A 234,616-nucleotide genomic window follows, 5' to 3' on the forward strand; every position below is an offset into this window, starting at 1 on the left:
TCTTTTGTCGAGCTGTAAGAAATATTAACCATTCCTTATATCGCCAATGAGCAACCCACCTTGAAAAGTATGTTATTATGTCCCTTGCGCCTTGTCCCTTGTGCTTGTGTGTGTAATTATACAGTCTCAATCACCCTTCAAACCGGAACACAATAATACTAAGCGTATCTGTTTGGTGATAGAATTTATGAGTGGGTGGTATCTACCCAGACAAGTTTGCACACAAACCTACCGCCGAATGAAAGTCTGATTTAGTTCTAACATCAAATTATGTTTTCTTTGCCCTATTTCACGATAGCTATTTTAAGTGATCTATTGAGAGAGCTATTTTGTTACTTACAATTAATAATTGTTTATTAAAATCAAACGCCGTCACAGTTACGATCACATTGACCCACTGCACTGTGATCTCTGGGTTACTACTGCGCGAATTTGCGCTACACGCAACCGCGAGACGGCGCTGGTGTAAATAGTATTTCTGTACGACGCGGATACGGCGCCATGTATACTAAGCCTAACGTAATTGCTAATCAACTTAAAAATTTCACAATATCAAACATTAGAAAATTAAGCAATTCTTTCACATGAGATACAAATAACTTCGATTCTTTTATCTTATAATATTACGTAATTAATACTGATATAATTATAAGATTATTATAAATATGCAGTCAATAGAATTCATCGTTCGAGTCATTAAAATAAAATTCATGGTTATGAATTTACAGTATATCTTACTCTTAAAACATTTATAACATAAAATTAATAAAACAAGGAAGACGTATTCAAACTTTAAATTCATAACAAGTGTATCTTCATTACTTATCAGTCCATGTAACTTTAGATAAAAAGATCACAGTTTGAGGTCCACCAAAATTATTGTGTTTAGTGTGACATTATATGCGAAAGAAACAGTTGTGTGAAAATGTGGCTGAAATTACTTTTGATATCATTCTTGGGGTGTAATACTATCGTAAGTAACATTATATATAACTATATTATATTAATGGAAATAATTTAATTGTATGGATAGATAAAATTATTTACCTTTCAATCAATAGAATGTCATCAAAGTTAAATCAAATCCTTGGTCAAAATAATAGTCTGACCAATTTAAAAAGTGCATAAAGGTTACACGATTCCATAGTGTTACTGTAAGCGCATGTAACAAGAAAACACATAGCGGTGTACATTTATATACACTCAGACATAATTTCTCATTCTTACATAATTTACGTCTGTGTGAGTATGGATAGAAGGTTATTAGGAGATGACTTCGATTTTCAAATCAAAATGAAATGGCTACTGGCAATTATTTTATTTTTATTTTGGTAGAATTATTAGACTTTATTTTTGTGATATCGGTAGGCGGACGAACAAATGGGTCTCCTGGTTGTAAGTGGTCACCACCGCCCATAGACAATGGTGTTGTCAAAAATATAAATCATTCCTAACATCACCAATGCGCCACGTACCTTGGGAACTAAGATATTACGTCCCTTGTGCCTGTCATTACACTGGCTCACTCACCGTTCAAACCGGAACACAACAATACTGAGTACTACTGTTTAGCGGTAGAATATCTGATGAGTGGGTGGTACCCACCCAGACGGGCTTGCACAAAGCCCTACCACCAAGTAAAACACAAAAGCTGAAATCTATGCAGGCTATTTAAGAAACCATATCCTGCTTACATTTCAGCGTACAAGACGAAAAAAAAAATCACCCGACATAAAAAAGGAGGTTATCAAATCGATTGTAGTAATATGTTTTCTGTTTTTTGTCTCTGAACTCTCTTCATTTATATTTTTTGTCTGGGAAAGTGCAGTTTGATACAAATATTTTTTTGTTAAAATTTTATAACATAATTCCACTGCAAGCGGTAGGTTATGTAACTCCCAAAACATACATAGCAAGTGGAATCCAGGTAGGGCATCTCGGGATCATTTGCGTATACTTGGATATATACACACTTATATAGTTTATGGTATTTATTTGGAATCCAATGATTTATTTGTATTACACTCAAAATATATCAAATTAAAGCGCATTTAGAGACATTATGTATCCAACTGTACGTGTCGTTACCCAAAACTTCTAAATTTGGCTCGTACATAACGATGCCTTACATATTGCTGTGAAGGTTTCCTAATGGATGTCCTTGTGTAATTAATGCCACGAGGGACATTACAGCTAAGGCTAGTACTCTTAGTTCCGAAGGCTTTTAGCGCGAGGCAATTTGCCTAATACAAACGTTATTGCTTATCACTGAGTGACTTATTTATTTATCTCCTTTATAGGTTAAATAAACGTATATATTTGGATGTTTCAGCAGTCAACGTCCTTCGATTTGGGAGGGGTCATGTCCGGTAACCGCATGGCCGCTGTACCTTTAGGAAGGTCTCTCGGGGAAGGAGAACTCGATATAGAGGGTATCTGTACGGAAGCTGGAATGGCATGTCAAAATTGTACGCATGCTGTCACTTGCATACCTTTACCTGTTGGATGGCTTAAAGTAAGTAATTCAAACGTAAGCATAATACTTAAAACTTAAACACAAAATTATTGGACGATAATCCCTAATATGATTCCTAATATAACATTATTAAGGATTTTATAAAACGATATGCCCAATAATCTAATTTGTGGTTTTTATCCCAAAGATTTTCATTTCGAGGGAATAAAGGTTTACATTTAATATTCTTGCTTTTCTACGAAAAACTTTAATAAAAACCGGAGGAAAAGGGATTATTTCTGGTACAAAGATTTCATCGAAGGATCTGTCGACGGATCGTACTATGTGGACTAATGCCACTTTAATATATTTTTGGTAAATATGATCACTTTATATAACTCAAACAAATTTAATAGGTATGTTAGGATATGGTATCAAAAGCCTAGATGGCCCAGTAGATTGAAAGCGCAGGTCTTGATCACCACAGATTTGTAACCTGAAATCATAAGAGTGATCTCGAGACCCTAGTTTTAGGTCCTGGCTTGTCAATATTTCCCTTCAAAGGAAAGCACATGAAGATATACTCCTGCTCTTTCCAATCTTGTTGGATTGCCATCCAATCGAGATATGAGAGTGAGCTAATAGAAAGTTTACTTGGTGCACTGGTTTACTTGGTTTATGCTAACCCATCTGGGTAGCTACCCAGCAAAACTACTTTGCATTGTTTTGTTCCGCTTTAAACGGCAAGTGAGCCAGAGCTAGAGCTAAAAGGGATATATAACTTAGTTTCCAAGGTAGGTGGCGTATTGAAGATGTAAGGAATGGTTAATATTTCTTACAGCACTAATGTGTATGCAATGGTGACCAATTACCATCAGGTGGCACATCCGCCTACCTATACCATAAAAATTGAAACTGCTCTACAATTATTGTAATCTGTTAGGCAGTTGACTAGAAGCTATTGAGAATAACCACTGTTAGCAAAATCTGTTTAGAAGAAATAGATCATTTACAAATATTCAGGACAATGCTGTAGCTGGACGGATAAATGCGGCATGAGAAATAATCGGGCGTTATTCGTATTTTTCTAACATTTTAATATTACTTTTTTTTTGTTTTTGTTCTATCAGTAACTCAGAGGGCTTAATAATAGTCATCATTCCTAGGGACCCTCACCTGTGGAGGCCCTGTTACGCCGGTTCGCTCTACGTAGCTATCTACGCAACCAATTCCGGAATACTCCGAAAATAATTTATAAAATAACCATTTCAAGTATGAACCAAGCGTTGAACTAATAAGCGCTCTCTTCGTTATCTCTCGGCGATAATTAAGCGTTAATTGGAGCGAGATAACAACACTCTAAAAATATTTTTGTTTTTTAAATTTGTGACGTTTGTTTAAGTGGCATATATACTGGAAAATATGAAAGTTTATTATATAAATAAAACTCACCTTATTAAGTGTTTATGACTTAGTAAAGCGAGAAGCTGAAAACATCAACAAAATCTAATTTATTAAAAAAAAAATTGAACGGAAAGGCATTCTCTTCTGATAAGTCCTAAGTTAAACGTAATATATGTATCGGATTTGTCAAACGCTAAACTTCATATTGGTTGGAACTAAATTACAAATGGTAAAATATTTATTTAAATCGCGAACAAAATACACACAAATACATGACTTTAGTGTCATGCAAATACAGACTACATGACATAAGTGTCATGTAAATACAGACTGAGTGGTATCTCGATGGTTGGTGAAACGACATTTGATTACAATTCAAATGAAAATTTATTTATATATTTGAGGAACTATAAAACTATAAAAACCTAGTATGCATAAAATATTCTATGGAAGTAAGAAGTAAAAAAATATGTTTAAGTCTAGAGGACTAATTGCGCAAGACGGCTGGATGCGAGTTGCCGAAGAAAGACCACAGTGGCGTGCATTTGGAGAGGCCTATGTCCAGCAGTGGACAAATATGGGCTGATGATGATGTGATGTAGAGGACTAATACGTTATAAAGTGAATATAATAACGAGTGCCAAAACAAATTAATATAAAAATAATAAAAAAATATTTCGAACAAAGTCGAAGGCTAATCTTAAGATTAACAAGAGATATCATTGCAAATGAGTTCTTACCATTGTCTGACGCCTCATACTTAGACATAGCAATGCTATGCATTGCTACTTTGCGATATAGTAAATACATCACATAGGTACATAATAGGCAGCATCACAAAGTTACACTACCAGTGCAATATTATGGGCTGCCTCGTTGGTCTAGTGGCTTGATATAAGGCCACAGATCCTGAGGTTCTGGGTTCAAACCCCAGGTCGGGCCAGTAGCATGCTGTTGAAAAGTTCTCAATAACAAGCCAAAGTCTAGAAATTATATATTACCGAGCAACGGCATGTAAATGTATTGGTTTTTAGCCTGAACTCTTTCCAGTCGAATCGGATTTGGTATCCGGCGTGGCGTGACGTGGCGTGGCGTGGCGTCAGAGTCTCTGTAAAGGGACTGTACCCTCAGAACCATAGTAGATAACGCGTTGAATTGTTCACTGAAAGCCTCTAAATAGGACCGAAAGGATTGTAACATAAAAAAGTCCAATGATCAGAGTATACTTGTCGTAGAGTCTTGCTCGTGACCTTTTTAGAATAGACTCTTACAAAAAAAAATATCAAATCCAACTATTATTATAACATAACCAAATAAAAATAAGTCGATGTATACTATAAACAAAGTATTTGGGAGAAAAAAATGTATTCACTGACGCGTCGGTCGTTGCCCGCGGTATTCAATCTAGATTAGCCGCCATTTTGATATTCACCGCAAATCTTTAGAACGTAGTAGTATCTTGTAATTTCTATAACAAGGTTTATGAAGTATTAATAGATAACTCATAATATTATAACAGTGCTTGGAGTTATATTTGTTGATCTTCATACAAGATATACTAACATACTCTAGATTCAGTCAGTAATCGTTGCCGGTTACTCTTGATATACCCAAACATGAACTAGAGCTAAAAAATGTATTAAACTAGTAAATTAACGATTCAAAATTATTTGGACCAATTTGAAAGACCCTTTTTTTGAATTTAGGTAATTTAAATTTACTACCTAGTACTTATAACTATTAACGTACTTTAATTTTTTAAACTATATGAAATAATACTTTGATTTATTTTGATTTTAATTTAATATTTAATAATAATTTATGTTTAGGTACCTCTACAACAGTGTTCTAATGGACAAACATGTAACGCTCACCTGAAAGAATGTTCCAGTGAAGATGTCCCCGAGTGCGATATTGTAACACAGAAATTTCAACACATTTGCGAACAGGTAAGATACATAAAAACACATGAAAAAACATTACCTTAGATAAATGTATTTATCAGTAAAATCAACAATTGATATAATATTGTTGTATGCATGTTTAAGTAACACTTTTTTAAGATACCTAATTGTTCTACTAATTATTACAGATAGTATCAGAGTGTACTCCTAATATTAGCACAGATTAAATAAAATAATTATAAATTTAGTTTAAAAAAAATTGAAAATGTTTCAATAAAAAAAAATACAAATAATGCTGAAATTAAATCGGATATAAAATTGAATATTTATTTAATTAAAAAATAATAATAAATTAAATCAAAGTCCATATATTAAAGTATTTATTTCAAATAAAAAATTAAGAATATGAAGTAATTTCTACCTGAGACCATTTTACATTTAAATTATTTAGATATACTATATAGATACACATTGTTTTATAACATTATTAAAATAAAAAGGTCAAATAAAAATACCCCAAAAGCCTCAACACATTGAAAGTTCTGGTTCTGTAAATGTCCAGGGCGGCGGTAATCACTTGACATAAGTGAGTCACCGGGACGCTTGTTAGAAAAAACAAGTATAATTAGAGGTGGGTTTGAATTAACTGCATTTCCTACTAGCAAGCCTTTCAAAGTGTGATATAGCAACATTTTATGTAACTCAAAAGCAACAGAGTGTTAAGCTCCCACGGCTCGCTGTAAAGCTGAAAGTCCATATGGTTGAACGCGTTCTGTTTACCTTTGATTTTTTTGTCTAATGAGTTTGTTATTGAGTATATTATATTTACACTACCACTTTAAGAAGCAATAGTCGTCAACGTCAATCAATAAATTTCTCTTTGAAACATAATTTTATAGTCAAATTTTAACGTGAGCATAACCTTAGGCTCAGCTAATACTATCAGGGTTCAGCCTTGGAGACATCAGGGCAACAAAAAATTGGAGACTTCTAATGTTTGACTTTGTTTTCCAAAGAGAGTTTTTGAATAGTTTTATATAGGGCAGATTAAACATAAAAACTACATAACTATGAATATAGTAAAACACAAGAATTACTATTAAAATTGCTTACACGTTGGAATTACGAAGTTTTTTTATCTTAAGTATCTCTATTTTAGAGGTTCCCGAGGCTTTAGCGCTCCTCTAAATCCCTGAGTACTATATATGTACATTTAATGAAACCTGTTCTAACTTGATGTAAATGTAAGTTTGATATGTATACGTCTAGTAATTTGCCCATTGATAGAAAATATACAACAATATTTACAATTCCAAAAACTCCACTCAAAAAATTATATAAAAAGAGGTCACACTAAAATTAGGCCTTGGGAATTAAGTAGGAATTTTAAAATGCAATGTATGTGAATGACGAATATTTAAGAATAAGAAATACTATAGATGGTGCAATTATATTTTATCTAAATAGTGTATTTTTATATATCGTGGTCTGTGTGTATTGTTTACGACGAAAACATTTAAAGCAACGATGAGTTCGACATACAATCGAAACGACGAAAATGTCAAGGCGAATAAGTGCACTGTGAAATTGAGAGTCATGATGTATGACTGACTTTTTATAAAATTGATATATCTTATATGTGATAGCTAACATTGTTTATAAACTTGATAGATTTTGCCAGTGCGAAAAAAAGCACATACATATATGTGTTTTTTTTCTTCTAGATTTACATGCTAGAAAGCATGACGTTGACTCACCTGACATGGAGCTGACAAATACATCGACTTCTATACTGTAATTCAACTGCTTGTACATCTATATGATATCAAAAATGAATCCCTATTTCCCTTTGTCACGCTATAAGTTGATAACGACTTCAGTTTGTAGGTGGTTCATATAGAGAGAAAAATTAAGAAAAATGTTCAGAAAATTGGAATTATTCAGAAAACTTTTTGCTTTTATGATGTAGCAGTTTACGTGTTTTTTTTTTTATTATTTATTCCAGTTCTTATTATAATCCAATATTCATAGCTAGTACAGGAAGTCGTTAGATTTAGCTAAAAATATATATATTTATATATATATATATATATTAAATAAAATAGTTACTGTATAATATATTGAATACATTTTAATATAGTTTCATATCCATAATCATAATAATCATAAAATAATTTGACAATGCACTGAGTCTAGTGTAAGGAAATAATTGTAGAAGATGTCGATAAAAATCATGCCGATTAGGAGCTTTACTAGCATGCGCCACAGATACCAATAGTGTTGTTTTGATGTAGTTCCTAATTCTACCCGTATAACCTTAGACTAGCTATTAATATATATAAGTTTATACGGGATAGTAAAAAAAATTACATACAACTTCTGTGGCGTATCGTTACATCATATATTTTAAATGTAATGCCCAGACTTAATACAGTCAGCATATGCTATCAACGATGGCGAAAAGTATTTGTGTTGTATAACCGTTTAAGCGCCTGAACGCGAGCGGTACTTTGTTAAGAGCAATCGCACGAATAAAATTTATTTTAACACATTCAATTTTTTATTTTTACATATTTTAACTTATCGATTTTTTTGTTACAATTGTTTTGTTATGTTTTGTATTATAAAAGAAAGTTTACTATATCCTTAAAATATATCTTAATTTTTTTTTAACATATACCTACTATATTGTAGTTGCAAAAGAAGCTACATATAAGCTTATGCGTATGTTCACTATGAATAATATAGTATGGTGCGGCAAAAACTGAAAGTAATTAATTTTATGGATAAATATCGTAGTCGTACTACAAAAAAGTAGAAGTAAACGACAATAGCGCAATGGTTCAAAGGCCGCCGATGTAAAAAGTTACAGGATTCTGATACCGATCCTGACAACCGCTCATTTACTCCTTAATACAAGATTTAATCTTAAATGGAAGGGTAAATATGAATATTAGTAATTTCTCGTAAAGGGGCATGACTACTATTCTCAAAAATATGAAAAAATCTATAAACGCACGTACATAAGTACACCTTTTGAAGTTACACTTCTTTAGAATGTCGATGACGACAAAGAAACCAACAAATTAAATGAAAAGTTTCACTTCTTTGTGTCAGTTGCAGTCAAATATATTTTTAATTAATACGAAAAATACTAATAAATTTCTTTGTGGAAATTGAAACCAAATGAATTAGACCGAGAGTCCTTGATTCGTGAAATGGCGTTTCAGATAAAAAAATTTCTGACATTTCACGATGTGATGAGTTTCGAGTTGATATTTTTAATTAGTGGTTTTGTGCTAGCCCGTCTGGGTAGATACTATCCACTCATCAAACAGAAAAACTTAATGTTGTTTTGTTCCGGTTCAAGGGGGGGGTAAGCCAATGTAAATAAACGCACATGAATTAAAAAATAAAAAAAAATAAAGACTGGCTTTCCTCATGTAAAGCTGCGGTCACATATATGATATCAATGACTTTTCGCTATATAATCTCTTTTATTTGTTTATTATAAAAAATAATTAAGGAAATAATTTTAATAAGGGCTTATTAACAATTATTAACACGGATAACGATTTTTTCGGCAGGTCGGCATATTTCCAGACGCCTATGATTGTAGGAAGTTTCACTTATGTTCACCGCCAGATGAATTCGCTGATGGTAGACCCGCAGACCATAGAGCAGCGTTATGTCCGAGACATTATGGCTATGACCCCAAGATTGCTCAATGCTCAGTAAGAACAAACTATTTTATACTGTTTGTCTTAATTTTTCGCAAGCATGCATTCTTTTTTAAAAAATAGTACTTTTTAAAATCTATAACGTACTCCAACTAAATATCATTTATTATTTATTTTTTTTTAAATGTAAAAAGAATTAAGATGCAACTAAAATTGTAACATATTTATTCAAAATATATATGTTTGCTATCATATAATTTACTATTCAGTATTTACATGTAAATTTATTTAACAATTCTCGTGAAATTAATTTACATTTAATTTCACACACAAAATATTCTTCTAATTAAGCTTATCTTCTTATAGATAAAACTAAAGCACGGTCAGTGTGACCAGAGACCAGTTCCAAGTTGTAAAAAAGTCGGCCAATCAGGTGTCTTAGAAAGCAGCCCACACCACTACTACGTATGTCTTTCGAGACATGGCAATTTGTATCCTCAAATCTTCATCTGTCCTCACGGATGGTACTACTGGAATAATTATTGTCAACCACAACCTGAAGTTGGAAAAACAGTAGAGGAAACGAAAATACACGATGTCATGAAATCCGCCACGGAAAGCACAAAGGATAATGATAATTTATTAACAGTAGCGACAACGACCACGCCAAAACCAGTTACATATAGAATTAATTCATTCTTTTCAACAGAAAAGCCTGTCACATATCCAGCCGATACTTTCTTAGCAGATAAATTCGATTTAACGAACTATGAGACAACTGATGATGTAGCGCCAAATACGAACGATGAATTTGCCAATTCCTTCGAAAGTGGTACTGATTTCTGGTGAAGTAATCTTTTTAATTAAATATTATAATTTTTAGTAAAGAAAAAATATTAAACATCACACAAAGAATTGGTTTTATTTATTACTTTGGTCGATGATGAAATATACCAATATTGTATTGGTATATTTCATCATATACCAATAATTTTAAAAAAACGTCACTAAGAACGTAAATTGAAGTCAAATCAGCAACTACTATATAAATAAAAAATAATCGTATCTAATCTTCAATTAGTACAATTTATTTTCAGTAGAAGCAAATAAATGAATTTCACCATATTTCTAATTGGCTACGAGCCCACTGCACTTACATGATTACGCTCTTAGTTCGACCCTGACTTCCTGCCTTGTAGACAACCACTACAGGCTTTAGTCGATGTTACCTGCCTTGTCTCGCTACACTATTGGATGAACGAGAAATCCACTCTTGAGCCAATTGAATAAAGTGCAAAACTATCGCTTTACTGAAAACTTTTATCGTTCAGTGTTTGTAATAAGAAGACTAGACTTAAATAACGTACACTTTTATTTAATACGTCAATACCTGTTCTAATTTTGAAATGATTAAAAATTAGATCTTAAATCATAAAACGGTTTGAGTCGGAATGAATCGACTTAATTATTATAGTTCTAATTTTGCTAAATAATTTTGAAGATTTTATTAAATGTAATAATAAAAGCATGAAAATATTAAAAGTGCTATAATTTTGTTTTTTTTTTTTATAGATAATTATAGGTATTCTGTTTATATATTTATAAACAGAATACCTTTCCAGGCAACCAACTTTCCTTTGAGGCGCATATTTTAATTCAATAATAAGAAAGCATACTCGCTCATGATTTCCATCTCACCGGACGATATAAAATCACTTTGTAAAAGTGCGCTTCGAACTAAAAATAAGTAAAAACGTTGCAAAATATTCCATGAAACTGGCGAATTTTTTAAAAAAGGCTACGCTATTGAAAATTTCGGAAGCCGATGCGGGCTCGTTTTGTGGACGCTGCACACCAATATTTGCGATCCTGTGGTTCTGATATAGGTGATATTTTACAAAGGCAGACTTTAAGGGAATGCCTAAAATTGCTCTTGTGTATTCTATTAGGTTTCTGACAATTTTTTTTAAGTCAAAGGCAAAGAGTGTTTTCTACACATACATGTATTATGAAATTTGACTCGTTGCCAATTTTTTAAAGAGAAACTCCTGAATTTATTATTTATACACAGTAGGTTGAACATTACATTGCACAGCAAGGTTTAAAATTATAAAAAAAAAAAACGAGTATGGACTTGCGCCACTCGAATTTCGCCCACAAGAAGCCAATTAAATTTTTATATGCTCTAGCTATACAAACGTAATTTAATAAAAAGAAAAAAAAAATTCAGACGCGTCACGAATGATTTTATAATTAATGAAAACCAATCAATAAATATGGTCAAAAAGGATACATCTCAGTTTCCAAGTTTTGTGGCAAATTAGCGACGTCTATGGACGGCGGTGACCACTACCATCAGGTGGCCCTTTTGACCGTCGGCACTCCTACGCAGAGAAACAAACAGAAGAACCATTACAATTTCTTAAGTAACTTACCTGATTGAACCTAGAACCTCGGGATCTTTGCCCATATATCCACTAGACAAACGAGGTATTCACAATAAGTATGAATATTGAGTATATAAGTGTATTTTCAAAATAAATTGTCGGTCGGTAACAATGTGAACAGATCGTCCAATGGTAATTCCTTTGCCTAGTAATCTACAATCACACTAGACCTTTGTCCCTGAGGTTGCAGACGGTCTTATCGGCGCGATCTTCTTTAGCGTATGGAGCAAATATCAAATACATTCAGTAAACTATATTGGTAATTCCTTGTTGACAGGAATTTGGTAGTTGTGTTATTTCATATTGATATGCTCCAAAGTAAAAAACGTACAGACGACATCTTAGATCCGTTTTTGGGGTTATTATTATTTGGAAAAAAATGGGCAATTTTTTTCACACTGTGAATATAGAGACGACTGCGGTCAGTTCGGTATCGGGTAATTCCTGATATTAACAGTTACATAGAAAACATTCTAAAGCTTAATGTTTACGCATAATATTGCAGAATGCATCGTTCCAATCCATTTAAAGTCATTTTTTTTTTAAATATGCAAGTACATTGTGTACTATTTACATTGTGCGTATTGGTGGCGATTTTAAACCTATCACCGATCGGAAAATACTAAGGCTTAAGAAGAACAGAAAGGAACACAAAGAAGATTTTAAACTTACCAATCAGGTACGTTTTTTATTTATAGAATTAAAAAATAATGAAACGATCCTTTAATTTTCAAATAAAGCTGTTTTATGACATATATTATTTATAAAAAGTGTAGTTTTACCTTTACCGAGTTTACTGCCAGTAGATAAAGTGATGTTGGATGGCTGTATTTTTTCTTGGCTGTGACCCAACGAATTTGGCAAACAGGAAATATGCGCCTGCAAGTTATTGCATTTCTGGATAAATTTCGCCCTTAAATTTTCATAATGTTGCCATTTAAAATTCAACGTGCCTCAAAAATTGATCTATCTACACGTTCTATAAATAAATAACGTAAAAATTATATCGTATTATTTTAGATTTTAAGAAACAATGATTGTTTTGTTTCTTAATTACACAAAATAAAACGTTAATGTTAAATATTATCATCTTATACGATTTATTTGACATGAAACGGCTTTTTAAGTAATTAATTTCAAAATAATATTATACTCAACTAGTCCATCATTTTTGACAAATTTGAAACGTAAATTGGCGAGATAGAGGACGTCACATCAAACCATAATCCCTCAGAGACTTTCACTCAAAGTGCTCTGCCAGTTAGGTTATTAGCCTAAGTGCCTGTTATCACGTAACGCTTGGTTTGGCTCCTGTTTGGCTTTTAACAACAATGGTAAAACATCAAGAGAAGATTTTGTCAAATTTCTAAAGCATTCTTCGTAAATGAAATAATTATTCGAAAGATTGAATTTTTCAGTAATAGATCCTTCGATTATCATTATTACCTATTTAGCTAAGACCCTAAGTTATTTATGTACTTATCTAACAATTATCACACATTTAGAATAATCAAAACAATTCTTTATTTAAATATAATTTAAATATTATTTACCATAATTTGTGTATTATACGTTGAATTTTATTTTATATTTTTTCATTATATAATTAAGTCTTTTAAAAATAGATATTACACGTTACATGTGAGATTCATTATAGAACCTTTAAATTGCTGGAAATTATGGTGTTAATTTAATAGTAATAAGATTCACAGTGTATTTTCCCTAAAAAAAAAGAAAAAGAGCCATTTCAACAAGATAGCTCTTTTTGAATTGGCTTCTTTAAGAGACTATTGATCTCGAGATCTTGGGATCAACCACAGGTGTCGACCACTAAAACGAATTTATCAAGGTTTTTGTAAAAACAAACCACTACTCGAATCCTTAGTACTGTCGTCGCCGAGTTTGAATGATAGTTTAGCCGGTGTAACAAGAGGCACAAAGGACAGAAAATCTTTGTTCCCAAAGTTGGTGGCGTATTGGCAATGTAAGGAATGGTTTATATTTCTTACATCGCAAATGTTTATGGCTAGTAGTGACCACATATCATCAGGTGACTTATTTGCCATACTATATAAAATGAGACAAAATGTTAGAGTACTCTCCTGCGTCTGAAACACGTAAAGTTGATGGCCTTCCGCCTGATCTATCTCCTGTCGTCTCGAATTACCGTCCCATCAAATTAGGAAAGTGATGGATTGGAGGGCAGATACAATGCACCTGAATACGTTCACATACTTGTGCACCACAATATATATCTGACGCTATTGGATTGTTATTGAAGACAAATATTTGATACCGAAAGAACTCAAAAAAATCATCAATCAAAAATTACAATTTGGTTTCCACCACAACCAAATAAAGCGCTTTCCAATTTTAAATAGCCTTGTTTAATGATATATGTTAGCCTACTGGCAAATGACCTACCTGATGGTAAGTCTTAACTCCCCATAGATATTGGTAATGTCAGATATATTAAACATTCCTCATAATACTAACGCACCATCATCCTTGGGAACTAAAACGTTATGTCCCTTGCGCCTATAGTTACGCTGGCTTAGTCGCCTTTTAAATCGGACTCAACAATACTAAGTATAAAATCGTTCCGCAGGCGCCTCTCACTCACACCATCCTGTAACTGATCTTTCCGTGTAATCGTGACATTTCATAGATGTGCAAATACATTACGAACATTTAATATATATGTAATGGGTAATTAACGTCTGTATAAAATATTTAAGTATTTTCCGAGCAAAACAAAAGGGCATCTCTGTATGGTTTACATACATACATATATCTGAGTTACTGTTATGTTTATTCTAATATTGTTTCCTTTTAGGGTTGCCATCGGTCAAAATCTAAAGATTTTTCTTTGTCTTCGCTATTGTTAGCTTTGAAAATTAAGATGTTATTTCTTTATTTCTGTATTGGTGTAAGTTATATGGATGAAAGTTATTTATAAAATAAATAAGGATAATTTCAATTTCAGACTTTATGACCGAATGGGACCAAGCCGGAAATCCGTTTAATCTCAGGTGAAAAAATACGGGATTACATTTTTAGGGACTTCAATTTTATTTATAATTTATTTTCTCAGAGTATTGTTTGTAGTCGGGTTTTTTGCTAAAATTTAATATTAAATAATTCCTACTTTGTCTAATGGCTAGGTAATAAGGCCGCAAATCTCTGACAGGCCGGCGGACGGTCAGGCCGACAAAAGACTGTGTTTTTTCATTGGAAAATTTTCAGAAGCAGCCCGGAATCTAAAAGTCAGAAGTGTGTTCAAAATAGCCCATAAAATAAATCGGATTGATGACACTTTACATGATGGCCGATTATCGCTTATGAATTCACACATAGTATGTTTTTTTATGTTATGCTAGTTGTAGCCTGTGGCTTCACTCGCGCTGTAGGCATAAAAAGTACCCGTTTTCTTTCTTTGGAAATCAAGCTTCTTTGATGTCAAATTAAATCAAATTCAGTTTAGTGGTTTAGCCGTAAAAGTACAACAGACGGACATATTTACTTTCCCATTTATAATATTAGTCAGATTTATCATTTATCAGATGTTTGAACGTAACCAGAGACATAAATGTCGTTACGTTAATTTCTAAGTAAATACTGCCAAAACTGCAACGGATACAGGAATAAGCGAGACTTGTAAATCTTTAAAACGATGACATATTCAAAAACATTAAGGTTTTCCCTTGCTCATTGATGCTTAAACTTTTGTTATTTACACTAAAAAAGTCGAAAAAAAAAATTATATCTTAACAAAGTCCTTATAATATAAATAAAAGTGGTGAATAGATCCCACCACACATCGGTATGTGAACTTCTCCAAATCTATTTCCTTCATTGCCACCATTCTCATGATAATGTGTAAGATTTTTGAGTAGATAGTCGCACCATCTATCCCCTCATTGTCCGATAGAAAAGCAACCCGAAGCATCTTCCGCAAACTTTCCAAGGCAGGGAAATGCTAACACTATCAAACATCTGCTAAGAATTTCTTAATAGAAACACCTAATAACTTTTTACTGGCGCTGACCCGGGGTTTGAACCTAGGACCTCGGGATCTGCAGATTTATAGACACCAGCCACACGAGGTATTCTGAGCACAGATACAATACTGTTACATAATAAATTATTTTAGAGACATTTCATAATTTTATTTTGTTGATTTTCTCTTTTTAGTATAATTAACTTTGTCTTTCTGTTGATAAACGTACTTGAATAAAGGAAAACTTAAGCAGTACTCGTGGGAAGTAAGAATTTAATAATTAAATTCATAACAAAACAAGGAAAATCTATTTCCGGATTAACGTTAGGATAAATTGAAAACTAAATAAGAAATCTTGAACATTACACCCTTGCTTAAACATTGAATAGTGATGGTTGATTAATTTTTTACTTTATATCTTTTCATAGGACATAATAGAAAATATTTATGTTTTTAGTTTGTGTAAATTACTACTCGTTGTTTTTGTATAAAGGCTCAATACAAATAAAAGGCTAGGTAATTTTATATTATAAATAAATATATTGGACAACATCACATACATTACTCTGATCCCAATGTAAGTAGCTAAAACACTTGTATTATGGAAAATCAGAAATAACGACGGTTCCACAAACGCCCAGACCCAAGACAACATAGAAAACTAGTGAATTTTTCTACATGGACTCGGCCGGGAAACGAACACGGGACCCCGGACGTACCCATAAAAACCGGTGTATGCACTGATGGTAAGAGGTCACCAAAAAATACATATTACGTTTATGTATTTTTGGATGGAAATATATAAATATATAGCTTTGTACCTGAAAAAAAATATGTTTTCGTTCTTGCCTACTAACCTATGTCTCCGATCTCTATCTCCAATCTGAGCTCTTCCTTCCACATTCAATGCCAATACGCCGCCAATAAGCTGTTATGGCCCATTGGTTACTAGACGTGAATCTTAACCAATGAAAAGTACTTGTAAGTGTCTACTCAAATAAGTCGTGTTACCTGTCAACTGTCATAAACATCGATCACAGAATCAACGGCGCGTAAATAATAGTGATGTACCGAATCAAATCAAATCAAATCAAAATATACTTTATTCAAGTAGGCTTTTACAGGCACTTTTGAATCGTCATTTAACAAACTATTTGAAGTAAAGCTACCACCGGTTCGGAATGTAGATACCGAGAAGGACCGGCAAGAAACTCAGTAGTTACTCTTTTTCAATATCTAAAAATACAGTCATGTTAGTTAAATACAATTATATATGTATGATATGTCTCCTGCCTGGAAGTCAACAAGCATTAACTCCACGCTTTTTTATAAGAAGAGATACTTGGTGAAGATTTTCATATAATCCGATATTCGAAAAAAAACAGAACTCCTTAGAAATAAAATATATCCCTGTCCACTAGATATGACTGAAAAAATATTTAAAGAAGCACCGAACAATTTAAGTGGTAAGGCCATAAAAAAATGTTGAGTTAGTATTTGTCGATTTTGATGCAAGAGAAACAATCATAAATAATAAATAATATTTTGACGATGTTTACACATAGCGTTGTAAACACCCAGCGATTGTACTTTAAACTTGGTGACTTTAAAAATATACATAAGATTTCAAAATACCTAAATAAATATATCATTAACCGCACATCAGCATTTAAAACGAGTTATTGTACCGAATATTACATTAGCAGCCTGTCAATTTCCCACTGGGCTAAAACTGGGCCAAAGCCTCTTCTCCCTTTGAGGAGAAGGCTTTGAAGCATATTCCACCACGCTGCTCCAATGCGGGTTGGTGGAATACATATGTGGCAGGATTTCGTTTAAATTAGACACATGCAGGTTTCCTCAAGATGTTTTCCTTAACCGAGATCAATTATAAACACAAATTAAGCACATGAAAATTCATTGGTGCCTGTCTGCGTTTGAACCCGAAATCATCGGTTAAGATGCACGCGTTCTAACCACTGGGCTATCTCGGCTCACCGAATATTAATCGTGCAAAAAATGCCTATTAATAATATCGAGTAATGAATGAGGACTCGCCCAACTCTAGTCAAAGTCATTTTTCTTGCAACACACTGTTAGCAATTAAATCTTAATACACACGCTACAACTCATCACTTATACCATACGAAATAAAAATAAAAAACAATAGACGTCAAACTGTCCATACCTATTCAAAAACTTGCCATAAAGATGTATCTGAGCATATTAATAGTATAAGTATATAAAAATTGAAAATATTACAGTATGAGTCGTGTCTTATTGAATTTGACAATCCATCTTGACAGTGCACTACAATATGTACAGATAAAGAATTGATAACGTGGCCAAAATTGGGCAGAACATCATATTTGTATTCAGTAATTGCCTTATATTATTTCGTGAGATTCATAGTTTAGACAAACGAAAAAAATATAGAAAGAGATAAATAAAATCTACCAATGAATCCATGAGTGAGTTTAATACAACGTCTTCTTTACATTATTTTCGAGAAGATTTGTAATTAGTTTATTTAAATAAAGCCTAGCAGAGGTTGTCCTGTCCTCATATAAAAATGAGGGCTATCGCGCTTATATTCGTCACGAGAAGCGCTAGCGAAGAGTGAGAGTCCGTTTCATTAAACATTCACGGTGCGAAGTTTTCATCGCGGATGAATGAAGTCAAACTTATTTTCCCTGTCACGACCTTACTCACTAGCAGTTCCAGCTGATGAGAGCAGAGAAAACGATAGACCCTACTGTCGTGGCAATCGGTTGAATGATCTAAATACTTACTGAGGTGTGATTATTTAGTAGTCTCATATGGTGCCAAGGTCTGAAACTCACCAGAAAACGCTGTTAAGAAATGGATGTAATAGATTTTATGTGCTTTTAAAGCTATTAAAAACATATCTATGCAAATTTAATATAACAACAAAATATAAATATTTATTCGCTCCCTCTTAGAACTTACTCCGCGTATAGTACAGGGCTAACGGTGAACAAAAAACAAGAACCTCTGACATTAGACAGTGGAATTGCATCAGAGACTGGCAGACGTGGGAAACCTTACTACAATAGATCAGCTAGTATGGAATCAGCTTCTTTAAAACTTAATCAAAATTTTACATATTAATTTTAATTATTTTATTAAACTCTTTACACATCTTATATGTACGACCACAAAGTATTGATTTGAATGAATATTGTTTTTTTTTTTTTTGTATTGGCACTGAATTTGTGGGTATGAAATTAAAATGCTCGAAAAATGTCGAGGCCTTACATACATTATGACAAACGAAACGTCAGCGTGATTTAGAAAATATATTTCTATAAATTTTTTTCTCAGAGGAATTAATTTAAATCATACATTTTCAGGCTTGCGATAATAATTCTTAAAAACGGATACGGAACAGAAATGTCTACAACCAAAATTATTCTGCTCATTACGTACATCTACATCGACTGGCCCGAAGACGGACTTTCCGAGACGTTCTCGAAAGTAATATAGGAAAAAACTACTTTTCAATGTAACCGCGTAATATGGGTATACATATAAGCTTAAGTTTCTGGAAAAAATATTTTGTTAACATTTTTTTTCCTACAGTATACACGTAAAAATCTATTGATTTTTCCCTTTCCTTAATACTAAAAGGGAAGATAGACGTTTAAGCCACATGATAAGTGGTCACTATCGTCCATAGAGTATGAAGTATTATTCCTCTCTAAATTTCTCTAAATTGCTTCCAACAATAGAAACTAAAATACCTCAAGTCGAACGACGATTCCTATTTTCTGACAATTAAAATCATAATATCCGAAGTAAAACACTAGTTCCAGACATAATTCGATAAATATTAATCAAATACTTTATTAATAGGTCTATATTAATAAATTAGAAGATGTTTTTTGTCCACTAACTGACATAAAGTACGAGTATACTACCAATATATGAAAACTCACACGAAAATACAGCGACAAGGTTATGGAAGACAGCGTCTGACGACGACATTACATGTTAAAAATAATATTAATAATTAATCAGTCTCCCTAATTACTTAGCAATTTTGCCATATTTAAATTAATACATTTTATATTACATGAACGGCAGCAATATTTCGAAATATATCGTAACTTGTTAAGTAATGACAAGAAACGTGTAGTCCAGTCTTCGTTATGTAATAAATAAATAATTGGTGCCCTTTATCTATTTAACGAGGTGTAGTTTTATAGTTAAATTATAATTTACGATATCATTTTTTTAAGTACGAATTATAATTTATTTTTGTGCAAATAATTATTTTCATGTTTGCATCTTTGCTAGAACTTATAAAAAAAAATATTTTAAAATGAATCGCACGTAAATGTATCCTAAGTTATTTACCGACCAAGATTTCATAACGTTAAATATTCATCGAAAAAATTTTATTACTTTTAAATAGAGTACCTCTAAAATAATGTGAGCTTCGATTAAAATCAATATAGGTTCACGTTATTTTATTATCGTTAAAATAATAATAAGTTTATTGATTACCACAAGCTCGGTCATACAAATAATGAAGTTAAGCAAATAAAGCCTTATATGGGTTTATAGCGTCATAAATAAATAATTCTAGTTAAAACTAAGTACACTAGGTTTTCTTAGTAGAAAGACTTTGTGCAAGCCCTTTGCCAAGCCCTTTGCCAAGCCAACAAAACAGCCACATTTTTATTACTGTGTTTCTGCTTAAAGACTCACTCACAACAACTCACCCTGCCAGTTTAACTAGAGCCAAAAGGGGCCTTAAGTCTTGGTACGTACTCCAAGGTTGGTGGTGCATTGGTGATGTAATTAAGAGTTAATATTTTTAAAGTACCCAATGTCTGTATGGTAACTGCTTCCCACCAGATTGCTCATTTGCAAATTAATTTCATGAAAATGTTATGCAACAATTGCCTTATTGAAATTTCTAGTATAGCTATATGTAAGGAGAATTCACATCCTTCCATATGTTCCAAATAGGTGACGATTAACGCTTAACACCTGGACTGGTCTCTGGCTCGTTTGTCAATCTTATTACATAAAAACTGAAGTTACAATACTATCAGACCGTCGTAATCCAGAGTGCAGTGGATACAAAAAACACAGGCGCCGAGTGTTGGAACGCCACGCTGATTAATTCCAAGTCTTCAACAATCGGTGAGGTGCCCCAGAAAGTCTCTTAAAAATGTTTTTGAGCGCAGGATCACGAGAATACAATAAAAACAAACCGCTATCAAATAATAAGTTTTAAGAACAAGACAGTGGTTCGCCAACTTTAAATCGCCCGTTTAAAAAATGGAAAAAAGTTGTTTAAGAAATTATTTCATTCACTCACTTCACGGTTACCTAAGTACCGGTAACAGGTATTCAACTAATTTGTTTCTATTAAGTCACTCATTTATTCGCAAACGCAAGGCTTTACCGCGATTAACTAACCAGAGACAGAAAGGGAATTAACCCTTGTTTAAATAATAATCGCCTGGTTACAAAATCAACGTTTAAGTTAGTTTCAGTGGACTCGAGTTGACGTGATTTAACAAAAACTAAGCCTGCCGAGTTTGAAAATTTATTTAGTCTTCAAAAATCAAACCAAGTTTAATATTCTATTCGGTGTCGTATCATCTCTTTGTACAAAGGCGATGTGTTATGTGATGATATTGTTCTTGAAAAACAGTTCTTATTGCTCAAGTAATAAGAACTAAAAGTATTCACTTTGTAATGCGAGCAATCAGTGAAAAACTCCAATTAAAACTACATATCTTTTGTTTGTTTTCCCTTTACAAAACGACCGATGTGTGACATCAAATGAAAACCAATATGGGCGATGTACATCATGAATAATTCCCGCCTTTTTCTATACGTACATATAAAAAGTAGGCCGTGTCTGTGCTTGAAATATTTTTCAAAGAGATTTATTGTTGTTTTTGGTCTGTGCTCGCAACGCTGGATTCAATGAATCGATTTTCCAGCGCATTGTTTCAGGAGTGGTTTTAAGATAGTTTGTACTCTAGGCTTTTATAATATGGTAGTGTTTATGTTTTATAAGAAACTCAAACTTAAATTTTTTTATTCAATGCAGAAGCATTAGTACTTACGAAAAGAAAATACCCTGACCTGAGAAGAACAAGCGAAAAAAACTCACCAAGCTATGGTCAAGAACATTATATCCTTTTAACATTTTTTTATAAATATTCCTGTTTGAGTTTCTTTCGGTTCTTCTTGTTAGAATCTTACAAACTGGTAATGGATAACTTATATGGTTAGACGAATGTCTGTAAGTTTCCTACTGCTTGGCTAATGCCACCTTTTGATTTAAGGGGAAGGTTTGGAGCTTATTCCACCACGCTACTCAAATGCGGGTATATAACATGCAGGTTTCCTCACGGTGTTTTCTTTCGACGCCAAGTACAAGATAAATTATTATAAACACAAAATAGGTGCTTACTTGGGTTTGAACCCGCAATTATCAACAAAGATGCACACTTTCTAACCACTGGACCTTCTAAACATTGTCATTTATGGTATTTTTGATGAAACAATTGCAAATGTATATTTTGATATTTTTTTAATTCTTTGTAAGTTTCATTGAAAATCTATGTGGTTTGAGATTATAACTCACTTAACCGCCAGCGATTACTATTTGCACGGATCGGAGGTTATACGAGATATTATTTAAATAAACGCATCTGCGACCTCTTCCGTCAAGAGCTCCGCCAGCATTCGGCAGAACTCGTCTCAAGGGACGGAAGAAACTTGTCGCGATTCTAAAGCCTCGGATGTGAGAGGGAGAAAGTAATCTTCGTCAAAATTCGTCGTCTTCGCAAGCATCGACCTTACAACTTAGGTTAGGTTAATCTTAAAAGTTAATCTAACCTTTAATACTCGCCTGTCAATATTGTAATTACGAAGTCGCCTTTATCATGCTCTTCGTGGAAAGCCGTCGAGTTTGTCTAAGTTGGCAAATTATTGGGATGATACTTAATGCAAGTTTATACTTACACTGACAAAAAATATCATACAATCAGCAAAATTGGAACAATTTAGCGGTACTTGCCCGGTTTCGAGCAGCAAACATCAATTAAGATTCGCGTTTTCTAGCTAATTAGCTATCGTGGCATTCTACAAATCCTCATATATTTTTAAAAAGCTACCATCGGTTCCGTAGAATAATCGGGGCAATAAAATTCAGCGAAAACATATATTTTATTATTATTTTGGTAATACGTGTATACATATACGTTAAAATTCGATATCATATTTGAATTTACAGACAAATATCGTTCTAAATATACCAGCAGAGTCGAACCCAACTGACCTCAAAATAGGTAAAAATTTTTAATACCGGACATGATACGAATTGCAATGACTTACAAATAGGAAATTAATTTATATAAAAATTCATTCCAATATATTAATATTTAACTATATACGTATTAATTTTATATAGTATTGCTAAACATAAACAGCCTGATAATATTCTGTTGTAAAAGACTCATTTTCTTCTGGTGCTTACCCGATTTCGAACTAATAATATAGAGTTAAAACTCACGAACTCTACCTACTGATCAATCGCGGCTATTTCATATATCAAATTTAAAAACATTACTAAAAGAAAATATAATATATATTTTACAGAGAGTTAATGTCAATATATTCGCAATAAATTAAAAAAAAAAAACATAAAACTATCTTGATGTCATGACAAAGTTGACGATAATATCTATTAAGTTACATCATAATAATAAATTAAAAGTCTGTCAAAATTCGATGGAAAAAAAGCATCTTGGGTATAAAAAGTTGGGATAGAGTAAAACAACAAATAATTAAGAAAAAGACCAAATTTAAAAATGCACACACAGCCTTCAGACAGCTCAAATGGCGTTGGACGGGGCATACGTCGAGAGAAAATATAGAAAAATGGAGTAGGTTAGTAACAGTTTTTAGCAATTAGTAACAAAAGATGGGAAGATGACTTGCGGAAAATAGCTGGCCCAATATGGAGCCGATTAGCAAGAGACAGGAATACGTGGAAATCTTTAGAGGAGGCCTTTGTCGACAGACAAGCTGTTCAACAAAAGCAATCAGTTGCCGATTACTTTAATACAAATTAGAATTATAATATACATTTAGTTGTTAACAAGTAGGAATATATCAATTTATTGTAAGAATAAGAAGCAATAAAGGCTATTTTATTTATTTAATAATATTAAAAAACACATTTTAAATGCACAATACTTCGAAGATTTCATTTTAATAACGGGTATATATATATATATATATAAAGCCCTCACATTTAGCTGATCAGGGTCAGGGATAGACCTTACACCGATACAAACTCACACAGACACGAATGTCACAGATAAATTACTTGGCCAACTGCCTTCCTTAACGCTGGAGATGCCTTGTGTATGCTCTAAATCAAATTAAATCGTAATATACATTATTTAAGTAGGCTTTTACAAGCACTATAGTAAAAGTAAAGATACCATCGGTTCGGAATATAGATTCTACCGACAACCGGCAAGGAATAATAATAACTCTTTTCGAACGTTTGTATGTTATGTTAGTTAATATATCTTGCCTGTAAGTTAACAAGTTTTAGCTTCACGCCTTTTTATCATATAATCTAAGTACTAATAATAATATGTGCATCATATCATATATTTTATTAATAATATAGATCTATTCACTAGCGATGGCGCGCCTCTCCTCAATAAATCATTACCAACAAGCATTCGTTTTTTTGCTGGGTTATTTAGGTGGATAGCAAATGAATTATCTGATGGTAAGTGGTCACAACCGTCTAAAGAAATTGGCGCTGTAACAAATATTTACTATTCCTTACTTCGCCTATACGCCACAACTTTGGGAAGTAAGATGTTATGTCCCTTGTGACTTTAGTTGCACTGAGTCACTCACCCTCCAAATTGGAACTGATGAGTAGGTGGTACCTTATGACAAATAATCTTAGTTTCCAGGTTGATAGCTCATGTGTACTAAGAAATGGTTAATATTTCTTAAAACACCACTATCAATGGACGGGAGTGACCTCTTACCATCTATTGGCAATGTTGCCCAATCGCCTACCTAATAAAATACTGAGAAATAATTTAAAAATTAAAAATACAGTTAAAATCGGAACAAGTATCACGACGGTCAACATTATATTTTTATTTGATCTCAATCACAGATAGTAAGTAATGCTTAGAAGCTTAAGTATTCCACGCTATTAATTCTATGCCTTAACTGGAGATAAGGTCTTTTCCTGGCTGTTGGATATCATTAAAAAAAAAAAAGGTTTTATCAACTAGACTAGAATATATTTAAAATAAAAAAATAAAACAAACGTATAACTCTCGACACGTCAACAAATTGTCTTTGAAAATAAATCGGTTTTTAGCTTTTTTAGCTAACGTTTCGAATTCTGACATTGTGATTAATGGTGAACTCTGCACAAAAACTGGCATTCGACACTGCGTTCAATGCACTTTTAACAAAGAATTATAATTTGGTATAACCCCTGGGCTAGTACTGTGAGAAATACAAACTTTGATATTACGTACTAATTGTCGCCGCGCAACTTCATTCGCGTTTTAGGAATTTTTTGTTAGGCATAAAAATGTTGTTTCTTGGAGTTCAATCTCGCTTCATACCAAATTTCAGCAAATTCCGTTTTGTGGTTTGTGCATGAAAAAGAAATAGACAGTGTTATTCTCGCATTTATAATTCTTGTAAAGATATAATTCATCTCATCCAATCTTACTAAACTTAGTCCGAAACATCCAGTAATATCTCTCTACTAGAGATAAGGTCAACTTATTCCACCAGGCTATTCCAAAGTGGGTTAGTGGCTATACATGTATTCGACACGTGCAGGTTTCCTCGCAATTTTTTCCATTAAGCACATCAAAACTTAGTACTACTTGCCAGGTTTTGAATCCGCTTCGATAAAGGCATGTTTTATCCACTGGGGTATATCGACTCTTTCAACGTAATAATTTACTTAAAGCAATTTCATGATTATAAATAATAACACTAATAATTAATAAAATTACAACTACAATTTTATTTACAACTAGAATTAATATACTTAAATTATACTTATTTGCATAATAGTATTTTACCATTATAGAATTGCAAACCGTATACTTTAAATCCTATTCAATACTTAAATTTCGATTTATATTTAAAACTTGGACTTTATAACGTGTTAATCCTTTACGTAAAATAATAAAAAAATAAATATAAAATAAATAAAATAATAATAATTATGTCGGAATTAATCGAATCCTGTAAAATCGAAATGGCCTATAAAATCTTTATCGTTAAACGAATACAACGTCTCATCAATTTCACAGCATAATGTACTTCAGTACCCTTTATAAAATATTGTAAGCGGTGTCTAACGGTATTTCTAATGTTGATAATTAATAATACCAGCCTCCATTGCGGAGAGCGCGCGAGCATTTGTCAGCCGAAATGCCAAGTGGCTTCGACGCGAAGCATGGAGTATACTTTATACGGCAAATGAGTACTTTTGATATATTCAAGTAATTTATTTTGTTGAACGGAACAGATATCATGTTGCGCTAACATATTGCAACGCTAAGCTGTTATCTAAGCAAAAACAATGATACATAATGAATGAAAATGCTCATATTAGTTTAAAATATAAAATACTGTTTATAGTGTATGAATATTTTTTCGTTAGTAGTTTTTTGTTATATTATTTTTTTTGTAATAAAAATCCTACGTGAACTAAAAAGATATATGTATGTATTGAAAGAGCAATGCAGAGCGAAAAATACCTTTCTTAAAAATCGAGATCAAAAATAAAAACACTAATGAAAGCATCAACAATCATTACTCCCGCCACATTTTACACATTTACCGACAAAGCCACTGAACGAGCACCTCACTACCATTCATTACACTGAACCGACGCGAATCGCGATGCAGTCGCGACACTAGCCATTCCAAATTTAAAACTTTTTTTTTCAAATCGAACCGCACTCGGCCATTTTACATTTTGACAAGCTGTCAGTTTTGCGCGCCATTTTTCGTTTGTGTTTTTTTTTTTTGTTTGTGTATTGCTTTTGTTTCCTGCATGTTGATTGGCTGCTTTGCGGATCAGGGTGAGTAATTTGTTTTTTTCAATTACTTTTTTAACATAAAACATTACAGTATGGATTATTGAAGGAACATTAATTAAACTCTGTAGGTTTATTTGGACTTGTCACCGTAATTATTATTTAATAACGGAGTTCCAGAAACAGTTGAAATACGACGCAATTTATGTAACTATGATTAATCTGCGTCGTAATTTAGCAAGCTGAAAATGTTTTTGCGAATTAGATGTCAATTATTTTTTGTTATTTACGAATAATATTACCATTACTTTAAGAAACGAAAATAATTTAAATATGTTTAATTTATTGTACTTGAATATAAATATAATGAATATAAATTCAATAAAGTGAATTTAAAATACACTTCGGAAAAAAAAGGTCATTTACTTTGCTAACCTCATAGCTGCAGCCTCTACTCTAATGTATATATTATATTTAAATACACATCTTAAAATCGCAAAAAAAATACAGAGGATTCAAAACAAGTTAACAATATTATTTAGTTGTCAAAATAACGCAAACCAAGAATAAAAACTAATTTGATTTAACTAACTGAGTATAAATAAACTGTGTTTATATATATATATATATATATGTATATATATATATATATGTTTATATATGTTTATTTATATGTTTTGGCTGCTCTTGATATCGAATTTAGATATATTTTAAATTGTCTTAGTTATATTGATCGATCATTAATCTGCATCCTTATAACGAATAGAACTGTAACACAATCGATAATTCGGTCGTTCCTTTGGAAGATATCCGTAGTTTATCAATTGTCATTCATTTTTTGTATCAACTGTCATTCATCAAAATGAATGACTAAACTACGGATATCTTCCAAAGGAACGACCGAATTTGCTGAAGTATTCCTTCGATGTAACAATACCCAAAATCAAAATCAAATTCATAATATACTTTATTCAAGTAGCCTTTTATCACTTTCATCCTAGTGGATGAATGAGGCTACAATACATTTTTTTATTCTAAAAACAAACAAAACTTTTTATATAAAAAAAATGAGAAGGAATCAGTTTCTTTTCGTCGTCAAATTCGACCGATATATTATTGAAATACGTAAATCGTCGTTTGCACATAAATTTTTAATCTGTCATACAAACATATCTTGTAAAAAATAAGGAACATAAATCCATCTATTGAGCATAGGTAAAGTCGAAAGTAGAAGTACTTATCTGGATAAAATTATATTATCATAAACATAAACATAGAAAATTTTAATTGATAATATCTACCGTAAATTGTCTAAAAAGCAGGCTTACTGTAAAAAAAAAATAATTGATAATTTAACCACGTGCTAAACGCATCACTATCTCACAAAAATCTGGAATAATTGTTTGTTTAAAATCTTATCAAAGTTAAAATGACGGTTACTTAAAACATTCGATGTAATCTTCAGCTCCAACTTTTCCGTAATAAGGAATTTCGTTGAAATCTCCATTTTGAATTCATATATTATATGTATTTTATGAACCGAGATGCCCCAGTAGATATGTGAATACCGACGTAGGGCTGCAGCGTCAAATTCATTCACATATTTAAGTTAAAAAACAACATACGTAATTTATTTTCCCTGTTAACTAAGATTCTATAAGTCTTCTTCTGGATAGGCTCGTCTCATTCTAGAGCGGATTGATAATTAGCACCATATGGAAAATATCACAAAAAACATGTCCTTAAGCACACAAGTAGTTAAAGATGTTGAAGAATTAGAGTTAACCCAAAAATATATATAAATAAGAAATAAATAATATATATATGTAATATTGTTGAGTGGTCGGTCTTATGGGCCGCCTGATAGTTAATGGACACCTCGCACTATAGAAATCGGGCTATAAGAAAAATATTAACCATTCCATCGCCAATGCGCCACCAACCTTGGGTTCTAATATTATGTCCCTTGTGCCTGTAACAACACTATCTCAATTAATACCGACATCGACATAATTGTATTGCATAATTGCTATTTATTAATTAACTTCGTTCATAATAGTCGGTCGCGTCTATGTATTACAGCTGTGCAATCCACCAGGATCGGTTTCGCCGAGGAGGATTAAATTATAAATCGCAACACTCAATTTAGTCAGCTCCTCGAATACCGCAATGCCTTTATTTTCAAGGACATTTTACGTTATCATCCATTATTACAATGTTTGGTACAGTCTCAGCCTTCCTGATGAGGAACTCCCGCAAACATTGTATTTTTTTTCTGCATAATAAAAATAGTCTGTAACATGTAATATTTAAATGTTGGGCTAAAGTAACGTGCCAATACGTTGGGCCAACATTGGCCATCCAATCGAATACTGACGGATTTTCTTGCACACTTCAAAGGGTCTTGATGCAATCAACGGTGTTCACACGTTGGCCTTATAATCAGTTTGCAGTTACGCGTCATTGGAGACAGTGGTGTTGCGTGTGGGTGTATAATTACATTTCCATATGCAATAGCGGTATGGAATTGAGATCAAAATTTACAATTTGTACAAAAAGTACATCAGTAAGCCGATTATACTGAATCCTTTACATAAACAACGTCAATATAACGCCGGTTGGAACGAAGTTGTTTTCGTTATTTTTATGCATTAAATAACAGACCAGATGAAATAAATTAACAACTTTGAGAATCATTAAATGACAAGATTTTTTTTTTTAATAAACATTCCGTTTGAATTAACGAACAATAATAATATTAAATTAATATTATTTAAAACCGTAAATTATAAAAAGAGACAGACAGAAGAGGAAGAGAGAAGGAAAGGTTACGGGGGGCATAACGCTTTTTACTTACGTAACAATTGCTGGCAGTTCACTTTACTGTAAGCGTAAAGGAAATACGTTCAATAATACTAACCAACAAAAAACAACATATAAAAAATGTCCTTATCTTGGTTCAATATACTGGCCCAACACAGGCCCAACACACTAGCCAAACGCTCACTACAACCTAAAGTATTGAATGATTTTATCTTTATAAAAGTAATGTTGTTCTATAAGAATTCACATCCTATTCGCTCGTGAAATGTCGAAAACTGACTTACGTTGATACACTACACTATGTTGATCCGTATATCCTTTAAATGTTATAACCATTAGAGTCAATGTCGCTTATCACTTTCTGACATTTCAAGATCGTGTTATGCGGTTAGTTTTTAATTTTGTCCTTACGGAATAACTCAACACGCTGACGCTCGTAATGTCTTTATACTTTTAAAAATATTCGCCATATGACTCAATATGTTATTTGAGTTTTATATAGTTTTATATATTATATAGAAGGCCAAGATGGTCTATTGGCAATATAGTCGTAAATAAATCAATAAATATAGAATTAATAATTAGCACCCAGCGTTATCCAGAGGGTGTTTCGTAAATGGAAATTTTAATAACAACAGAAGGAGCGTAGGGTCTCTGAAATATATCAAATCCGATATGCTATAAATCATAGAAATATGACTTATATTTAATTTCACACCAGATTTCTGTACAGATAGAAACAAAATTATTGGTTACTGTTTTTTTTTTTTATAATAACAAAAATGTATCAACAAAATCTTACAATAGAATAAGGAGCCGAAAGGTTCCATTAAATAAAACAGATACTTAAGCAGAGATTGCGGGTTCAATTCCATGAAAGCAAATTGTTCACATTCACCGGTGAATGAATGGGTAAGAGAAATTCTGCCACTTGTATATTGTATACCCACCAGACCGCACTTGAACAGCTTGATAGATAAGCTCTAAATCTTTCCATTAATAGAAACAGGCGCTTTGCCCAACAGTGGAGCATTGACTATTACTAAAATATCTTTTAAAATAATGTATAATTACTATTCATTTTCTCTTTAATAATCTTGTTTTTATATATAAATCAATTCGATTTAAATTCGATGATTTCGGGTTCAAACCCAGGCAGGCACCACTGAAATTTCATGTGCTTAATTTGAGTTTATAATTCATCTCGTGCTCGGCGGTGAAGGAAAACATCGTGAGGAAACCTGCATGTGTCTAATTTCAACGAAATTCTGCCACATGTATATTCCGCCAACCCGCATTGGAGCAGCGTGGTGGAATATGCTCCAAACCTTCTCCTCAAAGGAGAGGAGGCCTTTATCCCAGCAGTGGGACATTTACGGGCTGCTAATGATCATAAAATTTATTTATTTAAAGGGACGTAAACAACTATTACAAAAAGTACACAATGTAGGCTTTCAACGTCTTTTATTCGAAATTATATTGCACACGTCATAAAAAAAGATAAACATCACAGTATCATAAATTAAGCCTTAAATTTATACTATAAAAAATAATATGTTTACAATATTTTTCTGCTGACGTTACCAATTAAACAATATTGGTTAACTATAAATTATTGTGTGTCCACTAAAAGCGCTAAAGCGATTGGCGGATTATTACCCTATACTAATATTGTTGAAATATTTTGATTTATGTATACAAGTTTCAGAGTTACTTTTACACTGAACCATTTTTGATGGCTAACTTTTTGGGCGCAATAATAGTTAAAAATCTATCAGTCAATTCAAAGTCTATATCTATTTGTCCGATAACTCTCTGTACCGAATGTTTTGAACCAGTAGATTTATATTACGATCCAAAAATATATATATTGCATGGCGCGAAACCCAAGATGGAGTCTAGCTGATGGAGGGACGCCAAGCGGGTTATAATATGTGACCAACACTGGCAATAAAAAAAAAAAACAGTTTTATTGTATTACAAGGATGTGTCAATTTTCAAAATTGGAATGTAATAGTAAAAAAATATGCAGCTATTATATATAAGGGTTGTTCCTCACCGGTCGTTAACCCGATTTACCTCTTTTTAATGTAACAATGTAGGTTCCGATTTTGAGCATTCGCCAGCAGTCCAGCCAGTTGTTTTTACAGTGTATTATCACAGTATCTTACTCACTTATGTAACACTCGAATCTGAGCTGCTACAATACATAGGTATGCTCCCAGTGACGCATTGCCTTAAGAACTTTCTTAAATAAAGTATATGGTAAGTCGATGATGCTGAGACGAAAAATTGGACTTAAGATATAAAAATAATTAATTAAAGTACTAATGACGAATGCTAGGTTTTCCCGAACGTCTGTTCCCGTTTGATAACAATTTTGATTCTCTGGAAAAAACAACTAATGCTTGTTTAGGCTCCACTTTAGATAACTATAACAAATTGTACTTACATAAAAAATTAGCTTTGAATACATTTGTCTTTAGAACAGTATTAAGAATTCATAAAAAATAAATGTTATTATTATTAAATAATCCGGCTTCATTTCGATTATTTAATATACTTACCAAGTATAATAATACCGATCTTAAGGCTCATTTTATATGCTGAGAAAATAAAGTTTTTACTGTTCGTTGAACCGCGTTTATAAGCAAATTCAACCGATATAATTGACTTGATTCAATTTGAATTTTATTACGAGTTTTTGTAACGGTATTAAAAAAAAAAAACAATTAAAAAGATTATTTTCCTTGCTTTGTGATCCAATCCTTAACTATATTCAAGATATATATTATCAAAATAATCAGGAAGTTACTTCAAAATCAATTAAAAAAATCCACCTTCACAGCCATTGCCAAACGAGCGTAAGAAAAACGTGTTAAGAATGAAATCGACTTTATTAAAATGCCTAAAAGCACATGGTATTGAGATACCTGAACTATACCGAATACTGTCATATCCGTACTATCATCACTTTAGATCATATAACAAAGTCGCGCACTGTGTCTGTCTCTCTTTCTGAACGAAATAAATTGAAAAAGTACCGAACGGATTTTGATGCTGTTTCCACTGATGGACGGAGTGATTAATGAGAAAGTTTTGACATAATCTTACTTATGTAAATTAACTGAAACTTGTGAAAATCATGCCGATAGCTTTATATATAAAATAATTATGAAATATATATTTTTAGAAGGCCGAGTGGAAAATCGACCTTCTGATAATCTGTAAATTGTCATCAACCTCTCATAGAAATATTTGCTGCAAGAAATATTAAGCATTCCTTACCAATGGACAATCCATCTTGGGACCGAAGATTTTGTGTCCCTTGTTCTTGTAGTTAAACTCGCTCACTCACCCTTCAAACCAGAACACAACAATACTAAGTTTTGCTGTTTGGCGGTAGAATGTGATGAGTGAGTGGTACCTACCCAAACAGGCTTGCACAAAGCCCTAAGAGTAAATAGATATTACTATATCGTTAGCATAATCGTATTTGGTATATAACTGACGAATTGAGTCTCCGCTTTTTTTGACGTCGGTTAAAAATCAAATCAGTAAGGAACAGCTAACACTGCTCCAGTACACCGATTTAAACAGTATAATGACAATGCAATTCAAAACAAAACAACTGAAATTTTAATTTAAAACAGCGCATAAGAATAATGCAACTAAAGCCGACTACCCAGTAAATAGAATATGCTAAACAGAGACTCAGATTTAAATTATGTACTCGTGAGATAAATACTTGTACCAAAAAGTTTAGTTCATATGGCTCGTGGAACTAGTCGCTAACTTATAAGGCTATAGATCCTGAGGACCTTGGTTCAAACTTCATGAAGGCTGATAAAAGATTTACATAAGGTTTTTCTAAAAGTTGTCAATATTCCTACTCCCATACCTCGTAAAGTACGTAAAGCCGCTCCTACAAATACAGAGTCTTTACTTGGGCACCAATTTGATTGCTATAATATCATCTGCATGGATATTTTCCGATGAGACCGGCTGCCGTAACCGAAATTGTTCAGGAGGACTGATGTCTGATACATAATCAGAAATTATATATCGTAGTATATGACATTTTTGAATTTAAAGGCTGTCAAATATTTGGGGAAGCTGAGAATAGATATTTCGCTAATAATTAATAAAATAACGATAAAATTTGTATCCATTGAAACAAATTTTGCGCTATCGATCTCAGATATATGGATAAATCATTACCATCAGTAGGACCATATTTGACCACGTCTGTATCTAGTATCAAAGTCGCAATTGTAATTTAAGCAAAAATACGCTATACGAGCCTATGACAGGAACCTTGTCAAGAATCATGATACAGATAATGTAGATCTGATCTGTCGAAGATCATCTGCGATCGTTATACACAGTTGCTATATTATATTCTTTCAAATGATATATATAATAGGCGGACAGGATATGGTCCACCTGACCTGTTGAAAACCGACTTACCTGTGTCTTTTCAAAAATTTAAATCAACTAAAAATATCAAAATATACTTTCTTGAAGTAAATACGCTTTTACAAGTACTTTTGAATCGTCATCATACAGTTCATGTTGATAGTAAAGCTCAACAAGTATTAGCTCGACGCTCTTTTATCATTTATATAATCTTGTGTTGAATAATAGGCTTTATTACATATACTATATTTTGATTGCGTACACTGCGGTGCGGATCTTACGGAATAGCTCTACCGTCTTGTCATACAAGTGGTTGACAGGCCTAATAGAACGGCACCTCATTTTTGGTAGTCGGTTCATTAAATCCAACCTTGAAACATTCGCTCGGATGGTATTTGACATTCTTAAAAGTTTACAATTTTACGATCATTTCTGTATCGTATAACTAGTCTTAGTGTTGGAGATATCGATTCTGGTGATAATTTAGAATGAATCATAAAAAACCTCTAGGGCTAATAGGGTTATAGTCATGGAAGTATAAATATATATATACTCCGTGGTGGACTTAGTGCTAACCCGTCTGGGTAGTTAATATCACTCATCACATATTCTCCTACCAAACAGCAATACATGTTAAATTTTTACAATGTTTATGTACGGTGGTGACCATAAGAGTGTATCTGGTAGTAGATCATCACACTTATTGCAAGTCTATCAAAAACAAATTATTTTTTATTCGAGTAGGCTCATAAAAACACTTTTGAATCGTCATGTTACAGTGTTGAATTAAATGTGAAGCTGCCACCGGACTGGGAAGAGGATTCTACCGAGAAGAACCGACAAGAAACTCAGTAGTTACTCTTTTCCACCATTTTAATTACAAAGAATGTATGTCATGTAAAGAACAAGGCGCAAATTCGGCCTCACATGGAGTACTGCTCTCACCTCTGGGCGGGTGCTCCACAGTACCAGCTCCTTCCATTTGACCGTATGCAAGGTAGAGTCGCTCGAATTATCGATGGTCAAGCCCTTTCCGATCTGCTTGATCCTTTGGCTTTGTGTAGAGATGTTGGATCGCTCTGTATCTTCTACAGATTTTTTCATGGGGAATTGTCCGAAATTCAGCAGCTGGGATTAATCCGACCATTAATCCCGGCTCCTGAATTTCACCTTATGACATCTCTTCCAAATTCCAAATATCCACCACACACCACGCACCACAAACGCTTCTTTATCTAGGTATAAAAATAAAAAGTTTTAACATAATTGTATTTTTACATTTCCAAAAAGACAGCAGAAAAAGGGGGCCCATTAATGTGTTACCCAAAATTATAAAATGAGAAAATTGATACCAGCTCTTAACTTCTTTGTCTCCAAACTGGCCTGGTGCTAAAAGGACTAAAGTACATAATATAACAATTTGCCAAAACAATAAAAAAAACAAGCGAACCTTATAGTCGTCGCATATGATGTAACATCTAACATCTCATCTTAATAATAAGCAGCAATCTTAATGAAATCGTCTCAAACAATGAGTTAGTACCACTTAACAGCCAAGTCAGCACCGCGCGAGTTCATAGGTCAAATCAAAAAGCGCGCGCTTCGCGGGCGATGTGTTACACACTTCCGTCCCTTTCGTCCCGAGAGAGAGAAAATCTTAAATTACTTAATGCTAAGACGACTTAAGGTCAACATTGACAATACCAACAATAGGACACAAATATCCACATATTATATAACACAAATTAAATTTGTACATTGTTTATAGTCTGATTATCAAAAGTTAGGGCTGGTATTATTGACCCTTTTAAGACGAGACATTAATCTCTTATCCTATTCAGTGATTTTGTAATCTGTATTCGCTTTTGAACATTAACGGCCTATCTTACTCTATTTAGAGGAGTTTAGTTCACTACTGATTTCTCGCTCTGTCATAATTGATTTGACATTCGAAAGAAAAGCATAGCATTGTTTAAGAAATCACGCTCTTAAAAAACATTTACAGATATACTCTACAAAATTCAGATTGATGTTATCATATAGGAAACAAAATCAAGCTTGTTTTTTTTTTGCATAAAGATTACAAGCAAACTAAAGTAACTTGTATTGACAAGTTACTTTAGTTTGCTTGTCTGCATATGCAACTTTAATGTTATATTTGGTTACAGTTTCGAGATATATGTCATATAGTATGTTTATAATTATATATATTTCTTGAGATACAGCATAATATGAGAACGTTGGAGAAATTTGAAAAAGTGATATGTTACATCGACTATTATAAAAATTATTACAACATTTAACACGCTTCAAAATAGTGTAATCGTAAATCGGTTTTCAACATTCCATGAGTGAGTTACGAAGTGATTTCTTACAGAATTGCACCATCGGGTGCCAATTTCAAAACTATAACATGAAACATATAAAACTTGTATGTGAGATTTAAAAAAACAATAAAATTTTCTATAATATCTTATACGTACATGATACGAAAGTAACTCTGTCTGTCTGACTGTTTGTTAATCGTTTACAGGCAACCCACTGAACCGAATTTGATGAAATTCGGTATGAACCAAGCTTGAACCCGTAAAACCTAAGGAATACCATTGGCTCCTTTTTTAAACCGGACACCTGACAACCAACCCCTACAACGCAGGCGAAACCATAGGCGACTAGTAGTATTATATAAACAAAACACAGTGTTTATATTTCCATCTATCTGTCACAATATATTAACTTAAGTAAATAATACTTAAGTAACTCCACATGAATTTTATTTACAAGAAGTCAGAACGGGAAGCAAATATATTAATCTGTGAACTTCCAAGCAATACGGAGACAATTTACTAGTCTATATAACAGACATATCAGTAAAACGAGAGCCCTGGATGTACAGCAACACGTTTCAAGTGCACTTATTGCGCGCGTTTAGAAAGTGGGTAACCAGTTCAAATTCCGATTGAGGCGTATTGATACAAGTCATCGATAATTGAGAGTGGCGGCCGGTTTTGATTACCTTCGTATTCAATGATTTATCTTTTTAAATATATAATTAAAATAGCATTAAATTAAATAATGTTGTATTTGTTTAAGCCTACTAATAGTGCCAAAAGTCATTTAAATTGTATAAGGTATTAAGGGCAAGTAATTATAAAATTAAAACTAATTATTTCCTTCTAATTAATTTGCATATTATTTTCCATGGTAGTTCAAGCAATATTTCATTAATAAAAAAAAATAACGGATTAAATTTGACAGTTTTTTATTGAACCTTAACTTTTATGGTATTATAATAAATAAATTTATTTAAATAATTATTATTTACATCAAATTACTACAGTAACACTTCTACTGTAAAAATCATGACCGCGTGGAGTGCTGGCAAGAATGCTAGCAGCATTTCCCCGTTGAATCGCAATTCCGATCATCTGGGCGAAAATCTTTTATACCTAGCTGATTTAAATACAAAAATGTTGCTGATATAGAGAACAAGGATCCTAAGATTTGGCAGTTGCATCTGCTAACGAATCAGCTTGGCAACACAACTAGCCAATGTTGCCAATATTAAGAACACTTCGCTAGATATACTGCCTTTAGTAAGCTTATAATATTATCATGAAAACACGCACGAGCGTCAATACAATTAACAAAAAATATATCCACTGTTGTGTTGCACCACGTGATGTTTAGTAAACGTCACTAACCAAAGACACAGTGCTGTACAAAATATTAACTGAAATGTTAATATATACTGGGCCTGTAGTTATACTGCCTTACTGACCCATCAAACATAAACACAACCCTAAGTATTGCTGTAAGGCGGTAGATTATATGGTGATATCTACCCAGACGTGCTTGTACACTGCCACTACATAAAGCAATCTTAAATAGATAGTATAAAAACTACCTACTTTCATGTTGATTATTCTGATATACCAACAACCTTTTGCATTACAATGTATATGTTACTGTAAAAGCTCGAACTATAGTAAATCTTAAGATTTTCCAGAAAAACCTAAGATTTAATGATTATGAATGATAAATGTCCATAAAACTTTGGGATTTGAACTTTTACCATCATTAACTCGGTAAATCTTAGGATTTACATGTTAGGTTAAGTTAGGTTGGGATGGTTAAAGTCCGAAAAAGTCGTCCCTTTATAATAAATGCTTACATTTACCACCTCATGTCAGTAAATCTTAGGTTTTACTGGAAAATCTTAAGATTTACCTTAGTTCGAGCTTTTACAGTAACATATACACATATAACATAATATCCTTTGGTACTTAAGTTTATTATGTATATAACGACGTAAATAATATTTTAATAATATTTAAATCGTTCAACTGGATTCATGAAGCGTTGCCATAATAAAAAACCTATTGGTAATAAATCAACGAGATAAATAATATGTTAATGGTAAATAAACAGGAAAATTGTATTTAAATTTCTTTAGAGCCTTATAAAATTCTAGCCTTGTATTATAAATATTATATTTATTCAGTAGTTAAAGGTATTTTTTTTTTTTAAATAACTTAATATATCGTTCGATGATATCTTCTAAGTAAAGCGGTTTTAGGCAAGTATACAATATTGCGCCTCATGTTTTTTTATCATTAGCAGCCTGTAAATTTTCCCACTGCTGGGCTAAAGACCTCCTCTCCCTTTGAAGAGAAGGTTTGGAGCATATTCCACCACGCTGTTCCAATGCGGGTTGGCGAAATACACATGTGGCAGAATTTCGTTGAAATTAGACACATGCAGGTTTTCTCACGATGTTTTCCTTCACCGCCGAGCACGTGATGAATTATAAACACAAATTAAGCATATGAAAATTCAGTGGTGCCTGCCTGGGTTTGAACCCGAAATCATCGGTTAAGATGCACGCGTTCTAAGCACTTGGTCATCTCGCCTTATGTAACAAAATTAAATTAGTTGCTAAAGTACATATTTGGTAGGGCTTTGTGCGAGCCCGTCTGGGTAGGTACCACGCACTAATCATATATTCTATTCTAAGCAGTATTGTTGTGAAAGGTGAGTGAGCCAGTGTAACTACAGGCACAAGGGACATATCTTCTTAGTTTCTATGGTTGGTGTCACGTTGGTGATATAACGTTAAAATAGTTAGTTCATAAGGCACCGATGTCTATGGGCAGTGGTGACTACTTACTATAAGGTGACCCATTTAACCAATGTTATAAAAAATTATTAGTATTGTAAACTTTTAAAACATCAAATACGTAATACTTATATTATATTATTTATGGGCCATTAAATTAGTATGCATAATGTTATCTTACGAGAATAACATTATAACACCTTTTGTGTGTGTTCTTAACAAAGAAACGTAATGATTATAATTCCAAATAATACCAGTTCCGATATTAGAAAGGAAGATGAAGGAAAACATCGTGACGAAACTTGAACATCTGCAACCGCCACCAGCATAAGGTCAGCTTGGTGGAATGAACTCCAATAAAAGTTATCTTTAATTTAAAAGGACAGGAAGCCTGCTACTGTTACTTTTTTTTTTATTTGATTTAAGAAGAAAATTAGTTACCCTGTAGTACGTGGATTCCAAACCCATTCCATTAGGACTGCAAGAAATATAAAACAAGGTACGCTGGTACCTACGGTGTTTTATCCCTTGGGTCTATTATAACACTGGTCCGCTCACACTTTAAATCAGGACATAATAATAAAAAGTAAACTGGCAGTAGAATAAATTCGTTTTATAAGATCGTGCCTTACATCAGCCAGAGTAAATTACTTAAAAAAGTATAATAGTTACCTCTTCCGACGTCGACCGCGTTTATTTAGGAGGCTAAGTGTTAGTGTCTTTATCGTAATGCATTGCTGTGATCTTTTCTTTACTATGCCATAGTATGCAAAGTTCCATAGACACCAGTTGAGTAGTTATGATGTGAAAACGTAACAAACAAACTCACTTTCGTATTCATTATTAGTATTGCAGGATACAGCTCTTTCCATGGCCCCAAGTAACCGTTCAGAAACATATCGAGCACGAATGATTATATGTTTTATTGACAATTTCATTTGAATGCCTGATCAATCACGGAATATTGCAAAGTTTTACGATTCGATTTATTTACGACGTAAACACTAACAGAATAAGTCGCTTTAAACACAATTTGTGAGGGAATGGAAAAAAAAATATTATCACCAATACATACTCGTAAATCGCACGTATTGATACAATAAAACGGGTATTTATTCAATTTTCTGTCATTAAATAATTCAGTTTATGTAACAGTTTAAGGACTCAGGATCGGATCAAATAATATTTAACTAATTGCCGTTCCCTTTGAAATTTGGTTTGTAAAAGAAAAAATACAGGAACCCGCTCTTAACCCTAGATTACTAACCTTCGTCGAAACGACGACGCGAACTCAAAAAAGTGGTATAAACTTTCAAGGTAATTAATGTGATTTTAGTGAATAAAAAACTTATAAACTTGTTAATAAATGATTATTGCAATAATTAAAACACATATAAATATTTTATTCCACAAACCCTTAGAAGCCTCCCTTTTATACGGCGTAGACGAAACGACGAAGGTTAGTAATAGGCATTGAAAAATAAGGTTAGTGATCTAAGATTAAAGCTACCTCCTGAGTCTATTCTAAGCCAAGAAACCAAGCATATATATAAAAAAGTTCATCAAAATCGTTCCAGCAAGAAGTAGTTCACTGATATATACACATACAGAACAATTTTATTTATATATTTTTTATAAATCATACTTACAAAAGTTAAAATACCTGATGATAAGAGACACCGACTTTCCGTGACTTCTCAGACAAGGGAGTGTTATTACTAGCAGGTTATAAAGTCCGGATCACTACTGAGAAATTCGTCGGAAGAACTCATTTAATTTTTATAGACATGTCCGCGGTGAACCTTTGACATCGGGATTCACAGCCGCATAAGTCAGCTACTAGGCCCACACGGAGCTTCCTATACTACAATATAAAATAATCATATCAGTTCTGACATACGGTAATTCAAATAACGATTGAAAATATAATTTTGACCACAAGTTCCGTGTCAATGCAATTAATATATAAATAATTCAGAGTTTCCAGTTAAACTAACCGGAGACAAAAAATAGCAATCATTTTTAATGGAGGCGCATTTCTAGGTTTCAGCTTTCTAGACATAGGTTCAAAGGCCCAGTTACTTTCTAGTACTCGACTACACACAGCTTAGTCATCAATGATACGTTTAGTTAATTTTATTATTGTCTATGTGTCTCGTGTGAAAATTTTTTTAAATGTAGAGAGCATTGTTCTAAATTCGTACCAAAATCTTATAATGGGTCTTTAAGAACATTTGAATTGAAATTTTAAAATAAGAACATTTGGATTTTTTTTTATGTATTTGACTGACGGATGGACTATTGAGCCACCTGATGGTAAGTAGCCATCACCGTTAGACAATGACGCTATAAGAAGTATTAACCAGTCATCACACCAATGCGCCACCAACCTTGGGAGTTAAGATGTTACTTCCCTTATGCCTATATATACGTCTTTCAAGGTCCTCTTGAAATCTAAATTTAATTTATTATATTAAATCACTTATAAAATAATAAATATATATATAAATGATATAATTATTTGGTGGTGAATTGTGCAGTACCATCCGGGTACATACGGTCTACGGTTTTGCTCTTTGTTATTAAGAGTTCCATTGTACATATATCGTCAAAGATCTTCATTGTCTCAATAAAAAATATGCCTTTAAAAAACGAAATCATCCAAATCGCATCACTAGTCTATGAAAATGGTGGACACACAAACGAAAATGGAGGACCTTCTTTTTTTAAAGATTATTGGAACAGGCATATATTCGATATTTCAACCCTGCAAAACAAAAGAAATATATAAATACAAATTTGTAGTCTCCAACAAAAGTAGAAGCAAAAATAACAGTTCAATCGATTGAGCTTAAAATTCAACCGCAAACCCACGCGTATCAGATGAAGTTACTAAAGCCTGTAAAAACAAATGAACGATTATATGATATATTTTCAATGCTGTTATTTTTTTATTACTGGACCAAATAAGGATAAACGAATCTATGGCGCTAACTGGACTGCACGTGTGGAACTCAACGACGGGAACTTTTTCTTATAACTTTATCTAAATATCACCATTTAAATATATATAGGAGAAACACAATCATGAAGAGATCTCTGAAAAGCATCATCGTAAAATGAAAGGATTTTTTGTAATTTCAAGTTTAAGGGTAACTTTGTAAGAATTTTACGAGTCCGAACTAAGGACGGGCAGCAAATAACTTACACGTTTAAGGGCCGAGATAGATCCGTGAATATTAACCGGTTTGCAGATTCGACTCTATTAAATTTTCATGTACTCGGTTTTTATTCATAGTTAACATCGTCCTCGGCGGTGAAGAAAAACAGCCGAACGAAATTCTGCCATATGAGTACACTCTAAACCCGTATACTATTTTTCAGATACATTTCTTGGAGATCTCTAGGTAAGTCTGAAATACTCAAATTATAGTCCTATACTAAAAGAACAAACTCATCAATTTTAGTCGATCAACTGCTAAATTGAAAGAAATCAAAACAAAGCAACCAAAATTCACTTTTTTTTGTGAGGCAACACGCACTTACTAACTAAATTTGAATGGTTAGAAAAATGTAAGAATTATTAAACCGGAAATGAAACGTTTAATTTATGCATGTTAAGGATTAAATTAAATAATTTATTTATCAAATGTAAATTATCACATGTCATTCATATTTATGTATGATAATATTATAAAATAAAGTATATTGATAAATTGAAACGAGTGTGCATGAATATTTACATTAATTGTATATTATCTGGAAGGCGCCCTCGACCTTTCTACATTTATATAAAAAAATCATAAGACCATTGGAATAAATCTTTTACATAAAATATTCTAAATATTAAGATATATGTTAATCGATAATACAAAAATATATCGATCTGTTACAATGGAAGACAACTATAAGCTTGGAAATATTTAATTACACATACAAATTTACCTTAGGAGATAGACAAAAAAATCGACAATTCAATTACCGGGACAAAGAAGGGATAAGCATCACACTTTTATATATTTTTTATCTATGTGTGTGTTTTGTACGTATTCGAGTAAACGTTCGTACCTATCTTTTCTAATTTGTTTGATTGGTAAAGGATGCTCTACTAAACCTATTCTTTGTAGTTGATATATTATATCTATTTATACAGGTTTATTTTCGTTTTTCAGCGCATTGCGATTCTTGATTTTTTAATTTAAAGAATACCATATAGTTGAAATAAGAAACAGCCTTAGTTGCATTACTATTATTATACAACCATAAATACATTTTGATATCGTTATTACTAAATTCACCTTAATAAAACGAGAATTTAATTATAAAATAAATATGACTAACACGTTTCGAATATGCACTTTTCATTGATAGAATCATAAAAAGTAATTGACACACGACAAATGCAATTCACACAACACGAATGATGAATCAGTGCGGTTGCGCGACCTTCTGTCGAAGAAAGCCAGGGTGACGAAGTGATAAAGAGTTAGTCATGCGTTTTAATGTAAAGGCTAGATGGTATGGAAATGTCCATGACGGTATTTAAATGCATTTTGCATTAATAAATTGAATGAATACATTCGAAATTTGAATTACTTTTAGGGAAAATTGAGACTTTTTACAATTTAGGGCACCTACAGACCCAACGTAAAACCCTAAACGTTTTTATTGAAAAATTATTAATTTTAGTATTCGAATTTATTGTATTGTATAACTAAGTGCCAATTATTATATAATCTCAAAATTAAATAATTTTAATAATCGTTAACGCTATCTTTAACGTTCGTAGTTAAAAAGGAAAGTTTTTACTATAGTGTCAATTTACTTAAATTTAAGGGTACATCAAACCAAAAGATAAATGAAATCGAGGGTAATTCGACCTTGACGTTTAACTTTCATCGCTTCAAAACTTTCAATTGATTTGAAAGGCTGAGACCGCTCCAAGTAATGCTTTAAGAGATTTTTAATTTGAAAATAGTAATAAAAAGCAGAGAGGCTGTGGTATAGTCATACCTCAGATTGCAACTTTAATCCATCTTCGTTAGCACAACCATCGTTGGCTGTATTCACGGCTGTAACACAAAGACGCAAGCACGTAATAAGAATTAAGATAAATATTAAATAATATCACAGGAAATATATAAATTAATTTATATTATAAACAATTAACTTCGTTATTAACAAAAATGTATCGAAGCCAGAAAAGATCGACTTGTTAAATAGGAACTCAAAAAGGCAAGGACGCAAAAGTAGAAAAAAAAATACGAAAATTAAAAGTTTCGAATTCGTGTAATTAAGTACTCTTTTCTTAAGTCTACACTATTATTTATTTCATATGAAGTTTTTAATCAATAGATTGAATTTTGTATTATTTTAATAAAGTAAAAAAACGAAGTACTTTACTGTCTAGCAGTTACTTGCTCGTAAATGCTCTCCTAGACAATTGCCTCAACCCCTCTTAAGGAGGAGGTTTTGCAGCTTAATCCGCCTTATCTCACTGCGGTTTGCTCGAGACTTGTTGCAAAATTTCAACCGACTCGTGCAAGTGAGTTTTCACACGCTGTTTAATGAGATGTTATTAAAAACACAAATTAAGCACAACTAACTAAGACCGTGATGTGTCCGCTGGGCTCTTTCTACATTATCATTTGAATAAATAAAATATTAATTTACACGTACAAAATTACTCATACGTTGTGCGTAATAAAATTAACTCGAAAATAAAAGTTCAGTCAAAAAAAACAAACAAGAAAAAGTCGGCTACAAAATTTAACAAAAAGCCTTTTTTCGGAGCCTTTTTATTATTGTAAGTATTTTTTATCTTTTAAATTATCCAAGGAATTTTTGCTTTTTAAATAAATAATAACAATTTATTGATTTATTTTTTTAATAAAATTAAAACTGATATTTCGTTACGTCAGTATTATTTCGACTCCTTTAAATAAATTAAATAATTATATTTAATATTTTATTGAATAATTATAATTAAATAATTATAATATTTTTTTTTTTTTTTAAATAAAATAAACTAATTATTATTAAACAAATATATTCTTGGTATTTTCATTCCCATTAAGACTACTAAGCACAAACAAACATACTAATTTTAATGCACACCGATATTAATTTCACGTGGAGGTATGAATGCGTGATCTAAAAAACTTTTATATTGGAAGAGAAAAAAAAAAAACCAAAATTTTAAAATTAATACGAGTGAACCTAATGTAGGATATATATATATATATATATATATAACTATGATATCTGTATCAATTGCTAAACATATGGATGAGACATATTATGCGAATATAGATAAAGACAAAATATTTACAAAAAAAAACTAAATTTAAAAGATACAAGACCGATAGTAAGAATTAGCTCCATCAATAATTAATATTACGATTATTACATCTCACTATACGTAATATCTTAGATATTCCGTAAAAATTTTTTTAGCATTAGCAGCCCGTAAATGTCCCACTGCTGGGATAAAGGCCTTCTCTCCCTTTGAGGAGAAGGTTTGGAGCATATTCCACCACGCTGCTCCAATGCGGGTTGGCGGAATACACATGTGGCAGAATTTCGTTGAAATTAGACACATGCAGGTTTTCTCACGATGTTTTCCTTCACCGTCGAGCACGAGATGAATTATAAACACAAATTAAGCACATGAAATTTCAGTGGTGCCTGTCTGGGTTTGAACCCGAAATCATCGGTTAATATGCACGCGTTCTAGCCACTGGGCCATCTCGGCTGTATACAGCAATTAGCTAGATATAAAAATATATATAGCTTATTTACATTTTATACTCGTAATTTTTTTTCTAATCAACAACGCTCTCTCTTTATCCTAAACGGCTTATTCGAAAAATGTATCAGAAAATGCGTGTGGATGTTTTTGATCACCATTAATTAAAAAGGGTAGGACCCAAATCGATTTATCTGAAATGAACACAGTATCGACATTTTCAATCTCTTGGGAAAATGGTAGCTATATAGAATTAAGGGCAACTGCAGACGTAGTAGCCTTACAGGCACTTTTTACAAGATTATCTAAATGCAATGCAAATATGTATGTATACACGGTATATAAACCAAAATACCATTTTTTTTTTTTTTTTTGTCTTTCTCTCTTTTCCGGCTAATATCTGGAATGGCTCAACCGATTTTGACGGGATTTTCACTGGCAGATACCCGATGTAGTAAGGAGTAACTTAGGCTACAACAATAACTTATTTTATGAAATTACAACGCGCACTAAGTTGCGGGCACAGCTTGTATTTAATGATATACACGGTTCTAATACTACAGTCTACTTTAAATAATCTATAAGAGCTTGCTTTGAGATTTTATTATCTTTGTACCTCTGTTTTTTTAAGCCTCATGAATTTATTTAACAAATTGATTATTTCTCCATCGTTCACTAGTTAGAATGAAAATTAGAACATTGTTTTATTCATGGAAAAAGTTTTTATGCTAGCATTAGCGCTAGTTGATGTAGCACATCGAGTTATATACAAATCAAATCACACACAGAATATCTACCAGACTTGCTAGTAACATATAAGCAACAACATTATTCTCAGTCTTCTCATCAGAATAATGGCCCGCACATAATCAGCACCTTACAAAGTCAGAGGTCGGTAGACGAAATGACAGATGTGCCACCTGATGGCACGTGATCATCACTGCCGATAAACATTGGCGCTGTAAGAAGTATGAACCATTCCTTAAATCGCATCCGCCATCAACTTTGGAAACTAAGGTGTTACGTATCTTACGCCCACAAGTTACACTGGCTTACTTACCTTTCAAACTTATTGAAAATCAATTATTGTTTTGCTGTTAAGTTGATCTCTAATTCAACCTTGACTTTTAACTTACACCACGTCTAAAGTATCACTTCGTAAACAATGTTGCTTTAACTTAGTACATAAAATATTAAAGGCAATAAACACTTAACTACAAAATCTTTTTAAGCATTTCATTTATTAAATCAAACGATATTACACGCGTTTCATTTAACGCTAAGTGTGCAGGCGTCCTTACTAATTCCAATAGAACGAGGCAGTTTATAATATTATATATCAATAAATTATTGTTATATTAATCCTCTTTTGACAATGGTCAAAAATTTTAAACTTTAATTTAAATTTCGAATACACTTTCAGTTATATCATATTTATAAAATGTATAAATTAGCAAATTGTATTTTTATTTGCCTTAATATAAATGTCGAATGAATTAATTGGTCTGCTAATAGCGTAATGATCTTTAAAAGTCAGTTTTAATATAATTGAAGTGCTTACAAACAGAAACGAATGTACTGTAGCTGTGGAATGATATGTAGAAACCATTGTAAATGTACACGTATGTATGACTATAAAACAAGTAAAGTAACCGCCTATAAGTGGGCTAATAACCTAAGGACTCCTCCTATTTTTCACGCTGCTTCAATGCGATTTCGTAGATACACATGTGAAAGATTTCATACGACAAATTCAAATTTCCTTACGATGTTTTTTCCTTAACCGCCTTGTGATGACTTATAAACATAAATAAAAGAGACTGCCCACGTCACCATGACGATGCTATGAACTTATCAGGTACGAAAACACGCACTAGAACGTATCAACAGCGCATCACACCCGTAAATAACAGTTTTAGTGACCGCAGCATCCACCCATAATCCGCATGTACCCATACCCTTTCTCTCAACAAGGACTGCAAGTAGATCGAACTTATATTATACGACTGGGTCATTAAAATGACAGAATCAAATCTTATTATACAAAGTAACAAACCTGTTAAGCTTGCCGAAGTTACAGGCGGCCTTTTTAATGTTCTCGTTTTACTTAAATATACAACAAAACTGTTAAGCGGAGTATTCTCGTACTTCTTAATATTTTATGTTATTTGTATCACATATTCTTTGCGCGGTAATGGTATATGACGGTGTAGCGGGCAGAGTTCTTGAAGTACATGAAAATAGCATCAGCTGTGCTTACCCGGCTTTGATCTCGCAATCACTGCAATAGACGTGCTTCTTCTGGGTCATCTCGACTTCCAGAACACTATAATTACAAATATAATTATATCAGTTTGCATCTAATTATATTTAATAGATATAGATTAAATAAAATTAGATGCAAAATATTTTTGTAAGTTAGTTAATTATTTTTTTTTTTGTTTATTTTTATTTTTTTTCTTTCTACGTCATAAATTAACTTAAATTCTGTGTTACTTTTGTCATTTCAATCTTCTTATTTTTACTCATGTGGTGTGATCCAAATAAATACTTTATCTATCTATCTATCTATCTATCTATCTATCTATCTAATTCCATTATAATGAAAGGTTCAAATCGATCAGAAAAAGGGTAGTAAGGGTATATTTGGATTAGCTATAATCCAAAAAAATAATATCAAAATAATAACAAAAAAAGAAAAATATTGTTATTACAATATTTTCCATTTTTTGTTTTTTCAACTTATTTGATTTTTTTTATAAAGGTATATATAATTGTATTGTATATATAATTTTAGCTGGATATAGTAATTAAAATTGTTTAAGATATTGCGTAGTATCCGTCTAAATTATTTTAAGTTATCGTTCTGGTTGTAAAGAAATCTCTTCGAGAATAAACATATGTATTATAATTTCTATATGTTTATCATTTATTTATCTATCTTATTTTTGATACGTAAAGTCACGTATTAAATACGTAAAATTACTGAACACATACGATCGCAGAACGATTTCTCATACTGCAAGCTTCCTATCCATTTATGGTTTACGGAAAAACAAAAAAAAAAACCCTCACCATCGGATACATTCACATTGGCAAACATCCAACTCACAATATGGTACCATCAATCACTGGTAGGACGATACCACAACCCATATTAGTGGAACAGCCTCCCTGCTGTTTCACCGATATTACAAAATATTCCACATTTGCTCGGTTTTTTTTTTCTTGTTGACGTTTTAATATTTCTGAATCATATACATTTTAATTGTCATTTATACAGTATTTTTAAATTTATTACATTGTAGGTACGTTAAGTATGTGTTGTGAGGAAAAGAGAATAAAATATCTGTGATACTTTTTTTCCTTATAACCAAAGTATTAAATATATTTTTAATTTATTTAACTCTAAGTATTTTATATGTACTATACTTTGAAACCAATATTGGTGAATTTAGGTTGTGAATAAAGTACGTGGCACAAAATATACCAAAACTATTCCAAAATTATTGATACATGACCCACATCATAAAGGTATCTTATTATTATCATTCAATAGCCAAACGATTTGCGGGTACAACAATTTGGAGAATTAATTCAGTGGTGAAGCTGTTTATAAGCTATGTCGATATGTAAAAAATGTTTTCAATTCTGGAAATATATGAGAAACTGATAACGTTTCTGTCGTTACATTGTTGTATATAATTAATTGGTTGGTTCGACTTGATAATATATCGCATAGATAAGGATTTGCCCCGTCTCTGCTTCCATGAACTTAATCAGCTACGTAAGGTCCTGTGATTCATACACGATTTTTGTAACTTTGCCCTTCTGTATTCTCTACCCGATGATAATCTACACGAATATTATGAAAAGGTAAAATTTGTTTGTTTGTATATAAGGTGTACTCTCCTAAACTAATGGACCAATTCTAACTTTTTTCCACTGGTAGATAGCTCCGTTATTTCCAAGTGCTGGAGGGTATAAATTATATTTATATCATATCATTTTTTTTAACAATGAATTGCATCGCTAGTTAATGCCTTTTTTTTTACTATAAACCTACTGAAATTAGAATTTACCAGTGGTGGGAGGTAAATTTGCGTTGTGCAATGTGTTATAAGCTGAAACTCTTCTCCTCAAAAGGAAGGGAAGCCTAAGGGAAGTAAGACATTAAGAGACTGTTATTTATTGTTACCAAAATCAAAAATATAATTCTATGGTTTACGAGTAATGATCATACAGACATACTGACACTTTTTTTAAGGATAAATCTATTCCGTAATTAATTAAAGCAGTTAGCGACATAGCACCGTTACTTTTGCCTCGTGTGTTTATAATTTGAAAACAACTAATAGGGACTCTGCGCACTAGACGGCCCGCGTTGTTTGTGGCCATAGGCAAGTCCGTGGCAACCAAACACGGCGGTCTGGCCGTTGCAGCCAGTTGCACGACGTCCATATTTAATTATCCTTGTTGCTACGGCCAAAGGCTGGACTCGTATCCGTCTAGTGCGCGAAGTCCCTTAGCATTAATTATATCGACATATTGATAAGGCGTTAAGTGCATAATTAAAAACAAAAGTACTTGAAATTCCTTAATTAATTGTATATTTTTAATAGTAATTGGCCTATATTTCAAACATAATATTATTTTGCAAATACTTCCGTATTTTAAGCTACTATGTTACGCTGACATAATATGTCTAATCTACAATTTGAATCGGTATTTAACTGTATAAAAAGATATACGTATCATAATATTTTATTATTCATTATGTTTTACGTTATAGTAACTGTATTATAGGAGGGGCAGAAGGGCTGCCTGCTGGTTAAGGTACCACCGCCTATAGAATTAGGTTTAAAAAATATTAAGCAATCTATACCAATGCGTTACCAACCTTGGAAGCTAACATGTTAGGTCTCTTGTGTCTGTAGTTACACTGGCTCACTCATTCTTTTGAAACCGGAACACAACAGCTCAAGGCTCTACCGCCAAGTACCAAATAAAAATAGGATACTATGGATTTATTAAACAAAGTGCAACTAAATTAATGTGTAAGCATTTCTTTGAACCCTACAGATTCATAATAAGAAAACAATACATTTATGAGAAAATCTGATTTTGTTTCATAAAATACGAATAACGAAACGAAACATATCATATAAAGATTTACTGACAGAGCTAACATCTATAAAGTAGGATAGACACGGGATAGACTCGCTGATTACGTCGTGGCTCTAAGGCAGCGGCTCGACTGCGATATAGACATACCCAAGCTATAATATAATACTATACATTCCCACAGCTGAGTGTGAATATGCAGTGAATATACAAAAAGATTGTATTAAAGATAAATAATAATTGAATGCTTAAGAAACACGTTTCAACAATTTTGTTTTAAATTCTCATTAAACCACCAATTATTAAATTATATTTTATACATCTTTTTTTGTTTTTAATAAATAATTATATGTTCGGTTTTTGGCGGAAGAATATTACATAAGCGATAGAAAAAATTAAGTCATTATCTTAATTATACTATTAAATACGTCGTAATAGTGATTCATGTCCTCTTTAGATAGGAAATCATTCAAGAAACCATGCATTTTTCGCACGAAATTCTGCTACCGGCATTAGAACAGAAATATGGAAGCCTTATCCTAAAGAGGAGATGAAACTGAATCCATTCTTAAGATATATTACTTTGCATTTAGGTGTCTTTTAAACAGCAACATTAATTAATAATTGACTTACGAGGATAATTAAATGGAACAAGTATGATTAGTTTACGAAAACATATTAGGCACAGATTATATCTCTCATCATCAGCGCACAATTAATTAAAAATATTCCAAAATATAATATAACGTCTACATTCACACATATAAATTTGACTCTATTGTTTTGTGCAACAGAATTTATAGTTTCAAACAAACGGCTGTACGGCGCGTTTGAGAACCAATTTAGTGTGATTAAGATCACTATTGTTCTTAAACATATTTTTATAACTGTATTAATAATGAGATTATTATTTTTAAATAACAGCTTCGTATCTAATTTTATAAAAAAAATAATTTTGAATTTATTTATTTATCAACCGAAATTTATAGAACTTTAACTATAGCGCACAAATCTAAAAAACTATAACCCCCATTTTAGCTTAATAGAAGGGGAATTATAAAAAGTAGCTTATCGCCTTCCACGGGATTCAAAATACCATAACAACATGCCAAGTTTATCTAAATCGGTTTGCGTCTGAAGAGGAAATAGATTGAGTTACTTTCGCATTTATAACATCAGGATAGCAAAGTCGGTGGATTGTCAAATGGTCACCAACTTAGACATTTGTTCTTTGAGAAATATTAACCATTATTTATATCGATAATATTGAACTTTGGGAACCATTATTTTACTGGCTCACTCATCCTTGTAACGAAACATTAAAAATAGTAATTAGTCCTTACTATTTTTATGTTAGACTTACGTAAAGCTCTATTACCTAGTAACTCAGTAGTAGGGCCTGCCTCTAAGCAGCAATATTTAGTATTATTGTGTTCCGGTTTGGAGGATGAGTGAGCCAGTGTAACTACAGGCACAGCTGATACAGAATCATAATTCCCAAGGTTGGTGGCGCATTGGCGATGTAAGGAATGATTAATATCTCTTACTGCGCCATTGTCTATGATCATAAGACTATCATGAAATTAAGGCTTTCAAGGTCGAATTTAAATGCTAGTCACTGCATAGTTATATTTTTGTCTTAGTACCCAACTAGATTCGAAAGTGTTGAATATTGGTCAAACATAACCAGCAGTGGACTACCAGGTTATAAATAGTGAAGACAGCACATCGCTCACAGTCTAACCGAAGCATATCGTGCAGGTTTTTGTTATTGGGAGCGTGGATCAACCGCGTATCCACTTTCGATTACAAACAGGATTTATGTCTCGAATTAGATTGTATTAGTTTTTGCTTACAAATATCTCGTCGAATATAAAGCCTAGATAACTTGTACCAATAGTCATATATTGGTATAGCCTATTCCAATGGAAGTAGGAAAAAAGATAAACAAACCTTAGATTTACGTATTTGCTAATAATTCAGCTATACTGTGCACTACTAAGAGTTTTTGATTACTATATATTTATTTATAATACAACACTATTACACTTAACCACTTATTTCCACTTCAATTTTACTTCCAAAATTCCTATAACAGTTTTTATTTAAGTTTTAATTTCGTATATCCATAGTGAATACCATTCTTTTTTTTATGACATCGGTAGGCGGACAAGCAAATGGGCCACCTGAAAGTAAGTGGTCACCACCACCCATAGACAATGACGTTGTAAGAAATATTAACCATTTCTTACATCGACAATGCACCACCAACCTTGGGAACTGAGATGTTACTTGTGCCTGTAGTTACACTGGCTCTTCGAACGGGAACACAACAATACTGAGTACTGCTGTTTGGCGGTAGAATATCTGATGAGTGGGTGGTACCTACCCAGACGGGCTTGCACAGAGCCCTAAAATACTATATTTATAACATTAATATTGTATATTCATTACTGTTGCTTGCATCCTTCAATTATTTTAATTATTGCACTCAATGTTGCATGACAGACGAGCCGTTTTAATTATTCAACGAATGAATTTACCGTCTCGTTTATTAAATAGCTTGTATTAAAACCAATAATGTACGTAATTGTTTAAACTTTTAAAATATCTAATGGATCAATAACATGAGCATGAGTTTGGCAAAATAGTCCTTAGTCGCGTATAAATAAAAACGAATTTTGATTAATGTTATTGTAGTTAAGACATTATTAAGCAATATCTGGTCTTCGTTATTGGCATGGATAACTAAGAACCCTTTAAACTTTACTTCCAAAACTTCAACCTTTGTTTATCCTTTAGGCTTATAATTGCACTGGATCACTAACCCATCACACCTAAGCAAATCAGCTGTGCTGTAATAATTAACTTCATATCTCTCTCTTCAAATTAAGTTAAATGAAATTCTACTGGGGTAGGTGCTTTGTGCAGCCCCATAAGTAGGTACCATCCGCTCATTAGACATTCTACCGCCAAACCTGAATACAATAGTATTATGTTCCAGTTTGAAGGTTGAGTTTAGTATAACTATAGGCACTAGAGGCATAATATCTTTTTACCTAAGGTTGATGGCGCATTGGTGATATGAATGGTTAATATTTCTAACAGTACCACCGTCGAAGAGCAGTGTTGACCTACCACCATGTAGCCCATATGCCAGTCCAACTACCAATGCCTTAAAGAACATTAAACAATTTGATGAGACGCAATTTTTATGTATTTGTTCTTTAAATGTTATTATTACGCTCTATGGCAGATATAATTTTCTGACATTTCACGATCGTGTAGGTGAGTTTCGAATTGTTCTCAATAGCAATGATGCTCTGGGTCATAATACTGACGAATAAATAAAATGCCAACGCAGTGCTGTCATTAATTTATATGTCGATTCAGTTTTGCTTTTAATTTTATTTAAAATACAGACAGTACAGAATGTGTTTATCCAACTGTGATTGGCCAATATATCAACAAACTTAAACATAAAAACGATGCTTTATAAAATCAATGTCCCACTAACCTAGAAATTCTTATTTTCAATTAGTATTATAATATTGCCGAGATGGCCCAGTGGTTAGAACACATGCATCTTAACCAATGATTTCGGGTTCAAACCCAGGCAGGCACCACTGAATTTTCATTTGCTTAATTTATGTTTATAATTGATCCCATGCTCGGCGGTGAAGGAAAACATCGTGAGGAAACCTGCGTGTGTCTAATTTCGACGAAATTCGGCCACATGTGGATTCCAACAACCCGCATTGGAGCAGCGTGGTGGAATATGCTCCAGACCTTGTCCTCAAAGGGAGGGGAGGCCTTAGCTCAGAAGTGGGAAATTTACAGGCTGCTAATGTATGTATGTATGTAATGTATTATAATATATTTCACTAATACCTAAGTCAATCTCATTATGGTCTAATATATCTCGAAGCACATATAGTTTATACGATAACAAATCCTCTTTATTGTTATAAATCTAAAACAATAATTCAGATATAAGCGAGACAAGTACAAAGGCGGTCTTATCGCTAGACTAGCGATCTCTTCCAGACAATCTTTGGGCATTATATTCAACGTCGTTAGTAGCTGCAGTAAGTATACATACTACTAAATATAAACGTATATAAATTATATTTAAAACTAATAATAAAATATACTTAAATAGATATATTAAAATACGTTAAAGTGTAATGTTTAAAGCTTATGTATAGGACAGATAATGTATACAAATATTATAAATTCGATAGTAACTCTGTCTGTCCGTCTGTTGCTCTTACGTGGCCAAACGGCTGAACGCAATTCAATGAAATTGAAACAACCTAAAACTGACGAAAAACAAATTTGATGACCTCCGTTGTCGAGTAGTGTGTACACCGGTTTTCGTGGGTACGCCACTCCGAGGTCCCTAGTTTTCTATATTGTCTCGGGTCTGGGTGTTTGTGGTACTTCCGGCGTTACTTCTGATTTCCATAACACAAGTGCTTTAGCAACTTACATTGGGATCAGAGTAATGTATGTGATGTTGCCCAATATTTAAAAAAAATATATATATATTTTAACAAACATAACGTAAGCGGCAACTTATAAATAAATCCAAGTATTAAAGTTAGTTCATATAATGAAATACCCTTTTCGTTCCTTTGCCTTTTCCTTCAGTCAATATTTCAACCATTGATAAAACAATGAGAAAAATATTCTACCAAATGTTAATAAATGTATATCCAAGCAAACAACTGATAGATATAAGTTTTTCTATACACAGGATGTTAGACTTGTACGGTTCAACGCCCCCCCGTTACGATTAGGCCATTCGATAAGCGGATTGTTTTCATTATTTTAATGAAAAAAAAAAACTTTGTTTTAATAAGTGTATTGGTGACTGAAATCTGAGACAGTGTCATTTGAAAATTATTTAATAATTCGTGTTGCCCATTGAAATAATCACTACACTCTATTATTCCATATAAATGTAAATCTATATATTTGTATGTTGTAAGCCATATTGCTCAATACAAGATCACATACATGATAAAATTTCGTGGAATAAGTACTTGTTGATGATTATGTAATTCAATTATTGGTACAAGAGTAACTACTGCTTTCCTCGCCCGTTCTTTTTTCCGAACCGGCGGTAACTTTCCACTGGATATAATCCTGTAAAACTTAAAAGTGTCCGTTAAAAACCTACTTAATTGAATGGTATTTAAATCTCGGTTCCTAAAACAAACGCTGATTCTATCGCCACACTCGTCGCCAAGGATTGGCACACAAGTTTAGTAGACCATCTACTGCGCTCGCAATAGTAAATAGACAAACTCTTACGAAATACGGAAACATCACCATATATCTATACTGGATTATCTTTGCGTTGGAAATACTTCGCCTAGCCTACTTCGAGATAAAAGTAATTTAATGGCATTTATAAGTCATACAGTCTTATGAGATGTTGGCAACAGACTCTATCTCGGGTAATGTGCTGAGTGTCTGAATACTACTAGAACATCTCTTACTAATATTTTCAATGCAAAAATGAGCCTGATATTACGCTTGCATGTCAACTACTGTTACTCGAAAATTAAGTTTTGTATACAAGTTGTCAAGGGTACAGAAAAGGTCAATATATACCCAACGTCTACCATCCTTCATACGGGGACGAAGCTGCTGGCAGAAATGAGTTATGTAAAATGCTTCGAGATCGGAAGTTTGTGGGCTATCTTTGTTTTGCAATGAATTTACAAACGTTTGATTAAAATTATCTATTCAAAGTGTAATTATTTTTAGTTTCTAACGTAACACAGTAATTATATGGTAATCATTTTTAAATCAACCAGCGTAATATTATGCTCCATTTTAATTTGCGACTACAGTCCTTAGATCTTAGTTAGATTATTTCGAAGTCTATCCCAAAAAATATGTTTAAAACGCCTCATGCCTACTTCAATTATGATACACTATTATTTGTGCTAGCCCGTCTGGGTAGGTACCGCCCACTCATCAGATATTCTACCACCAAGCAAAGCAACATACAAGCAGCAGTACCCAGTACTGTTGTGTTCCGGTTTGCAGGGTGCGTGAGCCGGTGTAACTACAGGCTCAAGGGACATAAAATCTTAATTCCCAAGGTTGGTGGCTCTTTGGCGATATAAGGAATGGTTATTAATTACAGCGCTCTTGTTTATGGACGGTGGTGACCACTTACCATTAGGTGATATTTGAGGGTCCACCTACTTATATCTAATATTAAAGTACTAACGTTTAGAAGACTAGATTTGGAGTTAATTCCACCACACTGCTCTCATGCGGGTACAGTAGTAAATTTTCAATCGATACGTTCAACTTTCCACGAGTATTTTTCCTTTATCGCAAAACACGGGAATCTACGTTTAAATTAAACATGAAAATTTAATGGCCCTTACTTACTAAGAGTTTAAACCAGATTCTTAAGCCTTCAGTAACTTCTCTATTTTCTGGTATAAAGTGTATTTAGTTTCAGTAGTTTTTTTCATAAGATGATCATTAAACATTAAAAAAAAGGTGCGTGTGCATTTTCAAAATCTCAAATCCGTGTGTGACTAAAATGATCCAGCTCTTCGCTGAGGTGTGCGTGGTATTGAATGTTAAGAATAGACAAATTACTCCAAGGTCAATAGTTGTACAATTGCTAAAGGCACTATATCATTCGAGATGAGTAATTGTAATTGCTTCATTCTTATTTAGTAGTGTAATATTAAATAGTATTCTTTGTTTGCTGGAGCCGAGATAGAAGAACGGAAATAACAATCAATCGAAAAACAATTCCGATCCGATATAATAATCTGTTTGTTATGACTATGTCAAATTATTAAAAAGTAGTAAAATTTGTAGTCTAAATTTAATTGTCTTTGAAAGCTTTATGAGTAGTTTCTATTACATATAACTCGGTTATAATAAAAAAGTATACAATAAATTAGAAGTTAAACAAGAAGAAATAACTCAATAATAATAATAACATATTTCTATAGTAGAATCTATTAGAATCAAATAAACATCAAACATATGTATATATTAATTATTTTTGTCATAGTACGTATATTATATGAGATGACGTCTGACAAAGAAGTATGGAAGAAGACATGCTGCGCCGACCCCAAATAAAACTGGGATAAGGGCAGGAGGATAATATTTATTTATTTAAGATTCATCAGTGGTAAATACATCAACACGTACAAAGGTATACAATTTCAATACAACTTAAAACTAAATGCATTACCTATTAAGGTGAATACCACTTGCAAAGATAAAGTTGGAGATGACAAACTTACAAATAATTAATTGTTATTAAATCAAGGTTAAAAATGACAAGAATTAACAATAATAGTAAAATAGTAACATATATAATATAAACAAAATAAATTAGTTCGCTAAAAATTTTGACAATATTTTTTTGTAAAACTTGTTTGATGAGTCTCCAAAAGGGTCTAAAACAGCACTGTGCTCATTCAAATTAATCGTAGTACGTATATAAAAATAGTATTATAAAGTATATACAAAATAAATGAGACTTTTTTAAATGTGTAAACTGTAAGTATTTCAGAAACAAAATCAACGATAAAATATATAAATATATATGACTGATGAATCAGAGCTTACTTGAATAAAGTAGATATATTTTGATTTTGATTTCACTGAATTTTTTAATTAATTAGACATACAATTAGGTTGATCTTCTTCAGGAATATTATTAGAGTAGTCTGAGATGTTTTAATTGTCTGCTATTTACCTGTACTGATATCGTAAATGCGAAAGTCACTCTGTCTGTTGCTCGTTCACGTCCAAATCTGTTTTCATGCCTAATACCTAATGACTAACATCTTAAACGCGAGTAAAGCCTCGGGCGGCAACTAGTCTTCAATGATCCCGTTTATCATCGCGAGAAATCGGTTCAGAGAGCGCGCGAAGCTCCCGGTCGTGACCACGAAAGGTGTAACTTCATCGTTAAAGCCTGATAATTAATTTAAGTTTCTTTTCTAAAGTGCATAATTTAACGAAACTCAATTATATTCATGAATATAATTACATAAAATTTTATAAGATACGAGCAAGATGTCAGCCTGTTTTCTGACTGTTTACATCTAAATCCTGTCATGTTGATTGGTTTAGAAGTTTATGTACTGCAGCGCTATCTAGTTTCGCGTTACCAAACAAGTGGATAACATAAAAAACTTCTACGTGAAACAAAACACATGTAACCTGATCGGGTGCCAGCATTCATAGTGGTCAGTCAAACGCTATGGAAGTCGATTAATCCGAGAAATATCAACATTATTTTTTATATATAACATAAAATTTATTAAGAGAAAAGTAACACAAATCCAACCCGAAGAGAACTTAAGCTGCTTTCTTAAAAATCTTAATCTGACAGTTAGCGGACAATATTATCTTGGCAGAATAACTTGGAACAAATAAACCTTTAAAAGTATAAAAATGTATAAAGATTATTAATCAAAAAATATGGATGTATACAAATATGTCTTCGATTGAAACATAAATAAATTAAAAAAAAAAAAACAAGTATACACGCTTGTATTTTAAATGCCTTTCATTCAATTATGGATTGTCATTCGATTTATATAAAACTGTCAATATGTGCTGTTATCAATCACGCACATATGTGTGTGATCGGAACTTATGCATTTGGTAAAAAACTGATCTATTTTTTAATTATTGTGAATGTAATGCTTTACATTATATTGTTTGTATTTAATTAGCCAATCAAAAAGTAACTGAAATGCTTCTATATTTAAATTTTAATTGACTTAAAAATCTCGTTATTTATTATGCCTAATCTTATATTTACATTTTTTTTTAGATAACATCTTTTCGTCGGCGTGTAGATACACTGAGAGGAACTGGCAATAAACTCAGTAGTTAAGCTTTATAAGGGACCAACAGAGGCACGTGAAAAATACTTCTTTGCCGGAATTAAAATTACATGCAAATGACTAATTACACTAATAATAATTTACTTATTAATCATAATAGATCCAAAAAGATCGACTCTTCTTAAACACAAAACACAGCAATTAATAATTCAATTAATACTCAAGTAAATGTAAACTGTAAAAATTTATGGCACACACATATGTCTATAGTTATCATTAATTTATTTCAAAAAATATGGCTAAAAGACATTATTAATCCAATTTCCCCGTAATGGTTAACTTGAGCTGTTAATATACGCAAGAATAACTCGAGAGCACAGAATCGTACCGTCTCATACAACAATCACGATACCAATATTGTAAAATTTACTATTCAATAAATTCAACTATTATCGTTTCAAGTAAATATGTATTAATTAATGACAGGAAAAACCACAGCTGTCAACTAGTACTTAAGATCTAAAAAGACATAGGACATACATACTGTTTACGTTGGTTTCCCCCACTATCGTCCCGAATGGATTTCGCGAACCCGGATGTGGTCATCTACCGTTACTTGTAAAGTATTTAGTCAATAAATACATATAAAAACGCCTGTACATAGAGGAGAACCTATTTTAGTTCAGCTTAGCAATTATTGTTGAACGCGAGTGTTTAGAATAAGGACATTTATCAGTGTTGCCATAATAATATTATCTGTAATTTACATTTATTAATATATTTTTATTTATTTATAATATACGAAGTGTTTGTTGTGGTTTTAGTGAAAGGACTTACAAAGTTTGTTTGCAAGTAAGTATAATATAATAATTTATTATAAATCAAATTAAAAAATTAAACCATGTACTCACTGTTCAACACTGTTCTCATATTTATTACTTAAATAGTACGTACAAGAAAAAATAAATGATTTTATCACTTCAAATATTACTTTGGTGTTTAATATCCAATTATTTTTGTTCTTTATTGTTATTTATTTATATGGTAATCGCGCAAACCACCAATAAAGAGTTCATTTAATGGCAATATTTTACACGTCACAATAAACCGTTGCAATGTTGCCTTTTTTTTTAAATGAGAACAGGAAGGCAGAGATCCAAATCGGCCACGTGAAAACATGTGGCCAACTGCCTTGCGGTCACCGTCGAAACCATGTCGTCGGTTTCATTTTAAAGCATCCACTCTATTTCTTAGTAATAATATCAAGGGAAAATAGTGGGTCTCCCGCGAAACTTCGCATTTATTCAAATAATTTTGTAGGACTTTCGTACCTTTTTTCCTTTCTCTCAAATTAAGTCTTTGTTAAATTACACATCTACGGCTGGAGCTCTTCAAAATGAGACCATAGCCGATTTTTTATGAGCAACTACCGTCCCATAATCACTGGCTCACTCACTGTATCACAAAAATTGGCTAACGCTATTAATATATAAGATTACAGCTTATGAAATTATAAATTCAAAAAAAGAATGAGGTCATTTGGACGGTTGTATTTTTTATACTTGTTTCTTTCGAACTCCGTCATTTACGAACCAATTTGATAAATTAGTTTTTTGTTTGTTTCTAGTTACTTTAATTCAGTCAGTTTACCCATTATAAATAAAAAAAATACCTGTTTTATTTGAAATAGATAAATAAAATTCAGCATTTCCCGTTTAATGAAAAATGCCGAATCCTTAGCATTGGAATCTTAATTACGAAATGCTCCGTTTGCCTATCTACGTAAAATTTAAAAAAAACATCATAAACGGTCTATTATGACAATTATATTTATTGCTTTCACTGTTAGGCTGGATTCAATAGAAGAACCGTTAATAAACTAATCAGACATTTTAGTTCGGTCGGTGGTAACAGTTTCAGACTCTTTAGAAGACTAATGAAAAGATCTAGGTCGAAATAAAACAGATAACAAAAAAAGAGTCACGATTGACAAATAAAGTTCTCATGAATGAAGCCTCCGAAGCAGCCAATGTTAAAGACTGAAATATAAACAATTGCATTGAAAATAATAAAACGGTATAATAAAACGAAAAGACCCGCATTTCTTGTGCCAGTTCTTCTCAGGTCTGAGGTATTCCTTCCAAACCGTTGGTGTAATTTTTTGACAATTAATATGATAGTGTAATGATATTTTCTGATCTTAAATTAATCTAATTAAATGATTAATTTAGAAAGACGCTAAAATACTGTTACTATTATAGCGTAGCACTGGCAACATTACCATTGATCGGTGTTGCAACTAAAAAAAAAGTTACTTTTTGCTATTTACTTAAACACATAAAAAACCTATATAACTTTTTAATTACGTACATGTATGTATGACGTGATTAAAAAACCTTTATTAAATAGGTTCCGTGGATACATGCAACCTTTCACTTTATCTTAGAATAATTGAATCCTGAATGAGTAAATCGAAATCCCGCAGTTGTCAACCCGGACGTCCTCCGTCGATCCGGTTCGTGTTCTTGATAAATATTTAGATTAAACAATTATTGAGAACGATTTGATTATTTCTTATGAACTATTTATTATATATATTATCATATAATTATGAGACGGTGCCACGACAGATAAAAAATCTAGTCACCTATGGGCGCCCGTAATATGTAAAACGTCGAACATCGATCGTTACAACGTCGGAATGACTATTGAATTGAAATAAATTTTAATTAAAGAAGATCAATTTAATAAAATATACTTTTATTATTATTATAATAACATATAGCATACGTGCAACGAAGGTAGTAGAGTGCGGTGTAAATATTAAGTTATTGAATGTAGAAGTTTCAATCCTGAGGAAGAAAGCTAGCAGGAATACATACCGGTGCCTCAGACAGATGCGTCTCCGGCCGAGACTGTCATTCCATCGTACTATAAAAATGAGTTATTAAAGACTGTACTTGCCCACGCCTTCACTGCAATATTCATATCCCGCGCTAGTCTCTGAGATTGACCACCGTATCCGAAAACGGCTGTATTAAGTAAAATATTTTATCAGAAATACTTTTTTTTTTTGTAATTCGACAAAGACAGTTGCACGGAATACATTTCGAATAACGTGCTATAACAGTTCGCTTTAAAATATAATAAAAGTTTAACGATTACATTAAAAAGCGATTTTCACGTAAAGGAATAATTTGATATCAACGCAAAGCAATTGCATACCAACCGTCGGTATTCGCACTCACCTCGCGTTCGCCGAATAAGGAGAAACTATATCGACTTGAAATTTTTAAAACTCTCAAATAACTGGAATATTTAAAGCATAATGAAAATGAATATCATTTTATATGTAGATCAGTAAGTGTAGCAATGCGGTAAAACGCCAAAACTCGGTACCGCGACAATGGCTTCGGTGAATTCTATCGTAATTACGTCAAAATAAGGTCCGAAGTAGCTTGATTGACTGACGAAAAAAAAAAAAAATCGGAGCATTTATAATTGCTCGGTATTAAAATCGCGGACCAGTTAGCCCTTTCAAGGCAATATTCGGTTGCTAAGTGATTATTAAAAAAAACCAGTTGATAAACGTCGGTTTTAAACGAGTATTTTATTGTTGAAAAATATTTATAAACTCGGCCTTTGTTTATAAAGTGGGACAAAATAAAACTAGATATCGAAATTAATTGTTCGAAATTGTGTAAACAACTTAACATTATCCTGGAATAATAAATTTATATTGTAGTTTATTTTGAATACACTTAAAATATCATAACCAGCTGAACAGAAATTCACGAGCATAAAACATTGAATAAATCTAATTTGTAAGGATTTATAACCTTACTCAAGGGGTTTGATATAAAATGTGTTTCAAGGATATACGTTGTATATCAGTCGTATTGTTACATAATTTTGTCGCCTTATAAATGTTAAATAACCGATGATATTGATATTTTTCCTGTGTCATATTTTAAAATGTGCATTTATGACGACCTCCGTGGTCGAGTAGTGTGTTCACCGGTTTTCATGGGTACGCCACTCCGAGGTCCCGGGTTCGATTCCCGGCCGAGTCGATGTAGAAAAAGTTCATTAGTTTTCTATGTTGCCTTGGGTCTGGGTGTTTGTGGTACCGTCGTTACTCCTGATTACCATAACACAAGTGCTTTAGCTACTTACATTGGGATCAGAGTAATGTATGTGATGTTGTCCAATATTTATATTTTATTTATAGAGGGGTCTCTCAAATAAATAACTATATGGAATTGTCAGCGCACCAAAAAAAGGAAAATAATAAAATTATTGCTTATTAAAATAATAAACCTAATAAATTAATATTGAGTTAAATAAATAAAAACATCTCATTTTTTTATATTTTTTTTTTTTTCGTTTTAGTACTGATTTTATATGTGTGAACCGAACTGAATTTTATACCTAAAATCAACAACCTTCCTTTCTTTAAAGCAGAGGAAGCAGCGAAATCTAGTAATAGTAATATATATATATAGTTACTTTAATAAAAATATAACATGACATGTAAGTAGTTCCATTTTGAACTTTAAGCCAACTAATACACTATGTGAATCTACAAATTAATAAATAACACCTTAATTTTGCAAACAGAACCTCCGTTATTTAAATTAAGATCAAAAAGTAAAAAGAAAATATATCCTTAAAAAATCAATTACATTTTGTAACATTCTCGAGAACCAATCTCAACACGACGGGTACCGTTCGTTGTAATCTCTAAAAACATCATTTATGAAACAATTCTAAAAATCAAAAGGGTATTACATATCGAAGTGGAAACAAAATTAATATTATTTAAATGCATAAATACCTTATTAATATTTAGAGAGAAAGGGGGAAAAGAGGGGAGAGAGAGAGCTCTTACGTTTTCACAGCCAGTTCTCACGGCCAGTTTTCACGGCCAAACCGCTGGCCGAATTTGATAAAATTTATTATGAAGCAAACTTCCACTAGGAAAGACATACTTTTTATACATAACGTCTAACGACCAATACAACGACAACAACAACGAAATATCTTATCACCTTTTAATATATCACGATTAAGGTGAAACGCTAAAAAATAGTATTGCTGATGTCGTAATATTTTTATCCGATTTGTTTACTTTGAGTTTATCTGGAGCAAGTCGGCGCAGAATATGATACTTGGGCTTAGGGTAGTACGATATATTCGTGTTTTTGTAATGAATGAAATGAGCGAACGAGTCCAAAATTTACAAGATCCTTATAGTTTTTTATCAAATTCACATGAACACGCTATTAAAAAAACAGGCGGTAGTAAATATTAGAGTATGACAATAAGTCACAGGAATTAAGAAGTTAAAAAATCATTATCAGTTTTTGTACAACCACTCCTTGGAACCAGCCTTTGCCGGCGGTTTTTCCGAACCGATACCACTTCGAGAAGAGAGCGGAAATATTCCTTAAAGGCCGGCAGTGGACCTGTAATCCCGCGGTATCGCTGAAGTTCATGAACAGTGGTATTTACTTTCCATGGAGCCTCCTGCTCGTTTACCACCAACATCATAAAAAAACACAGATACAAATAAAATGATAAAACAATTAATCTAAATTAAATTAAACTATAAATGACAGTTAAAAATTAAATTATACACTAATTATTAAACAAATTAATAATTATACAGTAACTATTTTTAATTCTTATTTGTATATATATTTAAGCACTTAATGCTATCAACCTTCTTGGATGATAAATATAATTATTATTATTATTATGTACTATATCTTCGATGGACATTTAACATGACACTAGAAAAAAACCACACGCTTGTAGAAAATTAACTCTTTTTAAAAATATGTATCGAAACATACACGTGTAATTATTTACGAGATAATGAAAGGTTACCGTTTGTAAATAGATCGTTTATTAATAATTATATGTGTAGTAAATAATCATAATCTACATCTCTACTAATAGTACGAAGCTGGCGGGTTTGTTTGCGAACGCGAATCTCAGAAACAAAGTACTATTTAAATAATTATTTTTGTCTTTACATATAGACTATGTTCGAGATACATAAAAGCCACTTAACGCTTGATGCTTGTTGTGGTTTAAAAGGCTGTAGATCCCAAGGTCCTGGATTAGAACTCCAGTTCGGGCCTGTATTGGATTTTTGCATTATGAAATCTTCAGTAGGAGCCTGAAGAGTGGAAACTGTCAGTTTTAACAGTCGTGTACCTTAATTCTCCGAGGTCGTGTTTGATTATGAGAGTGCGGGAATAGAGAAGACTGCACTTTTGTGTCCTATAATAATAATAATTGTTTCATAATGTAAAACATATCTAATAAAAATAATAATAAAATAAAGTAATGAGCATGTGCATGTGCTTTCAATTGTTAACTCAGCCTTTAAACAATAATAATTATCACTGGTAGGTCGTAGGAAATCTAAATAGGGGGTGGACGTACCCAGGCGGGCTCACGTAGACTAACCTAACATAAAACCTAGAATAAACTAACTAACCCAACCACCAAGAAATACCTGAATTATTTGATGGCGCGTTAGATTTTGAGAGAGACTAGAATGAGCACTTAATATTGACGTAGTTGGCTAGTCTCATTTTAATTGGTAGTCAATCACTACATACTACGTAGTGCCGTGCATTTGGAGAGGCCTATGTTCAGCAGTGGACGAAAACGGGCTGATGATGAGTCAATCACCGTGGTCGATATCGGTTATGATTAATACAAAAACCCGACTGAAACCACGTTAAAAAGATAGTGTCGCGCCGTATGCGGAATATAAAGAAATTGATGAATAACAGTTAGTCGTTGTGCAATTACTTCGTTCTGATTCAAAACGTAATTGCAAATATATTATTACTACTATTGCGTTATCAGTCATTCGTTATGATAATACGTGTTAAAATATTCAACACTAATATGTTTACGTCTAGACTTTATTTAGATTTTCTAGGTTAATTTAACATAATCGTACGAAGGACCTTTATCATATAATTTCCTGGATGACCGTGGTTAGCGAGTTAAACATTTATGATTCAAATTATATTATGAACTAGCTATGCCCACGACTTGGTGCGCCATTGAATTTAACAAAAAAATATTGTTATAGCCTAAGTTACTCCTTATTAAATCAGCTATCTGCCAGTGAAAGTCCCGTCAAAATCGGTCCAGCCGTTCCAGAGATTAACCGAAAAAAGCACACAGACAAACAAACAAAAATTGAAATTGAATAACATTTTTGTTTATGTACCGTGTACATAAATATACATTTAGTAAAACACGGTTATTTTAATATTACAAACATACACTCCAATTTTATTATATGTATGTATAGATAACGCTTGATACGTACATATATCTAAATGAAATTAAAATGACCCTTGAGAATATTGTGGTAGGTATTCTAAGAACCGAATGAAATATAATATAAAAACAAATGATACTTAATTAAAGTATACTTTGACTAGCCGTTTTGAATCTTCTCTTAAAAGGATTATATTAAACTAACGATGTAAAACTATCACCCGTTTTAAATATAGATACTACCGAAAAGAACCAGCCAGGAACTCAGCACCCTTTTCCCCAATCGATTACAAAGTTATGTTCATTGAATTATACACAAATACACCTGCCTGAAGATTTAAAATCGATGGATTTGACGTTAAAAACATAAAATAGACACAATAAGAAATTTATATACTAAACTAGCTGAACTTGCGGCTTTACCCGCGCGAAAATTATAACACACAAACTTCCGATCACCTTTTTACCCCTTTAAGCGTGGAGTTTCGTTAAACCTACCTGTCAAATTTAAATTTTGTAAGTGTTATAGTTTCAGAGATTTCGTGAATAATCAGCGAGTGCTATTTCGTTTTAATATATTGTATAAGTGTGTTGTATATGTGTTTATTACACACACATGTATACGCGTTACGTAACGTGAATTCGTTTTCACTTTTTTGTCTTAGAAATAGCACAAAATAAAACATATAACGCCTAGACATGATACCTATGCCAACTATTTTATTAACATACGTGTTGGAAACCTTTGAAGAAATAAGTGAATTTAATTTAGATATAATCTTATCTAATATACCCAAGCCGTATCAGGAAATATCACTGCTGGAATATATTAACGTCTAACGTATTATATCGCTGTATTGGCGTTAGTAGTGTTTAAAAGTGCGTCAAAACTCCAGATGGAAATCTGGAGTTCCGCCTCTTACATTTACAAGGAAGCCGTTTTTGAAAATCATGCATCACGGACGTGTAAATGGGCCATGTGTGCAGTATCAATCGTTCCTCATATCACCAATGCGCACCAACCTTGGTAACTAATGTGTCCATTGTGCCTGTGTTTATACTGCCTCAGTTACCCTTAAAACGGAAACACAATATATATTTAGAGTAAAAAAGCATGACTGTATAGATCAGCTTAATAACCCTTTCGTTTAATAAATTTAATATTGACCATTGTTACAGTTTAAAGCCATATAAAGAAGTAGTTTATACTTTCGGTTTCGCCCTCGTTTTAAGGGGATGTAGGTTTTTGGCTTAAAAAAGTCTGAGTCTTATCTTGAAATTAAAGCTTGCTTCCTACTAAATTTCATCAAATTTGGTTTAGCCGCGTAACACAAAACCCACACACGTAGACAGACTGACAAACAGAATTAGTTTCACCTTCATAATATTAGTATAGATTTTATTAGAAATATATTTAACATTTTGTTGTAATAATAAAGTCAACGATTCAATGTCAATTTATACTTGACTATGTTTTAATAAACAAATACGTTGTTGAAAATTTTTTGTGCATTCGTATCGGACCTCAAACACACAGACACTGAAGTGCCACTTTAAAAACTAAAATATTTAAAAATATCTAAATTCTATACAGTCATGAAAATGACACCGAAGTACGATCTCCACAGAGCCTTTGACGAGAATATCCAATTTCGGAATGATACAACAAATTTACATACGAAACCAGAGCAGAGTTTACAGAAGTTTTAAGCCAAGAGCGATGAAACAATTATTAAAGTAATTAATAGTGTTTCTGGTAAGACATACAAATAGCCAAATTTCATTGTATCTGACTATCTGATATCCTTACGTAAATTGATGGACAAGCGTAACTTCGAAAATATAGCAATATAATCTACATAACGAAACGTTTATAGCTTTGTATTTGAAAGGTAAGGGATACAACATCTTTGTTCCCAAGGTTGGTAGCATATTGGTGATGTAAAAAATTGACAAATATTTCTCATAGAATCAATATTTATGGCGATGGTGACCAATTGCCATCAGATGACTTATTTGATTGCGACTAAAAATAAAGAACTCTTAACAAAGCAATCATTTCATGCAGTAGTATAAACTAATGCAGCATCAAAACCTACTCCATATAAAGATACGCCTTTGACTACACCAAGCGGTGATATATTCACGAGCTGTAGATTTTGTATGAACAAAGTCTAAACTCACCAAATGTCTAAGAAAATTATGGAATATACCGTAAGTCGATTTGCGTCATTTCGCGATTGAGATAAATCACAAAGACATAAACAGTTCTTACAGAACCACTGTCGAGATTTCTTAATCTGGTAACTAATTACAACCCAAAAAACCTTTTTTTTTATTTCTGTTCATCTAAGAACAATTTTTCCTAATTAATGTCATTGTTCTATGAGACATTAAAAGTTTAAGTAATTACCATTATTGGTTCTTATACAATTAACGCTACCGTTAATTCGATCGTGACATAATTAAAGCAGCTAGGTTGTCATGCAATATTTCGAGAGTGAGGTATAAGAAATTATTTCTTATAGAACAGCTGAGCTGTTATTTTGATGTTCATCTGACTAATTTCACCAACGACCATTCTCATATGTGAATTGAACTGCGCGGTACGCTCACCATTCCTCGACTCCCATTTCAGCAAAACCACAAGACCTTAAAGATTTTCCAAATTCCAGACTTCGAGCTGCTACTGAGAATTATCGACGGAAAAACTCAATATTGTTTAATGGCCCGATTTGCGGTTTTATCCAATCGTTCAGAATTTACAGCTACTGACCCAACGAGGCTGTTACTTTATATATTTACGCTCATTTCTCATGACTTGAACCAAACAGTTAATTGCACATCTCATGTTTCATTTACTGTTAATAACAGTACCGGCTCCCGAACTTGCTACACTTTTGGACGGATCCAGTTTTTTTAATTGCCGGCCACGCTCTGCGAAGACAACTCTGTGATTATCTGTAGTTACAATAAAATTACACCCGCTCTATTTCAGTCCACATGATCAACGATTCGATGCTTTTTATTTTATTTATATTTGATAAATTTATTTATGAAAAAAACAAATTTTTGCTATAAATAAACATATATAACTGGATTCGTATTTCCTGAACTTGTTATTTAATAATATTATGTTTTGTTAAAACAGAATCGCTAATTTTAAAATTCATGCAATTTGCTTTTTATTTCGTGTGCACTTTTTTATTACATTTGAATATATTTTTTTCTATCAGAAGCTTCAGCTTGAAAAACTCGAAAATTAAACAAATTAATAAACATTTCTAAACATTTGACAACCGACAGTCTGCTTAAAGACTCTTCTGAGCAAATTTACCACAAATGTTACAAATATACGTATATCAAATCATAGATTTATGAAGTATGGTTATGTATTGTTACGTCATAAGTAAAAAGACGTTTTTTATCACAAGTAAGTTATATCAAATGAAAAACTCTTTTTTTAAACTTAGTACCGATAATACGCCGAGTTTCCGAGCGTACGTAACGAAACGATGTTCCCGCTGGAACAGAATACAGACAGCTGACTCGTGTGATGTGTGATTTCCTTTATAATTTATTTATCGTTCTCATCGCATTGAGCGCTTTAATATTACGTCTCAAACATTTGGAGCACTTTTTGCACAATAATTTTTTTGTACAATAATCGATACATTTTTGTTTCGAATTTGAAAGAATGCATCGATTTTAAATAATATTTATGTTAATTAAAACTAAACAAACAAAATATTTTCGTATATAAAATATTAATTTTGGCTTGGTTTAGATTGGACTCGGTAAAGGGCGCTGAGATTGGGAAAAAAATTAAATACAAGCCTAAATTTAAGCCTAAACATCCAATAAATCAAATATGCAATGATGTCCTGATGTATATCAGTTTTATTAATCGATTTTGAACTTTATCTTATAATTTAATAAGCGGCTTTTAAGGGTCATATTCACATGTCACCTTTAGGCAACATCGATAACCTCTGGGTTCGAGAACTAATTATTATTAATCACTATTACTAGTGAGATATAGCTTCTGTTCTATACAATTACCAAATTACGATATACTCTCAGTCCATAACACATTTTTATTTAATATAAGTTTTATATTTTGTCACTGTTTATAGTATATCTAAATGTTACTAAGTAATTGAGATATTTTTGAAACCTTGCAAACCTTGGTCCTTTAGGCACGAGGGACATAATATCGTAGTTCCCAAATATTATTATTTTTATTTCCTTAATATATTTTTTGCCTATATATGTATATTTACTTAGGGTACTTCGTTATTTACCACAGTTGATTAGAATCATTCTAGTAGCTCGAGGTGGATTCTCGAGAGTAATTTTGGCTACTGCGGACTTTCTCAGGACCTATTATAGTGCCCAAATATGTGTACGTGTTTTTAACTCTTTACAGTTTCTCTAAAGTGGTGGCAAATCGCAGGACCAGCATTTACTCGGTCTTTTCGAAATACGGGAATCTAAACTTAAATATCATATTTATTGTAACAGTAAAATATCATTGGTTTATTTATATGATAAGTCAACAGACTTATATACACGTTCGTATATTTTATAATTATTCCAATCTCAGAAGGAATAAAGATAAACAAACCATTGATTTACATTCCATGCGATTTGCTTATAGCTCTTCTATATCATACACTACAAACAGTTCCAATTTATTATGTCCTTATTTATAATACAACACAATTCCACTCAACGTACATACATATATCCAATTCCATTTAACTTTTAAAATTCCAATAATTCAAATTCCAATCTTCGCCAACGTTTAAAACGCCATTTAGATCTCGACCAATGATGTCATATCAAGTCAAGGTCAAAGTTGCTAATAATCTTTAATTCTGCAATTGGAATCGGCTATAGATTAATTTCCTAATGAAAAATAAATAATCGAAGTGACATTGATAAATATCAAAGTAATACGATTTAATTGGAAGTGATCGTGAAATTGTTGGTATGTTAAATGTAAATAACTTAATTTATAGTTCTAATATTAATTAATAGTGTTGGCTATCATTTCTGTGTTAAGAAAACTGATATATCTCACTATAACTGCTTTCCAGTTATACCTGGTTTTTTATGTTACAAGATTGTCAAATAGGATGTACGATGTTCAGCACTGTAAATGAATACTGTAAGAACAAAAATTTTTACCACCTATTGGTAAGTGATACCCACTGCCTATAGACATTGGTGGTTTGAGAAATGTTTACTGTTCCTTACAACGCCAATGCGTCACCAACCTTGGAAACTAAGATGTTATGTCCCTTGTCCCTGTAATTAAAGTGCATCCTTGCCTTCAACCCACAAGTACTGCTGCTTCGTGGTAGGATATGATAGGATGAGGAAATGAGCCACCTGATGGTAAGTGATCACCACCGCTCGTAGACAATAGTGGTGCAACAAAATATTAACCAACCATTACGTCTCGAATGTGCCACCAACCTTGCGAACTGAAATGTAATGTATACTGTGGCTGTAGATACACTGGCTCACTCACTACTCGAGCCACTATACAACATTACTAAGCAATGCTGTTTGGTATATATTAAAGCCCTATAACCGATATCTCCTATCGTTTTGCTCGTGAAATTTCGAAAACCGACGTTTTGCATATTTTATATTGATACGAGTATGCTTAAAAAATTAATGTCGCATACGAAGTTCCGTCTCATCTTCCCTGGGTTCGAGATTTCCAATTGTGACTATTACAGGCTAGCATTACGTACTAAATGAACGCTTATATTTAGTTCTCTATTTTATAATGTGAGCTGAGATGGCCCAGTGGTTAGAACCCGTGCATCTTAACCGATGATTTCGGGTTCAAACCCAGGCATGCACCACTGAATTTTCATGGGCTTAAATTGTGTTTATAATTCATCTCATGCTCGGCGATGAAGGAAAACATCGTGAGGAAACCTGCATGTGTCTAATTTCAACGAAATTCTGCCACATGTGTATTCCACCAACCCGCATTGGAGCAGCGTGGTGGAATATGCTCCAAACCTTCTCCTCAAAAGAGAGAGGAGGACTTTAGCCCAGCAGTGGGAAAATTTACAGGCTGCTAATGTAATGTAATGTTTTATAAATGTAGCAACAAGTACAAAGGTACAAGGAGAAAAGAAACGAGACAAATTAAAAACAATTAGTATTTTCTCGTATAAGGAAATAGTTTTTCGTACTAGTCGTTTTCTTTATAACAGTTCAACAATGTGTTGCTTTACTTTATAGTTAAGCGAAAAAAGCGGATACATAATCAAAAATGATAATTTACAGCACTTTAGACGTATTAACGGAAAGACGCGTCGTTTCGTAATACCGGGATTTGTATTCACTTTTGTTTCTGCAGTTTAATGTTCCACGCGTTCCATCTGCCTTTTGATTCATAATCTGGTTTTTCTAACGGTTTCCTTTTGTAATCATTTGGCCGATTTATTTAATTTTTATATCTATTCTATATATTTGAACATTTTCTACATTTGTATTCGTCAATACATCGATCAAAATCAAAATATAATACTTTATTAAAATAGGCTTTTACGAGCACTTTTGAATCGTCATTTTTACAAACTATATTAAGTGAAACTACCACCGGTTCGGAATACAGATTCTACCGAGAAATACCGTCAAGAAACTGAGTAATCTTTATCAACAATTAAAATACATAGTTATATTAGTTAAATACAAATGATATATGTATATAAACTATTCTGTGAAAAGTGAATCGATGAAAAGTTAAGTTTGAAAATCGAATGTTAAATTTGAAAATCTAATCAATTAATTAATTACATCACTACATTTTTATAGCTTTAAATATAAAACATGACGTTTACTTCCGAGTGAAGTATTAAGATCATGTTTTCATATATAGCAGACCTCGACAAGAGTTATATTAAATATAATAAGGCAAAACTTTAATAAATGTAATAAAACAGGCAACTGGTGACATAGCAGCCTCGTAAGTTTAGTTTTTAAAAAAAAAAAAAAATGCTAAAGTTTAGTGTCGAGATATAAGGCCGCAGATCCCGAGTTTTGTTGCAAGGTCCCCAGGTCAAGCCGATAAGAAATCATTGGGTTTTTCTGTTAAGTCTGGAAGTTGAAAGTATTTACAAGCTCCTGTCTCGGAAAGCACGTAAAACGGTTGATCCTGTGTCAGAACTTTTTCAGTCGTATCGGATTCGTCGCCCCGTTGGTTTATAAGGGTGAAGGAATAAGGAGTGCACCTGTATTTGCGGACTAAATTGTGCACAATTGAGACCATCCAGCCTAACATCAAATTATGCTGTAACATAAAATGTTTTACAAACTTTTGATCCTGATAATATTTTTTTGTCTTATTAAATGTAATCTTCAAAACACTTTTTACTTTACATTGTTAGTTTTACATGAAGCTACTTCTTATTCGCTATGTGGTTATGCAGAAAACTCAATAAAGCTCGATAGAAATGTATTCATTGATAATCTTGTTCAGGTATAGTTATTGTAGTTTATCTCAAGAGATAGACATAAATAAATAAATATTGGACAACATCACATACATTACTCTGATCCCAATGTAAGTAGCTAAAGCACTTGTGTTATGGAAATCAGAAGTAACGACGGTACCACAGACACCCAGACCCAAGACAACATAGAAAACTAATGAACTTTTTTTCTACATCGACTCGGCCGGGAATCGAACCCGAAACCTCAGAGTGGCGTACCCATGAAAACCGGTGTACACACTACTCGACCACGGGCGTCAATAATAGCGCTATATGTTTTATTTAACCCCGAATCTCCCGTTTCCCTCGAGGTTCCCTGTTTATAGAAATAGAAGGCACTGTACCTTTGTACCAGGCAAAGTTTGGAGAAAAATAATTTAAATAAAGGTATAACACAATCATTAGAAGCAATTGTCCAGAATAGGTTACTGACTTTTGAACAAATTTATGTATAAACATTATGAAAACACGGCTTCGCTCAGGTGAAATAAATAAAACTAAACAAATACAGATTATCATTTACTTTTCGTATATTTTTGTAATCGTTGTGATTATCAAACATCTCATATTGTGGTGAAAATTGAAAACTAACAATAATCATTCTTTACACAGCTTTCTGAACGCACTCGTAAACGTCAAACATGGCCGCCCGTTGAACTGACATGTCATTGAATTTCATGGATTTAATATAGAAATATCTCGATTATACGAATTTTTGCGGATATATGTTGTCGATTCAATATAATTATTTTTATCGATCTATAATTGTGGATTGGTTTCGATCGGGTCTATCGTAGACCTGCACGAAATTATTAATACAGAAGATATATGACAGAAGGCCGTTAAGATGGCGCCCAGCAAAGCAATCTTTCTCGTATTCATCACCGTTTTTAGAAATCTTTAGACGTCTTATCTTATGATGATTTATTAATAAGAAGCGTTTTGAGTTCTATACCGTTTGCCGAATATTTTCTTACTTTTCCTCAATTGCAAACATTATTTTCACGGCAACCATCTATTTCTTTACACCTGTTATTACCTTGGCAACCAATAATGTCACAACATTCACAATAAACTGCCAGTAACGATCGAATCAAACACAGACAACACTCAAACATCATCTCAAGACGCAACCACTCTTGACGTTTCTTTACCCAGCGCCATCTATTAAGAACCGACGTATATAACCAATATGCTTGTAGATAAAGCTGCAAGCAGAGCCTACCCTCTAATGAATATTAATATATTTTCTAATTTAAGATTCATTTTACTTATTAAACTTCGCCCAAGCCCGAACAGCCCAACTAGCCAACTATCAGAATTTGCAATTCGATGGTTCCAGTCGGCCGACTTTGGCGCTAGGTTCTGAAAATGCAAAACAGACTTTTCATTAGAAGCTCTTGATTATAAGCGTTTATATTATCTGCAAACAACAGCCCCTACTAAAGAAGTTAATGTTTTTTCAATAAAATATATGAAGTTATATAAAAGAATAAGTACCGTAATAGACCACCTCTTTTTGACTTACATTACCATAAAAATGAACCATCATGTAAAATTTGAGGTTCATAAGATAAATGGAATTGATTCCAAAAAATTATTAATGTAAAGTACCGAGTAAACGTTGCCAACTTTAAAAAACAGCTTTTAACAAAAAATGTATTTAAATATAAATCACGTTATTTAAATTGTATAAAGAAGAAAAAAAACTTCAAAATCTTTGCAAATCCCAATATCAAAAAATAAACACGACAAATATATTCAAATTTTATTAATTTCGATTCCAGGTTATCATGTCTCAAAATTGCAAATCGACTTACACAGCAGCGACGACGAGGGACGCGAATAACAACACCCTATATCATGGCGGCACGACACAAGGCTACGGAGGTCGAGGGTACCCGCCGCCCAGCGTCACCAGTAACGGGAACTATAAGGTGAGGATCCAATGGACGGACAAATTATAAATAATTGTCGAAATTTCAATAAGCCCGTCATGAGGGCACCCGATTATGAGTCAAATTCTCACATTGACTTCATCATAGTACAGATCCTTTAAAATATAACACAGCAATGAACTGCTGAAGTTTGGCGGCAAAATCAGCTATCTTGCCGCCATAATTTTGAATTAAAGAACTTTATTTTCACTGCGACACAATCATTTCATTGAGAACTTATAGCATGATAATAATTTGTCCTTTTTAAAGAGATCAAAGTACAGAGAGGTTATTTTAACAATGAGCGCTATAATTTAAAACTAATGCTGACTGTGATCAGTGCTATATTACAATATTATAATACTACAGAGGGAAAGGGCGGATAAGGTGCATTCGAATATTGTCAAAGCGACTTCGATTTCGACTAAATTATTCAATTGAATACGTCAAATGTTGATAACGTGGTAAATCGAGTTCGTATTAAGTCAATTCCATACGTTTTTGGTCTTTTATACAAACAAAACAAATATATATTTGGTACTATAGATTTAGTTTTCTAAATGTTGATTAATAGAAAACACGAACATATCTCTCAGAGGTAACTTAATAAGTCTTCTAAGAATCATACAACATTGAAAACTATAAATACACTAAGAAGAAGAATTATTATTATTATTAGTAGTCACCAGTTACAATTCGTTAGTAAAAGTGGTTAGCAAAATTACCCATCAAACGTGATTAAAGCAAGGTAACAAAGCGTGTTGGATTATTCTCAGATAATTTAAGTGCATAAAACTGACGTGAGAAATCGTTACATTTCCAAATCACATTCGAATTCGATAATCAAAAACAAAAGAATAGTATCGGCATCATCGTTTCAATCCATCTTTCATTACGATTTATCAGATTAGAGAAATTTCTATTTGAATAGACATTTATAATATTAAATGTAATAGAATTTTAAATACCAAAGAGTATTTATCCAATATTGTCTATCGGATAAAGTGGTCGTTCGATCCCTTTATACCGTCGAAGGTAAACCAGGTTATGGATAAATTAGATTTATATAAACCCTCAGTGAACGAGGCTTATATGATTACCATCGATTTTCAATGTTTCCGTTCATACTCTAGGCTAATGACAACACTTCGTATAATATTTCTGACAGAAGGTGCCATTGGTTAATTCACACGCCATCTTCAATGCTGTAAAGGATATGGAGGAGGAGAGCCTTTTGAATAGCACATTTAGCCAAATTAAATCTGATGGAAGCATCCTCAGGATTTTGCCAAATTGATCCATCAATTTTCATTTCAAATTTCAACAGCCTTGTGAAATAAGCTCCATATTATCATAAGAGTGCCTTGTTGCCTGCCTTGTGCAGCATCAAAAATGGTGCACGTTTCATAACCGACTTATAAAACCAAACAGTTTACCTAGAGTCTTAAATAAATAGGAATCATTTTCCGCCACCGCTTAAAAGAAGACAGGTTCATTTTCTTCCCGAAGAATTGGAATTACAATTTAAAATACTAGCATTCTTGCCGCCACTCCACGTGGTCAAGTTTCCTCCGATAATTATTTATAATTTATTTTCTGTAATAATTTATCAGAACTTTATTGTAAATAATTCTTATGTTAGAATTTACATTTCCAACCGGTGGTAGTTGTTATTAGGAATATTTAAAACGATATTGCAATCAAATTTAAACGTTGATTATTTGACTAAATAATACAAAAGAAAAAATTAAAATGTACGCAACGGGTTAGGAATAGTTTAAAAGTTAACCAGAGAAACAGATTTGTTACCAAAAAATCGCATTGCATAAAAGTCTAAAGTCCAAACGAATGTATCGACAGGCATTGCTCGCTTAAAATATTCCAAGTATTCAGTTCGTGTATAATATCGGTATGTTGTACTTTGCAATTACTTGTCAATCTTGCAACTTGATTCTGTCGCATTACGAAGTTTGTAATTATAGAATGTGGAGCGACATCATCAACGTTATTCAAGGGATTTACCAACATGCAAAAAGTTAATATGAAGCACTTTACAATATATCTAAGTTAAGATATTATATGTAAATTATACTAAAATTTACACGTTAGTTCGTTCACTGATTGTGATCCGATTTTGATGATTATCTTTATATTAAAATAGACCCATCTTGGATGGATTGGATGGGCGTGTTCCACCTTCGTCTTCGTCTACACTTTCCATCAGGTGAGATGAAAGACAAACGCCTATTCCATTACAGCGATAAAAAAAAGTCAATATTTGAAAGTTTAAATATTACAAGCTGATTGTAGGTCAGTGATATATCAATGTAAGGTTTATTTAATATAATTACATGAAATTCTCATTTTACTTTACGCATGCCTATTTAATTTCCCCTTTTCTTTAAATAAAATATTACGTGCTCCGAATATAAGGCTCTTCCAGCGATTGCTATTTATTTTCTTAGAACAGGCTTAAACTTAAGGATCATTGGCAAAGAATTACATTACACATACGCAAGAGAAGACATACAAAGGTTTTGCTATCGCTAAGAAAGCGATCTCTTTGACAGCCTTTGGGCAAAGGTTGCGTCGCGTGACGTAATCACATCGGTTAGGGAGCGTGCACACAACAATTAATTAAATATAATATACTTAAATCATTACAAACTTGTATACATTATTCGAATTGTAGAACCGATTTTCCACGGGGAGTGTTCCGAGGAATTGTTTGGATTAATCCCGGCAGCTGAATTTCACCTTCGGACATCTCGTCAAAATTCTAAATTTCACCCGCACCACTTAGATGTCCGTAAATCCACAACAGCGCGTTTTTAAGGCATTTTCTGCCTCGCACAACCACTCTGTGGAACCAGCTTTCGCCGGCGGTTTTTCCGAACCGATATGACTTGGGAACCTTCAAGAAAAGAGCGTACTTATTTCTTAAAGACCGGCAACGCACCTGCAACCCCCCTGGTGTTGCAGATGTCCATGGGCGGTGGTAATCACTTGCCATCAGGTGAGCCTCCTGCTCGTTTGCCCCCTATATCATAAAAAAAGGAAGAGTAAAAATAAAGATATTTTAGATTAACATATTCCTTGTGATTTTCTAATAACTCTGCTGTGTAATGGACTACAAAATAATAATGATAAGTATTCCTTTATTTATAACATAACATTTTTCCACTTATATTCTTAAATTTCACTTCAAGTCCGGTAAAACCTTCGATATCATTGAGAACGCATTTTTTCGCATATCCATAATATAATAGGTTATTGAGATCTTTACTAATGATAACGTGTCAATTCAAGGTCAAAGTAATTTACTTATACTTAAAACTCAAATAAAACAAATTAGTTATATAAAAAAAGGGTTAAATGAAATCAATAAAGAAATAATCGAAGAGCTTCTGCAATCAAAATGTAAAGCGCTTAAAAATATGATCGTTGAATCAATAAAACCGTTTCGATGTTCAGAATCGTTATTAAATTCCGATTACACGGTTACAGTTTTACAATCTTTAATAACGAATTTAAAAATTCACGATGCACTGGATCGTTATATTTTTATAGCTTTAAAATATTATTCGAGGATGAAGATATTCGAAGCAACTCTAATATCTTAAATGTTCAGCTTCTCACGTAATATGCTAGCCGTCACGTAGTCTAAGATAAAGTTCAGACAAAAGGATAATGGGAAACAAATGTATGGGACCTTCGTCCCCTTCGTCGGTAATTGAAATACCACTGGTTTGGTTACTTAACTTAAATTAAATATTTCACCTCTCTGAATCGTGCAATCTTGATATTTGTTACTTATATTAGAGTAGCTGATTAAATCTATATAAACAAATGAAAAATCCAGTATATGTAAAACTAGAAGATGCAACTCGTTTGGAGGTCTTAGTATATAATATTTAAGTAGCTAAGCTTCGCTGTTGCACCCGCTTTATCAAAGTCAAAAATCTTTATTCAATATAGAAGTGTTTACACTTGCTTATTGATAGTCAAAAATCTACCACCGGTTCGGAATTTAACACCTTGGACCTGAGAAGAACCGGCAAAAGAAACTCAGCGGGATATATATATTTTTTCCATTTTGCATGTACAATAATAATTATATTTTAGTTATTTGAAACAGCCTGGAGGCGATCATTTCATTCCCAAGACTATTGACGTGGGAAGCGTGATTTTAACGTTATTGTTTATTTAAATTAAGAAAAGACTCTTTCCAATATTCACAATTTGCTCACAGTAAAATCATTTTACACAGAATACTTCAAGAAGAATCAATAGAATGGAATAATAATTCATTACGTACTGTTGCTATAATAAGTGTTTTAAGAGTTCAAATGTATTTAATAGATTTAAATTATAATAATTGATCAGATGTCAATGAGTCAATTTTAATATGTGGCTTTCGGTGAATTATATATGACCAAGTTTACGAAAAACGTTGAGTTATTTTACACTGTCTGTCTGTCTGTTAATCATGTTAAAAAAACATGTTATAATCAGTTAACATTGATTTAATAACATAAGGAGGAGATCGCCAGTGACCTAAAAAAATATTTACAGCATCTTAAGTATACAATTTTTATTTTTATAGAACTAATTGAGGTACTTGATAGTAAGCCCAGACAGACATAGACGTTTGCACAGAAAGAATAACCATTGCAAATACGCCACTCTTGTGAACTACGATGTTATGTCCCTTGTATGTATGACTTACTCACGCCTCCAACCGTAACACAACAATTCTAAATTATTGCTTTTCGGTAGTAAATATGTGATGAGTGAGTGGTAGCTATCTAGACTAGCTTCTAAGTAAGAAACTACTAATAAGAATACGAAGGTGAATGTGACAAAACATCAATTTCCAATGTGTCTAATACTACTACTAATCATACGTCGTTTTTGAATGAAGCTCTTAAGAACAAACTATATATTCTTCTCCGTACATTCAGGTTTATTTAAGTCAATGAAAACTTGCGAAAAATTTTGCGCATTGTAATTTGTACCTTCTCCCATACCAGAAACAATTCGAGCAACATTAAACGAGGTTAGACGGTAAAATTTATATCTTGCAGCCTCAAAGCCTTAGAAAAATACTCGTAGCAAAAAAGCGACAGGCCAATTCTAGAGAACAATTTTCTTAAATTCAACCCTAACTATTAGAGTGGTTTACGATCTACGGGCAAACATTTACCAACACCCTAATGACCAAAGGCCTCCGAAATGCGGAACACTTGCCAAGGTGGAAAGAGACCAATAAATTCTTTTTAGTCCCTCACGTGAAGGGCCATAATTACATGAAAATTGTGGACCAACGAAAAAAAAAAAAACTGGCAACTTCGCGGGTTGAGTGGCATTATGAAATTACAAACTAGATCTTAACGAAATATCTTACGTCCGACTAATCAACTTTCATAAATAATGTTTAGAAATTAAATAATTTTTAATATCGTATATCAATTTCATATTTCACAGTCAACTTATTTTAATAAATTTAAATAATTTAATATTACATCTGATTAAAAATTGCAATCTAAAAGACTGACAAAAAAATTCAAACACTACAACATATAATCTCCAGCTAGAATATCTAAAACGTACGTATTTGAGGGATTACTTGACGATATGATTAGATTATTATTTATCTATTTACAAGACATTTGAGATCCAAAAAATACTAGTTTTATTTTTTTATTTTTATTTAATAAGTACACTAACAATATACATATTAATTGATGGTTTACACAACATCCAAAAAAAGAAAATCAACTTCTGATATGTACATCGATTACAAGTGTACATAACATTCACAGTGTATGGTGTCAATTATTTATTTTACAGTTATTTTATTTCACAGATCGATTCATGTACAATTTTAAATAAAACAATGAACAATGTACATGATTGATATAAAACAATTACAAATTACTTCCGACCCGGTTTTTTTCTAATAAGAATCTTTGTTTCGAACTGATGATAGCTTATATAAATGCCTACTTGAATAAGTATAATGCACAACTCGAAAATCGGGGTGGGTTTTAAATAAAAGATACGAATCAAGTTAATATATTTTTGTTTCGTAGTCATATTTAAATATATATATATATTATATCAATATCCCGTCTAGGACGAGGTAAAGTGGCTACCCTGGTTGGATGCAAGCGTTTTTAAAAGACCACAGCCAAAAAGACTTTTTGCCTCTTCAACGGTATTGCCGTTCTCCGACCTATTTTCTAAACGCCTACTCGATGCGGAACTTTAAAGTTTTCAAAGAAATTCAATAAAATTGTCAAATTGGGAAATTGTTAGTCCACATGTATCTTTTACTTGACCGTCCTCTGCGCATTCCCCGAGAGCGATTTACTTTCCGTTTTTGCAGAAAATATTTTAAATTCTTTAACCGATATTTAAACGCCAATTCATCATTTAAATGATAAAATCAAAATATGCTTTATTTACGTGAGCTTTTATAAGGATTTCATAATCGTCGTTTATCCGTTACAAGTCCAGCTACTATGCGAATTTTTAAATCAACAAAATATGTATGAAAATCAAATAACAATATCTTTCAATGTTTATAAAAATGAATGTATATTTATTTGTTCCTAATCAACTATTAAACCATTAATTAAATTGAGGTGAAACTTTAAACATTTGTTGTTGACAATCACGTGAAGGTGTGTAGCGTTCAAGGGACGACCCCTTCATCTTTATCTGATATTAAGAAAAACAATTAAAAGGGAATTCCATGGTATTTTGGGCATAGCTATATAACATACATAAATTGTATTTAGAGCATGGGTCGAAGGTACGTCACGAATGCTATCTCAAAATTCGACAAACTTATTCGAAGATTGAGGATTCAGACTCGGGCGAGCGCCACTAATTGTTCATGCTTAATTTAAATTTATAATTCATCTCATCTTCGGTCGTGACAGAAAATATCGTGAGAAAAGCAGTCCGACTCATCAGATATTCAACCGCTTAACAGCAACACTTAGTATTATTGAGTTCCAGTTTGCAGGATGAATGAGCTAATGTAACTAAAGGTACAATCCCTTGACATAATATCTTAGTTCCCCATGCGCATTGGTGATGAAAGGCAAGATTAATATGAGCGATGGTGATCACTTCAACAACCCGAATGAAAACAGCGTTTTGGAAAATGTTCTAAACCTTCTCTTAACAATGTGATGAGCCCTTGGTAGGACATTTTCAGGCTGTTAACTAACTTTTAAGAGAATATAACCGGATCATGTTAGACACACAAACAGTTATAATTACGACCATGATGAATATTTAATACTGTTATATTCAAAGTAGTTTCTATTGTTTCATGTCTTTAATTTTGAGGAATTTTTATTCCTCACTTTTGAGGGTACTTTTATGTTGGACAAAGTCATAAATTAACACCATCTTGTGTTATATTAAAATCGAGTTAAATTCAGAGTTTCCGCCTGGGCTAAGGTCGATAGTAATGTCCCCATAATTTTCAATTTATCACATAAAGTGCACCTGTTATAGTCTTACTTTAAGAATGGATTAGATTTTTATTGGAAATATTACGCAGCTACCCAAATGGAATTCCTATTTTAGTAATGGAGGATCTTTTGTTCAATTATAATTTTATGTCAGACATCTATATATTGGTGCGCTTCGGGAGTAATATCCACTCGTACGACGCTGTCTATGCTGTCTTAATACCCTTTCCTCCAACCTTGTGATTTCTCTAATTCGTGGCTATATATTATTATAAAAATGTAATATCTAGTTTAGAAACAAAACTATTTTTATTCGAAGGTTTTCCGAATTTATTTCAATACCCATTTAAATAATTTCAAGGATATAATAGCAGCAACAATCCGCGTCATCACAACGGCAATTAATATCCTAAGCTGGATGGAAAAGATATTCAGAATTGTACAGTCAAAATTGAACGCTGTTTAAATCGCGGGGCACAGCCAACTTATATGCTGGAGTATTTGTATAGTTGAATGCGCCAATACGAGATTGGAATACTGTAACGACAATCGAAAATACTAAGAGCCAAGATTATCCAGTGACCAGAACACTTGAAAGTTAACCGAAAATTGCGGTAACCCTGAGCAAACACTTGTCACGTGTTTGGCAGTGTCACGAAAGAGCCTTCTCAAGAGGAGAGGAGGTTTTAGCCTAGTACTCAGGTATTTACAGCCATATTCGTCAAGTAATCAGCAATAATAATCAGTACTGGCATTTACATAATGAGATAGGAAAAGAAGCATATATTGTAAGTCGCAGGCAACTAGCTTAATTATCCGTCCAACAGCCTAGCCTTTTTTACTAAACAGTGATGTTTAGTCAGCGGCTTAAATGATATTCAGTCAATATCTATCTTACGTTCATAGAATAGGGTATGAAAATAGACGTACAATTACTGGTAATTGAAGGGCTAATTGGAATTGTTTGCTGCGACACATTAATAAAATTTAAAAGCTGTATTACACCAACTCCTAATAAAAAATATATATATTACCGTATAAATAAAGTCATATTTCCGTGTAATGTACAACGATAATCAAGATATGTCTTACAAACAATTTAGCGTGTCAATCACAATTAAATAACGCCTTTAATCTCTAGGTGATATAGGTTATACTCATTTAATGGTAACTGCAACCCGTGTTTGATGCGCCTTAGTCAAGTAATGAAATCGTCGATGTTACAGACAGCGCAAATATTCATCATCATATGTACACATACGATATAACTATACTTGTATGAATTTGCAGCAAGTGACGGCGAAAGTGCTGTTCGGCAGCGTGACGGCGATCAATGACCTCAAGCAGCAAAAGACTGGGGACCGGCGGAAGCACTAGCGACATCTTGTGTGAAGTGAGTGGAACTATTTTGATTTAATATTATGGCACGTTGTAGTTCTAAGCAGTAGTAAGAGATGGCGCTTTAATCTGGAATTGAAATATGCAAACAGTTTTGAAATAAATAACTAGAGGTCAGTATATGTCATTTGTTATTTTAATTGTAAATTATAACTTTTTTTGTCTAAATGAATCTTGAAAATACTTTTTCTCGCTCAAACTTTTATGACTTTTACTTAATATGAAGGGTTTTTTGCAAGCGCGTCTGGATAGAATGATATTATTAGGTACTCATATTCTTCCTCCAAACAGAAATCAGCAATAAATATAGCGATGGTGGCTTCTTACCATCAGATACATCAGGCAAGTGCGATCCGAGAAGGGAGTTCATAGGGTCTACCTAACCAAAAGTCAAATTCGTCAAATTGAAAAACAATCTAAAAATAGTCAATTTACGAATATATTAATATTAATAATATTATTAATAAATTAATAAGGACTTTTTTTAAATGTCTCAAACTACAAAAGATTAGCAGACTTCCATTTGTGCGGTGAAGTCGTTAATAAACTCAACGCCTCAAACTTTCGGCTTTAGACATTTTATACACATAATTTTTAAAAAAATGGAGGCATTAAACCTTAAACGTTTATTTGTTTCAGATAATGATTGTGATAAGAAGAAATAATCGAAGCTAAGGTGTGATCTCGGAAGACAGAGTTTTATTGTTCATAAAAATATATTTTTGTATTAATCTTAGATTTAGTCGAAATGCTCGAATATTGTATGACATAAAATTAATAAATAATTTTATAAGTTAACTTTTATTTATTTATATTAAGCCACTATTATTATTTTACACTGCCGTTTTAATGTTACATTTTTAAATATTAAGAAAACATTTATTTTGAAATAGATTTTTGTTCAAAAAAAAACACCGTCGACATTGTAAAAACAGAGTTTCTTTAAAAAAAAAAAATAATAAATTGCTATTTAATACAACCAGAGGAAGAGGTAAAACTCTATTTTGCTTACACACAATAAAATGTAACAAAAAAAGATAAGTAGCACATAAAAATGACTTAAACATTGAGATCCTTTCAACGTCCGTTAATAGTTTAAATTATATACATAATTGTCAAATTATTCGTTAATCAGCGATGGAGCCTAATGATCTACTCAATACCTAACCCCTTATCTATCTATCTATAAATATAATGATTTGAGAGCTATAGCTTATAGATATAGCTTAAGCATGTTTTATTGTCATTTCACGAACCGATGAGACGAATTATTGTCAATAAAGTTGTATTTTAATAACGTGTTATGATTATTTGAAGGTCCATTGCGTGCGTTACGTGATTTGGATCAACAATTAAACACGCAATACGACCCTAGCCTTATTTAAAGCGTTATAGGCGCACACGCACCAATGCATGTACAATAAGTATCAGTAGTAAGTATTATGACATCAAAGGCCTCAAATATTTGTGTCAATATTATGTAGGTAGTTATTACTCTTTATTAACATTGAATTTTTAACCTAATTATTATTGATAATTTAATTACCATCCTATTTTTATTTTCGTTGAGATTTAGACGAAAAACAATAATAACTTTTATTTCAGGCAATTAATCAAACCTAAAAAATGTACAGACATCAAAAATTAAGACAACAAATAAAATCAAAATAAATGTAAAACATTAAAAATTGCGAATGGATAACTAAGAACATGAACTATAGCAGTCAAAATTGAAAGTCTATTGCGTTTCGGTCTTTGCCAAAATAAAGCCGTTCTTGTTTTGAGGATAGCGACGATGTCATTGATCGCATTGTAGCTTTGCTTGGTAAGCTTTATCCATAACTGATAGGTGTAAAAGAACCAGCGAGAAAAGGTTACTCTTACGTCCTCAGAGCAGTCGGCATCTGAGCGCTATCATGTTCGCCCTCTCTGAGAGAGCGTCCTTTCGGTCTTCTGTCAGAATATGATTCAAGTATACAAAACTTGGAACCGATCGAACTGACGATCCATTCAAAAATATTTATGGAACTCTTAACGCTCCCCTAATTAAAAAAATTAGCTTTTCTGTTTTCACTACAATTTAGAACCCATAGGTTTATATTTTATTTAGAACAAAGTTATACTGAAACTAAATTAATAAATAAGTCTTATTATTCATTAAAATAATACTTTATAGAAAAAAAAACGACAGGATTTAGGCTCGAGTTCCATCACAGGACACTAATTGTGAAAAACAGCATTGTAAATCTGGTACAAAAAGTAAAGTCAAAATACATTGGATTTGATTGGAAAGAGTTATGCTGCTATCGACATTGCCCTCTCTTTGTTTAAACAATTATTTTTTTATTCATTGAAATATCAATATAATATCTTGTCATCCTAATAATTCTCAATCATTGTTTATACATATGAGTGTGTCCTTTATTTAATATTTAACATGCGAAACCGAAACCGAACGAAACCTCTATTTTTTTATAATATGACGCGTTTAATCAAATTAATATTATAACATTTGTTTAAATCATAAGAATTCAAATAAAAAAAAATTTAACTAAAATGTTGTTTCAGCGAGCATTACTTTAGACTAAAACACAGGACTAAGTCTACGCTCATAGTTATACCGTTAAGCGATTAAGGCTTCAATTGCCAACATTGACCCTCAATAAAACAAATCATTATTCCGATTGAGTGTTGAAGCGTGAAATGATCATTAAACGTTTTAGAATTCAAATAACGATGAATTCTTTACGACTACAATTTAAATACAACCTCGATAAAAAGGTTTTCAAAATTTGTAAATAATATCTCGATACAAAAAAATATTATACATAGCTAATGCGTTTGTTTGTTAACTACACGACATTAGGGTAACAATATTTATTTATTAATTTTAAGCAAAAAATTGGTGGTAGAGCTTTGTCGAAGCACATCTGGTTAGGTACATCCGACTGATCAGATATCAAACAACAATACTTAGTATTATTGTGTTCCGGTTTGAGCTTTGAAGGGTGAGTGAGCCAGTGTACCACTGGTACAAGGAACATAACATTTTAGTTTCCAAAGTTAGTGGCGCTTTGGAGGTATAAGAAATGGTTAAAATTTCTTACCAGTTCATCATTACCTAACTACCAATATTATAAAATAAAAAAATAATATCTTAAACGTTAATTGCGAAACACAGGTGCACTCTCTATACCCTCACTCTCATAATCCGATAGGACTGCAAATTCATCACGATCGGAAAGACTTCAGGTGCATAATCAACAACTTTAACTGCTTCCAGAGACATGGGAGTGAACACACTCCAGATTCTGGGTTGTTACTGAGAATTATTCGATTTAAAAATCCAATAAAAACTTCGACCCGACCTGGGGTTGACACGCCCGACTGCAGGCTCAACGACCTTATATCTAACTAGACCAACGTGATAGCCGAAATAAATGTAATATGATACATATCAACATCATTAAAAAAACCTTGATTCAATTCAAAACTGTCAGTGGTTATAAGTTTTATAAAAATATTCTTATATCTAACAAATTCACAAACATAATCTGAACTTTAAGTCTATAGAGGATGTGTATCCTTCGCAAGTTGTATTTGTCACGCCGGCTGTTTCGAGACGGCTTTTGGCTGACCGCATTGACACGCTAGTCTATGTGGCTTGTGTTAGATAGCCTGTCAATAAGCCTTATAATTCGCTTGACTACTGACGCTGTTAATAATAAATGGCTAAGCACCATTAACCACAGTACAAAGAGTTTATCTTAATATTTTTTTAATCACCAGAAATAAAAACCTTAAAATAATTTATAAAGTAACTTAAGTTTTATTTTAAATCCCCACTTATAATGATTTTTTAAATATCTTGAGTTTACAAAGCAGGTATTTATTAAGGAGCTTCGGGCAACACTTTGTTCTTCTGGGCCCGAAGCGGGTTCGAAAAGGTGAGGAAAATGAGGACTCTAGCCCAACGAGCCCTAATTCGCACATGGGAGGAGAATTTGAGTCGCTGGGTAGCGAGAAAAGGTGGCACGTGCAGGTTGACGCAAGTGCTTACCGGACTTGATGTGTGATGGTCGGAGTATCACTAGTTTTTTTGGTCGGTATTCTTGTCCATTTTGGGCAGATGTGTCCCACATACAGGGGGTATATATAAGACATGCGTAAATGCATTTTTTCCAGCGAAAAAAAAAATGAATGTATTTGTTAATACATCACAAATATGTATATAAAATAAATACCACATCTGGATGCATTATATGAAATTATTATGATTCGATCTTCATAATATTTATTTACTTTTTCCTTTACTTGGTTGTAGAACTTTCTGTAAGCGATTTTTATGTTTTCATTGTCTGTGAATCTTAATAGAAATAGAAAACAATCTTTATCTATAACTGACTATCTTACTGGCATGGCTTGTTTGTAAGTTTTAAAGATATCTAGTATACAACTTTATGTATTGTAACTTATCAACTGTCCAAATCTGAGGACGAAGATCGTGGGTCGTGAGTCGTGACCCACATCTCTCACACCTTACGCCGTAAAATGTAAGTCCGCAAAACAGAAGTTTTGCGGACTTACATTTTGGGATTATTAGAACCGAACATAATAAAGTATCTACTAAATAGTAGTCAGTATTTGTATTCGACATTTTGGGCGAATATTTACAACAATAACACCATTTGTGAAACATATCTAATAAATGATTGTAAATCTATACACATGATAATGTAATACTGGTGGTAGCTTTACTTAATATAGTTTGTTAAGTGACGATTCAAAAGTGCTTGTAAAAGCCTACTTTAATAAAGTTTGATTTTAAATTACGTTATGAAGATTTGTTACATCGGACTATCTTGACGACAACCTTAACATTTTGAAACATTGGTCGGCACAACTTACAGTAGAGTGAACTGTTAGAAAGCGTCTCTTAAGCAAAAAGGGTTACGTCCTCCACACAACCTTCCCCTCTCTTTTTCTCTGTATCATATACAGTTTTTTTTTAATATTATTTAAGTATGCTATTATTTTTTAAATTCACACCGGATTTTTTATTAGAATTTTATTTCTTGTCATTAAATTAGTCTCATAAATTGTTAATTTATTTCATTTTGTCCGTCATTCGAACCGGGTATCCCACGACGTAACTAATTTTCTAGTGACATCTTAATAACATACTAATTATTATGACAGAATCACCCGCGGGTAATAATGATATTCAAACCAGATTGATAGAGATACCTGTTAGGCTGCCATTCCTGCCTGCTATCGTTCCGGTCCTCATCGGTGTCGACGTCGAACAATCTTCTTATCGGAACTTAGTTCATTGCATATATATTAATTGTTACGGAAAATATTTATAGTTTCATTCTGATTTGTTAAACATCACATGATTTTTTTTTTTTTATAATATCGTTAGGTGGACGGTCAAATGAGCACCTGTTGGTATGTGGTCAAAACCGCTCAAGACATTAACGCTGCAAGAAATTTTAAGCATTCCTTACATCGCCAATCACGCCACCAGCCTTGGGAACTAAGATGTGTATGTAGCTACATTGGCCCACTCAACCTTTACACCGGATCACAAAGCCCTGCCACTAAGTATATATAGTCAAAATTCTGATATTACATGGGAATATCAATAATCATATTATTATCTTTCTCGAAAGAAATTGCGATATAGCACGCTCATTTAGTATAATATAAAAACATTGACTCCCATTTGCTTTTTATTTCCAAACATTTCAACCGCAAAACGAGAATAACGAAAAAAAACAATAATAATTATTGTGATTGTATGTTTTTGTCGTTTAGTAGAAGGTCTTTAACCGAGGATCGAATCGCTTACGTCCGCTCCGAGAATGGACATCTTATAATTGAGCCTGTGGCGAATGGCTTTGTATCACACCGTAGCGTGTCGAATTTATAATATAAAAATTGTTCAAATACATTACTTTTCTTCTAATGACGTAAAACTAATATTTGCATTTCATATACAGGTCATTTTACTTTAAAAAAAAAAAGTTGTAAATGAAAAAAAAAAAATGTTAAATTCGTAAATATTTTACCAAATAAACGAATTAATTCTGAAAAGATACGTGTAACTGTAAAATACTCATAAAGACATGATATAATAAACGAAATAAAATAATTAATACAACTTTAAATTAGGAAGGTATTTTATTCTACTTTTTTTTTCGTTTGGGTTCGAAGTACATAGTTAGGTGTTCGCGTCAAACTCTCCCCCGAAGAAACTACCGTCTGTAAGACAGCCAAGAAAGCTCATTTCGCTGCAAAACAAGCAAGCAAGCGAGATCATCGTTCGGAGCAAGGTCTCATAACTGTACAATTCAATCCCGAGGTTACGTAACTAGTCCTAACTCATCCGCCCGCCCCATACAACGTCACATCGGGAACTTATCTCAACATATAAATAACCCAATCGACGGTATAAAACACCCAGGAACAGTTACGTTCGAAATTTAAAACCAGTTCCAAAAATTTTTGGGATCAGTGACTTCGGCTTTGATGATCAGTTCTCTTGCGGATGCTATTGCAAAAGTGTAGTTTAAAGTTAGTAACTCGCGTTAAATCTTACATAAATTGACGAAGAATTTTATGTAAACAGCTTATATATTATATGCAGATAAGCTAAGTGGTATTATGTTGTAGACTCTATCTTATTAGGAATATGGAAATATTCAGGTCAGTGCACTTTATACATTTAATATTTTTAGATAACTCGTTTCTTAGTTATGTAAACATTAAGAGAAAATTTAAATTAACTTTTTAAATATTGCATTCATTTGAATTTGACGCCCTGCTTATTAACACGATACATTGTCATATTCTGATTTATATGCGAATATTTTAATGTTTAGTAGAATATGATAACAATTGATTTATGTTATAAACGCTAGACTTGATTTAGACTATTCTTAAAACTGGTTCTTGTGTCAAATAAAGTCAATATAAAAGATTCAATCAAATCGAATGAAATATATAAATTATGATCAATGCATTTTATTTAAAGGCACGATTGCTATTTTAACTTCAATGGATTAAATTAAACGAACTATTTTATTTACGTGTTTTATTAATTTCAGATATATTTTCATTGTTATAACATTATTTATCGTTACCTACGGATCGTCCACTCCAAACTCAAGGGTTGAAAACACCACACACAACTGTCCATTCACAAAAATTATAGAAGATATATTCAACATTAAAAATAAAAGCTCGGATAATGTGAGTTATTGGAAAAATAATAGAACGAATTTATATTTAAATTCAACTAACAATTTCATTTCCGCTAATCAAAATATCACGAAATCTATACAAGATGAACTAGTAAACGACATTATTGCATCGATACGAAGAATTAAAGCAAATCTAACTATCTCTGAAGATAATAAAATGAATGAAGCAATTATACTTAATGTACCAAAAAATAATAATGAGATTACCGAAGCGGAAGTAGGAAATAAAAAAGTAAATCAAATAAAAAGTGGTATTGAGAACAAAGCAGATGTTAATAATTTCAATTCACCAAATTCGAAAGACGATAAGCACAAGACAGAGATTACGAAAGTTACTACTACAAAACCAACAAGAATCAACAATAATTCCAATAAAGTTAATTATGTGGAAATACTAACAATAGAACCCAATAACACTAGTATCAACAACTCTTCTGCGCATAGTATTCTAGACGTTTTAAAGAATATAATGCCTTCTCTCAATTCTTCAATGACAAAAGATCTTCACAGCATCACTATCATTGAACGGAATCAAAACAAAAACCATTCATATAGTGAAACTAAAAATATTTCGACGATAATTGTAAAGTACTGTGATAAGGATAACTTGACGAGAGGAAACGAAACATTTACTGATTCTGATGTCAAAATCCCTGATGAAAACGTGATGGCGGTTTCTTCGCCAAATGAACCTTTCGCAGATGATGATGACGATGACGATGTTGATTTAGATGATGATACGGACTACGAAGAAGCTTATGATGAAAATACCCCGAATAATAGTTCCAATGAAAGTACAAAGGATGTGTTGGAAGCGGCTGATTACGGATTACAGATGATGCATGAATTGTATGGTGTATTCGAGCCAAAATTATATTCAATGGGTAAGTTTGTAAAATACTTTAATCTCTAGGTAACAACTAAATACGTACTTAATTTTGTGTTAGATCAGCTTATTGCATTAAATAAGTAAACATTTTATTAGCATTAGCAGCCTGTAAATTTTCCCACTGCTGGACTAAAGGCCTCCTCTCCCTTTGAGGAGAAGGTTTGGAGCATATTCCACCACACTGCTCCAATGCGGGTTGACGGAATACACATGTGGCAGAATTTCGTTGAAATTAGACACATGCAGGTTTCCTCACGATGTTTTCCTTCACCGCCGAGCACGAGATGAATTATACACACAAATTAACCACATGAAAATTCAGTGGTGCCTGCCTTGGTTTGAAACCGAAATCATCGGTTAAGATGCACGCGTTCTAACGACTGGGCCAAATCGGCTCGGGCCAAAAATTTTATATATCTTATAATTTGCCAAGTATTGATACTAGATTTTTTTTAAGGATTAATGTTGAACGAGAAAGATCCGGCACGCTACGTGGCGGCTTTCAACGCACCTTCGGAAGAGATCGCCAAATATTCCAGATATGGCTACGCATCGCTGCAAGCTGCTTCTAGACTGAGACAACTAACAAGGTAAAAGAAATAATTATTCTTATAATCTTATTTATCGGGCGGTGAGTTATCACCTTTCAATATGACGCAGAGGATGGAGAATACAATATATATTATAGAACACATAACTAATTCCTTTAGTGTTTCCTAGAAGTAAGACGGAGATCGAAAATGTCGATGTTTATCGGCATTTATAGACTGAAATTGGACAAGCATCAATGAGTTTTCTTACTTGAATTGTATTTATAATAAATCTCGTGAATGCTTGTCATCATAAACATTCTGAAAAAGACTGCACAAATCGGAGAAAATGCTAAGATATCCTACCCCCTAAAATACCTAACCTTCATTAAAGTAGCAAGGTAAATCAGTTCAAAGATTTTTTTTTAGGAAGAGAGTAGTTCTTCTATCTAATCTCTCTCTCAGTCTCTTCCAGGACACCCAAGAATTTATAATAATTGGCTCAACATTATTTACAAACGCTACCAGTTAATAATTGCCGACAGACAAAAAATACCATAAACGTAAACCATTAACGATAAATTTATCCATAATCAACCTGAATCATAATATTAACCATAATTATTATGTACTTAACGTCGCTTTCGTAATTCCAGTGGGGATGTGCAATTATAAAACCAATCTGTAAACAGGAAACGCTTAGCCTTAACATCGCCTAGGTATTCAGGTCACTTGAATGTTCAGACCATCAAATACTTAGTTACGAAATGTGCAGGACATTTAAAATCATCATGATCGAGAATAAACTTACGATTAGTTTAGACTTGATTCGATTATCGGATCGATAATGACATTATTATTTTCATAAATCTTATGTTACGATATGTAAAATCTTTGTATAGTTATTTCATTTTTAAACGATTTAAAAAAAAGAATGAACTTCTCAATTCAGTTGTATTAAACGACTCGCATCGCATCAGATATTGCTTTACGATCTAATTTTTTTTTTCATAAATTCGACAATTATTTTTATTATTATACTCTTTTTTAGCAAAATAAACAAAGTTCGTACTATTGTAAATATAAGATAAGTATAAGGGAGATCTGTGCATTTTAAAAATTAATTAAATGTGATAGAAACGTAAAAAAACATCAAAATAGTCCAAAAAGATTTCCCTTCAATCAAGTGTGAAACCCGAAAACACCGTAACTTATGAAAAAAGTTTCTAATTGCGACATTTTTTTCAATATCGTGAACGTTTGGATTTAAAACAAAAAAAGTGTCTTTCATTAGAATACATTTTGATGGGATAAAGATTTTATTAGTTAACCGTGTATAGTCTAAAAACTATTCAGATATACTAGATCCCTTAAAGGATGTCACGGACGCAGGTTTTATGCAATATTACGAAATGAACCGCTCTGGCGTCCGTTGAAATCCATTTAATTTTATGAATCATACGGAAAATTCATAGAATTTAATCTTACATAAATATCGAAATAAGTGAATGTACGTTCATAGATTAATGTAAACGTAAATATAACAAGTATTTATTACGCAGATATTTCTGACTTTGCCCACTAATAAGTTACTAAAGCATAATTACCAATATGAAATTATACAGATGACAAAAAGTATGGAGTATTCCTTGATTTCGATTCGACTACAACTTATAGTACTAAATTAAAATATAATACTAAATTAAACTGAAATAATATCTTTTTCCGTCTCGCACTTTTAAATTTGGACCGATAATTATTGTTTTAATATTGGCAAATAACCAGTGTTTATTCGTTTTTATAAATCAGAAGAAAAAATAGATTTTAAATGATACTTCTTTTAAAAGAAATTTTTGAAATTGTATTTTTGACTTATTTTGAAAAAATCTAAAAAACGTGATAACTCAAAAATGGTTCACTTTTGCATTATGCATATGGGGGTTAAAATTATCGCAAATAATCACCCCTATCACCTCCTAACGGGAATACGTCGAATTACCAATAACCCTGTATATTCTGTAATGTTATGTATGTACGGAAAAATATTAATGATTTTATGAGAAAATGTGATACTCATAGCATTGGTACAAGAAACAAACACAAACTTGTTACCCCTTGTGTATACTACAACATGATCCCAGAACGCGTACAAAATGTCTCTGTTGCCAAATTTAAAAAAAAATGTTAAGGTATGCTTGTGTGCGAAAGGTTATACAATGAGTGAGTTTATGATTGATACCACACCCTGGGGATAAAACGATCACCGCCTGGCTATTGTCATTCATATTAAATATATGTAAATAATAAAATTGTCAAAAAAAAGGCCAGCTGAGTTTCTTTCGCCAGCTCTTCTCAGATGAGGGTATTTTCTTTTCCGAACCGGTAGTAGTGTTTAATTTGACTATCAATAAGTAAGTGTAATGCTTCTATATTAAATAGAGGAATTTGAGTTTGACTTTTTGAGTTTACTCATACTATATACATATACAGTCCACTTATCACTCGCGCGTACATAGCTATATATTATATTATAAATAGCTGCCCTTTGCAATTTTTGTTTCATAAATCAATAAATAAAAGTTTTCTTACTAAGTTTATTGTCAGTACAATAGGTACTGTAAAGTATATTCCGAACTAAGCGTCGCTTTATATTTAATTTAAGAAAGTACAATGATGCTTAATCATTTTGAAAATCAAATCTGTACTAATATTAAAATTGCGAAAGTAACTCTGTTACCTCTTCGTGCTTAAACTGTTGAATCGATTTAGGTGAGTTATGAAGATAGTTTAAGTGCCGAGGAAAGACAAAGGCTAATGTGGGTGACAGTTTATGGGTTTTAGATAAAAAAATATAAATTTCACGCGGGTTAAGCCTTAGGCTCACTTAGTAGCACTAGAATGTGACCCGTGAATATGATCTGCGAATAAATAAATTGATAATTTCACACCGCGTCAAGCGTTTTGTACTTACAATAAAAGACTATCGATGGAATGTAAAATGTATCATTAAAAATCAAATTACATTCGGAATATATTTTGATTGTAGAGTTATTGCGGCCGTTCATCCGTGAAGAGGCACTCTTTCAATAGACAGCATTATATATTTAAGCCAAAAACTTCACCTCAACAGTTGAGTAAGACCAGCTTTGCAATCCATATTAGTTATAATCTTAGAGCACATTTGAATAAGTATTTAAAATATAAACACCTTAGGAAAAGTTACCTAAATTACGGAACATCCAAACTTAAATACATCCTGAACTTCAAAATGTAAATGTTAACATATATTTTTTGTACAACATTCAAATAATACACAGAAATCTTAGGACTAAAAAAAAAATCACGTATTGTACAAATGGCGGACTAATGGCTAGCCATATCTACCAGACAACCCAATATGGGAGAGACTCTACAAATATATACCCACTAATACTTATACTTAATATATGTTATATAATAAAATACGTAAAAGCTGACATATTGACGAGAAAACCTTGCCCATTTAGGTTCAACGGTTGCCGAGACGTGTCTAAGCCGGTGCAAAAACTATTACCAAATTGTATTCAAGTCTAATTTATCTCGGAGTTCGGCGTCCATTGCTTTGTGCAATCCCATTGTTGAACATTTTATTGTATATTTTCAATTAACGGTAATACACTATTAATGAACATGACTTGAAGATTGAGTTTTTATTTTTCAATTCGATACTTAGATACTGTAACTTATGTTACATAAACATCTCTGATGTGACTTTATAGAGCTGGTGAGTGTTGGAGGGAACCCTTAACATGTAGAGTGATGTAGGTATGCAGATAAAGGCACAGGTGTGGCATTGCTTTAAATAAAATCTTAACATTCATATAAAAATATTACAATTTATCCATCAATGTGTTAAAACGCGTCAAATCAAATTTCGATGAATCTTTTACAATCTTATAACTGTGATTAATAAATGTAATAACAATAATAAGACAAGGAATAGGACTTATCCTTCCTTAGAAGCAAATGGACATAAGCTTTTTTATTCCTAACACCTATCGTAAATGCCGATGGAAATCAACAAAATTGTCAATATATTTGTCTAGTTAACGTATTTAAATAAAATAAACCGTAACAAAAACGACTTAAATAGATTTTTTAAGATAGAAATCTTTTCGTTGAGTTAAATAAATTCAATTTAAATTTACGTCATATAATTATTACGAAATATGAAAAAAAAATATTTAATTAAATTTCTACATAACATTATAATTAAGATCCGTCTGAATATTTCGTATATTATTTAGTCTAAAAATGTTCATAGTTATTATTAAATTTAAATTTATTTATAAAGTATTATAAGTAAAGAGGTCTTTGTTGCCTTTTGATTATTTATTGAAAGCCTTTATTATAAATACAATCGTATAAGACAGGTTTCCAATTTGTTGAAAACGTTTTCTCGATCAATAAAACTTGATTCGTCTCGTGATAGGAATTAATAGACATCTTGTATAGAATATTTTATGAGCGAAATTCTTTCGTTTCCTAACAAGTTACATTTATATCTGAAGATCTATTCAACAGTTATGTTTATAACGAATATGTATTGAAATAGAGTTTTGTACATACTTCTAAAACGTCAAACATTAGTATCAATTATTTCTTATTTAATTGCTGTATATTTTGTCTGCAAATAATTTTCATTCAATATTGTTTTTCTTTTAGAAAACAAAATAGTAAAAAAAATATTATAGCAATGACATACAGCTGATTAATATCTAGAAGAGATACAACAATCAAAGATATATTCTGATACAGAGTAATGGACTTTACTGATGATGTTATGAATAATAACAAATTTAAATTTGTGAAGTGGCAAGTTCAAACTGCAGAATTTCATAAACCTGTCCAGCATCGCGCGGGTTGTATAAACTTCTACATATATTGAAAAACAAACGTACATATTTTATCCTTTAAATAAAACACGCGTGTGAATAGTTTAGGAGAGCATACATCATATACATACTTGTATTTTTATTTATTTAGAAGAATGAGATTGGTATATTTTGACCCAAAAACATTAATTCGAATACAAATGACAAATTATTTCCAGATTCCATCAAATGCCATCGTTCATTACTTCAAAAAAAGGCTATTTGACAGTGCAAAAAATAAAGTGTCAATTATTGCAATCAGTATATATTATGACTTTAAAAGTGGTTATTTATTAACGAAATTTGAAAATAATAATTACTTTAAAAATCAATAAATAAAAAAACATTTTTTTAAACTTTTGTCAAGAGACACAAAACGCTCCTGAGATTGGTCGGGTTTACGATGATGTCACTTGCTTGTTAACCTCGTTTGCCTACTGATTGTGGCTTATATGTGCCACAGATTACAATACAGGCAAGTGACAACAACGACCCCATTGCAGCGCCATATTGTCAAACTTGCGTTTTCGCGCGCTATTTAAATATGGAATTTTTAATTTGATATTTTTGAGCAAATATGTACTAGAATTAAAAAAAAAACAACTTTTATTGGGTTCCTTAACCTTAATAATATAGAATGGATTTTAAAACCCAGTCAAATAGCCTATTACTTAAGAAGAACTTACGCCACCTAAGTAAACACTGTTACAGTACTTAAATATATCTTAAATAACTTCCTCTACATAAACATTTTCCTTTACTGCTTAGCATGTCATGAATTGAAAATACAAGATAAGCGCTTTCAAAATTCACATTCAATATTACTTTCTAGGATGTTATGGGCTTTCTTTATCTCCGTTTAATATTCATGCATTTTTTTTAGCATTAGCATTAGCAGCCCGTAAATGTCCCACTGCTGGGATAAAGGCCTCCTCTCCCTTTGAGGAGAAGGTTTGGAGCATATTCCACCACGCTGCTCCAATGCGGGTTGGCGGAATACACATGTGGCAGAATTTCGTTGAAATTAGACACATGCAGGTTTCCCCACGATGTTTTCCTTCACCGCCGAGCACGAGATGAATTATAAACACAAATTAAGCACATGAAAATTCAGTGGTGCCTGCCTGGGTTTGAACCCGAAATCATCGGTTAAGATGCACGCGTTCTAGCCACTGGGCCATCTCGGCTCATTCATCATCATAATGAACATATTCATGCAATATGTTCATTATAACGTCTTGACCTCAATTCGGAGGAGGGTTATTTTTTTGGTTTTTTATACCATGAGCTGAGATGGCAGTGGTTAACCATATTGGTTAGGCATCTTAACCGGGTTCAAACCCAGGCAAGAACCACTGAATTTTCATGTGCTTAATTTGTGTTTATAATTCATATCGTGCTGGGCGGTGGAGGAAAACATCGTGAGGAAACCTGCATGTGTCTAATTTCAATGTAATTCTGCCACATGTGTTTCCACCAACCCGCATCGGACCAACTTGCTGGAATCTGCTCCAAACCTTCTCAAAGGGAGATACCTTAGCCCAGCAGTGAGAAATTTACAGGCTGTTAATGTTGCTGTTATATAGGTAGTTCAAGCAAATGGGCGACCTGGTGGTGATTGGTCACCAATTCACAAAGAAATTGGCGCCGCAAGAAATCTTAACTATTCCTTACACCGCCAATGCACCAACTTTTGGAAATAAATGTTATGTCTGTAGTTAAACTGACTCAATCAACCTTCAAACGGGAACACAACTATACTAAGTATCGCTTCTTACGTAGAATATATGATGAGTGAGTCTAAAGTAAATAAGATATATAATGTAGTCTCAAAGACTACATTATATATCTTATTTACTTTACTCGGGATAAATTATTGCAAAAATAATATAATGACACACATTATTCGATGGGATGGAAATCCGGCATGATATAAGAGATCAGATCAGGTTAGGCTTAGGACCAATAGCAAGTGCTTTATGAGTAATTCTACATTATACAGCTTAACACTCCTTACTTCCGAATTTCGAGTTATTTCTGAGAATTTCCGAACAGAAAAACCTTACATCTTTTTAAACGGCCTGACTTGATTTTTTCTTGACGATCCGCAGCCAATAATAATTAGCAACTATTCCAAAAACCTGTTTTTACTAGGCTCTGTAATCCAATAAATAAAATGCACGGTGGTGTAACTATAGCTTGTTTCGGAAGAAATTCTACCACATACACTAAACCGCAAGCTCATTATCCTTATCTAAAATAGGAAAGGCCTTCGACCAACATACAAACGTTCGTTTGAAATATAATTAACTTTTTTAGGACCGCGTATAGAATATTCCAATACCCAAAGGGGGAACTGAGTTTTAACTTACCTTGGGATATTAGATAAGCTAGAAATAAACCTCCAACTTTGATACATATACGATTAATTTCAACTTGAACTCAAATAATATATAATATAAATGTCCATATAAATAATAGATTTAAGGGTGGATTGAACAAAATATTTACATATAAAAGACATGATTATTATGCTGAGACAAATTATGATAATAATACATTATATAAATAATATAATCACATAAGCAAAGAGCAAAAGTCAAAACAACTGAAACAAAAAAAATCAATGAAATTCTACCGCCGACCCGCATTGGAGAAGCGTGGTTAAACTCCAAACCTGAAAGGGAGATGAGGCCTTAGTCTAACTGTAGGAAATTTACAGTAGAATATGGATAATCGCCAAAAAAAATCCAGGCGACCATTAGGGAAGAAGAAACGGTCAAGTTTTATAAGTAAGTTTATGTGATACACACACAAAGATAACTTTCAATCGCAATAACTAAAATCTTTGTAAAGCCAAAACAGAACTTTACCACTACTTACGAGTCAAACCAGTAATGTATTCGATACAATTTATAAAAGTTGCGATAAAAACCTCAAAGGAAAAACAATGCCCCAGATTGTAAGCAATTGTTTCGCAAACGTAACGCTTTGTTTTATAAGCCGTATAAAACATTTGACGTTTCAAAACGTTCAAGTAGCAATCGCTTCATAATCGTTTGGAGACTAGATATCGACATATTTCGTAATCAATTAACGCTGTGTGGTTCCTGCAGAGTAGATCACCCGTATATTACAGCCAATCTCAGCTCATAAGTATCGCAAATCCCAATTAAAGACGATTTATTTCCAATAGGCTTATTTGTAGTTTAATCATTATTATTACAATTAAAGTTGAATAATAACTTTATTAACATAAAAATGAATAACATTTAGTGCTTAAATATATACAAATATGAATTAAAAATAGTTACTGTATAAATCTTGACCGCGTCGAATGGTGGCAAGAATGCTAGCAGCATTTCCCCGTTGAATCTCAATTCCGATCCCCTGGGCTAAAAACGAACGAGCCCTTCTGTCACAGGTGGATTTAAAATTTAATTGTTCTAGTGTCTTTAATTTTAAATCTGCAAATTGTGGCCAATATTTAATTATACGTAATATAATTTCTTTAATATAGTATTAAGCAAATTACATTTTTAACTTGACACCAATCAAAACTTTATGAGAAAATAAATCAGCAAACAAACAAAACCACGGAGTCAGTATGGCATATATATTATGTTATATGACAAACAATAGCGAACTCAATTGTAATGCGAACTCACACAACTACAATGTCAGATTGCGCAAGTGACATTGAATTTTGGAAAATCATTAAAAACGCCGATCAAAATTCAACGCGAGACAACGTAGTGGTCGCCAATTATAATGGCCTTTAACCTCAACAAATCCTTCTTTAATCGGCTGCTTAATTTAGCATTGTTCAATTTTAAATTAGTTTACTTAATTAGCTTTTAATTTTGGGTTATTTCGGTATTATTCGAAGTAATAAAATCGTCATAAATGTGAAAGAGTCACTATAAATACTGGTACAAGAAACATGACATCTTAGTTGTCAAGGTTGGCATTGGCAATGGCATCCGCCTAAGGGCGGCATTTAGAAGAATGAGATTGGTATATTTTGACCCAAAAACATTAATTCGAATACAAATGACAAATTATTTCCAGATTCCATCAAATGCCATCGTTCATTACTTCAAAAAAAGGCTATTTGACAGTGCAAAAAATAAAGTGTCAATTATTGCAATCAGTATATATTATGACTTTAAAAGTGGTTATTTATTAACGAAATTTGAAAATAATAATTACTTTAAAAATCAATAAATAAAAAAACATTTTTTTAAACTTTTGTCAAGAGACACAAAACGCTCCTGAGATTGGTCGGGTTTACGATGATGTCACTTGCTTGTTAACCTCGTTTGCCTACTGATTGTGGCTTATATGTGCCACAGATTACAATACAGGCAAGTGACAACAACGACCCCATTGCAGCGCCATATTGTCAAACTTGCGTTTTCGCGCGCTATTTAAATATGGAATTTTTAATTTGATATTTTTGAGCAAATATGTACTAGAATTAAAAAAAAAACAACTTTTATTGGGTTCCTTAACCTTAATAATATAGAATGGATTTTAAAACCCAGTCAAATAGCCTATTACTTAAGAAGAACTTACGCCACCTAAGTAAACACTGTTACAGTACTTAAATATATCTTAAATAACTTCCTCTACATAAACATTTTCCTTTACTGCTTAGCATGTCATGAATTGAAAATACAAGATAAGCGCTTTCAAAATTCACATTCAATATTACTTTCTAGGATGTTATGGGCTTTCTTTATCTCCGTTTAATATTCATGCATTTTTTTTAGCATTAGCATTAGCAGCCCGTAAATGTCCCACTGCTGGGATAAAGGCCTCCTCTCCCTTTGAGGAGAAGGTTTGGAGCATATTCCACCACGCTGCTCCAATGCGGGTTGGCGGAATACACATGTGGCAGAATTTCGTTGAAATTAGACACATGCAGGTTTCCCCACGATGTTTTCCTTCACCGCCGAGCACGAGATGAATTATAAACACAAATTAAGCACATGAAAATTCAGTGGTGCCTGCCTGGGTTTGAACCCGAAATCATCGGTTAAGATGCACGCGTTCTAGCCACTGGGCCATCTCGGCTCATTCATCATCATAATGAACATATTCATGCAATATGTTCATTATAACGTCTTGACCTCAATTCGGAGGAGGGTTATTTTTTTGGTTTTTTATACCATGAGCTGAGATGGCAGTGGTTAACCATATTGGTTAGGCATCTTAACCGGGTTCAAACCCAGGCAAGAACCACTGAATTTTCATGTGCTTAATTTGTGTTTATAATTCATATCGTGCTGGGCGGTGGAGGAAAACATCGTGAGGAAACCTGCATGTGTCTAATTTCAATGTAATTCTGCCACATGTGTTTCCACCAACCCGCATCGGACCAACTTGCTGGAATCTGCTCCAAACCTTCTCAAAGGGAGATACCTTAGCCCAGCAGTGAGAAATTTACAGGCTGTTAATGTTGCTGTTATATAGGTAGTTCAAGCAAATGGGCGACCTGGTGGTGATTGGTCACCAATTCACAAAGAAATTGGCGCCGCAAGAAATCTTAACTATTCCTTACACCGCCAATGCACCAACTTTTGGAAATAAATGTTATGTCTGTAGTTAAACTGACTCAATCAACCTTCAAACGGGAACACAACTATACTAAGTATCGCTTCTTACGTAGAATATATGATGAGTGAGTCTAAAGTAAATAAGATATATAATGTAGTCTCAAAGACTACATTATATATCTTATTTACTTTACTCGGGATAAATTATTGCAAAAATAATATAATGACACACATTATTCGATGGGATGGAAATCCGGCATGATATAAGAGATCAGATCAGGTTAGGCTTAGGACCAATAGCAAGTGCTTTATGAGTAATTCTACATTATACAGCTTAACACTCCTTACTTCCGAATTTCGAGTTATTTCTGAGAATTTCCGAACAGAAAAACCTTACATCTTTTTAAACGGCCTGACTTGATTTTTTCTTGACGATCCGCAGCCAATAATAATTAGCAACTATTCCAAAAACCTGTTTTTACTAGGCTCTGTAATCCAATAAATAAAATGCACGGTGGTGTAACTATAGCTTGTTTCGGAAGAAATTCTACCACATACACTAAACCGCAAGCTCATTATCCTTATCTAAAATAGGAAAGGCCTTCGACCAACATACAAACGTTCGTTTGAAATATAATTAACTTTTTTAGGACCGCGTATAGAATATTCCAATACCCAAAGGGGGAACTGAGTTTTAACTTACCTTGGGATATTAGATAAGCTAGAAATAAACCTCCAACTTTGATACATATACGATTAATTTCAACTTGAACTCAAATAATATATAATATAAATGTCCATATAAATAATAGATTTAAGGGTGGATTGAACAAAATATTTACATATAAAAGACATGATTATTATGCTGAGACAAATTATGATAATAATACATTATATAAATAATATAATCACATAAGCAAAGAGCAAAAGTCAAAACAACTGAAACAAAAAAAATCAATGAAATTCTACCGCCGACCCGCATTGGAGAAGCGTGGTTAAACTCCAAACCTGAAAGGGAGATGAGGCCTTAGTCTAACTGTAGGAAATTTACAGTAGAATATGGATAATCGCCAAAAAAAATCCAGGCGACCATTAGGGAAGAAGAAACGGTCAAGTTTTATAAGTAAGTTTATGTGATACACACACAAAGATAACTTTCAATCGCAATAACTAAAATCTTTGTAAAGCCAAAACAGAACTTTACCACTACTTACGAGTCAAACCAGTAATGTATTCGATACAATTTATAAAAGTTGCGATAAAAACCTCAAAGGAAAAACAATGCCCCAGATTGTAAGCAATTGTTTCGCAAACGTAACGCTTTGTTTTATAAGCCGTATAAAACATTTGACGTTTCAAAACGTTCAAGTAGCAATCGCTTCATAATCGTTTGGAGACTAGATATCGACATATTTCGTAATCAATTAACGCTGTGTGGTTCCTGCAGAGTAGATCACCCGTATATTACAGCCAATCTCAGCTCATAAGTATCGCAAATCCCAATTAAAGACGATTTATTTCCAATAGGCTTATTTGTAGTTTAATCATTATTATTACAATTAAAGTTGAATAATAACTTTATTAACATAAAAATGAATAACATTTAGTGCTTAAATATATACAAATATGAATTAAAAATAGTTACTGTATAAATCTTGACCGCGTCGAATGGTGGCAAGAATGCTAGCAGCATTTCCCCGTTGAATCTCAATTCCGATCCCCTGGGCTAAAAACGAACGAGCCCTTCTGTCACAGGTGGATTTAAAATTTAATTGTTCTAGTGTCTTTAATTTTAAATCTGCAAATTGTGGCCAATATTTAATTATACGTAATATAATTTCTTTAATATAGTATTAAGCAAATTACATTTTTAACTTGACACCAATCAAAACTTTATGAGAAAATAAATCAGCAAACAAACAAAACCACGGAGTCAGTATGGCATATATATTATGTTATATGACAAACAATAGCGAACTCAATTGTAATGCGAACTCACACAACTACAATGTCAGATTGCGCAAGTGACATTGAATTTTGGAAAATCATTAAAAACGCCGATCAAAATTCAACGCGAGACAACGTAGTGGTCGCCAATTATAATGGCCTTTAACCTCAACAAATCCTTCTTTAATCGGCTGCTTAATTTAGCATTGTTCAATTTTAAATTAGTTTACTTAATTAGCTTTTAATTTTGGGTTATTTCGGTATTATTCGAAGTAATAAAATCGTCATAAATGTGAAAGAGTCACTATAAATACTGGTACAAGAAACATGACATCTTAGTTGTCAAGGTTGGCATTGGCAATGGCATCCGCCTAAGGGCGGTAAATGGCATCAGCTAGCTAAACTACCTATCTACACAAATAAATAAAATTGAAGATTCTATTTGTAATGTCAAAACAAACTATTTCTAAAATTGGTATGTCTGTTCCGACTAATCTCCAAAATAGGTGGACCGATCCGAGCTGCTAACAGAATTACATAAGAAAATCACTCGCCTGCCAATAATATTATTTAGTTGATCCTGTGGGAAAGAAGAACAAGTCAGAAAATACATAAATTATAATATTAGTAATGATTAAATACAAATTGAATTTCCCAAGTTAATAAAGAGCGTGCAATCGAAATGAAATTCGACTCGACGATTCTTCGGATATTAAAACCGAGGCGTCCTATCGATTGAGCTATTAGACTTAAAGGTTACTAGTTTTATAGAAAGATTGACTCGCCGAGTCCGTCTGTATACATTTATTACATTTTATAACATGGCAGACACATCTGTGTATAATTTGTGCAAATCAGATATGACATACATTTACTTTGTTGAAGTCAAGTTGTATAAAAATAGAATGTCGAATAAAGTTATATAAATAACTATGAGAAAATTCTTCTAGAAAAATCCACAATATTATATTCTAGATGAAACCCCCTTTGCTTCGCTCGGGTAAAATAAATAAAACTTAACAAAAACAAATATGGTAACTACCATAGGTACCCTTGCACGAAATTTTATTTGGAACACACTTTCTGAACGCACCCGTAAACGTCAAAGATGGCCGCCCGTTGAATGTCATGTCATTGAAATTCACGAGATTATTAATATAGATTTTCTCAGCGTGAAGACGGAGCGTGTTTTAATTGAATACAATTTTTTAAAAAGATAACGTTTCTAGATACAACTATAAGTAAAGTATGTACATACATATCAAATAGTACTTAATATATACTCCATCTCAAAACGAATCCAATTTTTTTTTCACCCCCAACATTAACAAATAGTAATAATATATACGTCATAAGCTAACTTAGAGATAGATTTCGAAATTCTTTCGTGGATTAAATAATTGAATCCAGATGATCACAGACTATCTATATAATTTGATCATAGACGAGAAAAACTGTTGAAGTGCAACTATGGCTGTAATAGATCATATAATGACACATTTATTTTTATTTCAAAATAAAAAAACAGTATCATTATAAAAAATGATCAAACCGACGCTCTGCCAATGACTCAACATCTCAACATGACCATTCAACCGACAAATCATTATTTCCCAATGGATTTCCATAACGTACTTTAAAGTTACGAATCGCATGATAACAATCAAAATGGCCGCCCAGATTATAATTTTCATTACACTTGTAATTTTACTGTTTCGTTACATAACAAATACTATATTTGGTTTTTCACTACTGGGAAAATATATTTCCTGTTGACGAGGATAAGGATAATTCACTAAGAAATCACGAATATGTGTCCCAGTGTCACTTCCGACACACAGTTTCCTATCAAGTTATCCTTCGCTGTGCAAGAGATGAATGGTAAGCACAAATTTCTTGGCATAAGACGCATACGCACACATACATACATTTAATATAGCAGTGATTTTGTTGTGTAATAAATTACTGTTATCTATATTTATGAATAGGCAAAGACAAAACGATGTCTCTGTGTGTCAATCTTTTTTTTTTATTTCGGCAGTTAGTGACGTGCTTTGGTGTTATCGATAAGAAAAAAATGGAATATGAAATAATGTTCGAAAAATGTGAGTTCAAATAATATTTCCTAAAATTTTCAGTACTAAATCTATACAAAAAAGCAATTATAAATGACGATTGCCTGGTCTTTATTCCTTAAAAGCAATTTATTATTATTAAAATTCCAAATAAAATCAAATCAAACCAATTTTATTCAAGTAAACTTCACAATGAAGCGTTTTTGAATCGTCAATATTTAAATACTACCAATGTTTCGGAAAGCAGCTTGAAGCGAGAAGAAACGGCAAGAAACTACAATAATTACTGTCCTGTGATGGAACCCGAGCATATATCCAGGCGTCTTTTTTTTCTAATTTCCTTCACATGTATGTTAATGGCAGTCCAGTAACTTGTTTTTGTTTTTCAATCAACTCTCTCGACTCGAGCCGATGATCACAAATTCAACTGCCAGTTATAAATATAAAGTACAGATTAAAAAAAAAAATGTAAGAAGATTAATAATTAATTTTGATTTTCTTATATCTATACTGATTACGTTTATTTCTGTAATGAAGAACTGGAAAAACATCTACACTAATATACGTCTTTATCCAATATACATTTGCTTTTATAAGAAACAAGCAAAACCATCGCCAGATGTATGATGTATCTTGTATTATTATATACTAAAACCTTCTCTGTAGAGCGCTGCATTTCCTGGTATACGTGTTGTGTATTTTTGGAACAAAGTTCTTTAAAGCAGCTTACAGTAGACTGACACATGTTCTTACAGAAATTCTGACACATGTTCTTCATCTTGTCCAACACTGACAGGCTCTTTATTTAATTTAGTTTTTAATTTATAAGATAATTTACTTACTAGTGGCAAGACTGTTTTAAAGTCGATCTGTGCAAGAATCAGATCAGCCATTCTTTCTAATGTTGAGTGAGCCACTCTGTGATGACTGAAGACATAACATTTTAGGTCCTTTAGCTAGAAGTATTGAACTATTATTTGATAAATTGAAATAGTATTGATCCCCAAAACGCAAGCGAAGCCGCAAGCGACAACTAGTAATATTTTTTTTTTAATATTTATCATTAATTCCGCTTCTGGTAGGCCCTCTTTGGTCGAAGAGTTAAATGTTACCAATAATAAAAAATATATTTAAATGTTAAAACGATTATATTTGAATAAGGCTTTTCCACTCTCCCTGGTGAAAGCGATGGAAACTTGATATAAAGAGGCGCGGTCGGAAACAGACGTTATACTTTGCCTATGAAATAACTGGTTTCCCAATCGGTTGTCATACCATTGATTTACTTATTTTGTGATTTAATTTCGTAACAACATATTTTTTTTATTTAATTTAACAACATCCACGGGCTCACAGTTGGCCGTGCCTTTTTTAACATTCTATTTTTATACATTTTGGCGTTTTATTTTGTATTATTACTGAACATCGTCTTCTTTGAATATGCAATAGATAGGGAAAGTATTTATATTTAAAATATATTAGATAGGCGCGCGGACAAATAGGTTACCGGAACGCGCTGTAAGAAATATTTACCGTTCCTTATGTCGCCAATGCGACTCCTACTAGGGGAACTAATATGTTGTGCCTGTGATGTTACACTGGCTCATCCTCTGAGCCGGAATAAAACAATACTAAGTCTTGCAGTTTGGCGGTCGCATATATGACGGGTGGGTGGTACGTACCCACACAGGCTTACACAAAGCCCTATCAAATAAATACCTAATAAATACACCAGTACACAGAATATTTATTTATTATTTGTTTTATTTTATAAATATTATAGTCCTGGAGTTAAATATCCAATTCACAAAAATCTCCCATTTCAATTCCATGCGCGACTCTCTTTTTATTTTTTAATAATTATTTTGCGCGGGAAATCTTCTTGTATTATTTTTTAAAGTCATACGAATGACGTTCTGAAATCGATTACACTTTTATGAAATCGGATACAATAACAAAATATGAGATTATTAAATATATAATTATAATATAAATGTAACTACATAAATAAATATTTCTAACATAATACCATGTTTATAAATTTGTTGCGTCTGTTACCCGACTACACAGGGTAAGTAGTTCTTCTGAGCCGCAATGTACGGCTTGACAACAAGATCCCAGAAAATGTTGTCAAATAAACAAATGTTAACAAGAAAATTTTCTTTCGCGTACGAATCGGACATTAAAAAACGAGTCGTTAGATTATATATTATAGATGGTCATTAAAATTTAGTGTTAGTTTAATGTTATTGTAACACATAAAGTCGGAGAAATATTATCCCCTTTAATTACTCTGCCTTTTTCTGTCACAATAAATTTATATTTACTTTGTTGCCGTTCGTACACTACGTAAAATTTATATATTTTCTAGCATTTAGTGTCATTTTTCAACATAAAAAATACGTTATCATAAACATGTAAGATTACTTGTGTTGGTGATTGTGTTTATTTTTCCTTATTGACTTAAAATCTTTTAAATATAGATTAAAGTTTTCTTACCAAACTATGCCAGTATAAGGTTAGTTATGGTTCTGAGTAGGTTTTGTTGTAGTAATTTGTCAGACAATGTACAAGATACGACTATAACGATTAAGATAACTTTAATAGTTTACATATAATAAACTAATAATAATAGAAGCGGTTAGAAAGCGAGCATCTTAACCGATGGTTGCGGGTTCAAGGCAAGCACCGCTGAATTTTCATTTGCTTAATTTGTGTTTATAATTCATCTCTTGCGAGGCGATGAAGGAAAACATCGTGAGGTAACCTGCATGTGTTCTAATTTCAACGAAATTCTGCCACATGTGAATCCCGCATAATATTTTTTTACTACATTAAGCATTTATTATACGTATAAACGTTCCTCTTGATTCAATCTATCTTTTTAAAAAAACGCATCAAAATTGTGTAATTTTAAAGATCTAAGCATACATTTGGACAGACAGCGGTAAGCAATTTTTTATACTTTGTAATGATTACGTAATATGTGCTCGTGAGCCTATTTGAATTAAATTATTTTGATTTTCATATATTACAGCAACCATTTGCACATTAAAAACGAACAAAAGGTTTTAAGTACTATTTTCGTATCCACTAACAATTGTATTAGTACACGTAATTCTTATCTCATTTGGTTCGTTCTAAGTTCGTTCCCACGCGATAATCAACCTAATACACTCTTGTTTTATTTATTAGTGTAGTAATTAAGATACAATAATATTGTCTTTATGTAAGCTTTATATTTTAATGTTATTTATACTAATACGTTGTATTGTGTAGTTTCAACGGCAGCGACGTTTTCGTACACACACGTTTTGGAACACATTCTGGACAAAATAAAATAAAGTTACTTAAGAATTCAGGTGGACTTAGTATATAGAAATAAATTTAATATTTACCCAAATAAAATGTATGTAGAAACTCCTTATAAAATATATAGAAATAATATATAATTCCTAAAGTATTTAAAACGGGATATTTACCATGCTTTTTTTATTTTTTTTTTTTGGTGAAGCCTCGATATTTCGACATTATCTACGAATTTATGGTTCACGAGACTCACGGAAGACTCAACAGAAATATCGAGGCTTCACCAAATAAAAATAAAAAACATGGTAAATATCCCGTTTTAAATACTTAGGAATATATAATTAATCGTCATTTAAATCATATTTCTTTTACAATATATAAATAATATATATATATATATAAATAAATAAAACAAACTGCTCGTTTATATAATGTTCACAGAAATCACTTACAACACATTTTTATAGCAATAATATAAACAGCGTTCAATTCAAACTGAGTTGTAGAAATTTCTGAAAATAAATAATATGTGTACAGTGATGGTAGACGAGCCTCTATATATATATATTTGTTTGTATTTATTTGAGGAGTGCAATAATGTATATGATAATACGATATCAGTCAACATTTATAAATCTCTTGTTTGCTGACATTTATTGGTATATAAATAATATTTAAATTTAACAATGCACAGACTGCCGCGAATTTGAAAATAACGTAGACTCTTAAGCATTTAAATTTTAAGGTTCAAAGTACAGAGTATGATATCTGAGCTACATCTTCAACTGTTCTGAGAAAATCATGAAATGAATTCAACTAAACTCGAGCGAAGGCATTCAACTTCAACGAAGTCCTCAGTACTCCTCAGACTTGTATATTATATTTGCATAACTTGGAACTCTCTAAGTTGAGAGCAGAAGTCTGTAAACAGAACTTGGTCTGAAATCTAATCTGTTTGCGCCTAATTTTTTTTTTATTTCAACTATGGAATACACGTTAAGTTAATTCAATCTTTATGGTAAATTCCTAACGGACATATCAATTTAATTGCGTATATTAAAATACATAATTCATATGCGACAAAGAATTACTACTTTTTTATTGATTCATTATTTACGTATCATTATCATCATCATACAATTAGTGATTTCATGGTTGATGGAACACCTTTTTGGGGTCAGGGTATTTCGTTTTCCAAACTTGTGGTAGTTCTTAATTTGAAAACAAATAAGTGTGTGTAATTCTTCTATATTGGATAAAGGAGTTTGTCTTGACCAGATTTGAATTGATTTGGTTTCTATTTTCTCGTTCTCATAATCCGATAGCAAATCAGTCACGAGCGAAAAGAGTTCGGGTGCAGGACGAAGATGCGTGCCGACGTACGTTAGTAAATACTTTTAAAATCCCGACTTGGATTCATTATTATATGATATTTCATCGTAATTCAATCGGTATTCCACTCGCCCGACGAGGTTTTACGAAAGAACTGTGACTTATCTATAAAAATATGTGAATTGATTTTTGGAAACAAACGATATGATAACATTTAATTAAATGAGTAAATAAACTTAACATAAACAGTTTCCGATAACGCATTAATAAAAATGAACAACTTGTAACACGAGTAAAATTTTAATAAAAATGAAAAATCTAAATAAGTGAGAGTGAAAATACCGAATAGAATGAAATAATTAAAAGCATAATACTAGTCAAATCTATAAATAAAAATAAATAAATCAATCACCATTTTTGTAAAATATTTATAACTAGCCGTGCCCGTGACGTCATACGCGTTTGAATTTAACAAAAGAGTTTTTGTTGTAGCCTAAGTTACTCCTTATTACATCAGCCAGTGAAAGTCCCGTCAAAATCGATCCAGCCGTACCAGAGATTAGCCGGAACAAACAGACAGACAGTCAGACAAAAATTTTTAAATGTTACTTTGATATATGAGCCGTGTATACATACATATGAGTTTAGTAAAAAGCGATTATTTTAATATTACAAACAGACACTTAAATTTTATTACATGTACAGAAGATATAGATATATTCAATTTTAATTTGAGAACAAAGAGTAGATATATTTAATTATATATGGTTTATTGTTTTGCCTTTTACTGGTTTTTTTTTTCAACATTTGGGATATCTATTCCTATTTTATAAATTAGAGACAGCTTAGAAAACACCCAAGAGTGCTTTCTCTGAATTAAATATTACTCTCACTGCGTTGACACAATCATTAATTGTCTAGCGTGGGATCTACGTCATTTTCGTTGATTTTAAACAAGGAGGCAGTTTTTTAATATTACATGAAACTATTTATCAATATTTGCTATTTAAAACATATATTTAAATGACGCTTGTTCTTGTATTTAAACTATTCTTTTATATTCATGAAATTGTATCGTAAACATTATTGATATATGGAACAAACAAGATTTTACAATAAAAGTAACATTAGTAATTTGGAAAAAAAAATAACCATTAAAGTACGGTTCATGCTTAGGATTATTATGAAACTGTCGACTTTATAAAATGATAGCACGCTCATGGAAATGTATCGGCAGCTTCTAGTCTATTTTGAAAGATAAATAACCATATCAACAACACTTTTGATAAAATCACTGATGAATCTGCTTGAAATTTAAATCGTAATTTTTTGCTAAAAAAAAATACTTTTTATTATGTATTATAAGTATATATAAATTTTCCAACTTCGTCCGAATGAGGAAACAATTTTATTTACTTCCCGATCGTAACGCTACTAGGTCCGATCTAAACCATAATGATACCAGCTCAATTACACACAAAAAATTCATTCTAATCAGTTCAACAGCTTAGAGTAGCTTTAGGGTTCAGTAACATACACACGTACATATTTATATACAAAGATTACAAGTCACTCTCACTTCATTGATAAAAAAAATATATCAATTTTGATTTTTGACACTCGTGATGTATTACAGTCATATTTTAGAATAAAAATGTATGCTTGTTGAATTATTTAAATTTAAATTGTATGAAGCAATGAAGCGCTTTTAGTTACATAATTATGTTCTAGCTGATCTTGCGACGGTGAACGTCACCCCGATTTTACCTGTTGAGCGTTGAATTAAACAAAGTACGCCCTTGTCCGGGACACAAACTCCGTGCAAAATTTCATCAACATCGATGAAATGGTTTAAGAGTGAAGAGGTAACAGACAGAAATACTTTTGCATTCATAATATACTAAATCTCTCCAAAACGCGTCGCATATTCTTGTATAAGTTATATGATTATTGGTTAAGGAAGTCTCTTTAGACATTAAAACGTCTTGTCCTTTATTACTAAAGATAGATTTAAAGATAAAGTTTGAGTTGTTGAAAATTATAACGTAGGCAGATGGTAACAATGTTGGCTCAGCACATAAAGGCAGTCGGAAGTTGTGCAATAACCGTCCGAGTATGGTCACGGCTAACATAACTTGGCTATAAAATATGGAGTCACAGAGAAAGTTATTCGAAGCGACTTAATCAAAAATGACGCGTAGAAAAATACAATGAATTGATTTTGTTTTATATAAAACTTTTCTACTAATCTTTGTATGAATCTATAATTTTAAAATGTACGTTGATTTTCACATTATTTGGTTTGGAAAACCCCAATTCGAATTTCAATATAAAATAAAAAAATAGATAAATCCAAACCTATACCTAAAACGAAAGCTTTTAAAATCAACTTAATCCTTCATTTCGGTATTTAGGTTTTAACGAAACACATGTGAAACAAACTCAGTAGTTCCTTTATAAAACCAAATGCTACGTAAATAATGAACTAATCAATAGAAAAAGTAGTAATTCTTAGTCTCATATGGAATATGTAGTCAAACATTTTTAACTTTGCTGTTTCATAGATTCAAGTCATTTGTAAAAAATACATTGGTAAAGAAGGCGTATTATTCGATACAAGATTATATTGATGATATAAAAACGTGGAGTTAATGCTTGTTGACTTCCAGGCAGGAGACTTAACATACATACATAATTGTATTTAACTAACATGACTGTATTTTTAGATGTTGAAAAAGAGTAAGTACAGAATTTCTTGCCGGTTCTTCTCGGTAGAATCTACAACCGAACCGGTGGTAGCTTTACTTTAAATAGTTTGTTAAATGACGATTCAAAGCTTGTAAAAGCCTACATGAATAAAGTATAATTTGATTTGATTTGATTTGATATTTACGTTTAAATTGACATGTCCGTTTGGAAATCCCTATTAACATTTAATTTATTTAACGTGTATTCCATAGTTTAAATAAACCTTTTGCACTATCAAAACCTAGTAAGTTATTAGTAAGGACTAGGATGATATATTAACCGTCTAAAGAAATCATGGATATAATATAACAAGGTCATTATATAACTACTCAGCCTGTGAGGTGCGACGGGCAGCTATAATTACTACCTAAAATAAAAACGTCATTGTTCGCTCTGTGATGCAGTCGAAAGCTATAGAAAGCTGAACAGCCGGTTTTGACGGAAACAGGCGTTTTTTTCTTAGGTTTTATAAGTGTTATGTTAGCTCACTTGTTACTACTGACGTGTTTGTATTCAAGATTTCATATCTATAATTATAATTTGAAAAGCAATTCCTTGAAAGTTTTATTCAGAAAATATTTTTTTCTGTACATGCATACAATCATACATCATTTAAAAACTTATTTTAAAAAAATGATTTACATTAAAATAAACTTTTCTGTATACATATTATTTTAAGTATTAAGACTTTATCATTCTATATATACTCTATGTAACGTGCATCCAAATTAAACTGCAAATATAAAAATCAGTTTGAACGACTATATACATATATATATATATATTTAACAGGTAGGTTAGTGAGACAGACAAGCAAGAAAACAGTCATCATCGCGTATAGACATTGGCGCCGTAAGAAATATTAACCATTTCTTACAAAATCAAAGCGCCACCAACCTTTGGAACTACGATGTTATGTCCCTTGTGCCTGTAGTTACACTGGCTCACTCGCATTTCAAAGGAACAGAACAATACTCAGTATTTGTTCAGTTCAGCTCAGTTCAGTTGTTTTTTTACAATATATGATAAGTTGGTGGTATCTAACCAGATAAATATAAATAAACATTAATCTTTATAAATATTCTTTCGATATGTCACTAAACTTATCAACGCTTATGATTTAGATTGGACCCAGTCTCAGATCGGGTTCCAGGTATTTTTTTAACAATTAAAATATATAATATAATTATGTATGCAATAGGGGCGGGTAGTTGGTTATTTTTGTATAATATTTCCTTATCCGTTAATTAAAGTCCCTCTGTTATATCTCACTAGTTAGTGATCGCTTCCGTAGTTAATAGGTTGTAACTAAACGTCCAAGAGCACGCCTTTCTTAGTAGTGAAACTACGGATTTCCTAACGTCTTATCTTAACTATTTCATTACTTGCAACTCGTGTGGAGGGAACAGGTTCTATGCCTATTTCAGGACCCTGACATCGTGTAAGTAAAATTTCATGATAATCGACTGTTAAGTTAATACTTTTAAGTGTCAAAAACAAATAAGCCGTACGTATTCTGACCTATAGTTGAATCTCCGCTATCATCCTGCTGGGCTTAGACCCTTGAGGAGTAGGTTAGGAGCCTATTCCACCACGCTGCTCGGATGCGGGTTGGGGTATATACGTGGCATAATTTTATTTTCCTTCACCGCCGAATACGAGATGAATCATTTAAATTCAGTGGTGCTGGCCTGGGTTTACTAAGAATCACTAGTTTGTATGTCAATAAAAGCATAGGCATCCTCTCTTATTTCCATAGGTTGCCTCACGATATCCGTCCCTTTCATAGTTGAACACGAGATGAATTTTAATACAAATCAGCACAAGCAAACACAGCTATCCTTGACCGGACATACAAATGCACCTTCTTACATATAGGTATATGTTATACGAATTATTATAATTTGAATCGTCTTTAGTATTTCGTCAACGCCATTAGGGTCATAGTGAACCAGGGAGTTAATTCTACTAAATTATAATGGTTATAGAACAATCCCGATTCTATTCCTGACAAAATCAAAATAGGTGTACTTTATTCAAGTAAGCTTTTACAAGCACTTTTGAATCCTCATTTGACAAACTATAGTATACAGTGAAGCTATCGGTTCAGAATGCAGATTCTACTGAGAAGAACCGCCAAGAAATATATAAGTTACTCTTTTTTCAAAATTTAAAAATATAAAGTCATGTTAGTTAAATACAATTACATACGTATAAAATACATCCTGCCTGCAAGTCAACAAGTATTCGCTCCACGCTCTTTTATCATCTATATAATCTTGTGTTGAATAATATGCCTTCTTTACAATTGTATGACAAAAATAAACTTCAGTTGATCAACAACAAGGAGCCGGTTCTACTTATTTATAATGGACACTTTCTTGATTTCGACCGAACCGCAACTAAACGGCAACGATTTCATTTCGATTCGATTGCGATAAAGGAACGATTTGTTAGTAGAATTCCCCAGTTTATTATCAAGGACTCGCTTATTTAGAGGAATGTTTACGAAATTTGTCATTAATAATAAACAATTAATCTTGATGAATCTCTATTAACCTCATCAATCATTTTATAAGCTACTAGCAACCAGACCCGACTTCGCACGAGTTACTTATGAAAGATCATTTGTCCGTCCGTTGAAAAATATTTTATAATACAAAACTTTGGGAACCAAAATGTTATGTCCTTAATGCCTTTTAAGTTACATGAGCACCTTTCAAACCAGAACACAAACTTTAAAATTCTTATGGTCTTTAGAACTTTTATTATTTTTATTATTTTGCTATTTTCGTTTTCATAATGTAATGGTACGATCGGTTTTGAAATATTGAATCATAAGAATCTTTACTTTAACGCCCTAAACATTATGTTTTAATAGCCGGTATAATATTTCATCTTCGAGTTTTAGAAGTTAACTTCTGTCATTAGTTGATAGTTTAAGTTTAAGTAACATCTTAAGTCCACGACTTAACACAGATTATCTAACACTAATAGTTTAAAAGTATTCGTTATTAGTATAGTTATTATATATATATATATATATATATATATATTACGGCGGACGCAAGCAAAGCTCAGTAAATTTACATTCATTAGACATAGTTATAAAGGTATGTATTTATTTATTTTCATAGTTATGTGTATTGTGTAATGTTGTATTGTATATGCCGTGTATTATTTATTAGCAATTAAAAAAAAATTGTCGCCCCTTCAGTCCTGTGCCCAGATATTGTTGCTTTAGCGATAAGGCCGCCTTTTGCACTTCATGCACCTTTGGTTAATCCAAATTTTAGTTTTAAGCATTGGTGTGCAATAAATAATAATAAATAAAACTATCGACCTATTTTTCATCCCTATCGACATGATTTTTCCGACATATTAAACAGTCGTTATTATATTTCAACCGATATAAACAAAACTTTCCTCACGTAATTCTTCGTCTATTGGTAAAAACAGTACGAAAATCCGTTCAGTAAATTTTTAGTTTATCGCGTTCAGACAAACAGACCGACACGTCGAATTGCTTTTATTTTAAATATGTAGGTATTTATTAGCATATAGAAATATTACGAAAACCATATAATCAATGAGTATTAAATGAACATCCGTAATACTATATTTCCGTGGCAACGGCATAGGAATAAAATCGAAAGTGCGCACGCGCAGTGAAAGTCGGACCTTGCACTTGAAAGCGAAAGGCCCGGGCACGGTCGACGCATGACGATAGCCGAGGACAATAAGGAAATTATACCTATCTTAATTTTCTATCTCGGCTTAATGATTGTATTTGTAATTATAGGGATTGGCATTTTCTAGTATTTAAAACTGATAATTTTGTAGCGTGCTGTTTTAATATGGTATGATAAAGACTAGTGTGGTTAATGGAAATACCATCTGTACTAATATTAAACAATGCGTTAGCAATTTTGTATGTCTGTCTATGGTTCTATCACAGCCAAACCATTGAATTTATTTGATAAAATTTGGTATGAATCAAGCTTGAACTCCAAGGTAGGATATATTTTTTATGTCCAGCGCCTGACAACCCCTAAAACGTGAACGAATCAACAAGCAACAACTGGTTATAACTTCGCGAATTAAAATTAGTTAGGTATTTATTGTTAAGTTACATTATGTACAGTGACTTTATTAATTTCCTGACACTCACCTTGATTTATTTTATAACGACGGATGAGCAAATATGCCTACCCGATGATAACTGATCTCCTTAAGTAAGAAAGAACGAGCTATCAAACAGAGACCCTATAAATCCATTGCACCTAAAAACCGGAACAATTCAATACAAAACATTCAGGGCCGGATCTGCCATATAGCTTTTTGGGCTTCAGCCCAGGGCCCCATGGATCAAGCCCCGTCTAAACCAAGTCAAAGTCGAAAATAGACGATAATGCGAAAGAATTACCTAATTTTATTAAACTAAACGGATCGTATGGTTTTCAGCCCTGCGAATTCTGCAATTAATCAAACCCATTCAATTCATTTAAGTCTACCCCCCCCCCCCCCTAAGCTCACGATCCGGCCCTGAAAACATTGCTATTTAGCGAGAGAGTTTAGGTGAAATGATGCTATCGGCCCAAATGAGTTTATTATTAATTATAATGGTTGTATATACGATTATATGTTCGACGAGATGTCTTAATTGCCAATACGCTAATAAAATTAAGACCACAGTGGCGTGCATTTGGAGAGGCCTATGTCCAGCAGTGGACGAATGCGGGCTGATGTGTAATAAAATTATAATTTATTTACTATTATTATTGTTTTTATAGCTTTTCTAGGTGGACACCCACCACCAGTGTGCTTACCACGGCTTAAAATTGGTGCTGTATGAAATTATAATAATTTCTCAGATAACCATCCGCCACCAGCAATAATACACTTAGTTACACTAACTCACTCACCCTTCAAGTCAGAACACAACAATACTTATAGTATACCGGTAGAATACAGGACGTAATCCACAAAATAAATTTATTATATAAATAATTTGTAATCAAAGGATGTCTTTGACCTTTATTTACTTTTGCTTTAATTCGCATGAAAGTCCGCTTTGGTGTTGATCGACTAAAATCGAGCTCCATTATATTTTAACTATAGAGAAAGTCAGTCTGTTTAAATACTACTCACTCAGAACATATCTAACAAACGAATTGTGTTATGGTCTTAGTATAGAATCAAAGGAAATAGACACCTTAGTTCACAAGGTCGGTGGTACATTGATTACAATTCTTAGTGCCAATGTCTATGGGGTGATGACTACTGATCATCAGATGGGCCATTTGCCAGTCAGCCTGCATATTTGAAATAATAAGGCGAAGTTAGAAATCGGTCGTCACTAATCGGATGCGTTTTGTACAGCCCTGTACATGTATGTTTTTAATATGATAACAGAACGAGCAACTGAATCGTGACTAAAAACTACACTAATGTTTACATTGTGGGTTATTACGATTAATTGCCAACAATCCAACACAATAGAGAAACTATTGTATCGAAACAATACAATACAGTATTGACAATCACTAGTTACCGAACATTTTATAAAAAAAAAGTCTATAAATCTCAGTGTTTAGGATAAAAACTGTAACACTAACGAGACGAATTGTTCGACAAACAAATCGCTCAGCTCAGTTAATGCAATCAGAATTTTGTGATAAATTAAGAGTGTTGTGGGTGGTTGGTAATCTTTACAGTAACCAGTGGGGGTAAAATAACTGCATTGAATTAATCTATAAAGACTTTATGAAGTCTTTATAGACGGATTATTATCTGTAGACGTAACCTTCTAATTTCGATATCTGGTTTGATGATATTCATGTCAATAGAATCAATACTTAGCCACGTTAAAAATTGTGGAATGAAGATTTGAAAATAGCAAAAAGAGCGAACTTAGAATAATTTTAAATCCCTCACCGTTAGCCAGTAATGTAAGTTCAGATTCGGCATTACATAGCGTGAGAGAGATTGAATGCCTCGTTGTTGTAGCGCCTTGATAAAAGCCTAAACTCGAGGTTCTGGGTTCAAACCCCAGTTCCGGCCGATGAAAAAATATTGGGTTTTTCTGCCAAAAAATTCTCAGTAACAGCCCGAAATTTAGAAGGCGGTAGTATGTACACTCCAAATATAATACACTACACTATAAAATACTCAGCCCGTAAAACTGTTGCTCAGGACGCCTGAACTCTTTCCATTCGTGTTGGATTTGCAGTCCCTGTGTTCGCGCACACACTTGAGCACTATAAAACTTCCTGCATAGTAAGCTGGGCTCCCTTTAGACTGGCCGCTGTGAGCGAAATCGGCCGGCCGACATCAACAGAGAGAGATCCTGTGCGAGACTTGTAAGGAACAATTTGTATAACATTGTAAAAACTACTGACTCGAGTGGAATGCTCAAAATTTTAGATTATATTACATTACAGAGGAGTGCTCCTGTTGAGGGACCGCCTTAATATGATGCTTAATAATTATAATATATGCTTAATAGTATTTTTCCTACTAGCTTAACCGTTACTCCAGTTACATAGCCCTAAGGTATTAGGTTCAATTATTCGGTCACAACAATGATAAGTTATCTGATCAGCGCTTAGTTTGGAAGTTGACAAAGTTTGCTCAAGCGTGCCTCATCGCATTTAGAGAGTGACAATTCTGCAGCATCATCTTTTCTATGGAATTAGTGTTTCATTAAATAATGAATTACATAAACTAAATTTATTGGACTTGAAAAATAAAATAAAATACTTGAAAAAAATATTATCAGTATCTATGAATGGACAAATATCAAGTAGAAAGTAAACGTGCGCATAAAATTTCTTAGAAACTGGTATAATATCATAATTGCATAGCTTTCGCTCCGTGGGGAATAAAGATTCAGTTCCCATCATTGTGCTGATGATAACAATATACTAGGCCTTAGTTTTTGCTTAAACTGTGAAGTAGAACAAACGAATTCGTTATTTATAGGGTTTTACTAGTAACGTACTAGTTTGCGTTATGTTTAGACAGAGTTGATTCAGAATCGGGTATAGGTTTCCCTACTTGTTAAGTAGAAGACACTCGAAGTTAATTCCACGACACTGTTTCACTTTGAGTTGACTTTTCATTATGTTATCCTTCACCGCCGAGAATGATAATAAATATAAACACATGAAAATTAAGTAATCTCTGCGTGAATTTGAAACCAACGATTGAGATCCACGTTTTAAATATTGGCTCAGAATGAAAACGCGTGTCCAAACCGAGGCAAGCGCCTCTAAATTTTCATTTTTTTAATTCGTGATTTTACTAAATGTCGTGTTTGATGATGGACGAAAAAACACAATAGGCAGACCAGCGTCACTTAGTGGTAGTCCTCACAAAAGCTCCAATATTTCTTGAAAGGCAAGAAGGCTTTAGTCCAGCAGCTCAAGATGTATATCTTGGCTGTCTTATTTATTATAATAATAAACAATTATATTTGAAAGCTGTATACATAAATCAGTCACCTTTATAGTTTAAACTTCTAATTATACATTAAACGTCATCAATCAAATCCTAGTCGCTACAAATTCGAAATTTCCTTTTCAAATTGTCTCTCAGACTATACCATTAAGCTACTACAATTATTCATCTTTTTAGTAAAATGTATATTTCATTATATTCGGTCTAATGATATATTTAACAATGCCGTGTCTTTTAAAAAATCCGTCGAATGCTCGTTACGAAAAGAAAAGTGTGAACTAATCAATCATTCGTATCCGGAATTCACACGCGTAGAAAATAAAACTCATCATACAATCTTGTCCCTTACCACACTATATATAAAGATGATATTACTTTCTCATATATATTTATTATTGTCTATTGTATCTATGACGTACGCTCGTTACGGAGATATGACATTGCGTAATGTCAAAGAAATATAAGTTTATCGTTCACACTAGCACGCGAGAGTAATCTGAGATACACCGAGCTATTATTTTTCGATCAATTTTAACCGGTTCTCCAGGTCTGAGGTGATGATTTTCTTATTTAATAATAGTAATAAAAATTAAAAAACGGATATTCCAAATCTATGAAAAAAAATTATATTTTACGACCTTAGAGGTATATTGCAGTATTGTTTGCTTGCCGAGATGGCCCAGTGGTTAGAACGCGTGCATCTTAACCGATGATTTCGGGTTCAAACCCAGGCAGGCACCACTGCATGTGCTTAATTTGTGTTTATAATTCATCTCGTGCTCGGCGGTGAAGGAAAACATCGTGATTAAACCTGCATGTGTCTAATTTCAACGAAATTCTGCCACATGTGTATTCCGCCAACCAGCATTGGAGCAGCGTGGTGGAATATGCTCCAAAACCTTCTCCTCAAAGGGAGAGGAGGCCTTTATACCAGCAGTGGGACATTTACGGGCTGCTAATGCTAAAAAGAGGAATATGGCGTGGTAAACCACGATAATATATGCAATATAATATATCTTCAATATTATCTTCCCCTCTTTAACTTATTTTAGAAGTTACAGCATAAGAGAGAACAAACATTACTTACAGACGAATATATGACAAATAGTCTAGGACATTAATAAATTCATCAATTATTTTTATAAAATGAAATTATTTGTAAGTAATTTTAGAATTATTTGAAGTCTCGGTGTGCCGAAGATCATTAGGAGAAAGTTAGTTACGCTTATCTAATTGCATCCGATGACTGTCTTGTTTATCGTCTGAACGAAACTCATCGCTCGATGCAATTTTTTAACAAGTTATACCGAATATAAGAAATTTTAAACGAGCAGTTTCAAATTGTTTTGAAATTCAAGCGGTGTGTAAAAGATCAAAGGTCTATGGAACAGTTCTTTGAAATAAACTTACTAGTGGCGAAGTCTTCCTTTCCTGTTCAGGGAAATAATTATCTTAAATGAGGATTGTTGGACATATATTTGTAACAAATGACCGACAATTACTCCTTGCGAAGTTTTCCTTCACTTTTAATAAAGTTACAAACGTAAGTCTTCCTCTGTTTATGCGGACGAGACAAGATCTTAGTGGAATAAGACACTGATCTAAAGCCAGTTTGTTACATATGTGTCAGATTTTCATTCAATACATGCAGGTTTCCTCACGATCTTTGCCGCATAACTTTTTGTATTATTAACAAAAATTAAGCTAAAAAAATATTCGAATAATCTCTTCCCGTGAAAATGTTTACTATAATGTCGTTCATAAAAAAATATCGTGTTTGTTTCGAGTTCTTCTCGGTAGAATATAGAATCAATGATAGTTTCTCGTGATCGAAAATGACGATGAAAACTTGTCACATAGCAATTCACCACGCTCATATGTATCTGTATAGCTAGCTAGCGTCTTAATCCGGGTAAAACGTTGCCGATTCACCTATCATGTAGCCTTACTCTATGTTTGGGCTATCAAATGCGAGAATATTTAATCCAATTATAAATTCCAATGATTAACGTGTTCTAACAAACAATAACAAATACAGTTGAGTTCAATCATATTAGTATAGAATACTAAAAATCAAAATCAAAATAAACTTTATTCAAGTATGCTTTTACAAACACTTTTGAATCGTCATTTTAAAAAAATCTGTTAAACGTAAAACTACCAACGGTTTTTAATGTGAGTAGTTTCTAACAAAAATAACCGGCAAGAAACTCAGTTGTTAGTACTAATGTAATATAATTATGATTTTTAGAGTTAACAAATCATACATTTATGATTTCAAGATAATTGATTATATAATACGTTTATATTGCTAAAGTCGCCACAAATAAACCAGTCTACAAATGTAGAAAGCACTAAATATGGTCTAAAGCTAACTTTCAAACAGACTCTCATCATTCCGCTTTTCGTTGTCGGCTGACTTTCGCCTGCGACCAAAAAGAGTTACCTATAACAGAAGCGGTATATATTATATTTTATATAATATATAAGTGAAATATCACGCACTTAACGACATCTCTGAACCTGAAGTCCGATTGACTTGAAATTTAGCATCAATACTTTTTCGCGGCGTAGACTAACTTACTAAGGAGAGTAAGAGGATTTTGGAAATTTCAAATTCAAGGAGAGGGATATGGAGGGGTAACGTTGGGTACAAAGCTGGTACTTATCATATCTAAATAAATTTATGCAAAATAATTTAGTTAAACAGTAATTGTACACTACAAACATGCAAATAATATAGTTAAAACAAAACGCTTCGGTGAAATAAAACATATTTATTACGACTTATAAGTAACATTTAAACTTTAGGTATTTATAAATGGATTAAAGGTTTTACGAGATTTCTAAGGGACGCGAGGAAAACTTTAGAAAAGCTTGGGCTACTGGAAATATCCGGACAAAAATAAAACAATAAAACCCGCCACTAAACTTGCGTTTGAAACTAGCCGACTAAAGGTACTGTTCTATAGAAAACGTATAATTCCGCGAAAGTTAAATATTAGCCGTAAAAAAATATTAAGAGTACAACTGATTGATTTTATACTATTTTAAGATAATTACGAAGTTCTCGGCAGTCTGCTTTCTCCGCGTTTTCTCTGACGGCTGATTATTAAGGCATATTTGCAACTAGTTTCGTAACTTTCCCGCTAACATCACTGAAAGCGATACAACACGGTGCGCCATTTTGACTTTCTCGCGTCCTATTAAGTCAGAAATATCCAAGAAGTGACACTAAGGCAATTTACTACAAGGGGGGTTAACCGCTAATAACACTTCAACTATCGGAAATTGCTCTAGACCTTTTCTTTGAATATTAGTTCTAGACCGTACCTAGATCTTGATACATGATTAGTTCTCTACATCAAAAGAGCAAGGAATATCAACATAAGCTACCGACAACGGTAGCCGGTTACGCACGGGAGGTTACACGAGCATGTCCAAGAACGACGATTACCTTCACGCATGCGTACAATGACGTGTGCGTGGACAACTGTAATATGATAATAAATCAATGGTTTAAGAAACGCTTAGTGATGTAAAAAGACGCAGGTTCTTGACCCCTTGGGCTATTGTCGTCCCCACCTAAGCTTTAAGCTACGGGATAAATAGAAATATTCAGTTAAGTTTTTCCATAAAATGTGGCCTTGCTAATATTACTTAAAAATAATACTATATCATACTATACCCAGAGATGCCATTGTCGTCCCCACTCCGAACACAAACTTTAAACTTGTGCTTGACGCGATAAATGTAAATATCAGTTAAGTAATTCCTTAATGTGACCTTACCAATAATAATACTGTACTCTCATGCTGCATCCACCCAGATTCTCTGGACATTAATCACGGAAAGATAATGTGTTTTAATGTTCAATTTGCCAGTAAGGTCTGCATAAAGCCATCCTATCAAAAGTCAATACGTGTGTGATTTCAATTTTATTAGTATACAACATACAACATTAACATCCTTTAAATTCCCCGTTACTGGGCTAAGGCCTTCTGTCCTTTTGAGGAGAAGGTTTGGAGCACATTCCACCACGCTGCTCCAATGCGGGTTGGTGGATACACATGTATGTTTCGTTGAAATTAGACACATGCAGGTTTCCTCACGATGTTTTCCTTCACCGCCGAGATGAATTATTAACACAAATGAAGCTCATGAAAATTCAGTGGTGCTTGCCTGGGTCTCAATCCACAATCATCGATTAAGATGCACTCGTTCTAATCACTGGGCCATTTTGGCTCTCGGCGTAAAATTAATTAATTGGCTCTTCATACATTCAATTTCAATTTTCAAAAAGCATTTCGTACTATAATCGTTTGAAAAAAAAAAACATCTTTTTATATTCTGATAAGTTGGGATTTTCTACTTTTGCCTAATTTAAAAAAAAAATTAACATATATCGATTTGGATTGAAATTATTCAAATAGATAGATGACGTTCAAAGTATTTATTATCTATATTATTTAATCTTTGAAAATAAAATTAATTGATAATTATTTTATATTCATTAACCAATTGATTTTAAGCAGTATTCTAAAAAAAATGTTAAATGTTTTTAACTAAATCATTCGTCTTCCCTGGAATTGGAAGCCTGTTTTCTTTGTATTTGTCGTAAAGAAATATTTTCTAGTGAAAGTGGATGTCGCAATTCAGTGCATAACTCATAATTTAATATATATGGCAATAACATGACTATGTAACGTCGCTTGTAACGTCAATAGTCTTGATTTAAAACTGTTGAAACAACGAAACACATCTTGTATAATAATAGTCTAAAACCTTGTCCGAGACAACGCTGCTTTTTCTGATATAAGTTTTATACTTATATATGTATTATATATCTTGTATATTAATTTAGTAGTCTTTGGACTAGGCATTACAAAGTGTCTTAAGAACATGAGAACATTACAAGATTAAAAAACAAATAGAATTTCAAACGAAATTTTTAATCTTTTGTAAATATTAATTTATCGATCATCTGAGATGAAGACGATTTAAAATCGCATAGAAAAAGGCGATCTTTGAGGCAACTATATAATATACAGAGATTAAAAAAAAAAAACAATTTAAATACAGAACGATCGGTGTTATGAAAAAAAACTTTAAAAAAAAATAAGTTAAGTGCTGCATTCGTCTTATTCAGCCAGCATGATAATATTATTCAGCTAGTATATGCAATATGATTTATTTATTTTTTCTTTTATAAACTTGGTTAAACTTTCGAATCGCAATAGAATAAGGAAGCAAACAGACACGCGAGGTAGTGTGACTACAATCGCGATATCACTGCACGTGTAATGGATTATTTCAAACGATTCTAACAACAACTTCCTTCATTATATTTCGTTATTTTTACAGGAACTAAGATCGGATAAACGTTTTTTTTTTTTTTTTTTTTATTGTGTTTTAGTTATTTTATAAGGCAAACGACTTAAGATAATAATAAGTACTCTAAAAAAATATTTTACATGCAAAGACCAAGCAAATGATAAGAAAGCTGCAAACTTCAATTACCTTTTTTCCATACAAAAATCTAATTCCTAAGACCCTTTTTCAACTTTCCGAAAGATAATTAACTCAATTTAGTCATACATATTGCTTAGCCACATCAAATCGATTACATAACTTTATTTCTTATGTTATGGCTTTTATTATTGCGGTTTCACCCCACAATCGTTCCGCCAATGTACAATTAAAACCTCAAACCGATTTTGACATTTGATCTGTCAGCTTGACAGCCAATATCTAATATGGCGGTCAGTTTCCGCCACATAATTATGTAAAGGTTTTATGGGCATTATTTTAAAGGTTAATTGAAAAAAATCTTGAATAAACTAATTGTTTTTTAAAAGATAATACAATTGGTGATACTTAGGATTATAAGGGATGACTATAATTGTCAAATATTAAGGAACGATACATACAGATTATACCTTTATCTAAAATATAATTAGCCAAAGCCCTCACTTTTCACATACTTTGGATTTATACTTCTCTTACAAACTAATACATAAGTATTGTATTAAACATAATGTAAATTAAATCTGTGTCATAAATATTTTTCATGATCTCACAAGTTGCATCAATATTACAAATTACATGACAAACATAAACGCCATTGACATTACAAATAATATCCTCAATTCTATTTATGTTTTTATTATATCAATCCTTTTAAAATAGGATAAAATTATAAATACCTATATAGGTCTATCTCAGATTTTATTATTTAAAAGATCTGTATATAAAGCATTCGTTCATAAACAAAAAAAACTAGAGAACAAAGTAATTAGTAAATCATAGTATTACGTGAAGCGCTGATTTTGAATTTTCAGTGCAAATAATACTTTCCAAAAATTACTTAATAAATAATAATAAATAAATAAATAAATAAATATTGGACAACATCACATACATTACTCTGATCCCAATGTAAGTAGCTAAAACACTTGTGTTATGGAAATCAGAAGTAACGACGGTACCACAAACACCCAGACCCAAGGCAACATAGAAAATTAATGTTTTTTTCTACATCGACTCGGCCGGGAATCGAACCCGGGACCTCGGAGTGGCGTACCCATAAAAACCGGTGTACACACTACTCGACCACGGAGGTCGTCGAACTTAATGTATCTTATTTGTATTGAAAAATATTTCAACAGACGAAACGCTTCGTAAATTTTACGTAAAATTATTTCAAATCCTATTATTATTATAAAGTAATAAATTGTATTGTAATTCAATTATAAAGTTATTCAATTATAAAGAGGCCTAAAGCCATGACGTTAAACAATGCAACAATTGCTAAATTACGTAGATATTATTATATTTATAGCAATATGATAAATGTTATTGATACGCTTTGAATTTCCTACAATTCTTGAATCTAGTATATTCGATAAACTTGACGAACTTTTAAGAATACGCAAATTACAAATAAACATAAAAAATAAAGGCGACTTTAAAAAATTACCACAGTTGCGCTTTTATAAGTCGATGTCGTAAAAACGTCAGTAATACTTCGAAGGCAAATATATGATAATCACCTTAAAGCCTTCATCAAAAGAATAATTAAATGCTCTGAATAATTTAAGCAGTTCACTAGAAATTGGTAAAGTAGTTGTAAATAGAAGTTTGTTTAAAAGTATCTAAATTAAATATATAACGCAAAATGTTGTGGTTTTAGTTTTTTAAATTATTATTTTTTTATTTATTACAACACGTTTGTTAATTTCTGGTATTAATTACTGAATAAATTTATATCGCCACCGTTAAATGGAACAGTATAAATAAACTGTTTCATAAAAAATGTCGCTTTACAAAATTGACATTACTTATAATTAATGAAATTATGATATTTACCAAATTAAAAGTTATAATTCACACTAAACTGGAATAAAGATATACAAATAAAGTTTGTAAATGACCCATGGCTCAGCTAAGACCCCTTCATTTGAGGAAAATTAGAAGCCTGTCGACGCTTCTCCAATTCGGATTGGTTGATACACATGTGACTAATTTAGCATTCATCACATGCAGGTTACCGATGTTGATGTGATGTTGATGATACGATGTTTTCCTTCACCGCTTCAAGATGAATTATAAACACAAATTAAACACATGAGGAATCAGAGGTGCTTGTCCGATTTGAATGAATGGTTAATGGGCGTTGGTGATCACTTACCATCAGGTGGCCCATTGCTCATATATATATACGACTCATATGTCATATATTCCAAACTTATCATACGATGACCAAAAAGGTTGTATAAAGTTTAAATTCCAATGTATGTGTGTGTGTATTTTTATATATAAGTAAGTATTAATAAAGTAAATTACATGATATAATTTATAGCCACACACAACAATAATGTAGCTTTCTACCAGTGAAATCATTTTTTAGAATTTGATCATTAGTTCCGGAGATTAACCCCGATAACAAACAAATTTTACTCTTTATTATATTAGTATAAATTCACTGTAGAAAATACGTAAAATGAAACAGCACTTTGATATCAAAACAATGAAAACCCTCCTCTAGTAGAGACGATATGTAAGGTTTAAAATGCGATGACTTTAAATAAAAGATAGATTATTGGTATCATCGATGAGTCTCCACTCGCCAAATATCTGTTTGATTCATCTCGTGCTTTGCGGTAGAGGATAAAGTATAAGGATCAGAAAAGGACATAGGGTACCCTGCAATACCACCCTTACAAATCAAATCAATCGCATGAAATCAAAATATACTTTATTCAAGTAGGCTTTTACAAGCACTTTTGAATCGTCATTTAACAAACTATTTAAAGTAAAGCTCCACCGGTTCTGATTGTAGATTCTACCGAGAAAAACAGGCAAGCAACTCAGTAGTTATTCTTTTCCAAAATTTTAGATACAAAGTTCTGTCAGTTAAATACAATAAAATTCAAATAATATTTGCTGTCTGAAAGCGAAGAAGCATACTGTTACCTAATTATAAACAATAATTTGAACTAGATTTTCTCGTTTTATGTTTTAACGTTATGATGGTGCTGTCGTAGGTTGTAAACTTGTCACAGCTCAACGAGTCGGTTCAGGAATTTGCGAAATAATTTGGGTCAATTGTTTTTTTAAACGTTTCACTTGTTTTATGATGCCGTTGGATACGGATTGAAGGAATTTCGAAATTGTTTTTTTCTTTAAGTTTGTTTGTTTGTTACGTGATATCTTCGACGATTGTAAAGCGAATTTATTTGTTATTTTTGTATTAAATAAGTTACATCTTGACGGTGGTACAATATGACGAAAAACTAAAACTATAACCTCTAAGGGATTCGTAACTTGTTTCCCAAAACGGAGTAGCTATTTATGAATACATCTGCCCATGGGAAGAAACGAATAAGAATTCCAAATTAACAAAAACATTGTTCCATTTGTTGTTGAATCACTTGGACCGTGGAGTAGTAGTGCAAAAAGCTTAATTAAAAGTATAACACCTCGCCTTCTTGCCTCCACTGGTGACAGGAGGGCTGGTTAGTTTCGCCCAGAGGATCGGAATTACGATTCAACGGGAAAATGTTGCTAGCATTCTTGCCACTGTATGTAAATAATATAACTATGTTTAATTTTGTTTTTATTTTTCGGGTAAGTTCCTAAGTTCTTGTGATGGTTTTCTTCTTGTTAAATTCAGTTTAACGTGTTTTTTTTTTTTATTTCTATAAAATAACGATTCAAAAGTGCTCGCAAAGCTTACTTGAATACAGTATATTTTGATTTTGCTTGAAAATTACAGCTCATAAATATCCTGCAGCTGGGTTCAAGAGTCTCGAACTACAACCTCACCGCTGAGTACGAGATGAATTTGCGCAAATTAAGCACAAAAAGTCAGTAATTCTTGCTTGGTTTTGAAGCGCGATTGCCGGTTAAGAATCACGAATTCTATCGACTGCCTCATTGGTCAAGTGGACCGAAGACCTCAACTCAAAGCCCGACAGGAAATGGATACTACAATAAGTAAAGTCAGTTTAAGTAATTTGGATTCGATCTAAACGTTATTACGTTTCAATTATTCACGATTATCATGAAATAATTAATAAAAAAAATTAAAATAGTAAATTTGTTTACACAAAAAAAAAAATCTTTACACAAACTACAAAATAATAAGCAATTATTCCATAGAAGTACGTTTAGAAAATTCTAAATTTTTTAAAATCGTTTACTTTAATATCTGGACATTTCAATCGAACTTTAATGTTGATCTATTTAATATTATAAATGCGAAAATGAGTTTGTTTGTTTGTTAAGCATTCACATCTCACCTACTGAGGCAATCGTTTGAAATTTTGCTCAGGGGTACAAAAATACCTAACACCTGAGCCACCTCCTATATGGGCAGCAACTAACATTATTATGTTTAAGTAATCGAGAAAGAATCGTAACAACAAATGCATTTATAATTTACATTTTATATAATTTTGTAATTATTTTTAAAACACACTTGGGCCGACATCTACGCTCCCTATAAAATCCCCTTAAAAATACTAGAATAAAAAAACCACACTTCGACACAGTTCTTTATTGTCTAATGCTTTATAAATCTTATTTTAAAGCTTTCTATTTATGATAAAAATAAACATTTGATGGCCAACAATATTAATCCCTAATGATTTGGATATAGCCTATAATAAAAAATTAATAATTCATGCAAGTCATTTAAAACCATTTGACAACGAATAAATGGCACGTCATTTATTTATAAGCGTTATTGCACACAAATACTTTACATCATCACAGCACAGGAAACAATTCTAATAATTTATAGGTTACACGTTATATTCCAATACAACTTCGACCGAAACGTAACCAAATAGTACTGGTAATGGAATAAGAAAACGGATTGACAGCAACGAGTACATTTCGATTCGCTAAATTGACGATTTGTTAGTAGAATTATCCCAGGATTCAGCACTTTATCTTTATACGTATTATAAACCGTGAGAAGGCGATTTTAAAGCCATAACGATATCTTCCAAGCGACCTTGTCACAGAAACATTAAAGATATAGAGTACTGTAAACGTAGATAATTAATTTAATTAAAAGTTAATATTGCATGTAAAATATTTATTAACGAATTATTAAATTTATTATAACACGTACAGGACGTCATATCAACGTTATCTACTTTGCGTTTTTCTATCATTAACAGGTTCGATTCCTTGCTAGGTATATCATGAAGCAGTTTCATTGTCATCAAAATTGGGCGCGAGACTCCTTTTAGTGTTTTTCGCTATTCCTCATACCTAGTTATTGGCCACCCGCGCTTACTTGTAATATTATATATATTGTATGAAAAATTCAGATACTTTTATAGTTATATAGTCATGTTATTTTATTGTTAATAATGCAATATTAATGTCGTAAAATTTTTAAATCTACTACTTCAAGGACTGTTCTAAAAATTATAAAAATAAATTAAAAACGACCTATAAGAAGCATGACAAAAACGTAAGTTTCAATGAATCTGTTAATTCAAAATTAACAACCTCAACGAGCAGCCTTCCGTGGCTTGTTGACAAACATCTCCCTTACGACACTCGGGTAGAAGTGGAAGTATATGAACGTGAGCCACCCTCCCCTCGTCACAGTCCCGCGCGGTCGCGATGGCGGCCACACGCGAACTGACAACACGCGCCAAATTCAAAAAATCGAACGCATTCTAGTCAATTTTTTTAGACTGATAGCATGACTTAAGATGACTGTAACCTTAATAGATGAAAAAAGACTTATGATTGAATACAGACATTTGACTGTGAAATGATTTGACTGACTATTGACAGTGACAGTGTGAGTGACTTGACTTGACTTTTTGACTGGATTTTTGACAAAAAACCGGGGATTTTATAGAAGGTACGTGATTTTTTATTATTATTTCCCTAATCCAATTTTAAGTAATACATGAAAATTATTTAAAAATATAATACGTTAAAATAATGTTATAATTGATTTGAAAATATTTATTTACATTGTGGTCTCAAAAACTTTATGTAAACTTAAAACAACATAATTTTTTTTATTTGCTTTAGTAACTTTTATTTAGCTAATAAAAGTTTTATTTGTCGACTGCCAAAGCGATGAATATGTTTTCTAACCTATAATATTAAGTATATTTTGAAGAACCATATAATCTAATATTTATTTAAAATTCACAAAAAAAATAAAGATAAAATTGGGCTAAACTTTTTTACTTTTTTACCGTAAAAAAAATATTTAACACTTTTTCAATGATGAAGTATATATTATAATAAGAACTTAATTTATAAGTACATGTTATTATTTATACATTTCTTGTTTACAGATCAATTTATTTAAGGTTTTATATAGGAAAAAAAAACAATTAAAATATATTATTTTCAAATTAGTTAATTGGAATTAAAAGATTACCAGATCATTTTATTATTAATTAAATTAAATAAATTAAAATATGTTGTTTAGTTTCTTGACACATTTTCACAATAAAAAAAAAAAATATTAGCAAATTGCACCAACGATTTTCTTATATAGTTTTATTTTAATCAACGACGAATTTTAATTTATGATAAAAAAATACTTGACACACATTTACAATAATTCGTGTAGGCGAACGGTCACATAACAAACACAATACTTCGCAAGTATTGTTTATTAGTAAAACAAACTTTGTTCTATCCATACATCCATCACACGAATTTCGATATATCGAAAAACGTGTAACGCCGAGCGAAAGTTGTTTTCGCTTTCTCTAGAATAAACAAGCACTCAAACAACATCGAAGAGAAATTATCTCAATCATACGCTAAAATACGACAGATTAGCATAATTATATTATACACCTTCTATAACTGGAAGAAGTTTTACATAAATCCATACTTTGATATACGAGATCATTTCATATTAACTCCACATGCCACAAATCACATGTTACATTTTGGTTGTATATATTTTAATTTTATTAATTTCAGACCATCAAAAATACAATAATAAAAAAATCTTATTTAACAAAATTAAATGCTTACATATAATTCTTGTAGCTATAATTCGATTTGATCCAAAAAATACAATTTAATATCGAATTAAGTTAAATCAAGTCTGGTTTTATTATATTATTTAGAACGCGATACGTTTTGTATTTAATGCTTAAATAAACATACATTATTCCAGTAAGTACTAACAACCTCTTTTCAATAGTACTTTTAAAAGATTCAATAAATTGAAAGCTACGCACTTGGATTAATAGTAGAAACTAGAGTAGGTAATTACTGTTCACTGTCAATTAAATAACGCAGTTATGTTAATAAAATACAAATTAATTAATATATCGTGCCCAAAAATCAACGTATTGTAACTCAAAGCATTTTTATCATCTGTATAATCTTATATTTAGTGATATGCCTTAAATATTAATGATTTTTAATGTAAGATTTCAATGTATTACTTAGTAAAAGTTTAAAATATCTGCGGAATTTTGTTATCACTGAATACCATGACTGACGGAGGGTTTATTGGCTTTTATTATTGATGGTAACAAAAAATAAATTCCTTCTCATGATAGTCGAAGGATGTCGATTGTCGAGAATTCCTCGATAAATGGAGAAAGTAAAATCGGAAAATTAATAATAGTAATTATTCTGCAGACTTATAACCTAGCTTAGTAGCTAGGTTATAAGTCTGCAGAATAATTACTCGGTCTAGTGACCGACAATGTAGTTGATGGACACGTTCAATCGCTGTATAAAATAATTAAGGTTTATACAAATTGATACATTAAATTTTAATTTCAATTATTTTGACATAATAACGGAAGTGATTTTATATAACATTTAAAAAAAAAACACTTAGTTAATTTATTAAAAATAATTAATCTAATATTTCGTTACACTCAATAATTTTCTTTACGTAACTCTAAATTCTTGGAGTAATTAGCTATTAATACTTTAAATACGATTATAATATTTTTAAATGATGTTTAGGAATTGCTCAGAACTTTCTCTTTTATTATCGCGTTTTGCATAATAACCAATTATGTATTCAAATCATATTTAGATATGTTAACCAAATTGAATAAGCGTTTTCATTTAATATAACTTTAAAAAATAATTTATGAATTCCACTAACACTATCAGGTGGTATGATTTCAGCCAGTATATTGTATGTAATTTTACAAGCTTCTGTTAAATACACATACATACATATATATTATGATTGTATATGTGTATGTATAATCTTTCAACTAAATTGAACTGAATACATCCGATTCGAAGTTTATTATACTGATTTTTTTTCAAAATTTTCATCAAAAAAATGTATATTACTAATATCTACGATATTATTATTATTTATATAATCGTCAGAATACCGCCAAACATTTTTAATGGTGAGAGGATATTTTGAAACTTATCTTTTTTTATTACACAAGAGAATCCTTAAAAAAGTATCCGACTCCTTGGAGAGGACCCGGCTGATGTGGGATACGGAGCTTAGACTATTTTATGACACCGGTAGCGGTAGGGCAATTCAGCTGCCTGATTGTCTTCACTGATAAGTTCATACATAACAAATACGTCACCAATTTTGGGAAATTAGATGTTATGTCTCTTGGATCTGCAATTGCACTGACACACAAAGATATCAAATATTACTGCTTGGCGGTTGAATATATGATGAGTGGATGGTACCTACCCCGACGGTCTTGCACAAAGCTCTAATATGTATCATGTTAATGATAATATTCGATAACACCCCTATGACGGCACGAAGGTACCATCAAAATGATTTAATCTCTAAAATAACGAAACACTATTTATTTTAATTGTCTCGAATTTTGGTTTCATTATCTTTACATTACATAATTATAATTTCCACTGCTTAACAGATAACATCTGCTTACGCTCGAGGAAGAAAGTTCATTTTGTTTACTATTTAAATATTTTAAGACGGTCAAGGAACTCGTGAAAGTAATATTATCATCTCATAAATATTTACAACTGATTATCTCTAAGGTTTCTTCGATCACTTTGTTTATATGTACATATATACATATATTTCGTGTTGAACGTCTTCATGATGAACTGTTTGGAGATAAATTATATCTTCGTCTTTGACTTTCTTTGAATAAGGAATCTATAATTATAGTAATACGTGGACTTTGAAACTACTCTAGTTTGAATCGTCGAATAATAACGGTGGCTCTTTTATATTTGGATATATATAAATCTAGACATTTATATTTATATATATTTTTAAATCTAGACAGAGAGCCGAGATGGCCCAGTGGTTAGAACGCGTGCATCTAAACCGATGATTTCGGGTTCAAACCCAGGCAGGCACCACTGAATTTTCATGTGCTTAATTTGTGTTTATAATTCATCTCGTGCTCGGCGGTGAAGGAAAACATCGTGAGGAAACCTGCATGTGTCTAATTTCAACGAAATTCTGCCACATGTGTATTTCGCCAACCCGCATTGGAGCAGCGTGGTGGAATATGCTCCAAACCTTCTCCTCAAAGGGAGAGGAGGCCTTTATCCCAGCAGTGGGACATTTACGGGCTGCTAATGCTAAAAAAAAAAAATCTAGACAATATATCTGATGTAAGTATTTAAATACGTTCTACTTTCGGGAAGAGGACTAATTATTATCCGACCCTGATCTATATTTCGCTTGTATATAACAGACTGAAATCTATATTGTACTAGATCAATCATTTAATTGTCTATATACTTTTTGTGTAATAATTTTAAAAATCTTAGGGCTACTCTTAGGGTGACTTCCCTAAGAGTACAATATTTTACTATTCAATAAAGGAATCTGAAAAAATAACTACTGTATATTTTCCTTTTCAACTTAGTTTTACTAAAAATAATCCTTTGTTTTTGTCAACAGTAACAATGGTGATCGTCTGGAGAGTCGCACGGAAGAAAGCCTGTTTCCAGGCGCAAGCGCACTGCGGCAGTCATCTTTATTGGAGCAGTGCCCACTACGCGGACCCCCTAAATGCCCACCTGCTTCTAAAAGGTAACGATAGAACACAATACAATAAGTTTGTTTGCTAGCACAGGATAAAATAGGGTAAATACAATATTATTACTTTTACTTTATAATACAAGTAGGCGGAGGCAAATGTGCGTGATGGTAAGAACTCACCACCACCTATAAACATTGGCGTTGCAAGAAATATTAAGCATTCCTTACGTCGCCGATGCGCCACCAACCTTAGGAACTAAGATGTTATTGTGCCTGTAGTTACTTACTTCTTTCTTTGGCTTTCGAACGCTTCAAATCGAAATGCAACAATATTTTACGACCTTCTTGGTCGAGTAGTGTGTACACCGGTTTTCATGTGTACGCCACTCCGAGGTCCCGAGTTCGATTCCCGGCCGAGTCGATGTAAAAAGTTCATTAGTTTTCTATGTTGTCTTGGGTCTGGGTGTTGGTGGTACCGTCGTTACTCCTGATTTTCCATATCACAAGTGCTTTAGCTACTTACATTGGGATTAGAGTAATTATGTGATGTTGTGCAATATTTTTATTTATATTTATTTATATTAATTATTACTATTTGCCGATAGAGTATCTGATGAATGGGTCCATTATCTTCCGCCACTCCTAACACAATCTTTAAGCTTAATTGGTGGGGTAAATAGGTTTATTAGTAATTCCTTGAAACATGTATAGGTATAGTACCTTCTTAAAAAAAAGAGTGGAACCTATCCAGAAGGAATACCATACTAAACAAAGCCCTGCCACCAAGTAATTTACCAAACTATACAGTACGCGTGACCAAAATTGACCCGTCGGATGTTATGCTTCTCTTCTTCTTCTTCCAGATGCTTGCGTGTGTTACGTTTAAATGATGATCGACTAAATACGTAATAATAACCGTTAATCTTCATATTCGCATCTCTAGTCTCAGACTTAATTACCGGCCACAATCGCCGCTATTATATCTGCGCAACCACTCGTGACTAATGTTTGTCTGGCCAACGTAATTTATATTTTGTAAAATACCTGCATCTCGTAATTTTAGTTCAACAGAGTAAAATACGTTGGCACTTATGCAGGGAACTACGACAGGTTATTTTTTTTCACAGAATATTCTAAAATAAAATTTCAACTAATTTTCTACAATATCTACCAGATATCGCACACACGATGGTACGTGTAACAACCTCAACCGTCCAAGATGGGGCGCCACCATGACACCAGTTCAACGTTTCCTACAACCAGTTTATTCTGACGGCATCCAAGCACCGCGCAAATCATTCTTCGGTACCACTCTCCCATCAGCAAGAGAAATTAGTGCATTAATTCACGAAGACAAAAACGCTGAAAACCCTGGCATAACGCATTTACTGATGCAGTGGGGCCAGTTCTTGGATCATGATGTAACATCCTCCTCCCAATCGAGAGGATTTAACGGATCAGTGCCTAGGTGTTGTAAGGATGGTGGAAGAGATTTTATACCTAAGGAACTTATGGTAAATAAAAATATTTTTTAAGTACCAATATTATTTCAATTCAAGCCTTCCTTTTTGCCGATCATTTTTATAAATGCATTTTTTATCAAGAGTTTCGTCCCAGTATTTAAAAGGCACAATGCCTTGGGCATATACTTCGAGATCAATTACAAATCCGACCGTACTTCAACATAATTTTTTTTAAATTTATATATCAAATGTGTACATCCAATTACTAGTCCTTAGGTCGTAATCCTGCTATGTTATATAAATAAATGATATACTTCCAGCACCCAGAATGCATGCCTATTGCCGTTCCACCATCGGATCCATTCTACGGTCCAAGGGGTGTTCGTTGTCTGGACTTTGTGCGTTCATCCCCAGCTCCTCGAGATGACTGTGCACTGGGGTGGCGTGAGCAGTTTAACCAAGTATCCGCGTACATAGACGGTTCCCCGCTATATGCCAGCTCTGCTAGACAATCGGACAAACTTAGGCTGTTTAGGAATGGTAATACTAAGAGACTAGAAGGTAGTACTATAAAATGGTAAAGAATTAACCGGCTAAAAATATTAGATGGCATATTTGTAATATTATTACCATTCTATTAAATGTTATTATTACTGCTAATTACATTATAAACCAATTATTTTTAGAATCCTCGGGTAAAGACCATTGCCAAATATAATAAATACTAATCAAAGTTAATGAGATTTAAACACACAACTTATTACTTTTTAATAATTTGATATACTCATAGCAAAACTTTTACTTTTAGTTTTTATTATTAGTACCATCATAAAATGTTCCTAAATATTAACCGCATTTGATCTCAACAGGGATGTTGCAATACGGACGTGTCCAGCAGCGCCGACCGCTGTTGCCGCCGGACCGCGACGAGCTGTGTCGCGGGGGAGCGGTCTCCACCGATTGCTTCAAGTCTGGTGACGCGCGCGTCAACGAGCATCCCGGCCTCGTCGCAGCTCACATCGTCTGGCTAAGACAGCATAACAGGTGAGAACTGTTCTCACTTTACGATGTAATAATAATAAATAAATTGGCTAAGTTATTTTGTGTGTAATTTAAAAGAATAACATATAATATACTATATTAAAACTGTTTTCTGTCTCCAATTATTCATACTAACAGAATGGCTCAAGAGCTCGCGCATTTAAATCCCCATTGGAGCGATGAAAAAATCTATCAGGAGACACGCAAGATTGTAGGCGCCATGGTTCAACACATCACCTATAGAGAATTTCTACCTATTGTTCTAGGTAGGAAAAAGCTTAAGTTATATCATCAGGTAATAAGTTGCATTCTAAATTATTTCTATACCGCACTTTTTTTTTCTTCAGGGTCTGAAGTAATGCGGCTATTTGAACTGGAACTACAACAAAAGGGCTTCTATCGTGGCTATAGCCCAAAAATCAGCGCAAGCCCAGCTAGTTCCTTTGGATCTGCTGCTTTTCGCTTCGGACACAGCCTCGTGCAGTCTTCGTTTGTTCGCTTTGACAGGTTTCATCATCCCCTTAACAACAGTAAGTTTATTTTCTTCATTTTAAAAGAAAATAAGTATGACGTTTTTTTGCGCTAATTAACTTAAGAACAATTTTACTGCGAAATCAATGAGCCACTAACAAACTCCTTTTCTTCTTCAGATGTTTCTCTCCACGATGAACTAACAAACCCATCTAACATCTGGAGTATGGGCGCCGTCGATCGCCTCCTCCTTGGCATGGTTAACCAACCAATTCAGAAACGCGATGAATTTATTACCGAGGAGTTAACAAATCATCTGTTCCAAACTCCTCACTTTAGTTTCGGTATGGATTTGGCGGCTATCAACATCCAAAGAGGGAGAGACCATGGAGTCCCACCATACACATCTTGGAGAGAACCCTGTGGGTTATCAGCTATAAGTAACTTTGAAGATCTGTTTAGAATCATGCCAGCAAGAGTTGTTAGGAAACTGAAGGTTTTATATAGGTATTTTAATATGAATATTCTTATATTTATTTATTTGTTTAAATTGAAGTTTTAGGGTTCAATTCTCATTCTGAACAAAGCAATCCTGGTGGTATTTATATTAATATTTCGTTGAAGAAAAGAAAAATGTAACATTTATTTGCTAAAAAAATTAATTTTTTAGACACGTAGACGACATTGACCTATTTACTGGTGGCATGGCGGAACGCCCTGTGGTTGGAGGTTTAGTGGGACCGACATTTGCCTGCATTATAGCTCAACAATTTTCCAATTTGCGGAAAGGTGATCGTTTTTGGTAAGTAATAATAATTTAGTAATTGAATTTGTTTTATAAGATAATAAGAGTTTTAAATCTCACTACTCCTTATATATATTTTTAGGTATGAGAACGGAGGGTTTGAATCATCGTTCACGCCAGCACAGTTGCAACAGATACGCAGGATATCTTTAGCACAAGTTCTTTGTCGTACATTAGATTCTATTGACAACATTCAACCTTTCGCTTTTCTTTCTCCTGACAACCCTGACAATGAACGAATATCATGCCGTAATGGACTGCTAAATAATTTTGATTTATCTCCCTGGATTGAAATACATTCAGACTCAAGTAATGACGTCCGAAAATCCGATGAAGATGTACCCGTTACTACTAAGCCTAGAAGAACTAAGCCCACCACTTCTGGACCTATGACAACTACTAGAAAATCTCAAAAAGTAGCACAAGCTAATAGAAAGAAACCAAATTCTGTAAATGACTTAAATAACACACAAAAAAATATTCATAAACTCAACACTACTGAATTTAATGACAATGATTATACTGATAATAAAACTACAAAGTCAAAACCTAACATAATAGTACAAGCGATAGACGACAAACTAGACTTTAAAAACAAGACTAGACGTTATAGCGACGTCGACATCAGTAGTCGATACAACCCGACTCGACAATACAATGACTATTACGACGACGTTCAAAACGTACAATCCGTAGTTATTAACAACTTACCCAATAAAAAAAGACCTAGTAGACCTTACATATCTGTGACTGAAAATATAGACAAATATACATATTTGATAAATTACGTACCGAGACCAACTCAATCGTGGCGACAGACTACAAGACGAAACCACGATAGAGATGTAGTAAAAGTAACTTACCAAACATATGACGATACTTACAGACGACCAAACAGACCTTACTATAACAGAGACGACTTAGACAATGACTTTGAATCGCGTGACAACAAACCCATTGTACCTGTGACAGAAAACTTTCAATCCTCAGCTAGGTCCAATGACGACGATACTTTTGAACAAACACTTTCTACAGAAAAAACTTTACTGACTGACCGACCGATACTTCCTATGGATAAGTCTTCGCAAGTTGACAAAATTAATCCAACGACTGAGAACATTTACAAATTACTCACTTTCGGATACGTAGGGACTTACAGAGGCGACGCGATCACCAATAGTAACAAAGACAATACTCGTATTACTGACAATGACAAAATACATGACGTAATAAGTAAAGACTTTTCGACTGTTGAGATTGACAAAGATGATGCTAACTTTACTGATGACTTAAATAATACTAAACTTTCAACTTTTATCCTTTATGAGACCGCGACAAAACCTTACAACTTACACAGACCGACAAGACGAAACGATGACGAACATTTGACTGTAGATCCAAAAAATAAATACTTTTTCATGCATAACGTTTTACGAAAATATCCAGATGGATCATCATTGAAGGACTATAACCAAATAAAAGGAGAAAAAGCAAATGATAATGTAAAAACGAATTCTCCAACGTTAGATGATTTAGGAATACAGGAAAGATCAGGGATAAATAAATTATCTTCAAACATAGATGAGTCTAAACCGATCAGTAGTAATAAGCCGAAACATAAGAGACCTGCCACTTCTGTGAAAACTCCATCAGTAGCTTTCCAAATAATTCCAAGTGAAAACAAGTAAGGATCAATATTTTGTCAAAATTTGAAAAAAATATTACTAAATCTTACTAATTCTACTGAATTTTCACTTATAATCGTGACAATTAATGAAAATAACAGTCATTTTTAATGAAACATTTTTTAAATACTTTTTCTTTTTCCAGCCCTTCACAGTGGGCAGTATACGACGAGAAAGAAGATCTTCCTGGAGGATTCCCCCAGAGGATGCCCTCCATCAAATCTGACCCCTACGCTCTTCGAGAAATTCCTCGACCTATGAACTTCAACTCTTTTAGACGAAGACCTGGACGAATTTAATTATGGAACAATTTAGAAACTACACTTTAAATTTTATAATATTAGTATTTAAGATATTCAGTTTAAAAATGGGAAAAATCTTTTCCGAGAGCGTGTACGGTGCTAGGGTTGGCGGCCAGGTGCTATTTTTCGAATTAATTATTATCAACATATCATTTCGACATTAAGGAACATGTATTGCTTAATACCGAGGTGAGATGTCAGATGTTAAATATCATATGTGACTGCTGTAAGACTGGTTATTTTTTACGTTAAAAGCGGATAAAACAGACATAAAATGCTGACAAATATGGATATTTTGTAATATGACAGGACATTGACTGAAACTAATTATGACTTGACGTATTATTTAAAAAGCTGAGATGGCCCAGTGGTTAGAACGCGTGCATTTTAAGTTTAACCGATGATTTCCGGTTTTCATTTGCTTAATTTGTGTTTATAATTCATCTCGTGCTCGGCGGTGAAGGAAAACATCGTGAGGAACCTGCATGTGTCTAATTTCTGACACATGTGTATTCCGCCAACCCGCATTGGAGAAGCGTGGTGGAATATGCTCCTAACCTTCTCCTCAAAGGGAGAGGAGGCCTTTAGCCCAGCATTGAAAATTTACAGGCTGCTAACACTAAAAAAAATGCTAATGTTTTATTTAAATTAATTTTAAAATTTATTAATATTTCAATCTGTTATGCAAATATTTGTTGTCACTATATCTTTGATCCTTGACTACAATGACTTGACTTGACCGAAGGCAATTAAATGACTCAATAAAACGATACTAATGTAACTATTACTGACTGGACTGAATCTAAAAATACAACAATTATTTGCAAACGTACCTATTTATATAATTTATGTGATTACACTTTAAACCATTTTATTTTTCCTGTGACTCGGCAAAAAGGATCTGACTTTTACTGATTTTTGACTAACTTATGAGTTATTGACTAAGACCGACTATTTTGTTAAAATTATGGAAATATCCAAAGGTACTTTTATTGATAGGACCAAAAGGATTCGATTGTTCCTTTTGGTATTATTGTTTGAATTTTCATCTACGTAATATATACAATGCTATTGACTAAAACTGACCTATTACAGACAAATAATTCGGACTCAAGCTAATAAGCTACACACAAAGAAAATAACGAATTACCTGCTAACTGACGATTATAACTGAAACAAATCTTACAATAAGTAAGGACTGACTGAAGACTCACTCAGTCTCAGTCTTGACTGACCCTTGACTCAGCTTATTAGTTTTATTACTCACTGAAACACGACTGACCAAAACTGACTATTTTAATAGATTTTATGAGTTATGAAAGCAATTAATACATAACAACAGAGTTTAGATTTAAATATGTCTTAATATAGTTAATGTTTACTATTCAATGATGTAATATTTTGTCAGAAATAATGTGACCGCGTAAAAATGACAAATCCGACCAAAATACTTTTCTAACTGATTGACTTGCTTACTGACAACTAAAACTTTGCTTTTCGACTTTCGTCTTGACGATGACAGTACTCATTGCAAATCAAACAAATGACTCTGACAATTAATAACTGAATACTGATTTTCAAAAAACCCAAAACACTATTTACTGGAGTAAAGATTTTACTGTATTATCATTTGTAACGCCTCATTTTTAGGCACTAATTTCAGGCAGATATTAATATTGTATTTCTCATACTAAAAATATATTAACCTTGCCCACAGATTTCTATACAAGGATAAAAATAATATTATTAAATACACAACTACATATACAAGGGATAACATAAGTTTTCTTTAATGTATTTTATTGTATCAATTAAAATTACAATAACTGACAGGTGACAATTATAATATTAGAAATTGACGAGAGATTTCACTAAGACTAAACATGATAACTAACTGACTGACTGACTGATTGGGAATGATTATTATAAGAATTGACTGAAAACAAGCTACATACTAATAATGTATAGTATGCAAGTAATGCACTATGATTAAGACACATAACTAACATAAAAATATAGATCTATTCACTTACGAAAGTCCTCTATGTAAAACTTAAAAACAAAGATAATCATATATCCTGTTTTTCTTGCTGTCATAAGTCATATGGTAATCGTCTCACGCGTAAGTGCACCTTCGTGAATGAATAGATCTGTACTTATAGTTGTAACGTAAATCACAGCACAGAAGTTAATTTTTAGCAAATATTGCATAATTAATAAATAAATTATGTTCTTGAATTTATTTTTTGAAATATTAATTTAAAACCACCGACGTTAAATGTAAGTTACTCTAAATGTTAAATGGTTCTTAAATAAAACATTTGTAATTTCATTCAACATTTAATTTTTGTTACAATTTTTCTAATTATCACAAGAAACACATCAAATTACATAATATTGATAACATTATAAACTGTGTTTGATCTCCTAACCTTTTAAGATAAAAAATAAATAATAAAGATCTGGAAAATCTATCACATTTTTATTAATTTAAGTCTTAATACACATAATAAAATAATATATTTTGTAAATATTTTTTTAAACTACATTCTGAAATTAATTACTTTGGCTGTATATATGAAAAAAAAAATACACCATCTAGTATATATTATCCAATAACATTTCATTAAATATAAATAACTACAGTATGCAACTGATTAATGTTATATGACAAAAATTATATTTAAAACTGCTTTAAACTAGTTTTAATTTAATTGTCATTTCATACTTTAAAACTTGTTTACAAATATATACCTCGGGTTGATCAAAAAGAATAAATAAATGTTTAATATGTATAATAAGATCTGTGTGTAAATATTAAAACAAAAAAACATTCCTACTACATGTAGTAATTACATAACTAACAAACATTAAATTAATAAATAATGAATATTAAGTAACATAAAATGCATTCCGATTCCTTATTATTATTACTAAAAATATATTTAATCTCTCTCTGGATAGTACTGGTGTAGCATTGAAGCCAATTCCTGTGCCAGTTCTTGGCTGCTTGCACAGAGCACTCTACGAGAGAGTATATCGAATGGTCCCCCAGCTGGGTCTATACATACACCACCAGCCTCTCTGACTATGATATCTCCAGCTGCAATGTCCCATGCATGTATTCCAAACTCGAAATAGGCATCTGAACCTCCCAAAGCAACCATAGCCATGTTCAAGGCTGCTGAACCTACTGTCCTCGCCCCGTGCGCTTTTGTAACTATCATTTTGAAATTCTCAAAAACAATTCTTTGTTTCTCTTCATCTCGTGTCGTACCAGCCTCAAATGATATAAGTGCCTTACTTACATCCTTCACTTGAGACACATGAATCTGCCTGTCATTTAAATAAGCACCCTGGCCCTTCTTTGCAGTGAAAAGTTGATTCACAATGGGGTTGTATATAATTCCAGCAACAGCCTCCTTATTGATAACAAGCCCTAGTGAAATACAACTGCTGGGATAGCCATGAATAAAGTTAAGGGTCCCATCAACGGGGTCTATTATCCACGTTGGTTCATCCGTAAGTATGCATTTGACACCTTCAAATGCTGATTCCTCTCCTATAAACTTGTGATCTGGAAATTTCGCTGTAAGACCGCTAATTAAGGTCTCCTCGACTTTCTTGTCTATTTCCGTGACTAGATCAATATCCGAAGACTTAAGTTTGAAGTCTTTGCAGCCGCTCGTGTAATCTGTTATAAGGTTTCCGGCACTTTTAACGAGTTCCAGAGCAACTGCAAAGTATTCGTCGATCGCGTCAGTCATTTTGAATGAGTAATTGTAGGGTAATCTAATTGGCTTAATATACAAAAATATTACGTTGCAACACTAATTATTTGCTTCTTTTTACTGTATAATGCAATATAAATACAATTTCAAAAACTTCATTCACGTCAAAAATCTGATTCTAATTTGACAAATTGGTATTTGGCACTGACAGACTGATACTTGACTTGACATTTAAAAGTTGACATTGCAGGCTCCAAAATAAGGACGCCCTTTTGTTCTGTCAATTTCAAATTTTATAACTTCTACAGAATAATAAGACGACTTGAATTAGGTTTTGAGTGTACATGCAAAATTTGTTAAATAGGTATTTCGAATTAGTTTTGATTGTTTCATTGCCCACAGCAATTAAGAATACATAGTTAATTTTTTATTTGTAAGTTTTAAAATTTAAAAGTAACTCATTAAAATCAAAATTTATTTATGCACATATTTTCGATCGTTTTCATATTGTATGATTCATTTAATACTGATGATATGATTGAGTTAATACCAAATAAAACAAGCAGCTCTAAATTAGCAGTAATCATTATTAATTTGGCTTAATATGCAGATTTTTTTTCCCTAATTGCAACTTCAATTGAATTTGAAGGAAATATCAAGATTTAAGCCACACATTGTAAGTTACAACAAAGCTTACAAAATTAATTAAGAATGACTACAAATGTAATTGCATAGATTTTTACCACATTGATTAAATTTAAAATAGAGTTCTAAAATAAAAAGTAGATATCAATTACTCAAAGTTAAACCTACTTACAGTTCATTTTCATGATAAAAAAATACGGCACTGCATTCAAGATAAGATCCATGCATCTTAATCAAGGGACAAGAGAGTGTAAAAAAGCCCGCTGGTTAGCCTCGCCGACGTTTTGATGCTTCGATTAAGTCCAAAGACTCTCTGAGGGGCGGAGAGATCGCCAGGCACTATGCACCAGGGCGCTGGTATGTTTAGACAGATGCTTGAGTGATCTTGCGTTAACACCAGGTCCGTCCTAAAGAACCATTGACATGTTCGCAGATACGACAAGACAGAAAAAGTTGAATAAATGTGCGAGTAAGGGCGGAAACCATCCAAGCAGTCATAGCTTGTGAGAAATTTTCCAAGTTAACTCGGATTCGTAAGCATCTTAGCAATTTAAAAAAAAATAAAAAAGGATATTAAATAAAACACGTGATCTTAAAAATCATGAAAAATTGTTTAATTGGCATACCAACTGACAACTTGTTACAACCTATGGCCAATTTTACAATTATCAATATTGTTAATAATTAAATATAATATTTATGTAAAATATGTTTATGCTTCAATGGTTTACTTACATTTAAATTTTATATTATTATTCAGAAACAAACTATATAATAAAAAAGAGGTCATTACAATAATTAAGACTCGGAATACAATTGTATAAAATGTTCAAAAGATGCAAGTTTATTTAAAGGCATATAAATTTGCGTCGGCGACGAAAAACAAACGTTAGACGCGTACCCACGATGAAAAACCTAAGGCCACAATTTATTACTAAGTTTTACCTAAGTCTAGTTTATAATTGAAGCGGCATTCTAGCGCATACCTTCGCAACGATAATACCAAAAGCTAGTGTAAAAAAAAAATCACCTCGCCAGCGCGTATGTACATTCCGCTGACGGAGCGAATCAGAAACTGACGAAACCTGACCGTGTCGATACCAATCGACGGTTTGTTCTTTATGTGAGGCGAACAGGTTCCTATACACTCTAAAAGGATAAAATATTACCAAAAAATAAACGTTTCGTAATCCAGTAAGTACAAACATCGCCTCGGACGCAATTCGATTGTACCAACACGTCTTCGGCTAGCTATTAGCGAGAATCAGACAGCTAACCATTACTTAAACTAGTGTTAAAAAAATTTATGGCAACTAAGCGCTCAGTGCACCACACTGATATTATTTACACCATAACGGGGGCACCTTCGACCCGATGCAATGAGATTTTATTGAAATCGTTTTAATCGTTGTAATAAATAGGGTCAAATGTGCCCCGATGTGAAATTAACGAATCGGAAAAGGTCATTTTTATAAAAAATATTGTCGCAACGGCAGTCTTTGTAATCAGTCGCGATAAATGCAGTACGAATTTCTAATTTGCCACAAAACATAATACTTCAAAACTTTAGTATGTTCAATTTCATCAAAATATCACCCAATGAGTAAATTTTAACTCGTCACCCGTCCGGACCAGGTCTAGTCGAGTGGAAACTAACTCGATTGTTCAGGAATGTCTCGATATTAATACTGGCGTGGGATATATAACCAATTAAACAGACTGAGAGGGATTAACATTTCTTTTTCTTCTATTCTGCGATGTGATGACGAAACAATAAAAATTGGAAAAGATCGACAACAGATTTAAAAATGTAAAGTTTTTAAAAGCAACGAGTCTTATAAAAAAATGAACAAGGAAACAATAATTCCGTAACATCACACCTCAACATATGCAATTTAAAAATGAGCACCAATCCGCAATCAGTTACAAACGAAGTTTCATTTCGGTGCAGTTCATTCTAAAACAGTAAAAATTCGTTATATTATATACTGTAGTTAAATATAACCTTATTATGTATATACAATCGTTACTGCGATCGATGTCTTATATAAAAAAAAAATGTAAAGTCTACTTCGAATCCAAATACAAAGTATATTTAAAATTTACTCGACTTAAAAAATGTTTCCGATAAAAACTTTTAGCACAACGCAATCGCAATCGTAGATACAGAATCAGGCTCCCGACTTTACTTAAAATTAAACCACGGTAATGTAAAACATTTATACAACGCTGTAGGCATGCAAAACAATATAATAATAATAATAATATAATTAAGATTTACGTTTCAAGCGATCGTCGACTACAACATTGTACATACAAATTAACGACTCGAGCACACGATTCGATATTTAAAGTTATTTCATATTAAACAAAAAAATAGACACAGATAATTAATTTGAAAATTGTACTTTAGGTAGAACATCGAAATAAATCCAAAACTGACGTGCGAGCTCACAATCGAACCTTCGCTCACTCTTACGATTTCATATCGGCGACCGGGTAGACACCTGTCAACCGAGTGATCGATTCAAAACTACAAAGGGAAACAATAGAGTGCATAATTTTCAAAATAACGATAGATAGAATCGTGGTCCGGGCGGCGGTCACTCGAGCGAGTTGGCGGCGTCCGTGCCGTCGTCGAACGACTCGTCGCCCGACGCGGCGCCCGCGCCCGGCGCCAGCGACGAGCGCTTCACGCGGCACGACGACGACGCGCCCGACAGCCCCATCGGCCCGCCCTGCCGTCTGCGCACGCGCACACACACACACGTTACTCGCGACGCGCCATTGCCGTCTCGTACGAAACGTAAACAAACGCGAAACCCTCGGTATTCAGATACTTTCCTATTCAATTCAACCATTCAAAAAAATCGCGTAGGGTAACCACGTTTTGTTTACGTTTTGTATTATTTATAACAAAGCAATTATACATTGAATTTGATGATATGATGAAGATTTTTGTACTAAAAACCTTCTATAAGATATCATTTATTATTGAAAAATATTATAAAAATATGTGTAATGATTATGAAGTATAGTAATGTTTGTTAATCAAAATACTTCCTATATTAAAGTGAAATAAATTGAATAGCATATTAAAAATGCAGTTAAAAAAATACAAGAGAACTATACCCTATTATTATTCCTGAAACAGTTGGCAATTTCTGTGTTTGAAACTTTTGCAATTATTTACATAATCACAGACACTTTTTATCACCAACGCGTGATGATAAAACAAAAGTTGCCTTTAATAGACCCCCCGTTTTAGAATGGAAACAGAGATAAAGAAACAAACCCAAACGAACAGAAGGACAACACAAAAAGCTCTGATTAAGACACACAATAGTTGATAAGTCATAGAAAACAAAATAATTTGTTATTAATTAACATTAGAAATCTCTATTAAAAGATGACAAAGCTCCAAAGGCATCATAGACAAATTCAAGCTACATCCTCAGCACGCTACCAAATAGCACTTTATGGATTTATTTTAAATTCAAAATTAAAATTACAATACAACATTTAAAACAATTTTTTTTAAATTTAACAGGCATAAGGAATATATAAAAAAAAGATTATAATTGACTATTCCATGTATTCAATTTGTTTAAACGTTTATATTTCTAGTAACGTTTTTTGGGGACGTATTATGTTGTATTTTGGCTAATGGTAGCGTATCTCCAAAGCGATCCCTAAACCGTTCGTTACCTCTCTTAGCTTCTGTGGACAGCTTATTCACTATCATCGGTTAAGGTGGGCCTAGACAATCACAAGCACCAATCATCATCAAGTATCAAACGCCCTCCGAAAGAAGATATCAAGAATCATATAGAAGAATCAGACAAACCAGACATTTGTTTGTGTGATGAATGAAATGGTGAATGTTGGATTCAAGACAGTTAACGTTCATAGAACATATTTGCACCATCTGGTGTAATAAGGGGGGACATGATGACATATGTACAGTGTTTATTATTGTATTATCAAATAATGCAACAAGGATAGAATTAAATTACTTGTACTACTTATAAATAAGAAAGTTTAATAATGAATGTGCAGAGTTTGTGTGACGGAGTGTGTCTGGTGGTGGCTTACCTGAGCTTGTTGCGCAGGTTGGAGCACTCCCGGGCGAGGGTCTCGTGCGTCTCGAGCAGGTCCTCAAGTTCCCGCTGCGCCTTGCGCTTGCCGACCTTCTCCCGCTGCACCTCCTCCTCCGCTTCGTCCACTGAACGCTTCAGGGCTTTAACGCGTGCGTTCATCTATAAGAAGACACATATTTCCATGGTTATATATTTTGAAATAAGACACCATTAATTTTATCAGTATATGTTGTAATTTTCCTCGACAGTTACAAAGTGCCATATTCGAAAGCATTATAATTATATCAATTGCCGATATTATAAACGTGGAAATATATAATAAACTTTTTGTAAAGTCCCTCCTACCTAAAAAAGGTCACTCAGAAATTTATAGTTCCAGCCATAATATCGCAATAACCTAACTGAGTGGCGATACTCGAAACTGTCCACACTGATTTTTTAGCTGACAAACGATAAATTAACCACCTATAAGTAGTTACATATTCAGATAAACTTGTCATACAATAGGTAAACTGTAGACGTAATTATGATATCAGGTTCAGCCGGATAATACATGACTCAGAGTAATTATTGGATTAGAGGAAATGATAGAAGAGGATGGTACCTTCTCGATCTGCTCCTTATACTGGTCGGCGTGTCTGCGCTCCTCGTCCAGCTGCAGCGCGAGTTCCTTCATCTTCTTGTCGAGTTTACGCGATGCCTTCTGCTGTGCGAGACGCTCGCGAGATTCCGCCTCCAGCTGCTCCTCAAGGTTCGCCACCTTCAGCTCCAATGACGTGATCACGCCCTAAGCGCACACATATGTAAATATTATAGCAAAACCATCACATTTTTAACAATCTATTCGGCAAAGCTAGTAAAAATAACAAATTTCGATTCGACCGTAAAAAAAGATTAAAGGCCGACTTATTACTTTAAATATATATTTACTATAGACAGTATTGCACAAAACAGTCATGTTTTGAATTAATTCTTATGAAAAATGAACCTTGGTCTTGGCGCGTCCAGCGGTCTCCAGTTCGGCAAGCTTGGCCTTCAGCTCCTTGTTCTGCCGTTCGAGCACCAACTTGCCGCTCTCTAACTTCTGCGTCGCGGCCTTCTCCGTGCCCAGCTCCATCGTGAGCTGGTCTATTTGGTTCTGAGGAAATCATTTATAATTCAGTATAATGAAACGAATTTATAATATTTCAGTTAGATTAAATATTTCTTAACAACAAATACCTGTGACTTTCTGAGCCTGTCGTTAAGTATCTCGTTGTTGGACTGCTCCTCGTCCAGGTCCTCCTCGAGCGCAGCTATCCTCGCCTCCAGCCGCTTCTTCTCGTCCACTAATAGTGTGACCTGTAAGTAACAACATTCTAGTATACTTTTGTTTAAAAACCAAAAATACAATAAATGAAATTAGTCGACTGTATCGGAGGCCGCACCTTAGCGCCGGTGGCGGTGAGCTCGTCGTCGCGGTCGTCACGCTCGGCCTCCGCGTGGCGGCGCGCGCGCTCGGCGGCGGCCAGCTCCTCGGCGTGCTGCAGCGCCTCGGCCTCCAGCGCCTTGACGCGGCGCTCGGCCTCGCGCGCCAGCGCCGACGCCTCCTCGCGGCCCGCGCGCGCCTCCTCCGCCTCGCGCGCCGCCTCCTTCAGCTGCACCGTCAGCTTCTTGGTCTGCTTCACGGCGTCCTCCTTGACCTGTGCCACGAGTAGCGTTTAAATATCGATATCTTCTTATGATTCCCAGTCCGTTCGACGGTTTTGAATAACGAGCATCTTTGAACGATTACCGATGAAATAAAATACAATGGTATAACTGCGAAGGGTAACCTTGTTGGCGAGATGCAGCGCCTGCTCCGCGTCCTTGAGGTCCGACTCCAGCTTCTTGCGCGTGGCGGCGGCTGCGGCGCGCTGCTTGCGCTCCTCCTCTAGCTCCGCCTCCAGTTCTCGCAGCTGCTTCACGATGCCACGACGTTTCTCCTCGCCGGCCTCCTCCTTGGCCTGTACGCACATAAACGCACTTAGTTTTATATTGTCAGTCTTATTTTTTTTATTATAACAAATTAAAAACAAAGCTGTGAAAGTGTAAATGTTTCATTATCCTTGTCTTGATTTAATGTTTTACTTTTAATAAATTAAAAAAAGAACGATCTAAAACATTTCATAACGATTTTCCATCAAGAGACGTAAATTTCGATTGCACCGACCTGGAGATCTCGCTCAAATTGCGCACGCATGGCCTGCATGTTGACCTCGAGACGCAGCTTAGCGTCCTCGGTGAGCTGTAGGTCATCCTCGATCTCCTCATTCTGTGCTTTGAGTTCAGCGAGCTGCGACTCGAGCGCACGCTTTGCCTTTTCCAGTTCGTGAACGTTCTTATCAGCCGTGCCCTGTGTGTTGGCGAGCTCGTCCAACTCAGACTGCAAGAGCCGCTTCGACCGCTCCAACTCCTCGATCTGGAACATTTCCAAGGTAACATGGTAAGTTACAGTACAATAAAAAAATAATAATTTCATAGGTATTGCGACTGTTCGTCTTACATACAGATTATAACAATTAAGACGCAGTAAAATAATTCTTTGCTTTGCATTTAATCAAACGTACATAGGTAAACGTGAAACTAATTTCAAAATTAGTTGCAATATGAATACACTAATTTCTTCTTAATCGTTGATTGCAGGTCCAAACACAAGCAAGCAGCACTAAATTCTCAAGTACTTTAGTTGTGATTATAATTCATCTCGTAATCAGCGGTGAAGGAAAACATTGTGAGAACCTGCACCGCCTGCACGTATCGAAATTAAATAACATTCTGCCACTTGTTTATCCACTAAACCGCACTAGAACACCTTCAAGTCTAGCTCAGCAGGGGGTCACTTTTTACAAAAACACGCATATACTCCGAGTAGGGGCGCGGCGGTACCTTCTCGGCGGCCACGTCCAGGTCCCTGGTGAGCGACAGCACGCGCGTCTCCTTGTCGCGCGCCTCCCGCTCGGCCGCGTCGCGCTCGGCCGCGTAGCGCTCCGCCACCGCGCGCTCCTCCGACACCACCTGCGCGGACGTGAGCGTTAGATGTCGTTTCGCAGCTGCCGAGTCTCGGTTGCTATCTGTACGCTCCGAGGAGAACGCGAACCTTATCGAAGTTCTTCTGTTTCTTCTCGAGCTCGAGCACCTTGGCGCGCTGCGCGCTCAACTCGATGTTGGTGTCCTCCAGCTCTTCTTGGATTTTCTTTTTGCCTGTAGGTTCAAATTTGATAAGTGATCAACGAAAAAGCAGATAAAAACTATATACACTTATAATAGTATTCATTTAACTCAAATCAATAAGCAGAAGTTTGGAGTCTATTGCTCTAATGTTACGGTTTAAAAAATGATTATATCCAGGCCAGTAGTAACATATCACATTAGTATATAATCTTGAAACAGTGATAATAATTTCAAAAGTGCTTGCATACATATGTTATATGTAGCGATTTTGACATATCTATACTAAGATTATAAAGAGATAAAATTTGTTTGTTTGTATGTAGGGGGTAACGGCAAAACTAATGACCCAATTCTAAAAATGTTTTCACTGGTAGAAAGCTACCTTTTCATGTCTGCTATTGAGAATAAATTATATTATCATTTTTGTTTTTTAATTTATATAATAATAAATTGCATCCGTTCGAAGCCGGGGCGGGTCGCTAGTACGTTTATAATATTATAAAAATGATCTGTATTGTACGCACTCTTGTCCAACTTGTCATTCGCTTGTTTCAGCTCATCGAGCTGACAGTGCAGCGCTTCAATGTCCTTGCTGAGTTTCTTGCGCTGTTCCTCGAGCACTGCAGCTGCTTCTGCTTCCTCTTCTGCCTTCTTCTTGGCGTCGGTTAGTTGTTGGGTTAGCACTGACACCTGGATAAGAATTTGTATTTTATTCTATTTGACATATTTTTTTGTGTAAAATGGACGATGACAATTTTATTTAAACATAATAGTAAATAGTTAATATTTTGACTGTTTGTGCAACTTGCCTGCTTGTCCAGGTTCTTCCTGGCCTGCTCTTCCTCATCAAGCTGGTCGCGGGCTTGCTCCAACTCTTGCTCCACGTTGCGCAAGCGCGTCTGCAGCGACAGCTTCTGCTTTGTTTCCTCTTCCAGCAACGCCTTGAGAGATAGATAAATGAGTAGTCTGTCATTAAAGGTACGGCCAAAAGTCCTTATTTTAATTGTCATAATTTTCTTTTTATAACATATCAAAGCTTTGTATTGTAATATATTATATTATTTTAAAACGAAAGAATTATTTAATATATTATGTGTAAATTTTTGATTATAATGTTTTACACACCTGTACTTCTGCGTGCTGTGATCCAGCCGTCGCCGCCTGTTTAGCAGCAGCGGACGCCTTGAGTTCCGCCTGCTCCAGCTGTTGCAACGCCTGCTCGGCTTCGCTTTGAAGGCGGATGCACTTGTCCGCCAACTCGGATCTAAACAAGAATAGACACGGCGGCTGTAAGACTTGTGTTTACGTAACGCGGCGTGGGGGACGGCGAGCCGGGTCGGGCGGCGCACCTGGCGCGCTCCACGTCCTGCAGCTTGGCGGCGACGTCCTGCAGCTGCGCCTCGGTCTGCTTGCGGCGCCGCTCGCCCTCCGCGCGCGCCGCACTCGCGCTCTTCAGCTCCGTCGCCAGGTCTGCGTTCTCCGCCTCCAGCGACTGCTTCGCCTTCTCCAGGACTGGGGAATCGAGTCATAGGTCATTAGTGAGGGTTTCTACGGGTATTATACTAAAGAACCTCTCACGAGGCAGGACAGACGTTTTTTTAACGGACTCGATTAAAAAAAAGTTTCTGTATGTATGTATATGTACTAAAATTACTTCTATTCATTTAATATAAAGTGTTATTGGTCAAGCTTAAGAATGAACCCTAAGCTCGAGTAACTAACATTTCTTATGCCAAGTCAAGTCCTGTTTGCGTTCAGGCGACGATCCCTTACACATGTGTTGCCAATAATCTCGCGTCGAATGGAACAAACTTCCTTCCTCGTATGAATTTTCTACATCAAAATTATCATCTTTTGACAAACCGAATTTGACGTTCTTTTGCCTCCGTTCGTTTAAAGTAGCCATTATAACATAATATAATTTAATTTATATAAAAACATTAAAAATTTCAAGTAAATCAATGCACAAAAGTTTCGTTTTGCTAGTGACAATTGACGTTTATTGTCAACGAATATTTAAAATTGAAATTTTTAAATTTGGATTTTTTTTATAATTGGCATTTAGTACAAAACAACCTATTTAATCCATACTAATATTGATCAACTGAAGAGTTCTAATATTTAAACGTGTATTTAATTGCAAAATTCCTTTACATACTTAATATTTGTATCAAATAGGCAAATTAAATTAATCCGAATAATTAAATTAAAAGCCGAGATGGCCCAGTGGTTAGAACGCGTGCATCTTAACCGATGATTTCGGGTTCAAACCCAGGCAGGCACCACTGAAATTTCATGTGCTTAATTTGTGTTTATAATTCATCTCGTGCTCGGCGGTGAAGGAAAACATCGTAAGGAAACCTGCATGTGTCTAATTTCAACGAAATTCTGCCACATGTGTATTCCGCCAACCCGCATTGGAGCAGCGTGGTGGAATATGCTCAAACCTTCTCCTCAAAGGGAGAGGAGGCCTTTATCCCAGCAGTGGGACATTTACGGGCTGCTAATGCTAATGCTAAAATTACTCCGTGTGTAGTAAGTATTATAAAGATATGAATGATAATGTATTGATAAAATGACAAAATATTAGGAAAATCTTTACATTTTAGTGTTATTTGAGAAGAAAATAATTTCATTTCATAAACATAATGTCATGTCACTCACCAGCCTTGGTTTTCTTGATCTGGTCATGCTGTTCGTTAAGCAGCTGCAGCTCCTGGGAGTGCTTGTGTCTGTGCTCCGCGAGCGCCGCCTCGTGCGCCGCGGCCTCCTCCTCGAGACTGCGCTTGAGCACCGCCACCTCCTGCTCGCGCTTGGACCGGAGCTCCTGTTGAGCTGAAAAACGAAAATACGTAACTTAAGTCGACTATATCAACACATGGGACGAATACAACTATTTCATAATATATTTTGACAGTTTAAAATTCTTCAAAAAATAAAATGGTCTCATTCGATACATTTTTATGTAAACAAATATTATATATACAGAGTAGACATTCAACATCAACAACAAACAAGGCAGCAAAATCGGTAGAAAGGTTAGTAACCTTTTTAGCAAATATTTCGCAATAAGATAGACAGACTACCTAAAAATATGTCAATAATACAAGTCTCTGATATCGGGCAGTAGAATAACTAACGAGCCAGCCGTACTTACGATCAGGCTTGCATAGAGTATCAACTAAAAGTAAAATATTGTCAATGAATAAGGTCCCGCTCACCGGCCGTGGTGTCGAGCGAGTCGAGCAGCTCGCTCTTGAGCGCCTCGAGCTCCTCGTTGAGGTCGCGGCGCAGCTTCTCGGCCTTGGTGCGCGCGGCGCGCTCGGCGTCCAGGTCCTCGTGCGCCTCGGCCAGCGCGGCCTCGGCCTCGCGCGCCGCCTTGTGCGCCGCCGCGCGCGCCGCGCCCTCCTCGTCGGCGCGCGCGCACGCCGCCAGCAGCTCCTCCTCGCGCTTCGCTGCAACCAACGCGCCCCGTCAGCTCGCCGCGCTCACGCCCTCCGCGCGCTCCCCCCCGCCCACGTCGCCCCGCCCACTCACTCAGCACGATCTGCAGCTCCTCGACCTGCGCCTTCTTTTCGGAGAGCTGTTCCTTGACATCCTGCAGCTCCGTCTCTAGCTTTCTCTTCGCCCGGTCCACTTCTTGACGCAATTGGTGATCCTTAACAGTAAAAGAAAGTATTTATTTAATTTGGCGATTTATTATTAAAAAAATAACTAAGTAACGCTCGTCATAACACGCTGAGCAATAATAATATTATTATATACCTTGAGTAATTTTTCCTCGAGTTCGGCGATAGCGGACTCCTGCTTGGCCTTCAATTTGCTGAGATGTTTGGCTTTCTCCTCCTCTTCAGCTAAGGCTTGAGACAAGTCGTTCGCTCGTTCTTCTAAAACCTACGATTATCACATAAAAAAAAACATTAATAAAGCATCGCCTGCTTTATACCAACTGATTATTGACATCAAACATTAAAATAGATACTTTATAGTGAGTTTAAAAATTATTATGTGGGTTTTAATTATTGTGATCTTAGTACTATAAATTTTTACCTTCTTCTCTTTAACCAACTTCTGGTTGGTGTCCTCGCTAAGAGCTAATTCCTCCTCCAGCTTCTTAAGCTTTCCGTCGCACTGCACGCGTTCCAGCTGCAGCTTTTGACGAGCTGCTTCCTCCTCCTCTAACTGTTCCTCCAAATCCTATAAAGAGAGACAATTTACAAATAAGTATTTGTTAAGGAAGACAGAAAACAAAATGTGTTAATAATGTACGATATGATTTGTGCTTACACTTAAACAGGTAAGTAATACGACCACCACTACACAAATTTAGTGGGGATAATTTTCGACATACACAACCAATATCATGTATATTAAAATATCAGCCCAGGCATTTTAAAAATGAAAGAATAGTCATATTGAACGTCACCTGTATATTGAGCTGCAGACGCTTCTTCTCCTGCTGCAACGAATTACAACGCTCCTCCTCCTCCTCGATGCGTCCCTCCAGGTCGTGCAGCAGCTCCTCCAGCTCCTGCTTCCTAGCTGCGGCCCGTGCTCGGCTCTCTTCGGCTTCCGCGCACAGTTCGAGCTCCGCCTGTTGAAAAGAACGAAAATATATTTACATGGAGATCACACTAATCACAGTATTAAACATCCTGTTGTACTGATAAATATGTTTTTTTATGTACCTACATAACGGAGCATTATTCTCGATATATTTTAAACAACAACCGAACACCGAATTCACATATAGTATTTTTTTTATGTGTGACTTTTTTTAGAACTACTTTCAAAGAGTAATTTCGGGTAATTGTTTTCTAGTTTTGCATTTTTATTACAGTAAGTAAATTGTTAACGATACTAAGTTATTATATACTATTGCCTTTAACAGATTATATATTTTGTGCCTGTATGATTTAATTTTCCTCCAAAATTAGTATGCACAGACAATACTATTTATTTTGTTATTTTAAAGATTTATACATTTTTTTTTATAAATAGGTCATAAATATCATGAACAGAGTCTAATTGAACCTGTAATTGTTCAGCGAGTTGTGTCTTTTCAGCGCTGGCCTGCTGATACTTGGCTTCGTAGTCCTGGCACCTCTTCATCTGCGATTCCAGACGCTCACGGATCTGTCTCAACTCATCTTCCTTTTGCGTCAACTTCTCCTCTTGCTTCGTCACTTCCAATAGAGGTTTAACCTGAAATTACGATAATGGTTATACATTTAAATATTTAATTATTATAGATAAAATATTTATTAAAGCAAGTTATCCATGACACAATACTAATGGCATGCATCCTCAAAACAAAGATATGTACATCATAAGGCGGGCTATCTGCACAATAATCTATTGAATGGGTACACCTTCGTATCGTATTTGCATTACAATTGTTGTATTCTACAATAATGAGCTGGAATGTTTTCAAAACACGAGAAGGCGGTAACACAACGAAAGTACTCAAGTAGTACAGCATTATGTAAGTGTTATATTCATGATTATTAACTATACTGTTATAATTAGGTTGATATCCCATATTATAAAACTTTACCTATAGAACATAAACTATCACGCCCCATTTTCCCTCTATAAGGTGAATAATAAAAATAGCCCGTGTCCTTCACCGGTACTCAAACTATCTCCATATTAAAATTCATCTAAATCAGTTGAGCGAAATAATCGTGAAGAGGTAACAAATTTCGCATATACAATATTTGTATAAACTAGTATAAATGTTCTCACCTTAATATACAATCTCCACCATTGCCAGTTCCTCAGCTTGAGATACGCAGCGCAGTTTCTCTGGATGATTCGAATAGCATTCAACTGTTGCAATCTCTTCTGATAATTCCTCCTCGCGAGGTACCCGCGACAGAATGCTTGGAAGTTCACGATCAAGTCGGTAATCTTGTAGTCTCTCTCCTCTTCCAGATGCGCCAACACGCCGGCTCTGAAGAAGATCTTCGACTGCCCAACGCGATACAAATTATGGTCGAGTTCCAGAGCCTCGATCATTTGCTCGCAAGCCTTCTTACCGTCCATGAAACCTTTGGGGATGATGTTCGGTGTAAGCAGCTCGTAACGCTGTCTAAACTCTTGGAAGGGAATCCTGTTGGGGAAGCCCTGGCGACAGATTCTTATACCCTCGAGTACACCATTGCATCGAAGCTGGTCCAATACCAAAGGTGCCTCAATTTTGCCAGCCTTCTTCTCATGATTAGGAATGATACACCTGACGAAGTTCGGATTAGTGTTTCTCAACGTTGCCATCAGTTTCGTCAGCTGCTCCTTGTACAGTTGGGAAACTGTTCTGAACATTCCCTTTCTGGTTCTCGCTCCAAACTGCGTGTCTGTCAAAGCTTGCTGCGCCATGCCGACGATTTCAGCGTCTTTCCAAATGTGACAAACGAAGGGATCTTGAGAGGACTGAAGACAAGATACAACGTTCTCGTTCAGAGGGTCCATGTTCTTCATCAGCCATTGTGCCGCAGAATAATCGACCTTGCCAGCGTAGTGGATGATAGCGAAATCGGCGATTCCACGGAAATCAGTCTTCATAAACTTGGGATGAACAGAGTGCGACGAGACGAGCTTCTCGACAAACGTTTTATCCGTGGCCTTGGGGAACCAACATTCCTCGTCTAACAAGGCCATAATACCCATCGGTTTGTCGATGAGGTCAATGGTCGGCTGCAAGTCTAAGCCGAAGTCGATAAACTTCCACTCGATACCTTCCCTCTGGTATTCCTCTTGTTCCAAAATGAACATCGTGTGGTTGAAGAGCTGTTGCAACTTCTCGTTCGTATAATTAATGCAGAGCTGCTCGAAGGAGTTCAGGTCGAATATTTCGAAACCAGCCATATCGAGGATTCCAATAAATGATGCTCCCTGTCTTTTTGTTCTGTCCAGGGATCTGTTGATTCTGTTCACTAACCATCTGAAGAGTCGTTCGTAGCAGGCCTTACCGATTGCCTCTACGGAGAACTCGACCTGCTCCTTGGTTTGTGCCTTCGTTACGAAGTCGCGACCGACCTTAATTCTTGGTTTAAGGAACGCTTTCGTCATTTCTGTTACAGAAAGACCTGTAAAATACAAAATGCATTATTAATTTCAGTATTATGAAAGATTATTTAAAAAAAAATCCTATATAAAAGGTTTTCTTACCAAGCAAATGAGCTATTTTCTGCGCCACTGTATTATCGGGCAACGTGGCCTGATCTGAATTCCTTTCCTGTTTAAACTGCATGGACCCGAAGAGCAGCACAGCAGAGACTATTCTGAATATAGAGTTGAAGTCTTCATTGTTCATCCCCATGATGTTCATCGATTTGATCGTCGCCTGGAACTCCGCCGCATCATCGATACCCGGTACGGGTAGCGCTGCATTTGAAAGGAAGGGGTAGCTTTTAGGGTCCTCTAGTATGTACTCTGCTTTCTGCTGCGCCGTGGCTCCTGATAGGAGTTGGTAGAAGATGTGGAATGTCCTCTCGTCCTTCGCTTGTCTGATCGCTCTTGATTTCTCCAATAAGTACGTTTCGATGTTCGCACCCGCAATAAAACCAGATGCGTCGAAGTTTATTCTTATGAATTTTCCCTAAAAACATTTATTATAGATAATTAACATAACCTTATTCATTATAACCAGATTTTTATATTTTTTTTATTGAAAACTTACGAATCGTGATGAATTGTCGTTTTTAACCGTCTTCGCGTTACCGAACGCTTCAAGGATTGGATTTGCTTGCAGTAATTGTTGTTCCAACTCGCCCTGTTACAACGGATCTCATTAAAAATATATTCAACTCATAAACAAAGACTATAATTATTTTGCAAACACATTGTAATATATAAAACTAAGGTTAGGGATATAAAATAATAGCATCGCATACATGAGTGATTATGGTTTATGATTTAGGCATTTCAAAGCGTTACCTCGAACGTTGGTCCATTGCTCTGTTAACATTGGTAGCAGCGTGTAATGAATCAAATGGTTTAATTATTCAATGCTTTATACTCAAAGCTATATATATGCTAATAAGTATATAAATATATATGTGGCATACATTACGTCAGAGAGCTGTCATTTCAAACTAAAGTTAAATCGTAACAAAAAGTTCAACGCTACGAATACATGTAGGCATTTTTAGTACAATACACGACGTATATCCAAATGAAACATTATTTAAAAATTAATACAAAACATACTACATTCAAGTAAGATTAACAAGTCCCTTTGAATAGTTTTTTAATACTCGAAATGGGGATTATGTCGAGAAGAACCGACAAGAAACTATTTAGAGAATAATTTTTTCTCCAATTAAACACACACGTAATTACTAAAACAATTGATACTATTCATCGTGAATTAACACGGAATATGAAAAGATAACTCCACTCGTTATATATAAATATTACACACTCTGATATATAAACAATCTATGTTTTCAACTACAATAGACCAACACCCTTTTTAATTTTAACTTCAAGCACAGTATATAATATATGTACATAATAATGTCATCTAATATCATAATACATTACCACCAAGCTCGTTTGAAAAGCATAAGAGAAAAATTATAAAAAAATATATATAAAAATAAGAGGTTTATAAGTGTACCGATAAATAATATAATATACAATACAATGTTATCGATGCTTTGAACTGAATTAATTTAGCAGGACTATTTTCTAGTCTCTATCTCATTCTTACGCGTGAAGTTAAAAGGGACAGCATTAGTATTTCATTAAAAACTAACGAAAAGTTACAGCAAGGTTTCTAGTTCCACGCGTACTCATATGGTTCATGAACGAAATAGCACGAGACGAATTTAAATTATGCTTGCCCGAAGTTGCAATCCTCGGTTAAAGTTCTTGCCCATTAATATTTTAGTCCTGTCAAATTAGCTTAGTTTCCTGATTATACAATCAGCATCAATGTTTCGTACTAAAATATAGCAATCAATGTTAAATGTGACAGTTGAAGTTTAAGAAATAAAATAAAATCAGCTGTTTTAAATTTCGAATATCCTTAAGAATTAAGTTAATTAGTTGAATGATATTATGTTATACATAAAACATATGTATATGCGGTGTACAATAGTAATGTTTTACTTACTATTATTAACTGCGGCGTCGGTCCCTGGTGTTGTTCAATCCCGGATCACGAGGAAGATAGAAAATAGAGAAAATATATTACAAAACAGTGCATTTTAAATGAAATCAGTGATATTAAAATATTCTAAAGACAGAGCTACACTTCGCGTTCATACGAAACGATTTTAATTGATCGACTTAATTGAAATCATTTGGAATCTTAACAGACTTTCAATTACAAATCGTTTTAATAATAGTTTGGCAATTTTAATTTATTGTTGAAATTATATTTCACGTCAGATATGTTCCCTGTAACCTGAATTCAACCTCAGATTTTTTTTCCCATTCAAATAAAAACCTCAACTATTTAAATAAAAGTCCAAGACTATTATTAAGTAAAGTTGCATGCTTTATAAACCTTTACGAGTTTATACATTAGAATTTTATATAATATTAATACTATTCGGAAATTAAGACTTTTTAATAATTAACAAATAATTAATTCTTAAAATTCACTTCTAAAGTGAAAACTTTTAACGTCTTATACAACAAAAGTAATCGACTAATATGTTATAAACAAAATTTAATATAACAGTATCGCGCGCTATTAGATACAAAAAAAAAAAACAAAAATATATAAATACTCATTAATAAGTATTTAATAAAAAAAAAGATTAAATGTAATATCAAAAAAATTTAAACCACAAATGTTCACTGTTTAAATGCCAATCAAATATAAATCACAGCGTGTACAGTTACAGTTCGTAAGTTAACTTCGCATTTTTTTTTTTTAAATTAATATTTAAAACTAATAGCACACGATTACAACCAAATCCATAACGATTTCATGCAAATGTACAATTTCTTACATCCTCCGCATATTTCGTGTGAAAGAGAGAAGAGATCATGAACAAAATTATTACATACAGATTGCTATACTTCGACGTGGACACACAGCACAACTGTAATTGATTCTAGTAAGTTTATTTCATTTTTATATAGTTCTACTAACGTACTGAATATAGGAATGCAATAGTTTATCAACTATGAAAGAAACTATAGTTTTAATAGTGTTATTGAAATGTCGATTATGAAAAAAAAATAATGTAATAATTTACGTATATGACTACGATAAGTCAAAATATACTTTATTCGAGTAGGCTTTTTACAAGCACTTTTGAATCGTCATTTAACAAACTATTTAAAGTAAAGCTACCACCGTTTCGGAATGTAGATTCTACCGAGAAGAACCGGCAAGAAACACAGTAGTTACTCCTTTTCAACATCTAAAATTACAGTCATGTTAGTTAAATACAATTATATATGCATGTGATATATCTTGCCTGGAAGTCAACAAGCATTAACTCCATGCTTTTTATCATCTATATAATCTTGTATCGAATAATATGCCTTCTTCACCAGTGTATTTTTTACAAATGATTTAAATTTATGAAACGGCAAAGTTAAAAATGTCTAATGATATTGTCACGATTTGTTCAAAACTCTTTACATTGGAACTGAACTAGCAAACAATGATAGAAAAGTCGGTGGATTTTCAGCTGCTATGATTCTACAATGTTCGGATTCGTTTCGCTTTTATGAACTACGTACAATGACAAATAAAATGCAAGGACGGTATACATATTTGTTTCGTCGACTCTTTCCATATACTACGTTTCATAGCTGGGCTATATAGGTACCTATGTGTATAATACAACTTCTTGAAGGTAAAAGGTTTCTTTTTCTTGAACCAACGTCATACACATATATTGTAGCGATAACTAACTAGCAGAATTACGATTGAATTTACTATGGAATTCATTATTTTTTTTATTGTAGAGCCATACGACATCTATATAGTAATGATATATGATTATTATGAGTTAAGGGCATTAAAACGTCTTACCCGAATCCGATAGTTAAACCAGTACAGATTGATACGCTTCAAACAGATAAAGCAATCAATATAAAAAAGTTTCAACCTAAAATATCCTTTTTTGTGGTATTGATAGACTGTCGGGTAAATGGGCCACCTGACGGTAACTAGTCATGTCTGCCCATACATTGGCACCATATAAAATTTATTCATTTTCCACATGGCCAATACGTCACCAATCTTGGGAAGTGAGATGTTATGTCCCTTGTGCCAAACCAGAACACAAAATACTAAGTATCACTGCTGGACGGTAGAATACAGAATGAGTGGGTACCTACCCTGACGGACTTGTAATATCAAAATCTGATTTAAAACATCAAAAATTAACTTTTTAAAAAAGTACCGCCTAATATAACACAATACAATCCGTGCTATTCTGGAAAATCAACCGACGTAAACTCGACTGTGAAATGTCAAAAAGTGATGTACACGTCGACGATTACAATAATTGCAATAGTGAAACGTACGCTTCAAAACATCGTATTACCATAAGGTGACATTTTACAATCGAATCGACTATCGAGTGTCAAAGTTTCTTAGTACATATAAGATCGCACTTCGGAGACACACCGCACGATTTTCATTCCATCATTTTATATACGGCACCAAGTCAGAAGTTTTGTTATTTTGTTACCAGATTATTTTACCACGCGAATTTTAAATCGCACGAACATAAACTTATCTAACAGTATTTTAAGTTAAACACAAAAAAACGCAAAATAAAACCACAAATTAAAATCCGTGTGGTTGAAAAACTTAACGTAACGCGATGCGAATTTGAGCAGTGACATTATAAATCACGTGGTATGATTTCTCAATAAAATGAAACCTTCGCTTTACAGAATACCTCTGTTTGTAAAGTGAATACCGAGTATGAAAAATTGCATTAAATTGATATTTGACTAAAATAATCTTTATAACACATTTCACCATAGTATTTATAATTATATTATTAAGTATAATATGAATATAGAAAACTTTAATGAACTCACCGCGCCGGATCCTTTGGGTTTCGAAGCGGCGACGTAGGCGAGATACTGTATAACCTTCTTCGTGTTCTCAGTTTTCCCCGCACCTGACTCACCGGTGCAGAGAATCGATTGGTCCTCTCGATCTGGAATTCAATTGATAGCATCAATAAGTGACAAATATTTTGAATCGGTTCGTTTGTCAAGGGGCCGCTATAACGACAGAATCCGAAAAAGGCCATCGCTAAGGTGTCAATGATATAGGTAATAATCACACATAATCCGACAAAAAGGCCGTTTCTGAAAAAAAAAAGTGGCTAGTTTATAGCAATACAGTACCAATTCCGACCCACTTATATACCTACCTGCCTGTCATCGATAGATATATAAAAGTTAAAACTTCCTAAATCCAGCTTGCTATTAAGAATTTCTCAATCAATACTGGATGTCTAGAGACGCCCATCAAATGTGACACTTCGAAGTGAATGGTTACCACAGGATTATGTAATTAAAAAACACAGTCATGCCCGTTGCTGGCACGGCATACGGAACCTAGAACCTCCAGATTTACAGTCGTATAAGCTAACAATTAGAGGACCGAGACAGAAATACTTTTAATAATAGGCCATTCATAGAACTCTACGCGAAGATAGTAATATTCCGCTGTGCAAGCTTGTGGGCATAATTAATCCAGCTGGATCTTACAATAGTCTCGCAGGATCTAAGAATTGTATTCTTGACTGGACTTGACAGTTTGTTAAAAAAAAAGACTATTTTTCTTCTTATATACAAATTTCAGAACGCTTTCATATCAACATTGCCCAGTTTATTAAACTAATATTTATTATAGTTTTTGTCCTAAAATTGAATAGCTTGTTTAATTGTCTAAAAATTTTCAAACATATTTTTACTTAGAATATTAGTTTTATTAATTTATAAATAGAACAAAATTAATTACACTGACTATTCAATTTGCATTATTTTATATTTTTTAATATTTAAATTAAACACTGGTGTGAACAAAGCATTATATAATACTTAATAACCATAAACAAAGGTCTAATACATTCCTTATCTGTTTGTAACGTGCTAACAATTTATACCCAAACACAAAATAGTAAAACCTGTCACCACGAAACAAAGAATGGATGGTGCTCGTAGAACTGTTGAGTAAAGCCAGCTAAAGTAATACGAAGTACAGAGTTATATCACTGCATTCGCGAGCTGACTTCGGGACATAAAAATAAATATTTTAATGCCATGCCATAACATTTCCAAATTATAATAACATCGTTCGAAACGCATAAAGTTTTAACGAATATTATATTCAGTATTATAAGATTAGCGTAAATATTTAAAAAGTAATTTAAATTAAAAGATTTGTAAAATCGTTCTATAAAATTAATAGTTTTATATAGCTTTGCATTTAATTAAATTCCATAAAATGACGATACAAAATTGCTTTTACGAGATTACTCGAATCAAGAGTATATTATTTTGGCAAAATTTATCTCATCTTCAACTACACCGCAAAGTCGAATGGAAAAATAAAAAACTGCAATTCACTCAGCTTTCTTGTTCTTTGGTCGGAGCTAGTTGCATGAAAAGGGCTCGGCCAAGGAGCACTCCCCCGACGACTGCGCCCGCGCCATTAGCGAACAATTAGACAAATGACTGGTTTCCAACTTATCGCTTATCTTTCTAGTGAGGACCTTTTATCGATAAATTCTTAAAAATGTAACATTCTTTAAAACAAAAAGGTTAAAGTAATTTTTTTATAGTTATTAAAGTGACGTGAAGGTCGAGTTCTGTTTTTAAAATTATCTATTTTATTGATTTGTTTTGTACTTTACCTATTACGTAATATCTCGTAAATATCTATATATAAATGGATTAAGAGGGGAATGTCCGAAATGTGTACTTTATTTGTATATACTGTTTAATTTATACTAAATATTTAATGCTCGGAGCTTAGACCACATCAAAATAAATTGCTTAATATTTTGGATGATTCACATACAATTTTGTTTTTATAGATTTTTATAAAAATAACGTAACCTCATATATTATGTATTAACAGATACTATAATTATATATGTATCATAATTCAAATTATGTTCATATATTCAATACATATCATTATGTCTTATCTAAACATGAGTATTAACCTCAAATTATTAAAAATATACATATGTATGTATGTATAAATATACCTATGGGAATTCGTTACTGTAATAAAATAATAAAAATGATTTCAAATAATATAATAATAAATTAATAATATAGTTGTAGTTACATTATTTTTACCTTAATATATATGTAAATATAGATCTACTCTACTCTAGAACAAATTAATATTATCGGTTTACATAGTGTGCGTATCTTATGTTTACGAGATATTTTAGTGTGCGTGAGACGACTAAGAGTAAGCACAGCATATTTAAAAAAACAATTAGCTTATATTTATTAAGTTTATATTATTAAAAAATATTAATTTAACGAGATGTGGTGTACGTTCGTGTGTGAAAGTTCAATATTCAAAATACTTTAAAGAAAGAAAAACAACAGTATAATGTTTAAATGTAATAATCTCTAAAAAACATAATGTATGTTTGCATGAACTACATACATAAATACTTTATGGCATGCATCACACCTATATACTCGTATCAATTATTTAATTAAAGCTACGAAAATACTATTTTTAATTATCATTTATAAAATAAAATTCAAACTATCAACTAAATTACCGTCCTTAATACGATGTATATAATATATCTCGAGAAATTTTATCGTAATATATTCAAAGTCATTACGCTGTGCGTGCGTATCCGTCTATGACTAAAGTTCTAAACGGCTTCACAGATACGAAAACACACACGAACAACATTTACCATAAAAGGTAATGACAAATAAACAAACACATAATTAGCGATTCAAGAATAGTAACGATTTCCGTGCTGCACATCACTACGGAGCAGGGTCGCCAACGATCTAGCTTCACTGGGATACTTTGGGACTTAAATACGTTAAAATATAGCTATTGCTTTACCTGTTTATAACGTTATAATTACGTCATTAAAATACTAATGTAATTATTTATTGTTTGATGCCATCTCTTTTACTCAACACTGTTTACTACTTTTTTCGTATGTTTTATCGAATCTCACTCCTCTTATATTTATAGAACACGATTTGTGGCCGTTAGCGCAGCAATTCAAATTCTTACCTACTCATCATGTTGTCATATGTTTAAGATCTATGCTAATATTTTAAATGCGAAAGTAACTCTGTCCATCTGTCTGCCTGTCTTTCACGGCCGAATTTGATGAAATTTAGTATGAAGCAAACTCATACTCCAAGGATGTACTTAAGATTATATTTTTTAAGCCTACCATTAGGTCTTAACACCTAAAACGCGAGCTAAGCCGGGGTCGACAAATAGTAATATTTGTATATTACTATTTGTCGTAGCCTTCCGTAAGACATTCTTTAAACGATAGGGAAGACTGTAGCAAAATTAATTGCGTGTTTAACGACCGAAATCAATATAATATCTGTATGTCGATCTGTTTACTCGAGATATAATTTAGACAGTATTTATTATGTATGGAGCTAATGTAAAATACCTACTAGAACCGAATCCATAGATAAACAGAATATTGGTCACCTGTTAGTGAAGTTGTCCCATGACGTAACAATATCGATATAAACAACATTTGACGTTGAATTGACGCGATATCATTGGTCGAGAGCTTGAGTAATATATGATATTCATAAAGGATTTGCGAAAAATAGCGTTTTGAACTTCGAATGGAATACAGTGTTGCATTATAAATAAATATATTTTAGTCATAAACTGTTAATAGTATACTTTCTTCGTTTAGAACAGGAGTAATGTTGTTTCTTTCGGACATCTTTGTTACCTACTGAGTACCACCGCTGACGTTTGCACGTAGCGACAACGTCGCACTGGCCACTGGTTGATACTTGTTTGAGATAGTACATAAACACTTAAATTAAGTGCTAATGATAAAATAATATATATCGATGGCTTCTATGTTTACGTGCTAAAGTACCAATTTGACGATTTCCACTTTTTACTAGTTAATGCTTCCTTTTACTATGATAGCATTGATATGCATTAAGAACTTAATAATTATAAGCAGAAATACGACTTTTTGTTCACATGACGTCACATCGTCATGTCCAATCATTTTTATCTAACTTTTATACTACTTGAGATTGTACCCACATATATGTACAGAAGCATTATTAGAACTAATGACCATATCTTTAGGCTCGTAACGATACAATGCTTAAGTTTTTTTTTTTTAATTATAACAAATTAGATATGATATGCTCGCGACATCTTTCGCATATGCTAACATTCACGTCTCAATAGGCGCATTATCGTACGTCACATACCAAATGTCATGTAATTTTGAGATAACACCGTTACTGGAAGATGTTTCTTAGTTGCATGCAGGTGCATAGACAACGAGGCTGGAAAGAAGGACAAGCATCCAAGTGGCGGGGATAAAAAGTCGTATTCGCCAAATTAATTCTGAGTACTCTTTTTTTATTAGCGTACTTATAAGCGACAACCCAACCACAGCGTTAAATACTGTGCGACACCCACTGCACTGCTCTTAACGCTAAGATTAACAGAGATGTAATACGTTATGCCTTGGTTACTAATTAACCACCTGATTATAGCAACATATAATCTATTCCAATTATACTTAACATTTGATCAAGGAATAATAATAATATCCTTCGAAATATAAGGAAGATAAACGAAGAGACGTACGACAAATAATATAGTCTTCTCGTTTTAATATAATACAAATAACATCGAATATAAATTATGACCCACCTAACATAGTTTGTATGTAAATATATGTATTTATAGTTTACATAGGAAATTTATAATAACATAAACCCTTTCAATTTTCTGTTCATAAATCCTCACAGCAAAGATTATCTTCGAGAGATTGCCGGAAACAATAAGATTGCTCTTATTGTACATTAGCCTAATTTTATGCTCTGTAAAATGCTTTATATGGTGTGCTTTTCAATTTTATAGGTCTCAGTTTGATATATAATTGACAGCTCTATTCAGACACGTCATAGTGCATTGAAACCCTAACAATGACTTGTTTAACTTTCGAAAATTACTTTGGGCATATTATAATATTTATTCTCGTTCAACGACTACAGAATAGTTGTATACATAGTTCAGAAATAGCTGACATTATACATGCATATTTGAAACGCAGTTGGCCATTTCTCAATAGAATGAGTTTAGCTGACATCCATCACGTATCCGATATGTGCTGACTGCTGACATTATTTTACATCAAACGCTTACAGGTAGCCCGATAGCATGTACTGTAGCTGATGTCCGGTATGCGTTGCGATGCTTCTTTAATTTATTGTGTATGCAATGTATGTATTTGTCATTGGATGTAGGTGTAACAGAATGGTAAATGGATCACTTGCTTAAGTGGTCACCATCGTCTATAGACTTCTGCACTATAATAAATATGATTCATATCTTACATCTTCAATGCACCACTACCCTTGGTATTTAAGATGTACCTGTATACTAACAAACAGTAATACTTGGGCCACCCCTTTACCTATCAGGATGGGCTTGCAAAAGCCGTACCAGTTGCCACTAAGACTTTGTATAAATTTAATTCGATACAACCGGCACTTGACAGAAACGTACATGCACAAGCCAACAACGACTCAATCGTCTTGAACGATGAACGCATTGAATAAAAAAAAACGATCATAACTTTTGTGTGTTCTCCTCAAGGATTTCGGATACGGCGACTAGCCAACTGCGCGGGAGATTTCTTAGTGTAGGCGTGTGCGGACAAACAAATAGATACTCTTTCCATTTCCTTACTCTCACGATCTTATATAGCAGCCATCTCAAGCGTCCGGAGATTTCAGGCGTAGGACCAACTTTCGGTCCGAGGCAAGAGGGTAAAAAAACTAACAACTAAACGGTTGAGCTAAGGCCTCCTCCCCTTTCCAAAGTCATAAGTTTGACTTATTGATTAAGCAAGTTAGTGGCTTATATAGATTTATTTACTATACAAATACATCGAATTCAACTGATCTTTTATTATGTGTTTAATTGAACATTTTAAAAACAAACTACATACAAATCAGGAAAATACCAGTATATCCACTTTATTTCCTTATACAAGCTGATTTTAATTCTTAATAAAGCTAAAAATTGTATTAATCATTTAAGGATTTTGAAAAACCTTCTTATTTTATATTTTCTAATAAACAAACCTCCTTTAAACAAAGTATAAGATTAATGCATGTAACATTTAGACATTATTTAGTTTAATAGGATTAGGCCTTACTACACTCACTTCGTTTCTCACTTGTAAAATCACTTACCGTGATACACATTTATGACATCTGTATCCTTTAATAGTAATAAATAATTAAGTCAATATGGCATATTACTTTTAGATATTACACGATCGTGTTCCGTGGGAATTTGCAAACTTGATCTAACTGGTTACATTGATCTGAATTGTATAATTTATATTAAAATCTTTTTAAATTTACCTTGTAGCATGGAGCGGTAGGCCGTATCTGTGATGGCGAAGACATGAGGCGGGACCTCATGTCGCTTGATACCCTTGTATCGCTCCATGATCTTCTCCGTATAGATCGGCAGCTTCTTGTAGGGATTCACCACCACGCAGAAAAGACCCGAATACGTCTGAAAGTAAAACATCGAATCAGATAACAATTTCAAATTTTAATACGTATCTTTAACCAATTACAAGTATTCCACTTGTTTGACATTAATATACGACAAGCGATATATATAACAATAATTATGAATTCCAAAATACATAAGTCAAATAACTCATTATAAAAAACCTTTAGTCTCTATGATATGTTTGGTTCAATTAAACGTCATGTTAAACATTAATTGTTCGAACAACATACCAAGTAACATAAAGATTCGTCTCGGCCAATATAACTCAATCAAGATCGGTTGGTGATGATGATATGGGCAATATTAGAATGAGTTATAGGGACTGTTATAATTAGAGAGGCGACATATACGGGATGATAACATTCTCATGATTAGCGTTGATTACATTTCATTATTGTATATATATAGTGCAACAAATATGTAACTTTTTTATTGCTTTTACTAGTGACGGTCAGAATATCGGTTCAACGAGGAAATGCTGTATTCTGGCCACCATTGAACGCAATCTTTATTTGTACTTATTTATGGTTATTTAAGTCATTCGTATTAATTATGATATAAATATGTATGTATGTATTTAAGTATATTTCATATATTACACATTGAATAGCTCCCAAACGAGGCTTCATCCTCGTGTGATTTGAGCAGGTTAGTTAGTTTATATGTTAAGAAGACAGCTTATATCTTTACTCCATATTTCATCGAACTCCTATCAGTCATTTCTGTGCGATTGAGTAACAACCATAAAAACATACAGATTTATAATATTATAATTATTAACATTGGAAGAGAAACATTTAAATGGAATATAGTCTGAACTCCCAATTAGAAAGAAATCAGACGAAATACGCAAAACATTGGAGCTCCAGCTAGCATTAAGATAGAGTTCCGTTTGCTCTTTCAAGTGATAAGCATGCTAGTAGCATGGCGCTTTCTAACCCTCATGCACCGTTATAAAAATCGATGAAGAAGTTACGTATTTCAAATAGGATTATTCCATCTCCGTGAACATCTGAATACTCGCATAAGGTCAAAGTAGATCATTGTGTAATAAAATTAATGCGCAAAACAACTAATTAATACTGTTAATACAACTAATTGGAGATATCGTTTTAAGTATCATGTTAAGTGTTTATTTTATAATATTACCGACATGTTTTAGAACTCTCGAATTATTTATTTCTCTAAATAATTTTGTAATTATGTTTATACGTACAACAGGCGAATGCCTTAGGCTACTACATCACAACACATTTCGCTTAATTAGTGTCAAGTTAATCCTTTGTTTATATTTCATTGGATAATTTCTTTTTATTTTGTAGAATTATATGTTCTTTCAAATTGCTGTTCATATATATACTTAATGATATATTAATTTAGGAGTGTATTTTTTAGTTATTTTGTAATAAATGTATAACGTAAACGTATGTCGTGGCGTATCACACTGCGTGTGTTCCCAATAATTTGGGAATATACCGAAGGTGTTACGAAAATCTATACGTAAATAAAATAAATGTTATCTAGTCGTACATAATACGAATGTATTTAAAAACCTATTAACAATTAATGTTTGTACAATCTAAAGTAATAAAACTGATTACTTCGTTTGTTTGTAATACTTTTTTTGTAACTGATCATTGTGATCATACTACAAGCACAGATCATGTTAATAACAAAAATAATTTCTTAAATATAATCTTTGTATAAATAAGGGAGAAATATATATACATTTTCTTAAGAATTAATCACCACAATAAGTCTTCTTCCGACTAGTTGTGGGATTACCTTGATTTTTTTATTCTTTAAATCACATTGTATGATACGTTGTTTTCTTTAAAGATCAAGGTAGCTATAAACTAGTAATCTCAGTTATCAGACGCGGCTTCTTCAAAGTATATCGCGTGATATGGTTATCAGTGACTGATAACGGGAGCAGAATTACTCTTATTCAATTTACGATCTGACCCGATATAAAGAGCGTAATGAAATCAAGTAAACAAAACTAAGTATTTATACAAATATTTAATTAATCACAAGAGTCTGAGTCAAGAATCTGTTTTGAAATTATTGAATAAAACGCTTTTGGTCGTAATTGTTATGAGTGTTGACACAATAGAATTGTATTTATTGCCGACATCGGTCGAAATAATGAACAGTATTGCTGTGTGTTTGTATATTGTATCATCTGTAATCATAATATATATCTTCAGAATAAAAAACAATTAAAAATATATTTTAAATTTAAAAAAAAAACTTTTGTTATATTAACCCTTATTATATATAATAGTATATATAGCATTGGCATACATTTGATATTGAAGAATTTCATGTTGTAGTTCAAACGGAAAACATTAGGAGGAAAATAATTCTAAAACCTTCATTCGAGTAGCAGTACCACATACAACATACCGGCTACAAAATCTAAGTAACTTTTTTTTTTTTTAATATTACTGCGCAAAAGGTAAACCGGCCCACAGCCGTCAACACAGATTACTGATGCAAGCTCACGTCGCTATACCCATAACAGCTGACATGGCACAATTTCCACGATACACCTCCTAATTTGGCCCGACTCGACTAACTTATGGTTATGTGTAGCATGTGTGCTTGAAATTGAGCAATTGACATTTATGCTTACACTTATTTAAGACACAGTACCTATTTAAAAGTTATGAGAACTCTTTTCTCAATACCGTTTTTTTTTGTTTGTATTTCGGAATTGATAAATATTGTTTTTTATTATACTTTTTAAAACGTATATATATATAGATTACTCTAAGTCGTTTAAGAAATTCCAACTTAAAGACATATAAAGTTGATACGTATAGATTACATTTTGTTCTTATTTATCTATCTATATACACTGATAATGGCAGTTGGCACACGATATATTAAAAATCTTATCATTTGTGAACATTTTGAGAAAAGATCTTTTCATTCAGTACGGTATTGTACGACCGCTTTTTTTAATACAAAATCAATATTATATAACGGCACTTGGATTCATTAAAATTAAATTACTAACAACATATTATATATCTTGAGTGTTCTTAAATTGAAATCATGACAATTAAATTGCATTTTGATTCACAAAATAAGTGAACAACGACAACAACCTCCTGTAGTCGGTCATGGGACGTCGGACGTGTCATCAGTCATTACACTATAGGTACATAATACATGTAATTATAGCTTTTAAGTTATACCACTAAGGGCGATAACCGTTTGACTTGTTTCGACAATGTGTAATCAGTTGTTGAACAAAATATGCGCTCACAAAGGAAAAGTATGGCACCGTCACGTTTGTGGATGAGTCACGAGATCAGAATTCCGCTCAGCAAATGTAATTGATGTTGAAAATATTTTATCATATCTTTAATTTTGCCGTATTATAAATATTCTAAACATTAACATATATAACCAATTTCGATGGCATTTTTCTCAGCAGCAGACATATTGTTTTGACAAAATTTAAAGAGATTAAGGTTCCTGATAAGTGCTGCTTTCACATTTCGTATGTGTATCCGTATTATTATGAATCAACGTTTCTCAAAAACACGAATAACTTAAATATTTGGATATTTTTTTAACATTATTGAACTTTTTAAAGGGATTTGGTGAATTAATAAAGCGAAATGAAAAAAAAATATCTCACTTATGATGGAAAAGTAGAAAAGATATAAGAAGAGTATTAATTTTGGGAGTTATTAGTAATTTTTCTGTAAAGAAAATTGCCATTGCAGATAACCAATGCTCAAAAAATGTGTACAAGATTTACATCGAAACGATCCCCTAATTCATAGATGATGACCACGAAATATTACAACAGAAACGCCCAACGAGCAAAAGACAAAACGAAAATAACTCAATCACATACAGCATCCGCACCCATATTACATTAGCGACGATGACTCAGATCATGTAAAGCTTTAAAAAATCTGGAAAAACAAGACCGATCAGAATCGTGATCGTCGAAGACCTTGGCACATAACGGACGAAACTTTGTAGTTTTACGATTGAACTTGACGTACGTTATGTTCTTTAACTTTTTATACGATGATAACGGAACATAATCATTGGTCGATATGATTCCTGGACGTTGCGATTATTTAAAATGTCACAGCAGCATTAGAACTAACCAGCACCTCTGAGATTTTAGATGAAGTAATCGACGGTAATACAACAGACCAATAATTTATTTCGTCAGAATATAATATCTGCCCTAAATAAACTGTAAGTTACATAATGATTTTTAATTGAAGATTACGTACAAATACCTGTCTTTCAGTCTTCATTAGCCTAATTTGTGTTTAACATCTTGCTCTCGGTAGGAAGGTAAAACATTATAAGGATAGGCTGATATTTAATGAAATTCTGCAACATGTATACCAAATCACATTCAAGCAAAATAGTAGAATAACTTCCAAGCGTTAAGACAAAGTTTACAACATCCACGGGCTCACAGTTGCCTGTGCATTTTTTACATTTTACTTACAATCGAAATTATTAGTGATATCTAGAAATATAATAACAAAGCCGAATTATATCAGATACCCGAACAGATAAATGATATCTGTCAACGTTCCAAATCAAGCGAAAATACTCGAATATTTTTTAGTTCGAATCACGATAATAAAATACACGAAATTGTTTTTGCCGATAACCATTCGTAAGAATTCACTCGTTTCAACAAACATATAAATTAAATCATCACCTAGCGAGATCCATACTAATATTATAAACCACTGAATCATTTTTGATGAAATTTGGTACGATGAAAGACTAAACTCCCAACATGGACATATGTTACTTTGTACACCCGTTGAGGCAGTAATGATGAGGATGAGAAGTTGTATACGAGTTCGTTTCGTCAATCTCAGACTGAACTCATCATCACTCAGTATCATTTCAATAAAATTTATTTGCATTCAAATACAAATAATTTTGTTACACCAATAAAGAAATTAAACAAAAGTCATATAAATTCTAATAAGACATACTCGCATGCATGCATAATTATTTCCTGCTGAGTCAGCATCTACCATCAGCAGACAATGTCGGTATCGTACAAATTTCAAGTTAACGTTATTGTCCAGACATTTTTTTTTTATTCTTTTTTCTTTACACTTATTTTATTTATTCTTTATTTTGGATGTACTATATCAACATTTGGTATAACTATTATGTCATCTAGTTTGTTAGGTTCATGTGTATGTATATTTTTTTTATTTCAGGCAACGTCACAGTCAATAGTGTAAGGAATCATTTTGTTATTTTTTTTCTGGAATGTTTAAAAAATACTAGTTTTTATCGTAATCGACATCCTCTTTTCGTATTTCACTTCGCCACCTCGTATCCTTGTCCGAGCATTGCGATATTGGAAAAACCCACTTCTGAAGCACCAAATGACTGTACCATTGAGTCAAGAGCGAAAAGAGAAAATTATCAACAACATCGACAACAACCGTATTATCAATGTAAATATAATGAATATATTATCGTCAATCTAAATATATAATTATTAAATTGAAATGTCTTTTTCTTTAAACGATCACTAAGGTGTTTTGACTTTTGGATCTTATTTCTATTTCTAGAAACTGACTAATCTGACGATTTTTTTTTGTTTTCAGGTCACACATGGAACCTACAGGAATTTTGATGCTATGTACAATATCTAAAATGGCTCATCACTTTGGATATTCATTTGTATAGAACATATACATAATAACAGGAAAATTGTATTATAAAAATATTACCCCATCCTTCCTACCAGTTTCCCTTGTGTCCATAATTAATGCAATGTTCTTGACCTGTACTAACATAGTCTACTAGGAATTCTACCTCTACAAAACATATATCTGTAACATAATTCTCGTTATAATGGGACTATATTAAGAATCCAGGCAAGATTTAAGCTGAATCATCACAACTGTACTCGACTAATAGGTTAGCAACAGCCTCCAACGCGCATGTGCGCACGCGCAATCAGGGCACGGCGCAAGCGCAAGGCCGCTTTTTAATTGCTTACTACTACGTTACTCTTCGTGATTTAAGTTTCATCATTTATTCGTTTAAAACGATTATATTACATTACTGATTTTCGTACAGATTAAAAAAAATCTTTATAATATTAGCAAGAGGTCCGTGATGAATAAGTTTTTATTAATTTTTTCAGATAATATTAAATAAGAGATGAAATTTGTTTGTTTGTATGTAGGTAATCAACAGAACTTTTATCCAATCCTAAAATTGTTTATCAGACAGAATATCATTATGTATTAATATATATGTATTACGATATTCTTATTCTTTATTAATAAAGTGCACCAGTGCGAAGCCGGGGTGGTTTGCTAATGAATAATAAATTGTTTCGTTTTTTGGCCTTGCATTTACCAAATTCCTTCTAATTGAAACCTTCATTAGATAGCTTTAATTGTATATACTAATCTACTATTTTCGTTATGTCGCAGACGAGGTAATCCTTATCTGTCGCCTACATTCCATGTTGTTTCTTTGAATCATCCAGGAACCTTAACACTTCGACATACGGTTGAAAATCCTTTGTGTTAATATAATGTGAGTCATATTCAACATTTATGGTTACAACAGAAGGTTTATAGTACGTGACTTGTGAAGTTATCCATATTTGGTTATTTAGTGCCGTGCTCAGAGTGCAATGAATGGATTTCAGTGATTGGTACTTAGTTTAAATAATAAATGACATTTGTATCAAACTACTGTGAACATAAAATCGCTATCAAGTGAATACGCTATATAAGCGTGTAAAGTGACGGCTCTTACATTAAGCAATTTAAAAAAGAATAGTTCTTTGATCTTTAGTCAGTCATAGCTCACTTTTAATTTCATATAACAATAAAATGTAACTCGTAAATGTTATGCCTTTAATTTTAAATTTAATTTTTATTGTTTAGTTTAACGTAAAAAAGGCGCGCTAAGTAAAAATATTTTGATTTCCATGAAGAGGCAATCTTTAACTTATGAAATTGTCATTATTTAATTTTTATTGTTTAGTTTAACGTAAAAAAGGCGCGCTAAGTAAAAATATTTTGATTTCCATGAAGAGGCAATCTTTAACTTATGAAATTGTCATTATTTAATTCATCAATATATCATTTTCTAACGCACACGACACTAAAATACGTATTTAGGATTTCAGAAATGCCCCGCGCCCAAACCTAACTAAAATTTTTAATTTTTTTACATTTCCGCTGACAAAAACGGTTCATTGCAGAGACTGCATCACTTGCAGCCTAAGTCAACTAGTAATACAAGTTACTTCTCGATTTCATATTGGAAATATAATTCGCGATGCTCACTAACACTAGCGAGTTACTACTTACTTGTTAACAGACAATTATTATTCGTCTCAATATTTCAATCGACTAAATTTCCACCGTACCTACTGTATGTATCAATATAATTAGCTTTACGCTATTAGATTACACGTTTAGGCGGTTACGCTGTTTGGTACCGCTGTAGAAATCAACCCACGCGCTACCGAAATTGGCTAAACAAACAAAATATCTACGTGATTTATGACCAGTAGATGTATGCAGTAGTCTCTTATTACATCGAGTAAATATGATTTATGTTGGTAAATATATTTAGTATATGATTAGTATATCTTAAACACAAAAGCCTTCGACCTACGTTTAAACTCAAACTACTTACATGGATACAAAGTAAACAGGATAATCATACTTTAAATGTTAAAATACCCGAACTCCAGAATAAAGAAGAGCCGCCAGAAATCAACACCAATTCACACAGGAAAAACCTCACAAAAGCCTGTTTAAAATCTATATAGGTGTTATATACTATATTCATATCTTGAATAAAAAAACTTTTATTATACCTGTAATTTCTAGTTACATACAACATTGTACCAAATTAAAAATAATTTAATTTAATTTAATTAAGCTATATCAGCTATTTATAATTACTGTAGCTTAAAATAACCAAGCTGTTTAATATATTTGACTTAATATCAAGTATATTCTATATCCCGATGGCCACGAAGTTCCTGATCTGACAATCACATGTCATAAAGATGACAAGACGCTGCAAATAATAACTTATGTTCGACAAACAATATGACATTATTCGAGGCGTGAATTTGTCGATCGTGTGATACTTGCTCTTTTATAATATGTGTACACGCGACTTCATATGCGAACATTATTTTTTATTTCAAAGAAGTTCGCGCACGGGCAAATGTGCCACCGACCACAGATGCCTAATCTATACATTAGCACTATAAGAAATATTAATCATCCCCTACAACGCCAATTCGGAACCTTAGAAATTACGATATTATGTCCCTTGTGCCTGTAGTTACACTGGCTCACCGGGAACACTACGAAACCGCTGTTTGGCGGTAATTATATACGTTTAATTCTATATCTCCAGCAACTTAACATCCAGCTTACAACTCTGATTTAATCTTGGCACACCATTAATTTAATTTAAACATAGAATTGGTAAGATAGGTATATTGCATAAAGTACTTCAGGTTAAAAATAAAAAATACCTAGAAGTTTTTACTATTTCACTGATAATTACTATGATGCCCGAGGGTCGTTAACCCTGGCGCAGGATACCACCTCGTCTCGTATCGCGACATCCGCTGATATGCCTATTGCATTACTGAGATTACTCTGGATGCAATGGGAGATAAAAAACTATTTAAAAAAATAATTTAAATATTTCTTCTTTTTGTCTTTAATAAAGCTTTTAAAAACAACAACTAATTTATCTCATCATGCTTAAAATTGGTCCTTTTGTCTTTTGAACAAAAATCTATTTAAATAATTGAATATGTGTAGAATTCTGTTGTATTTTAAATAATAAACGAAGTATATTTAAAATACATATTGGTCTAATATAAAAAAGAAACTTCGAATAAACAGTACCGACGATATGATCCACTTTACGATGCAATGTAACCTTCAATCTTGTATATTTACAGATATATAACAGAACGATTAGATAGACACGATGACGTAATATCCGACGATATGTGATGACTATGACATCATCATTATTCGGACAATGGAGACTGAAGACAGAACTCATTAATAACATTAAACCATTAAGCCTCGCCATTTAAGCATAGCAAGGAGCTATCAGCCTGGACTATCTAGATTTAAATCAATTTATGAATTAAACAATATCTTCTACAACCTAATCCAATCGAATAATTTTTAATATAAATATATTATTAAAAAAAAACCTTTAAACAATAAAATAATACAGATAAAATTGTTTAAGCCGGATATTACATGGTACATACTTATCTAAATCCGGTATATTTTTAAACCTGTATCAAATATAAACAATATTATCTAATAAAATAAATAGTGATTCACGTTAGCCATGATCGAGTACAATAAGGTTTTAGTAATACGCACGCCATGTATTGTAAAGGGTATAGTAAAATTTATTATACAACAGATACATGTTGAATGCTTATACCATTGAAGTCAGGTTAAATGGACAACGACATGAGAAAAATGACTGTTGACTATTGGGAAACGAAAGCGAGCGTATCAGTGGCGTACTCGAGGAGAGAACTGTGTTCAGCAATGGAAGAACATGGCCTGATCATATTCCGTAATAAATAGCTTTAAGTACATTAATTATCTGTTATTGTATTTATCGTAAGTGTATCATATTGTATCATAAGTGCGCTACCAAAACTTAGTATTCGTTATAAAAAAAAGTGTTATCAATATGCCAAAGTAGCTTGAAGTAAAAAAATAAGTGATTAAAATTGAAACTAATTTGAAACCATGATGACTATGTTTATTTTCCCATCTTGACTAACTTCGGCCAAGGGACATGAAGATATCTTATTAATACTGATAATGAAATTAATGATTATGGTTCCTTCGTACACAGAAAATTCTGGAAAAATTCAGAGCTCTGAATATACTACTCAGAAACAGAAATATATAATACTCAGAAATATTGAAGTATATTTTCCTGTTTAAACGACAATAGTCCCCATTAATAAAATACGAACTTTTGGATTAACAATATCGATAAATCAAATAATTTTTACAATAAAATAAAGGTTTTATGTTGTACCACATTGCTTTGTATACTGTGTGCAATAAATAATAAATAAACAATAAATATATGTGAAAGTAAATCCAACATTTTAAAATTATTATCGAACTCTCAACATTTACAAACGCTGCCTCAAATTGGGAATGCACCTGCCTTGAGGGGACATCACCTGCCAACTGAGGATGGGGGAGGCACTTAAAGAATATTCAAAGCGAGGCTATTCCGAATTTTGCTTCGTTCTCTACTAGCACTGGAAACGATGCCAAAACTTTTCAAATAACTTATTTCATTTTAAATTGTTTTCGCTTACTGGATAACCTTTGACAAACGTTTTACTTGGTGGTAGGTAGGTTCGAGCCCGTCTTACTAAGTACCATCCACTTATCAAATATTCTACTACCAAAACAGCAATACTTAGTATTGTTGTGTTCCAGTTTGATGGATGAATGATCCAGTGAAAAAAGTTCCCGAGGTCGGTGGCGCATTGGCGATGAGAGAAATGGTTAATATTTCGATCATCGCCAATGTTTATGAATATTTAACATAGCTGACTTAATTCTTGAAATAAATTATATTCAATTAACTTCAAACTATTAATAAATTTTATTTTTATCGCAAAATATTTTGAGATTTCGAAATATAAATTCATAAATCGAATTAAAATGTACTTAAATAAAGTACCCAATTAAAAAGACTTAATAACAACTTAAATGTAATATAATCGTAACTTAATTGTCATTTCAAAATTGATCTTTACAAAACTATCAACTTAATGTAACAAAAATGACTTATGAATGATAAGCAATCGTTTATATGATGTGTTTATAACATTCAACATTTTAAACTAATAACTGATACCATAATAAAAGACAGACAGATTTTTTTTAATTGATATTAACTAGACATATAGTATACCAGTTCAAGCATCTACCTGTCTCTTTCAAAAACTTAGAAACATCTCTGATAAAAATCCCGTACCAACTATTGTACTGAGCTCCCTGGCAAACTTTTATTTTAGTGCCAACTACAAAATAAATGTAGTTTTGACTCAATCGGATCAAATAGATATAGAATACGAAAAAAATACTAGCATTATTTTTTATAACATATAAGATCTCTTATTAGAAATAATAAATTCGTAGTGACAATATCAAACCGGTTTGTATTCAACCGGAAAAACACTTTAACTTTATCTGAGCTTGATATTAATTTCTATACCCAATTATTAGTGACTGAACAAGTCGGAGTCAGTCAGAATAAAGACAAGACAAATAATAACATTATTCATAGTCTTAAAACGAATCATCCGGTATCAGACGGAGGTCGTTCAACGACCAGACAATATATTACAGCAATATTTGCATTCTGAGTCAAAAGAAATTGAGAAAGCCATTATTTCGAAACATATCCGTCTCACAATAAAAACCATCGCACGGTAAGTGACCGTCGCGTCGCCTCATGCGTCACACCTCACCCTACCCGGCACCGAAGGACCATATTCTAATGATGTTATTCTATTCCTTAAACCTTACGACTTAGAGATAATATTCCCATCTCATATTCAAGATCTACATCGTCACAATATAATTAATAAATTATTATTATAACACATTACTCAAACAATAAATCGAAAAAGAAATCTTATCATAAAGATAAATATTTAGATAGTTGTCGAAACGACGCTGAACGATGTAATTAAAATTACATATTATATATTGATAAAAGTTATTTCGGTCACGTAAAATATACTTTTTTTAGGTAGGCTCTTATAGCAACTACCTTCAATATGAAATGTAAAAACTAGAAGAACAAGAAACTCAGTAGTTACCTATATACATTATTATTTTTAATTACTCGACCCAAAACTGATACTGAATTGTTGATTGTAGCGATCAAACTTCAAACAACCTTCATCAAACCTTATTTAATTACGATGATATTTAAAGCATTTAACTTTGCTTCGGATAATTATATATAAGTTTTCATATTTGTTTACCGACAAATATCGAACACCCTTCTCGATATTTATAGCGAGGAACTATTAAAGATATTTTTATTGAAATACCTCCAAATAATTCAACACTTCTACCATTGCGGGAAAATCTGGCCACGCATATCGTTTGAAAGAAATTTTACGAGGTATACCATTAAGAATGTCGTGTACTTAATAGATTTTTATTTCATTCCTCGACACTGTGTACATTTATAAAAATCAAATCATTAAAGTATGTTTGACTAGAAGGGATGATGATTTTCAATGTCTAAAATCAACATCCTATCTATGTAATGTATGTAATCAATTAAATATTAAAATAGCCTGATCTTATCCACAAATCAAGTTTTTCTTTAAATCTTTTGTAATATAAAACAAGGATGACAACGATGCTTATTAACATATCTAATCGTTAGATTCATTCATATAAACAAATAAATATTCGAAATACCACTTTCCAAACCGTCCAAAGGTTCTGCGTAACGCGAATTTTTCTAAAGCTTTCAAAAGCCGTGACTCATGTGTGATACATTTCATCCGGCGTGGAAGGCATTCAACGCATGCGCTCTGACTCATTGTCATAGCTTTACCCTTCGAACCTTTGAACTGATCACAAGTTTCATGAAAAATATTTTAAACCTAAAATCTCATTTACAGGACCTATATCGACTACACAGTAGGACTTTTAGAACAACGTTTAATAAAGTCTTAAGTAACTATAATAATAGATGACGCTTAAGCTTTCTTTAAAGCCACTGACTAATTAAATACAAATTTGTTTCCTTAAATGGATTTCCAAGTTAAAATGAGTCATGGATACCACAATTACGCACATTTCTCCTGAAGCTATTATTGATTCACCGCTCGCTGTATCTCGCTAAAAAAACGTATGAGGTCGATCCAATTGACTTCGTCACACGATGGCAAATCGATTGAATCATAACGCAATTAAAGTTGGATCTTTCTTTGATGAATACTTAAATAAATTCAATATAGATTTTGTAAGAATACTTCAATTTTGCTAATAAAATATTTTTGTTAAATTCGGTTTGTTATGTATACTAATATTATAAATTCGATAGAAAGTCTGTCTATCTATTTGTATGTCTGTCTGTTGCTCTTTTACGGCCCAACCACTGGACCGACTTAGATGAAATTTGGTACCTATGAGGACTAACCCATAAAAGGCAAATGATAAACGCGGCGAGAACTACTTTCTTATATATAAGAAACAAAGACAAAGCAACTGATATTTAATTAGATCAACAAAATACAAGAAAACGAACAGTAATATGTAATTAACACAACAGAATAAATTGACTATCTTCTTGCTTTGTTGAATATTTAACTCTAGCAGGTCAACGTCATAAGCCGAAAAAATACATTTAAAAAAAATTGCGAGAATTTATATTTAATTTAAAAGGAGAAATCGTGTTAAAAATGAAGCCATTACCATTATCTATATTATGTAGCAAATACGCTAATATTCTCACAGTTTATTAGTCATCGACCCCAATTCGTAATTCTGCGTAGTTTGCGATAATGCGAAAATGAGGTGTGATGTTTTGCGTACGTTAACTCACTTGGTTGCTTGTTTTTTTTACTGCTTGGCCCCTTTGTACATGACTTTATTCAAAACATCACCAAGCTCATGTATCGCAACAGTCTACAGAGCAACAGAACGTAACTATTCCACTACTTGACTAAGATGTACTTATACATATATTTTAGTGTGAGCCGGAAGCGCTTAGAAAATCGCGAGAACGGAAAAGTTTGGTATATACATATTTAAAAGTTTTCTCGCAATGTTTTCCTTTAGACAAACACTGCTAATACCTAACTTATTACATCTTCCAACTTGGTACTGCATGCGAGACGATAAATCCGTATATATAGCGTACTCCTTCCTTAAAGGCCGGCAATGCACCTGCAAGCGCCCCGTTGCAGATGTCTCTGGGCGGTGGTAGTCACTTTCCATCAGGTGAGCATACTGCTCGTTTGCCAGCTATGACATAATCAATGCATTGGACCGTCTGCTTTTCAATCTATTGTTGTCTAATGAATATTGATAAACAATATTTTTATGTAATCAAGAAAACATTCTTTCTAATGGACATTTACGGAGAATAGTCAATGTCTCGATAACATAACAAAGTAATTTCAATAAATAAACGATAATGTTACAACGTAACGACCGCAGCACCAAAGCCTTTGCACTTAGGTATAATAGCTCTTTGTACTTAGGTAGCTTCGGTATTTTCCACGTCCATTATCCTTGGATCCTTTGGAACACGTCCAAAATTAGTCTTTATTGGTATTAAATCATAGTCAGATCCTGCTTATGGATATACTGGTGATTGTTTTGCCTCAAAACATTATGTCAAATAAAAGGAATTTATAACTTCATCCAAATTGATTTCATTTTTACATATTACTTAAAAACTTTCCTTCCAAGAATCGGGTACAGTAAAATTTAACGATCAGAAACATCGAAATACACAAGATAAAGGGATAAAGAAATGAAAGACATAACAAACGTTTCGACGATTGTTCGTAACATAATACGGGGCTAATTGCAGCTGGTACAGATCCGCATTCAGAGTACGCTGAACAAGAGAAAACACGAGTCGTATTTAAGTAACGATCATTACATCTGCGTAGTGGTACTATTGCAAGTTCGATCAATTCGAGAAACACAACATTTGCTTTACTATATTCCAGTAATTTATTTGTAACTTGTGTCATATTAAATATACATTCAGTGTTCTAATATACTTTCATATTCACCGTTGGTTTACAAGTAATTTACTATAAATCAACTATTTTACGATAATAATGATCAACGGTTAATTTTCTGGAACAAAGAGAAGTATTTAATGAGACATATTAGTGTTCTACAACTCTTCCTGACAATTACATTGACATCTATATCTGACAATTCTTAGCATTGTCTACTTAATTTGAGGCATGAGAAGTAAAACTACTTATTTAACGGAATGATTAGCATCAACCATCGCCATATTAACTGATCAATCACACTGACATTATTATTTATATTATAATTAATTGCACCGATCAGTTTTCTTAATTTATGGTCCATTATACGTAACATTGAAGAATTAATCTTTATACATTGGACATTATTAAGACCTTAAAAATCTATCTTAGTTAAGTTATTAAGTATTTATAATACCATCTGAATCTTACATCTACGAGAAAAACTACGAAATACTTTTTAAAACGTAGATTCAAGTTTGTTTGCCCAGTTAGATACGAAACTATTATTACATTTAGAAAACGATATTATAATAAAATAAATATTTTTTTTATGGTTTACTGATTTTATATGATAATAAGTTCATTTCATATTAGAAGATAAACAGACATCATTTTAAGTTCACTTTACTAAATTGATGGTTATCGTGTATTAAAAATATTTTGAGCTTGGCGCTTTGTTTATGATGCGAAGACGAGCGAATGACCTCCGATATTTTTCATTAGGGTTTTACGTGTGTCGTATTTTTTATGAAATTCATAATTAAGATAAGACATCAAATTGAATATATCCTGTGTTAACACAACAAAACCGGATTCAACGACACTAATGCCATTATTTAGTATCGAGTGTGGATGTGACGTTATTACTTGTATTGCATTATTATACTTAAGACGAACAAAAAACATTACTTCTGCAGCAATTCAGTAGTTTTAATAAATCGTATTTAAGAACGCACGAGAATGCATTAAGATCACGAAGCTACATCACGTGTATATAATAAGAGAAGTTTTTGCTAATAAGACGATGTTATCGTATCACGATCGGAATTATATTTCTTTGTTCTATCAACGCCTATATCAATTACTTTTGGTATCGTTTTGACAATCATTCTGACCGAAGATCTATCATAAATAATAAGAGCCTTCAAATCGATGTATATATATGGTTTGTTGTCTTATTTTTGAAAAAGGTACATCGCGAATCAAAAAAGAGCACTTTAATATTTAATTGTTAATTTGTATTAAAATATTTTTTAATGTAATTTTTAGTCGATATTTCGCTTTTTTGTTGTTTTTTCTCTTCAGTGACAGCCCTGGAAATTCGCAACGCGGTACGTTGACTCCAACGTCAGTTATTTGCATTAAACAATGCTCTCATCTTTACTAAAATACGGCAATATTTGGACTTAGTAAATTTTATTATATCTAAGGAGAAAAAATATTTTTCTTCAACCGTTTTTAGTACACCTTGTAAAACGCACTATTAATAAAGATATTTTGTTTATTTCATACCGGTATGAAAATAAATAATTTCGACACAAACTCTTTGGTTTATGAGTAAAGTTTTAGACTACTTAATATACTAGCTATATATCCACTTCAACATAATCTAGATAGACGTACGATTTTCGATTTATTATTACTAACGTTAATTTTCAAACGCCATTTTAAAATTAACGACTCGAACGATCTTTTCGCCATTGACACATGTCGTCGAATTTCATTTAAAAAACCGGCAAGATACGGACCGTTACCATGAGTCACTGTAGAGCAAGACCGGCTAAATTTACGTTACGACTTATGAGCATTGTTTAAAAGTTTGCGTCAATACGGACGCGACACGTTTTTAAATTTCCGTACGTAATAGTCGCGAGTGTTAACGTTGTTACGCCATTAGTATCGCTTCAACACTTATCACCCTCATCTGTAGGTATTGCTCACTACAATATTTATGTAGTAGTAAAAAGTAGAAAGAGCCTGGTAATGTTCAACTACTAGGTTAAGGGATGTACTTCTTTTTTTTATGTTATAGGGGGTTTTAAGCAAACGAGCAGAAGGCTCACCTGATGGAAAGTGATTACCACCGCCCATGGACATATGCAACAGCAGAGGGCTTGCATGTGCGTTGCCGGCCTTTTAGGAAGGAGTACGCTCTTTTTTTGAAGGTTCCCAAGTCGTATCGGTTCGGAAAAACCGCCGGCAAAAGCTGGTTCCACAGAGTGGTTGTGCGAAAATACTTTGAATGTTTGAAACTTATTTTATCCATTATCCAGTGGAAGAAGCAGGTCGAAATGTAATTCAAAATTATTATCCTAGTATAATTCCATATTAATTAAATCAGAAAAAGCAAACATTTACATCAAAATAGAGGGAATTTAAATTCTACATTCCACAGCTTAATCATCTCCATCGTAAAATCCTATTTAAATTATAAATATATATACATAATACAGAAATCTCGTAAAGTCGCGACTAAAAATGATCGTATTCAGACGCAATCCGATAAAACGGCGCCAGCGCGGTAATTGAATTGTCATATTTCTAACATATTGTGATCATGAAGTTGTACATAATCCTTTTTTCTAAGATTGACGCTCTGTCGCGTGTCTAGATAACCGGAAATCCTCCAAAATTCGAAATTATTTATTTATTTAATAATATCATTATGTTTTAACAACAACAAATAATCCAACTTAGTGGTAGGGCTTTTTACAAGCTCGACTGAGTACATACCACCCATTCATCACAATTATATTATGCCGTCAAGCAGCAATACTTTGTATTTGTGGTGGTCCGATTAGAAGAGTGAGTGAGCCAGTGTATCTACAGACACAAGGGGCATAATAACTTAAGAGTCCAAGGCGATTAACATTCTTACAGCGCGAAAGTCTATGAGCTGTGGTGACCACTTACCATTACAGGTGGTCCATTACCCCGGCTAGCTATTGCATAAAAATACTATCCTCCTAAATCATTTAAATGAATATTACAAGTGAAACTGATGATTCTCCTATATTATAGACTACACTATGTCAATAATATTTTTGTTCCCAATATCAAAAAAGTAAAATAAAAATTATGTTTATTTAGAAAATATTATGACTTGTGTCCTTTTATTTGAACGTTAGGTATCGAGCGTTACAAAACCGGTCAATATCAGAAAACCTTCAATTGTTAACGAGATGTGAATACATAGTGAACGTAGATATCAATTATGAATTGAAATTCATTGTCTTAACGATACATATAATGCTTAGGCTTTGATATAAAGGATACCTAACAACATTGTTTTGTTGTAACGGAGCTCTTTTCCTCATAAAACGATATCCTATTAATAATAAATGAAATATACGAATGAAGCAATGTAGTAACCAAATGTATTCAATAAAATAAAGACAAATTCCTAACGAAAACCAAAGGAATAGAAATGTTACTAAATTGTTGATGGTGTGTTCTGAAATTGACTCAAAGTAAAGTAAGAATTGTATTGCGATTAAACTAAGGCAGATTCATTATAATTTAATTATTATTAATTTTATTGATGTTATTAATTAACAGTATTATAACGTTATTAATGACGGCGAGGACGCGTAGGGCATACTGATAAAGACAAATGGCGACAACCGATTTTTGGATTACAAACTAATACCGTCCCATAGTTGAGATGATCCGATAAGAATAGAATGTCCGAACACCATACATACACGCAAATGAATTCAAAATCCCATAAAGACAACTAACACCTATCAAGAACACATTCCAAATCAATGAAGACATCATCTAGTATCTACGCGAAAAATGAACAGACTAAAATAACAAAGGCAAATTAAGGATACATTACAGGTTGCATACCTGTAACGTGTCCTTAATTTGTCGAACAACTGCCTGTGGAGATACAAAGTTACAAATAGAAAATCACTAGAAGTAAATAAAGACCGTGATGAACATAAAAAAGCAACCACGTCATCGAGAGTAGCGGAAATTGAGAACCTAAATTTATTTACAATCGATTACAAACTATCATTTAAAAAAATAACTGTTTCTTTGAAATTTAAAATTAAATGGTTAGCTATTATAGCAACTCAAACTTTGTTATGTTTACAGATAAAACTAATGCAAAGAACGATTGTTTTGAGGAAAACATCATACAACGATATGTGGTCCTTCAAATGAATATGACCCGAATTACAGGGCATGTAGCGGCATAAATCGCTTGACAAAATGTCTAATCAACGCCCAATATTCCGTTACAACTAATTAGTATACAGACATGTTATTCAATTAGTGTGTGATAAGAGAACGATCGGTTCAGGTCGGCGACCTCTGGATGACCTTTGGTACATCTCATATTGCATTTTGATCACGGCGTTCGTGAAAACGATTCCTGGAGAAATTATTATACATGCAGCAAATTAACTGCTGATAAAACTATAACGCTCTCAGGATGTAAACAATATAATATACTGACTGTTTCTCATAGCAATGTCCGCTTGGAATTAAATAACATAGTGCCTTCTCAGAAAGTAGAAAGGCACCCGTTCATCCAATACAGGCCCATTACTTTTTGAGATAACATACAAACAAATCGATACAACTTTATATATTAACATAGAGCGTATATATATTTTCGAGTTATATTCTTGTATATTATGTAAATTGGAACTTACTTGTATGTGAATATAAATAACCAAAACCAAAACCTATTATTAAATAACACAAACAAATCGATTTTTTTAAAGTTCAATGGAGAATTGTCTAGTAACTTTTTTTTTATGTAAAGTATTGTAAACTAAATGACAAACGGTGGAAGAGCAACATTATGAGGGCGAAATAGGCCATTCGATCAATCGAGATTCTAAAAACGGAGTATCCTACACTTCCTGGCTTACTTTTCCAAAGGCCGTATTCCTGGGAGACCTCCAATCCTTTTTAAGAGGGAGTGAGTTATTTTAGCACATCTAAAACAAATTTCATTTACTCGACCCAGGCAAAACGCTTATTGGTAAAAAAATATTCGCGGTCCCACATCCGGTACCGAAACTGCCATATTGTCATACGAAATACAAAAACGTGCGCGTGCGACGACCTTCGCTTTGTGAGGGCATATGAAGAGAGGGGGGGACATCGGGATCGAACTGGTCGAAAAACCGGTAAAGATTGAGCCGACAGGATTCCGGCGAAGCTCACGAAATTGATAAGACATGTTTTACTCATAAATAATCAGGATTATCCCGACACCCTTTTTCTCTTTTATGAAATATCATAAAATTTATATTTTTGATCATAATTTTATGGAAGAGATAAAACCAATACCGTTGTCACGATTTAGAAATTGGAGCTTGTTTTTTTTTCAAGTCAAGTAAGACAAAGTCAGTTATAACTAGAAGGAACACTAAATCATTAAAACAAGCGGCACGCCTAAAGATGTCCTTGACGCACCTTGTACGATTCCAGTTAAATTATTCCTAATCATGAAGCCTTATTACATAACCGTAAGGTTCAAAATGTGAGTTACAAATAAAATAACCTAAAGCGCTTTATTGTTGACAACGTAAGGTGTAAAACGGTTTGTAGAAGGATTAAACATGAATATTGGTAATACGGTCTAAGCCAGCTTGATCTAAATAAATTTAAAAGAGTAGATTCTAACAAAGACATACTTTTAGATTCATTTTGGTGTGATGGCATTATCACCGCCATAAAATAGCTTAGACATAGGTACTCTTCTGCTAAATTATCAGAAAATTTGGATAAAAATGACAAAAAAGCGAAGATCCACACGAGCTAAGAGTAAAAACGACAGCATTGACTCTTTCATAACTATTAACACACTTACATCATACTAAAGAGAAAAAGAAAAAAAAAACGAAAACAAAATAAAAAATGCGTCCACGGAACAACCTCCGACCCGTTCCGTTTCACTTGACCGGACGACAATGACCGGTAGATTCTGATACTGTGACCGTGTAACGGAACGCTTCCATTATAAAATCTAGAGGCTTTAATTTTACACAATAGATTGTTTTAACTGTAGCTCATTTAAGTGATAACAAGCGTTTACACGATCCTTGACAAACTAAATTATAAAATAAATTAATGACTAATTTAGATGTGAAATTGTTTTTTAACATTTATAACTAACAAGAGTTAAAAGTAAGAAGATTATCATGAAAAAAAAATTTTAGTTATTGTTCTTAAAAAATGCGAAACTGAAAATAAAATAAACATTTTATAGAGACAGTAATAAAAATGAAGATCTCGATTACGTATTAAGGTAGAACCTGCTCCAACACGAGCAAAAATTGCTGAACCGTAATAATACGCATCTGAAAAACGACGAGCGTCGTACGATGACATTTGCCATGAGCACCAAATATCTTATACAATTGATGTTTTTCTTTGAATACAAACGATCAATTAATGTTAATAGTCTCATAAATAAACACATTAAGGTGTAATGAACAAAATAAATAATGTGATAGTCAAATTTTTACAAGAGCTTCCAAATAAAATGATACATATAATAATACAATATTGGTGTCGGGTGGAACAAAAACAATTACTAAAGTAATCCAGTTAGCGACAAGTGAGATAGAAATGATAACGATGTTCTAAAGAACAATACAATAATTGGTATGTATCTATCTTAATACGTTACTTACATCATTCGTTTAAAATCTAAAAGACTAGTTAAGCTTGACAGCAACTTACCTGAAAAAGAAATTAAAAAAATTAGTTAATGTGACAACTGATAAAAAAATCAAATACAAATGAAACTAGAATATCGTATTTTAAATCTGATAATTAACATTTGACAAGACATTATAAGTTAATTGTAGTGAAATTTTGTATATTTTGTTCACGTATACATAAACATTCCAACGTCAAACAAAGCAGTGCTGCGTGATCGAAACGACCTTCCTCTTAGAAGATAGGAATATCAAAAGCATTAGTACATATGCAAATAGGGACATTTCTTATGTGGATAGCGTATATCGCTTCCCAGACGAATCTACTAAACTAAGATTACTTGACGACGATGATAATATTACCAAGATTTTAAGTCCTCGGGTTATTTACCTAAACTAATTATACAGTATAGGTACCTACTATACTATCAGCAAATTATCGGTTGAATTTAATTAGTTTTTTTCTAATGATATACATACGTATGCGGACAATCAAATGGGCCACCTGATGGTAAGTGGTCTCCACCACCCATAGATAATTGCATTGTAAGAAATATTAACCATTCCTTACATCACCAATGCGCCAGCAACCTTGGGTACTATGATGTTATGTCCCTTGTGCCTGTAGTTACACTGGCTCACTCACCCTTCAAACCGGAAGACAACAATACTTAGTATTGCTGTTCGGCGGTGGAATATGTAAATTTAGTTACTTAGTTTAATTCAAACATAAAGCAGGTGAATTTGTATAATTAAAAACCAAACAATCAGAAGGAGAAGTATTACGAACGGGAGACATTTAAAAATAAAATGTTCGGTGATTTCTAAAAGGCGTATGTTACTATTAAGAACAATTTAAAAGATCTTTTTAAAATCCCAGCCTACTGGAATTGGCAGTAAAAGTCAAGAACTCCGATGATGGCGATAGTAAATATATAACGCGGATGTTTCACACAGCACAATGCTGGGAACGAGATCAGTACGTAACGTAAATTGTGATGTCATATCACAGTAACTATTATCAATTATAGTTGGGAAGCGTAAAGAATCACCTGATCTGTATCGCACACGCGACATTAATTTACAGACCGAGCAGATCAATAGAGATATTGTTATTAGCTTGTTTTATTCACATAGAAGTTATTATTTTATGAAATTATTAAGAGCTTCGGATTTATATATATCCAAATATATGGATATGCTATAAGGTACTACAAAGATTATTATTACTTTTATTTATTGTTAAACTTAAAATTAGAAAATGCTTTCATCATCATACTACATTAAACTCAACATTCGTAATGAAAATTCTACCGAGGAGAATCAGCAAAAAAACTCGCTTGATTATAGTACTTCATATTATAAATAAATATGAAATTATATTTCATTATTATTTATCATGTAAAAATGTATGCTTTATATGTAAATTAGCTATGTACGGAACATTAATAAACGTGGCGCCAGCAGAACCGGCGTTGCGCAAGCCGTTCTCGTTCTGAAGGAATGTCCAATATTAACGGCATTCGCGTTAATTAAAAAAGAATTAGGGTTTACACCGACGATCTCGCTCCGTTACATCACAGTCTTGTCCTGCGACCAGATGGCATTAAGCTGACCCACTTCGCGAAGGTCCGACCGGTGACCATTTAAGGTATTGCAGGGTTACACAAGCGATTCTATGTAGCACGTTTTATCGTGAAATGGGTTAATTTCGATGATTATCCTCGAGAATAATACAGCCGCATTTTATCCTTTATTTTATTACCGGCTCGAGTCGTATTGTTCTACAACAATAACAAATTGTGTATAATCAATAAAAGCAATGTATGCTTTTATTTATAAGAACTTAATCTCCTACTATGATATATGTACCATTAATACGACATTTACTCAATATTTCGACATGTAATTAAACATTACGGTTACTGTCTATTTCTCCTAAAATCTCTGTAAATATCCGTCTGTTGATTCTTTCAGTAAATAACACATTTTATCGAGGTTATTCTTGAAATGTAATCATATAAATGTGATTTTAAAACATTTCAACTTGCGCAAAGGTATAATGCCATAAGCTTTAAAGAAAAATCATAAAGTCGCCAACAATTTATCTCCGTAAGAAGGTCAGTACAAGATTTTTAGGTAACAAACAAGTCTCAAGCTGTGAGTGACCAAAAAAAGTTACTAAGGCCTGAATGTGAATGCTGATTGCGGGCCAAAGCCGTTTACAGTTAATCAATGCTGCACCATCTGTAACGCGGTTTCCCAACGAGAACATCAACACCAGTACCAGAACCATTTGCAAAAATGTTGCAACACGAATGTGGGATTTAAGACTAACTATAAAGTAACATAATTGCTTGAAACGTTTTCGTCGTGGTCATACTTCAGCGTACTCGTATAAGCAATCTGACATATGGCGGCTAAAACGTGTCCATTTAAGGTATGCACATATGGAGGCGAGTCATGTTGATAGATTGTTTGACGAATTAAGCCGTACATAGCATAATAGCAGCTTTTTATAGCACAATGGCGCGGACCCGCGACAAACGACAGCTATTTGTGAAAGGATATTCACTATTGTTGCGTACGTTTTAGCCAAAAAAACAGGAACATGAACATTCAGACACAGATTTAACGAACAGAATATAAAAGAAAAATGGAATATATATAAAAAATAGCGAAATTATAATGCAGCAACATATAAAGTACAAACTACGTCATACTACCACTTAACAAAACACAAAGAGCGTTCCTGTCTCAGGTTTCAAACGTAATAAAACTTTTAATTAACTATGAAAAATATTGTTGGACAAAGACAAGGGCAGATTATGAACGTCAAAGGAATATATATCTTTTTCCCAACTAACAAGTAAGTTTATTATTTGAAGCAGAAATTCTGGAAGTACATAAAGACGCCAATAAACCGGCGCCTATAAACTTTCTGAAATAATATTGAATGTGAGCATCTTACAATTGTTGAACTAGCTGAGTTCAGTTACTCTCCTACCGACGATTCCAATGACAGGACTTGTAAAGACAAATAAATAACTTTTTCTCTGAATTGCCTATTGGTATTCAATATGGATTCGTAAAAAAAAAGTTTTGATTTCGAAGAAGTTGAAACTGGAACTTTGTAAGCAATCTTACAAAGCAACAGTAACAACGTTGTATCATAAATAAAAACATGAGTAATAAACCAAGAACTTTTTTGTATAATACAGCAAAACTATTAGAAAATCGCATGGAATATGTAAATCCAAGGTTAGTGTATTTTTAATCCATCTGGCATAAGTTCTATATTGTCAATAATCCACCAAACGAAGTGAACCCTAGCAACATACCAAGTATGTCACATAAAATGAGAGAAAGGTAATTCGCAAGATTCTTGATAAAATCTGCCCAACTGGTATTTAATAACGGCACGAGTTGACTACGCAACACCTACTCAGAAATACCATTTTCGGTCAATAAACACTAGAGATAACACAATGGAACGTTATTTTGAAAACCTGTCAGTGGACTGTTGTTGCGAGAGCAATGTAGAAGTCCTAACTAATTTTGTACACGCGAAAGTGAGTTTACATGTTTATTACGCTGTCACGTTCATAATCAATTGATTATGAAATTTAACATAAAGTTATCAGCAGAACAGAAAAGAGCATAGAGTACCTAACACATGTGCCCCTTTCTCACATGCTGCCTAATCCACGGCAAGACATTTCAATACAAGTTGTAATTAATAAGATCATTATTTTAAGAATATACACTTTTATATATAAAACATTAAATCATTCTTTGTTATCCTTGACGTCAATTAAACTTTATCAAAAGATTTATGATGAACTGATTAAAGCTTAAATTTAAAACCGCAAGACCAATCAATATCGCATCAATTTAAATAAAGTAACAAAGACTCGCACATTCTTCGGTTGTCCTTATTGCACTCTTATATACGATCTTCTACATAATAATTATTAAAAAAAAATTAAAAGTATGAGATAGTCTGAACACGATTTGTGTTCACAATATCGAAATTCGAAACCATTTTAATCTGTGACTAATTACAGCGAAGTTATTTTAAAATAAATTTATTAATATAGGTTCGAGCCCACGTCCACTAGCACGTCAAGTGACTGTTGTCATTAGATACGAAAAGTAATTCTGCTTGTATTAAACCTCCGTATAATAATTAAAATGTCTAAGTCAAGTGATTATATATATAAATATATATAATTAAATAACTTTAATTACTTTAAAAACTTCACAGGCTCAACAATTAGCAATTCCTATTTTTGAGTTATTACTTAGTGTTCATATTTATTAAAATAAAACTTGTGCTGGGTATTGAAAATATGAAAATTCCAAGAGAAAAGCCGTTACATGAGCTGTTTAGTTATTTAAATTAAGTATTATATTCTTAGTGATAAATTATTTACAGGCTGTAAAATTCACAAGCTATAAAATTAAAAGCTCTTGCTAACTTCTTATGGTACAAATGACCGTGCTTCTCCTTTCACCTTGCGGTGGGTCGATTATTGTAAAATGAATGGTAAAACTAATAGACCATAATTTTGTCATGAGGGGAAGTGGAAGGCTTGCCGTCTAGACAACATAAACCTCGCTGTTGCAATCAAAGTGAGTTGGACGTTAAGATGGGCACGCAATTACTTTGCTGTTTAACTACATGCTTCAAAAACATTGAAAATTATTGACAGATATAATAATAATTTAATTCATTACGTACAATAATAAGATCTTACTATTCTATTTTGTTTACATTGCGATTTAAAAAGTGTTCCAAATACCGAATTTATCTCAATACAATTCAAAAAGCACGATTGTGCCAAATGTGCTTATATCAACAATTTAAATGTATTTCTGAATATCAAGGCAAGATAAATGAAAGGAAAATCGGCGTTGGTGAAGATGAAAATAGCACCGATATCATACATCAGTTTGTTAGCTGCTCGATATTGATGGTTCACTCGAGAACAAACGAGTCATTCAGTGTGAATTCGGACACGTGTGAGGCCGAGTTTTAAGTACGTTCAATGTTGACTATCAATTAATAGGCATTCGTGGAACAGACTTCATTCTTTAAAATGCGCCATTTCAATCATAAGCATTTCTATCGTATTTCGACCAATAAAATGTTATAAAAAACTCTTTCAACAAGATCTTTAAATATTGATGATCTTCATTCAAATGTAAAACAAACTATTACATCAGCCGTACGCAAATAATCCATCTGTTGACTATTTCAAACCAATAATATTACGTAGAACAGAATTATGTCTTCAACATAGGCAATTACATGATGAATCGTTTTAAAATAAAACTAGCTTTCAAATGCACACGATATTAAAAGAAGTTGAGAACTTTATTGAAATGAAACGAAACTTGAACAAGTTTAGTAAACATAGTACCCCAAACTTTCCAATTCAATCTCAAGTCGACGTTATTCCGAACAAAATTTAATCGTTGTAATTTTAATTTTAATTCCAAGAACAGTCTCTAGTCATCAAATATATAAAGGCATTTGAAATCGCGACCATCATTTAAGCGACTAAATTGCAAGATACAGGACAGCCGTTTTTCTCGACTCTACTGAAATCTTCAGAATCTTCAATTTTATGCTGGCATTTTACGATTGACGCATTGCCTCACCTGCAGACCGCAGTGCAGATAAAAGGATGAGAAAGATGCTGCAGTGACCAGTCTATACTAAACACAAATACAACGCATTCTATGAAGTAGTTTGTTATTGTTGTTACGTATTGTAAATAAAGGTTATAACTATATTTGCATATTGTTTGCAGACATTTAAGATATAAATATTTTATTAATGTATCATTTTACACAATTTTTAAAGAAACATTTATTATACTTTATAGAAACGGTGTCTTTGCATAAAAAATTGTTCCCCTATTTGAACATTTCACGCTGAAAGCCCGCAGATGGAGAACTTCAAAACAGTTTTAAGTATGGCTCAAAGAGAAATCCTCGATTTCCCCTCCATCCTTAACAACTACCATACGTCAGACATATCCGTTAATACAAACAATCTATTCGCGTCTGAAACTTTCATTTGACCTCGTCTGCGCCCTGTCTACCTCCCCGCGGGAGGCTCGGGAGGGATCGCCAGACTGCAAAGGGTGCATCGAGATACATTCAACCCTATTACCACAACAAGTCAAACAAATAACATTCTTACTGTTTGAAACTTTAAGATCAGAACTGAATGGGTATTTTTCTGCAAAGTTCGCTCTGTGAATGGACCATAGAGTGCTTATAAATCGGTTATGGTACGAGGAAATGTAGCTCTTATTTGGTTACAATACAGCTTACAAAATACATTATTGACGACGAAGAGGTGACTTGACTTTCAGCTGACTTTACAGATTAGGGGAATTGAGTATTTCAACGAAACCACACTTTAAAGATCCAGCGAAGTGACTTAATTATAAGGACTCTGTCCGTATCTACAAAACCAAAAAAACTTGGGTTTTCATTGCGTGCTGCATTTAATTTTATTATTAAAAATACATATGTACCTTCATCAATACACATTATATTTACTAATATTGACTTATGTACATAAAATAAGTAAGGAAGTTAGTGGTGCAAGCCTGCAACCAGTTAAATCTTCGGCTTAGATTCGGGTATTATAACCACCAAGCCATCTTGCACTCATTACTGATTACAGAACTGTATTCGTTTGTTCCTATAAATGTAGCGAGATGTTTTCTAAATGTAATTACCGTATGTATACACTTTACAATAATATTGAAGCTACTAAATAAGCTATGAAATAATTTTAAATATTTTATCTTTACTATCTCGAACGGAGAAGGGTTATCAGCATGACCATCGCGTATCGCATTATCGCGTGACGACACAATCAAACGCATTCGAGTCCTGATAGCCTCAGTCAGGGAGACGTTCTGTTCTATTTTAAACGGCCAACGCGGTTCGCTAACTTAGTCCATTGCTGTTATGCTGATTAAACGGTTTTGCAAGATATTTTTATGTTTATTTTATTCGGAAACGACCATTACGCTAATTAACCATTAAACTTTCTTTAACAACCGGATCAGTTAACAATACAATAATACGAATTTAATTTTACGTTTTTAATATAATTATTTATAATTCGAGAAAATAATTTAGACCAAAATTATATAATGCTGTAGCAAAAAATTTAGTATCTAAAATGAACATGATTTTAAGTAGAAATAAATGTAAAAAAATTAAAGATCTCGCGAAAGTTAGAAAAATATAGTTTTTATCTCTACATATATACAATGTATTGCTGAATACATACGTGTGATAACATATAACAACTAATATAATAAACAGCGTACGATATAAATATTCGTACACTATTTATTACACATTAAAACAGTTTTACGAGACATCGACGCCTCTCGAACGGATATGCGTAATTTTAACCTTTATAACAACATTGCGTAAACATGCGGCTCATTCAACTTTTCAGGGACAAATCTAATTTATCTCCGGCTGGCCTTCTTGCATTTTAACATTTTGCTCGATAGTTTTGGTGTAAATACATAAAGTAATTTACTCCAGCTCCTTCATGACACTTGACTACGACTGCGATGACTCTATACGTTCTTGAAAATACGTTTCGCTTATATATGACGTTAAGATAGGGCCTTTAGAGAATATACTACATAGTCGAGTTATTCTTTTATTACCTACTTTACGCTTTTTATAATAAGAACATAATATTAGCTATCTTTTACTTTGTTTAGGTTTCTACTACGAATCCTTGGACATTGAAGTATGCTCAGTTTTATGGCAGACAGGTCAGTTGTAAGGATTATATAGGATTCATTTAGACGTGAAGTTGAATGTATATTAAATATATTGTATTGAGTGTTGTGATCATTTCAGGGATATATTTTTAGTACATCTACTAATAATTATTAAATGTTTCATAGGCTATTTTCAGTTGTATTTTTTTATTATTTATTATTTGTATATCATAAATAAGTTTTCTCGTATTTATTTTTCATGCGCTGTGCAAGTAGGAGGATTCGAAGAACAAGATCAAGACGGTAAAAGTGTGACAAGAATTAGACGAAGTTTATCGCAAGTACCAGGGCGGCAGAACGTCGGTGGAGGTTAAACGCGGCGCATATATTCGCGTGGGCCGTCCCCCGCTCACCCTACCCCTAATGGGGTCGACGACCGCCGCGGCCGATTCGGCCGACGGCGCGCCTCACCTTGACATTCATCTCGAGCACGCTTTGACCAAACGCTTGAATTAACCCATACAAATCTGAAGTGACATCGACGATCAACCCTTTGGTAATTGCCGGATTTACTATCTATTTATGCGTGGTACAAACTAATAGGTCGAATGGAATATTCTTACAAAACCAATCGCTCGTGTCTACATAATATTTTAACAATCAATCTAACAAGTTATTTATTTGATAACAAAGAAATAAATAAAACTAAATAAATAAAGTAGGTATGATTCACGTAAAAACTTTAACAAACATCTAACTCAATACCAAATACTGCAGGTGATAATTGGAATGCAATGATGGATGACATCATAGCATTTCAAGCAACCCAAAATACAACAGTGTCAATTTTGCATCATTGTAACATTAAACAATGTCATGCAAGAGCATTGAACTATTAAATGATTATATTTAGATAAGATCATTGTTGCTTGATCAGTAGTCTCAAATTAAAATAGCAAAGGTACTACGAATTCAACCAAAACATATATACGCGACTTAGTGATGACCGGTAGTCTCAATACCAGATTTGCAGTAAATGAATAAGTTTTTTGGCGCCGGCCTAAACCGCAGTGTGCCATTAATCAGCACAACTCAATGGAGCGTAAAATCCTTTAATTTGAATGACAAAGGTGCTCGTTCTGTTCATTTGCGAGCGGCGACCGCCGACGAGTCCGATTGTTCAGCCCAAACACTGCTTTAAGGCATACATGTCATGGTGTATACCATTAAATCTCGCGATTTTTCCTCCACATATATTTTGTTACAACAGAGAACATACGAAAACATTTTTTTTAAATAGTGGGCTAATAGTGTGAAGTTATCTATTTAGAAAATGCATTGTTAATAAAGTTGCAATGGAATGGGGTAACTGTAACTGTTACTGTTAATTTAATTTATTTTAAATAATTTTGATTCAATCAAATCCAGTATAAATCTTTTAATTAATAATTTCAAATTAATAAATAAAGAAATTGACAGGCTAAATAATATTTCTATATCAAAGACTTCAAAAATTATAAGAAACATTTTGTTCGTAATTTTTAAATTAAAAAAATATTTTATTTATTCACTTGTAGAAATAATATACAGTTCTTTAAACTTTTAAAAATATTTTCTTTTCTACAATGGAATGACATCAATGAAGGTGTGTGATAAATATTTATTTACTTTGAAACTTACAGAACTATATTCGACTTAGTAAATGTAGACCTTAAGATAAATATTATTTTTTTAACAAAAACATAATACAAGCTTCAAAATTCCTTCAATTAATTAACAATTAACAACCAAAAAATATTGGAACGAAGGTGAGATAAGTGGAAATCAAATAAAATTATCTAAGAGGCAAAATGAGTCAGCCTTAACTGATAACATAACAATATCCATTAACAGCGCCTTAATAAATTCTTTAAAAAAAATCATACTCTCATGCTCATGATAAGCCAGCCTTAGCATTTTTTTATTTTAAAATATGTACCTAAATATACTGACAAATAAGCCAAATGATAAGTGACCTCACATCTATAAGCACTCTAAGAAATCCTAAATAACCCGTGTCAATGCACAGCCAGCCTTTGGAACTGAGATGTTATATACCTAATGCCTGTATTTACACTGGCTCACTAACCCTTGAGACTGGAATACAACCATGCTATTGGTATTTGGAGGTAGAATATATATGATGAGTGCATACCTACCAAGCAGGCTTGCACAAAGCCCTACTTTCAAGTCAAATAATAAGCTGAACATGTTTTAGACAGCAACATTTAATAAATTAACTTTGAATTTACATTAAGGACTTAAGAACAGAAATATTAGTAAAAAGTTAAAAACCAATATGATGTAAAACATTAATCACTTTTTTTGTGATAAACAAAAATGAATTTTGATAGAATTCTTATTATGTAATTATATATATTATTACACATAATATTACTCATGCCAATGTTAATATGATCTCATCTTTACTGCTAAAGAAAACGATTTGAGTATATTTTCCTTATTTGGAATTTTGTCTAAATTTAGACACTCGTTTGGGAATATTTAATTTATAGAAAATTTACAAATTTGGTTGGAATGGCTACATTATATTTTTCCTTTCTAAATAATCATAAAATCAATGTAACATTTCAACAATTGTGGCAAATAAATAACCTATTGTAAAATAACCCAAGCCTATTACATCTCGCTTATAAGAAATACAATAGAACATAATGCCAAAATGGTTTACTTTAACATGAACTCTAATGGCATTATTCATTGTAACTTTGGCTATTAGCAATAACTTTAAATGATTTATAAATATCTACTTAAGTGTCATTAATTAATGTGATCATTATCTTATTCTTAATGTTAGTACTTTATTAATGACTTATTGGCACATAGGAATTTATTTCTACCTACATATTTGTTTTTTTAGGTACATTGTATTTTTGTTATACGGTTTCTTGAAAATATTACTATTATAATTATTTTAAGTTTTTCAATTGATTTGTTATTAGAAGCTATTTTTTGTTAGTTTAGTTTGTTTATTAGATAGGAAACTATACTTACATAGATAAGCCCAGAATAGTATCTGTCTTTGATGTTATGAAGAACGGAAGCTTCATTGAGGCAAGTCAGTTCTGCCATATCTTCTACTTTGTCAAACTTTGGCGGATTCATCTTTTGAATATCATCCCTTGCCACCAGGATCCTCTTCCCCGACTCCGCGATCTCCACTTCCATTTCATCTCCACGGTCTGCCTTGATTCCCGCTGCGACAAAACCTTGGGATTCATGCGGAACCCACACCAATCTCTTTTGGGTCCACTCGGCCTGCGTCGCCGGGTCATTGAAACTGTTCCGATCGACTGACAGGTACCGGAGCTCCGGGTCGTTTCTATCCATGTCCACCATCGCGCCCAATCACGCCGCGCGACCCTTACGATAACCTAACACCGGCACTGTATACCACATTAAACGGTCGCACAGACCGACACACCACACAACACGTTGTTAAAAACCACCGGCTCTTATTCGTGTGCCGGAGAGGCACGACACGTACAAAATGACGACTACGACTGAGACTGACAAGAGTGACAGCGGCAACGGTTACAATTGTAGGAGGGATGGACCGGTCGACGCCCGAATTCACGTTTCGTCCAAAATATGTACAACGTTTTCGTTGTTCAATTAGACTGCAACGTCAACACAGGAATTAATTGAATTCTTGGAACACTTTAAATTATTATGAACTTTAATAATATAGAGCACTATTTACGATAGAAAAATAGTCTTAGTTGAAACGACAAGTAACTCCAATTCTACTAGTTTTTGACACAAAAGTCGAGTGTGTTGAATAGTAGCTAATAAAATTCTGACAATTACGTATTACCGTTAAATTCTGTTACTGTGATTGGCAGCTTATTACATTGAAACATTCTAATTTTCAAGTGGCCAATAGGATTTACTTATTTTTGCAAAGGTGTAGTTTTTTGTAATTGAAAACAAATATTTCTGTTAAGGATATGTTCAATTTAAGAAAATGTAATTTTAGTTCTAACATCACATTTTCGGCGTAATTTCATGTATTGCTATAATAGAGACTTGGACATAAGACTAAAACAAAGATTACTATATTGTTAGATAAACATGATGTAAATATAAAAAAAAACAATGTATTTTGATTGTTAAGTATTTAGAATAGTTTATAAATGCAATTTTTTCATAATTCACATATTTATTATTAAAGTTAATATTTTTAAGTGGATGTTGATATGTACAACTAAAACAAAAAACATGTGTTAATAATAAATTAAACTTAAAATATTATTGATATTCTAAAAAAAGGATCACCCATTACCTATGGATTATTTTAAAAGATTTCATTAGATCCCTAAACGTATACTAATTAAATAAAAGTGTACATCAATTGTGTTTAACTTTGTCATTTTCTTGAAATATTATTTGGCATTTATTTCATAGCAATAAAGCAGATTTTTCTTTAACATCCACATTATTCAATTCAACCAACATTTGACAATGACAAATGACAATTGTAAAAAGGCTGTTTTAGGAAGAGCGACGGAACTTCCCACAAAATTATTTATTATTTAAGAAATACTCTACCTATTTTTATCACATTTAAGAAGTCAAAGTTCATAGTGTTTTAAATTGATAATACTGATATGAAGTGATATTGAAAGAATAACTTATTGTAACACAGGAACGCAACGATACATACTACTAGGATCCCTAAAATTCAAAACTTGATATACATTAAACGTTATTACTGTAATTTATATTGTATAAAATATGGCGTTTATTGTGGATTTGCGGTCTGATACCGTCACTAAGCCTACCAAATCTATGATGCATGCAATGGTGAATTCTGCTCTTGGAGACGATGTATTTGGTGAGGATCCCACTGTGAACGCTTTGGAGAGTAAAGTAGCAACTTTATTAGGAAAGCAAGCGGCATTATTCGTACCCAGTGGTACTATGGCTAACCTTATTGCAAGTAAGTTATGACCTAATATTTTTGAATCCATTAAGTTATATTCATTATATAATTAACAACTTTGCAATATAACAAAAAAAAAACTGTGCACAAAATATAACCATATTATTGTTTATTTAAATTATGTTACCTAGAATAGGTAAGTAAAATAAATTTCACTCTTAATTATCAAACATAAGCCTACATAACTAGTCTATAAATGAAGTCAACCTTTAAGCAAGGAGAGAAAACTTACTCATCTTTATTTTAACTCTATCTTAATATTAATCGATTAGGGCATTGGCTAAAACTCACAGTGGTGCATTGTGCAGTCTTCTCCAAACGTCTGATGATGCCCTTAGACTTGAAGTCACTTGATTTGCTCTCTACTTAGAGAAACAAATTTAATTATTTTGTTTTTAATTCTGTCTACTCAACAAGAATAATATGTATATTCCATTTATTTGTTTTATGTTTATAAATTTATAAACTTTTTTGCAGTAATGGTACATTGTAATAAAAGAGGTTCAGAGGCAATTGTCGGTAATCTATCACACATTTTCAAATATGAACAAGGTTAGTAGACTTGTAAAACTTTTATTTTATTAAAAATATATAATGTGTTCCAACTTCAGTGTCCATAATTATATTGTAAGTTTTATTATTGATAATTCTTTGTTTTACAGGTGGTGCGGCTCATGTTGCAGGAGTTCTATTAAGTACTATTCAAAACAAACCAGATGGAACTTTTGACTTGCAAGAGTTGGAAAGTAAAATTCGAGGTTCAGATATCCATGAAGCGATAACATCTTTGATTGCCATCGAAAACACTCACAATGTTTGTGGAGGGAAGGTGATAACTTTATAATCTAATATAACCATTAATCTAAGTAACCATTTAAAAATACTATTAAATTTGAATTTATTTAATAATCATTTGGTCTACTAAACACTGAAACAATTTTCATATAGGATGATAATACATAATCACAGAATAAATTTAAGAAATTACTCTAGGTTTTATTGTACTTTTATTTATTATACATACTTAGTCTTTATAGTCAATAAAAATAAAAATCTATTATGAGCATATGATTTTTATTCTGTACCTTAATATGGAGGCTTGCAACACTGAATATTTTTTTTAGGTTTTGCCACTCCAGTGGATAGATGATCTCGCAGAGCTCTGCAAGAAGCATAACATACCCCTACATATGGACGGAGCTCGACTGCTGAACGCCAGCACGTATTTGGAGGTGCCGGCCGAGCGAATCGTACGAGGCTGCGACAGCGTGTCGCTGTGTTTCAGCAAGGGACTGTCCGCGCCCGCGGGCTCCGCACTCGTGGGCTCCTACCATTTCATAAAGCAGTACGTTACTCCCTCAGTGCGGATAGCTGGTCTCAAAATTAAATTAAAAGAATATATGATGAGAATGGTCATTAGTCTTGCGTAACACGATGGTGCCGTGCGGCGCGCAGGGCGCGGCGCGCGCGCAAGATGCTGGGCGGCGGCATGCGGCAGGCCGGCGTGCTGGCGGCGCCGTGCGCGGTGGCGCTGGACGACGCGGCGCTGGCGCTCGACCACCGCCGCGCGCGCGTGCTGGCGGACGGTAGGCCCGCGCCGCTCCTACTCTTTGCCGGCTTTGAGGGCTTACCGAGCCCTTCAACTGGAACACGACAATACCAGGCATTGCTGTTTGGCAGTAGAATGTGTGATGAATGGGTGGTGACTACCTAATCGGGTTTCCACAGAGCCCTATTGGTGATAGTTTTGGAGAAGCACGATTTCTCTTACACAATGTTTGTGTATCTGTTATTGTTACTTAGCGTTTGCTTCAAATGCGCCTAGATTAACAATTTTTCGACCTTTAATAAACGAATAATGAAAGTTCCATATCATTTGGAATAATGTAAATCTGTAACAAATTAACAGACAAAACGTACGTCCTTACGTTTCTATTCTATATTAAGATTATACGTTTCTATTCTATATTTTCCAAGTTATCCACGGCCTCTTCCTCAAGACGTTCTCCGTGGACGTCGAAGGTCAGCACACAAACATAGTGCTGGTGCGGATTTCCGAAAATAGTCCTCTGAATGCGGATCAAGTGCTGCAGAGGCTGGCACAAATATGTTTGGCTGAAACTCAGGTATGCTTGACCAGTTCAATTACTTTATAAAAAAATATTAAATTACTTACTCTGTTCTCTGTAAATTGGTGTTGCATGGAATATTGCTTACGGCACCAATGTCTATGAGCAATGGTGACCTGGTGATAGTCAACCTACCTATTATATACAAAAGAGCAAATTATTAAGAAATGTTTTAGTTTAAGAAAAATATTTTTTTTTTAAATTAAGTTTTTATTTAATAATCAGGGAAGTTGTAAAACTACGAACGACGAAGGCGTGATAGTCAAAGCGATATGCTTTAATGACAAAACTCTGAGGTTCACACTTCACCGTGAGATACAGGACGAAGAACTCTGGCTGGCCATCATGAAGATCACTTATGTGTTCAAGGAGTTGGACGCTGCTCATCCTGTAAAGAGCTAAAGCAATAGACCCATTATAGAACACGACCATCGACCATAGACAAATGATATTTCTATATATTATTGTTGAAATACGTATATTTTCCCGAATATAAATCTATTGTATCTATACATATAACACTGTCTAAATATTATTTATTCTATTATATCTAATTATATGCAAACTAAACCTATAATTTTAGGCGTGGTTCCGTACTATTACTATTCAGTTTGAAGACTCTTGGCTAAATTAAATTTTACACCCCTATACATATGTTATATGCATTTGTTGATAAATTAATATTTTATTTCAAATTAAAAATACGTAAAGTTTATATTATATAATATATTTGAAGAAATAATTATGTATTTTGTTGTATTGTTTAGTTGTTTATTCTTTGTAAAATTGTGACAAGCCACGTTTGTGCCAATACGCTGGTTATTTACATAAGAACATTCTCAAATATAAATTTGCTCAATATAATGTTAAGTTTTTGATTGTATTACATAATTATTGTTATGTAATAGTTTTGTCAGTTGGAATTTGTAAAGGTTATGTCGACGCTATATGACGTGTCCATTTAAAGTATCTAAAAACGAATTTAATTATATATTACCCTGTATAATGTTTAAATAAGAAATTGCTAATGGAATAATTTAAAGATAAGTTACTAAAATTTTTTTAATAAGATTTTCTTTATTAACCTTTGTGGTTTGGACTCTGGTAAATCCAGAGTATTTTCCTCATTTTTTATTTAAGTATGAGTTTTTATTATATGACAATAGATGGAGATATAGTAACTACGTTACTAATAATAGTTTTTGAGCTAACAAATCAATACCTTACTTTTTTTAAGTCACATTATATTGCATGACTTCGATATTTGAGAAACGTATTTTTTATTATGACGCTTTTCAAATACGACTCGTAGACGTTTCTACCATACGTAAGCAAAATATTCGTTGATACATATATTTGGTGCTGGATGCATAGTTAGAGTTACTTATTGGTAGGTAGGTAGGTATTCCTAAAGGTGAATATTGTCAATTAAAAACTTTTGGATAATGTATATCTTGTAAGTTAAATTTACATGACATTGTAATTCGTGGTGTTGCTATAAGTAAAATATAAAATTTTTGCAATATATCTTTTAAAGTGAATTATAAAAAAATGTATATGTACTTGTTATTTACTTGAAAAGTTAAATAAAACTTCTAAAACAGTTTAAACGTTTATTAATTAGTGTTAACATTTAATATCATCAAAAAGGGATTATTAGTAACTAGGAAAAATGAGAATATTTCTTAATTTATGTAAAATATTTTTTTCTTAAAAATAAAAGATTCCAATATTCGATTACGCTTATTCATAATAACAAATATATAACGACTCCGATAAAACAACTTAAAACCTTTTTATCGAACGATCTCTCAATGGTGTCCCTTACTTTGACAATCACTAGCCGTACATAATTTCAAATACTTACTTAATTACCTTACATTTAATTTAAATAAAATATATTTTTGGCAATCATACAGACAAACAAAAGAGATTTTTTCTATAATTGTAAACAAATTCTCAAGCTTACTATTACAACTTATATCTATGACAAAAAGATCCAAAGTTACAACTCATATTACAAATGTTATTATGGCAATTTCCTATTTATAGCATATTCCAACGACAGTAGTAAAGATAAAGAAACGTTGACCTTGAACTGGAATGACGTCACTGGTTGAGATCTAAAATAAATAATCTACGAAATGGAGGAGGAACTGCAAAAATTACGGTCTTATAGTACTTGTATTAAGTTGTTAAATTCAATAGTTTTGTATTATGAATAAACATATATTCATCTCATTCATCCTTAAAAGGGAGGCCTTTGCCCAGGAGTGGGACGTTAACACGTTACTTGTTGTTGATTTTAGAAACATCTAGTTCAAAATATAGCAGAGCTATTAGCAAATCGCATGGAATATTTAAAACTACGGTTCGTTTACCTTTACTCATTCTGCCATTGGAATATAATACAGTAATTACTTTCAAAATTTACAATGAATATTGTTCACTCCAAACCCTGTACAGCTCTTGAGGATCGTCGTAGCCGTGAGACGCGATCACGTCGCGATAACCCTCAACACTGTATTTCTTCTTATAGAAATAGAACTTAGAGCAATGTGTCGGTTCTAAGCCAATCTTTTTCGCCAGAATACCTAAATAGATATCGTCGAAGCGGAAATGTTTAACGAATAAACTCCCCGCGTACATTATTTTCATAACACGGTTGGACACAACGAACGCGCCCGCCGTGACGTACGGCGGCCACTTATTCCACGGATACTCCTCTAAGCTAACGTGCCACTTGCTCGAGCGAAAACGCTGAGGCGAGGAATTGAATACGTAACCCGCAAAAATGATCTTCTGACCTTCGTGGTGTAACATCACCGAGTCCCTGTCTCCCTTGCTCCCGTGCATTGCTATTCGGTTCTCCGGCGCTTCATAATCAACGTACTTCAAGAGATTCTTGACCGATATATACATGTCGTCGTCAGTGAATAAGTAGTTGTCAGCGTTCGAACAGTGGTCGAAGAGCCAACGGAAAGACATCATCGTCTTGATCGTATTGTTATAGTAACTGTCGTGGAAGTCCACCTGGATGATGTCCTTGAATATTGCCACCTCTTCGTCTATCCTTTTCTGCAGCGGTGATTTAACCTCGTCATCGATACCGACGAAGAACAAAATCCGTACTATCTTTCCCATTATCAATTTTTCTTGGCCGTAAGTTTGCCGAATACCGTTTCGTTTATCAAAATTACCCATCGCCGATTTGACGACGATGAACAAGTCTAGTCTTTCCAGAGTCATACATTTTATTGAATTTGTTAGAAATTTGTACGGATACACATTAATCGGCGGGTGCGCCGGCTTCTTATTATTGAGCACCTTGCTGATCAATGGCTGAATGTTTACATCTAGAGGGTAGTGGAACTCTGTATCAAAGCTCTTAGTGTACATATAGTCACTCACACCGAAGAAATAGTAAACATACATAAGAACACACACAATCACAATAAACTGGTAGCATTTTCTTCTCCTCATCTTTAGTTATTCGAGATTTCTTTATCACTTAATAATTGTTTCCTGAAAATAAATGTCCGATATTTAATCACTATATATAATCAAATAAAATGTCGAAAATTTTAACCGCACTATTGCGGGTAGTCTTCTAATATGCGATACTGCCATTGCCATTTCCCTTTAGTTCTAAATAAGAGAGAACTAACCAAGAACAAAAAATAAATATTTGTATTTAAGAAGTAGATGACACTAATGACAATTGAAAATGTTTGCATAGGAAAAAAGAAAAAAATTGTTAATCTAGGAATTATTCTGGTATATTTATGTATCTTTTAAATAGACCGCGTTGTACATAAATGTTCTAAAGATACAAATAAAATCTTGTGAAATATCTTTGTGCATGACATTACAATCATGCAGATATCGGCTTAGTATCGCTGTTACTATAAGAATATATTTTTTTAAGCTTAATGGGTGGGAATATATCAACATAACACGGTTCAATCACAAAGATGTCTGTCCAACATTGGAAAAACCACAAAATATAGGAATATTAAAAAACAATGATACTAGTGTTGGTTACCTCAAGGGTACCGTGAATGTCGTGTCACAAACTGCAATTACCGATAACACCATACTTCAGACATCTTATCAAGCAGAGTATTTGTATTCTCCTCAAAATGATAAATAGAACACACATTATGTACTACTTAAAGTACAACAGTTTAGCACAGACGACAGAGATAACACTAATGCGTATACTATGCGTATACATGCGGATGGATTAAAAAAAAAAATAGGCAGTTTAAAAATATAAAGTTTATTATATATATCAATAGATCGTGTACAAAAAAAATATGACTAATATACGACTCTATAGTTTTATTTTGCATTTTTTATCAGTGCATTAATCGCTTAGAATTGTGCGTCACAGTAAAATACAAGTACTTAAACTCTGTATTCTACCAAACTGCAACAGTATAGTATTTATAAAGTTATGACCACACATACGAAGGAATTTCAATGTTTTGTTAAAAGATAAATAAACTGTACTGAAATTATGATGATTTCTTTATCACTCAATGGTAACTGATAAACTCTGTGTAGTTAAAAAATATTTACCATTTCTTCCGAATGGGATCTATGTTATGTCCTCTGTGCCTTTATTATAAATATAAAAGTATTGCTGTTCGGCGGTAGAATAATTAGTTAGCAGTGGGGTGACTTATCTAAATGGCAACTGAATGGTACCACTATTGAAGGAAATTTTGTTAAAATTCCAAATAATGTTAATCCAAATTGTCACCACAGACTATAGTAACTGTTAAGTACGACCTCTTTTATAGTTGTTTGCTACTTTAAAATATATAAGTGTTGAAAAAACAAATAATTTCTTTAATTTAATAAAATAATAAAATATAAGCATTATACAGGAAACTGAAGCAATGAGATGATCTGCTGAGCCCTATAACAAAATTATTGACAAGTGATTAATACGAAATGGAACACTTAAAATTACATTAGTTTATTTATGAGCATTTAATGATAATTGTTAATTAATGTTCATAATGAATCATGTTGTATTAAATTTGTTATTGTTGAAGCGGCATTATTAGGTTTGTTAATCGCGTGGAATATTTACGATATATTTTTCATTTCATACAGGACTATCTTTTGGAATTCAAAGATAACAAAAAAAAAAAAACAAACGCATCGAACATAGAGCCGATTTCCAGTAGGCTAGGAACAAAATATATACATATATATATATATAATCGTTAATAAAAATATACACAAATATATTTAGGCTCAAAATTTATTTTTCTTTGTAATTGACCCGCATAGTTCCTCTTATAAATACAAAAATGTATTTGTTGCGTTGCTGGTGACTGAGAGATGTTCATTTCATGGAGCACACACGTCAACGAAACCGCATGCAAATATATACTTTTAATCCCGAAAAAATTACATGAGTACATCCAGATAAATTCAAAAAAAAAAACAAAACTTCGTCTGTGTGGATACTTACTTACACATATATATATATATATGTATATGTATGTATGTGTAGGATATAATGCAATTTGAAAAGTTGCCGTCAGTGTATCACTCACCGATTTACAAGGAAGTATCCACAGTGGAGCTGATGGAGACGGGAGGCAAGTAATGACTTCGGATCTGGCTGTGGAGACGCGCAACCTCATTATCCATACTTTCCATTTCTCGCACGAGCTGCGTGAACTGAACAATTCCTGAAACACACGTAATTCATTTACACATACAACGAATAATACTTACTACATAGTTCTATATTTAAAGAAAATCCCAATCCATTTTCCAGCTTTACAAATTTATCCCTCTATTATCGATTATTGATTTTCTATATTTGAAACGCAATTTCCTGTTGCCACGGTTTATGCTTCGTTTATTAAACAATAATACAGTTCATTTAATAAAATCCAAGTGTGCCTGTATGCAATATAAAATACTATTCAAAACGATGAATTTTAAACAGTCTAGTCTTTTTAAAAAGTACGTTGAATTATATGAAGACTATTTTCACGTAGCTGCACTTGAAACATGCAAAGCGCATGTGTGCGCAAAGAATGCTGCCAGTATTTTATCACTCCCAATTTAATTTAAGGCGTTTATGTTTAATTAATTAAATGCAACTAAAAATCGACAAAATCACTATCAAATATATATCTCGTTTACTAATCTCATATTAAAAGTATAAAAGTGAAATGTTTATTTTTTAAATTATACACACAAAGGTTTTATTTATTGTGACAATATGTAATTTGTATCGATATTCGAGATGCAGGCGCGATTGCAAGGACAGTTGAAATGTCGAGATATAGCATCGAGAATATGGGACTGAGATTGGATCTAGCCACTAGTAGTGAACATCACACAATGGAATATGAATATATGGTCAATTTTTAAATCATATCATTAAAATGAGCACCAGTTGCAACCTTAAAATGAATTGACTCAAAAAAAAAACAACAAAATATTTTTTTCTACAATTACAATCCCATAAATCCCTATCGCCAAATTTCATAGAATAGTTAGTCCCTTTCAAAAAATAAGAAAAAAATAAACAGTTAGTTTCTCCATGTGACAACACTAATTCCATATGTACCTGTATGAGCAAGCTCAATAAAAGGATGTACAAATATAATACTATTAAACGATATATATATATTTTTCGCAAAAGACTGTTTTTCTTTGATTCGTTATTTTATCGTATTTAACCCTTTCAAGGGCTAATGACATGTATGCGTCATCCATTGATGATACACATCAGGTATCATTATACCAGTTGAGATGCCAATGACAATAATTTGCTTTTGTGTTCCTATAAATGAATTTTAAAAATATCCTATCGATATTGTATGCGGCATGTACATGTTTTCCAACACGGTCATAAAAACTGTGGTCTTTGTCCAGGTATGAACCTTCAAAAAGATTCAGAAAGATCCATAAGTTACGATTCTAATTCCACCAGGGCTTAATATTGGCATTCATTTATATAATATCATTATAGATTATAGAAATGGATTTTTTTATTAAGTTTAAAGTATAAAATTATAAATCTATGTTATTGATAAGAGCTCAATTTTATTAACTATATAAATTTATATTGCCATTAAATAAATTTGTTGTAACATTCAAATGGTTGAAAAACATCAGAATTGGCATCAAAGCAAAAAACTATATATAGAAAAAAATAATTTTAAAATGTCCGTTTTCTTTATTTTAAAAATTTCTATTATCAAACTCCTGGTCAGATACAAGTCAGTTAGGTCAACATCTATAAATTAAAAATCTATTACAAAAATTCCATCTTTACAATTCCATTACCCAATGAAGTTTAATAAAAATTATATATAATAAAGAAATAACTGTTATATCATTTTAAGAGAAATTAAATAATTTTTAGGGAACAGTGACTATTTCATTCCATGATGCAATATATTAATGACACAATTAGTAAGAGTTATGTTAATTAACATGTTAAATAGATTTTTAATATCATAATAATGATTGTTAATATCAAAAATATTCAAAGTGATATAGCGAGTATCGCAATTTTAAATGATTATAAATGTGATTTTAATTGATTTAACATTTAGTAGAAATTGTGTAATTTTTTCTAATCATTTCTTTGAACAATGTCATTATCTATCTGTACCTACGGTAATTGTAAAATTTTTATGACCCTGTACTTTTAACGTAGAATTTTTAAAAAAATATTTTCATATAAAAAGAATTTGAGATAATTTTTGTTTATATCATTAATACTACTAGACTACTAGTAACCGTGGTTTTGCTCATGTGTTGGAGGGAGGGTGAGGGGTAGCATTTATCAGGTGTTAGGTATAAAAATGTATGCACTAACTGGAGGTATTAGCTATTTCCATAACGCAAGTGCTTTAGCTACTTACATTGGGATCAGAGTAATATATGTGATGTTGTCCAATATTTCTATTTATATATTTATATTTATTTCATAATAAAAATTTCACTAAATCCTGTACAGCGAGGTGGCCGTTAAAATGTAACAGACTACTTTTATTATAATATTTATTACTAAAGGCATGTATTGCTGTTAACATGTGAATTCCACCATAAAAATATAAATCAAATTAAATTTGAAGTGCTATACTTTATGCTATCATAATTAAATAATACCCATCCACTCTATCTTTCATTTCATCACTCTTTCGGTGGCATACCATTCATCCTTTCTCATTACAAATGCAATCAATAAAAATATATTCCATTATTCTCAAACATCATAATAACTATTTAATTTTATCAGTATTCAATAATCAAGTCAAAAACTTATATTTCTGGTAAAAGATGAGGAAACAATGAGAATTACACATTTACATACATTTTTAATTGTGGTATGAGCAAAGGCATGTTAAAATACTATGTTGTAATATAAATGCTATTAAAAAATGGTATTTATAAAATTTGTATGTACTTTACCTTCCCTGGATCCAGCAAATCCATGACGCTTAATAGTTTCCATTTCAATCTGGACTACCATTGGAAAGACCAGTTGCATCATCTTTAACATCTCATTACCAGCAGCTTCCTTAGCCTCATCCAACTTAGATGCATAGTCCGGTGACTCCAAAGAATCAATCACTTCACTGAGTATTGTTCTAACAGTCTGAACTGTTACATTTGGGGGCGAAGCCATATTTATTCACTTTCATTTGCTCTAAAAATAAATTATAAGTTAAGTAAAAAATACAGTCAAAATGTAATGGCACTTGAGCTAGTAGTTTTATTATAAATATAAGCATGTTACAAGAATAACAACAATAAAACTACCTTTTTTACGAATTATCTATAGAAAATCCGTACATCTAAAAAAAAGGGTACAGTGATCATTGAAAAAAATGACATCCTAGGTCAAATCTTAGTAAATTATAGAGAATAAAAGACTAAACTAATAAAATGTATCCTATTTAACCTTTATAAAAAGTAAAGTAAACCTATATAATGTCCTTTGCATTCATATAAGTCTAGTCTTAATAAATAAATAAAGAGTTATGTACCTTTAACTTTTAGAGCCAGTAATGTATGAATGAAATTTGAACTACTATTAATTGTTTCACGTATAAACTAAATTGTTAGCTTCCATTTAATAATTTAGTAGATATATTTTTATAAGCCTAATTTTAAATGCTTTTGCTTAACTGATACTCAAAGAGCATAATTTATTTTATAGAAAAAATATTTAAAAAAGGAAATTGTCATTACTCATTATCATCAGGCTAAGGCTCGTACTTGTAGTGAGTGAGACAGTGAGTAGTGACGTTCGAGTCGGTCAACTCGGTCAAACCGCAAAATGAGAATCAAGATGTAAAAAATCATAAGGATTAAATTTTAAAATGTATGTTTTAAAATGTAATGCAGGATCATAGCTAGAACTACCACTGGGTAAAAAATTATCTGGGTAAAATTTAAATTATCGATCCTAAGTTTACCGCATCAAATAAAAAATCCGATATATTTTTTAAAAGTTTTGCCAGGTTTCAATAAACATATATCATATCGTTCTTAAGGTATTTTAAATAATTTTTTTAACATAATGCCGAAAGATTACATTAGAATTTAGTATCCTAATAATATATCTTTATTATAAAATAAATACTAACAATCGAAGAACATGTTTTGTAAAAAAATCTATATTAAAATACTATCATCTTTAATAATACAGCCATTACTTAATCGAGTATTAATAACTTATTACTAAAGACTCTTTTTAGCGATTGCTAATGAGATTTTTATTGTGTCGATAAAATAATAATTAAAAACAAAACCAGTCGTGGATTCAAGATTTTCGTATGGAAAATTTTTAACTCCGCTTAGGGTAGGTTTTAGTAGCACAGTAAACACTACAAAAGAACACAACATTTTATTTTGTTTTAGGTAGTGTAGTAAGCACTACAAAAGAACACAACATTTTATTTTTTTTAGGTAGTGTATTATAAAGTTTAATTTCAGTACTAATTATCAAGTTCACTTTAAGTTTCGTCAAACAAGAATTCAGATACTTTTAGGCAGATCAATGAGCCCCTAAGCTAATTTTGCTATTTCTATTTTCTATTCTAATATTATATGTCCTGTAGGTCATCGCAAATTGTATCCAACGCTCTTCAGCGCTAACTTTTTCAATGAGACGTCAAATGTAGTGATTGTATATTCTTTGACGTCAAATTACAATATGACAATGTCAAATACAATAAACAAATTGGAATTGCTTACTTTTTAAAATAAAATAAATTATTTACAAGCTATTTATTTTTTATATATTTTTATCTTTTCATAGAAATGTTATCTTATCGAAGATCATCAGTGTGATAATAATTATAAGCAATATTCAAATGATATAAATTTGTTTTTGTACTATACTGTAAATAGACAAGTGCTTTTTTAAATATTATTTTCCGAAGTGAGTCATAACTAAAAACTAAAGTAAGTCAACAAATAAAAATAGATATCGAAAAACTGCACAATAAGTACCTGCTCAATAAGTTAACATTAATGACTTTTAATACGAAATTAATTTGACATTTGATGAATAAATGGTACCCACTTTTAAACTGACTGAGATGAAATTCACATTGTTCAAATGTTATTTTTATTAGTTGTATATATAAAACTCAGATTGTCTACATAATTAAACTAACTAAACATACCATAACCAAATATTATTAGTAACTACTAATAATATTTGGTTAATATATTTATGGTTATATAGAACTATGGAGGATGACATGGAAGGCATAGAACTGAAGCCTGCTAGTATGAGGAGGACATTCACACTCCGTAACAATGTAGCCAGACAGGCCGCAGTCAACTTTATGCCCTCTCGTAAAGTAGCACACAGTGAGTTCAATATAAATATTATGTTCTATTTCTTTTAATCTTGTATGCTTAATCAAGAATTTCATCTTCCAAATGTTTATAGCTTAACGAACTTAGAGTAGGATAGAGCCAACCAATCTCAATCACTAGGTGTATTAGGACGATTTAGACAATTTAGTGCATACATCAACAGGACCATGTTTTGGAGAAAGGTTGTAAGCCATTGGCATAAATAAAAGTTTTTAATATTTAAAAGATAAAATAATTGTTCTATTAACATTTGCATAGTGATGTTAATTTTATATACATACATAATATTTTAAAGGCATTTCGTTAGATTTTTTTTATTTCATAAAAGATAAAACCACTGTGCTATTATCTTTTACATATACATAACTTTTATTTTTGTTTTTATTGGTTGTCATGTCTGCACAACATTGACCAATTTACATGCATGGTAATGTATCAATCACTTATGGGCAATCAACCCACCAACAAAAGGTCGCCTCATATAATTTTATGTATTGAAATAAATAGAATACAAAAAAGCAACAAATGATATTTAATGTTTCTACATTTTTTAGTGAATTTTTATATTAAAATAATAAAATGTATGAGTATATATATTTCTATGATACAATACAGTAAAAACAATATTTTACTAAATAACATCTGATGCTATATCACCTACAAAAAATCTTATTTTATACTTAATCATTTTCAATTGCTTTAAATTATTGTACATAATGTATTGTATGTTATGTAAATGATTTCCAACTACTTTAGAGCACACTAACAATTAGGAATTTATCATTGTGTGTATCATGTATACACTTTTCTTTATTCATGCCTGTCTGGGTATGTAGTCTATATAGTCTATTGCCAAACAGCGATACTTTGTATTGTTGTTTTCCAGCATTAATTGTTGTCTTCCAGAATGAAGGAGGAGTAAAACAATGTGACTAAATGCACAAGTGACATAACATCTTAGTACCCAAGGTGATCATACAGGTTTGCGGTTCATTGGTCATGTAAGGAATTCTTAATATTTCTTACAGCACCAATGTCTATGGGTGGTAGACTTACCGTCAGGCCCATTTGGCAGTCCGTGTATTCTAAATAATGAAAAAAAAATTTGGAGGAACTAAAGCTGTAACTTACGCAAGATTGCGAGGTTATAACGAAATCTTATTTATACAGCCTGACATAGTTTCGGCCAGTCAAGTTTTTCTAATGTTTATGCATAACGACATTATAACATAAGTTATAAATGCTAATAAAACTATAATAAATGTTGAGTTGAGTTTTTATAACGATCTCAAAGTTAAAACTGATGAATGTGAGACTTTGAATGCAGTACTGGTGATAATACGACGCTACCTTAACGAGGTCTAATTAAGTTTCATGTGAAGTTACGTGAACATATGATTCAGTTTAGTTTGTAGCGAGTTTTTTGTGTTGTAATGTGGAAATTTTGTAAAAACTAATAAGTGATTTCAAAATTAACCAATTACATTTATTAAAATTGTTTTTTTTTCGTTATACTTAAGCTAAAGGTAAAAAAACGTATCTAGTTAATTTATGGACAATGAATCCATTGTATGATGTGGATGAGAACGAAATATTAGGTAAATATTCTAGTACTAATTGTTTGGTCCGAATTTTTAGTATGAATAAAGTAATTCATATACGTAGTAGTTAATTTAAATTCATTAAATTAAACGACGCGGTTAAATTCATCGTTACAAGTACATTGTCATGTATGTCTCTGTATCATCCTTGGTCCTACAGACTATATTGATGATGTTCTCTTGACCGATTTCGGCTACGATGGTCATCCTTAAGGGATAAGGGTGTAACTATTTGCGTGGGACATAGTATAGAGGACACTATTATCTTACTCTTATATTTCGATGGGTAGGAAAACACGACACGTAAAAGATTTCAGGCACAGAACTAATAGCCTTACGTTCTTACCTAGGCAAGTTTGTGTACAAACCTACACTACGGACTGTTACTGATAATTTTCGACAAAACATCTCAACATTTTTTTTTTATTGGTTAGACCTGGCCTCTTTAAGCCTGCCACCAACCAACGATACAGTTCTAAAGAATATTGCGCTGCTTTCTCTGTCTAAATCCGGAAGTTACCCAAGTGAATGTTCATATTTCATCGCAAACTTTTTACCAGCAGGTACGTTAAGATTAAGGCGTGCTAACAGCGAACACAATGCGTTACTCGAAGCTTCAATGTCTGATGCGCCTGATGCCGCCGATAAGCAGGTGGATATTATCGTGCGCGAAATGGAACAGCACCATCAGTTAATGGAAGATAATCCACTCTCTGAAGAACTGAGAAGGTTATAAAATGTCATCTAATTGCTTCATTCAACAAGTTTCTTTGAACTCTTGAAACTCAAGGGCGAAAAAACTCTTCTAAATGTTTATAGTGTTTTTGTTGTTTATTGTTGTTGTAAAAATAATAATTAAGTGTAATTATCTCAAGAGCTTTTGCTTTTGTTTTTTCAGAGAGGCACTACGGGATCTACCCCAAGGGTTGACGATGAAGAGGAATGTTCGGGCGAAACTTTCAGCCTCGGTTAGTCTACGGTCAAAACAAAGGCCTATTTCGGTTTTCAAGAGGATGAAATATCGGATCAGTTTTACTTGGAAAAAGGTTAGCCATATTAGTAATGATATATATTCTAAAATATCCTGTGAGCTCTTGTGTATTATTATTGTGCTTGACTGCCTCGTCGATCCAATGGCCAGCTCATGATGTCGTACATTTAGAGTTGTTGGAATTAAATTTAACCTTGAATTTAATTCCAAGAATACTTAAAGACTAATAAAATGTGTTTTTCTGACAAAATCTCAGCAGCAGCACTTCAGTGTTTTGTGCCGTCCCGTTGGATTACGACGGTAATGGACCTGCTTTACAATACGCTCTGAAAACAAATTCAAACTTAGCCAACTAGTCTCATTTTAAATATGGTATTGCAGGTCGAAATCGGCCATCAGAATAACATAATTATCGTTTTTCTAAACTTATGTTTAGTTAATTTGGTGTTTTTTAAAACGGGTTAACTTAGAATCACATAATCGTACAATTTTTGTTTCGTTTCCATTTATGTTATATTACAATGTTTTTCAGTCACGTGACAGTTTTCGTGACTTCATATTCTCAATTGAATTATGGTACGAGTCAATCAGAAACATCGAGGGCCACTTAGGTTCCGCCGTTGGCTCCTACTTCCATCTCTTAAGATGGCTATTCGGCCTCAACTTGCTGCTGTCCATTTTGCTGATTTCCTTTGTCGTGGTGCCCCAAGCTCTGCATACCGGTGGCAGGAATGGAACTTCCGGTATAAGTTTCTTGGACTTCATCAGCGGAACGGTAAGCTTTGCACTAGATATATATTTTTACTACTGGTATTAATTAAATCATTAGTTACTCTATTGCCAAATATATATTTTTATTGTACTGCTATATAAAGGCCGATCGAATCGATCCTAATTAGATCGACGAGCTCTGATCACTGTCACAGTTTGAGAGGATTTTAAAACGAACAACGAGTGATTCACAAAAATGCAATCCTTACAAATAATAATTTCGGGCAAAACGTCAAACGGGCGAAATTGATGATAATTGGTAAATAGAATAAAACGTTCATCGAAGATCAAACGGTACCCAGGGCGAGTTGGAGGACACCCCGCTGCTCTACGGGCACTACCACGACGGCGACACGAGCGCGGGGCCGCTGCGGTACGACATGGCCTTCGCGTACTTCTTCACGATGGGCTGCGCGTACCTGCTGTTCTTCGGCGTGCTGTGCTACCGGTGAGTGCGCGCCCGCCGCGCCCGCCGCGCACGCGCGACCGGCGCCGCGACTGACGCCCGACGTCCGCAGCACGGCGGACTCGTACCGGCGGCACTTCATCGAGCCGGCGGGCGGCGGCGGCGGCGGCGGCGTGCGCGCGCGGCTGGCGGCCAAGCTGTTCTGCGGCTGGGACTTCGGCGTGGCCTCGCCGCGCGCCGCCGCGCTCGCCGCGCGCGCGCTCGCCCACGAGTTCCGGGTCGGTGTCCTCGCAGCTCACGCCCCGCGCGCCCGACGTCCCGTCGGTGGAGACGAGCTCCTATACTAGTGACGTAGTCGTAAACTCTGACAACCCCCCTTCCCGCACCCGCCACATCCTCACGCGACCCCGCTGGACATGTTCCTATTCCTCTTCCTGGCGACTATAGAGGGAGAATCAAGGCGAACCTTACCCAATCTCACTTAAGGGTGAGAGAAGACTCACCAAATATCTTATTATTTTTTATTATTGGTGATTTTACTGAAATTTACATGGACATGTTGGTCCCGAGATCATACGTGAGTTTCCGTGGACTGAATCAGAATAAACAATAATAAGAATCCTATTAAATACTTTATTGTTCAATTTTCTAACCGTGATTCTAGAATACGTTCTTAGAAGTCTTAACTAGTATATCTTAATCTCAATATATCTCACATCTCATCAGAGTCAGAGGGGAGGGGGGTATTATTAGTGTCGAGAAAGCATTAAAACGTTCTTCGAGACTTGTACGCTTAATAACATGGAACTAGATTTTCACTAAAATAAAAATCAATCAATTCTAATTTGAAATTCCAAACCTGGCATTTAACTGAAACCTAAGCCGAGCTGAGAAAGCTTCCTCTTAAACAGAAAAGGGGTGCTTCGCTTTGCCTCGACCTTTACAAGATACAATTTGTTTTCACGTGAACACTATCGCCAGGAGCTCCTGAACGAACAGAACCGAAAGAAAGAAGCGGCCTCCTTCTGGGTAAGATTCGGCCGGCGCTCAACGAACGTAGTCATTACGACTATCGTATTAGGGTTGATATTTGGAGTGCAGTACGGTCTCTGGCTGCTGCTCAGTGTGGACACGTTCACGGACCACAGGGAGATCTACATATCATTGATCGTCACGGCCGTGGCTGCGGTCTGCCCGGTCCTGCTTAATTTTATTGTTAAGTGAGTTCATTTTGATTTTTAATCTCTGTCCTTTTTTATATATTTTTTCTAAATTATCTATTGACTCTCTCTCTGTCTCTCTCTCTCTCTCTCTTCTTGGTAGGAAATTTTAAATTAATGAATATATATTAATCAAGAACTGTGTTTAGTGCATAATATAGCAGAGTTTTTAGCAAATCGTATGGAATACGTAAGTCTGAATTTTGTATTTACTCCAGCATGAATGAATGAATTTTGTATTTTTGTACTTACTGGAATTGGTTACGCATATCTGTTAAACTGCTTTTTTAATGTCTATCCATGGAGTGACCATACTATCTGTTTAGAAACATTCAGGTAGAAATGAATATATATATTTTTTATTTAGTGACACGTAATATGTGTAATAGAACAAAAAAACTTTCAGTCTCGTGAACAAGACATTCGTAGATAATGTCGAAATTTCGAGCTCCACCAAATAAAAATAAAAAACATGGTCCCGTTTCAAATACTTATAGTAATAAAAATAACCATGTTAATTTAAAATATTATATAAAAAAATTTAAGTGACGAGGGAAACATTTTTAAAATAAATTATAAATAAAAAGTTAATAATTCTTGCTTTACTATTATCAAAAAAAAAAAAGCATATATATTTTGACTAAACCGAATCTGGTGACGTTTTTGTCTGTCTTTATTGATGCTAAAAATCAAAATATCAGGCAACGCTTCGTACGCAATACTTCTTTCGTGCTAATAGTGACCACGTATCTTAACAACAAAATAAAAAAAAAATCAGCACAGAATAGGAAAAAATTGAAAGAATTGGAGGAGGCCTACGAAGTGGTTCCTATAGTATAGTTTTAAAAAAATAAAAAACTTTAGAATTATTCACTAAACAACACTAACATAGATTTAAGAAAAAATTATAAAACATGGTAACACTATAGGAAATAAAAAAGGCTTTATTATTATTATTATTATCTTAACAACGACGAGCCTAACTCTCGTGATGCTCGACGATTGTGATGTCCGTTCAGATTGGAGTTCTACGAAGCTCGGACAGCCTTCTACGTGACGTTGGCCAGGACTTGGCTTCTAGACATCGGGACGCTCATCCTTCTGCTGGTGTTTTGGGCACGTTCGGACATGCCGGTGCGTGTTGTTTGTACTGAATATTTGGAATACTTGCTGGTAGGGTTTTGTGCAAGCCCGTCTGGATAGGTACCACCCATCATATGTTCTATGGCCAAGTTGTATATTGTTTTGTTCCTGTTTGGAGGATGAGTGAGCCAGTGTAACTACACAAGGGACTCTATGGTTGGTCGTACAATGGCGATTTAAGTAATAAGTAACATTTCTTATAGCGCTATTGTCAATGGGCGTTGGAGACCACTTACCATCAGATGGCCCATTTGCAAGTCCGCGTATGTATTTAATTCACGATTACAGAAAAACACAGTTTCTAAAAGCATTAATGTATTTTTTATGTTTTCGCAATTCCATTGGTGGTCCAGTGCTGGGAGAACCGCGTGGGCCAGGAGGGGTACCGGCTGGTGATGTTGGATATACCGGTGTCGCTGCTGCTGTTGCCGGCCATTGAATTCATCCGTGGACTGATGTTCAAGTGAGTTTATTAAATAAATAATGGCCTGTTTTAAAACGTAAATAGACATAGACTAAGTTATTCTTTATACAAAAATATAGATCCGAACATGGTGTCCTCTTGACGTACTGTGGGATCGGTGGCCGTTCTCAGCTGCACAGGGTGAAAAAAGTGCGTAAATGCGTGCGAAGTGTATGTGCAGTCGCGCTCTAAATTCACACACGCTCGGATGGGATGCTGACCGACACGATCGAAGAGAATTTGTAGGAAAGATTGACTAAACGCGTCGGAGGCAAAACTTCGGGCTCTCCTTTTTTTTTCATGGAATAGTCGGCAAATTTAGAGACTCACCTGATGGAAAGTGACTACCACCGCCCGTGGACATCTGCAACACCGGGGGGCTTGCAGGTGTGTTGGTAGCCATTAAGAAATGTCTAGGCTGCTGAGGATTTTAAGAAAGAACCGGAACCTCGAGATCTGCAGTCACAAGATCTGGCATCATTTCCCAATTTTCATAATTCATCGTTTCATTTCGGACTTCAATATTTATATAGTCACGCATAGCATTCCCTTTTTAACTCTTGCCTCCAGCTTCAACGTAGTGAAGACGGCGCCGGAGTTCAACATCGCGTACAACTCGCTGACGCTCATCTACAACCAGTCGGTGCTGTGGTTCGGCATGCTGTTCTCGCCGCTACTGGTGGTCGCCGTCACCATCAAGTTCCTGCTGCTGTTCTACGTGAAGCGGGAGAGCGCTCTGCGCGCCTGTCAGACTGGTAAAAAGGTATGGATCATGCATGAACACACAGACGAAACTCAGGTAAATTTGACCTTGAAAGAGCGAAGATTTTTATTTGATTTTAAAAACTACTGATGTTAACCAATGTTAAACTCACTTGGTTTTGTAGACGACTTAAAAAAAAGGAGGTTCCCCGTATGTTTGTCTTTTCCCCTGTATATTTGGAAGTTCGGTATTGTCCCCGAAAGTTCACGAAGATTTTTTTATTTCATCATCTGGTATTTATTGACATGCCATATATAGGTTTCATTATATATAATATTGGGGTGCCATGTTGACGTACATGTTTATAGTACAAGAGATTGGTTGATTTATTGCGCAGGAGATTCACTTGAAAACTTGTATGTCAAAATGATCGTAATATGAAAATGCGCGCAGGTGTGGCGCGCGGCGCAGGCGCAGACGGTGCTGCTGATGCTGGTCACGCTGTCGCTGTTCGCCACGCTCTTCGCGCTCGGCTCGCTGTTCCTCAGGTCGGTCGCGCCACCGCACCGCCACCGCACCGCCACCGCACCGCCACCGCACCGCCACCGCACCGCCACCGCACCGCCACCGCACCGCCACCGCACCGCCACCGCACCGGCCGCTATATGTCCCAGGGGATTGTCACGGCCCAAAGTCTTGTTGTCCAAGTCCCTGTACTCTACTTTGAAAACAAGCATATAACGATGTCACTTCCATATAAGTTTTAAAACGTTATATAAACAACTACAGATTATTAAAAATGTAAGCTTCAAATGTTAATATTGTCGTCTACGAGTCGTCATTTGTTATTAAGTAAATTTACTCAGTACGTTCCTTCAACGGTGAAACTAATGTCTCATATGTGTCGAAACGAAGTCGTATGCTCACCCTTACATAAAATCTAATCGCTAACAAAACATATATACCCGTGCGCGCAGGTCGCCGTCGCCGCACTGCGGGCCGTTCCGGCGCTACGCGAGCGCGCTGGGCGTGCTGTCGGAGGGCGTGCTGCGGCTGTCGGCGCGCGCCCCGCTGCGCCGCGCGCTGCTCTTCGTGTCGCGCCCCGGCGCCGTCGCCTTCGCGCTGCTGGCGCTCTGGTACGCCCCTACCTCTCGGCTCGTACCGTCGGCCGTGTACGTACGCGCCACGACTGTCGCTTGTGTTCCAATCCGCGTGCGTGTGCAGCGTGTCGGTGTACATCGTGCGCGCTCGCTCCGGCGCGCAGCAGTCCATGGCGCGCCTGCTGCGACGCATGCTGCAGCTGCAGGCCAAGGACAAGGACTTCTTGCTCTCGGCCATCGAGAAAGTCTCCAATGGAGGTATGTCTGTGGTCCTCCTATTAATAGTCAGTAAATACTATCAATACAATAACCCACACTTCTTATACACTAAATGAAATAATATATTAAAATCGTTCGAAAGTACAAAATAAAAAGTTCGTATTTAACAAAATATATGATATTTTTATTATATATGATTTGAAGATGGCTGAATACCATGTTCAATAGTTGTATAAAATAAAAAAAAATATGTTGTTTATTTATAATGAAGTTGAACATGGCTGGGGTGACGTCATCTATTTATTTATGCTTTAATGCACCAATACTAAAAAGTAAATTATACATAAGGATTAACATTTACTAATCTCCATCTCTCTCTCTCTCTTCTCTGTTATCCTCCAGGCAAACTTTGAGCAGAGGACTAATTGTAAAACTAATTTGGGAAGGAGTTCAATAACTTTGTTAAATCATATACTGCATATAAAATATAATAATACAGTCATCTTAGGTATATAAAAGATTACACGCTCGGTTTTCACACTATATAATGAACATCTACTCTAAGCCTACGGTTGAAACTGTCATATTCAAGGTTACTCATTTTATTTTACAGAGTGGCTCTACAGTCCGAAATCTGAAGAGTACGGGGCGGACAGCCACACTTGGAAGTATTTACACGAAGTTCGAAAACCATCAAACGCCGGCTACCACTTCGATGTATCCAGACTCAGCCACTCCTTCCTAGAACGGCCGAGGTCGTATGCAAAGGAAAATAGACCTAATTCCTATCACACCGATAAACAGAAATCGAACGAGGACGGAGACACAGACAGCTCGTTCAGCTGGCAGGGTTCGAGCAGCTACTTGAATCAAACCGACGCCGAGAAAAGGTAATCTGTGGCCGGTAGCCGCAACCGGTAGCTCGACCAGACGTGTGAAAGGTGATTTCTTATAAAATATTATTGCTGTATCAGTTTCCCCGTGTCAATTAAATTACTAATAAAATTGTGATAATACAACGATGCATAATATTTACTAATATAAAGTTAATTTGTCTGAATGTAACCATGACGAAGTTTATAACCGGATTTTTATATTATATATCCATATTTTTAATATAAAACGCAACTCTACGCATATTACTCTTATATTTCGCTGTATAATAAAAATGGTATACGGTTATTTTTATATTTAAATAATTTATAAATATAAATGAAATTAATTATATACATAAAAAATACTATATAGAAGATCGTTTCAGTCTTCCAGTTATAAAAAGTCTATTTTGCATGAAACTGTTGTAAACTATAAGCTATTTTTTTTTTAAATGTAAGCAATTGATTTAATTTATATCCAAGTTTGTGCTAACGTCTTCCAAATCAATTAAAAATTGTGCCAAATTTACCCACAAGAATATGCATTCATTTATGTATAAGTTTTTTGAACAGTATTATAATAAAAAATAAACATTAAAATTAACTCAACGCGTTAACAAATGAAGGTACGAGAATCCCTTGGGAGTATTTTATCTACTCCCCGATATAACCCCCAGAGGGAGAAGATGACAAACACTTATTTATCTTAAAGGTGTTAAATAACAATTTACACAGTACTACTCCCATTTAAATGTTAAAGATATTGAAATCGATATCTGCATGAAAAATATCTGCCTTGGAAGGTTGACACAGCCAAATCATTTTAATTTTATATTTGAAAGTATTTCAGATATATTTTTTATGTACAATTTCGATTTATGTGTTGTATTGTAACTTTTAATATTTTTATACTCTGTGACAATAAATTTCATAATAATAAATGTATTCAAGAAAACACGTTTTTGTTTTAATTTTTTTACGCTTTATTTATTTTTTATAAAATGTTTTTGAGGGTTGGTCCCACCGCATGGTAAGTCTATGGTCACCAGGTCATAGATTTTGGCGTCGTAAAAAATATAAATATAGTTCCTCATATCTTGGGAATTAAGATGTTATGGTCCTCTTGTATGTAATTACACGTGCTCATTTACCCTTCTAATCAGAACACTGGTAACAATTGTAAGCATTGCTGTTTAGTGGTAGTATCTGATGAGTGGGTGGTGGACGGGCTTGCACAAAGTAATAATTTTTATATGAAACTAATTTCTAAATTAATAATTCAAATCAAATTGAATGAAAATAAACATTATTCAACTTGGCTCCTACAAGCATTTTTGTTGTTGTTGAATTAACAATATAGAGCCTAAAATAATTTTGTATGACATATAGTCTGGTACATTTTAAATAACAAGCATGTTCAGAAATTCCATGTACGATGTATTTCAGGTATGCAATCCATAGTCGTAGTTCAAATTTAGGTGTCTCAAATCTTTATATAGATTTTTTATCAAAATAAAGGAGTTACGGGCTTGGTTTTGAAGTTAAGTAAAGCTGCATCATTGTTTTTTTTTTAATTAAAATTTCAAGCCAGCTCGTTGCTTTAAAAAACTCAAAATTGCACCATTCGATCGTGTCGCTAAGTAATAAAAAATAACATTATACGGCAAACCTATGTAAAATATTGACTATGTCTTAGTTATATTTCATTACCATTAACATAATATGCTCAAATCTTTTTTTATTGACTCTTTAAGCTGTATGTATGTGTGTATGTACAAATGTATGTACATATATGTCACGACCGGACTCCATATGATGAAAATTGTTTGTTTGTTTTGATTCAATTGAATTCTATAGATATCGTTAGAATTAGGATTCAAGGATTTTTTCTAACACAAAAAAAAAACTTTTTCCTGTACAAAGTTAGGACGCGAAACTAAAGTGTTTTTTATTTTTTAATTCAAATGTGATACTTTGTTAGTTACGGTTATAAATATATTTGTTTTGTAAAGTTGGTATTACATTTACTATCTGAAGGGTTACCTGCATCGTGATAAGATAAGGGTTAGTTCTCTAGCCATCGGAACGTGCTAACATTGGGGTCTAAGTTAGTTTCGTAGTGTTTCTCAATGCACACAAAAAGTTATAAAATTTTAAATATGTACTTAATATTTTAGAAAACGCACTGTGAAGCAACTGTAGGAATACTCACAATCTTAAAAAACTCTGGAAGGGAAACTCTCCAAGATTACAAATAGACCTAACAGATATTTTTATGTACGGTATTGAATAGTAATTTTACAA

The 234,616-nt window shown here is 33.1% G+C and overlaps 8 protein-coding genes across 18 annotated transcripts; 5 read left to right on the forward strand and 3 right to left on the reverse strand.

The window, feature by feature from the left end:
* Positions 1 to 828: 828 nt before the first annotated feature.
* LOC125065790 lies at positions 829 to 10,344 on the forward strand. Its single transcript, XM_047673611.1, has 5 exons — positions 829 to 973; positions 2,333 to 2,515; positions 5,689 to 5,808; positions 9,351 to 9,497; positions 9,810 to 10,344. The coding sequence occupies exons 1-5, from the start codon at positions 926 to 928 to the stop codon at positions 10,290 to 10,292; spliced, it is 981 nt and encodes a 326-aa protein (XP_047529567.1). The 5' UTR covers positions 829 to 925; the 3' UTR covers positions 10,293 to 10,344.
* Positions 10,345 to 26,847: 16,503 nt separating this feature from the next.
* LOC125065831 lies at positions 26,848 to 86,552 on the forward strand. Of its 2 annotated transcripts, none has more exons than XM_047673676.1 (4): positions 26,848 to 27,043; positions 76,714 to 76,863; positions 85,647 to 85,749; positions 86,394 to 86,552. In XM_047673676.1, exons 2-3 carry the CDS (start codon positions 76,720 to 76,722, stop codon positions 85,731 to 85,733), a joined length of 231 nt encoding a protein of 76 aa, XP_047529632.1. In that variant the 5' UTR covers positions 26,848 to 27,043; positions 76,714 to 76,719; the 3' UTR covers positions 85,734 to 85,749; positions 86,394 to 86,552. The 2 variants fall into 2 exon arrangements, with proteins under 2 accessions (XP_047529632.1, XP_047529631.1); XM_047673675.1 differs by lacking the exon at positions 26,848 to 27,043 and adding an exon at positions 60,770 to 60,941.
* Positions 86,553 to 93,643: 7,091 nt separating this feature from the next.
* On the forward strand, positions 93,644 to 145,350 carry LOC125066052 (chorion peroxidase-like). 3 transcript variants are annotated; one of them, XM_047673946.1, is made up of 13 exons: positions 93,644 to 93,906; positions 94,369 to 94,501; positions 139,188 to 139,319; positions 140,443 to 140,782; positions 141,052 to 141,271; positions 141,601 to 141,775; positions 141,911 to 142,038; positions 142,120 to 142,302; positions 142,423 to 142,750; positions 142,914 to 143,045; positions 143,131 to 143,640; positions 143,941 to 144,732; positions 144,879 to 145,350. In XM_047673946.1, the coding sequence occupies exons 1-13, from the start codon at positions 93,690 to 93,692 to the stop codon at positions 145,030 to 145,032; spliced, it is 3,444 nt and encodes a 1,147-aa protein (XP_047529902.1). In that variant the 5' UTR covers positions 93,644 to 93,689; the 3' UTR covers positions 145,033 to 145,350. The 3 variants fall into 3 exon arrangements, with proteins under 3 accessions (XP_047529902.1, XP_047529903.1, XP_047529905.1); XM_047673947.1 differs by having other exon boundaries at positions 142,423 to 142,709; positions 143,002 to 143,045; XM_047673949.1 differs by lacking the exons at positions 93,644 to 93,906; positions 94,369 to 94,501 and adding an exon at positions 134,920 to 135,179.
* Positions 145,351 to 147,757: 2,407 nt separating this feature from the next.
* On the reverse strand, positions 147,758 to 149,023 carry LOC125065683 (inositol monophosphatase 1). Its single transcript, XM_047673449.1, has one exon. It carries the CDS (start codon positions 148,800 to 148,802, stop codon positions 147,981 to 147,983), a length of 822 nt encoding a protein of 273 aa, XP_047529405.1. The 5' UTR covers positions 148,803 to 149,023; the 3' UTR covers positions 147,758 to 147,980.
* A 978-nt stretch (positions 149,024 to 150,001) lies between these two features.
* Positions 150,002 to 208,606, reverse strand: LOC125065876 (myosin heavy chain, non-muscle). Of its 3 annotated transcripts, none has more exons than XM_047673730.1 (28): positions 207,854 to 208,606; positions 175,310 to 175,466; positions 168,731 to 168,852; positions 165,825 to 165,848; positions 164,385 to 164,477; positions 163,874 to 164,303; positions 162,452 to 163,791; positions 161,738 to 161,908; positions 161,157 to 161,297; positions 160,754 to 160,819; positions 160,469 to 160,597; positions 160,241 to 160,361; positions 159,925 to 160,158; positions 159,368 to 159,538; positions 158,053 to 158,215; positions 157,829 to 157,967; positions 157,513 to 157,644; positions 157,228 to 157,393; positions 156,630 to 156,733; positions 156,419 to 156,547; positions 155,703 to 155,951; positions 155,326 to 155,496; positions 154,939 to 155,193; positions 154,733 to 154,852; positions 154,500 to 154,649; positions 154,116 to 154,298; positions 153,507 to 153,670; positions 150,002 to 152,156 (listed from the first exon to the last, which is right to left on the reverse strand). In XM_047673730.1, exons 1-28 carry the CDS (start codon positions 208,196 to 208,198, stop codon positions 152,015 to 152,017), a joined length of 5,811 nt encoding a protein of 1,936 aa, XP_047529686.1. In that variant the 5' UTR covers positions 208,199 to 208,606; the 3' UTR covers positions 150,002 to 152,014. The 3 variants fall into 3 exon arrangements, with proteins under 3 accessions (XP_047529686.1, XP_047529685.1, XP_047529687.1); XM_047673729.1 differs by having other exon boundaries at positions 160,754 to 160,900; positions 161,130 to 161,297; XM_047673731.1 differs by lacking the exon at positions 150,002 to 152,156 and adding an exon at positions 152,518 to 153,170 and having other exon boundaries at positions 160,754 to 160,900; positions 161,130 to 161,297.
* A 736-nt stretch (positions 208,607 to 209,342) lies between these two features.
* On the forward strand, positions 209,343 to 213,445 carry LOC125065984 (probable low-specificity L-threonine aldolase 2). Its single transcript, XM_047673852.1, has 7 exons — positions 209,343 to 209,801; positions 210,282 to 210,356; positions 210,467 to 210,633; positions 210,929 to 211,149; positions 211,260 to 211,390; positions 211,782 to 211,930; positions 212,159 to 213,445. Exons 1-7 carry the CDS (start codon positions 209,597 to 209,599, stop codon positions 212,333 to 212,335), a joined length of 1,125 nt encoding a protein of 374 aa, XP_047529808.1. The 5' UTR covers positions 209,343 to 209,596; the 3' UTR covers positions 212,336 to 213,445.
* Positions 213,446 to 213,533: 88 nt separating this feature from the next.
* LOC125065762 (protein C10-like) lies at positions 213,534 to 221,226 on the reverse strand. 5 transcript variants are annotated; one of them, XM_047673571.1, is made up of 4 exons: positions 220,975 to 221,167; positions 220,397 to 220,634; positions 217,510 to 217,647; positions 215,325 to 215,458 (listed from the first exon to the last, which is right to left on the reverse strand). In XM_047673571.1, exons 2-3 carry the CDS (start codon positions 220,611 to 220,613, stop codon positions 217,514 to 217,516), a joined length of 351 nt encoding a protein of 116 aa, XP_047529527.1. In that variant the 5' UTR covers positions 220,614 to 220,634; positions 220,975 to 221,167; the 3' UTR covers positions 215,325 to 215,458; positions 217,510 to 217,513. The 5 variants fall into 5 exon arrangements, with proteins under 5 accessions (XP_047529524.1, XP_047529527.1, XP_047529528.1 ...); XM_047673572.1 differs by lacking the exons at positions 215,325 to 215,458; positions 220,975 to 221,167 and adding exons at positions 216,195 to 216,860; positions 221,180 to 221,226; XM_047673569.1 differs by lacking the exon at positions 215,325 to 215,458 and adding an exon at positions 216,195 to 216,860 and having other exon boundaries at positions 220,975 to 221,168.
* Positions 221,227 to 222,163: 937 nt separating this feature from the next.
* LOC125065657 (transmembrane channel-like protein 3) lies at positions 222,164 to 233,225 on the forward strand. 2 transcript variants are annotated; one of them, XM_047673412.1, is made up of 15 exons: positions 222,164 to 222,397; positions 222,684 to 222,811; positions 224,982 to 225,150; positions 225,320 to 225,467; positions 225,945 to 226,187; positions 226,486 to 226,631; positions 226,702 to 226,867; positions 227,571 to 227,809; positions 228,829 to 228,943; positions 229,306 to 229,415; positions 229,986 to 230,178; positions 230,572 to 230,666; positions 231,096 to 231,254; positions 231,343 to 231,476; positions 232,051 to 233,225. In XM_047673412.1, the coding sequence occupies exons 2-15, from the start codon at positions 222,688 to 222,690 to the stop codon at positions 232,329 to 232,331; spliced, it is 2,322 nt and encodes a 773-aa protein (XP_047529368.1). In that variant the 5' UTR covers positions 222,164 to 222,397; positions 222,684 to 222,687; the 3' UTR covers positions 232,332 to 233,225. The 2 variants fall into 2 exon arrangements, with proteins under 2 accessions (XP_047529368.1, XP_047529369.1); XM_047673413.1 differs by having other exon boundaries at positions 224,985 to 225,150.
* The last annotated feature ends 1,391 nt before the right edge of the window (positions 233,226 to 234,616 follow it).

Source organism: Vanessa atalanta, chromosome 8 (assembly GCF_905147765.1).
Source record: "Vanessa atalanta chromosome 8, ilVanAtal1.2, whole genome shotgun sequence".
Taxonomy (NCBI): Eukaryota; Metazoa; Arthropoda; class Insecta; order Lepidoptera; family Nymphalidae; genus Vanessa; species Vanessa atalanta.

Bases quoted from the DNA above. Each gene is read 5' to 3' on its own strand.
- LOC125066052 (XM_047673946.1), top strand. From the start codon at position 93,690: ATGGCGGTTTCTTCGCCAAATGAACCTTTCGCAGATGATGATGACGAT. The intron at 141,272-141,600 runs GTAATACTAAGA...TGATCTCAACAG, and splicing joins ACTTAGGCTGTTTAGGAATG to GGATGTTGCAATACGGACGT. The intron at 143,641-143,940 runs AAACAAGACTAG...TTACAGACGACC, and splicing joins GACGACAAACTAGACTTTAA to AAACAGACCTTACTATAACA.
- LOC125065984 (XM_047673852.1), top strand. From the start codon at position 209,597: ATGGCGTTTATTGTGGATTTGCGGTCTGATACCGTCACTAAGCCTACC. The intron at 210,634-210,928 runs GTGATAACTTTA...TATTTTTTTTAG, and splicing joins ACAATGTTTGTGGAGGGAAG to GTTTTGCCACTCCAGTGGAT. The intron at 211,931-212,158 runs GTATGCTTGACC...TTTAATAATCAG, and splicing joins TATGTTTGGCTGAAACTCAG to GGAAGTTGTAAAACTACGAA.
- LOC125065683 (XM_047673449.1), bottom strand. From the start codon at position 148,802: ATGACTGACGCGATCGACGAATACTTTGCAGTTGCTCTGGAACTCGTT.
- LOC125065831 (XM_047673676.1), top strand. From the start codon at position 76,720: ATGTCTCAAAATTGCAAATCGACTTACACAGCAGCGACGACGAGGGAC. The intron at 76,864-85,646 runs GTGAGGATCCAA...ATGAATTTGCAG, and splicing joins CCAGTAACGGGAACTATAAG to CAAGTGACGGCGAAAGTGCT.
- LOC125065762 (XM_047673568.1), bottom strand. From the start codon at position 215,416: ATGAGGAGAAGAAAATGCTACCAGTTTATTGTGATTGTGTGTGTTCTT.
- LOC125065657 (XM_047673412.1), top strand. From the start codon at position 222,688: ATGGAGGATGACATGGAAGGCATAGAACTGAAGCCTGCTAGTATGAGG. The intron at 227,810-228,828 runs GTGAGTTCATTT...ATGTCCGTTCAG, and splicing joins CTGCTTAATTTTATTGTTAA to ATTGGAGTTCTACGAAGCTC. The intron at 230,179-230,571 runs GTATGGATCATG...AAATGCGCGCAG, and splicing joins CCTGTCAGACTGGTAAAAAG to GTGTGGCGCGCGGCGCAGGC.
- LOC125065790 (XM_047673611.1), top strand. From the start codon at position 926: ATGTGGCTGAAATTACTTTTGATATCATTCTTGGGGTGTAATACTATC. The intron at 974-2,332 runs GTAAGTAACATT...TGGATGTTTCAG, and splicing joins TCTTGGGGTGTAATACTATC to CAGTCAACGTCCTTCGATTT. The intron at 2,516-5,688 runs GTAAGTAATTCA...ATTTATGTTTAG, and splicing joins TACCTGTTGGATGGCTTAAA to GTACCTCTACAACAGTGTTC.
- LOC125065876 (XM_047673729.1), bottom strand. From the start codon at position 208,198: ATGGTGGACATGGATAGAAACGACCCGGAGCTCCGGTACCTGTCAGTC. The intron at 160,159-160,240 runs GTGAGTGGGCGG...CGTTGGTTGCAG, and splicing joins GGAGCTGCAGATCGTGCTGA to CGAAGCGCGAGGAGGAGCTG. The intron at 152,157-153,506 runs GTAAGCCACCAC...GCGCGTGCGCAG, and splicing joins AACCTGCGCAACAAGCTCAG to ACGGCAGGGCGGGCCGATGG.